The following is a 288358-nucleotide window of genomic DNA, read 5'->3' as shown; positions in this document are numbered from 1 at the left end:
GCAGACCTGGTACAATCCAAAATTCAGACTGATAGCAGAAAGCCTATGTCAAAGATGCTTAATATGTCAGCAATACAATCCTGGAAGAAAGACAGTGGTAAGTCTAGGAACCATAGGCCGAGAAGGTGGACCTTTTACAAGAATGCAGGTTGATTTCATTGAAATGCCACTATGTAACAGACTACGGTATGTTCTGGTTGTGGTTTTCCTATTCTCCAGGTGGGTGGAAGCATTCCCAACAAGAAGTAATGATGGGATGACAGTGGCAAAGCTACTTCTAAGAGAATTCATCCCTAGGTTTGGGTTCCCAGTGACTCTTGAATCAGACAGAGGAGGACATTTTCATAATGAGATTGTAAAATTGATTAGTGAAGCATTAAATGTACAACATAAACTACATTGTGCCTACAGACCAGAGGCTTCTGGTGTAGTTGAACAGATGAATGGTACAATCAAAAACAGAATTGGGAAAATGTGTTTAGCCACTGGTATGAAATGGCCTGATGTCTTGCCTCTTGATTTAATGACCATTAGAGCAACACCAGACAGAACCACAGGGTTGAGTCCTCATGAAATAGTCATGGGACGAGCGATGAGGTATGTTTACATTCCAGTCAACAAGCTCATGACTATAACTGATGACATGTTGTTGGAGTACTGTAAAGGCCTGGCTGACGCAGTTCATTCTGTGTTTCATCAGGTTGGAGCGGATGCCACCACCCTTGAAAGGAAGCCAGCCCATGATCTGAGCCCAGGAGACTGGGTAAGGATAAAAGTCCACAGAAGAAGGAATTGTTTGGTTCCAAGGTGGGGAAAACCAAGACAAGTCATTCTGACCACAACGACAGCTGTGAAGTGTGCTGGAGTGAAAAATTGGATCCATGCCAGCCATACTTTGAGGATACCAAATCCAGTTCATGGTAAAGGAAAAGAGTACAATGACGAATCAGAGTCAAGTACTGAATCAGATACCGAAGAGCCAAAAGCACAAGAAAATCCTGAAAGGGGGGATAAAGAACCTGATCAAATATTGGTCCCCAGAAGTATCTCTCTGAGAAGACGATTGCAGATTTCTGATATAAGTTCAGATTCTGAAGACGAACAAAGAGGACAAGGTCCCAGAAAGGAAATCAAATAGAAAAAAGAAGACAATGAAAAAGCAGTAAGAGAAATTCGAGAAAAAGAGGTTTCAGATGAAAGACCAAGAGAAATTCCACCTGAAATAATAGATCAAAGTGAAATAGGGACAGGTACAGAGAGAGAGGGACAGATTGCGGAAGACCCCCGAGGAGGTGTAGAGAACTGCAACATCCAGCTAGGTGAAGGGACAAGTAGCCAGCAGGAAGACTGCGTGTCGGAGACCCGAGGAGGGACAGAAGTAGGGAAAACAGTGGTGGAAAAAGAAATTGTTGAAAAGGAAAAGCAAGTTGAGACAGAATCTGAAGAGAGTGAAAATGAGATACCAGAGGGACGAGTTCTAAGAAAAAGAGCTTGGAGAGAGGAAAAGAATAACAAAGAAAGCAAACAGAAAAGAGTCAAAAAGGACGAAGTGTGGCCAAATAAAATTAAAAGATTGAGATATCGGCTGACACGAGTGAAATTACCAAGTGCAGATCAGGTGAATGAAGTGACAAGTCAGGAAAAAACAAAAGAAGAAGAAACAACTCAAGATAAGGAAGAAGGAAAAAGAACAAGGAAACCTTACCAGAAGTATAAGTCACCGGAATCGACGTACGTGGCAGTGCCTGAAACGGAAGAAGAGGTAGATAGTCAAGGAAATCCAGAGGAGACTGTACTGAAAGTGGTTGAAGAAGAGGAAGAAGCAGGAATCTTGAGAGTTATCTTGTCCGACATCGGAGAAGAGGAAACGGAAGATCAGGAAATTCTGTATTTGGATGAACAGAAAGAAGTGAAAAATGATGAAATGCCAAACTGAGAAAAACTAGAAAACTACTGATGAAGAAGTAACAATTGAATTAAACGATAGATATTGGTAGAACCAAGTAGGGCCTTAGAGGCCTAAGATTAGAGAAATAATTGCGGAATAAAAGAGGCTAAGTCAAAAGACACAGTCCAGACTAACAAGATGGCTAACAAAGACAGTAGCAAAAGTAGATGTACATTCATGAAAAGATGGTGTAAAATGTGTTGTTGTTGTGCAGGATTATTAATGCTTCTATGGAGTACACTAGAAGGACACACTGAAAACATTACTAACATAAAGAAGATTCCAACTAGAATAGATAATAATTATTTACATAAGGATAGGTCTATTAATGATTTTTCAAATAATGTGTCCTCGCTAAATATCTTTAGGAAGTAAGTTGGGCAGCTTTTAAATTAGCATTTCCACTACTACGGTATATGCGGTGATAACTTTGCAGGACAAGGGAATTTAGGTGTTTTTTCTCCCTGGCTGCTATTGGTTTCTGGGGACCGTGAATTTTTGACCTCTTTGACTTACACTCAATATTTTAGTTTATTTTGTTAATTTCTTGTGGTACTTTATTATTCAAACTTATTACTTCAACTTATTGTATTTGTTAGTTATTTTAGCTTGTTATGGTGTTGGAGTAACATTACAGAATGTTATATTTGCATACCATGGCTGCAGGAAGCATGCTTCCCCTCCTCAATTCATCTCTGAAGCTGGCAATCCCATATTGCCGGGGATTTACTAAACAATCTGAAATTGAGGGCCGTGATATATATAAAAGCCTAGATGAAGTTTATTTATTTATTTTGTTTATTTATTGATAAAGTTTTCTATAGTGCAAACATGATCCCGAAGGATATCAGAGCGTTTTCCAAAATAATTGGAAGGAAGGACAGAAATCCAATATCGACATCACGTAAGAGTACACATCAGGAATAATCACATAATACCCAGACAATCAAATCAGGGAGAGTAATACAATAAACAGGAATTTAGCGGGCTAGGAGGGGGGGCGCACAATGCGGTAAAGGAGAGCAACAACAAATGATGGTCCAATGGTTGTAGGATCAATAAATTTGAGCAGGAGAAACCTAGACCCAATTAAGGTAAGAATTTGTTCATTAGGATTCTTTTGGCTTCCTATTTGAAAGCAGTCGTTAAAGAAATTCTGCATACATCTGGTGGAAGAGAGTACCATATCTTTGGGGCAGCTCCGGAGAAAGCTCGGTGACAAGTTCTCTTTTTGCAAAGGATGAGTGGTTTCAGGAGCAAAGTGTCTGCACTTCTTGAGGCTCTCCCACCACAAGATAATTCAAGCTTTTGGGCTAGGTACCAGGGAGTTTTGAGATGCAGGGCTTTGTGCGCCAGAACGGCAATCTTTAACTGAATTCGAGCTTCGTAGGGCAACCATTTGAGAGATTTTAGTACTGGGGATATGTGCTCATTTTGTTTGGTACCTGTGACCAGTCTGGCCGCAGCTTTCCGTGATGCCCTTAGTGGAGCCAGGGTGTATTTAGGAAGACCACAGAGCATAGCACTGCCATAGTCTAGTTCAGGCAAACACGCGGAATTACTTGTTCCGCCCGTTCGCGATGCTTTTTTCCTGTTCTCAAACGCTGTTTGCGTGCTCGGGGAGGGGGGGAATATCTCGCAAACACGCATTTTGAAAGCACGAACAAGCAAAAAATTTTGCAATGGCGCGGATCGTGGAATTTTTGGCAATTCCGCGTTCTCCGCTTAACGCAAAATTACCCAAATTCTGCAAATTCCGCGAGTGGAACGGAATTTACCGCCCAGGTCTAGTTCTCAGTTAACCAATTTTGAGTAGACGTTAGGGTACTGTTGAGCGAGATGATGTTATCCAGGGATGAGATTTTCAGATAAAGTTGTGTGTCGTCCGCATACATATGGGAGAGAATGTTCGTGGAATTTAGTGAGTTAGCTAGTGGTTCCAAGAAAAGGTTGAAGAGGATAGGAGATAGGGCGGACCCTTGGGGAACACCCATGAGTACTGGAGAGGGCTGGGACAGGAAGTGGTTTGCCTTGACTCTTTGTGATCTGTGTTGGAGGAAGGACGAGAACCATTGCAACACCCGATCCGAGAAACCCATCCTGTTCTCCAGAATGGATAGGAGGTTGTCATGATTAACCGTGTCGAATGTGGAGGAAAGATAAAGGAGGATTAGAAGGCAGGAATTATTTTGGTCAAGAATTTTTAAAATGTCATCCATAATGCGCGTGAGAGCAGATTCGGTACTGTGCCCCCTTCCAAAAGCCGGATTGATGCTTGTTGAGCAGTTGGAAATTCTCTATGTGGGCACAAAATTGGGATTGTGCGCATTTTTCTAATAGTTTGGCTGGGGTGGGGATGTTGGAGGTAGGGTGGAAATTATTGAGGTCAGATGAGTCTGTGTTATTTTTTTTTAGTATAGGTGACACCTGAGCCGCGTTTAGGCAGTCTGGGATCGTGCCTTGTGATAGAGAAGCGTTTACAATCCTTGTCCAGGTGGGGATGAGTACATTCTTGAAATCTTTGAAGATGGCCGGGGGCAACAGGTTACTGAAGTGGTTAGATGGGTTGATGTTCTGAAGAATCTTGTCAATGTCTTTTTCACTGAATGGGGTAAAGGAGCCCCATGATGCGGTGTTCTTAGTGTTCAGGCTGATAGGTTTGCTCTTATCTAAGTCAAGGGGAGGTGCGGACCCAGAGGATGGCAGTAGAGCCTTCTTAGAAGCGAGTTTAATGGTGATGAGTCTTGATTTCTCAGTGAAGAAAGAAGCAAGTGGGTGGACTGCCTCTGTCGTCAGAGTGGTTTGGACCTACCACTGATCGCTGTTTGACCAATTCGAAAAGTTTCTTGGGGCAGTTTGCAGCTTGATCAAGTTGTTGTCTGAAGTAGTCTGCCTTAGTGCTCTTGATTTATTTGTTGTATAAGCTCCAAACATCTCTAAGGAGCTTTAATTGTTTCAGGAAGGGTTTGGATCTCCAGGAACGTTCGGCTGCCCTAAGGTTACGACGTTCAGTATTTAAATTGTCATTGTACCATGGTTTGGATATTTTTGTTGAAGCATTTCTTTGTTGGAGTGGTGCAATGTCATCCATGATGTTGGAGATGGTCAAGTTGTAGGCGTCAGTGAGTAACTGAACCTCAACCAGGTCAGCTTGGGAGGAGAGGGCAGATTTACAGTGGATTGAATTTTTTAATCTGAGGTCCCTTTTCCAGATCTTTGATTTCGTTGGCTGAGCCTTCCTCAACGTCACCACCCTGTGGGGAATGCTGAAGGGGATTGTAGAGACATTTTTGAGATGTTGTTGCTGATGTTAGAGAAGCATTTTGGACCTCTCATAAACGTAGTTATAGAAATACATACATTTTTCTCCAGAGCCTAAGGCAAAACAGAGAAGGTGGGTAATTATATAGCTTCTCTCAAAAGCCTGGTGCACACTCGTGAATTTAGGATTTAACAGAATCTTTGATTAGGGATCAACTGGTGGATTGCACAAACACTTCAAGAGTCAATCAATCAATCAATCATGGGGTTTATACAGTGCGCTACTCACCCATGAGGGTCTCAAGGCACTTGGTGGGGGAAAGAAGACGGCTCCGGATCAGTCGAAGAGCCAGGTCTTGAGGCCCTCCCTGAACATGTGCAGGGTAGGGGAGCGTCTGATGTTCACCGGGAGCTCGTTACAGGTCTTTGCTGAGATGTATGAGAAGGCTCTTCCTCCGGTCTTGTTTCTGGGGATGCGGGGGACCTCTGCCAGTGCGAGGACGGCAGAACAGAGGTTTCTCTTGGGTGCGTGGAAGGAGAGTCTCTTGTTGAGGTATTTGGGTCCGATGCTGTTTAGGGCTTTGTAGGCGTGGGTGAGGAGTTTGCAGGAGAAGCTTCTCTCAAAGAAGCCCACCCTGAAGGATGCAGTGGAAATTATTGAGGCATGGAGCATTCTACGGGATGGGTCAAGGAAATTCAAGACAAACTTCCTGAGAGTTCCTTTATGCATGAACTTTAAGGATGAGGATGAACATCATGTGTCAGTACATAAGGTAGGAGCTGCAAGCTCCAAGTCTAGTTCTAGAAATGCTAAGACCAAGTGGTTTGGGACCAGAGATTCCGAGGAGGCATCCAAGATGAGCTGTTACAAAAGTGGAAACATCAATCATCTTTCCTCAAGTTTGAATTGCTTTGCCAGAAATCTCACGTCCTACACGTTGTGGGAAAAAAGGGACACATGGTGAAAGTTTGCAAGAACATGAATTTAAAGGCTGTGTATGATCAACCTGATGTGTATTAATATGCCATTCTTTGAGTGTCACAGAATCAATGTGGGGGTCAAGCAAGTGAGGAAATGGACGCTGGGCATGCGCAAATGCCCAAATGTCATATATCTTTGGATGATGATGAGATCACTGTCCTAGCGGATTCTGGTTTCCCATTCACCCTCATAGGGGACAAGAATCTGGAACTTATTTTTGGTAAGGACAACATTGAACTACGTACACAAGATATCGCACCTGGGGGTTACAGTGGATGAAGATTGATCTCTTGGGGTACATCATTAGGAGTATAAACTTTAAAGGGTATGAAACGGTTGGTAAGACCTACATGGCCAAACGGGGAGACAATCTTTTAGGATGGCGACATTAGAAAACTTGGGGATCATTCTTAACACTTATGGCACTGATCAAGTTATGTGTTTGCCCATGAGGAGCGAGAATGAGGATGTGGTGAGAGATTTTCCTGATGTGTTTAGGAAAGGTTTAGACTTGTTATGGGGTTTGAGCACAGGAACATCCTTAAGAGTAATGCCAAAACCGTTGTTCATAAAGTGCGAAAGACCACTAACCTTATGGTGCTCCTTTGAAAGAGAAATTTGATAAGCTCATGAGCATAGATGTTGTGGCAGAGATTGAGTCATAGGAATGGTTGGCCAATGTGGTCCTGGCACCCAAGGACAATGGGTCCAAAATTAGGATGTGTGTGAACCTCAGGGACCTGAACCAATGTATTTGGATGGACCAGCAGCCTCTTCTAAACATCATAGAAACCATGTCTATGTTAAACGGAGCCCAGATGTTTGGTGTGATGGACCTTTCTGTGGCCTAACATCAAGTGGTGCTGCACAAAGATTGCCTATTGGCCTAGCTTCAGCCGCTGCCTACTTCTAAAGGCTAATGAAGAGGGTCCTGGAAAGCATCAGTAATGTATTGATCTTCCACAACAACATCTTGGTTTATGGTAAGGACAGTGAGGCCCATGACAACTGTTTGAGAGGCTAAGGACCTGTGGACTTACTTTGGAGCGTGAGAAATGTGAATTTAGAGTTGCCACTGTAGCCTACCCAGGGCACACGATCTCTGGAAAGGGTATCAAGCCTACTGTGAGTTTTACTGAGTCCATCACTGAAGCTCCGGCTCCTATAGACATGGATGGTGTCCGGTCTGTCCTTGGATTGGATTAATATTATTCAAACTTCATTCAAGGCATTCAAGGGTTTACAAGAATAGTAATGCCTTTGAGATTGTTGCTGAAAAAGGGGGTCACGTTTGAGTGGTCAAGCGAATGTGAGGACATTTTTGCAAGTATTAAGGAAGTGGTTTGAAGCATGCCCACTTTGGGGCATTTTGATGTACCTAAAAGAGCTATTCTAACCACCGATGCTAGCCTTAAGGGTCTAGGGGTTGTCTCCACCCAAATAGTGGACGGTGAGGAAAGGGTGATAGCTTTTGCCTCACGCTCGTTCAAAGGTGCCAAAGAAATATATTCTGTCATTGAGCATCAGACACTTGCATGCGTTTGGGCTGTTCACCACATCAAGTTCTTCCTTTGGGGTTTGCCATTTACCTGGAGGTTTGATCCCAAGCCCTTAGTGCAGATCTTTATGTGTAGAGGTTCTGAAAAAGCCACTCCCAGGATCAGGAGATGGCTAGAGGGTGTAGCGGATTTTAACTTCAAGGTGGAATACTTTTCAGGGGTTTCCAATGCTGCTGCAGATTCTCTATACAGATTGCCTTTGTAAAACAACATTATCTCTGATCCAGAGACTCCGGTGTTGCGGGTGAAAGAATCTGCACTGGGTGAGTTTGAATGGGGTGAAGCTTGTGAAGAAGTTGTGGTTTGGATAGAGGTGGAAAGGAATGTAGTGGAGGGTTGACCTGAACTTAATTTCATTGCAGATGCGGTTTAGACGTTTTGGGGAGTGAAGGAGGATCCTAGCATCATGGATGGCAAGTCGTTCAGAGTAATCTGCTCAGTTCCACCAGTGGTTTTGAAGGAGAAAATAATGAATTTGGCCCATGAAGGCCATCTGGGTCTAAATCTCAACAAAGCAAGGGTGAGAGACAGCTACTGGTGCCCAGGACTTGATTGACAGACAGAGAGCCTTGTGAGGGATTGTGGGTTATCCTCAAGCAGTGACAAGTCTAAAGATGTAAGGACAACACCTTTGTTTCCTGTAAAATGCGGGAGGAGCCATTGTACAAGCTAGGTTTGGGCATTGTTGGCACTTTCAATCTGTTAACCCCCATTGTAAGATATGTACTTGTGTTAGTTGATTATACCTCTAAATAGGTGTCTGCATGTTGTACAGATTCTATAACCACAAAAAAGTATAATGGCGTTCCTCAAAGATGGGTTTAGTTGTGGGGGGATTTCGAGAGTTATTGTTACAGACAACGGTGTCCAGTTCTCTTCTAATGAGAGGAAATAGTTCCTTGGAAAGTTGTCAGTCGAGCATCAACGTACCGCACTATATTCCCCCCCAAGCCGATGGCCTGATAGAGAAAATGAATAGTCTGGTTAGGGATTGTGCTCAAGCTGCAGTAACAGGCAGGGGGTCCAGACAGAGAGCTATCAAGAGAGAAGTTATGGGCACACTGTACTGCTCCTAACATGATAATGCTCCTAAAATGATAATTAAGATTTCGCCATTTCAAAGATTAAAAGGCCATATTGCTGTTTCAAACCTCAATCCCAGGTGGTTGGAGAGGAAAAAGAATGGGGGAAGTCCCAATAGAGACAAGGTGGTGCACCACCACCGGAGTTATAAAGAACGTTTTGATACCAGATTTGGTGCTACTCGCAGGAATTGGAAGCTGGGGGAGTATGCGTTTCTGAAGAGACCAAGGTGGTGTGTCACGGATGGATCCAAGTTTCAAGGTCTTTCCACATTGTTGCAGTCATGAGGAATGTAGTGAAACTTAAGAATGGTGAAATGTGGAGCATATATCAAAGACAAATCGGTGATATTTGTAATGTATTTCAGCATTTTAGTTGCTCAAAGCAATATATGGGGTGTGCCACATTATAGACAACATTCTCTCTGATCCTGAGACTCCGGTGTTGTGGGTGAAAGATTCTGCACTGGGTGAGTTTGAATGGGGTGAAGCTTGTGAAGAAGTTGTGGTTTGGACAGAGGTGAGTTATGAAGAACGTTTTGATACCAGATTTGGTGCTACTCGCAGGAATTGGAAGCTGGGGGAGTATGCGTTTGTGAAGAGACCAAGGTGGTGTGCCACGGATGGATCCAAGTTTCAAGGTCTTTCCACATTGTTGCAGTCATGAGGAAGGTAGTGACACTTAAGAATGGTGAAATGTGGAGCATATATCAAAGACAATTCGGAGATATTTGTGATGTATTTCAGCATTTTAGTTTCTCAAAGCAATATATGGGGTGTGCCACATTATAGACAACATTCTCTCTGATCCTGAGACTCCGGTGTTGTGGGTGAAAGATTCTGCACTGGGTGAGTTTGAATGGGGTGAAGCTTGTGAAGAAGTTGTGGTTTGGACAGAGGTGAAAAGGAATGTAGTGGAGGGTTGACCTGAACTTAAATTCTTTGCAGTTGAGGTCAAGACATATTTGGGAGTGAAGGAGGAGCCTAGCATCATGGATGGCAAGTCGTTTAGAGGAATCCGCTTATTTCCACCAGTGGTTTTGAAGGACAAAATAATGAATTTGACTCATGAAGGCCAAGTAGGTTTGAATCTCAACAAAGCAAGGGCGAGGGACAGCTAATGGTGGCTGGGACTTGATAGACAGACAGAGTCTAGTGAAATATTGTGGGTTATGCCCAAGCAGTGACAAGTCTAAAGTGGTAAGGACAACACTTTTGTTTCCTGTAAAATGCGGGAGGAGCCATTGTATAAGCTAGGTTTGGGCATTGTTGGCACTTTCAATCTGTTAATCCCCAGTGAAAGATATGGACTTGTGTTAGTTGATTATACCTCTAAATAAGTGTCTGCATGTTCTACTTATCCTATAACCACCACAAGTAAAATGGCGTTCCTCAAGTATGTTTTTAGTTGTGAGGGGATACTAAGAGTTATTGTTACGGGCAATGGTGTCTAGTTTGCTTCTGTCGGTAGAGCATCAACGAACAGCACTATATTCCCCCACTCGGCCGATGGCCTGATAGAGAAAATTAATAATCTGGTTAGGGATTGTGCTCAAGCTGCAGTAACAGGCAGGGGGTCCATTGGAGAGCTATTAAGAGACCATTCATGGGCACACTGTACTGCTCCTAACATGAAAATTACGATTTCGCCCTTTCAAAGATTGAAAGGCCATATAGCTGGTTCAAAGCTCAAATCCAGGTGGTTGGCGTGGAAAAGTAATTGGGGAAACCCCAACAGAGACAAGGTGGTGCACCACCAGCGGAGTTTTAAAGAACATTTTGATCCCAGATTTGTTGCTACTTGCAGGAATTGGAAGCTGGGAGAGGGTGCGTTTGTGAAGAGACCGAGGTGGTGTGCTATGGGTGGATCCAAGTTTCAAGGTCTTTCCGCATTGTTGCGGTCATGAGGAATGTAGTGAAACTTGAGAATTGTGAAATGTGGAGCAAATATCAAAGACAAATGGTAGAATTCACTCCTATTTGTAATGTATTTCAACATTTTAGATGCTCAAAGCAATATATGGGGTGTGCCACCCTAGAATGTGTTCTGTCTGGGTGCATTAATGTCTCATGAAAGCTGTTGGAGCCTAGACAGATCCCACAGCCGAGGATGCACAGCTTAAAATAACATAGACCATCCAATGAGGGCAAGCAGTATCTTCTTGTTTTATCCAATTTTATTCCAGAAGTAATCCAAACTTATTCCCAAACTTTTTGTGTGTTTAGTCTGTTTACATAGTTCCACAAGTGCATATATCGGCTTTGCTCCTAGACACGAAAGATTCACAATCCATATAGTTCAATGTGAAGATGGTAATCCAAATAATTCAACGTAAATGCGGTAATGCCAATGCATTTCGGGTGGATTTGTCCTTCCTCAAGGGTAACTACAGTGAAAAAAATATACATGAAAACCATGTATCATCCAGCCTCATAAATAAAACAAATGAACATCAGCACTAACATCATTAAAACAAAAAGTCATATGCTGCTTTACGTGACCCTACTTTTGTGCTCAATCGTAGTGTCCCTGACTAAACAAACATGCTCATTCCAATACCGCCACTGCACAAACCATGTGCTATGCCCCAACTCTTTAAATCCAGTGCTTAATGTATATGCTACATGCTCCATGCTTTATCTCTCTCCCACAATGCCTTCCCAAAAACCACGAAGTTCAACAGCTAGTGAACAGTGAATGCAAACATGCATCCAAGAGAACAAGTGGAAACAACAATGCACCAGTGACTTACCTCCATCACCCAAAAATCTTGCACCTGCCAAACAACACATGCATGATCAAATACATCTTGCATGTTCTAAAAAAAACACTGTGATGTGTCGGACTTAGGTAAATCTTCATGTGATAAATCCACGTCACGTGACATCAAACATCCACGAAAACATAAACAAAATACAAGAGCTTTGGTGCTTAATCCCTTTTTTGCTAATCCTTTTTCCCCTGTGCCAAGCCTTTTTTTGGGCTATTTGGGGTAGTTTGCGCTTAGACCCCTGCAACCTTTTTTCCACATAACATATCCACGTCAACTTTGCATCCTTTTCTTCCAGTATCCTGGGGATTCTGAAGGTACCCAGGGTTTGTTCATATCCCAGGAGGGAACAAAGAAATTAGCCAAAATACAGCAAAAACTTTGGGTGGGGGGGAATGGGGAAATAGTGGTGCCGAAGAAAGCGTCATTTTTCTCCCCTGCAAATGATATCATCAAAGGGTTTGAAACCGGCAGACTTTTGTCAGAAAACCAAAATTCTCTATACAGTTTTGGCATTTTACTGGGGCATAGCCTATTTTCCTATTTCTTGTGCTTTAAACCTCTTCCCAGTTAGTGGGAGAAATGAGTATGAAAGCAATAATGGAATCCATAAAGCTGTACATTACTGAAAAGTGGACAACATTTTGAATTTAGCAAGGGGTCATTTGTGTAGATCCTTCAAGGTTTTCTTATAGAAACTAAGGGGCAGATTTATGACGACTGGCGAATCCCTGCAAATCAGCAGGGATGCGCCAGGTAAGATGCGTCACGCAAGTTTACCCTTGCGCCACCACAGATGCGCCACATTTACTATATGGCGCATCGTGGCGCAAGGATAAACAGATGCGTGACGCATCTCCCGTCGGAAGGGTGGCTCATTGCTGGAGTCGTGTCGCAAACGCGACACAACTCCAGCAATGCTCATGGCCTGCCCATACATAACGTGGTGCGTCACGTCTTACGCCTGCTTCAAACAGGCGCAAGGTTTTGACGCAGCGGCGTTGGAAAAGTGACTGAGTGGTATCTTGTGGATTTCCCTCAGGCACTTTTCCGAGGATTTACTGCACCGGAACGCCCCCCGCGCCAGAAAGCCCACATGAAACCTGATGCAGGTTTCATGTGGCGCAGGGCTTTACAACGTGACGCATCTCCCTAGATGCGTCACGTTGCAAATAGGGCACAATGTGGCGCATGGTTTACGCCGCTGCATCACAGAAGTGACGCAACGGTGGCACAAAAGTGGCGCAAGGGGCTCGTAAATCTGCCCCTTTGAGTTGAAGTAACAAAATATTGAAATTGAGTTGCAAAAAACAAACATGTGTGCCAAAGTTTTCAACCTGTAACTTCTTTTAAGTACAGCATATTTTTTAATACAATATACCATTACGTTGATTGGATCATTATAGGTGTTGTGACATATAGGACTTGTAGGTTCGCCAAGAACCTGAGGTACGCAGAGCCAATAACTGATGTGTACCTTGCAATGGGTTTTCATTGCGTAACGGGTATATAGCAATTTATTTGGTAAAATATAAAGAGTGACAAATAGGTATCAAGGACACCTATGTATTTCTGAAAGGGCAACAAAATATAGTCTAGAAGCAGTAGTTGTGTGCACATCTCCGATATTGTGGGTGTCCATACTAGCCTGTGAATTAGAGGACATTTTTCAAAATAGCTTCTTTTTTACACATTGTCTTACATTTGGAAAACAGAAATGCATAGAAAGTCAATTAGTAATAACACTTGTTTTACAATTCTGTGTTTCCCTAAGTCTCCCGTAAAAATGGTACCTCATGTGTGTGTGGGTAGGCCTAGTGCCTGCGACAGGAAAGGGCCCTAAACGGCCCTAAACGCAACATGGACACCACATTTTTCCAGTGAAAACAGACTCATTTTGCACATTGTGCCTAGCTGTGGATTTTGGAACCTAGCTCAGCTGGCACCTAGGGAAACCTAGCAAACCAGTGCATTTTGGAAACCAGACCTAATGGGAAATCCACAATGGGGTGACTTGTGTGGCTCTTACCAGGTTCTGTTACCCAGAATTCCTTACAAACCTCAAACTATGTAAATAACTAGTTTCCTCAAATTTCTGTAATGGAAAGTAATGGAACCTGAAGCGAGCCACAAACTTCTACCCACCCTGCATTTATCTAAGTCTCGCAATAAAATTGGCACACCACTTGTGTGGGTAGGGCTAGTATCCGCAACAGGTAACGGCCCAAAACGCAACGTGGACACATCACGTGTTTCCACAGAAAACTAAGTCTTTTTTAGAAATGTGCATAGCTGTGGATTTTGCACCCTAGCTCAGCCATCATCGGGGGAAACCTAGCAAATCGGTAAATGTTTCAAAACTAGACACCCAGGGAAATTCAGGATGGGGTGACTTGTGTGGCTCTCACCAGGTTCTGTTACCCAGAATCCCTTGCAAACCTCAAACTGTGTAAAAAACACATTTTCCTCACATTTCTGTGATGGAAAGTTCTGGAATCTGCTGGGAGCCCCAAACTTCCACCCACCCAGCATTTTCCCCAGTCTCCTGATAAAATGGTACCTCACTTTTGTGGTTTGGCCAAGTACCCGCGGCAGGGAAGGGACCAAAACGCGTTGTAGAGAAATCAAAATGATCTATCACAAAACAACCTGGTATCCCATTTTGAAAATTTATTACAAAACAACCTACTTTTGCAAGAGGGTTACAATACGTTTTGGCCCCTTCCCTGCTGCGGGTACTTCTCCACCCAAACAAGTGAGGCCCCATTTTTATTGGGAGACCTGAGGGAACATTGGGTGGAGGCTAAATTTGAGGTTTACAGAGGATTCTGGGCAGGAAAAGTTTGGGGAATCCATGCAAGCCATACCACTCTTGCCCCCCCCCCCGGCTTTCTAGTTTTCAGAAATGTTTGGGTTAGGTAGGTTTCCATAGATGTCCGCCGAGCCCGGGACCAAAAACGCAGGTGTCCTTCTTGCAAAACCAAGTTGATTTGTGATAGATAATTTTGATGTCTCCACAAAACATTTTTCACCCTTCCCTGCCACGGGTACTTGGCCCACCCACACATGTGAGGTATCATTTTTATCAGGAGACTTAGGGAAATGCTGGGTAGCAGGATATTTGTGGTTTCTTTCTGAATTTGCAAAATGATGGCACAATATTAAAAGGAAAAGGTGACATTAGTCACATTTTTTGGTTTGCAGGACATTGGGTGTAAGATAACTTTTTGGTATCCACAAAAGAGACGTCACCTGCACTCCCCTGGGTGCTTAGTTTACAAAAATATCTAAAGTTGGTATATTTTCACTAGAGCGGATGTACACCTTGGCAGAGAAAGACAGCACAACCATCTATTCATCAAGCACACACACATACAGAATGGATTTGACATGAGGTTTCACAAAAATGAAATGTACTGTTAATAATTGAAAGGACAGAAACTGAGCCAGTGACTCTCAGCTCGTGAGCTGTAAAGCCACGTCAAGGCCCCAACCGCTTTTTAGGCCATTCACACACTTTTCGCACCGCCAGTCGCGGAGCCAACACATTAAAACATTCATAAAAAGAGACAAACTACTCCCTGCCAGAGAAAGATAGAAAAGACAAATATTAATGCACAACAATCGATTCCTCAAGTAAGCACACATACTGGTTGGATTTGGCACACAGTTGCTTCCATTCACTAAAAACTATTTCCCTGGAGCTAGTGGGTTTTCTCCCCCCCCCAGGGGGCAGATGTGCCTTCAAATAGGGATGATCGGCCACTGGGTAGGGGCAGAAAACAGTATAATAAAAAAATTGGGTGAGATCCTTATCCAAGGGATCGCTCCCAGCCACAAACGTGCACAAACATTAGAAATCCCTGGTGCTACTCATGTCTTCTGCCCCCCCCGCCATAGGGGCAAATGGGCCTCAAATAGGCCCGATCTGTCACGAGGGGTGGCAGAAAACAGCAGATACAAAATGCTCCCCCTTTGGAAGTGACCCTTGCCCACGGAGTTGCTTCCATTTACTAAAAAAGAAAATCCCTGATGCTAGTAGGTTTTTTACCCCCTCCGAGGGCAGATGGATCTCAAATAGGGGCAATCCGCCCCTGGAGCAAAAAATGGCCACAAGTATAAAAATAATAGTGTGGGCGAACTATGCCCAAGAGATCGCCCCATGCACAAACATCTAGAATTCCTGGTGCTAGTGGGGTTTTCTTACCCCCGCCAAGGGGCAGAAAATGACCAACAGCAAATACCCCCAATAGGAAGTGACCCTTGTCCAAGGGGTCGCTTCCATTCTGTAAAAAAGAGTCCCTAGTGCTAGTAGTAGCATTTCTGCTGGACGATCGTGACCCAATGTGCGATCGTGCAGCAGGAATGCCCCGCAAAGAGACATCAGGGAAGAGGAAAAACTCTTCCCTCTCCCCTGATGCCTCTGAGCACTAAGAAGCTCCACCCCCCAGGAGCAGGAAACACCTAGGGGGGCTGACAACAATCTCTCCCAAGCCCTTGTTCTTCTAGACCTTTCGGCCGCCTTTGACACGGTCGATCACAATCTCTTGATCAACCGTGTCAGAGACGCAGGCATTCAGGGCACAGCCCTAAAATGGATTTCCTCTTTTTTGGGGGACCGCTCGCAGGCCGTTCGCCATGCCGCCTTCTCCGCCAAAAAGACCTCTCTAACCTGCGGTGTGCCACAGGGCTCGTCTCTTTCTCCCCTACTTTTTAACCTATACATGGTCCCTTTAATCTACTCACTTCGTAACTTTGAAGTAGTCTGCTTCAACTATGCGGACGATCTTCAACTTGTCTTCAATATTAACTCTACTACCGTGTCTATCTCCAGCTTTCAGGCTACTCTATGCCTTATCAGGGATTGGATGAACATCAGCCAACTCAAGCTCAACCCTGATAAGACCGAGCTGGTGTTGACGGGCTCTTCAAATCCCTGGAACAACAATTTTTGGCCCCCCTCGTTAGGAAACCCTCCTATACCCTCCAAATCAGTTAAAAGCCTTGGAGTAATAATCAGCAGTGACCTGTCCATGAGGCCCCAGATCGGTGCAGTTACATCCTCATGCTTTTTCCATCTACGCAGAATCCGGAAGATCGCTAGATTTTTCACCACCGGGGCCCTCACTGTGGTTCTCATGGCCTTGGTCATTGCACGGATTGACTATGCCAACTCTCTTTATGTTGGCATCCCTGTCTATCAACTCCATCGCCTTCAGCTGGTTCAGAATCAGGCCGCACGCCTCATAACCCACCAATCACGCACTCAACATGTCCGCCCATTGCTGAAACTCCTTCACTGGCTCCCAGTAGCCAAACGCTGTCTGTTTAAATTGGGCTGTACTATTTTTAAAGCCCTAACCAGTAGGGGGCCTGCTTTCATTTCCTCCTTAATCTCCCGTTATTCTCCCACTCGTGCACTCCGTTAGTCACATGCCAATTTTCTCACCCCTTCTCGCTTTAATCGGAAAAAACACGGTGGACTCAGTTTCTCCTTTCTGGCACCGCAGATGTGGAATTCCCTTCCTCTGGAACTCAGACTCGAAATATCTTTGCCTCACTTTAGATCTCTTCTCAAAACTTTCTTGTTCATTCAAGCTTACCAGTAACCTCCTGATTTAGTACCTCACTGACATAGCGCCATGAAACCTTTGGGTGTACGTGCGCTTTAGAAATAAATTTAACATAACAACATAACATAACATAACCTATCTCCTTTTCTGATGCCTGGAATCAAATGGCTTCCAGAGCATCTAGGGGCTCCTGATGATGTTGGCATGAGCCATGCGTGCGGAAGTCATGGGATTGGCAGGGGAGCGGGATCGGGAGAGGCCGCGGAAACTCTTCTGCTGCCATCTCCGTTTGAAGGGGTTAGATGGGCTGCCCATGGGGAGAGAGCCAGCGCTTCCCCCATGGGAGGGTGCAATGACGGGACGGTTCCATCATGAGCACACGCCCACTGGTGATCATGACGGAACTGTTCTGTCATGAGCACTGAAGGGGTTAAAAGGAAACCCGAGTGAAAAACAAAATATTGATTCCAACATGCCCAAAAGTAACATCCTGCTCAACAACATGAAATGTTTGTGTAATAAAACGAAAACTGCAAATATATTACAACCAATAAAATTATAGTTCCATAATAATTAGGACCAAGATGTTTGCTAGAAAATGCAGTCACAGCAGAAACAGCTGCTCGTATTCTCAGTTCATTGAACTAGGATCTGAAAGTGAACCTCCGGTGTCCTGGGTGTCCTATATTCAAAAGACAGCTGACTTTGCCACACAACACTTTTCAAAACTTTAATCTTGTATGCGAGTGCAAACTGCACAGTGGACGGAAAATTATATATATCAAAGGCAAATGGTAGAATACACTCCTAATTGAAATGTATTTCAACATTTTAGTTGCTCAAAACAAAATGTGGGGCATGCCACCCTGGAAGGCACTCTGTTTGGCCGCGTTAATGTCTCATGAAAGCAAATGGAGCCTCGTCAGGTCCCACAGCCCAGGATGCACAGCTTAAAAAACATGGACCATCCAATGAAGTCATCCAGTATCTTCTTGTTTTATTTAAGATGGTAATCTATGTAATTCAACGTAAAGGTGGTAATCCCAATACATTTCGGTGGATTCCGCCTCCCTCAGGGGTAACTACAGTAAAAAACATACACATGAGAACCACGTATCATCCAGCCTCATAGATAAAACAAAAAAAGTCAGAACAATCATCAGTGCACAATAGCGACCTAAATAATAATTAAGTAAGTGAAATAATTTTAAATAAATGTGTATGTTTTTCTGTGTAGTTCCCCTTGAGGAAGGGCGAATCCGCCCAAAATGCATTGGGATTACCACCTTTACGTTGGATTATATGGATTACCATCTTCACATGGAACTATATGGATTGTGAATTTTTATTGTCTAGGAGCAAAGCCGATATTGGCACTCATGGAACTATTTAATAAGACTGAACACACAAAAAGCTTGGGAAAAAGTTTGGATTACTACTGGAATAAAATTGAATAAAACTGGATTAAACGAGAAGATACTGGTTGACTTCATTGGATGGTCTATGTTCTTTTAAATTGTGCATCCTGGGCTGTAGGACCTGACAAGGCTCCAACTGCTTTCATGAAATGTGGAGCATGTCGCGTCTTTCAAGAAGAATTTCATGGTCAGGGGGGACTGCTGGTGGTGTTTTGCATGATGTGGATGGTACTAGTGTTGCAGGGATTTATCTCAGGAACAGAACTATGCTTGGGACCATAGAACATCAGTAGTTAGGGACTGAATCACCATACCACCTCAGTAACAAGAGTCCGAGTCTGACTAGCTGTAGCGGCTCTCTTGCCCTCCTACTCATAACCAGAGGAACAAGTGAATTGATACTCAGAACACAACGCTCCCAACAGTCCCAGGGATTGTGGTGATAGGACAATTCCTTTCACTCACACACTCATACTTGTCGACAATAACTTATGAAAGAGACACGAAGGAAGTTTGAAATGTTTATTTAAACGAATGTGCTCTGAAATGCAGCAAACGTGCCACAAATGGAAAACAACTTCCTAGCAAAAATTCCATCAGCATTGTTATTAAACCGTATATTATGAAAAGCCTTGTTAAATTATGAGCCAGTATAGCCGACTTCCCCTCCCCTTCTACAGAAGCAAGATTGTTTATACAGCAAAGATCTCTGGGTTTAGCAGTGGATCCCGTACCTTAACATACACTGATGAACGGTATTCATCTCATATACAACCATGATTTTCTCTCTGGAAAATCTCTCTCTCTCTCTGTGTTACAGTGATGTGCATACCTATATGAAAGGTTTTACATGCTCATAAACAACAACTGTATTTCTGTGTTGTGCTTGGTGCAAGTAAAATAATAAGGGACATCGGTGTTTGACCTTGTCTGCTGTTCAGACTAAATCCCAGAAAAGAACAGAACTAGAAAACAACTGCAGGATCTGTGTGAAAATATAAAGTGGCACAGAAGCAAGAGTAATGATGTAGTAACATGTAGAAAGCTAATGCTGCCTGAGTGGTGCACAATTAGGCTAACATAGGAAAAACTACATTAGGCCCTATATAGAATCCATGACACTTTTGCATGTGATGTAAATCCTGGACAGGGCAGGGGAAGTGCAACTTCTGAAGAAGGGTTTGCCTACTGGTTTGACTCACCCCGTGATACTCATAACAAGAGGAAACCCTCATACCTCAATGACTAGGGGGCATGTTTACAAGCCCCTATTGCAACGGGAACATTACTTTTTGTGACTTTTTAGGGCGATAGGGGCTTCGCCTTATTTACAAGGCGCGTTAAGCCATTTAATGTGACTTAACTCTGCGTTGTAAATAAAGCCCCCTTTCATGCTAGACTTAGCGTGAAAGGGGTGGGCAATGGGTGTTGCCGTGGGCATTCCAACGTCGTAACACCCTTTGATTTTGACACCGTCCTCTATTTACAGGGGTGGCGCAAAGGCAGCACCAAAATTAAGATTAGGGAAAACCTGGTCATAACATGGTGGAAAGAGGAGAAATGCTTTATTTCTCCTTGTTTTTGCTGTTTCGATGTGTGCTGCATTGTGCAGCATGCATAGGAACATCAAATTGCCATCAAATTATTGGTTATGTGCAGGAAGAAGTCCCTGCCTGAACATAACCAATAATTTAAAAAATGACTATTTGCAAGTCCTTTGTGTGCTGCACAATGCAGCACACATTGGAGTTGCAAATCACCATTCTGGATTGTTTATATGCAGGAAGGGACACCTTCCTGCACATAAACAAACATTCCCTCAATGCAGGCACCCTTGCACTATGGAGCAAGGGTGCCTGCGTTAATGCTAGATGTGATAAGTGTCCTCTTTCTCATGGTTGCCCCCATTTTTTGCTGAATAGCTGATGTGCTTTGACTGTGTGTGCCCTGGGCTCCTGCTAATCAGGTACCCAGAGCCTATGTTCTTTCCCTTAAACTGCATTGAAGCCTAAACCCAATGGGCATCTCTGGCCACAGGTCAGCCCCTGGTAAATGATACCCAGGGCACTGTGATCAGAGAAGGCCTCTAAGGGCTGCAGCACTTATTGTGCCACACTTAGAGGTCCTGTACCTTGACACTCAAACACGGCCTTTGCAGGCTGCGTGTTTTGGTGCAGAACAAAGGGAAGAGTTGACAAGCCTACAACCCACTGCCCTGGCATTGATCAGTCACCCATCTAGCTGGGTGCACTATACTAGTGGCGAGGGTAAAGGTGCATGAGCCCTGTACCCCTACAGTGTCTAAGTCCATCTTAGACATTGTGAGTGGAGTGCTGCCATTGAGAGTATATGTTGCTGGGGGTTTGTCAATACGAACTCCACTGCACAATAATGGCTACACTGAAACCTGAGGAGTTTGGGTATCAAACTTCTCAGCACATTAAACCCACACGGATGCCAGTGTGGGATTTAATGAAAAATGCACACAGAGGGCATCCTAGAGATGCCCCCTAAAAACTAACCTACCACTAGTGTCCAGGCTGAGTGGCTGCCATCACCTTTGTGAGCTTCCCCAGGCCACTTGCTGCTTTCAGCAACTGATCCCCACTATGGGGGGGGGGGGGAGAACCGGCGGGTAAAACAAGTGAGTAAGAGAGGCTGTACCCACCTCTGCCAACTCCACCCCTCAGGTGGGGGAGGTGAGCTGAAGCACAACTCTCAGTCCTGCCATCTTGCAGATGGGGGGACTCAGCCAACTAGGGTAAGGCTTATGCCCCCCTCCCACTGGAGGGTGGTATAATAGGGGGTGTACCCACCCCAGGGTAGGGACCCATTGGTACCACCCTTTTACCTACCTGTAACGCCCCAAAAGCTAGTATTTAGGGGCACCCCTAAACCTTGCTTCCTCAGACCAGAAGAAACTACAAGAAAAGAAGAAGGACCGAACAGCTGTGCCGAAGCTAGCAAGAGGAAGACGCCCACTGACTTGGCCCCAGCCCTAACGGCCTGTCTCCACCTCAAACCTGCTCCTGCGAAATCCCAGTGTGTCCTGCAGCCAGCAACCTCAGAAAACCCCAGAGGACCTGACTGCCTTCAATCACAAAGACTGTGTCTCCCGTGAACACCGGATTTGTTCATCCCCAACCTCTGGCTCCGGCCGGTCGCCATGAATCCCCCCCACTCTGCACCCGCCGTGCACGGCCCGAGCTTGAGTGGGCAAACACCACAAGGAGGTCCCCCCAGCAATCCTGACCCGAGATCCGGAGTCCGCAGATTTGCCTCAAACCTCGAGCCGACACCTGCAGCCTAAATCCGGAAGGTCCCTCCAACCGCCACCTGGAGCTGGTAAGAAGATCCGACCCTAAAAGACACCCCTGCACCCAAAGCCCCACGTCCTTGGGGGTCCAAACGACGGTGCCTAACCAACCCCCAAGATCCCAACTTACCTCTCGAAGTGGTGGTCGCACCCAGAAGACCTTCGTCCCCAAGCCTGCAGCGCCTTTGCAAACCAGAGGTTCCACATTGCAAACAGCAGGGCGCCCAACGTTGAAACAGCAGCCTGCACCCAGCTGCCCTAGTGCTGCTTAGGGTGCACAGTTGGAGCTACTTTGTTTCCCCATTTGCCCTGAGCTAAAGTCTAGGAGCTTTGCTCCCACAACCAAGTGGCCTCAGCACTCTCAGCCACAAACCGGAGGCCCCCATCCCCCGTTGGATAACCTTGTGCCTCAGCACTCTGAACCCGGCCGCCCTAGTGCCGCTGAGGGTTTAACGTGAGTGAATCCCTGACCATGGGGGACCCCTGAGTCTAACCCCTGAACCTCAACTCCCACTACCGAATACTTACCCTAAAACCGATAACACTATTTTCCTCCGTAGGATAACATTGACTGTTTTTCTTGGAAAAGTTTCAAAGTGTGGAGTTTGAAAACCTAAAGAAATTCTTTAAAAAAGTACTAACAAACAAAAACTATTTTACTTACCTGTTTACAGGAAATGTCCCAGTGTAGTATTCAGGTATACTACACTGTGTAAGAAAAGTAATCTCAAAAGTAATGTGCCTGTAATTTTACTCAAAATCCTATAGAAAGTATATGTACTGTAATTACAAAGCATTGCATTTCTCAGAAACAATACTGTAAATCAAAACAAAGTGCATTTACAATTGCAATCCAAACTGCGTTACAATCTGTATATTTACTGCAAAGCTTTGTTCGCCATAAGTTGGCAGGGTATGCTCAGACTTGAGTCCCTTGCTCACTTTGCCACTGGATTCAAGCAAGCCTGGCTGAAGACGGCTGAAATGCCAGAAACCGGTCCTAGGAAGCTTGTTTCCGGTCCAGGGAAGACATGGCTTGGCAGTTCGGGCTGGACTGTTCCCATGAGGCACAGGGTCAGACTGATTTGCATATGGCCATGTCTGAACTGGGGTGGCAGAGTGGGCTAAAGAACGGTGATGGATTAAACCCAGATCAGTTGACTGGGGGTGAGTGCTTCCAATGCTCAACACTCCGTCCATCATTTCCTTTGGTTTTTGCTTTGTTCGCCATAAGTTGGCAGGGTATGCTCAGACGTGAGTCCCTTGCTCACTTTTACACTGGATTCAAGCAAGCCTGGCTGAAGACGGCTGAAATGCCAGAAACCGGTCCTAGGAAGCTTGTTTCCGGTCCAGGGTAGACATGGCTTAGCAGTTCGGGCTGGAATGCTCCCATGAGGCACAGGGTCAGACTGATTTGCATATGGCCATGTCTGAACTGGGGTGGCAGAGTGGGCTAAAGAACGGTGATGGATTAAACCCAGATCAGTTGACTGGGGGTGAGTGCTTGCAATGCTCAACACTCCGTCCATCATTTCCTTTGGTTTTTGCTATTTACTGCAAAGTACTTATCTCATACCTGTGCCAGGCTTGCTTGGTTCTAGGAAATAAAATAACTAATAGAATACTTTTATACAAAAACAATTGGTCTGAAGTTCAGTCTTTGAGTGTGTGAATTAGTTTGTTGGCTGAGTGTGTACAACAAATGCTTAACACTGTCCTCTGATAAAGCCTTGCTGCTTGACCACACTTCCACAAATAGAGAGAGGGGTGCTATTTAACTTTACCGCTGCCTACATTTGGGGTTCCACTGGACTCTGTGCACACTAAACCTCACTTTGGTATAGTATATACAGAGCCAGCTTCCTACACTAGGCAGCTGAATATAGCGCCGGCACAGGGAGGAATGCAGGGATGTGCTGTATTATTGTAAATACGGCGTATCCCTGTGTTTCTAAAGTGACAAAGCGCGGCATTAGCAATTTTGGAGCTAATCTGCGCTTTAATTGTTTTTCGAAAATATGACCCAATGTCTGATGTTATTCCCTGTGTCATCATATTATTGCAAAACTTGTGTCCGCTTGGTTATTATCCAAATTTAGTGTTCCCATCATCATTTTCTGTTTTATTATACTATGATGACATTATGGTATCTGTTTTCTGTTGAGTTATTATAGTATCTTTAGCATGTGTTTGTTTTGTTTGCTTATTGTTTTTTGCTTGTTTCTGTTGGTTGGTATTGCTGAGAGGTGGGAGTGTTATGGCCTGTTCTCATCTTTTTTGTACTATCTCCTTAAGGTGATGTAATGCCTTGGAGCTTTGTGCACATCATAATCTGTGGAATGTGATGGTCACTTGGCAACAAGGAGATTCACGCGTGATAGGAGCTGTGCTGGCTGTACTGTCCTTGGTGTGGATATATCAAGGAGAACTGAAGTTAACCTGTGTATGTGTTCCCTCAACACATTCATTGCTGAATAGAAATAGCAAGTGGGTGAGTTCCTCTATACCTTTCCTTCAGTGTCACTGATTTCTAGCTCTAGCGATGCTGGCTGTTAATATGCCATTGTTTTATGATTATTTAGTGATATGATTACTTACCATGTAGAAAGGACCCACATGTCCAGCTATAATTTTTTATATGGCCAGTCACCAGCCGCCTGTTGGCACTGAAACTCCACTCAATGTCCTTTGTAAACCATGGACAGAGAAGTGGGAATCCTACTCTGAGTACACTACAGATAGAATTGGATATGCACACAGCTGCCCAAAAATGCAGTCGGTCCAGGTTTGTAGAGTGTGACGGTATATTCAGCTCTCCCTCTCTGTACTGTATGGTTGGTAGAGTGGCCACAGCCTCTCTAAAGCTGAGAACTCAACACCAATCTAAAGTGTACCTCTCTGCATGGAGTCTGATACCTCCCAGTGTTAGAGACTAGCACTGCCTCCTCCCAAACACACCTTGAAAGGGCTGGGCTATTTCACAAGAGCTTTCAGAGGATTAGACTTTTGAGAACGTGCAAGTCAGAAGTGGGCTGTAAAAGGCATTATTGGACCCACTGTTTTCAAATGTTTCTCATGTGGGGAGCCCCACTTGTGGAAAGAAGGCTAACTCGCTTCATTAGCTTGCTGCAGTCTTGCGTTAGGTATCATTCATGCAGGCATAAGGTGGCATAAGTGGTGTAAGTGGGTGGGGTCAAAGTTGGACTTGGACATGCCAGTGGGTGGTGATCTCCTAAAAAAACATTTGTGTAACTGTCCATATTTTTTTTTTTTTTTTTTTACAAATGAAACAGTGCTTAGCTGTTCCTAGTTCCTACTAAAACTAACATGATAAAATATAGGCTAATTATATTAAAAAATGGAAGGGCGATATATATAGAGAGAGTATGGTGAGTTGATGTAGAGCCCTTTCCAGTGATCTAGCATTGTTATTTAAAGTTGAACAAGCGATATAATTAATCAGAGTTGAACAAAAAAAACGTTTTTCATCTATGTCTTAATATTCACTAAATTAGCATTATTAATTCTCTGATGAGCCAAATCAATATTAAAGTGGTAGACGTAGTCTTTATACTCTTTATTTTACACTTTTGTGCTTTTGTTGTTTGAGGTTAGGACTATCATTTTATAGCAGACTTGGCCTATAGCATGATTAGCATTTCTAAATCTCACTAGGGTGAGCACGAGACCGGCTTTCAGCTAAATCACAGAATCCTCTCTGACCTCTGCTTCACAGTCACCTGAGCGACCTCTCATGCCTAGAGATACCTCTTGCGAACTCCCCCTGTTTATTATGTGTTCCAATATCCACTGTAGATTTGGAAACCCTCTTTATTGGCAGATGCTGATCCATATTGTCCATTTGCATGAAAATAAGAAAAACTCTTGTATGAGGTGTTAGCCTTGTTCCATCAACACTTGTCAAATATATATATATATATATATATCCTCTCTGGGGAGAGGATGTGGCCTAGACGCTGGGGAATTGGGTGCGAGTCTCGGCAGGGACGTCCAACATCCTGTGATTCTGGGCACATCACTGAATCTCCCCGAGCCTAACAAAAAATGGATGTGTCCATCTCTAACACAACTGGTGCTCATGTAAAGCGCTCTGATACCTTAGATTCAAGTCTGCGCTATATAAACCTCTGGAAATATATATATATATATATATATATATATATATATATATATATATATATATATATATATATATATATATATATATATATATATATATATATATGTATATGGTTATATATGAACAACCTAATCCTGGGAGGCAGCGGCTTTGCCTGTGTGAGGCAGTGGCGGTGCGTCCATTAGGGCACTTGGGCGTTGCCTCCCCTCTGAGCGTTGCCGCCAGTCACTCTCTCTGACCCTGACTGCAATCATCATTCTATCCCAGCAGGCCGCCGCAGCCCGTCCGAGGCAGTCGACTCAGAAGGGGGCGGGGCAGCACTACAGAGTTCAGCTACTGCAAATTAATGATTGACATCCACCTTTATCAGGTGGTCGGCGGAGCGCACAACACCAAGAGTGCGCATGCTCTATTTAGGGTTTAAAAAATTTGCGACCAGCCCGAACATGGGCACTAGGCGATGCGCATTAGAAGAGCGAGGCTTGTTCCATGCCGCTCTTCTAATGAGCAGCCTAGTGCGCATTTCTGGGCTGGTCGCAAAAATTTTTAAGCCCTAAACAGAAATGCGCACTACTGCTCAAGCCAATCCTGGCGCTGCTGCTGGAGCAGCGTCTGGATTGTCTGAGACCGACGCAGGCCAGGCGGTACTTGCCAAGGCACCATCACGGGAGTCGGACCATGGCCCAAGACTCAGAGGACTCAGGACTCGCAGAGGGGGCCCGGACCCGGTAAGTTTAGTTTGCTTTAAATAATGCTGCATGCTGCTTTATTTTAATCTCCCCTGGGCCCCCGCGCCGCGCGCGACCCCCAACACCCCCCCTCCACGAGTATTGGAGCGCGAGCCGCGACTGCTGGTCATTAAAACCCAACGCTCAGGAATAGGTCAGCTCTGTTCCAGTATTTTTAGACTGAACATTATTGAAACTAGGGGAATCCCCAATTGGAAAATCATTTTTTGGGGTAATGATAACATTTTATTTTTTATATCGCGATATGCAGAAAACAACTGGAGGATGGGCATGTCCTTTACACTCGGCCACCCGGAGTTCTTGTGACTCCCGGAAGTTAGAGTGGTTCTACCTGCCACATTGTTATTATTCAATACTGCTGCTAACTGTTTTATTGGTTTTTAAACTGTTTTAACGCAGCGGCCGTGGGTCTTGGCGCTCACAGCCACAAAGGCCCCTCAGCTCCTCAGAATGCAGGTGCAGCGCACATTCGCATTACTTAAAGCGTCATCTCGGGATTTCATTTCCTTCCTAATGAGATGCAGCAATCACAGGAAGTGCAGCTCACCTCTCCTCTCCCAGAAGCTCACCTCGCCTCCACACAGTGGCTATTCTAAAGGTACGGGGGGTTTCAATTTCCAGAAGTTATTTTTATTTTTCCTCAGCGTTATTGCTTATCGTGTTTTATGTTCACCCCGGTCATGTCACCCAGATTCGGAGACTGTGGTGGAAATTCTGCACACTCCCAAACTCTAAATGGCGAGATAGCACAGCAGGTTGAAGTCACAGCTTCATATAGATCTACGCAGCCTGCATGTTTGGAATCCCAGCGCTTTCTTGGGCGACGGTGAGTAAGTGGTGTGTAGAATGGACTCACTAACTTGAAACGTCACAACCAGTTGCCCATATCTAAGAGGTACAAAGCGCGCGCTGCGGACATCTGTGTAAAACTTGCAAGTCACAGGTTCCTATCTCAGGCTTTCATCCTTCCTAGGTCGAACCTATTGGTCCCATTGAGTTGCTTATTACAATACATGATATTTTTTTAGCGATGTCACAGTACAGTAGCGTGGCAACAAGCGCCTAACTCCCCCCTGCCATAAAATAATCCTTTCTACAAAGCCAGTGTTGGATCAGTCAGTTAATGCACTTAAAATATGCGTGCAATATACAAGTCACAGGTCTTTGCTAATTCGCTCAAGCTTTCAGCCTTCGGATGTCATTAAATGCTAGGTAATTAAATGCTAACTATCGCACTGGGTAAGGATGGCACTTGTTATTAACAGCGCCTGGAAACGTGAAAGGCGTGCTGCAACGGTATATCAAATTTGGCATACTTTTGAGAAAGTTGCATTTATTAATAATACGATTAAGTGTAAAATATAGCAGATTTATCACGAGGAACTATGACGTCCAATCTGGTTCATGTGCTAATGTTTATAAAAACAAATCCGCCCTACTGCTCGGCGCTGTAATCGGCACTGCATAGTACTGCTTAATATTGGCGCTTTTGAGGTTATTTGCCTCAGATTCTGTCCATGTGCCTTGGATTCCAGCAGAGAGGGAACCCCACTGTTGGAAAATAGTTTAAATTAATTTAAATTAATAATACCACAGCCTTTAAGTAAAATTGTCAGCAGCGATGCTCGCTTGTCTTGTAATGTAATAACTTTATTAATGCAGGGCGCTCTGTCACAGGCTTGTGGCTTTCGCGGCGCTGTACGGAACAGGTGCTATATTAATTAGCAAATTGTTGGGAAGCCTTTTATCGACGCTGGAAGGATGAAATGCTGGGGCTGAAGTTGCGATTTTCAGGATGCTCACAGATTTCTGCAGCAGAGTTACTTACACTATTCAGTTTTAAGACATCTCTCCAAATATTTAACTTTCAGAAAGGGGGGATGGAGGGTTACACGCCCCTCTTCTAAAAGAAAAGTTCCCGTTGTGCCTGACAGTGAGATCACTGACTCTCAGTCTAATTAAACACAGTTGTCAAACACAGGACTACATGAGTTGAGGTAATCCAAAACATGCGGTGGATTCGGGATGCCTCTGTCCACTGATATGTAACCAATTGCTGTGGTGCCCCAGTGACCTGCACACTACCACTTTGGTGTCTCATTAACCTGGACTGTAACCAATCACCAGGCCCCAGTAGACTCTAACCCATTGCATTGGTGCCAGAGTAATCTGTAATCAGTCAATTGGGTGGTTCATGATACTGCAATCGGCCACCTTTGCTGTCCCAGTAATCTGTAACCTGTTACTCTGGTACGATAATCTGTAATCTAACCCTCTAGTTGCCAGTTAATCAGCAGTGGGCCACATTGGATCCCACTGCAATCTACAATCCATGACTTTCTACAATGTTGACTTTAGTGTCACAATAACCATCTATTAACTTGGTGCCACAATAACCTGTCATCTATTACTTTGATGGTTCACTAATGTATGATGCTGGTACCCCAGGAATCTGTAATCTTTCAATTTTAGCGGTTGTTATTGTTGTTATTTTCATACTGCGGTGCTTTAGAAAAGTGTAATCCATTACTTTCAGCTAGATAGGTGCTGTGTATTCTGTAATGCATTTGTGTGCATCCTTTAAGATACAGTCTGCCTTTTCTTCCGGTGCGGTTCTGGCAAATAAGGCGCGTTGGGAATGTGCATTGTATTTAAAAGTTTCAACGCAGCGTATGTTTTGTGTCCTTGCCCTGGTCGCTGTCAGCCATGCCCTGTTGTGCGTTTAGATGGCATTGTCTCTTTGGTTGATCTATTGTTAAGTTATCACTCAGTCTACAGTAGTCGTTGTCAAACTGCAGGGTTGTTCCTTTATGGAAAATTTGTTTTCTCTAAGTGCTCCCATTGTTTCCATATCTCGATACTAGACCACAGAGAACTAGCCCAGGGTCACAAACTTGTCACGGGTGGGTTGCTGGGATTACGATTTATTTATTTTATATATTTATTGCAGAGTCTTATATAGCGCGAACTTGACCCGAATCCAATCGGGTATCAGAGCGCTTTACATAGCACCAGTTACGTTACATGAGGACACACATTCATTTTTTTTTTGTTATGCACGGGGAGATTAAGTGATTTGCCCAGAATCACAGGATGTTCAGCGTCATTACCGAGACTCGAACCCAGTTCCCCACGTCCGAGGTCGAGCGCCCTAGCGGTTAGCCCTAGCCGTTAACCCAACTTAGATTTTTTGATTCTGAAGCCCACAATTTGTCCATTATTTTGTGTCTCCTTTATTATTGGGTTAACTTTGATGAATTACAGAGTGAACCGGTTGGTCCATATATTGGTAACCCCTTTCCCCCCAGAACTTGTTATTGCTGTTGATTTGAATGCGTCTGTAATATATATGTGTTTCCACGTCACAGTGACGTTCTATTCAATATTTTTGAAAATGTTTTCTTCATTTGGCACTGAATTGTAAAATGATGTTGCCGAGGTGTAATTCCAGTGTGCTCTATTATGTGGGAAAGATCCTGTTTAAATGAAAATAAAATCCTGTTGTGCTTTTTTAAATGATTTGAGTGAGTTATATAGCCCTGCAAGGAGAATTGTGTGGAGTTTGGGCATGGTTGAAAGGGTTGGCAGTGCGTGCACCCACCCTTTTTGTGCTGTAAATCACTGGGGCATTTTTCAATGTGTGCATGATTATATTCGGGCACAAAACTAACCTTACACCCGATAGTATATTGGTTTCTTTTTGAGCGCCAAGGATATCAGCAGAACAAGCGACAGACAGTTTTGCCAGTCACTGTCTTTGTTAGAACAGATTCACAATTGCTTTATTAACCTAACTGCTTTCTCAAATTTGCTTGAAAATGCAACATTTGCCCACTCATTTTTCAAAATATTCTTGGGGGAAAAACCCCCTCCATCACCATATTTTTAGATAAAGATTGCCATATATGAAAAAGGAATATTATGATGACATTTTTTTCAATTTCTATTTGATGAATACTAGATTTTTCACACAGTGTTCACGTTTTAGAGATGTAGTGTATCTTCAGCAGAAGGCAATTAACATGCCGAAGAGGGCTGATCCCAATAGGGGTCTCAGCATCCTAATTAATTGCTTTAATCAGAATGTAACGCAATGATCTTTAACCGTGAGTGAAGAAGTTACAGATTTAACAAGGAGCTTAATAAATCGCTGATTTTTGCTTTTGGTAACTTCCGAACGCTTGATAGAGCCTAATGCAAGGTCCAATCAGAGAGGTCCGGTGAAGCATGCCAAGCAGTCACTGAGCTCATATTGAGCCTACAATGACACACTTTCACTATCAAAATTACAAATGGGCAGCCGCGGCCCATGGAGGGAGTTCCGTGGGGCGGTAAGGCGGGGTGGAGGAGGGGCAGGGTGGGGGGTTCTAAAAACCGGAATATGGATAATTGCAGGTAAGTAAACAATTAAATAAATAAAACGAATTTCGTAGCGCGCGCTGCATCGCATTTTGCGATGCAGCGCGCGCTACGAAATTCGTTTTGCTCTCATCAGGGTCTGTTACCCAGAATCCCTTGCAAACCTCAAACTGTGTAAAAAAACACATTTTCCTCACATTTCTGTGATGCAAAGTTCTGGAATCTGCTGGGAGCCACAAACTTCCACCCGCCCAGCATTTTCCCCAGTCTCCTGATAAAATGGTACCTCACTTTTGTGGTTTGGCCAAGTACCCGCGGCAGGGAAGGGACCAAAACGCGTTGTGAAGAAATCAAAATGATCTATCACAAAACAACCTGGTACCCCTGAGGGTACTTGCCCACCCAAACAAGTGAGGCCCCATTTTTATTGGGAGACCTGAGGGAACATTGGGTGGAGGCTAAATTTGAGGTTTACAGAGGATTCTGGGCAGAAAAAGTTTGGGGAATCCATGCAAGACATACCACTCTTGCCCTCCCCCCACCCCCCCCCGGCTTTCTAGTTTTCAGAAATGTCTGGGTTAGGTAGGTTTCCATAGATGTCCGATGAGCCCGGGACCAAAAACCCAGGTGCACTTCTTGCAAAACCAAGTTGTTTTGTGATAGATAATTTTGATGTCTCCACAATACATTTTTCACCCTTCCCTGCCACAGGTACTAGGCCCACCCACACATGTGAGGTATCATTTTTATTGGGAGACTTAGGAAAATGCTGGGTAGTTGGATATTTGTGGTTTCTTTCTGAATTTGCAAAATGATGGCACAATATTACAAGGAAAAGGTGACATTAGTCACATTTTTTGGTTTGCAGGTCATTGGGTGTAAGATAACTTTTCGGTATCCACAAAAGAGACGTCACGTGCACTCCCCTGGGTGCTTAGTTTACAAAAATATCTAGAGTTGGTATATTTTCACTAGAGCGGATGTACACCTTGGCAGAGAAAGACAGCACAACCATCTATTCCTCAAGCACACACACAGACAGGTTGGATTTGACATGAGGTTTCACAAAAATGAAATGTACTGTTAATAACTGAAAGGACAGAAACTGAACCAGTGACTCTCAGCTCGTGAGCTGTAAAGCCACGTCAAGGCCCCAACCGCTTTATAGGCCATTCACACACTTTTCGCATGTGATACACACAAGACGATTCACACCGCCAGTCGCAGAGCCAACACATTAAAACATTCACAAAAAGAGACAAACTACTCCCGGCCAGAGAAAGATAGAAAAGACACATATTACTGCACAACAATCTATTCCTCAAGTACGCACACATACTGGTTGGATTTGGCACACAGTTGCTTCCATTCACTAAAAACTATTTCCCTGGAGCCAGTGGGTTTTCTACTCCCCAGGGGGCAGATGGGCCTTCAAATAGGGCCGATCTGCCATTGGGTAGGGGCAGAAAACAGCCACGAGTATCAAAAAAACAATTGGGTGCGATCCTTATCCAAGGGATCGCTCCCAGCCACAAACGTGCACAAACATTGAAAATCACTGGTGCTACTCATGTCTTCTGCCCCCCTTCCCCGCCCCAGGGGCAAATGGGCCTCAAATATGCCCGATCTGTCCCCAGGGGTGGCAGAAAACAGCATATTCAAAATGCTCCTCCTTTGGAAGTGACCCTTGCCCAAGGAGTTGCTTCCATTTATTAAAAAAGAAAATCCCTGATGCTAGTAGGTTTTTTACCCCCTCCGAGGGCAGATGGATCTCAAATAGGGCCAATCTGCCCCCGGGGGCAAAAAACGGCCACAAGTATAAAAAACAATTTGGCCAAATTTGCCCAAGAGATCGCCCCATGCAGAAACATGTAGAATTCCTGGTGCTAGTGGGGTTTTCTTACCCCCGCCGAGGGACAGAAAATGACCAACAGCAAATGCCCCCAATAGGTAGTGACCCTTGTCCAAGGGGTCGCTTCCTTTCTGTAAAAAAGAGTCCCTAGTGCTAGTAGTAGCATTTCTGCTGGACGATCGTGACCCAATGCGCGATCGAGCATCAGGAATGCCCCGCAAAGAGACATCAGGGAAGCGGAAAAACTCTTTCCTCTTCCCTGATGCCTCTGAGCACTAAGAAGCTCCCCCTCAAACCCCCCCACCCAGGAGCAGGAAACACCTAACTCCTTTTCTGATGCCTGGAATCAAATGGCTTCCAGAGCATCTAGGGGCTCCTGATGATGTTGGCATGAGCCAAGCGTGCTGAAGTCATGGGATTGGCAGGGGGGCGGGATGGGAGTGGCCGCGGAAACTCTTCTGCTGCCATCTCCGTTTGAAGGGGTTAGATGGGCTGCCCATGGGGAGAGAGCCAGCGCTTCCCCCATGGGAGGGTGCAATGACAGGACGGTTCCATCATGAGCACACGCCCACTGGTGATCATGACGGAACTGTTCTGTCTTGAGCACGGAAGGGGTTAAAAGGAAAACATAGTGACAAACTAAATATTGATTCCAACATGCCCAAAAGTAACATCCTGCTCAGCAACATGAAATGTTTGTGTAATAAAACGAAAACTGCAAACATATTACAACCAATAAAATTATAGTTCCATTATAATTAGGACCAAGATGTTTGCTAGAAAATGCAGTCACAGCAGAAACAGCTGCTCGTATTCTCAGTTCATTGAACTAGGATCTGAAAGTGAACCTCCGGTGTCCTGGGTGTCCTATATTCTACAGACAGCTGACTTTGCCACACAACACTTTTCAAAACTTTAATCTTGAAGGCGAGTGCAAACTGCACAGTGGACGGAAAATTATATATATCAAAGGCAAATGGTAGAATACACTCCTAATTGAAATGTATTTCAACATTTTAGTTGCTCAAAGCAAAATGTGGGGCATGCCACCCTGGAAGGCATTCTGTTTGGGCGCGTTAATGTATCATGAAAGCAAATGGAGCCTCGTCAGGTCCCACAGCCCAGGATGCACAGCTTAAAAAAACATGGACCATCCAATGAAGTCATCCAGTATCTTCTTGTTTTATTTAAGATGGTAATCTATGTAATTCAACGTAAAGGTGGTAATCCCAATGCATTTCGGTGGATTCCGCCTTCCTCAAGGATAACTACAGTAAAAAACATACACATGAGATCCACGCATCATCCAGCCTCATAGATAAAACGAAAAAAGTCAGAACTATCATCAGTGCACAATAGCGACCTAAATAATAATTAAGTAAGTGAAATAATTTTAAATAAATGTAAATAAATGTATGTTTTTCTCTGTAGTTCCCCTTGAGGAAGGGCGAATCCGCCCAAAATGCATTGGGATTACCACCTTTACGTTGGATTATATGGATTACCATCTTCACATGGAACTATATGGATTATGAATCTTTCTTGTCTAGGAGCAAAGCCGATATTGGCACTCATGGAACTATTTAATAAGACTGAACACACAAAAAGCTTGGAGAAAAGTTTGGATTACTACTGGAATAAAATTGAATAAAACTGTATTAAACGAGAGGATACTGGTTGACTTCATTGGATGGTCTATGTTCTTTTAAATTGTGCATCCTGGGCCGTAGGACCTGACAAGGCTCCAACTGCTTTCATGAAATGTGGAGCATGTCGCGTCTTGCAAGAAGAATTTCATGGTCAGAGGGGACTGCTGGTGGTGTTTTGCATTATGTGAATGGTACTAGTTTTGCAGGGATTCATCTCAGGAACAGAACTATGCTTGGGACCATAGAACATCAGTAGTTAGGGACTGAATCACCATACCACCTCAGTAACAAGAGCCCGAGTCTGACTAGCTGTAGCGGCTCTCTTGCCCTCCTACTCATAACCAGAGTAACAAGTGAATTGACACTCAGAACATAACGCTCCCGACAGTCCCAGGGATCGTGGTGATAGGACAATTCCTTTCACTCACACACTCGTACTTGTCGACAATAACTTATGAAAGAGACACAAAGGAAGTTTGAAATGTTTATTTAAACTAATGTGCTCTGAAATGCAGCATGCGTGCCACAATCGGAAAACAACCTCCTAGCAAAAATTCCATCAGGATTGTTAATCAACCGTATATTATGAAAAGCCTTGTTAAATTATGAGCCAGTATAGCCGACTCCCCCTCCCCTTCTACAGAAGCAAAATTGTTTATACAGCAAAGATCTCTGGGTTTAGCAGTGGACCCCGTACCTTAACATACACTGATGAACGGTATTCATCTCATATACAACCATGATTTTCTCTCTGGGAAATCTCTCTCTCTCTCTGTGTTACAGTGATGTGCATACCTATATGAAAGGTTTTACATGTTCATAAACAGCAACTGTGTTTCTGTGTTGTGCTTGGTGCAAGCAAAATAACAAGGGATATCAGTGTTTGACCTTGTCTGCTGTTCAGACTAAATCCCAGGAAAGAACAGAACTAGAAAACAACTGCAGGATCTGTGTAAAAATATAAAGAGGCACAGAAGCAAGCGTAATTATGTAGTAACATGTACAAAGCTAATGCTGCCTGAGTGGTGCACAATTAGGCTAACATAGGAAAAACTACAATAGGCCTTATATAGAACCCATGACACTTCTACATGTGATGTAAATCCTGGACAGGGCAGGGGAAGTGCAACTTCTGAAGAAGGGTTTGCCTTTTAAGGCGGCGTTAAGCCATTTAATGTGACTTAACGCTGCGTTGTAAATAAAGCCCCCTTTCATGCTAGACTTAGCGTGAAAGGGGTGGGCAATGGGTGTTGCCTTGGGCGTTAAAGCGTCGTAACACCCTTTGATTTTGACACTGACCTCTATTTACAGGGGTGGCGCAAAGGCAGCACCAAAATTAAGATTAGGGAAAACCTGGTCATAACATGGTGGAAAGAGAAGAAATGCTTTATTTCTCCTTGTTTTTGCTGTTTCGATGTGTGCTGCATTGTGCAGCATGCATAGGAACATCAAATTGCCATAAATTATTGGTTATATGCAGGAAGAAGTCCCTTCCTGCACATAACCAATAATTTAAAAAAATGACTATTTGCAAGGCCTATGTGTGCTGCACAATGCAGCACACATTGGAGTTGCAAATCACCATTCTGGATTGTTTATATGCAGGAAGGGACACCTTCCTGCACATAAACAAACATTCCCTCAATGCAGGCACCCTTGCACTATGGAGCAAGGGTGCCTGTGTTAATGCTAGATGTGATAAGTGTCCTCTTTCTCATGGTTGCCCCCATTTTTTGCTGAATAGCTGATGTGCTTTGACTGGTTGTGGCCTGGGCTTCTGCTAACCAGGTACCCAGAGCCTATGTTCTTTCCCTAAAACCGCATTGAAGCCTAAACCCAATTGGCATCTGTGGCCACAGGTCAGCCCCTGGTAAATGATACCCAGGGCACTGTGACCAGAGAAGGCCTCTAAGGGCTGCAGCACTTATTGTGCCACACTTAGAGGTCCTGTACCTTGACACTCAAACACGGCCTTTGCAGGCTGCATGTTTTGGTGCAGAACAAAGTGAAGAGTTGACATGCCTACAACCCACTGCCCTGGCATTGATCAGTCACCCGTCTAGCTGGGTGCACTATACTAGTGGCGAGGGTACAGGTGCATGAGCCCTGTACCCCTACAGTGTCTAAGTCCATCTTAGACATTGTGAGTGGAGTGCTGCCATTAAGAGTATATGTTGCTGGGAGTTTGTCAATACGAACTCCACAGCACCATAATGGCTACACTGAAACATGAGGAGTTTGGTATCAAACTTCTCAGCACATTAAACCCACACTGATGCCAGTGTGGGATTTAATGAAAAATGCACACAGAGGGCATCTTAGAGATGCCCCCTAAAAACTAACCTACCACTAGTGTCCAGGCTGAGTGGCTGCTTTCAGCTGCCATCACCTTTGTGAGCTTCCCCAGGCCACTTGCTGCTTTCAGCAACTGATCCCCACTATGGGGGGGGAAACCCGGCGGGAAAAACAAGTGAGTAAGAGAGGTGTACCCACCTCTGCCAACTCCATCCCTCAGGTGGGGGAGGTGAGCTGAAGCACAACTCTCAGTCCCCGTCATCTTGCAGATGGGGGGACTCAGCCAACTAGCGTGAGGCTTATGACCCCCTCCCACTGGAGGGTGGTATAATAGGGGGTGTACCCACCCCAGGGTAGGGACCCATTGGTACCAACCTTTTACCTACCTGTAACGCCCCAAAAGCTAGTATTTAGGGGCACCCCTAAACCTTGCTTCCTCAGACCAGAAGAAACTACAAGAAAAGAAGAAGGACCGAGCAGCTGTGCCGAAGCTAGCAAGAGGATGACGCCCACTGACTTGACCCCAGCCCTAACGGCCTGTATCCACCTCAAACCTGCTCCTGCGAAATCCCAGTGTGTCCTGCTGCCAGCAACCTCAAAAACCCCAGAGGACCTGCCTGCCTTCAATCACAAAGACTGTGTCTCCCGTGAACACCGGATTTGTTCATCCCCAACCTCTGGCTCCGGCGAACACTATGAATCCCCCCCACTCTGCACTCGACGTGCACGGCCCGAGCTTGAGTGGGCAAACACCACAAGGAGGTCCCCCCAGCAATCCTGACCCGAGATCCGGAGTCCGCAGATCTGTCTCAAACCTCGAGCCGACACCTACAGCCTAAATCCGGAAGGTCCCCCCCAACCGCCACCAGGAGCTGGTAAGAAGATCCGACCCTAAAAGACACCCCTGCACCCAAAGCCCCACGTCCTTGGGGGTCCAAACAATGGTGCCTAACCAACCCCCAAGATCCCAACTTACCTCTCAAAGTGGTGGTCGCACCCAGAAGACCTTCGTCCCCAAGCCTGCAGCGCCTATGCAAACCAGAGGTTCCACATTGCAAATAGCAGGGGGCCCAACGTTGAAACAGCAGCCTGCACCCTTGTGCCCTAGTGCTGATGAGGGTACACAGTTGGTGCTACTTTGTTTCCCCATTTGCCCTGAGCTAAAGCCTAGGAGCTTTGCTCCCACAACCAAGTGGCTTCAGCACTCTCAGCCACAAACCGGAGGCCCCCTATCCCCCATTGGATAACCTTGGGCCTCAGCACTCTGCACCCGGCCGCCCTAGTGCCGCTGAAGGTGTAAAGTGAGTGAATCCCTGACCATGGGGGACCCCTGAGTCTAATCCCAGAACCTCAACTCCCACTACCGAATACTTACCCTAAAACCGATAACACTATTTTCCTCCGTAGGATAACATTGACTGTTTTTCTTTGAAAAGTTTCAGTGTGGAGTTTGAAAACCTAAAGAAATTATTTTAAAAAGTACTAACAAACAAAAACTATTTTACTTACCTGTTTACAGGAAATGTCCCAGTGTAGTATTCAGGTATACTACACTGTGTAAGAAAAGTAATCTCAAAAGTAATGTACCTGTAATTTTACTCAAAATCCTATATTGAAGGTATATGTACTGTATTTACAAAGCATTGCATTTCTCAGAAACAATACTGTAAATCAAAACAAAGTGCATTTACAATTGCAATCCAAACTACGTTACAATCTGTATATTTACTGCAAAGTACTTCTCACATACCTGTGCCAGGCTTGCTTGGTTCTAGGAAATAAAATAACTAATAGAATACTTTTATACAAAAACAATAGGTCTGAAGTTCAGTCTTTGAGTGTGTGAATTAGTTTGTTGACTGAGTGTGTACAACAAATGCTTAACACTGTCCCTTGATAAAGCCTTGCTGCTTGACCACACTTCCACAAATAGAGAGAGGGGTGCTATTTAACTTTACCGCTGCCTACCTTTGGGGTTCCACTGGACTCTGTGCACACTAAACCTCACTTTGGTATAGTATATACAGAGCCAGCTTCCTACACTAGGCAGCTGAATATAGCACCAGCACAGGGAGAAATGCAGGGATGTGCTGTATTATTGTAAATACGGCGTATCCCTGTGTTTCTAAAGTGACGAAGCGTGGCATTAGCAATTTTGGAGCTAATCTGCGCTTTAATTGTTTTTCGAAAATATGCCCCAATGTCTGATGTTATTCCTGTGTTATCATATTATTGCAAAACTTGTGTCCGCTTGGTTATTATCCAAATTTAGTGTTCCCATCATCATTTTCTATTTTATTATACCATGATGACATTATGGTATCTGTTTTCTGTTGAGTTATTATAGTATCTTTAGCATGTGTTTGTTTTATTTGCTTATTGTTTTTTGCTTGTTTTTGTTGGTTGGTATTGCTGAGAGGTGGGAGTGTTATGGCCTGTTCTCATCTTTTTTGTACTATCTCCTTAAGGTGATGTAATGCCTTGGAGCTTTGTGCACATCATAATCTGTGGAATGTGATGGTCACTTGGCAACAAGGAGATTCACGCGTGATAGGAGCTGTGCTGGCTGTACTGTCCTTGGTGTGGATATATCAAGGAGAACTGAAGTTAACCTGTGTATGTGTTCCTTCAACACATTCATTGCTGAATAGAAATAGCAAGTGGGTGAGTTCCTCTATACCTTTCCTTCAGTGTCACTTATTTCTAGCTCTAGCGATGCTGGCTGTTAATATGCCATTGTTTTATGATTATTTAGTGATATGATTACTTACCATGTAGAAAGGACCCACATGTCCAGCTATAATTTTTTATATGGCCAGTCACCAGCCGCCTGTTGGCACTGAAACTCGACTCAATGTCCTTTGTAAACCATGGACAGAGAAGTGGGAATCCTACTCTGAGTACACTACAGATAGAATTGGATATGCACTCAGCTGCCCAGAAATGCAGTCAGTCCAGGTGTGTGGAGTGTGACAGTATATTCAGCTCTCCCTCTCTGTACTGTATGGTTGGTAGAGTGCCACAGCCTTTCTAAAGCTGAGAACTCAACACCAATCTAAAGTGTACCTCTCTGCATGGAGTCTGATACCTCCCAGTGTTAGAGACTAGCACTGCCTCCTCCCAAACACACCTTGAAAGGGCTGGGCTATTTCACAAGAGCTTTCAGAGGATTAGACTTTTGAGAACGTGCAAGTCAGAAGTGGGCTGTAAAAGGCATTATTGGACCCAATGTTTTCAAATGTTTCTCATGTGGGGAACCCCACTTGTGGAAAGAAGGCTAACTCGCTTCATTAGCTTGCTGCAGTCTTGCGTTAGGAATCATTCATGCAGGAATAAGGTGGCATAAGTGGTGTAAGTGGGTGGGGTCAAAGTTGGACTTGGACATGCCAGTGGGTGGTGATCTCCTAAGAAAACATTTGTGTAACTGTCCATATTCATTTTAATTTTTTACAAATGAAACAGTGCTTAGCTGTTCCTAGTTCCTACTAAAACTAACATGATAAAATATAGGCTAATTATATTAAAAAATGGAAGGGCGATATATATAGAGAGAGTATGGTGAGTTGATGTAGAGCCCTTTCCAGTGATCTAGCATTGTTATTTAAAGTTGAACAAGCGATATAATTAATCAGAGTTGAACAAAAAAAACGTTTTTCATCTATGTCTTAATATTCACTAAATTAGCATTATTAATTCTCTGATGAGCCAAATCAATATTAAAGTGGTAGACGTAGTCTTTATACTCTTTATTTTACACTTTTGTGCTTTTGTTGTTTGAGGTTAGGACTATCATTTTATAGCAGACTTGGCCTATAGCATGATTAGCATTTCTAAATCTCACTGGGGTGAGCGCGAGACCGGCTTTTAGCCATATCACAGAATCCTCTCTGACCTCTGCTTCACAGTCACCTGAGCGACCTCTCATGTCTAGAGAGATACCTCTTGCGAACTCCCCCTGTTTATTATGTGTTCCAATATCCACTGTAGATTTGGAAACCCTCTCTATTGGCAGATGCTGATCCATATTGTCCATTTGCATGAAAATAAGAAAAACTCTTGTATGAGGTGTTAGCCTTGTTCCATCAGCACTTGTCAAATATGTATATATATATATCCTCTCTGGGGAGAGGATGTAGCCTAGACGCTGGGGAATTGGGTGCGAGTCTCGGCAGGGACGTCCAACATCCTGTGATTCTGGGCACATCACTGAATCTCCCCGAGCCTAACAAAAAATGGATGTGTCCATCTATAACACAACTGGTGCTCATGTAAAGCGCTCTGATACCTTAGATTCAAGTCTGCGCTGTATAAAACTCTGGAAATATATATATATGTATATATGTATATATATATGTATATGGTTATATATGAACAACTTAATCCTGGGAGGCAGCAGCTTTGCCTGTGTGAGGCAGTGGCGGTGCGTCCATTAGGGCACTTGGGCGTTGCCTCCCCACTGAGCGTTGCCGTCAGTCACTCTCTCTGACCCTGACTGCAATCATCATTCTATCCCAGCAGGCCGCCGCAGCCTGTCCGAGGCAGTCGACTCAGAAGGGGGCGGGGCAGCACTAAAGAGTTCAGCTGCTGCAAATGAATGATTGACATCCACCTTTATCAGGTGGTCGGCGGAGCGCACAACACCAAGAGTGCGCATGCTCTATTTAGGGCTTAAAAAATTTGCGATGAGCCCGAACATGGGCACTAGGCGATGCGCATTAGAAGAGCGAGGGTTGTTCCATGCCGCTCTTCTAATGAGCAGCCTAGTGCGCATGTCTGGGCTGGTCGCAAAAAATGTTAAGCCCTAAACAGAACATGCGCACTACTGCTCAAGCCAATCCTGGCGCTGCTGCTGGAACAGCGTCTGGATTGTATGAGACCGATGCAGGCCAGGCGGTACTTGCCAAGGCACCATCGCGGGAGTCGGACCATGGCCCAAGACTCAAAGGACTCAGGACTCGCAGAGGGGGCGCTGACCCGGTAAGTTTAGTTTGCTTTAAATAATGCTGCATGCTGCTTTATTTTAATCTCCCCTGGGCCCCACGCGCCGCGCGCGACCCCCAACACCCCCCCTCCACGAGTATTGCCCCCCCTCCACGAGTATTGGAGCGCGAGCCGCGACTGCTGGTCATTAAAACCCAACGCTCAGGAATAGGTCAGCTCTGTTCCAGTATTTTCAGACTGAACATTATTGAAACTAGGGGAATCCCCAATTGGAAAATCTTTTTTTGGGGTAATGATAACATTTTATTTTTTATATCGCGATATGCAGAAAACAACTGGAGGATGGGCATGTCCTTTACACTCGGCCACCCGGAGTTCTTGTGACTCCCGGAAGTTAGAGTGGTTCTACCTGCCACATTGTTATTATTCAATACTGCTGCTAACTGTTTTATTGGTTTTTAAACTGTTTTAACGCAGCGGCCGTGGGTCTTGGCGCTCACAGCCACAAAGGTCCCTCAGCTCCTCAGAATGCAGGTGCAGCGCACATTCGCATTACTTAAAGCGTCATCTCGGGATTTCATTTCCTTCCTAATGAGATGCAGCAATCACAGGAAGTGCAGCTCACCTCTCCTCTCCCAGAAGCTCACCTCGCCTCCACACAGTGGCTATTCTAAAGGTACGGGGGGGTTTAAATTTCCAGAAATTATTTTTATTTTTCCTCAGCATTATTGCTTATCGTGTTGTATGTTCACCCCGGTCATGTCACCCAGATTCGGAGACTGTGGTGGAAATTCTGCACACTCCCAAACTCTAAATGGCGAGACTGGTTCCCTCGACCCTTCCCAGTCAGGCTTCCGGGCCAACCACAGCACCGAGACCGCCCTCATCGCTGCCACAGACGACATCCGAACCCTGTTGGACAACGGAGAAACAGCGGCCCTCATCCTCCTGGACCTCTCCGCGGCATTCGACACTGTCTGCCACCGCACCCTAGTGCAGCGCCTCAGCAACGTCGGGATCAAGGAGAAGGCACTGGAATGGATCATCTCCTTCCTCACCGGAAGGACACAGAGAGTCCGCCTGCCCCCGTTCAGATCAGAAGCCACGGAAGTCACCTGCGGCGTCCCTCAGGGCTCCTCGCTCAGCCCCACCCTCTTCAATGTCTACATGAGCCCCCTTGCGGCCATCGCACGCCAACACAACCTGAACATCATCTCCTACGCCGATGACACCCAGCTGATCCTCTCCCTGACCAACGACCCCGCCACCGCCAGAGCCAACCTACACGAAGGGATGAAAAACGTGGCCGAGTGGATGACGACCAGCCGCCTGAAACTGAACACAGACAAGACGGAAGTCCTCATCCTGGGCTCCTCACCCTCCGCCTGGGACGACTCCTGGTGGCCCCCTGCCCTGGGCAACGCACCCAAACCGACAGACCACGCACGCAACCTGGGCTTCATCCTGGACTCCTCCCTCTCCATGACCAGACAAGTCAACGCCGTCTCCTCGTCCTGTTTCAACATCCTGCGCATGCTACGTAAGATCTTCCGGTGGATCCCCACCGAGACCAGGAAAACAGTCACCCAGGCCCTCGTCACCAGTCGACTGGACTACGGCAACGCCCTCTACGCCGGTACCACCGCCAAGCTCCAGAAGAGACTCCAGCGGATCCAGAACGCCTCGGCGAGACTCATCCTCGACGTCCCCAGACGAACTCACATCTCCAGACACCTGAGAGACCTGCACTGGCTCCCGATCAACAAAAGAATCACCTTCCGGCTCCTCACCCACGCACACAAAGCCCTACACAACCAAGGCCCGACCTACCTCAACAGCCGCCTCAACTTCTACGCTCCCAAACGCCACCTCCGCTCGACCAGTCTCGCCCTCGCAGCCGTCCCCCGCATCCACAGAGCGACAACAGGAGGTAGATCCTTCTCCCACCTGGCCGCCAAGACTTGGAACGCCCTCCCCACCGAACTACGCCTGACCCAAGACCACCTCTCCTTCAGGAAGAAGCTCAAGACCTGGCTGTTCGAGCAGTAGCGGACCCCCCCCCCCCCAGCGCCTTGAGACCCTCCGGGTGAGTAGTGCGCTTTATAAATGCCTTGATTGATTGATTGATTGATAGCACAGCAGGTTGAAGTCACAGCTTCATATAGATCTACGCAGCCTGCATGTTTGGAATCCGAGCGCTTTCTTGGGCGACGGTGAGTAAGTGGTGTGTAGAATGGACTCACTAACTTGAAACGTCACAACCAGTTGCCCATATCTAAGAGGTACAAAGCGCACACTGCGGACATCTGTGTAAAACTTGCAAGTCACAGGTTCCTATCTCAGGCTTTCATCCTTCCTAGGTCGAACATATTAGTCCCATTGAGTTGCTTATTACAAAACATGATATTTTTTTAGCGATGTCACAGTACAGTAGCGTGGCAACAAGCGCCTAACTCCCCCCTGCCATAAAATAATCCTTTCTACAAAGCCAGTGTTAGCTCAGTGAGTTAATGCACTTAAAATATGCGTGCAATTTATTAGTCACAGGTCTTTGCTAATTCGCTCAAGCTTTCACCCTTCGGATGTCATTAAATGCTAGGTAATTAAATGCTAACTATCGCACTGGGTAAGGATGGCACTTGTTATTAACAGCGCTTGGAAACGTGAAAGGCGTGCTGCAACGGTATATCAAATTTGGCATACTTTTGAGAAAGTTGCATTTATTAATAATACGATTAAGTGTAAAATATAGCAGATTTATCACGATGAACTATGACGTCCAATCTGGTTCATGTGTTAATGTTTATAAAAACAAATCCGTCCTACTGCTCGGCGCTGTAATCGGCACTTCATAGCACTGCTTAATATTGGCGCTTTTGAGGTTATTTGCCTCAGATTCTGTCCATGTGCCTTGGATTCCAGCAGAGAGGGAACCCCACTGTTGGAAAATAGTTTAAATTAATTTAAATTAATAATACCACAGCCTTTAAGTAAAATTGTCAGCAGCGATGCTCGCTTGTCTTGTAATGAAATAACTTTATTAATGCAGGGCGCTCTGTCACAGGCTTGTGGCTCTCGCGGCGCTGTACGGAACAGGTGCTATATTAATTAGCAAATTGTTGGGAAGCCTTTTATCGACGCTGGAAGGATGAAATGCTGGGGCTGAAGTTGCGATTTTCAGGATGCTCACAGATTTCTGCGGCAGAGTTACTTACACTATTCAGTTTTAAGACATCTCTCCAAATATTTAACTTTCAGAAAGGGGGGATGGAGGGTTACACGCCCCTCTCTTCTAAAAGAAAAGTTCCCGTTGTGCCTGACAGTGAGATCACTGACTCTCAGTCTAATTAGACACAGTTGTCAAACACAGGACTACATGAGTTGAGGTAATCCAAAGCATGCGGTGGATTCGGGATGCCTCTGTCCACTGATATGTAACCAATTGCTGTGGTGCCCCAGTGACCTGCACACTACCACTTTGGTGTCTCATTAACCTGGACTGTAACCAATCACCAGGCCCCAGTAGACTCTAACCCATTGCATTGGTGCCAGAGTAATCTGTAATCAGTCACTTGAGTGGTTCATGATACTGCAATCGGCCACCTTTGCTGTCCCAGTAATCTGTAACCTGTTACTCTGGTACGATAATCTGTAATCTAACCCTCTAGTTGCCAGTTAATCAGCAGTGGGCCACATTGGATCCCACTGCAATCTACAATCCATGACTTTCTACAATGTTGACTTTAGTGTCACAATAACCATCTATTAACTTGGTGCCACAATAACCTGTCATCTATTACTTTGATGGTCCACTAATGTATGATGCTGGTACCCCAGGAATCTGTAATCTTTCAATTTTAGCGGTTGTTATAGTTGTTATTTTCATACTGCGGTGCTTTAGAAAAGTGTAATCCATTACTTTCAGCTAGATAGGTGCTGTGTATTCTGTAATGCATTTGTTTGCATCCTTTAAGATACAGTCTGCCTTTTCTTCCGGTGCGGTTCTGGCAAATAAGGCGCGTTGGGAATGTGCATTGTATTTAAAAGTTTCAACGCAGCGTATGTTTTGTGTCCTTGCCCTGGTCGCTGTCAGCCATGCCCTGTTGTGCGTTTAGATGGCATTGTCTCTTTGGTTGATCTATTGTTAAGTTATCACTCAGTCTACAGTAGTCGTTGTCAAACTGCAGGGTTGTTCCTTTATGGAAAATTTGTTTTCTCTAAGTGCTCCCATTGTTTCCATATCTCGATACTAGACCACAGAGAACTAGCCCAGGGTCACAAACTTGTCACGGGTGGGTTGCTGGGATTACGATTTATTTATTTTATATATTTATTGCAGAGTCTTATATAGCGCGAACTTGACCCGAATCCAATCGGGTATCAGAGCGCTTTACATAGCACCAGTTACGTTACATGAGGACACACATTCATTTTTTTTTTGTTATGCACGGGGAGATTAAGTGATTTGCCCAGAATCACAGGATGTTCAGCGTCATTACCGAGACTCGAACCCAGTTCCCCACGTCCGAGGTCGAGCGCCCTAGCGGTTAGTCCTAGCCGTTAACCCAACTTAGATTTTTTGATTCTGAAGGCCACAATTTGTCCATTATTTTGCGTCTCCTTTATTATTGGGTTAACTTTGATTAATTACAGAGTGAACCGGTTGGCCCATATATTGGTAACGCCTTTCCCCCCAGAACTTGTTATTGCTGTTGATTTGAATGCGTCTGTAATATATATGTGTTTCCACGTCACAGTGACGTTCTATTCAATATTTTTGAAAATGTTTTCTTCATTTGGCACTGAATTGTAAAATGATGTTGCAGAGGTGTAATTCCAGTGTGCTCTATTATGTGGGAAAGATCCTGTTTAAATGAAAATAAAATCCTGTTGTGCTTTTTTAAATGATTTGAGTGAGTTATATAGCCCTGCAAGGAGAATTGTGTGGAGTTTGGGCATGGTTGAAAGGGTTGGCAGTGCGTGCACCCACCCTTTTTGTGCTGTAAATCACTGGGGCATTTTTCAATGTGTTCTGATGGGTTGTCAAGGCAAGATTAGTGTATTCTGATTCTTGGAGGAAAAAATTCCAATTCAAAGCAAGTTGATTTAAACGTGAGCTAGTCCTTTATTTGCACTCATACATAGGGGTGGGTATGAGAAAAAACCAAGGGGTGGCACAGCCAACACGTGTTTCGCCCCCTACATGGCCTATAGGCCTGGGGCTTCTTCAGGGCGGGTATTACTGAAAATGGACGTTTCCACGATGTGCTAGAAAGATATAGTCGGATTCTAAGGGGAGGGGATCAAAAAGGAGAAAAGAAATCCTTAGTTCAAAGAAGGAGGTAAAGCCGACGGGAGTAACTGCTTCGTTGCAATGCTTACCTCAAATCTTGGCTAATGCCCGGTACGAGTGTTCTGTTTCATTCAGTTCTGTTTGTGCGCTTAGCGGAGGCAGCGTAAATAGCGGGGCTCATGGAAGGACATCCGGGTCGGGACCCGGAAGTGGCCTGGTTCGTGCGGGAGCGCCATTTTGGATAGGGAAGGGGACGGGGGAGGTAGATTGGCCGTTTAGATGTCATGTTAGTAGTCAAGGACAAATTGTTATTGTTATTTTGTTATTGTTATTTTGGATTTATATCGCGCCCAATCACCTGCAGGTCTCTAGGCGCTCGAAATCTCTAGTTACAACAATAAGCTTGGCAGACATTGCAAGAAAACACTCCCTGGTCTAGCTGACACTCAGAATCCTTCTAAACATCAGTGTTTTTAGCATCTTCCTAAACCGCAGGAGGTTCCCTTCCCTGCGCAGCATCTCAGGCAGCGTGTTCCATAGCTGAGGGACTAACACAGAGAAGGCTCTGCCTCCCTTGGTTACTAATTTGTAACGGGGGCAGACCAGTAGCTGAGAATCTGAAGATCTAAGTGTTCTCACTGGGCTGTACACAACCAAACGATCTGCAATATAGGCGGGAGCCTGGCCATAAATTGCCTTATGGGCCGTACATAGGCTCTTAAATTCCACACGCTCTTTAATGGGGAGCCAGTGCAGGCTATGAAGCAGAGGGGAGGCCTTAGTTCTCCGTGGGAGTCTAAAAATCAGTCGTGCGGCGTCATTCAACACGACCTGTAGTCTATTTGTCAGGGTTTTGGGGAGTCCCAGATAGAGGGCATTCCCATAATCTAGCCTTGAGATAACAGTTGCTGCTACGATTGTTACGAAAGTTTCTAGTAAGAAAAATTATAAGGATTTAGTTGAGTTGAAAGGGGCCAATGGATCATTGGCCATTCAAGAAGGTGCGTAGAAATATAAAGCGAAATTCTAGGGGATACCAAGGGTCGGACTGTGGAATGGTTCTGGATATATAGTGTAGATTTTGTACAAAATACTATTCAGACACATTTCCAGGGGAATGAGAGGAAATTCTAGGTTTTAAGATAGGGATGTTAATCATAATGGTTTCACACCCTAGGGAGAAAAAACAATCAGAAAAGGTGGACATTCAGTTAATACAATTAGTCATCTCCCAGCCATACATGCATTTCTGCATCTTTGTTGAGTCCTAGTTCAGTTGTTTTGAAGTTCATGATCAGCTCGCTTTCGCGTCTGCGAAGTCTCAGTTCTCGGTTTCCTCCTCTTTTGGTCTGGTGTACAATTTCCAGTCCATAGAAGATGAAATCCTTTTTGTGTTGATGTTTGTCTGCAAAATGTTCCGTCAGGGGGTGACCGGATGTGTGTTTGTGGATATTACGGTAATGTTCTTGTATCCGGATACGTAGGGGTCGGATTGTACTCCCGATGTATGGTAGGTTGCATGGACAAAGGATCACATAAATGCAAAATTTGCTATTGCAATCAATCCATTCTTTTATTGTGAATTCTTTTCCTTGTGTCATTGGTATCTTTTTGGTTTTGTCGCGGCTCAGTTTACAGACACTACAGTTCTTGCAGGTATGGTATCCTGGCGGTCTGTCTAGAAAGGTGGTAACTTGTTTGCGTTTATCCTCAAATTCTGATTTGCACAGTATGTCTTTTAGGTTCGGGGCACGTCTGAAGGTTATCTCCGGATAGGTTTTGATTTCATCAGCTAGATTTGGAGTGTGTTGTAGCAGGTGCCAGTGTCTTTTCAGGCTTTGCCTGATTTGGTGATGACCAATGCTGTAGTCTGTAATAAATCTTATTGCAGAGTCATTCTTATTTTTTCTTTTACCATCAGTTGTAAACATCTGTTTGCGATCTAACTTTGATACTGTTGTCATGGTGTTTTTAAGTGTGGACTTCTCATATCCTCTTTCGGATAGTCTTGATATGATCTCATTCCCTTTGGTTTCGAAGACTTCATCCTCGCTACAGTTTCTGCGGGTCCTCAGAAGTTCTCCTTTAGGGATATTTTTGATGTTGTGACGTGGGTGGAAGCTGTCAGCTCGCAGGATGGAATTAGCTGCAGTGTCCTTTCTGTAAAGTTTGCTTTGTAACGTATTGTCTTTGACATAAAGAGTAACGTCCAGGAAATTGACCTCCTTTTTGGAGAAAGTGTGAGTCGTTTTGATTCCCCAGGGGTTTTGGTCGAGTTTTTCCAGAAATCTTTTTAGAAGTGTTTCATCTCCTTGCCAGATGCATAAAATGTCATCGATGTATCGTCGCCAGAGTATTATGTGTGAGGTAAAATCGGCGAAGTTATGGTCCCACAGCCAGAATTTTTCCACGTGGCTCATGAAGATACATGCGTACGGCGGCGCGAATTTGGCTCCCATAGCTGTCCCGCGTCTCTGTCTGTATATCTTCCCATTGAAGCTGAAGACATTGTTTTCCAAGCAGAAGTTCAGCATTTCAAGAGTCATTTTGTTGCATTCCAGTAAGTTGGCTGATTGTGTCCATAATGAGAGTTGTGCTGCAGTTAGTCCATCGCGGTGTTCGATGGATGTGTACAGGCTGACAATGTCAATAGAGACTAGTATGAAATCTGGTTCCCACGTTATATCTTGGAGTTTGTTCAGAATGTCTTTTGTGTCTTGGATGAAAGACGGTATTTCTTTCATTAGTCCCTGTAGTTTTCTGTCCACGTACTCTCCTATTCGTGAGCAGGGCGAATTAATTCCTGCTATGATGGGTCTTCCTGGTGGAGGGTAGGTGCCTTTATGTATTTTGGGAAGGAGGTAGAGGGTTGGCATGGTGGGGTACGGTATGTACAGGAATGATTTTTCTGATTGGGATATAAGTCCCAAGGTATACCATTTGTCAAGTCTGGTTTTAATGGATTTGAGGATGTCTGCGGTTGGATCATTCGTGAGAAGTTCGTAACAGGTGTTATCCCCAAGTTGTCGATTTGCTTCTAGTATGTAGTCATCAATGTGTATTGTGACCGGGTTTCCTCCTTTGTCAGCCTCTTTCACAATCAGGTCTTTCCTGTCTTTTAGTTGTTTTATCGCTCTCCTCTCTTCTGGAGTGATGTTATGTGGGAGGTATTTTAATTTTCGTTGGTGTTTAGTGTATTCTTTTTCCAGATCACGTGTAACTGCTAAGTGAAAGGCATCTATGTTGTTCCCTGCCGGTAGTTGTGGTAGGAAGGTAGATTTCTTGGTTAATTTGCTGTCTATGGAAATGTTGGTTTCAATTCCTAGTTCCAGCGCAGTTGTGGTCAGTGTATCTGAGTCATTTTCTTCCTCGCTCAGGTGAGTTAGTAAATCCACATTTTCTAGTTCTTGGATTGATAGTTCCGAAGTGGTAGCTATGAGTGGCGCTTCCTGTCTTATGTCCCTGTCTGCAAAGAAAACCTTGAGTTTTAGTTTGCGAATGAATTTGAAGAGATCTATTTGTGTTTTGGTCAAATACCATTGGGCAGTTGGGCAGAATGAGAGTCCTTTGTTGAGTATGCTGGTTTCGTTTTCGGACAGTTGGATGTGGGATAGATTTTTTATTAGGTTGCTGGACATTATGTTCTTCTTTCCATCTCCTTTTTTCTGGATCTCGTAGTTACGCCGATTGTTGGTGTCTGTTGGCGTCCAAATTTTCAATGTGTGCATGATTATATTCGGGCACAAAACTAACCTTACACCCAATAGTATATTGGTTTCTTTTTGAGCGCCAAGGATATCAGCAGAACAAGCGACAGACAGTTTTGCCAGTCACTGTCTTTGTTAGAACAGATTCACAATTGCTTTATTAACCTAACTGCTTTCTCAAATTTGCTTGAAAATGCACCATTTGCCCACTCATTTTTCAAAATATTCTTGGGGGGAAAACCCCCTCCATCACCATATTTTTAGTTAAAGATTGCCATATATGAAAAAGGAATATTATGATGAAATTTTTTTCAATTTCTATTTGATGAATACTAGATGTTTCACACAGTGTTCACGTTTTGGAGATGTAGTGTCTCTTCAGCAGAAGGCAATTAACATGCCGAAGAGGGCTGATCCCAATAGGGGTCTCAGCATCCTAATTAATTGCTTTAATCAGAATGTAACGCAATGATCTTTAACCGTCAGTGAAGAAGTTACAGATTTAACAAGGAGCTTAATAAATCGCTGATTTTTGCTTTTGGTAACTTCCGAACGCTTGATAGAGCCTAATGCAAGGTCCAATCAGAGAGGTCCGGTGAAGCATGCCAAGCAGTCACTGAGCTCATATTGAGCCTACAATGACACACTTTCTCTACCAAAATTACAAATGGCACGGTCCGGTGGAGAAGGAGTGTGTGCAACAGGGTTGATGGCATGGGGGCAAATACAGCTGGCACCAGTAACATGTCTCAAGGGCACACTCACCTTAGAGACATGTTTGCACCTCAAAACCTGCCTGTCTTCCGACCATTTCATGGCGATGTCTCCTCCATGAAAAGCAGATCGTGATCAGCCCTGCGGTGGAAATGCCTGGACCGGCACTATGAGCCACCACTGGCACTGTGGTAGCAGACATTTTGGCGGTGGAAGCGGTCCATTCGCCCTGCTCATGATCCAGCGGTCAGACTGCCAGGGTAGTGGGTGGTCGGACTGCCAAACTGCAACGGCAGTTCAAAGACCGCTAGAGTTATAAATGGGCCTTATGTCTCTCACATTTTCAATGCACATGCTAAGAACAGGATACCTGTATTTCCGGTTTAATTTTAGAAGCATATGGCCAAACATAGGTATTAAAATAAGGACGAGAACTTTTTATGTTCAACATTCTGTGCTTTACAGAGAATAAATAAATGTGAAAAGTGTATATTAAAATATATTCTGAATAAGAGAGAAAATAGGATAAGGCCAGTTGGCTCACAGAATCACTGGCATTTTGCAAACCTCACTGTGAAGGTCAAGAAAATATGGTACAGCCATGTCATAGTGAGTAACCACCTGTTTCTCAATGTGTCTAAGTTGAGATGTGTGGCCATTTCTGTTCTGAGAGATACACATTGGGAGACTTCTCTGCTTCTTATTTTCTTTTTGACAAAAATATTGGTATTCAGAGTCTACCTTTTCATGTAGATTTTCTTCTGTGTAGCTTGATCCACATTTCTTTTTTGTAGAAGTTGGTCTGAAGAATCCATCTTCTTATACGACACAAAACCTCTTGTCCGAGATGATATTCATGTCTTTCAAGACCTTATCCATCTTGAGAGCCTCATTGGTTCTTGAGAGTAGACAGCTAAAGGGTTAAGGTCTGCTTTGTGAAATTTTTGATAATTGCTTTGAATTTGGACTGCTTGCTAGGGAGTCCGAAAGTGGAGCATTGTCAACTTTTCACACAAGTTTGTGAGATGTTCTTCAGATCATTGTTATAATATAATACAATCTACTTGTGAAATGTGGGCTAATTACTTTGAATATTGGCTACTTGCTTTGTGGTATAACAACTGAATGTTCTCACCTTGTCACAAATAATTTGGCAAAGTTGCTGTTTCAGTTTTTTTTGTTTCACCAGTTCTTACATAAACCACTGCAGTTAACTGTGGTTGGGTTAGAGAGGAGGAATAAGGGACTGAATTGATGTTTGCTGGAATAGGCCTATACATCCTGCTGTCCAAGGGCTCACTGAAGTCTGAATAGGATTTTTTTTTTCTTTCCTTGTAGTGTTTGGTAAAGAAACTGCAGCATGAGTGAGGGCTACATGACGGAAAGAGTGAGACAAACACAGTCCCCCAGGTGTTGCAGTCGGCTAAAGTGGGAACCAGACCATTAGGCAAACACATGGTTAAAATTCTATGTTTTTCCTGTGGACCTATATATGGAAATACAGCATTAAGTTGACCAATTTTCTAGGCAATCCAAAATGGAATGTCCTCCTGATTAGGTGGGTGTTTGCCCATAACTGAATTCACAATCACTGGACTAATAACTAGTCCCAGAGCTTGGTGTGCCTGAGCAGTAGCATCAGCCCTATCACACCCGCTAAAAAGGCAGGTAAACAAATTGTATTAGGCGTTGATATAAAAGAACAATCTGGTTACATAACGCATGCAACTCAGCCAAATTTCGGATCCGCCACATTTGAGTGACGTGTAAATCCAGCAAGAGTAGGCCAGGTGGCCCTGTCAATACTTAAGGGGCCCATAGAAACAATGCTGTGAACATGGTGAAGGGCGCCATTAAACCAAGTCTGGTGTTCCCAGACCGTAGGAGGAATTTCAAGAAGTGCATAAGGATGATAAATGTTTGCTGCAACAGTATAAATATGAAAGATATTATAATTAGCGTCGACAGCCGGAAAAGTGACCCAGGAGTAGAAAACTTCAAAGAGGTACGCTGCATCCGCTACAATCACAAAAACCACAGGAGCTCCAGCGTTAGGGACTCCATGTGCCAGTAAGTGTTGAGTAACTGCCGGGCGGCAATAAGCGTCAATGGTTACAGCCATAATCTACAAGCTAAGGATTCAAAAAGGCAGCACAAACGTGGGTAAGAATGTTTTAATATTCAAGCTGAAAAACCAAGTAAGTGGTCCCTAAAAACTGTGGAGAATAAGTTCCAAACAACACGGACGTCTCTGCAAGATGGTGTAAGGGTATCCTGTAAAGGCATAAGCGCTACTCAGGGTTCTCGTAAGTAAGTACCAGACCAAACGTTGGCAGCTTCATGTTGCAGGCATTCTGCTTAGGAACAGAACTATGCTTGGGACAATAGAACATCAGTAGTTAGGGACTGAGTCACCATGCTACCTCAGTATCATGAGTCCAAATCCGACCAGCTATAGTGCCTAACTTGCCTTCCTACTCATAACCAGAGGAACAAGTGAATTGACACCCCAAAAAACAACACTCCTGATCCTCGCAGGGATCACTGTGACAGGACACTCCCTTTCACTCAGACACTCATACTCATTCACAGTAAGATATGAGAGACAAAGGAAGTCTCAAATGTTTATTTAAACTATTACGCTCTGAAATGCAGTATATGTGCCACACTTAGAAAACAACTTCCTAGCAAAAATACCATCAGCAATGTCAATAAACCGTATAATATAAAAAGCCCTGTCATATTATACGACAATATAGCCTAACTCTCTTCCCTTCTACAGAATCAAAACTGTTTATACAGCAAAGATCTCTGGGCTTAGCAGCGGACCCCGTACCTTAGCATACACAGAGGAACATTCTACAACTCAGATACAGCTGTGATCTCTCTGGAAATCTCTCTCGCTCTCTCTGTTACAGTGATGTGCATACCTATATGACAAGGTTCACATGTTCAAAAACAACAGCTGTATTTCTGTGTTGTTTCTAGGTGGAAGTGACTGACCAGAACAAAATAACAAGGGACATTGTTATTTGACCTTGTCTGCTGTTCAGACTAAATCCCAGGAAAGAACAGAACTAGAAAACAACTGCAGGTTCTGTGTGAAAATATAATGTGGCACAAAAGCAAACATGATTATGTAGTAACATGTATAAAGCTAATGGGGGCTGAGTCATGCACAATTAGGCTAATATAGGGGAGATTACAGTCGGACCTATATAGAACACATGACACTAGTACATGGGATGTAACTCCTGACTAGGGTGGTGGAAGTGATATTTCTGAATAAGGGTTTGCCTACGGATTTGACTCACCCCATGACACTTGTAACAGGAGGAGACCCACATACCTCAAGGACTAGGGGGCATATTTACAACCCCTATTGCCTTAGGAACCTCACTTTTGGTGACGTTCCTTTGACGATAGGGGCTTCACCTTATTTACAAGATGGTGTTAGGCCACTTAACGTAGCTTAACACTACCTTGTAAATAAGGCCGCTTTTAATGCTAGCCTTAGCGGGAAAGGGGTAGGCAATCAGTGTTACGGTGGGCATTCCACCGTAGCACCCTTGGATTTTGATGCTGCCCCCTATTTACAACGGTGGTGTAAAAAGGAGGCAGCACCAAAATCAAGACCATGGAAAACCTGGTCTTAACATGGCGAAACGAGGAGAAATGCTTTACTTCTCCTCGTATTTCTCCTCATTTTTGCTGTGTCGATGTGTGCTGCATTATGCATCACACATAAAAACAGGAAATTGCTATGAATGATTGGTTATTTGTAGGAAGAAGTCACTTTCTGCACATAAACAATAATTTAAAAAATTACGATTTGCAACATCTATATGTGCTGCACAGTGCAGCACATATAGAATATGCAAATCACCATTCTGGATTGTTTATGCCCAGGAAGGAACACCTTCCTGCACATAAACAATCATTCCCTCAACGCAGGCACCCTAGCACTATGGTGCAAGGTTGCCTGCATTGTCTCTAGACAGCTGCCTTTAGCACCAGGGCAGGGAGAAACACGGGTGTGCTGTATTATTTTAAATACGGTGCATCCCTGAATTTCTAAAGTGAGAGAGCACTGCATTAGCAATTTTGGAGCTAACCTGCACTGTGCCACTTTCTCAAAAATATGTCCGTGTCTGATTTTATTCCCTGTCTTACCATATTATTGCAAAACTTGTGTCCTCTTGGGTATCATCCAAACTTACTGTTCCAATCATCATTTCTTGTACTATTATGCTACAATGACATTATGGTATATCTTTTTGGTTGCGCTATTATAGTATCTTTAGCATGTGTTTGTTTTGTTATCTTATTGTTTTAGGTTTGGTTTTTGTTGGATGGTATTGGTGGGAGGGGCATATAATATGGCCTGTTCTCACCGTTTTTGTACTCTCTCCCTAAGGTGATGTAATGCCTTAGAGCTTGGTTTACATCATGAACTTCGGAATGTGATGTGAACTTAGCAACAAGGAGATTCACGAGTGTGCTGGCTGTACTGTCCTTGGTGTGGATATATCAAGGGGAACTGAAGTTAACCTGTGTATGAATGTTCTCTCAACACATTCAATGCTGAATACATGTAGCCAGAGGGTGAGTTCCTCTATACCTTTCCTTCAGTGTCACTTATTTCTAGCTCTAGGGACGCTGGCTGTTAATATGCCATTGATTTATGGTTATTAAGTGATATGATTACTTAAAATGTAGGAAGGACCCAAATGTCCAGCCTTGTCTTTTTACATGGCAGCCACCAATCGCCTGTTGGCACTGAAACTCCACTCAATGACCTGTGCAAACCATAGACCGAGAAGTGGGAATCCTACTCTCAATACACTACCGATTGAATGAATAGGATATGCACACAGCTGGCCACAAATGCAGTAGGCCCAGGGTTGTGGAGTGTGCGGCATGTTTGGCTATCACTCTCTGTACTGTAAGGTCGGTAGAGTGGCCAGAGAATCTCTAAAGCTGAGCACTCAACGCCAATCTAAGGTGTACCTCTCTGCAAGGAGTCTGATACCTCCCTGTGTTAGAAACTAGCATTTTCTTCTACCAAACACACCTCGAAAGTGCAGGACTATTTCAGAAGAGCTTTTAGAGCTTTAGATGTTTGGAACGTGTAAGCCTAAAGAAAAGTGGTCTGTAAAGATATTGTTGGACTGAATGTTTTCAAATCTTTCTCATGTGATGAGCTCCACTTGTGGAAAGAAGGCTAACTGGTTTCACTTGCTCACTGTAGTCTTGCATTTGGTATTATTCATGCAGGCGTAGGGTGGCATGAGAGGTGTACGCAGGTGGTGTCAAAGTTGGACTGGTTGTATATTTGCTGGAATAGGCCTATCCATTCTGCTGCTCGGGGGCTCGCTGAACACTGAATAGGAAAATGTTTTTCTTTCCCTGTGGTGTATGGTTAAACTGCAGCATGCACTTACCAGCTGATAATAACGCCAACAGAAGACGTGAGCAACAATAGACGTGTTTCTTCTGAGGCTACTGCATCAGGTCAACAGAGCCTTCTTGTCCCATCATTAGATGTGGGTCAAAGAGGGCTGTAGTAGCTGACAGCAGGGTATGTGTCTGGCTAGTCTATTGTGTGTAGTATAAATGCTACAGTACCTGCTGCTGTCTGCAAATCCCAATATTGTTTCATTGTACTACGTCTAGCATACTACTAGGACCCCAAGGGTGCTGTCGCCTTCTCCAGTCCTCCTTCCCTCACCAATTGAGGTGGGAGATGGTGACTGGGTCATTTGACAGCATAATCTAAAGAACGTCTTAGGAGCACTGTTTCATGCAGGTAGGTTGAGGGAGTAGCCACTCTCTCTAATATAATCATATTCCAAAGTCTTCCATCAGAGTTGCATGGTCTGTTTAGAAGTTTGCGTGAAGAAGAATGAGTGTCAGCTTGGCTCGGAAAATGGACAGAGTCGATGCAGGGTATCAAAATAGAATAAGGCAATGTATTGGCGAGCCCAAGAAATCTGTAGAGGGGTAGAGTGAACAGAATAGGGGCAAGAAACAGTGAGCTAAAGATGTGGAAGTGTGATAATATGTATTCTGAAAGAATCTTTATGGCATCATGTGATCTGATTTTCAACTAGATAAAAGAATGACATTAGAATATTATTTTATTTTAGGATTGCTAGTTTTTGATTTATAAAATTCTTTAAAATGTATGCTTTTATTTGTTTTATGTGCACCTTGTTGCAAGGCATGTGTGCATTATAAATAAATAATACATTGGGAAGAAAAGAGAAAGGCATAGCAGTGGCAGTGTTTCTTCCAAATGGGGATAGCTGGAGTATAATTAATGATTGCCTTAATCAGGAACTAAAGGAATGGTGACTAACAGAAAACAAAGAAATTACATATTTATTGAGGAGCTTTATAAGGTACTGTGTGTTGCCCTTCAGAGCGTTTGGCAGATGAAACTACAATTGCTGATTAGAGTAGGTTGGCATCTAGCAAGACAGCATCAGTGACCTTTCTCACTGTTCACTATATTGAGTGTGCAAGATCACCCTTTCTCACTGAAACCTGTCCAAGGGTATCACAGCATTTGTGCTACTTTATTAGGTAGTGCCTGATGATGTTACCGAGAGATACAATTTGAAAGGGTAAACATGAAGGCAAACATACTCGAGGGCATCTAACACATTTTCTTATAAGTTAGCCACTATTATTGTCTGAGGCAATAATTGATGACTCTCATCTTGCCCCATTATTGAAACAATCTTTTAAGCCTTTCTAGCATTTACAGTGCACATGTCCAAAACAGGAGGGTGATATTCCTTGTACAATTTTAGAAGCATGTGGCCAAACAGAATAAATTAAAATGATGAAAATAAGCCTTTTGCTATTAAAACAAATTCACAAAGTACATTAAAGAAAAAATAATGATTAGAATATTTAGTAAAGGAGATAGATAAAATTGTGAAAGACCAGTCGGTGCACAGGGCCATTGGCATTCTATAAACTTCACTGTTAATGGCAAGGAGACATTGTAGCTTAAAACTTTACTTATAGAGTTTTATAACAATGAAACAATACAGAAGAACCACAAAGGAAATGTACAAGGGACTGAAGAGATACAAAATAATTATCAGCATGAACAATACAGAAAGCAATTCATGCCAGTGCACATTATATATGAAATAAATGACACCTATTAAAGTCAATGTAAAAGAATGAATAAGTGGAGAGAGAACATGAGATGGAGTATGAAGAAGAACAGGCAGCTACACTGCATCACCAACTTACGGTTTAAGTCATTTTATTGATTTTAAATGGATATACAAATGTACATTAACCACCACCTACATCCAATGGCGGGTGGGGAGCATATCCAAGAAGAATTGATAGAGAAAAAAAGGTGAGAAATATTAGAAGAGAAAGAGGGATAGTTAGGATGTCTGGATGTGGTCTGGGAGACTCCTGTATTATGTGTTTGTGTTATCTGGGGTTGGTCTTCAGGTGGTATGTTCGCATTAGAAAGCCGGAGGACTCAGAGGTATCATGGGCAGGTAAGTTCCAGGAACCCTGTGGAAAGAAAGGCGGCAGTGAAGCCCCACACTTTCTCAAATCTGGGTAAAGAGCGGGAGAGGCTCGCTGTAATCTTCTCCATGTCTACCAGTTCCCAAATCGTGTGTAATCAGTCCATCTTGGTTCGGATTTCTGCTGTACCCCAGCGCGCCAGTAGTGTCTGCTTGGCTGCGCCTAGTGCTAGAGGGATTGTTTTCCCACGGTCGGACTTAAGAGAGTAGGTAAGAGGGTTAGGGAGGCCTAGTAGAATGAAGCTAGTGCATCTTGGAATTTCGCTTTGATGAATAGTGCCAATATTATTTAGGATTGTATCCCAATATGCCTGTATTTTCGGGCATTGCCAAAGGATGTGTGTGAGTGTACCCCGTTGCCCACAATTGCGCCAGCACTGGGTGTTTCCCGGGCTTCCAGCGCGCAGTTCTAGCTGGTGTATAGTACCAGTAGTGCGCAATTTTTAAAAATATTTCCTTTCCCGCCGCGCTACTAGAGGAGGCCCGTGCTCTGTGCATGATGTCCTGCCATTCTTTGGGGGAAAACTCGTATTCAATCTCCGATTCCCATCTGCGCTGTGCTGGGGATTTGTCGCTCCCCTTGGATTTATTCAGAAAGGCATACATGTCCGAGAGCAGGTGTTTGTCCGAGGTACAGGTCATGAACCAAAATTCAAATTTAGGGAGGGGACGACCTGCGTGGGGTTGCATATCTGGTTGGGTAACCCAATGCCGTAGTGCAAGGTATTGCCAATATGTCTCTTTAGGGATTGCGAATCCTGAAACTAGTTGGGGGAAGTCCATAATCCCTTTTTCATCAAAGAGGTCCACTATTTGCTTACAGTTGGCTTCTTGCCAACTTACATCACCAACTTAAAGGGCAACCCGATAGTGGCCATGTTGAAGTAAACACCAAAGTCATCACAATGAATACGTGTATGTTCCCAGTTACGCGTTAAACTCAGTGGGGTATGCATCAACCATGCTCGGGTCCCTCTATAGCAGTAGGGAAAAGTAGCAAATAGTCTTGCAGAGGTTGCGATATGTTCTTGGGTCTGGATGCTGGTGGTTGTAATGTAGCATATATATACTCGTGGTATCGCAGTATACCAAATCACGAATCCACACCTTTGTCGCAGGGACACCTAACGTTCAGCCAATAATAGAGCAATGGTGGAATAACGTCAGACTCCTGCAGGCAATAGCTTAACATAGCCTAATAATGCCATTAGTGGGGTCGAAGTCCGTGCAAAATCTATCATCCGCGATAAAATTCATCCCAATAAGAAAGTATCGGGGCACAGTTCCACACCAGATGTTCCGCCGCGCATCTGGGACAACAGTGCGATTCAGATTGGTCAATTGTAGCGATGAGATGTTGGGTAGTGTATGCCCGGTGTAGGTATTTAAAGTGCATTAGCTTGTGTTGATGGTTATTGGAGACAAACTGTGTCTGTCAACAACAATAGTACCATTTGGCGTCCAGAGTGGTGTCCCCAAGTCTTTCCCCCATGCAACCCAAGCCCCCCCACCTGGCAGGTCACAGTAGGAGAGATGAATGGTATAATCAAGAAACCAAATGGGCATTATCAGGGGATATAATTACCATAGTAAGTGGTGAGAAGTCCAAAGGCTCTGCAGGGAAGGATGAGAGTGTAGCATGCACGGTGTTGTATAGTCAATGCAGAATGAATCTGTCCATATAAGACACGTCATGCCCCTCTATCAACAAAGAGATTGCCCAGTGTGTGAAGCCGACACATGTTCAATGTTCGCTTAGTGAATGCCTCCGCTGTCATCGGAAGCAAAGGATTATCTGGGAAAGGAATATGTGGAGAATATAAGAAGTCAAAGCCCAGGTAACGTTTGAGTCTGGTCCAGGCCCAGTGCATAGTTGGGACCATCTGTATTTCTGATGGAGTCCTGGGGAGACTAAGCGGCATAATGGTTGAAAGGGGATATGGGCGGGCCTGAGCCCATTCCGGCTTCAGGAATTGCAAGCGAGCATCTGAGTGGTACCAATAAGACGCAAAATGGGCCTGTGCTATCAGATAGTAGGGATAGAAATCAGGGACCCCAAACCCCCTGCACGTAGGGCAAGGTTAATGTTTACCAGCTAATTCTTGGTTGTTTACCGGCCCAGTCTAGCCGTATGAGCATGCTACACAAAGTGTCAAAGAAATCGCCCATCAGGACTCTGGGGGTATTAAGAAATAGATAGAAAAATCGAGGTAACACCACCATCTTGATGATGGCTATTCTGCCAGCAATGGATAAAGGGAGTTTAATCCACTGATCTATTAGGGATGAAAGCCTATTGATAGCAGGGCCATAATTGAGGTGGAGGACATCTGCGCTGTTCTGATGCAGATAGATGCCCAAGTATTTGGGGGAATCTGTGCACCACTGTAAACGAAACTCAATGGGACAGGGGACGGTGGCCTCAGTCAATGGAAAAAAAGCAGATTTACTCCAATAGTAAGTCCCAAAAATACCCCAAGTCGGATGACCTCTCGGAGAAGGGGAGAAAGATTGAATTCGGGGTCTCCGACGAAGAGCATTACATCATCTGCATATAGGGAAGCCAAAAGGGGGCCATGATGGAAGTGCAATCCGCACGTCAAATGGCACTCCTGGAAATTATGCACCAAGTGATCAATGGTGATGATAAATAATAGGGGCGAGAGGGGGTACCCATGCCTACTGCCTCATGAGAGTGTGAACTGGTCAGTTAATCCACCATTCACCTTGAGTCGGGCCAGTGGGGCAGTAGAGAGTAGAAGGACAAGGCCCCGAAAGCCCTTTGGCACACCCAGTTTCCGAAGCGTAGCACGCAAAAAGGACCATTCCGGCTAATCAAACGGCTTCTCGGCATCGAGTAAAACCGCTGCAACAGGGAGATCAGGAGCTATTTGGTTAAGGACAGCAAATACAGTTTGGAGATTAACCAATGTAGAGTGTGACTTGGAACGAATCCAGTTTGCAATGGGGAGATTATACTTTCTATAAGAAGGGAGAGGCGAGTAGCAAGGACCATAGCTAAAATATTGTTGTCGTGATTTAGAAGGGGCAAGGGTATGTATGAGGTACAACTCTGTAGAGATTTGCCTGGTTTAAGTAAAAGAGTTATCACCAACTCACACATTGTGGGGAGGAATTGCTTGTGTTAAAGATTCTGCATAGACTTCTAGCAGGTGAGGAATCAATAAAGACTTATAGGCCTTGTAAAAATCACCAGTGAAGCCATCCGAAACCCGGGGCGCGAGTGCCGCTCACGTCATTAATGGCATGCAAAATCTCGTCGCAGGAGATGAGCGAGGTGAGGAACTGTTGAGGTCACTCATTCAGCCATACCATAGCTACCTCTGCTAAATAATCAGCTAGCACCTCATCAGTTGTAACGCTGCAGTACGTATACAGGTGAGTGTAATAGGAGAGGAAGGCATCAGAGATGTCTTCGCTATGTGTAACTTAGGAACCATTATACAGCTGCAAGTGCGTGATGCAGAAAGCCTGATAGGGGGGCAGAACAGTCTAGCCAGCATGAAGCCGGGTCTCTCGCCCTCACCGTAAATTTGCACTTGCGCATATTTGTCCAGATAGTTCACCTTGCGTGCTGCCAGATCGCGTAATTCGTGGAGCAGTGGCTTGCATCGGTGCAACACCAGGGGTGGGGAGGTCGGTCAGCAATCAAGGTCTGTGCATCGAGTTCTCCCAGTGCACGTTCAATTGCCACTAGTTCCCCACGTATGGATCGGAGTACCACTGAGGGCTTGGCAATGCAAACTCCCCTGATATAATCTTTAAAAGCCTCCCAGAGTACAGAATGTTGTGATACGCTTCCAGTATTGAGTGCAAAGTATTCCACAACTGCATCACAAACCTCCACTCGAAAAGCGTTGTATAGAAACCTGTTTGTTAGGAATCGCCTGGTTGCACGGGTGGTGCAATGTTGTGGAAGTAAAGGGTCAAATGCACCGGAGAGTGGTCTGATAAGGTCCGGGGCAGATGCTAAGCATCGGTAATCGTAAGCAACAAGTCGGGGTAAGATACCAATGATCAATACGTGACCATGTAGCATGGGGGGGCAGAGTAAAAAGTATAGACCATATTGAGTGGATATCTGGAGCACTAGACATCGGCGAGGTGAAGGGATTGCAAAAGAGATGAAAGACCCTGCGTAGATCGGGGCTTGGTCACATGTCTGGTAACAGTCGCGTCCAGGGAAGTACAGAGAGTTAAATTAAAGTCGCCCCCCATTATTATGCTGTCTGCATGCAAACGGGTGATATGTGTGGAAATGTTCAAAAAGAAATCAGGTGTATCCACATTAGGGGTTTAAATATTGACCAGTAAAAGGGATGTGGTGGCTAGTGAGCCGGAAACTAACAAATAGCGGCCCTTTGGATCCGCAATGACCTCACGCACACTGAAAGGGATCGCCCTATGAATTAAGATACAAACACACCTGGAGTATGTGCTATAGTTAGCAAAAAAGCGATTACCCCCTAGTTTGATGTATAGCGATTGGGGGAATTCAGAGCACAATGGGTTTCTTGTAGGAAGGCTAACTGGGTACCCTGTCTGGTTAGGTAGGACAACACCTGCCATCCACTCCGAGGATTAGTCAGTCCTGGAGTAGGTAGAGTCATCTAGACAAAAGTAGAGAGAATAGAAATGCAGGCGTGTGAGCAGTAAAACAGTGCAGGGCATGTAACATAATCAGTCCCATGTGGTAAAGAAATAGTAAGAGTAACTTAGCAGATCTTTTCAAAACCCATACCCCTCACCCACATCGGATAGCGAACAAACAGCATAATGATAAACCCCATGATAACCCAAAGAACAAGAGGGAAAACAGTCAAGTGGAGTTCTCCTGGGGGGAGGCAACACTCAGAGGAGAGCGCCAAATGTCCATGATCTTGATGGGGGAATGAACAGCCTTATCTAGAACATGAGTAATAGAGACAGGTGGCGTGCCGATGCAGCACAGTATTTAGTTACACAACTGATTCTAGTAATAATCAATCTGACACAGCAGTGTGGCAGCAAACATGAGCAGGCAAAGGGGAGGTTCACAGGTGAGCCGGATCATGGGAGGCAGGAGAAGAAGATCCCTCACCGCTTGGTGATCTGGACCTAAAATTATACTGTTTACAGACATTTGTAGCTTCAGCAGGACAGTCAAAAAAGTGATATTTGCCATTAATTTGGATTCATAGTCATGCAGGGTACAACATGGCATAGGACATGTTAGCTTTCTGGAGTGTGTAGCTTAACATCAGAGAATTTATGGCGCACCTCTTGCACAATTGGGGTGAAGTCTGGGAAAAAACATATAGTCATACCCTGGTGTTGTATTTGCTCCCTGTCATGGGCAAGAACTGTGTCTCAGTCATAATAGTTAAGAAGTTTCACGATGATCAAGCGTGGCAGAGTGCCAGATGCTGGTCGCAGGCCAAGTGTTCTGTGGGCCCTCTCAATTGCAAATGTGGACAAAAATGCCTCTCTTCGAAAGAGTTCCTCGAGTAGATGTTACACATAGGTATTCATGCGGCCAGTATTGGTAGATTCTGCTATTTCGGCAATGCTGATATTATTCCAACGCAAACATGCCTTCAAGTCATCAGCTTTAGCAGCCACCATCTTGAGGAGTCTCTTAATCTTCTGGATACACTTGTTGGTCGTGGGACTGGCATCCTCGAGGTCGGAGACTTGCTACTCTGTGGCACTGAGCTGCATCTCACGCTGGTCAAGGCATTTGTGCATGCTCTCCAGCCAGGCTGAGAGCGAGTCGAAACAATAGTCAATTGATTTGAAGTAGGCCTTCAGTTCAGCCATTATGGCCACTGTGCCTTCCAATTCCAGTGCGTCCGCCATAGAGAATCTCAGAGCATCCCCCTGGGGACCCTTAACCTCCCCACACCGGAGGTCTTGGCAGCATCAAAAGACAGCAGGTGCTGCTTGGGATTGCTGCATCCCATTGGAAGCAGAAGCGTCCGGGTCCTCTTACTAACGTTACAGGGGGAGAGGAACAGAGAGCACCAGGCAGGCAAAGCGAGGACAAACACCAGCAGGTCATCGCCAAATGAGGTAAGTAGATTGTAGGTAGGCCACTATGTACGAGAGCGGTCTCGTGAAACTCTAGGCGCATTCCTATAGTGGGAAAAAATGTTCAGTAGAATCTATATATGGAAAATGACAAAGGGCCTGTTAAATAGAATCGTGCACCGGAGCAGAGAGGCATGCTAGGGTCTGGTAAGATAATGAATATTGTCATGATGCTTCTCATCCTTCCAGCAGCAGTCTGGATTGCATGCATGGTGCTAAATAGGCAGATGCAGAGGGCAATCAATGTGATGGCAGGAGTGGCATTAATGTGGCAGGACTCACGTGGCCCCATCTGCTGAAGAGCCGGTAACCCAGAGGAGCCCGCAGGGACATAGATGACAGGAGAGGCACCACCGGGCAGCAGGGTAGACAGAGCAAGTAGCTCACCGCTGTAATTTAGTGCCTCATGTCACCCAGAAGCAGGGTGCCCGCCGTCATTAGTCGTGAGCACCCAGAGTCGCGCTCCGCAGGAGGAGAACATAAAGATGGCCCGACCTTGATTAGGGGGCAGCCGACAAGCCCAATCATGGCCCTGCCCTCAGGCTCGCCCCGACCCCTGTTGTCACGGGGATTCCAAGGGCCACATCAGCCCATGACTACTGCATGCCTAAGCACCCCGCTGCTGCCTAGCAGCAGGGAACAGACTGGATCGCCGGCCGCAGGAGGTCAAGGTGTGCTGATTCCTTCATTGGCACTCCAAACAAGATTCAGGAGGGGGAGGTAGGCTGCAAAATGGTGCGGGTTCTCCGGAGCTTCAAGGTCGAGTGGCCATTTTGGTCCAAGGCCTTGGCCCCCAGGCAAGGAGACAATGTAATTGTCCTCATTAACCATGTCATAGGAATTTACCACCTGTCCCACTAGTGTGCATACACTCTACTGTGCGACAAATGAAGAAAGGGGACCTCTTATCTGACCTGTCTTATTCATATGGAATTAATCTCTTGTATACTACACAAACCCCCAAAAGTGCAAAGTTACTCAAAAAACATTTTCATTTCTTTATATAAGATATTTATTATTTACTTTTTTAAAAAAAAATGGAGACAAAGATATACATGACAAAATATTCATGATTATCAGGTAGACATCTGATTCATATGTTAAGCATACACTTTGTTTCCTCATAAGTTAAATTAAGTACTTATAAACATGAGTCAAAAATTGTATAGAGACAGACTTTTGTTTAGAGACCCCAAAAAAAAGAAAATCAGAAAAACCGTCACATCCACATTCTCACCTCTCATTCACTCCTACATACTAACAGACATTCTCCATAGGTCAATTTTCATTAAAAACCAACGGCGGGACCAAGGGAGTCTGGGGGCGCTGCGAGATACTCAGCAGGCTCGAGTACAAGTTCGGAGGTCTTACGATCTTCAGGGAGCCGCGAGTCACTCAGCAGGGCTCAAGCACAAGTTCGGAGGTCTTACGATCTTCAGGGAGCCGCGAGTCACTCAGCAGGGCTCAAGCACAGGTTCGGAGGTCTTACGATCTTCAGGGAGCCGCGAGTCACTCAGCAGGGCTCAAGCACAGGTTCGGAGGTCTTACGAGCTTCAGGGAGCCGCGAGTCACTCAGCAGGGCTCAAGCACAGGTTCGGAGGTCTTACGATCTTCAGGGAGCCGCGAGTCACTCAGCAGGGCTCAGGTGTTTCCAAGGCGAATCTGCCGGACAGTCCCAGGGCACCCCTTGTTATAGGGCGACTCCTCTTTGATGTCCGGAGTCTGTGCAGGCAGGGGTCTTGTCACCTGGAGGTCGCTTGTTGGGGGTTTCCTGCCATTGTCCTTTGATCCTTTCAGGGCCGGGTCGGGAGGAGCCCCAGACACCCAGCAGGCGTGGAGCCAGCCCTCGGGGAGGCCGGCGGGTCGATCGAAACCCACCTTCCCAGGGAAGCGCAGAGGTGTGATGGAAACTGCTCCTCCCTTTCTCATCCCAAGGGGAGCGCGATGTCCTCCAGCCGGAGTGGCGCCTATAGGCTAGGGTCGCGCTGGGGCCGGGCGGCCATCTTGGTGCATGAAGTGGGCACGCGGGCCCGGGATGGCCGAAGGAGGAAGGCCACGGACGGGGGAAGTCCGGGTCGGGTGTGTGTGTTCTGGTGGGAAGGATCGGCTAGGCCGTGGGCTCGGGGCTGGTGTGTGGTGCAGGGGTCAGGTCTGACTACGTTACGAGGGCCGGGTCTAACACGCGTCCCCCCCAGCTGAAAGCCGGAGAGAACTACCCATCTTCTTGGGGGTTCTCTTCGCTGAGGCGGAAGAATCGGGAGAGGCCATCGGCGTTGGCGTGGTCCGTACCAGGGCGATGTTCCACGGTGAAATCCATCCCCTGGAGGGAGATTGACCACCGCAGAAGCTTGGGGTTTTCTCCTCGCATCTGCATGAGCCATCGCAAGGGGCGATGGTCGGTCTGGACCCTGAAATGGGTGCCGAACAGGTAAGGGCGTAGTTTCTTGAGGGCCCAGACTACTGCGAACGCCTCGCGCTCGATGGTACTCCATCTCTGTTCCCGGGGCAACAGCCATCGGCTGAGGAAGGCTACGGGCTGGTCCAGACCCTGGTCATTTACTTGGGAGAGGACGGCCCCGATGTCATGCTCGGAGGCATCAGTTTGTACCACAAACTCTTTGGAGTAGTCGGGGGCCTGGAGGACGGGGGCCGTACACATGGCCATTTTCAGGGCATTGAACGCCTCTTGGCAGGCAGGGGACCACTGTACCTTTTTGGGCTGTTTCTTGGACGTGAGCCCCGTGAGGGGACCGACCAGGCTGCCGTAATTCCGGATGAATCTCCGATAGTAGCCCGTGAGGCCCAGAAAGGCTCGGACCTCTGTTTGGGTAGTGGGAGGTTCCCAGGCTAGGATGGCGTCGATTTTGGGCTGTAGAGGGGCGACCTGCCCGCTTCCGACCTGGTGCCCCAGGTAGGTTACCGAACCTTGCCCAATCTGGCATTTGCTGGCTTTCACGGTGAGGCCCGCCTGGCGTAGGGCGGTTAGCACCCTCCGGAGGTGTTGGAGGTGCTCGCTCCATTCGGAACTAAAAACTGCGATATCGTCGAGATATGCAGCGCTGAATTTTTCCAGCCCGGCCAGGACTCTATTTACCAGTCGCTGGAAGGTGGCCGGGGCATTTTTCATCCCGAAGGGCATTACGCGAAAGCGATAGTGCCCATCCGGGGTGGAGAAGGCGGACCGCTCCTTGGCTCCCTCTGTGAGCGCAATTTGCCAGTAGCCGCAGGTGAGATCGAAGGTGCTGAGGAACCGTGCAGCTCCGAGCCGGTCAATGAGCTCGTCGGCTCGGGGAATGGGGTGGGCATCGGCTCGGGTGACCTCATTGAGCCCCCGGTAGTCCACGCAAAAGCGGAGTTCCGGGGCGACCCCGGGGGCGGCTGCTTTTGGGACCAGGACCACGGGGCTGGCCCAGGGGCTGTCTGAGGGTTCGATCACGCCTAGGGTCAACATCTTCGAGACTTCGGCTTGGATACAGGACCGGACCCGATCGGGGACTCAGTAGGCTCGGTGTCTCACTGGTGGGCTGTCCCCGGTATCCACGTCATGGACACACCAGTCGGGGACCTTGGGGACCAGGGAGAAAAGGTCCGGAAACTGCCCGAGGAGCTGGCGGCAATCCTCACGTTGCTGGGGAGTGAGAGACGGGGAGAGGTTCACTCCTTCTACGGAGCCGTCCTTCTCCTTGGTGCACAGAAGATCAGGGAGAGGATCCAACTCTTCTTCGGACCCGTCGTCAGTGGCCAGTAGGAGGCTCAGCTCTGTCCGCACAAAGTGGGGCTTGAGGCGGTTCACGTGGAGGACCCGGAGGTGGTCCCGGGGTGACTGGACGTCTACCAAGTACGTGACCGGGCTCTTTCGCTCAACTACTTTGAAGGGCCCGGTCCATTTATCCTGGAGAGCGCAGGGTTTCACGGGGGCCATGACCCACACCAGCTGGCCCGGCTGGAACTCGACTAGCGCGGCATTCTGGTCGTACCAGCGCTTCATCTCCTCCTGACTCGCCTCCAGATTGGCCTCTGCCATTTCCCAGAACCTCCTAGTCTGATTGCGGAGGGTCGGGACGTAACGGAACACGTCTCGGGGGGTGCCTCGGGGCGCCGCCTCCCACTCTTCTTTGACCAGGCTGAGGGGCCCCCTGACGGGGTGCCCGTAGAGTAGCTCGAAGGGGCTGAAACCCAAGGATTTCTGGGGAACTTCTCGGTATGCGAATAGGAGGCAGGGGAGCAGGAGGTCCCACTTACGCCGGAGGGGCTCTTCCAGGCCCGCGATCATCCCCTTCAGAGTCCGGTTAAACCGCTCTACCAGGCCGTTTCCTTGGGGGTGGTACGGGGTGGTGAACTTGTAGGACACCCCGCACTGTTGCCATAAGGACCTCATGTATCGGGAGATAAAGTTGGTACCGCGATCGCTCACGACCTCGCGGGGAAAACCCATGCGGGAGAAGATCCCCATCAGCGCCCGGCCCACCACGGGGGCCGCGACGGTGCGCAGGGGGGTGGCCTCAGGGTAACGAGTGGCATGGTCCACCAGGACGAGGATGAACCGGTGCCCCTGGGAAGTTGGGGGGTCCAGAGGTCCTACAATGTCGATCCCGACCCGCTCAAAAGGGGTACTGACGACAGGGAAGGGCTGGAGGGGAGCCTTGCGCTTCCCTCCACTCTTCCCACTGGCCTGGCACGTGGGACAGGACTTGCAGTGGGCTTCTACATCCGCTTTCATTCGGGGCCAGTAGAAGTGAGTCACGAGGCGACTGTATGTTTTGTCCTGACCCAAGTGGCCGGCGAGGGGGACGTCGTGGGCCAAGCCCAGGAGGAGGTCTCGGAAGCGTAGTGGTACCACCAGCACTCGGCCGGACCCTAGCTCCACCGACTTCTGTTCGCTGTACAGAAGGTAATTCTCCCAATAGACCCGGTGCATCCCCGTCTGGTCGCCCGCGGCCTGGGCCTCTGCCTGTTGCCGGGGCCCGACCAGGGAGGGACAGGTAGCCTGCTCTCGGCAGAACTCCTCTCGGGAGGGGCCCCCTTCGTGGCGCGACTGTGCTAATTCGGGCAGATCGCCTAACTCGGTGTCTGGGGTGGAGTCGGAAGGCGGCGGTTCGTCACTGGCGAGCGACTCTTCCGGCGGGGGAATGTGGGGGCCCTCGGCCGGGACCATCCCATCTTCAGGGGTCGGGCGTCGTCGACGTCCCTCAGGGGGGTCAGTCGAGCCGCCATGGATCGAGTGGTGGCGCACACCCACTCAGGGAGGCCCATCATCCCTAGGTGGGTCTTGCGCTCAACTTGCCCCCAGGGGGAACTTTCCAGGTCGTTCCCCAGGAGACAGTCGACGGGCTGGGATGTTCTTACTGCGACCTTCAGTTTACCGACCACCCCTCCCCACTCGAAAGGTACCAGGGCTACTTTACATAGGCTTTCTGTGTTGTCCGCTGTAATGACCGGGCAAAATACGTTGGGGAGGACCTGGTCCTCGTGGACTAAATGGCTGAGGACACCGGTGATGCTGGCCCCGGTGTCACGGAGGGCTTCTACTTGGCGGCCATTGATCGTGACGAGGAGACCCGGGTGTTGGTCCAGCGATCCGCCTCGACAGCCAGCTTTCTCGGGTCCGTGAGCTTGCTGTCGAGCAGGTGCTGGCGTAGTTCCACAAAGCAGTTGGCAGCCAGGTGTTCCCATAACATAAGGTCAGTTAGTTCTTCCAGGGTGGTTACCTTGCTGCCCTTGATCCACCCATCGAAGGCACGGCTGAAGAAATTCACATATTCCACCCAGGTGGTACCCGGGATCTTCCGGCAGTCCCAGAACCGCTGGCGGTACATCTCCGGGGTGAGGCCGTACCTTGTGAGGAGGGCCGCTTTCATGTGTTCATATGAGGTCTGCATGGAGGTGGGTAGGTCGAGCAGGGTGTCTCTTCCTTCGCTCAGGAACCGTCCCCATAACCCAGCCCCCCAATCTTTCTGCGGGACCCGATGGGAGGTCATGGCGACCTCGTAGGCCCGAAACCACTGCTGAATGTCATCATTCTTGTAATATTCCTTGACCACATCCTTGGGGATGTGGACCTTCTGTTCCGTTGGGGCGGCCGCCTCTCGGTTCCCCGGGGGCCGCGCTTCTTCGCTTCTTGCTTTCAGTTCTATTTCCTTCAAACTGCGTTCATGTTCTAGTTGAAGTCTCCTTCCCTCGTGTTCTCGTTGGAGTTTCTTCTCTTCCAGTTCGCCTTGCACTCGCAACTGTTCCACTGCTAGCTTTTTCTCGGCTAATTTCAACTCGCCCTCAATTTTGAATTTGGCTAATTCGAGCTCGTGATGGCGACTTTTTTCTCTGTCTGCGAGTTCCTCCGGGGATAGGCCCCCGTCTGGTACGAAGCCTCGCACCTGGTTGCTGCTGCGTTCTCCTTGGGAGGGTCCTGCTTCGTCGTGGGGCTCCACCGCTCCTTCTGGGCGGGGGGCTCCCGAATCCACCCAAGCTTTCAGTGCCTTTTGCATATCTTCTTTGGTGTTGAGACCAGTGGTAGCGATTCTGAGTTCCTTACAGAATTGCTTTAGTTCCCTGTGAGTGTACTCTTCCAGCTGTTCCACCTGGAACACGGTACTGGCGTCGTCTTCTACGAGAACCACGGCGTTTCCTTCTGCCATCTTTGTCGGTAGTGCGTCAGCCGTTCACGGTACGATCTCTAGATTATGGGCCCGTATCCCACCGCTGCCACCAATGTTAGAAGGCGACCTCAGAGGGGCCCGGAGGGGGCCCTGACTGTCCTGAGACCAACCCTCGAGGTATCGTAGCCGGGCACTGGCGGGAGACTCCTCAGGGGAGGAACCTCGTATCTAGGATCGCACACTCGGCACCACACGACAAAGAGACACCACACCGAGAGTTCTTATGAGCAAATCTTTATCAGGTCGGAGTGGTAAGATCTTTATGATCAGCAAGGCAATATATATACAAGTAGAGCGCGGGCTCACAAAGTCTTGGAGGGGGGTTAGGAGGTAGCGGGACAGTCTTTGGGGGAATGGATCAAATGCAGGAGCGTATCCGGCGCACAGCTCACAATCCTCGAGCTGGGGGATGCGCTTGTCGTCGTGGGGTCCGGCGGGACCAAGGGAGTCTGGGGGCGCTGCGAGATACTCAGCAGGCTCGAGTACAAGTTCGGAGGTCTTACGATCTTCAGGGAGCCGCGAGTCACTCAGCAGGGCTCAAGCACAAGTTCGGAGGTCTTACGATCTTCAGGGAGCCGCGAGTCACTCAGCAGGGCTCAAGCACAGGTTCGGAGGTCTTACAATCTTCAGGGAGCCGCGAGTCACTCAGCAGGGCTCAAGCACAGGTTCGGAGGTCTTACGATCTTCAGGGAGCCGCGAGTCACTCAGCAGGGCTCAAGCACAGGTTCGGAGGTCTTACGATCTTCAGGGAGCCGCGAGTCACTCAGCAGGGCTCAGGTGTTTCCAAGGCGAATCTGCCGGACAGTCCCAGGACACCCCTTGTTATAGGGCGACTCCTCTTTGATGTCCGGAGTCTGTGCAGGCAGGGGTCTTGTCACCTGGGGGTCGCTTGTTGGGGGTTTCCTGCCATTGTCCTTTGATCCTTTCAGGGCCGGGTCGGGAGGAGCCCCAGACACCCAGCAGGCGTGGAGCCAGCCCTCGGGGAGGCCGGCGGGTCGATCGAAACCCACCTTCCCAGGGAAGCGCAGAGGTGTGATGGAAACTGCTCCTCCCTTTCTCATCCCAAGGGGAGCGCGATGTCCTCCAGCCGGAGTGGCGCCTATAGGCTAGGGTCGCGCTGGGGCCGGGCGGCCATCTTGGTGCATGAAGTGGGCACGCGGGCCCGGGATGGCCGAAGGAGGAAGGCCACGGACGGGGGAAGTCCGGGTCGGGTGTGTGTGTTCTGGTGGGAAGGATCGGCTAGGCCGTGGGCTCTGGGCTGGTGTGAGGTGCAGGGGTCAGGTCTGACTACGTTATGAGGGCCGGGTCTAACACCTATTTTTTGGGGTGGCAGTCTGTGTCTTTCAAAGACCTTATCCTTAAGAGGTTCATCCTATGCTAAGAAGTAGCAGACTCACCCGGAAAAAGGTCCACTTTATAGAATTTTAGATAAATCAGAATCTAAAGAAATAAGCTATAATCTTGAGCACACAAGTTTCTGATTTGCTGAATTTTTTTAAAAGCGCTCTGTGTTGCCTTTTGGTTACTTCAGAGTACTTGACTGAGGAAATCAATTTACTGATTAAAGGAGGTTGTAGACTTATCAGACAGGCTCAGTGATGCATTCCCTTCTGGTGTTAAGTTTTTCTAGCACAGTGGTAATGGGAGCTGGAGCACGACTGCCCCTGTAACCCCAGAGACTGGCCTGACATTCTTCACCGAGCTTGCACGTCCGTCTATGGCGCCTCTGGAAAGGAGCCCTTCCTTAAAATTGCCCACTATTGGTATTACACCCTAGCCAGTTTTAGCCTTATAATTACTCTTGATAATACCCGTCTTCCCCCTAAGAGTACTGAGTCACTCGTAACCACGCTGTAGCTTGTAAATACAAACATTTTCTTAGAGGTCAAAAATTTCAGCATAGGTTGTGACCGAGGGTTATTTTGATGCCAGCTGGGGGCATGACAGTGGTGGAAAGAAAATGCGCATAGAGGGAACTTTAAGTCAAGTACTTAATTTTTGGCATTCCATTTAATATTGCCCTTTGCAATATAAGACTGCCTGTCTCTTTAAGCAAATGACTACACATGTAATTTATTGAGTGTAACTGCAGTGTTATTCTGTATCTGCATTGCATTCTCTTTCCACTCTGAGACTAGCCATGTCTTAGTTACCATTACATTCAGAGAGGTATGTGTAAAAGAGGAGTACCTTGGTACTATATGTGGTTCACTGGGTAGAGTAGGCATTGCATTAGGAGTCATGAAATCTATTACTGAATTTACAACTTGTCAAAATGTGCTGGTAGTAAAATGTGGGGTTGTCACCAATAGCAAACACAAGAAGATGATGGACGGAGCACTGAAACAGTTCCCATGAGGCACAGGGTCAAGACTCATCTCCTTGTGTTTGCTTTGCTAAAGAATGATGATGGATTTAACCCAGATCTGTGACTGGGGGTGAGTGTTTGAAAGGTTTCAGCACTCAGTCCATCATCTCCTTGTGTTTGCTTTGTTCGCCCTAAGTTGGCAGGGTATGCCCAGACGTGGGTCTCATGCTCACTTTGCCACTGGATTCAAGCTAGCCTGGCTGAAGAGAGCTGTTGGCCCGAAACCAGTCCCAGGATGCTTGTTTTCGGTCCAGGGAAGACATAGCTTGGCAGTTCGGGCTGGACTATTCCCATGATGCACAGGGGCAAGACTGATTTGCATATAGCTGTGTCTGAACTGGGGTGGAAAAGTGAGCTAAAGAATGATGATGGGTTCAACTCAGATCTGTGACTGGGAGTGAGTGTTTGAAAAGTTTCAGCACTCTGTCCATCATCTCCTTGTGTTTGCTTTGTTTGCCCTAAGTTGTCAGGTTATGCCCAGACGTCGGTCCCTTGCTCACTTCGCCACTGGATTCAAGCTAGCCTGGCTGTAGAGGGCTGTTAACCTGAAACCGGTCCTAGGATACTTGTTTCCTGTCTAGGGAAGACATGGCTTGGCAGTTCAGGCTGGACTGTTCCCATGAGGCACAGGGTCAAGACTGATTTGCATATAGCTGTGTCTGAACTGGAGTGTCAAAGTGAGCTAAAGAATGATGATGGATTGAACCCAGATCTGTGACTGGGGGTGATTGTTTGAAAGGTTTCAGCCATCCATCATCTCCTTGTGTTTGCTTTGTTCGCCCTAAGTTGGCAGGGTATGCCCAGACGTGGGTCCCTTGCTCACTTGGTCACTGGATTCAAGCTAGCCTGGCTGAAGAGGGCTGTTAGCCCGAAACTGGTCCCAGGATGCTTGTTTCCAGTCCAGGGAAGACATGGCTTGGCAGTTCGGGCTCGACTGTTCTTATGAGGCACAGGGGCAAGACTGATTTGCATATAGCTGTGTCTGAACTGGGGTGGCAAAGTGAGCTAAAGAATGATGATGGATTCGACTCAGATCTGTGACTGGGGGTGAGTGTTTAAAAAGTTTCAGCACTCCGTCCATCATTTCCTTGTGTTTGATTTGTTTGCCCTAAGTTGGCAGGGTATGCCCAGACGTGGGTCCCGTGCTCACTTTGGCACTGGATTCAAGCTGGCCTGGCTGAAGAGGGCTGTTGGTCCGAAACCGGTCCCAGGATACTTGTTTCCGGTCCAGGGAAGACATGGCTTGGCAGTTCTGGCTGGACTGTTCCCATGAGGCACAGGGTCATGACTGGTTTGCATGTAGCTGTGTCTGAACTGGGGTGGCAAAGTCAGCTAAAGAATGATGATGGATTCAACCTAGATCTGCGACTGGGGGTGAGTGTTTGAAAAGCTTCAGCACTCCGCCCGTTATCTGTGACTGGGGGTGAGTGTTTGAAAAGCTTCAGCACTCCGCCCGTTATCTCCTTGTGTCTGCGTTGTCCCCAATAGAGCAACATATTCTTAGGGCAGGCAGCTGACAGGCAATGCCAACCTCAGTTTTAGTGACGTGATCAAGTTGGAAATTGTGGAATCAAAAAGATATAGGCCCTCATTATTTAAGGGCTAAATTGCAATCCCTGTGCAAATTGAAATACCTGTACAAACACATGTTTGCACAGGGATCAGAATTATGAGTTTTATGATAATTATCACACCCTTACAGTTTTCATAGGATGAATTCTCAGAGGTCAAACCTGACAAACTTTATTAAAGAAAAAAACTGGGGGAAAAAAGGAGAATTTGGCGTGATAAACACAGATTCCACATGTTCTCACCAATTTTCCATATAAAAAACCTGAAATGGCTCCCTACATGCAAAATGTGGTTGATCCCTACCAGGCAGATTTAATTCCAGAGAGGGGCTGCAGCGATAATACCAAACGTCTCCTACATCTTATCGATAAAATCCACTTCTCCGACATCCCAGCGCTCTTCCTCTTACTCTCAGTCAATGCTGAAAAGCATTTAACCAGGTACACTGCCCATATCTCTAATTGGTGCTGGCCAAAGCCGGACCTGGAGCCAGGTTCCAGTACTGGATATGGGGCAGTTATACCAACCTCACGGCCATGGTTAGAGTTAATTAGTCCTGGGCGGTGAACTATGCTCCGTTCGTGGAGTTTGCGGAGTTTTCCGCACTACGCACCCTGCGAAGCTCGCTGGGTGCAGAAAACTACGCTTCGCAGCGAAGTTCTTTCTCCGCTTGCGATTGCGAACGGTAAGAATTTCTACCCGAGCGGCAGGAATACCAGCACAAACTGCAGTTCGCACTGCACTCCACCACTTGCGGAACATTGTTTGTTTTGTAACTTCGCGGAGTTTTGCATAGCAAAACTCCGCAAACAACGCCTAGGCATGGAGTTAATGGGCTGACGTTTTGACCCTTCATCATAGCATGCGGCACTAGGCAGGGGTGCCCCTAATCACCACTCCTCTTTGCTCTCCATATGGAGCCCTTTGCAGATTGGATTTGTAGAAACCCACAAATAATGGGCATCATCAAGGGGCACAGGGACCATAAACTCGCTCTATATGCTGACGATGTTATGATAGCCATTAAACAACCCTTCATCTTTCTCCTCCCACTCATGCAGGAACTAGGAGCCTTTGTGAGGGCCTCTGGTTTTAAAGTTATGATCCAGTATTAACAGGCTCTCAACCTTAACATTTCACAAGGCGACAAACTCCAACTAGAATGTCTCTTCCCATTTACCTGGCCAATCCAAGGGATCACCTATTTGGGCCTGCACATATACTCCACATTAGAGCGAATAGCGGAGCGTCATTATGCTGCACTGCTCTCTACCATCTGATTCGATCTAAGTCCTGCATGGGAGGCATCCTCTTTTGGTTGGGTAGGTTAGTGGCGGTTAAAATGACCTTCCTACCCTATGTACTCTATATCATGCAAACACTACCCCTGCAGCCCCCTGCTATGTCATTAGTAAGCTATAGCACCTAATCAACTGTACATATGGGATAGTAAAGAGGCACGTATTGCAAAGAAACAAGCGCACCTTACTGTGGCCGAGGGTAGCTTAGGCATTCCCCACTTGGTACTGTCCTACCATGCAGCACAACTTATATATCTGGCAGAAGGGAATAGGCTTCAAACTGAGAAGCACTGGTGCACAGTAGCAGGGATCCACATTTGTAAAGTTTCGTGGTTCCCCAAGTCACACCGGCAACCAGGGGTTTATATCCCCCGTAGTTAGACCGATGGTAGGATTCTATGACAGGGTACAGTTGACACAGAAGATTTACACTTGCATATCACCACAGACACCTATAATAGGAAACCCTAACTTCCTTCTAGCCCTACAGGGGACTGGGTTCCTACCATGGAAAGAGGCCATTTGTAAAAGGGTGGGGGACCTGTTCGACCACAATGGCCTTATGGACTTTTTGCAGGTCTAGTCTAACTACTGCATCCACTCAAGAACATATTGGCAATATTCTGCCATTCAAAAATGGGTTACCCAACCAGATATACGCCCACACGCCAGCCAGCCCCTCATGCCTTATGAGAAATTACTAACCACTGACACACAGACAAAGGCCTCCTCTGAAATGTAAACCTTCCTAAATGCTCTGTTGACCAACACTAGATCTCCAGCACAGCGGCAGATGGAGCTGGAGCGCCACTGACCTTTTAACCCCAGAGAGGGGACTGACAATCTGCACCGAGTGTGCATGTCCAGCTATAGTACCTCCAGAAAGGAGACCTTATTTAAAAGTGTGCACTATTGGTATTACACCCAGGCCAGAAAAGCTAAATGGCAGCAAGGTGGAGATGATGGGTGCTGGAGACAGTGCGAACACTTATATACACTGACACATGTTCTCTGGCACTGCCTTAAACTACAACAATACTGGGCAGACGTCCTGGTAGACATTAATGAGATGTGTGAGCCCGTCCTGCCCAGATTCCCCAGTTGCATTCTGTTGGGCCTCCCCAATACACTGACATATCACCCTTGCCCTTTGCGCAGCCAAACAACTCATACTGCTCAAGTGGCACATGGGTAAGATACCCTTGCGGTTGGATTGGCAGCATAAACTCTGGGAACTCCTTGGCCTGGAGAAAATGAGGGCGATAGTAGATCACAAGGTGCCTCAATTTAATAAAACTTTGGGGCCCTGTATATGATTTTTAGGTCAAGATTTCAGGGAACTCTCCTGTCTGGCGTACTTGCGGATACTTTGCATCACACACACCAACCATGCCGTTGACTGAGGTGTGGAAGCTGCGATTTAGATTATATTGCCTACCCTTCGTCCTGAACTGCATTCTCCGGCGGCACAGGTTGTCGAGCATTTCCCTTCCCCTCTTTTCCTAATCATTCTTTTTCACCTTTACCCCCTCTGCCAGTCTATCCTCTCCGTCTCCCATCTTCCCCAGTATAACCTCCATCTCCATATGTTATACCTCACCGGTCAATAGATGTAGGTGTGGGTACTGTTTTATTTAGTTTATTCTCTTAAATTCAGTAATACAGATTGGAACCTAAATAACTGAAATAAGAGGAATTTACCATAGTTGGTAACAACCTCAACTTAGGGTGATGGGTTTTGCCACTGGTGGTAAATACCACTCCCTATCCCAGCAATCTCGTAATGTGGCTCATAGTGTACGTTTCCTGGGAGGCTTAAAGTGTGGGGGTCGAATTTGCAGCCGTGGGGGTCTGTTTTCGGTACTGGGGCCGGTTTTGCAGGAGTGCTGATATTTCGGCCCTCAGTAACAAAAGCAGCAGGGGGGCTGCTCCGTCAAAATTGCCAGGGCTGCCTTGTGTTCCCAGTCCAGCCCTGCTCATAGGACCAGATTATGTGCTCTTGAGCTATCATATTTTTATCATGCCCGTGCACCTGTTTGCAAAGATTCGAAGTACTTAAAATAAGGTTACATGCTGATAGCAAGTATTGATAAGACACCTCGACTGGAACCCAGCCCAATATATAATGCGTTTACCCTTCCTCCACCACAGAAGGAGAATTCTTTCAGACCCTAGTCTCATAATCCACTAACGTGTTATAGTGGGAAAGTTATGAACCTTAATACTGTCCTGGGGTACAGACTGCTCTACTACTTGACTAAATGTATTTGCAACACCTATGCCCCCTTAGTTATCATTAGATGAGTACTTTAAAACAGGCTTAATACAACCAATGACCACTAGGGACCTGGAGAGGCTCAAGGAGCACTTTTCATGGATGATGATTTAATCCTTGTTTTGTAGTTAGATAAGGGATATTTGACAGGTAATGAGCATCTGAACGCCCTGGACGACAACGTCCCAGTAAAGTTTACCCTACACTCTTACATTAATACTTGAATGAAGATATATAGAAAATGCTAAACTTCCAACAGTTTGCTTACTGATGGAAAAAGATCTCTGGAATCAGTTGTATTTTCATTTTTTCATGGACATTAAAAACAGTCAAATACGTTATACTACACTTAACACGGGTTCACTTGCTCTTTTTATAACTAGTCCTGGCAATTAAAACAATTTAGCAAACTTAAAGGCTCTAGGGCAGTCCCGTGTTGATTTCAGTCTGCTCCTTTGCTGGTTCAGGGCAGCTTTTCGTTCAAGTTTTCACATTTCACTGCTTTTCTAAAGGTAAACATGTACCTAAAGCTGTTGTGTAAGGACCTTCTGTGCTCCAGCTTCTTAATGTCTATTAAACCCAGCTCTACGCAGTTGTTTACTGTGAACAGTACACTGCATAGAGATTCATTGCTAGTCTCAGCTTGTCTGATATTCTCTAAAGTTTCGGCAATCAGCCTAGAAAACAGCAACAGAACTACATGTATAGAATTCGAGGGTCACAGGTGACATATGGGTCGTACAGTGAGACATTCTGCTCTAGATATGATTCTAGGCTACTAAGAGTTATCTTATTGATAATACCCAGTGTCACTCATACAGATTTCCTAATAAAAAACCAGATTCACTAGGAATGTGTACATCACAATAACAAAACCTCATAGAGCTAAACATGTGACACCACCCAGATGTATTTGTTTTCTTGGCTGTTCTGTAAGATACAGAGATCCTTTGAAAGTGCTTATCTTAATTCTGCTCTGCCAATAACACTCAGAGCTTCATTGTTTACAGAACTCGTACTTAAGTCACCCATTGCTCTGATCTTTATAAAACCAAGTTATTCAAAGCTCCTTTATTCACAATAATGCAATAATAAACTGTAATTTCCGCCGCCTAGCCTGCATGCCCGACATCAGTTTATAAGCAATGTAATTTTACACACAAACTAAAATTATTCAAAGTCCAATCAAATGAGGTAGCTAAATATACCACAATATCCGAATATATGTTTTGTGAAGAAGGTAACACACACTTCTTGAAGAAACTGGATTTATTCTGTGGTAAGGAACAGACCCCGGTCACAACTGCTCACAGGTCCAACTGCAACTCATCTCTCTCTACATTCTAGTTTACAATCAGATAGATGGTTGCCAAGAAACCGCAGTGTTCCATATTATCATGAGAAGGCAATGGTAACTCACATCTATATGAACTATACAGAATACAACACATCCCCCCCTTAAAACAAAAAATGAAAATAAATTTTAAAAAAAACTATGTACATATATAATCTTTATATCTTGTAGGCATTGTACATTGTCGTCTCGAATTTGTCCTAACCTTAACAGCAGGTAATCTAACTGAATCAGAATTAACTCTGTTTGCAATAATATTTTGTCGGCTATTAGGAGACATGACAATTTCAGTGTCAGAACATGGTGATACTTTCCTGGTATTCCACCAATTCCCATCATCCAGCTTTACACTGTTGCCTTTGACCACAATAATTTTTTGGGGAGGAGACCATTTAGAATGACCTTTTCTAGCTTTGTCTCCAACAAATACTCTTACAAATATACCTTGCATGAAACAGCGTTTTGGTTTAACAATGTTTTTGTTAAAGCGATCACAATAAGCTTTTTGATATTTTTCGACTGTATCCCGCACCTCCTCTAAGTTTGCATTGTATATTCCAGCTCTATTCATCCATGGTGGCACAGCCAAAGAACAAGGAATCCTTCCCTTAAGTAAAGAAAAAGGTGTTTCCTTTGTAACTGAATGAGGAGTTGTGCGGTATGACCACAACATGTCCTTTACATTCTGCCTCCACATCTCCTTGTTTCTGCATGCCAATTGGATACATTCAACCAATACTCTATTGAAGCGTTCTACAAGCCCATTTCCCCTTGGATGATAAACTGGCGTAGTAGTGTGTTTAATTCCCCACTTCCTAAGAAACGTCTCAAATTCATCAGATGTGAATTGAGGTCTATTATCCGTAACAACTTCAGTGGGGCAACCTTCCCTTCTGAAAATGTCCTCACAAAATGAAATAATACTTGTGGATTTAACCTCCTTAACAAAAGCAACTTCTGGCCATTTGGAAAAATAATCCACCATAACTATGGCAAATCTCTCCGATGCATTCAAAATATCAAAAGGTCCACAAATATCTATGGCTAATTTATTCTAAGGCCCTTTAGGCATGGGTGAGGAATTTATGGAGGTTTCTTGAGAAGAATGAGTCTTGTCGCTAAACGCACAAGCCAAGCAATCTCGAACAAAACGCTCAATCTGAACATCCATACCAGGCCACCAAAAATGTACCCTGATCCTACTTTTCATAGCTGACATTCCACCATGCCCTTCATGCATGATATTAAGTAATCTATTTCTTAATTTCTCCGGTACCACCAATCTGCTACCTCTTCTAAGTAGATCATCTATCACATTTAACTCAGACCAAATCAATTTGAAGCAATTTAAATCTTTGTGTGATTTCCATCCTTGTTCACAACTTAAAACTTTCATAACTTTGTTTAATACAACATCTTCTTCAATGGCTTCCTTCCACTCCAATTCGCTGATAGCAGTACAAACATCATTTATTTCAGCAACCATCCATTCATCGTCTTCCTCCTCGTGCGTACTTTCTATTGGTAACCTAGATATGCAATCCGCATTTACATTCCTTACACCTGGGATATATTTTACGTCAAAAACATATTCTTGCAGACGGTATATCCATTTTGCAATTCTAGGAGTAGCCTTGTTTGCACCTCTTGTAGAAAACAAATCTATCAAGGGTTTATGATCGGTATGTAACTGGAACTTGGTTCCCCAAACAAATGTTCTGAAATACTGTATGCCCCACAAACATGCTAAAGCCTCTTTTTCTATGGTGGAATAAGAGTGTTCTAAACCTTTTAATGTGCGAGAAGCAAAAGCCACTTCCCTTTCTTGTCCCTTGTGTACCTGGACCAATACTGCACCTAAACCATTATTACTGGCGTCAGTAGTAATGATGGTTTGGTCGTTAGGATCAAAAGGCTTTAATGATACAGCATTTACGATGCATTTCTTGATAGAATCAAAGTTTTGTTGGCACAAATCTGACCACTCGAATTTGATACCTTTCTTCATTAAGTTCCTAAGCTCATGTACTTTGTCTGAAAAATGGTGAACAAATTTAGAATAGTACTCTGCTAGCCCTAGGAATGACCTGAGTTGATCCCTATCTCTTGGGGCAGGAGCCTTTTCAATAGCTTCAACTAAACTACGTTTTGGTTTCACTCCCTCGCAGGACAAAGTGTGACCTAGATACTCCACCTCATTGGCCCTGAATTTTCATTTTTCGAAAGCATTCGTGAGACCAGCTTCGGATAATCTGTTGAGAACCTCCTCCAAGATTAAATCATGATTGTTTTCATCACTCCCCCACACCAACACATCATCTTGAAAGACAACCACATTTTTCAAACCTGTCAAAATAGATTGCATCACTCTTTGGAAGACAGCAGAAGCAAATGCCAAACCAAAAGGCATGCGTTTAAATTGAAAAGCTCCTTCTGGAGTGATGAAGGAGGTGATGTGCTTCGAGTCTTCGTGTAATAGTATTTGATGGTATGCATTTGACAGATTTAAAGTGGTGAAGTGTGTCCCCCCTTTGATAGTAGCTAACATTTCATTTATCCAAGGAAGAGGGTACCGGTCTATCCAGATATTATCATTTGCATCCCTCAAGTCAATGCACATCCTGATATTCCCATTTGGTTTCCGGGCCAAAACTACTGGACTTAACCATTCAGACGCTTCAATTCGCTCAATTATACCTTCATTACACAACCTGATCATTTCATTTTTAAGTTTTTCTCTTAAAACTAAAGGTACATTTCTTACTTTGTGTACTCTAGGAATAGCATCTACTTTTAAGATAATTTTGTGTTTGAATTTTTTTAAACATCCTAATTTTTCGCTGAACAGTTTTGGAAATTTGTTGATCCATTTGGAAATTTTGCCCGGTGAGGTTAATAAAACTTGTTGAGGATGATTAGCATTTAACACAATATTAAGTGCTCTCTGCTCTTTCCATCCCAAAAGAGATCTTCCTTTTTTTACTACATATAATTTAGCAGTTGTTTTCCTGTCTAAGAAACACATCTCAGTTTCTATACAACCTAACACAGGAAGCTTTTCACCACAATACCCTTCTGGGACAACATCCGTGCAATGCAATTCCTCTAAATCACCACCTAAACCTTCCCAAGTAGATTTGTCAATAATGGTAAATGGGGAACAAGAGTCTGCCCACACATGTACATCTTGGTTCTTGATCTTGATAATACATTTGGGGGGGGGCGGTAACTATCTTGTTTGTTTGCTTCACATTTGAGGACTTGACTTGATTCAATGACCATAACCTCTATATCATCATTCTCACCATCATCATCGTAGACCATCTCCTCCTTGTGAGGCAGATTATCCTGAACCACTAAATTAACTGACTTAAATATCATAGAAGGTCTCGCGCTCCTACACCATCTTGCAAAATGTCCTAACCTTTTGCATTTGTGACACCTCGTTTTGATTGCAGGACAATAAGTGGCATCAGCTGTGTGTTTCTGACTGCCACACCTATAACAAAATTTAGATTTAGATCTAGTATTTTCTTGTTTGTTAAATTATATGGGTCTGTCTTCTGTTCTTTTAGTATTTTTTTTTATATTGTGTATAGTGTCATCCTCTTGGTGTATTCTTGGGGAAGGTGTATTTAGCTCTTTTACATATCTGAACGTGTTCTCCATTCTTTTGGCTACAGATAATGTTTTGTCTAAAGAAGGATCTTTTAGACCCAGAAGTATTTCCTGTATTTTTAAATTAGACATTCTATTAATTAATTGATCCCTAATTAGATCATCCCTCATGTCATTAAACTTACAAGTGACAGCTAACATTCTCAAATTTGCTACGTATTGTTCAATGGTTTCTCCTGGTGCCTGTACATGTGAAAAGAATTTGTGTCTTTCCACAAAAACACTGACTTTTTTTCCGAAATTCTCTTCTAACGCTTTTAATGCAACTTCGTATATGTGTATATTACTGTCTCCAGAAGATTCATTATCAGTGTTGGCCTCAATTATAATGGTTTCCATTGAAGGTAATGTTTTTAAAACATTTCCTCCCTCCAAACCCCAAAATTGCTTTAAAATTGCTAATTTCCTCTTAGAAACGTAGTCATCACCACCAATGGCTTATAAATACGTTTCAAAAGTTTCTTTCCAATGTTCCCATAACATGCACGGTTCACCAGGACTTGGTAGGAAGAAAGGTGGTGCAGGAATCACCTGTGAAGACATCGCTCAATGAGAATAAAATGAACTAGTAGTGAATTATTTTTTCCAATCTGCTTAGTACAGTTGTGCTTTAAAATCAATAAGAAAAAAAACGAAATGTTCCGATGTTGATTGAACTAAAAAAAAAAATGTTTTAAATGTATGACACTCAATTGGTGGTGTGCGTGTTACCATTAAGCATAAACATTTAAATTATAGTCTTAAATGAGCTAAGAATGTAAAAATTCCTTCTTTTTCTTTTTAGAAATGGTGGCACCTCCGTGTGTTATGTAAACGTGAAGATTAGACCTTTCTTATTGTTTGTGATCTTCGAAGGGAAATAATATTAGTCCTTTGTTTGTGTTTGTACCACACCCAGAATCCTTTGCGTGTGAAGAATGCTCCGGCGAGCAGAATGGAGTCGGTAGTCTCAGCGAACGCTTGTGCAGAGAACGCAGCGTGAGGAATGCCAGATGTACGAAGAATGCAGGTACGTGCACGTTTTCAATTTAAATGAACACAAAATGCTGCCCAGAGGGATCTCTGCATCCAAACTGTGACACAAATCCTCCAATGTTAGACCGACTCCGGTTGAGGAAATGCACATCGGCAATATTGTGTAACAGTCGCCGGCAACACTGTGCTTAGTTGGACCTAACACTCATGGTCAAAATGTACAAAAAAAAGAAATAAATCAAAACGAGCACCCTCAATCCAAGGCTCAAACTTGAAACTGAGTTTTACAGCTTACGGGTAGCAACTCTCTCAACCATAACATGAGAAAATTAAAACAGAGGTTTGCCGTTTTACACGCAGGGTTGATCCATCACAGATATATAGTGCCGTTTTACACGCAGGGTTGATCCATTACAGATAGAGGTCGCATGGCGATGAAACTGAAGTTCGATGCTAGACTTCCATAAATTTACGAATATCAATGAGCAATCTATGTCACTTAAGGAAAAATGATCCAGGGGTCACTCACGGTCCCAATTAGTTCCACCACGACCATCCAAATTTTACCTTTTGTAGGGTTGCTTCCACGCTCGTCGCCAGTTTTGAGAAGAAGGTAACACACACTTCTTGAAGAAACTGGATTTATTCTGTGGTAAGGAACAGACCCCTGGGACACAACTGCTAACAGGTCCAACTGCAACTCATCTCTCTCTACATTCTAGTTTACTATCAGATAGATGGTTGCCAAGGAACCGCAGTGTTCCATGTTATCATGAGAAGGCAATGGTAACTCAAATCTTTATGAACTATGCAGAATACAACAATATGCCCCTCGTAAACAGCCTCCTTCATGTCCTGCTTTCAAACCACCTACATCTTTCACCTCTTCTGTCACAATCATGAACAATGCAGCATTCAGGTTATATGCCACCCAGCGCCCACATTCACTAGATCACCCCCGGCTTCAAAATTCAGTTCTTGAAAACAGGAAGTTGAAGATGGTGCCGTGAGAGGACACTAAAACAGTCCCTCCGCCCCTGCTTCGATTAAGGCTTTCTCCCGGGTGCCCAATCCCGTCAAAGGGGTGGGCAAGCATGATTTCTCTGTGGAGGTGCTGGGGATGTCTTCTGGAGTCCCGCAGGAGGACGGGTCCTCGGCGGGGAGCCCGTGGTGAGTGTCGCCACCAGAGAACAGACGGACAAGGCCACAGCCTCACAGCGACGACCTGAAAACCCAGAAATGGCGGCAGGCCTTGAGTACCCAGGCCATGCCGAAGAGTATGGTGGAATCCGGCAAAGAGCGCTCACAGCGGATGAGGTTGCAAAGATCCGTGAACCTGAGAGAGGTGGCGTGGGGACTCGCTGACACCGGAGACCTTGAGATCCAGCTGCAATCCGGAGATATGATTCTGAGAGGCCCCATTGATCTCCTCCTTCCCGGGCGTCGGCTGGCTGTGGTGTCCCGACGACGTACTGCCCCAGAGACTCAGAGAGCGAATCCTTGAGACCTGATCGAGGAGAGCCCCCCTTGCTGGAGGTCCGTGGTGTGATTGGACACCGGAGGCCCGAGAGGTGGGGCAGAGTCTCTTTGATAACGTGCTGGCCAGGCTGGAGGGGAAGGCAGGCCGTGCCACCCGAGGGAGGCGCTGAGGCAAAGAGAAGATTCGAGCACAGTGCACGCACATTATTCAAAGGCAGCAGCAACCTACGAGATATAGAGATGGACTATTAGACCCGGCTGACATAGGAGTCCCTGCGGCCCAGACCCGATCCGCAGGACATGGCCCCGAGAAGCATGGAGGCCAGAGCCTGAGGGGGGAAGATGGAGGTGCGGGCCCAAAAGAGAGGGGAGACCGTGACTGGCAGCTAAAGATGCCAAACACGGTGGTCACAGGGGAGATACTCAAGAGCGGTCAGTGAATCTCTGGATCCCCTAGACCCTAAGAACACACTGAGCAGATATCCAGATGGCGAGGTGAGTGGACATTAGGAACAGGCTCGTGGACGCTCTGGAAGCCCTGTTGGTCTTGAAGCCACCCGGCAGCCAGCAGGTGAGAGTCCTACTGAGCCCAAGCGGGGAACCCTCCATCCCCCCCTCTCCCGCTGGTAGCAACGAAGTCTTCAAAGTTGGGGATGCCACTAACTGCCCTGCAGAGGCTTACATAATGTTGCATTATCCCCTGGTGGAGAGGACTGTCGGCTGCCCTGGACAAGTACCCCGGGAGTCGCAGTGGGAACGTAGAGGGGAATGCCTGAAAGTGTCCACGTCGCAACATAGGAACGTCTTGCCCTCTGGATCCGGGCCATACCCCAGGTACCGGTGGTCTTTTACGACTTTGGTAAACTCTGCATTCCGTCCCCTAATGGACCATTGGGGAGCGAGGAGGGGAGACGCTGAGACCTCATATTTGCGTACCCTCTTGGAGAGCGTGTTCCTGAATAGAGCCTATACAGATTAACAAAGAGTCCCTGCTGCCTCACACAATGGACCTGATTTCTCAGCGATTGTGACTTTCTGGACTCGGACACGCCAGTGTCTATTCTCAGCAGGCCCACAGCTATCACAGTATAGTATAGCCTCACAGAGACTTCGGGTGGAGTTTGCCTAAGATCCCGATGGTCTCCGTAACGAACATGACCTTGGCACGCACCAAGAAGGAGCGTTATGTTAAAGATATGCTCATTAAACAATCCACCTCACTTGCTACAGACCATGTAGGAGACTCAGAAGGTCATCCCTCACGGCCTGAATATGAAAGCAGTGAAGCTCCTGTGACTAGGTCTTACATGACACACTTTTCTCATCCCTTAGAGAAGACCTACAGTCAATCAGGAAAGACCTGTCCCAGGACCTGCAGGGAGTCCGGAAGGAAGTGACAGAATTGAGGGATTGGGTGGTTGCTTTAGAGAATCATTAGATCACTAGGGACGAAAAGATTGAGCAACTCAGGCAAGACCTTATTCGCCTCACAGACCAACAAATAGACATTCAATCCCATGCTGATAACCTCAAAAACAGGTCTAGATGTAACAACATCAGGATTCGGAATGCGCTGCCGGCTGCTGAAGCAGGGAATATGGAAGAATATGTAAAAGAGATCTTTTGGGAGACACCCAGGCCTCAGAGATCCCACTGGACTGGCCTATCCAGAGCTTCACATATGCTTCCCCTAGACATCCTGGCATGTGTCCATAGTTTTCCTTTGAAGGAACACATCCTCCGCAAAGCGAGAGACTTGGCCCCAGTGCACTTTCGGGTTCAACCCCTCTAGCTTTTTTAGGATCTTTCAGCCATTACGCTCCAGAAAAGGAAGGAATTCTGCCCGGTGGTGGCCTTTCTACGAGATCACAACATCCCATACTCTTGGGGTCACCCTTTCTGACTAATATTCAGCTGGGAAGGGAAGACACATCAGCTGGGCTCTCTCCGGGCAGCCTGTGACTTGCTTCATATTGATGCTGTGGATGGGGCTGCCGGGAACAGCATGAAGCCGGACTCTGGGCCTGATAGAAACAAAAGGTGGAGGAGGAGGGCTAGAGGCAAGAACCTAGCTAAACCGGACCCAGCTACAATAGCTCAAGAGAGTTAAGCTGTCTTAGAGAGCCTTTCCAGAGGCCCACCACAAGATCAGAAGTGCAACGAGTCTGAGGATACACAATAACCCGGGAACCTGCATTATGATAGCGATCGAGGCCAGCGTTGGAGGGAATCCCTGATGGAAGCCGCTGGCCACCTTGGACCCCACTTTTGTTTCTACTCTGGAGATGGTGAGCCCTGAATGCCTGTTCCCGCCCAGTCCAGAGACTTTGCAGATTTCTTTTTGTATTGTTGTTGTTATTTGGTACCATTGCATGCTTTCACTTGGGGCTTTAGGCCCAGCAGGTTTGGTAATGAACATGTCTATTCTATTGTGAGGGAAGGCCCTGCCTAGTAAGTAACATCCCTTCTAGGTCAGATCAACTACTGGGAATCGCACTACATTAGCTAGTTACTCACACCAAGGTGGCCCTTGAAACACTGAAAATACTTTCTTTAAACGTGAAGGGTCTGAACAACCCAGTTAAAAGGAAAGCTATCCTTTCATAATTAGAGCACATAGGTGCCGATATCTGTCTTCCACAGATGACGCACCTCTTAGCAAAAGACATCCACAGGCTCAAGTCCAAAGCATTTCCCCACCAGCTCTTCTCTTAATCTGGGTGTAAAGCGGCAGGAGCTTGTGGGAACGGTGGGGCCAAAGCTGGTAGAGATCAAGGGACGGCTTCTGGTATATCAAGTGCAACTGGGGGCATGGGCCCTCTCCCATGGCTCACTGTATGCGCCCAATGAAGAGCAGGAACACTTTATCAGAGCTGCCGTGGAGGAATCCCTTGCTCCCCACGATCAGCTGGTTTTAATGGGGGGGGACTTTAACATTGTCCTCAATAATGAGATGGATCGCACGGGCTCCGGGGGGGAGGCTCCGGAGCATTTACGGAGGAAGGGCTGGACTGGCTGATGGAGATGGGGTTGACAGATCTCTGGCGTTCCCTACACCTCCAAACAGGGGACAACTCAGTTTTCTCACATGCCCATAGGATATATGACCGCCTAGACTACTTTCTGGGAACTCGAGAGGTCTCACTCAGATCACTCTGCCTTAATCTTGGAACTCAAACATCCATCCTGGGGGGATTCTAAGTATAGATGGTGGCTCAGAGAGACTATCCTACAAAGACCAGCAGTGGTCACACAAATTTAGTGGGCGATCCATGATTACTTACAGTTTAACGACACCCCAGACGCTTCTACCTTTACTATATGGGATGCTTTAAAACAGTTATACGGGGGGTAATCTTAGCAAGAGCGGCAGAAGAACACCGACAACGTAAGGCTAAGCGAAGAGAACTGCCAGAGCAGGTCAGAGAGGTAGAGCAACTGCATCAACGACTCAGGGCTCTGAGAATATGGCGTCAGCTGGACACTGCGCAGAAGCAGTTGGCCAGCTTGGATTTAGACAGGGCAGAATACTCACTCCTCAGACTAAAATATTCCTTTTATGTTAACAGTAATAAGTGTGGTAGGTTGCTCGTGGCTAGACTTGGCTCCCAGAGGCAGCAAGCCAGAGTAGACACTCTTCCTAATGGTGTTAATGAAGAGATAAATAACGATGGCCAAATAGCAGCAAGTTTCAGAGATTTTCATGCATCGCTTTATACCGGGCAAGTTGCCGCCCCTGATGCCCCCTCGCACTTTTTACGGCAGGTGGCAACAACCCATCTGACTGAATCCCAAGCAGCCTCTTTAGAAGCACCCATCCGTATTGAAGAGATCATCTCCGCTATCTCCAGGCAGAAGGCCCTAAAATCCCCAGTGCCCGATGGTTTCTCAGCAGGATTCTATAAAGATGTTTGCTCTGACCTACCTACAGTCCTCACCCGACTTTTTAATGACATTGCATCCTCGGGCCTCCTCCCTCCCACAATGCAAGAAGTGGAAATTGTTGTAATTCCTAAACCTGGGAAAGACAAGCGCCACTGTGCTAATTACCGTCCTATATTGCTCCTGAACAAAGCACGGATGCAAAGCACTTCAAGAGCATTCTGGTGGCCCACCTGAATCCCTTTATGCTGGGACTAATTGGCCCCGATCAAGCTGATTTTATACCGCAGAAGCAGTGCTCAGACAACACCAAGTGTCTGCTACACATCATGGATAATGCGCACCATGAGGGGAGTGCCAGCGTGTTGCTGTCGGTCGATGCCGAGAAGGCGTTCAATTGGTTTTATTGGCCTTTTCTAGGTGCTACACTGGAACACTTTGAGATAGGAGAACTATTTTGGGCCTGCGTCCTTAGCAGTTATAGATCCCCGATCGCCAGAGTGAGAGTGAATGGGCATGGCTTAGATACATTCCCTATACAACACGGTACCAGGCAGGGCCCTTTCTCCCCTTCTTTTTGCTTTGTATATGGAGCAAATTGCTCAGCGGGTGAGAGACCATCCAGATATCACCGGGATTTCTTTAGGGGCAGATGAACTTTGAATTATCTTATACGCAGATTACGTGTTGGTCATGCTGGAAGATCCCCAGAAGAGCCTCCCCGACTTTCTGAAGGAAATGGAGGCCTTTGGCGAGGCCTCCGGATTTAGAATGAATGTTCAGAAGTCCCAGGCTCTTAACATCAAGGTCCCTTGAGCAGCGGTGGAGAGCCTGCAGCGTACATGCCCAGTGGCATGGTCGACAGGGTCCCTTTCATATCTGGGGATCCAGCTGTGCTCTACATTGGAGCACACAAATGATTCTCACTACCGGAAACTTACAAAGAAGGTGCTTATGGATCTGGAGCAATGGCAGCTCTATTCACACTCACTGATGGGCCGCATCGCTGCCTTAAAAATGACGGTCCTGCTCAGAATCCTTTTCTACTTCCAGACTCTGCCTTTGACTCCCCCGGCGGGAATAATATCAATGCTGCAGACTACTTTTCACTGGTTTGTATGGGCTGGGAAGAGGGTGAGGATGACTAAAGAGCCAGCTGGCTCCCAATGGCAGAGGGAGGGCTCGGGATACCCTGCCTCCTTAGATATTCACAGGCAGCTCAGCTACGCTACCTGGTAGAATGGTCTAGAAAAACACTGGTTGTTTATGGATAGAGTGATAGGGGAAAGTACTATTCCTGCAACGCTGTCATTGGGCTCCTAGCTTATATATTTCCCCTGTCGCGCATTCTCTCATGAGTGTTTGGGATGGAAGCACACGTTGGGGGCAATTAAACATTTTCCCTTCTCCGTTGACATCGGTGGTTGATAATCCGGCCTTTTTACCTGGGACCAGACCCGCCTTTCGAATCTGGAGGGAAGCTGCATGTAAAGCGGCCGGTCACTTTTTTGATACGAATGGCCCAATACCCTTTGATACCCTTAAGAAAGATTACTCCCATCCCGAAAGTGAACAATTTAGATTTTATCAGATAAGGCATTGGCTGTGACTCAACTACGAGGAGCGGAGTCGAACGGACCCTGACCCCCTTCTAAAAATGAAATGCGAAGTGGGTCGCACACCGCTCGTCATACTAGCAAATAGCCCCATAGGATTCTGGAGAATGTAGTGACAGCGGCGGGTACACCTATGCCACGAGTAAAAAGTTTAAAATGCCATCCCTGGACACGTGTTTCGAGGTAATTGCCTCTCGTCAGCAGGGAGCAGGTACGTATGCGGGGTGCTGTAGACTGCCAAAAATTATCAGGTAAAGTACCTCTCACGGCGCTAAGAGAGGTACTAGACCTGATTATGTTTTTAGCAGCTTACACAGCAACCCCACTCTCATTTTCCTACTCCCTGCTGACGAGAGGCAACTACCTCGAAACACGTGTCCAGGGATGGCACACGCCACGCATACTTGCACGCACCTCTTGAGCATAGGTGTATCCGCCGACGCTGACCTTCAGGGACCATTTTCATTGGGGGAACACGACTGGTAGGTGTAGCAGTTATATATCCACTCAATCTTCAATACAGATTGGTATATATATAATACATAATTAAATTTCAAACTAAACCACATTCACTGGATGATGTCATCAGTGATGTCATCAGTGATGTCATTTGGGATGTCATCAGTGATGTCACTGACCATGTCATGAATGATGTAATATGTGACATCATCAGCAGTGCATTGCGGGCGCGGGAGTTATAGTTAGTAGAACTAACTATAACGGAGGAATTTCTATGGTTTTGTACAAGTGAAATGTCCAGCTAACTATAACACCCCTGAAACCTATTCTTTGTTCTGTGAATTTCAATGCTTTTTTAAATGCTAATTTCTAACTATAACGTCTCTGAAACCTATGGTTTTTTCAGTGAATTTGAAAGGTTTTTTAAATGCTAATTTTTAAGTGCAATAGTAGTTATATCTATTTTTTTTGTACTGATTTTCTACAGTTTTTTAACTGTTTATTTATAAATATTTTATTCATTAAATAACATTATATTTTTCTGAAAAGTCGCGCACCCAAAGCGTACACATCACTGTGGGTGCGCGGATTCTAGCCGCCATTTTAGAAAGGTCGTGAAGGATCCGCGTACGGCGTGCGACGGCTGGGTGTTTTTCAGTTACATCATATACATTTAATATTACGTGATGTGCGCGATTGGTATGCGACCAGTCCGCGACTCCTGCTCCCGTGCATTCGCGACACATGCAGGCGTATGCGACGCTTGTGCGGTGGCGGGTCCTGCGTGACGTCATATACGTGCTGGGGTGCGCTGGATGCGCGACTCCCGCAAAAATAATTTATGTTCTAAAATGATATGTATGTGTGTTTAATAATCATATTAGGGCAAGAGACTATCTAAGATATTCATAAAAATAATATATTTGTACTTATAATAAACTTATATTACTTTTAAATATATTTTCGCGAAGTCGCGTCGGGTGCCTGCTTCGTGAGTGCTGAGTGCTCGGATCCCATGTGACGTAAAAAAAAAGATTTCATTGGCTCATCACATTTCCCACTGTAACTATTGAAGGACCCCACCCATTTTAATCATTCTTGTTGGAGCATCTTTAGAGAGACATATCTCTTCCTACAAGAACCCTTTTTGCTTGGTTTTTTTGGTGTCTTTCAAAAAATATCAAGCAAAATGGCATCTGGACAGCAGCAGCAGCAGGAGGAAGTATCTTCTGAGGAAGAATTCTTGCAGGAGGCCCCACGTCCACAGAGGCCTGAATCTGTCGTGTGGAAATTCTTCACTTTTCCACCTGGAAAGAAGAAAGTAAATGCGAGAAAGGTGACATGCAAAATTTGTGACCAGGTCCTGTCAAGAGGCATTGAAAAAAAATACTCTTGTGGCACTGCTTCTATGTACAAGCATCTCCGGACCACACATCCTCTCAATCTTGCTCGGAAGGAAATGAGGTGAGCTGCTTTGAACCCCTCACCTGCTGTGGCAAGTATATCTGGAGCATCCTCCGTAATATCTGCAATGGACATTAGGCCAGAATTCGCCTTTCTCGAGCAACACTGCGTGAAGTGTAAGAAGCTTATATGCTTCGGTGAGCAGTCGGTGGATGCAGTTTGTGCTGAGCAACGCAACCATCATTGTTAACATTGTGTTTTTTTATTTTTGGAATGATAAGTAATTCCAAATGTTTCCTGTTTTATTCGTTCTTTTTTTTGTTCATTTTTTGAAAAAAACAAAAAAAATACAAAATTGTTCAAAACAATAAAAAAAAATACAAAAGAAAAAAGAAGAAGAAAACAGTTCTTATCAGAACTACTTTATCTGGTTAAAGAAAGAACTATAATTGAAAGGTAATGTGTGAAAGTTTGGTTGAATAAATGTATACATCATGATTGACTGAAAGAATGCATTAGTAGTGTATGGGGAATTTAGAGGTGAAGATTTATGAGGAAGTACTGCAGCGTGACACTGCAAGCTCTTTAGCTGCACTGCACTGTGGCACTTCCGAAGCACAGGGATGTGACATATGTACATGAATATGTTGCAACTCTCTGCTTCCCTCTGCACTGCTGCACAAACTGCAGCCATGCAGTGACACAGGCACCCTTGCACCATGGTGCAAGGATGTCTGTGTCATGTGGAGATTGTTTTTGTGCAGGAAACAATCAGTAAAGTCATTTTCCTCTTTCAATGTATGCTGTGAAACACAGCATACATTGAACGAGGAAAAAATTAGGACAAATGAAAACAATTCTCCTCGTTGCGCCTTGCTACACCAACTCTAGGATGGCGCAGCATTCACACACATGTCCAGATTTACGATTTCTCATAAATCTGGAGATGTGTCTTGTTCTATGGGTGTTGTGTGGGAACACCCACAGCAACACCTATGGGACGCCCCTTCAACGCAAAGTTCTGTGTATGAAGGCGCCGTATTTACAAGGAGAGCAAAAACCACGCAGGGTGGCTTTTCCTCTCCTTGTAAATTTGAAGGAGTGCCTGGCGCCACCACTACGTTACAAAAAGTGACGTACTTGGGCCGCAGGGTGCTTGTAAATATGCCCCATAAGTGCTTAGGTATTGGCAGACTGATACAATAAGTACATAGTGCTGGGTGGGTGATTAAAGAATTGCATGAGACTGACAGGAGGTATCCTACGCTGCATGGGTACTACTTCAGTATTTAATGGAGTGGACCAATAGTATGTATCCGCTTAGAGATTTGTAGGGATTATGCACAGAATATTTTTTTGTACTTGTGTTGGTGCCTAGGTCATTTTATAAGAATACCACTAGTAACTGGAATGATGACAGTGCTGCAAACAGAGTGAACACTTAATTTATAAGTGCTTACGTATTGGTGGAGTGATAGGATGAGTAGATAGTGGTAGATAAGTGATTAAAGAAGTGCATGGGACAGACTGGACGATCCCTACACTGCATGAGTACTAACTGGGTATTTAGAAGAGTGTATCAATAGTATGTAGCTAGTTAGAGGTCTGCTTGGATAGTGCACAGAATATTATAGATATACTTGTGTTAGTAGCTAGGCCATTCCATAAGTTCATGACTACTAACTAGATTACAGTATTACAAACAGAGTGTATAGTGAATTTATAAGTGCTTAGGTATTGGTGGAGTAATATGATTAGTAGATAGTGCTGGATGGGTGATTGGAGAAATGCATGGGACAGACAGGAGGATTCCTACACTGCATAGGTACTAACTGGGTATTTAGAAGAGCGTATCAATAGTTTGTAGCTGGTTAGAGGTGTGCATGCATAGTGTACAAAATATTGTACCTGCACTTGTGTTTTTGTCTACGCCATTCCTTAAGTATACGACTAATAACTGGAGTAATTTCAGTTTTGCAAAGAAAGTGCGTACTGAATTTATAAGTGCTTAGGTATTGGTGGAGTGATAGGATACGTATATAGTACTGGATGGGTGAATGGAGAAATGCATGGGACAGACAGATGGATTCCTAGACTGCGTAGATGCTAACTGGGTATTTATAAGAGCGTATCAATAGTATGTAGCTGGTTAGAGGTCTGCATGCATAGAGTACAAAATATTGTATCTGCACTTGTGTTAGTGGCTAGGCCATTCCTTAAGTATATGACTAATAACTGGAGTAATTTCAGTGCTGCAAAGAGAGTGCATGCTAAATGTATTATTGCTTAGGTATTGGCAGGGTGATAGGATACGTAGATAGTGCTGGATGGTTGAATGGAGAAGTGCATAGGACAGACAGAAGGATTCATAGACTGCATAGGTACTAACTGAGTATTTAAAAGACTGTATCAAAGGTATGTAGCTGATTAGAGGTCTGCATGCATAGTGCACAAAATATTGTAGCTGTACTAGTATTGGTGTGTCTATGGTTTCGAGAATGGTAGTCTGTATTTTAGGGTGTGAGGAGGTGCATCAGATGATCACGTAGATGATGTCATGAGTGATGTCATTTGAGATGTCGTCAGTGATGTCATCAGTGATGTCACTGACCATGTCATGAGTGATGTAATATGTGACGTCATCAGCAGTGCATTACTTTAATCCAAAAAGCTGGCGGCCATATTGGCCTGGTCACGATGTGAAAATTCTGGAATTGATACAATAAAGAAAAGGAAACAAGTGTTAATATGCACATAATGTCATTTCAGCATATCTTGCCCCGTGACTGCCATACCTGTATGTTTGCCAACATGACTTATTCATAATAAACATACTTAGAATTGCAAACATCAGCATAAACAATGGACTACACATTACTTTAAAGTGAAAGGCTATCAGCCATATTAATCTGGGCACGTTGCGTATTATAATGGTTCTTACACGAAAGAAAAGGAAAAAAAAGGGAAAGGGTGTTAATATAAACACACTATCCCTAAATAAAGTTCTAGCGATTATTGTTCCATTCCATTCACAGCTCATTAGAGATGTCATGAGTGATGTAACTGACCATGTCATGAATGATGTAATGTCTGAGGTCATTAGCAGTACATTGCGGGGCGTAAGTTATAGTTAGCTCAGGTAACTATAACTGCTGAATTTCACTGGTTGTGTATGAGTGAAATCTGAGTCTAACTATACCGTCCCTATAATCTTTGTTTTTTTCAGCAAATTTCTAGTTTTTTTTAACGTTAAGTAAGATGCATATCACAATGGATGGTGGGGGGTTGGAAGCAGGGCCTGCCATTGTGCTGCCCCCACCCAAGCTTGCTGCTCCTGCCTTCCCTCCTCCTAGCCATCCATTGTCCAAGTCCATGTCCCTGCTCCCTTATTACAGCCCTATGTGGCCGTTTTTCTGCCACTGGCCTTCCCGCCTTCTCTGAACAGTTAACTTCAACTTGCTGCCCCATCCACCTCCTCCCTATCCTCTGTTATCTGAATCCATGGACTAGCCTCCTCCCTCCTGCCATGCATGGTCTGATGTGCTGCCACTGCCCTCCATTTAGCATGATGTACCAGTCCACTCCTCCTGCCCTCCATTGCCCAATTCTATGCCCCATCATTGACCTCCTGCTTAGCCTCTGTGCTTAGCTTGCTGCCCCTATTCTCCTTCCCCCTGCCCTCCGACGTATTTGTGCATGCCCCTGCTCCATCCTTTTTGCCCACCATGTTCCATGGACCTGCCACTCCTATCTACTCTGAGTGTTCTGTTGAGCTTCCACTCCCCTCCCACCTGCCTAGCATTGTCAGATGACTGTAACCTTTCCCTGCCACCTCCACCCTGCCTGTCCACATTCCATGCCCCTATCCCCTTCCTCCTGTCCTCCATGGTCCATTTTATTGCCACACCCTTCTGCCCTCCCTGGTCTGTTGTGCTGCAACTGCTTCTCCTGCCTGCCCCGCGTGGTCTGTTGTGAGGCCCCTTCCCCTGAACTCTCTTGTCTGTGGCCAGTTTCTGACCCTTCCTTCTATCCTCCATGGTCCTTTGTGCATGCCCCTGCACCCTCCTTCTTGCCCATCATAGCCATTTTGCTACCACTAACCCTCCCGCTTGCCATGCATGGTCTTCTGTGCTGCCACAGCACCTCCCACCTTCCCTGTGTGGTCAGCTAGCTGCCCCTGACCCCCTCCCACCTTCCCTCCATGGTCTGTGTGTATGCCATCATAGTCTCACTGTTGCTCTCCATGGTGTGTCTTGCTTCTAGTGCCCATCCTGCATGACCTCCATGGTCATCTTGCTCCTCCTGCCCTGCCCCCTTGCCCGCATCCCTCTGTTTCCATGTGCAGACCCCTATTCCCTCCCTCTTGGCTTGTCTGTTCCATTGTAATGCCCCTGATCCGTCCCTCCTGCCCTTTATGGTCTGTTATGCTGCAGCTTTCTCTCCTGTCAGTCCATTATGGTCAGCTAGCTACCATTGCCTCTTTCCCCTCTGTTCTCTGTTGTCCATGTGCATGGTCCTGTCTCCTCCCTATTGCTTTCTATGGATTGTTGTGCTGCACTCCCGTCCCGCATGCCCTGTGTGGTGTATTGTGCTGCTGCAAAACCTGATGCCTGCCCTGTAGGGTCAGTTTGGTGCACCTCTACATGTCCCTCCTGTCCTCTGTTATCCGAGTCCATGTCCCTACCCCAATTCCTCCTGCGTTCCATGATCCAATGTACCATACTTGCGAACATTGTGAACTTGGTAAGAGGGAGATTTTGAAAAAAAACTAGGCTATTGATTTTCCCCTTTGAGTTACATTGAAAAACAGGAGATTGTAGACAGAAGACAGATCAAATAAAGCCCGTTTGAGCTTAAAAACATTGGACGTTTCCTGGCTGAATCGGGTCTGTTGGCATGTATGGTTGTACTACCACTGCCTCTTCCTTCTACCCACATTGGTCTATTATATTGCCACAGCCTCTCTTGCCAGTCCTGTATTGTTGGTTTGTTGCCCCTGCCCCCCTTTCCACTGCCCTCCATAGGCTGTTGTGCTGCCACTGCCCTTCCTGCCTGCCCAGTGTGGTCAAATTGTTGCCTCTGCACCCTCCTAGCTGCCTTCAATTTTCAGAGTCTGTGCCCCTGGCCTCTGCCTCTCAACAGTATCCTAATGAACAACTAGATTGCTAACATTCTATATTTATGACAAAAGTGTGGAACGCCTGACGTCATCTTGATGTTATCAAAACTGTAATACCTAGAGCATTTCCTTTAGAAATTACATATATGAGAGGGTCTTATTTGCATCAAAATGATGGTTAGTGCTCTAAAAAAATAAAATGAGGATATATTTTCAAATAGCGACAAAGCACTTTTAAATTATTTGTTATCTTTATGTTTTTTTATCCAGTTGACCACTTGATTAAATGTTGCACTTATGGGAGAGGATGTGGTGTTACTTCCAGAGCTGCAGACTTTGCAACTGGGTAACCAGTTTGGAGTTTCTGCTTCAGCTCGACATTCTGCGATTCTGGTCAAATCATTTAATCTCCCCATGTCTACAACCAAAATGAATTTGTTTTTGTGTGATGTAACCAATGCTCATGTAAAGCACTCCAATACCTGATAAGTCTGCACTATATAAAACAGCAAAAACACAAAAAATAAACAGTGTTTTGCACACTTCTGTCATTGGGCTACATGTGGGCTACATATGTGTGATATTTGTGCTACATTTGGGCTCTTTTGTCTCTGGTGGCCATCTTGGGAGACTTATTTGTTATGAAGTTTCCTAATTTCCTCATTTACTGCAGTCTCCTCAGAAGGAAATACTTTCAGTTTTTTACTTTGATTCCATCAAGAAGGTATTCAGATATGTCACACATTTGCCATAAATTCTGAATGTTAGCACTCTAGTTGCTCATTAGATCACTGTAGTAAAGCTACTGCTCACCAGGGAAGTCTGCTGCTGGTATTGAAAGTGCATGTTTCAGTCTGCATGTCAGAATATTTTAATGAAATAGAAGAGGATTTGAGAAGTCACTCAAAATGTGCCCTAATTTTTCTTTCTGCAGCACTAATCATACTGTCTATGGCAAAATGAACCCCCTCATTTTGTTCCTTTTTAAATTAAATGTTTTTAGAGTTACCACTTTATTCCAATCAAGATGGCTGCAGGTGTGCAATACGTTTGTCATAAGTAAGACTGTTAGCGCTCTAGTTGTTCTTTAGAACACTCTGGGAAGCTGCAGTAGAACACAAAGGAATCAACTGACAGTCTCTGCCCTTGTTGGATGTACATGTTTTACTGAGAATGTCAAACTTCATTCTCACATGACTGAGAAAGATAATGTGAATTTACAGAAAATATGCTCTTAGTTTAGCTTATAGATCACCTTCCAAACCTCTGTGGGAAAAGCATGCGAAAATAGTTTTCTCTCAAACATGATTCATGATATCCCAGCAGAAGGCTTTTTCACATGGTAAAATAACATTAGAACATACCACAATTAATAAAATGAGTATGGTACTGATCCAGCACAAAACCCCTGGCAACGGGGAAACAACCCGTACCGGTATCCTCCCTGCATCACAGACCTAACATCACACTAGCTCATTCACACATGCAGTCATTGTTGGGGCCCATAACACCAACACTCATATGTTACTTCCACACTGGTCTGCACACACAGGAGGGATGAATAATTCAAGCGCCGGACATGTGAGGGGAACACCTTATAACCTATAGGGAAGGAAAAGTCATTTACAAAATATACATTTACGCCCTTTCACCTACAGGTCCTTAATCCTAAAACATCAAGGCACTCCTCCCACTTCGGTCAATGGACCAAATTAGTTGGATTGGTTGATGGTGATTTAGAACCAGCTAAAACACATTTTAAGACTTCGGAATCTGTTTCTTAAATGAAACTCACAACTCATAATTTCTCGTTAATCAATAATTGTTTATCAAAATCTCATAATGATTTAAATTTGCATTTGTCTCGTTAAGTTTAGAAAGTTTTATATCAAAATGTATGTAAATCGCAGAACATCATATTTACCTAATCTGGCTATTTGGAGTCCTCTAATTCACTGGCTCTGCATAATTTTGTTGTAAATCGTCCGAAAGCACGCCAAAGCTCAAAGTTCTTTGCTCAGCACGTTACAGTCCCAAAGATCAGCAAAGGACCAGAGACGTGCAAGCATCTATCATTGCCCGTAGATTTAGGAAAAATTCGCAGTCATCAGATGATCAGGCAGCATCCGGAGAACGCACCAAACGTAGCAAGGCAACGCAAAGCGACGTGACCTAAAAGTTAGAGCGAAGCGACCAGAGCGATAGATTTTCCTCTCTATTCTACTACTTCTTTTATAATACAATGAAGTAAAGAAGGTACAATTTAATATTTTAGGACAGTCATGATTGGCTAGTTGAGATTATCCGATGTAAGTTTTAGGTTCCCAGTTCAGTTCGAGGGGTGAGGTCATGAGTTAGTCCAAAAGTCGGCTTGTTCCGGTTTATTGTAGGGTTGATTGTTCTCTTGTCTTGACAGATTTCCTGTTCTACATCCTTGACCAGGGACATGCGGTACAGAGGTCGCTACGAGGTTTAGGAGATTTCTTGTGCATGCGCAGCTCCCTCCGCGCCTCATGGAACAGTGGCCACTACGTCGTGTGGAGTTAGCGGCCATCTTTGGTTTACGCCCAAATGCCAACTTAAGCGAAACAAACACAAAAGAGTAATTAATACATAGAAATAATGAATCTAATGTTAACCCCTTACTAATCCCTCTATGTGCTTGTATTTACCTAGCATATAGCAACATTTAAATCCATTATATTCACCTTTTCGGTCCTTCTCTTGGGCAACATTACAAAAGCAACATATATCATGCAGTATTCTATTACCACATATACGATTGTTAATATGGGTACAAATTTTAGTCATAAAAGATTATTTAGCCATGCAAATTGCAAATCCCACGTGTAATTCGAATATTAATAATGTTGGTTAATATACATTGTTGGACTTGGCCCTTCTGGCAGGTTCACCCCTGAACTTTTTGCTTTTACTGGTGACCTGGTGGTAGGGATTTTTGGTTTCTGCGCACTTTCCCTGTGTCCCAGAGTAAAGTGCGTGTGCACTCTGAGTGCATGTGGTGAGATAGGCCTGATGCGTGGGGTGTGCAGGGTCGAGTCTGGTATGTGCAGACTCGTGTGATGAAATAATGCGCGATGATGTGTGCGGCGTGCATGTACCTAGTATGGAAGTGCCACTTCTAGAAGTGGGCACTTCTGTTTGCAGTGTGAAATGTGTGCCTTGTCTGGCGATTGGCTGGCTGAGGTCATGTGACGGGCTAGGGAATCCCCAGAGTCAGGAGGAGTCACCCAGTGGTGAATAGGGAGATCAGCAGCTAGATGGGTGGGAGGAGTACACCTGGGTCCTGAATAGGGCTGGGTTTTCCCCACACAATGCTGGCTCCGCCCCCTGTGGTGCGACTGATGACCCTGGCCTGCTCTCTGAATAGGGAGAGGGGCTGAGCAAAACAAAGTGCTCAGGAACCAGTTGTAACTGGTTCGCCCCTTCCCTGCACCTTGAGACAAAGGTGTTCTGTGTATAAGAAAGGGCTGTGACCCCATGAAAAATGTTCTCTGCCAGGATCCTATCTGAGGGGGGCTGCTGCTGCTGGAGGCCAGGAGGAACCGCCACTTAGGACTGCCTTCCTGCCTGGAGGGCCCAGTGAGCTGGCCCCTGGCCCAGCCTTGCCCCCCTGCCTACCTTCCTGAACTTTGCTGGACTCTCCTTCTCCCCAAAGCGCCTGGAAGCGCTTTTATTTTACTGGTAGCGCTAGGAGCACTTTAATTGGAGACCACAGCATTGAGAAGCGCTTTCCCTGAAGAGCACCTTCATGGTGGCCCGTAGCGCGGCACTACGATAATTGAGGGAACCCCGACGTAGGGATTTCCCCACTTTTGCTGGATTTCAAGCGGGTGCCCACCCCGCATTGTGGCGCTCGTTGGCAAGTGCCTACCCCGCTTATTTAATTATTCCTACGGCGGGTGCCCACCCCGCCGTATATTGCATATACCGAGGGAGCCCACCCCTCTTATCGCCGGAAAAATCACCGCTGCGGCCCGGTTCGTAACCGGAAGTCAGGCGGCCCTTGTTGGGACGTAGGTGGGTCATCGAGCCGGAAGCGACGGGAGCCTACCCCGCGCTTCGGCAGAGGAAGAAGGAAGCGAGGCAGAGAGACGCTGCTGCCCCGCCGGAGTGCTGCCGAGAGTGAGAGAGCCCCCGAGGAGCAGGAGCCCTCCTGTGTCAGGTGAGGCGCTCTGTTGAACCCGTAGGCTCCACATCCAAGCCCCGTGGAGCACCGAGACGACCGGAGGAGGTCTGAAGGAGTCCTCCAGAGTCCCGGTGAGTGAGGGGGCGGAGTGTTCTAGTTACGAGCCGGCGAAGGCTCTGACTAGCGGGGGCATTGTGTGCGTGTTCAGAGCGCACTGCGCGCTCCGACGAGCGGCGGGTTTTTCCTCCTGTTAAGAGCGGCCCCGGAAAGCAGCGGGCCGCTCCAACCTTGCCCCCACATTTGTTCCAGAGCCCACGAGGCTCCCACGCCGGGCATTGTTGGTTTCCGAGCGCTTGGGCGCTCCAACGTTGGGGGCACATCGTTCTTGAGCCACGAAGGCTCTAGGGGGCATTTCGTGTGGTTAGAGCCCAGGAGAGGCTCCACATGAGTGCGGCATATTTGTGTTAAAGGGCATAGTGGTGCCCACGCTCCCTTTCCCAGCTGCCCAGAACTTAGTGGGCAGCTGCAACGTGTAGGTTGTGCCTTGTGCGCCATGGTTTGCGCAGCCTGCGCAGGCGCGCCCTGACTCTGCTGGACCCAGGGCGTCCTAGCTCTGACAAGGCCAGTTGGCCTAGGGACTGCCACAGGTGGTGGCTAATGTGAGTTTTGCGCTATTGTTCCTAAACCTGCACCTCTGAATGTGTTTACACCTCTGAATGTGTTGTGATGCATCATGTGTAATGTGCTTATACCCCTACAGGTATTGTGATACTTAGGTGGTTGTTTTCTCCTAGTACAGGTGGTGCTAGTGAGGTCCTGGTTCCCTGCGTAATATTCTCCTGAGGTGGTTAGGGTTGCGTAGGTGGTACTTACCTGTTACCAGTAGTTACTGGTTGTGTGCTACATGTGTTATTTTGCGCTACAGTAATTTCATATCCTATGTTCTAAGTGCTAAGTTCTAAAAGTGCTAATTCCTGACAGTGGTCCATGTGGCCCTGTCCCCTGTACATATAATCCCTTGTAAATTCTGCCCGTGCCTGTTGGCACATTGTAAAGTGTGTGTTTTTATCTAATGTGTTTTGGTATAATACAAAGGCTATTTTTATATAATACCTTGTGTGGAGTTTCCTTTGTGGTGGGCCTTGGGTGTTGTTGCTGGGTGCGCGCGCAAACACTTTACACATTGCCTCCGGGATAAGCCTGACTGCTCGTGCCAAGCTACCAAGGGGGTGAGCAGGGGTTATCTTTGGCGTGTAACTCCCCAGCCCTGACTAGAGTGGTGGTTTCTGCCGGGCTTTGGCGCAAGCCCTAGCTAACCAGAAATCCCATTTCTAACATTGGTGATCAGCGGTGGGATTTGGACTTGTGTTTGCGTTGTACCGCAGCAGCAACTGGCTGCACCACAAAACTCTGCATTTAGATAATCACATTTTGGGGATTATTGTTGTAAGTTTGCTAAATGTCATTTCTTTGGAAATGTGTTTCTTGTGTACTGTGAGTTAGGTGTCCCTAGCTCGGGAGGGTAGATCATCCCCCTAAGTGCAGTGTGTTTTCTGGATTCACCGGAGGGTGGGATCCAGTGGTGGCAGCATAATAGTGTCCAGTACATTTGTTCCCTGTCCTGCGCCCAGAGTTGGTACCTGTGTCACTTGTGGTCAGGTTGAGGAATCAGGGGTGGTAGAAACTGCCTTACCAGTCCGAGGGGAGGGTTGTGCGTGGATGAATGGTGTGTGGCACTAGACAAGTGAGTGTGAGTTCTCTGGGATAGAGAGCTTGCTGAATCCTTTGCGAATTGTGTACTCCTGTGTTAAGCTCAGACCCCTAGGTTCCCTGTGTAATCTTTCACCAGAACGTCCACCAGAATGGAGCCTGCTTTTGATCTCAGTGATCTAGTTTGGTACAGTATGCAAGAGTTGGAACGGTTCTGTAGAGAGAGAGACATAGGGGTGAGAGAGTCAGACACCCTGTACAAACTTAGGGACCACCTAATCCAGTGGGTTAAAGATCCAAGGGATCTTGAGCGCAGTGAGGAAGAAAGGGCCCGGGCCTCACACCTGGAGGGTGGTGGGTCTGTAGGGAGCCCTGAAGATTCAGAAGAGGATGAAGAAGATGACAGTACCTGGACGCCAGTAGAGAGTGAAGACCCCATAGGTAGGGAGTCCCTTGCTGGGTCCAGCGTAGGAAGCAGCGCCTCATCCCTTTCCCTGTCCCCAGAGGAGTGGGAAGATAGGAGGGAAGAAAGGGACCACCAGCTGGCCATGGAGAAGCTCAGGATAGAGCATGCCAAGCTGGAGACTGAGAGGGTCTTGACGCAGGAGAGGATAGAGGAGGCTGAGAGGGCCTCCACCAGAAGCAAAGTAGCTCTGAAGGGTAGGCTATCCCCTGTGCGTAGTTTTAATTTTCTGGGCTCCCCAGGGAGGGTTGAGTCCAGTGGTGGCAGCTATGTAGATTTCAGTGTAGGAAATCCAAGTCCCAGTTCCCCCAGTCTGGCACCTGTTTCCCAGGAGGAGGAGTTAAGGTTGAAATTCAGGGGCAGTAGGAAGCTGTCTTACCAGACTTGGAAGGAGTTTGCGGATGAATGTGATGATGCACTGGACGGTTGGGTGGATCTTAGCCCGGAACGCAGTTATTCCGCCATGTATGATCTGGTTATCAAAGAGCAGATGCTCAGTAGTTGTTCTCCAGGGTTGCGCCAACACCTGTTGAGGTATGGCTCTTTTTGTCCTTGGGAACTTGCAGAGGAAGCAGAGCGCTGGGAAAGTGCTAGAGGTTCTCTAGAGTCGCTAGGGAGTGACTCCAAAAGTAGTGGGTCAGGTATCTTCCAGCCCAGCGTGGTGGAAGAGGCTCAGTGTTGCCCAGCTAGGTCCCAGGATAGCGAGGAGGGTGTAGGGGCTTACTGCATGGCTCAGTGGAGCGGGAGTAAGAGGGTGACCGAGGGTCCCCAGACGCACGAAGCCCTGCCTCAGGACTTGGATGGTTTCTTGAGGGAACACCAGGTTGGGGACCTAGGCTGTCCTGTTAGTCCACTTGAGGAAGATCTCTTAGTGAGTAGAGGACCTGGAGCGCCTGTAAACAGGGCTCCTGTGGTTCTAGAATCTGGCAGTACCGCTCCGGTAGGGAGGGTACAGGAGTCCAGCGTGAAGAGTGATTGGGGGATGAGTTCCCCAGTGGAAGAGCCGGTGGGTCAGGGACTACCCAGTTGGGCTAGGATCCCGTGTAGTGACCATGGTGACACCACTTCTGTTCTGGGGGATCTCTGCGCACTGTCAGGTGGACAGGGGACGGGAGATCCGCGCCAGACAGACAGTCACTCGACATATGTGTCGTTTGTTAGCCTCAGGGGGATGGAGTGGAAATCCCCAGAAGTCCTGGAGTGCCAGGCAATTATTCCACCAAAGGTTCTAGGCCAGAGGTTGGAAGGCCAGGTTCGGGATCAGCCTGACCTGAAGGGTGGGACGTCTGCAACCAGCGTCCCGACCGCTTCTTCTTCCAGAGGTACCGCCCCAGTTGGTAGGGAGCAGGGTTCTGGAAGGGGGTGCAGAGGGTGGGAGAGCCCACCTCTGACCCCGGTGCAACCTGAGGGGTTAAACCCTGGGTTGGAATGGCGTTCTAGGTGTACCCCTCGCCAGAGGAGGAGGAACCCTAGGAGAAGAGGTAGGGGGAGGAGAGCCTTCCCTGAGACTCCTGGTCCGCCTGAGGGTGCAGACCCTAGGCTGGAGAACCAGTGGCAGTCTAGTCCTGTCTTGCAGACAGGAAGAGTGGAGAATGGCCGCTATGTGCCAGGGGTTACTACCACCTACTCTGTGGTTAGGCAAGGACCGGTGGCACCTGGGTGGCCTAGGGCCTGGTCTTGGCTGCGGACAGCTTGGGAGTACCAGTGGGGTAGCCCAGTTTGTCCAGACAGTGGTTTTAGAAGGAATCCCATGGGTTCACCGTGGCGTAGAACCGGAGGGTGTCCCTGCAGTTGCAGGCCCGCGTCCGTGTTCTATCGCCCCAAGCAGGGAAGTCCATCACGGTGGTGATTGGTCTGCCCTGCGTTTTGGCTGGAAGGGGGTTGTGTTGGACTTGGCCCTTCTGGCAGGTTCACCCCTGAACTTTTTGCTTTTACTGGTGACCTGGTGGTAGTGATTTTTGGTTTCTGCGCACTTACCCTGTGTCCCAGAGTAAAGTGCGTGCGCACTCTGAGTGCATGTGGTGAGATAGGCCTGCCCTCCCATAGGAATGCATGGGGAATGTATGTGCCCCTGGTAATTCCTGATGCGTGGGGTGTGCAGGGTCGAGTCTGGTATGTGCGGACTCGTGTGATAAAATAATGTGCGATGATGTGTGTGGCGTGCATGTACCTAGTATGGAAGTGCCACTTCTAGAAGTGGGCACTTCTGTTTGCAGTGTGAAATGTTTGCCTTGTCTGGCGATTGGCTGGCTGAGGTCATGTGACGGGCTAGGGAATCCCCAGAGTCAGGAGGAGTCACCCAGTGGTGAATAGGGAGATCAGCAGCTAGATGGGTGGGAGGAGTACACCTGGGTCCTGAATAGGGCTGGGTTTTCCCCACACAATGCTGGCTCCGCCCCCTGTGGTGCGACTGATGACCCTGGCCTGCTCTCTGAATAGGGTGAGGGGCTGAGCAAAACAAAGTGCTCAGGAACCAGTTGTAACTGGTTCGCCCCTTCCCTGCACCTTGAGACAAAGGTGTTCTGTGTATAAGAAGGGGCTGTGACCCCATGAAAAATGTTCTCTGCCAGGATCCTATCTGAGGGGGGCTGCTGCTGCTGGAGGCCAGGAGGAACCGCCACTTAGGACTGCCTTCCTGCCTGGAGGGCCCAGTGAGCTGGCCCCTGGCCCAGCCTTGCCCCCCTGCCTACCTTCCTGAACTTTGCTGGACTCTCCTTCTCCCCAAAGCGCCTGGAAGCGCTTTTATTTTACTGGTAGCGCTAGGAGCGCTTTAATTGGAGACCACAGCATTGAGAAGCGCTTTCCCTGAAGAGCGCCTTCATGGTGGCCCGTAGCGCGGCGCTACGATAATTGAGGGAACCCCGACATAGGGATTCCCCCACTTTTGCCGGATTTCAAGCGGGTGCCCAACCCACATTGTGGCGCTCGTTGGCGGGTGCCTACCCCGCTTATTTAATTATTCCTACGGCGGGTGCCCACCCCGCCGTTTATTGCATATACCGAGGGAGCCCACCCCTCTTATCGCCGGAAAAATCACCGCTGCGGCCCGGTTCGTAACCGGAAGTCAGGCGGCCCTTGTTGGGACGTGGGCGGGTCATCGAGCCGGAAGCGACGGGAGCCTACCCCGCGCTTCAGCAGAGGAAGAAGGAAGCGAGGCAGCGAGACGCTGCTGCCCCGCCGGAGTGCTGCCGAGAGTGAGAGAGCCCCCGAGGAGCGGGAGCCCTCCTGTGTCAGGTGAGGCGCTCTATTGAACCCGTAGGCTCCGCATCCAAGCCCCGTGGAGCACCGAGATGACCGGAGGAGGTCTGAAGGAGTCCTCCAGAGTCCCGGTGAGTGAGGGGGCGGAGTGTTCTAGTTACGAGCCGGCGAAGGCTCCGACGAGCGGGGGCATTGTGTGCGTGTTCAGAGCGCACTGGGTGCTCCGACGAGCGGGGGCTTTTTCCTCCTGTTAAGAGCGGCCCCGGAAAGCAGCGGGCCGCTCCAACCTTGCCCCCACATTTGTTCCAGAGCCCACGAGGCTCCCACGCCGGGCATTGTTGGTTTCCGAGCGCTTGGGCGCTCCAACGTTGGGGGCACATCGTTCTTGAGCCACGAAGGCTCTAGGGGGCATTTCGTGTGGTTAGAGCCCAGGAGAGGCTCCACATGAGTGCGGCATATTTGTGTTAAAGGGCACAGTGGTGCCCACGCTCCCTTTCCCAGCTGCCCAGCACTTAGTGGGCAGCTGCAACGTGTAGGTTGTGCCTTGTGCACCCTGGTTAAAACAGCCTGCGCAGGCGCGCCGTGACTCTGCTGGACACAGGGCGTCCTAGCCCTGACAAGGCCAGTTGGCCTAGGGACTGCCACAGGTGGTGGCTAATGTGAGTTTTGCGCTATTGTTCCTAAACCTGCACCTCTGAATGTGTTGTGGTGCATCATGTGTAATGTGCTTATACCCCTACAGGTATTGTGATACTTAGGTGGTTGTTTTCTCCTAGTACAGGTGGTGCTAGTGAGGTCCTGGTTCCCTGCGTAATATTCTCCTAAGGTGGTTAGGGTTGCGTAGGTGGTACTTACCTGTTACCAGTAGTTACTGGTTGTGTGCTACATGTGTTATTTTGCGCTACAGTAATTTCATATCCTATGTTCTAAGTGCTAAGTTCTAAAAGTGCTAATTCCTGACAGTGGTCCATGTGGCCCTGTCCCCTGTACATATAATCCCTTGTAAATTCTGCCCGTGCCTGTTGGCACATTGTAAAGTGTGTGTTTTTATCTAATGTGTTTTGGTATAATACAAAGGCTATTTTTATATAATACCTTGTGTGGAGTTTCCTTTGTGGTGTGCCTTGGGTGTTGTTGCTGGGTGCGCGCGCAAACGCTTTACACATTGCCTCCGGGATAAGCCTGACTGCTCGTGCCAAGCTACCAAGGGGGTGAGCAGGGGTTATCTTTGGCGTGTAACTCCCCAGCCCTGACTAGAGTGGTGGTTTCTGCCTGGCTTTGGCGCAAGCCCTAGCCAACCAGAAATCCCATTTCTAACATACATGCAAACTCGTTTAATAATATTATAGTTAATAGATTATATAATTAGTATTTTCATGTAGAATAGAGGAGGTATACAACATTTTGCACTACCCGCTCCATCAGTACCATCAACAAATGATTTATAATGTAACTAAAGTCTTAAAACCTTCTATTAACTGCAATGCTTTTTAATGAGGTGCTATGATGTATATTGGTCCCAAGATGGCTGCCAACACTTCTTGGATGAAGTGCTGACAGCCAATCAGATCTCACGATGAGATGTGTGGTTAGGCTCCGCCCAGATATATATGTGATTTTACTTTTGATTCCCCAGGAACTACTGAATGGATTTACACCATTTAACCAAAAGGTACAACTCTGAACCAAGGGCTACCTTTTTGCCAAATTTGGTGTAATTACGTTCAGCAGTTCGGGCTGTAGCTGCGACTAAAGGTTCCTATGGAAAATTGCATGGGGAAAACATGTTTTGGGACCCCCTTTTTTCTCGTCCCCCGCTTGACGAATCACCCTGAGACTTTCAGGATAGGAGTGGACTGGAGATGGGCAAAAGTTTTGAAAATTTCGCGAAGATTCGTCAACCGGCGCCAAAGTTAATGGGAATAGAATGTTGCGGATTTCCTATGGATTTCCTATAACTACCTACTGGCAACCGCCAGTAGGTAATATATACAGCTAAAACACTTACCTGTGCCAGACTTGCTTGGTTCTAAGAAACAAAATAACTAAAAGAATATTTTTATACAAACAAAATTGGTCTGAGTTCAGTCTTTGAGTGTGATTTTGTTGATTGAGTGTGTACAACAAATGCTTAACACTCCCTCTCTGATAAAGCCTTACTGCTCACCCCCACTACCAGAAATAGAGAGTAAGGTGCTATCTACTTTTACCTCTGCCTACCTTGGGGGTTCCACTTGACTCTGTACACACTATACCTCATTTTGGTATGGCATATGCAGACCCAGCTTCCTACAAAATGCGCAAATGTATTTCTAAAGGTATTGTCAACTATTGTATTTATTTCATGCTGTATTTTATGTTTTCAGTTTCCTGTTTTTGAATGCCCCATCTGCCATCTCCAGAAATCTACGAACTAATTAATTTAAGCCAATTTCAAAATGTTAAGGGTGAGTATCAATTTGTTGTTCAGAGTACAAAGGTGCTTTATTGTTGAAAGAGAAGGGTCAGTGTTCCCTCTGGTTCTCTGGTGAATTATCCGCATGTTTGCCCTGGTTTGGTGGCAATCCTACTTGGTACTTGATTGATGGAGGAATGGCTGTTAGTCTATTCTTGTTAGGTTTGTGGCTGACATGGCCTCTTTTTCTGTTTTGCATTTGTTATCATTTGGCGGATTTATGGGGCTCCAAAATACAAAGCTAGATATTTGATGCAAAATGTGTTTCACCTACTCAATGGCACGATGCATATTTATCTCACATTCTCATTGGCAGCAATGGGGACACTGTCTAGCTCTTCATGCCTTGGTATTTCATAGCCGAGATATTGAGGCAGAGGTAGAAGCATTTTCTGGATATGCCAAGCAGATGACTTTGGTTTTGCTACTGGGGGCATTTGCACAATAATGCATAACACTCTGACAAGAAACTAGTCTTAGCTCACCAAACACATACTTAGTACCATGAAACAATCACCAACTGAATTCAGGACTTTCTTGTGTGTTTTGTTAAAGACAAATTACAGTGCAGTGCAGTGCAGCACACATTTTGTTTCACTTGGTGGCTGTTTTCTTTTTGGCTCCTCCATGAATGTCTCTCAGGATCTGGTATCTTCTCTATGACAGGGAAGAGTTTGTCTGCATGAGCAGGGTTGATGTGCAGTTACTAATGATTTGTGGTCTGGCAGGGCCTTTGCTTCTCTGAAATTTGAGGGTTTGCTTTCTGATTGGCCTTGTTGCTTGTTAATAGCAGTTTGCATTTTGGGGTCTAACTTGGCCTTCGTGCCTTCTTTACATGGCACACTGTTCAGGGTTGGGCAGGCTAGGTGAGGCCAGCCTTACATCGCAGTATAGTTCCTATGAGAGCCTTGAGTTTAATCTGAAGACTTACTGAGAGCAAGTACTGGTTGCAGAGAATAGGTGGTACCTCCTGAAAGCAAACAATGAGGTGCAGAAATATAAGCTTCTGGTAGTTTAGATCAATGAAAGACACTGCAATGTCATACTATTTGCAGATTCTGACCTGTACGAGTGCTAATTAATAACAATGTATGAACATTAATTCTATGTATGAAAAGGTAACCACTTTTCTCTATAATGTTTCAGAGAAGGTGCTGTTTTTCCCAATGTGGTTCCCGCATGGTCCAGGATGGAAGTAAGATCAATCTTTTTTTCTTCATTGGAATTAGTTCAAATTTCATTGAGTTTTGATAAGCTATGAATAGATATTCAAGCCTGTAATCCATTGGTGATGACTAATAAAAACAATGAGATCAGGGAGTAAACGTTTAATCAAACATTACAATTACAATGCCTAGTGCAAAAGAAACTTTCACTGGCACTAAATGCCAGTGGTTAGCATAACTAAGACACCTTCTTAGGTAGATAAACCCCCCCCCTCTCCCTCAAAAACTGATGTAGAAACATCCAACATAAGGCATCTAGTTAAAAGAAACTGAAGATCAATAAACACAATTACAGTTTGCAACATGGAACCTCTGCACACTCTTTGAAGAGAAGGAAATTAATTGGCACCCAACATTATGGAACATCTTTTCTCTGGCCCAAGGTATAGGAAACTTACCATAACCGGTAACCTATGTCAAGTGATTCAAACCACTCTCAAAAGGAATCTTCTGTAATCTTCACCTGTCCAAAATGGTTCTTCTCCCTGTCAGGTGACAGTCAAAGGTAATCTCTTGAGAAGTTTTCCTAGGATTCCATGCAGGTAGGTTTGAAACTCCCTGACCAGGTATGATTTTTTACGCAGGAAACTAGTGACAAAAGTCCACTGAGAGGTATTTTCGGATTTGGATGTTGCTCACCGCACAGTGCTAGAATCTGTTGGGTGATGACTGTTTCAATGACCCGGCCATGACACTGGTTTGTGAAGCTGATCAATAGTCATGGGATGAATCCCAGTGGAGGGAGTGCATACAATCTCATCCTATGTATATATGTACAGTCTTTCATGATTGGGTCTCCTCATTCCTCTGATTGTATGTGTGATTATTCATTGCTTACATAAGTGGTGACGAACCTCTCAATGTGGGTCTATATAAAGCCCTTAAGGCTCTAGGATGATCAACAACGTTTACTGGTAGTTGGAGCTGCTGTCTCCTTTTTTCATCTCTCCCCTCTGTACTGTTCTCTGCTTCTACCCACTCGCAAAGGAGAAACCATTGTAGAGCCAATGTATGTGCCTCAGTTCAAATCACAAATTTTAAGACAGCCTTAAAGTTCCTTTGTTTTAACCTTCTGTAGCCCAAACTGGTTCCAGTGGGTTAGCCTATGTCCATCATCAAAGTTGCATACTTGGTGAGACCAAAAGCAAGATAACTTGAATGCCACCCTTTAAGCAGTAGGGAACATACTCTAGTCAATAATTTGTTACTGCTGCAACACGAAGACGAGAAGGAGAAAGACTCCCTGGAATGTAGAAAATATGACTTGCTTCAGCCCAGAGTTCAAATCGAGCTGCACAGAATACCACAGTAAGAATCCTTGTTCAATAGTCACTACTGAGGCTTGAGGTCTCCAACCACTGCCTAGCTTTAGCAAGATTGTGACGAGTAGCATTGAGAAAGATAGAGAGTAGAGATGCATTAAGGTGAACCACTAGTTGTCAGTGTGGATACTACTTCCATTGTCTGTGTGTACCCCTTCAAGGCACCAATTCTGTGCATGAGGGCTGTGACAATCTGATGGTGGTGCTGACGGCCTGTGCTGTGCATTGGTGCCGATGAGCATCCAACCTGACCTTATGCCTGCTTCACCAAGCCGGGGTTCTCCAGCTGCAAGTCTGATGAGTTTGAAGACTCTGCCTGGTGCCATCCCTCATGTAAAACCAGAAGTGCAAGAAACTGTGTCTCATGGGCCATGATATCCATCTGAAATTTCCTATCTGTCTTTGTAGCCAGAGACCTTCAGAAGGCACTGCCATTGCTGAAGCAGCATAACCCTCGTCTGCCACCTGCAAACTGATCTGTGTACCTTCTCTGCCTTTAGGAGCTTTGGCTTCAAAAGTAGAATCCTCAAAAGATGGGACCTAGCAATTCAATGAGCTTGCAGTAGAATATGGGTTCTCTGGCACCGGAGGCAATGGTACTACTTGTCAAACATTTTCACAGGCCCAAAAGATCTGTACCAACATGGAGATGAACCTTAGATAAGCATTCTACAGTGTGTTCAAACCCTGTAGCCTACAGTGTCTTTAAATAAGGCGGATAAAGGGAATATTCGGGGAACATATTTATCAAGATACCAGATAACCACAACCCCTTCAACATGATGCATTTTGTAAGATTTCCCTCTTGGCCAGCCTGTCTGTGTTAAAGTATCAAAATGTCAGAACTTATCAGGAATATATGCTCTACTCAGTTACCAGCTACATGGCTGGAGCTGTTGAAAGTCTCAATCTTCTATGATATTGGAAATTATTTCTTTACCTTAAGCACTTTCTACTAGGTTGTTGGACTATACTGTAAAATGTCTTGTACATTGCAGATCAATGTATCACTTATCCTTCAAGCTATAAACTCCATCGATCTGCCCTTCCCTTCTCAGCAGTTGGAAGCCCTGAAAGCCGCAGTATTGATCTAGTAAACATCAATGCAGTTAATGTAGAGTCTCTAAGGCATGTTTACTCAGGCATGAAAGGCAAACAATTGTCTGATGCACGGAGAAAACTAGTTGGACATCAGAGCCACGTACTTTTAATTTTCCTCTAATTAGGTCATAATTTTGTAGTTTGGTTGTGAAAAACAAAGGATACCAAGCGGCACAAAAGAACATGGTGCTTGCTCAACATTCAGTTGTACCTACAGGGCATGAGGGCACTGGCAGATGCACTATAGAAAGAAATCCTTACTAGGTACATGGGGCTTTCTAAATATGCAAGATTATGGTCCATGGCAAAGTCTTCCTGACAAAACCATACTCTTGCTATTTCTCAGATTGAAAATTGATTATTTCTTTGTATCTTGCTGGTTCTAAGTTAAGGATCTAGAGTCTTAAAGTAAAATACTTTTCTGGAGAGATAAATTGATCTAAAAATTCTGGTAGATAAAAACATCTTTTATTTGGGGAATTCACCATGTTTCTTTTTTTCTGTATTTTACCACAGTTCCAAAGATGAAGTATTTGAAAGAGATGGACAGACCCACAATCCTACGAATACTGGATGTCTGTGCTACGTGCTACCCAGATAAAACAGCCATCTCCTGTTGTCGCTATTTGGAGTGTTTTAAGAAAGTAAGTCTGCTCATGCGAGTACAGCTTTGCCTACCACCTCCACTGGCAGAGGGTGAGGGAATGCAATGGTAAGAACTGAGGAAGTGGGCTTCTTACACTTATTATGAGCAGTCAAGTTTAAAACCATATTTCTTTCTTATCTCAGCTTGTATGGGAGCAAAGACTGGCAGTGTTGGAAATACTTCTCCTCATCCTGCAGCGCGAGACACTTGACTTCAAGAATATTGTGTGCATCTCTCAAACCTCCTTAAAGTTCCTGCAGCAGCCGGTATGTTGCCTGAAGCAAGTTGTGACAAGTGTGGACTGATATGAGGGAAAAGCATAATGCCTGTTACAAGCTAGATTCAACTCAACTATGTTGTGTTTGTAGAGCTGTCCAAGTCTAATAGTTTATTTATTAAAGAGTTTTATATGGTGCTGGCTAGACCTGTGGGTATCAGAGCACTTTACATCATTGTCAAAGCATTATGAGTCAGTAGCAATACATTATACTTAGAGTGACGAGAGTCAAGTCAGTGTATAGCCCTTGGGCAAAAACAAGATAGAAGGAAGTGGTAGTTCCAGAGTGAGTTAGAGGTTACATCCTGGATTGTTGAGGTGCTGAACGAGCAAGAATTCTTTCAGTTGTCTTTTGAAATTCATAAAGGAAGAGTTAGTTCTGATATTTACTGGGAGAGAGTTCTAGATTTTGGGGGCATTGCCCGAGAAGGAGCGAGAGAGGGCTTTTTGCTTGTGGAGAAGTTTATTGGAGCTTCTTCGATTTCTTGTTTAGCCTGCTTTTGTGAGTTTGGAAGTGAGGTATGCTGGTTTACCAATGTGTACAACTTTATGGGTGAGGCAGGCAGTCTTAAAGCAACAGTATGCTTCGCTAGGTAGCCACTTTAGACTATTGATTCCATGGGAGATGTGTGATTTGGTGGGAGGAAGGACTTAATTTTGTTAAGGAGTTCTAGGTTGTAGAAGCATCCTTTGCTGTAGGCTTTATGTCATTGCTAATGTTCAGATTTGAGTCCAGGGTGATCCCCGGAGATTTAGTGGAGTCTGCCAGAGTCAGTTTGAATTTCAGGGCATCTAGGTTATTTAGCTATTCTTAGGTCTGGGGGAGCTGGCTGTGATTGGACAAAAGGAGGATTTCTGTCTTTTCTTGGTTATGGTTAAGGTGGTTGTGTGTCAGCCATTTTTGCACTTGTGTGAGGGTGGAGTTCAGCTTGCGTATGTCATCCAAAGAGGATATTTCCAGATATAATTGGGTGTCATCTGCATATAGATGGTAGGCAATGTTTGCTTGTTTAAGTAATACGGTGAGGGGTTCCATGTAGATACTGAAGGTGAGACTACAGAGCCTTGTGGGACGCCTTGGGTGATGGCATAAGCAGTGGAAGTTGAGTTGTTGTTAGAACTGGGGTCTCTAGTTTGCAGAGGTAGGTACCTTTGACCAAATAGGGACCCTTGCTTCTAGTCAGGGTAAGGGGGTGCACTCCTAAAATAACCCCTGCTCACCCCCTTGGTAGCTTGCACGAGCAGGCAGACTTATCTCAGAGGCAGTGTGAAAGCATTTATGAACACATACAGTAATCCTGTGACAACACTACAGATGGACAGCACACAGGTTTTATATAAAGAAATAAGTATTCTTTATATAGGCTTAACACAAGACCACATAAAATGGTAGAAATAGCTTAGTTCTCTTAAGATGGTATATGCGACACTTATGTTCAATATACCTTTGCATGCGTAACGCTATACAATGAAAGTATTGCAGGGAGGGTGCTGTGTCAGTTCCTTACACGCAAGAACGGTGGTGCGTCGGTTACCTACTGCTGAGTAGGGGACGATGATGCGTCGGTTCTTCTCGGCGTGGGGAGGTGATGTGTCGGTTTCTTACTGCGATTCCGTGGCGATGCGACCAGCAGCGCCGTGATGCGATGAAGATCCAGTGCAATGAAACACAATGGCGTCTTCTTCTTGATGCGACAATGATGCGTGCACGCCCGACGGCCGCGCGGCGAGTAAACTAATCTTCTGAGCCGCGACAGGCCCTGCAACACGCTTCTCCGGTGATGCGAGGGCATCTGCTGCAACGGCGACACTCTTCTCCGGCGATGCGAGGCGCTTTCGGTGATGCGATGGCGGCAGCGGCGGCACGCTTTCTCGGCAATGCGACAACAACTGCTTTGACGGCGACATGCTTCTTCGTCTTGAGTCACACTTCCAGCTCCCAGCAACACGCAGTCTTTCAGAAGGCCCAGCTCAACAGCAGGCACTTCAATTCCCAGTAAGGGAATGCAGGGGAGCTGGTTGGTGAAGTCTGTTGTCCCTGAGACTTCAGCAGGAGGCAAACTCAATCTTCCAGCCCTTGGAGAGCCTTTACAAGTTGATGAAAGTAGCACAAATTTCCTTTATCTTTTCTTTGGCAGTCAGGCAACCACTGCAGGCCAATCCCCCAAACAGCACTCAGCTTAGGGATATTCTCTTCCTCACTTTCTCTGGTTCCTCTCCTCAGCAAAGGTTCTTCTTGTTTTCCAAAAGTGATCTAAAGTTCTGGGGTCTGGGTCCCCCCTTTATACTCATATTCTCTTTGTTCTCTGAAGGCAGAGATGCCTTTGCCTAGTCCAAACCAGTTCTGGTCAGTCCCGGAGCACTTTGTTTACATGACTCCTTCTTTCCTTTGAGAGTGTGGGCCAGGGACATCAGACGTACCACAGGAGGGAAGGCACAGCCCTATTCAGACCTAGGTGCAGCTCCTCCCACCACTCTCCATGTAGATCTCTCTATTCAGCCTTGTGCTGACTCACCCTGTCTCCTGGAATCCCCCAGCCCATGTCACTCAAACTCCAGACATAGAATACACAACCTAGCAGAGGCAGGCTTGGATAGTTAGGCAAGAAAATACCTACTTTCTAAAAGTGGTATTTTCAAACACAGAATGTTAAAACCAATTTCACTAAAAGATGTATTTCATCATTCTGAGTTCAGGCATACTAAACTCGAATTTCTACCATGCTCCCTGGGTCAGTTAGGATTATAAGATGTTATCATAAAACTGCCCGTTCTGACCTATGGGGAACAGGCAGCCTTGCAATAGTTAAAAACGAAAATGGCTGATATGAAGAAAAGGGAAGGTTTAGGGACTGGCAAATGGGTGCACTTGGCCTGTCAACATAGCAGTACCACACTGCCCACAGGCTCTGCAATGGCAGGCCTGAGACACACTTTACAGGCTCCTTCAGTGGGTGGCACAACCAGTGCTGCAAGCCCAACAGCAGCATTTGATTTACAAGCCCTGGGCACCCATGGTGCACTGTACGAGGGTCTGACAAGTAAATCAAATAACCCAATCATGGAGTCACTAATCCATACATCAATTTATCATCGGGAGCACATGCACTGTGGCACTGAATAGCAGTGGCACAGTGCCCAAAGCATCTAAAACCAACAAAAACATGTGAGGCAACAGCAAAATATGGAAGGGAGACCCACGCCAATGGTGCCAGGTCTAAGAGTTGTTTATTTTTTTTATTTGAGATTGGTTATGTAGAGACGATGAGAACCACTTCAGAACCATGCCATCTGCTCTGATTCATTGTTGTAGTGAGTTCAAAAGCAGTTTGTGGTCGACCTTGTGGAAGGCCACTGATAGGTCACGAAGGATGCACAGGCAGCATTTATCTTCATCCAAAGAATTATATATATCATCTGTTATATTCATCATAGCTGTTTCTATGCTCCCTCTGTTCCCGAACTCGGGTTGGTGGAATCAAATAGGTTGTTGCTGTCAATGTATTGGTTGAATTGAGAGAGAACCCACTTCTCAATAGTTTTTGCCAGGAAGGGGAGGCTGGAAACGGGCTTGAAATTGTTGAGGACCTCTGGGTCTGCCCCTGTTTTTTTTAGCAGGGGAGTGACTTGGCCCTCCTCGAGGCAGTGAAGCAAAGTCCCATTAATAAGACAGCTGTTTATTATCTTGGTCCAGAGAGGGGTTGTAATGTGGTTGAGACTTTTAGCCAGAGAGGCTGGAAAAGGGTCTGTCTAGTATGAGGAGGGTTTGGATTTTGCGATCACCTTGTAGATGTCTTCTTCCGTGACTGGGTGGAAAGTCTTCCAACTCCTGGCTGCTGTGTAGGACCTTGTGTGTTGGTAAAGTCCAGTGGTGAAAGGCAGAGAAGCCACTGCCGGCGAGATCGGTAAGTAGGTAGAGGAGTTGTTAACCTCTGTGATGTGGTGGGGGATTGCCAGTGGACATATGCGTTTGGCAGCCTAGAGAGAGTTTGATCTTCATGATTTTTTCGTTGAAGAATTTGGCAAAGTTGTTGCATCTTTCTTTGGAGACAAGAGGGGCTTCTTTGGTAGGTTTGATGTTTGATGATGTTGAAATGCTCTTTGTGGAGGTTTTTTTGCTTTATCAAGCATACTATGGAAGAAGGTGGCTTACTCTGTTAGAATGGGATTTTTGCATTTCCTGAAATATAATCTTTCTGCAGCTCTTCGTTGTCCGAGTTGAGGTCAATGATTGAACCAGGATCTTGGTGATGTCTCTCTGATCCTTTTTAGTTTCATGAGCCTACTTGGTCTAGGACGGCTTTCATTGTAGAATTGTAGCGGGTTGTAAGCTCGTCAATGGTAAGGGGTGCGGGAGGGACATCGTTCTTTCTTCCAGATCGGAAAGGGGTATCTAATTGATGTTTCTGGACCATTGGAGAGAGTTCCGAGATTGGTTTTGAGGTACTTCTGTTTGGTTCAGTTGAAACAGGATGATGTGGTGATCTGACCTGTCGACTGGCAGGATGTTGTCTATGGTTATTGAATTGTTTTGTGCTATGATGGCGTCTAAGGTTGAGCCTCTGTTGTGGGTTTGGCCTTTGCAATATTGGGTATGATCTTTGCTGAGTAAGAGTTAGCTTAAAGATTGGAGTAGTGTGTCCTTCTCGTCATTCCAATGTAGGTCGAGGTCTCCTAGTATTATGTTGTTGGTGTTGGAGAGACAGCAATGCATTATCAGATACGACAGTTGTTCGCTGAAGGGGGAAGTGTGTTTCCTGTTGGGTGGTAGAGGAAGTGACATTTTGGTACTTTATTGCCTTTTGGCAATATGCTAGTGCTGAGATATTCATATGATGGGAAGGAGAAGGAATCTGTTTCTGTCATAGTGATGTTGCACCCACAACCTTGATGCCCTATTTCTTACAGAGACTTGACTACATGCTGGGTCCTTGCCGAATATAATTATGGCACTACCTGACAATTTTTCCATAGTAAGGTTAGAGAGACAAGACCATATAGGTGGAGGCATTGCTATTATTTTTAAGAAGGAGTACCACTGTAAAATTGAAGATTGTTTTATGTCTGATTTTGAAGCATTGATCTTTACAATTGCTTTTACTCCTAAATGTTTGTTCTCCAGAGCTTTGATTTACCTCCCCCCGGGGTACGCTGGCTCTCAACCTGATCTACTGGCTATCCACATTTTGCTAACTGCAAATTTTGCGATACTTGGGGACCTAAATCTTAATTTAGATGGCTCAAAGAGCACTCAAAGTGCCTCTTTGATTGAAGATCTAAAATGCACTTTATTTGGCACTTACTAACTCACTGCCCACTCATGTGGCTGGGCATCTTTTAGATCCTATTTTTCCAAATATGAAAGACTTAAAGACAGTGCCTCCCCATCCACTTTGCTGGTCTGATCACTTGGCTGTGCCTTTGACGGTCAAGCCCCTTTCTTTCCTTTCCCCAGTGTGGCTAAAGTTGCAATCAGAATCCAGAAATTGGCCTAAACTCAATATTGCTGCACTGAATAAGCAACTGCTTTATACTAAACCTACTCTACAACAACAGATTGATTTAGATTAAGATCCAATTCGTCACTGGCTCACTGAGTCCATTGATTTTAATCTGCCAACTACTAGTAATACGTGTACGCAGAATTCACCCACCAGCCCCTTGGTTTAATGATGCACCTAAAGCAGAAAGGAAACGCTGCAAAGCGTTAGAAAGACGAGGATGAAATAGTTTGCAGAAGATGGCAAGATTATGTATGGGGATTCTCTAAAAGGCTATCATGCCTGCTTTAACTATTACACTGAAAAAAATCATGAACATGCAAAATTGCCAGAAGACACTCTTCAAAGTGGTTTCCGTACATTTCTATGGGGAAGTCGCAGTTGCAATTTTACAGTTTAAGGAGCCTTATAGGAGGACTTCGAGGAAACCCTTTGGAACTTAAGAGGTTGGAGAGCCACCTGACCCATGGATACCGTAGTACCGGAGTTACCAATTCCAGAGGAGCAGGGTGCATAGGTCTGGAGAGTGTCGGAAACCACCGTCGTTCTCAATGGAGGGCTGCGAAGAAGTGCTGTTGCTGTGAAGGTGAAAAGGGTCCGATGGGATCCCAGCTGGGATTCTGAAAAAAAGGAACCTGAAAGCAGAGGGGACAGAGTCAGGGTCACTTCAGAGTGACCAGGGGTTGGGAGACGAATGCCCACCAATGTCGGGTACTTCAGGTGCGAAGAAGGGATTCTTGACTCTGCAGCCACGAGGACCAGGAGATGTCGACGATGACCAGGAGCCGGATGCGAGCTTTCCCATGAAGGATGCCGAGTGCTGAGGGGACGTTGTCCGGCTGGAGCACCAACAAAACTTGGCAGAAGCAACCCACGAAAGAAGGTCAAACAGGTTACGGTGTGGACCAGCAAGGTCCAGGGCACTCACCAAGCAATGGGGAATCAGGGCACATCTGGAGCAACCAGGAAAGCCCAACAGAATTCAAGATGACCCTCAGGAGGACCCACAGGCCGAATGACCAGGAGTCGCAAGAGGACCTTGAGCAAGAGCCCATGGAGCACTTGGTGCGAGGAGGCTGGAGTTCTTTGGTGGAAATACTGCTCAGGATCAGGACTACAGGGAGTCCAATGCACAAACTCGGGAATTGCCAACAAGCATATGCACTTGCAAATAGACACGGTGCACAGGGAGGGGTTCAGGGTATGTGGTCCCCACGAAGGATACTGGCCTCAAACTGGCTGAGAGGGCAGATCAACCTCAGGGACCTTCGAAACCGACCTCCTGTGTTGCTGGAGTCTTCAGAGTCCACAGAAGAGTACAGGAGCAGCAGACCGGTCAGTTGCGTTAAGGTGCCTGTGAATGCAGTAGAGTGATTCATTCACCCCAAGGGAGATTCTGCAGTTGTCCTTAGTGCACCACAGGAGCAAGGGCACAGACAAAGCTTTGGACAGAGAGGGAGATGAAGTTGGGCCCAGTCGAAGTCCAGCGTGTCCAAACAGTTGATGGTCAGTGGTTTCTTCTTGTAGAATCTTGTCCACATAAAATCTAAAGAGCTACAGCCAGGTAAGCCCTTTTGTACCCACTGGAGAGGGTTGGACAGATTTGGGGGACCCTCCTAGGGGAGGGTCAGGACAGAGGGGTGTTTACACCCATGTCTTTTGTCCAGTTTTGTGCCACAGCAGGAGCCAACGGCTCCCAGAACTGGGTTAAGCTGGACTATGCACAGGGACACCAAATGTGCCCCAGGTGCAGACTTTCAGGCACTCTCAGAATGCATGAAACCACACTAACCCCAGGGAAATACTGGAGGAGGGAACTAGAGGCACGGGGCGCTAGGAGCAGGCCAGCCTCCAACATAAAGTGTTCAACACAAATGGGGCCGCTCCCAGTATATTGACCAAAGGTGCTCAAAGGTTAAGTTGTGAGTGCGGACATCTCACAAAAAGCGAAGGACTGGCCTCACACACCACCAGGTGTCATGCTTCATCATCGGCAGTCCTCGCCCTCTAGAAATTCGGTTTGGTAGAGGGCGGGCATTCACCTGACGACAGGGATGCACTTCTAAACTAAGTGGGGGCCCGTGAAAAGTGAGTGAAGTTTAAAAACCATTACAGTTGCCAAATTTAATTTTAATAGAGTAGGCAGCTGTATGGTACTAAAAAGGTGAACGGTTGAAGTGGGGAATTTATTATCCCCTCACCGTAGTGAATAGGGTCAACATGTTTCTGCCGAATGGCCCAGAAGGGTCCGTGGCATTCATCAGGACATATAGCAAGGGGGCTCCGTTCTTACCAACTTCGTGGTGAGAAGGCACCACTTGGTGGGGTGACCTGTGTCACACTCCACCAGAGAGGGGAGGGCTCTCAGTAAGCCTGTAAAACATAAATATACACAAGAGTACCATCAGAAGTAGGCACGGTCACTGAATAGAATCATTCAGGACCACATACACATATATTAACGTGAGTGGCTATATGTGTGTAACATGTGACACTCATCTGTGCATACACTGAAATAAAGAAACATCATATGTGAGACATAATCTCTCACATCTTACCCTAGAAACAAAACCTATGTGCCCCATGGGAGGAGGATGGGGGGAAGACCCTTGTTGTCAGACTCTGGAAAATTAAAAACAGTAGTAGCCATGGTAAAAAATATACACATTGTATGCAATTTCTTAGAGCATGGAGCCAATAAATGATCCTTTTCAAACTCACACGCATTCACTAAGAACTGCATGCATTCCCTTAATGCCTCAAGGTGCGTCTCCTTTGGTAGCACCTAATCGTATCCTTCTGTCCTCCCCAATGGTGACTGAGCGAGGGGTGAACGTGGTTTAAATAGTGCTCTTAATTGGGCGTGAGACAAGAATTGCACCGTAATTAGTGAAAGTGCCTGCCAGTTTGTGTGTCCCAAATTGCACCGAAGGACGTATGCAGAATCTGTGCCTGGCCTGCTCAGAGCGTGGTAACGAGTGTCGCCTAGCCTGCGATGAAAATCCGGTGTCTGCGTGGTAAGCGTGTAAGAGAAGTCAGGCTTCAAGATAGCCTGGCTGATGATGGGTTCAACCCAGATCTGTGACCGGGGGTGAGTGCCTGAAAAGTTTCAGTGCTCTGTCCTTCATCTCCTTGTGTTTGCTCTGTTCACCCTAAGTTGGCAGGGTATGCCCAGACGTGGGTCCCTTGCTCACTTTGCCACTGGATTCAAGCTAGCCTGGCTGATGAGGGCTGTTAGTCCGAAACCAGTCCCAGGATGCTTGTTTCTGGCCCAGGGAAGACATGGCTTGGCAGTTCGGGCTGGACTGTTCCCATGAGGCACAGGGTCAAGACTGATTTGCATATAGCTGTGTCTGAACTGGGGTGGCAAAGTGAGCTAAAGAACGATGATGGATTCAACCCAGATCTGTGACTGGGGGTAAGTGCCTGAAAAGTTTCAGCGCTCCGTCCTTCATCTCCTTGTGTTTGCGCCATTTTAGAGATAGCATTTACCGCAAGGTTATAATGCACCTGTACCTCTATGTCCGGCTGAGTCGAAGACAACCCGGGAGAATGGTCAAGGAAGGCTGCAGAGGGGCTCTGCTCATGCAGGGGCACCCTCTCAAGTAAAACCCAGCACCCTGTCTTCAGGATTGTTAAGGTGTGCTATTCGGGTGGCTTATAAGTTTTAAGTGTACTGACCTATAGATATAGTGAACCTATATCTAAAATAAGTGGTGCAAGCACCAGCTTACACAGTTTGCAGTAGCAGACCTGTGGTTCCATTTTGCATGGCCTTTCATGGGTGGTATAATACATGCTTCAGCCCATGGGAGGCCTCTGGGGTACCTATGCCCTGGGTACATGGATACCATATATAAGGGACTCATAAGGGTACCCCAGTATCCAACATGGAGTGTACCAAAGTGCATGCATAACAATTTAAAGGAGAAAGCAGATAAAATGAGGTCCTGATTAGCAGGATCCCAGTCAGAGTAGTCAAAACAGTGCATCATCAAGCAAAAAGTGGGGGTAACCATAAGAAGCAGATTCTACTGTCCTACCTTACCAGCCAACTCGCTCCCTAAGATCTTCAAATCAAACACTGTTCTCTGTACCGAGGTTTCATCTAATCCACATGAAAGTCCGTTCCTTTGAAAATCTATGCCCTAAACTGTGGAACTATCTCCCCTCAGCTTTAAGGAATTGTAATTCACTCCTGAGCTTTCGTAAGGGTCTGAAAACCTGGTTATTTTAGCTTATCACATCAGACCTGTGCGCTATGTTGCGCCGGTTAACACTCTGGGGTAGCTGCATGCATTAGAAATTGCATAATAATAATAAGGTCGAGAATAGGATAGGAAGATTGAATGTGATGTCAATGTCGTAGTTCAGGATTGTTTCTGCCAGCTCTGTTGCATGCTGGGTCGCCGATCTGAAGTTTATGAGCATGCAGGTTGTATTACTGCTGCTTCTGGTCTTCTGGCAGAGGGGTGCATTGGGTATTTTGATATACTGTGCTGGTGGCCTGGCAAACCAAGGAGATCACCTGTATCTTGAAGGTGGGTGTGTCCATGGATTTTGTAGGGTTGCATGTTTTATCTAGATCTCTCATCTCCCTTAAGAACATCATGGGACACGATCTTTCAGCCTGTGAAATTGGTTATTGAGGTAAGTTTTGTGCCAGCGGTTCATCTGGATCTGAGATAAACGTAGGGGTAGGCTGGTGAAGTTGTAGGAGGGTTGATTTAATTGTCAATCGTATGCAGGGGAGGGTTTAAGAATCTTAAGGATGTTGTTGATACCCTTCGATACCTTATCGAGTGGATTTTCCAAGTGAGTTGAACGATCGGTTATGCTGATCGTGGCTATTTAGTTCAATGGAGATAGTAATTCAAGTTGACTTTCCATGCCGAATGAGCCATTTCGTTATGTCTTTCGAGGGCGTACGTTTCAGTGGCGGGAGTGTGGAGGTGTTGAGGGGCGAGTTGTCATCTCTGTTGGGTTCTGGGCTCTAATTACTTAGAAGCACAAGGGGCAAGAAATAAGTGCTATTCTCAGATGTTTCAAAATATGTTTTGACCCCTACACTAATAGTACATGTTTATCTGCATATAAGTAGGCAGGATCAGTTCTCCACCCTTTCAATTATTTTTGTGGAGTTAGAGAAATAGATGCTTCTAAGTAACGCATTAGGAAACATTGTGAAAGTCTCTACCAGATTATCTAAATTCAGGACATTTCTGACTTTACACATTCTTTTCAGAGATACAGGGGCTATTAGATCACCACAGGAGTACCATGAGCTAGACATGATTAGGAATACCTAGATGAGGGATGTGCGGCAGTTCTCGTTAGTTTCAATTAAGGTTTAAAGTTACTGCTGTATATTCATACTAGCATTCATGTTTCAGTGGTCGGAGCATTTATTAATGCATTGATAGAGTATAAATATATCTTATGTAGGCTAGCTACATAAAAGATTGCATGTCACAATATTAACTACAAAAATATTTGCTACAAGAATATCATAGCAAAAATATAAAAAAAATTATTGTGGAAGTGTAAATTAGTAAGTATGGATTTAACTCAACATACATGTACAGTAAAGATACAAATGTCATAGGCACGTGTATGTGGAGTTTAACAAAGCTGAAATACCTATATTTATACCTTTATATACTTGTCAATGTTTTGTCTGTCAATACGTGTAACAAGTTAGCAATGCATAAAAATGGTCAGGTAGACGTATTGCAGGCTCACCTTCATCTAGACCTGTGTCAGCACCTTTTAAGGTTCTCCTAGTTTAGGAAACTATAGATAATAAGCTTCACTGTCTAGGATAAGTGAACTGACTACTCTTACAAAGAGACAAACAAAAAAACCCAATAACAACTGCTCAAGTCATATCTGACATCCTTCAGGTGACAAGATACCTTCCCCCAAAAGTATCCCTCCTCCACATCGCAGACGCTACAGTGGGCTCATTGATCACTTGTTTGACAAACATCCCCTTTTCGAGGTGTAGTGAGGAGAGATGAGGAGGGAGGAGGAGTGTAGTGAGGGGTAGCAATCCTGACCATCTACATTTTGTTTACAGGATTCTTTCCCTCATAAAGAAGAAGCCCACTGAATTATTAAAAAAAAGCATATGACCAGATTATATAGTATTCCTAGATCTTATGATGTTTCTTCTTCAGAATTCAGGCACATAGGGCCTTATTTACAAGCCCCTTGCGCCACCTGTACGTCACTTTTCCTATGTTAAAAATGACGCAAAAGTGGCGCAAGGGGCATGTAAATAAGCCCTATAGCATTTACTAAGGGATGTGTGAACAATTGAGTTGAGTGCTCATCCCTGGAATGTGTTGCTCCATGCAGCATACACATACATGCTATGTACTTTGTTGTGCATAGACCATGTATCTTCTGACACACACTGCACTCATTGTACCATTGCAGTGCAGTTACTCCATGCAGCACACACATACATGCATTGTGCCTTGGGCTATACAGGCCTTCTATCTTCTGACACTGTATTCAAGGTTTATTGGTGATGTATCTTGAGCTCACAGTCTCCCAATTGCAGTCATACACATCATATTAAGGGAGTTTTGGCACCACAGTTAGTATTTGACAACAGCTATGTCCCCAGCCTCTGGTTTAGATTTTGCATTCTACAGAATTGAAGATTATGGTCTGCCGGTTTGATACTAGGGATTGTTATTAAAAGTAGTTAGTTTTCATTGTAACTGATCTCTCATCATCTTGATCAGCTGTCTGAGTTCACAGACGTGGAGAAAGTCGGCTGCAGATTGATGGTGGATCTTGCTCGCTGGCTTCCCAATGTGGTGCTTAGGAACATCCTGGGTCTTTTTGAGATGAAGGCCATTCCACATCCATATGTTGCGTTGTGCCTACGACAAGTCATTCAAGGTCATGGTAAGTTGCCTGGCATTTGAGAGATCCTTACATCAGGGAAGACCATGCTAAGTGAAGTGGGACATGGATTAAGTTCTGTTGGACACTGTTGGTACAATGATCACACAAACCAAACTAGACGGTATTCAAAGCACAATGGGGTAGTGATAGCTACAGACATGGGTCTCTAGTTAGGAGAGTACAGTCCTGTAAAATCTCAACCTCATTAGTTCTGGCAGTTCAACTTAGAACCATAGGGTTTAACAGCAGATAAAGACTGCTGAACCATCAGCCTGCTTACTGCCTGCTTCTCAGAATGTATAATCCAATCTGGTCCTCAGCTTCAGACTTCCCGTTTAGGACTTCTCTTTGCCGGTCTCACTGGAACATTTTAAATTAAGTTACTGATCCATACAATTTCTGTCAGAAATTTACTCCCCGTATTTGGTACTCTCTCTGTGATTTCATTGATACTCATTAGCCCTCCTCCTCCCCCTTCAGTTTTACTTTGTGACCTCTAATTTTGGGGAAATTGATGCTCCCAGGTTTAGGGCCTAAGGAGTTCATAAGCAACCCTTCTAACAAGTGTGGCCTCTTGTACATGAAACACAACTAACCAGATACTATTGTGAGATCACAGAATGAAAAGAACCTCCTTTCAGACTTTGACCCTAAGGGAATTTGCTGTCCATTTCCCAGAATCTGAAACAGTACTCTTCTAAAACTTTGTGTGCCATCTGTGTCAGATCGAAGGAAGCCCAAAGGCTGCGCTCTCTCTCTATTGTGCCACCCATCTCATTTCAACGTACATCCCAAGGCTCTGCCTTTATATTGACCCACCCATGTCAGTTCAAAGTGCACCCCAGTCCTAAGGTCTAACTGTTGTATGTTTGAGTTTGAAGGGCACTACAGGACTCCTATCTCCGCTGTGGTACCTGTTTACACCCAGGCACCACAGGTTTTTGACTCCATTATTCAACCTGTCTGAGCTGTGTTTTTTGTTGTCACCTCACAGTGTCCATAATGAAGTACTCTGAGGGTTTCATCCTTGAAAGATTTTTACCCATCATGAGGAAAGCAAGAACTTTTGTTCACTGCTGGTATTTCAGCCGTGGTAAGTATAAATTAGTATTAGGAAGCTTCTCTGAAACTGGATGGAGTGAGCACCCACTGCAAGAATCCTTTCCATTTTTTAGAAACCACCAGAGATAATTTTATATAATTGTGTGTATCATTTTAATCAAAGGGCGCTGTGTTTGGCTGAGAATTTTGCCAAAATCTTCTGGGTGTTAAATTCATCTCTGAGAAATTATTTTGCTTTTCTTCATAAAATGAACAGATTCTGTACATTGTATGTAAAATGTATATGCTCTGTGCTATTTTGAGCAACAGCTGTGATATTAGAATGTGACAAAAGTCATTAAAAACTGCTCACCCTCCCCTTTTTAATTTTTTATGAAACACAAGCATGCATTCTGGGGAATGGGGAAAGTTGGCAGGGTTAAGGGTGTGTGTTATCAATACAATAAAGGCCTGGCTATCAGAGAGTCAATAATTTTTCTCTCTTAGGAACTTCTTCTGCCATGGGGATACCTATCTCCACTCGATCTCTGGCATCCTGTCCAGTTTACTACAGTCCCAGAACTCTCAAATCAGATTTCTTAAAAGGAGAACTGCTATCAGTCAATCCGCAACAATGTACACCCTCCCCCGCAACATGTGAGTGAAAGACACTTACTAAAAAAGGGAGTGAGAGAGTGAGAGGGCACCTCACGTATGCAACACCAGGGAGGCTACCAGCAGGTTCTCGCCAGTATGCCCACGTCTATCATCATCGGTTTCCCACTCACAGAAACAAAGAATATATAGTGTCCAATAACGAGACAGAAAGGCAGAAAGAAAGAATTAACTGTCCCAAACAAAACCCCGTGATTTGCAGAGAACCGCATGTTCTATGTGATTAAAATTGAGTTAAGCCTCACTGTTAGGTTGCCCTCTTTATTCGCAATTGTGAGCTTACTCAAATTAAACGCACTGCATGTTGCTAACCTTTTCTAAGAGGGCCAACATGTTTCATTGCCATTTACTTATGTTGTGGCAAATTCGCCAGGGCGTGGGGTTCAGTCACTCGCCTCACTGGACAATTACGTTGCGGATAGGCTGATAAAACAGAAAAAACAGCAGTTCTGTCTTAACAAAATCTGACCAACCAGACACTGTAATAGTCAAACATGATGTGTATTGTTCAATCATGCGTTGGGGTAATATATATTTACCAGGTGCAGGCTGAGGGCGCTCATACCAGCCTCCACCAAACCATGCGGGGTTGTGTTCGTCACTATTACCCCTAATTAATGTGGGGTAATAGTGTGTGTCTAATGTTACTGTTGCATCAGTGTGTGAGTTTTGGAATGAAGCTTCCTGGTGCATGAGTAGAGAATGAAGAAAATGACACAAATTTTAGAAAGTGCATGTCCTTGTGGCTTTCTTCACTTCAAGTAGTACAGACCTCATATCCCTACTTGCTCTGTATTGTATTGTAGTGGTATTTATATAGGCCTCGATTAATGATAAAGTAGCTATTCCCACTGTATAATTTATACAAGGCTAAATGCTACCATTCCTCTGATTACCATAGTTCATGAAAGGCGGCACAAGAGGTTCATGCCATCTGAAGCTGAAACCAAGACAGGGGCATGCACTCGCTAGTAGTATATTAAAGGGCAACTGGCCTAGCCTTCCGTAGTGGAGTAGGGTTCCCATTAGGTATAGAGAGAGCATAAGTGGGAACTGGACAGAACTGATTTGTATTTTCTCTGCAGCCTTTGAATCCTTAACTTTGGCATTCGCCCAGAGCACAGAAGCAAAGCTTGTTCCGCAATATTTGAATGGCTATGTTATCTGCAAGCTCTATCTTGACATACCATGCATGAACACCAAGGAAAAGTGCAAGGTAAGTTTTCAAGTCAGAAAGGGTTCCTGAGGGTAACAAAGCATGCTACTATTATGTACCGAGACTCCATTAACACATACAATATAAACATTTGCAAAAGTGTCAAATATAATATCCCTTTTATCACCATGAATCATTTGAGGAAGGGGCCATGATTCACAGAAGATTGAGCCTTGTGAGGGTCATGATGCCCCTCTCTTGCATGAACAGTGGTAATAAAAAGCATGCAGCTATCAGTGAGTGTGCATCTATGGTGCTTCACTGAGAAAAATAAAACAGGACTTGGCTGCTACTGCCGGAAGACGGCTCAGACTGATACCATGTGGTTAGTCACTGTCTTTAGTAGCAAAGTCAACAAAAGACTTTGGACTTAAATTCAATCCCAATTAATTACCAATGGCTCAGATTAAAGCTAGCACTCCATTCATCACTTTTTTGTTTTTACAAGTGAAACGGCCTAAGTGCTGATCATGATGGCTGCATCAAGATGGGGATAGTCAATTGTGCCATAGGCCTCATGCAGAACGGCACTAATGAGGCTCAGTCAGCCAGAAATTGGTCTGCATGTGCATATACTCCCATTCAGTCCAAACATACTAGTTTGAGATGGAATGCTCCTATTGCAGAAGGACCAAGGCTGATTTGCATACTGTTGATCCTTATCTGTAGCGGCAAACTGAGCAAAAGAGTAATGCATTGGTATTCAACACTAAGTACAAATGGTTTAGGTTAATCTATTCTACCCATCACGTCTGAATTTTCTCTTAGGCGTATGCCATGCTGTCTTTGATGTGTAGAATTTGTCAACAATAATATGCAACCATTATCAGAAAGTAAGACTTTGAATCTGGACATGGGATGAAATCAAATTACGTGGATCTTGTGAATATGGGCCAAGTTGGTTTCCTCTGTAAAGGGATTATAACATGGGATAAATAAAACAAGAAACTGTGACTTCTCCAATTAGGAAAGAAATGTTAACTTCTGACCGTGGTAAGAACTTCCTGAATGCAGGCATATTAGTACAGGTTTTCACATGACATGACTTTTTTTTATGTCTATGCATAAACATGCATCTCCACCACAAGTACAACTTTGCCATACAATAAAAATTAGTGTCTCCTTGCTTCACACATACTGAGGTCAGAAGCATGTACCCTCTTCTGTGTTATTTCCTGTAGATCCGTGAACAGGTGTTACTGACACTTGGCCCAATGGCGACTCTGCTTCCCCCAGACCAGCTGGCCCTGGAACTACCAAGGGTGTTTCGAGAGGTATTATACCTTCAGGCAAGCCTGCCGAAAGAGAACACCTTTGGCCTGATAAAGGTATGCCTGGGGCAAATGTACCCCGTAGTAATGTCTACTGTATGTCTGTATGAATTATGTCCATGATGTATCGAAGAGAATCACAATCATAAGGGGGTGTCTAGTAAGAGAATGTTGTGTTTGGGGGTATTCTCTGCATGTCTTTCAGATCTCTGCTGGATTTTTCTGTAGCTTTTGACACATCTGACCAAGGGCACAGATCTGAGTGGTCATTTTCTGGGTATTCTCTTTTTTTCACCTGGGATATCATAGTTGGGCCCTCATTACAAGTGGCCCAATAATTCTGATGGCACTAGTCTCATTGGAATTATGGGTGTGGAGGACTGAGGACTATGGCAGCTCTATTGTGTTTCATCAAAAACACGGGGAAAAACACGTACAGTAAATGAAATGTGACTCCCATATATTATTGCCCCCAAAATTAGATTCCTTGTTATTTGCCCTTCTCTGAATCACAGTGAAATACCAGATTTTGATAGGCCACTTATAAATGAAGGTCACAGTAGTGCAGATGGAATCTAAGGAATTACAGAAATTATTTAAACTGGTGCATTATTTTTAAAACCCTTGAATTTTCAAAACATTTCTCAGAAACTGCCTTCCCATGTGGCCGTTGCCGCACTACACAGAGGAAAGTAATGCTTTCAGAGAATCATTGTGTCAAAAAGGCAAAACCTTAAATCAAGACCATTCTGTTTTTTCCTACTTCCCTTTGTAATCCTTCCTGCATCACTAGGAGTTAAAAACAAACTGGTTCACAACTTTTTATGTATAACCTATTTTTCCTTTTTTTTATAATCCCCATAAAGAGACAGAAACAAGAACCAACTAGTTTTATTGGTACAATTGTACTTGATACCTCCCATAAGAATTCTAATCATGGGCCCCTACTAAGGATCCAGATCACTTCTCCCATTTAACCTCCAACGTTGGACCAACACCTACCTTATTTTTCATGAGATGGTTTATATACTTTGAAAAAGGTTTTCACATTTTATAAAAATCTGTACTTGTAGTTTTCTTAATAGCTATAGTTCACATGTGCCTTGTAAATGTGCCATAGTAAACATCTAGAAGCTTGGAATCTTACCATATACACTTTGTAACACCCGTGATCACCACTGCCCCGGAGCAGCCTTATCATCAACTTCTATTTTGAGATTCTTATCAACTCTACCCTCTGGGAATTCTAATCACCTCTCCCCTTTGGGTATTTGCATCAAATCTCTTGGGATCCTGAACTCCACTTGCCACAGAAGATAATACTCTTCTACCTCTTGAGGATTCTTACCTTGTGAAGCTTCTGATCACTTCTTCCTTCGTGATGGTACTGATTACCTCTCCCCTAAGAGTTCTGATCACCGCTGCTCCACAGATGTTCCCAATGAGCCTTTTCTGGAGATCTTGTAAACTTCCATAAAGTTTCTAATCAGTACACTCACCTAGGACTCTAAGCTACTGTCCTCCTACAAGAAGGCAAATAAATTCCCATGAAGACGGTCAATCATTGACTCCCTTGTGAGTGAGGATCACCTGTCCACCACAAGGATCTACATTACTTCAATCCCCTTGACGGCCTTGAACTCTTTCCTGAAGATGGAGCTTGATCCTTTCCTCTACTTTCTAAAGTGGTGCTTATTCGTCACTAGGGAAGGCCATGACCAAGTGGTGTCAGCAGACGGCTGTGATTGAGTTGCTTAGTTAGTCAATATCTGTAATTTATGAGCTGTAATCATTTAATATAGTTGGAAATTAATGTGGTAAATGAAATTGAAAGCTATATGGATGAGTGATTTGAGGGATCTCTTTCTAAAGGCTTCCCCCTTACTAATTCCATGTTCTTTTCCATTCAGCCCCTCGAACACTTCCTTAGAGCTGGTGTCACAAAAGCTTGCAAGGAGGCTTCTTTACCGGAAGGGTTTGCAGCACTGCACAATATGGTAAGGGATTTTTTGAGGAGACTCTTCTACCATGAAATCACAGTATCTTCTGAACAATACAGATGACCAGTTGGTGTGAAGGACACAAACATTGATTAGATTGTAGAGATGTGGACTCCAGTCCTGCCTATTTACTGACACCTCTCATGAGAGAGCAGTGAAAAAGTCCCCTGTTATCTCCATCACAGAGTGTTGACAATACCACTGTCTTTAAAGCACATCACTTCACAGGTAATCCCCTGTCTCCAAAGGTGATGAGAATATTACCTATAATTTCCCTAACCTGTGAGTGATATCATTACCCACTTTTATCATAGCAAGAATCTCAGAATGTCAGCCACTAGGTCTATAGAAGGAGAATGAGCACATTATTCACTTGTCCACAGTCAAGGAAAGACAAAGATATTCTGTATCTCAATTCACTTGGTAAAGAAGGTCAACACCTGGCTTCACTGCTGAAGAGTCGAAACTAACACTCTCTAGATCTATAACAGTTATGTTTAAGTGAGTACAACAGGGTGTGAACTAAGGCAAATGTAGTAATGGATAAAACTCTAAAATTACTCAAGATTTTGAAAAGAGCACATCTGTTGTGGTCAAATTGTAAATGCTCTACGAAGTAGCAGCACCGAGTACCCAATTTATACTCATAGTATACTTTTCACAGTCTTTGTAATGATTACTGTCACTGTGTTGTTAGTAACCAAATGTTGACTTTCAATAAAGATCCATTCCTTTCTAACTGGGGCGAGACCAATATTATCATAAAGAAGTGGATGTGAGTACTGATAATTCAGGAAAAACTGGTCAGAGTTTGCGGTCTGCGATTCGCTCTCATAAGAAGCGATGGGTTAATGTTGTGCTAATGGCCAGGATCTGAATACTATCCACTTACCAGATTTGTATGGCCAGTACCATACTGTTCACAATCAGTATCTGATCCCAATCACTGTAAGATGATGACCAGAGGGGAACTTAAAAAAGCCATTAACACACGAATATTAAAATTCTCTGGGGGATATTCTCAAGAACGTGTGATAATCATCGCAAAAGTTACTTAACGCAACACACAACATCGCAGTCTATCGCAGGAAAATTACGCCGTGTTAAGCAAGTATTCACAATACGGCGGTACCATGCAATAGTCTCAAGATAACACGTCCTATGACCGCGTAAAAATCAGCGCCACATCGCAAAAAATGCAAAACACAGATGAAAAAAAAGCTGCAATGAGGCCAATCGTGATACAAAAATCTGTGAAAACCAGCCACAGGCCTGCAATTCACATGCATCAGCCAGGAACAATCACCATAAAAGTAGAAAAAGAAACAGACAAACAAATGCCAAACAATACCGAAGCACAAGGGACGCTGCCGGAGCAAGTACCGAGGAGAACCAGAACCCCACAAGCCCCCCAGAGGACCAGCCTGGGACTTCGGGGTCAGTGAAGGCCAAGGAGAAGAAGAGTAGGAAGAAGCAGTTCAGTCGTCAGGAAAACAGGATCCTGATAAACGGAGGTGGTAGAACACCATCAACAACTGTTCGTCACCTCCACTGTCTCATTGGCAACAAAAAATGGACTATGGCAGTCCATCGTGGACAAGGTGAATGCAGTCGGAGTGCTGAAGAGGGCAATGGAAGAGGTCAAGAGGCGCTGGAATGATGTCAAGGGCAAAACCAACCTGAAACTCGCAAACAACCAGAAGGCAGCAATGCAGACTGGAGGTGGGAGTCCTGCACCACAGGAGGAGCTGGACGAGATGGAGGAAATGGTGTCCACAGTCATCAGTCCGGAGACGGTGGCAGGAGTTGGGGGACCAGACACTGCTCAACATGACCAGACACAACAGCACCAGGGTGAGTAACAACCAGGGACTAGGGGGACGGGGGAGATAGGCACAATGGCACACATGCACAATGAAGTAGAGCACATCGGCAGACATACCATGCCCCAGACCACCAACTCCCACCAATAGACCAATGTACCCAAGTATGCTACATGTCAGCACTGTACAAGCACAGAAGTCAAAGGCACACCGCATGAAAGGGATAAGGGGCAGCAAAATCAGAGCTGCAGGGGCGACTACCCCAAAATGCAGCACACACACATAACATGTAGAGCAGACCAACACTGACAACAATGTGGTACAAACCGCAAAACACCTACAACAGACCACAGGACACAACTGGTGCCGCTTGGGTGCAGACACTGGCCAATCACATTTGGCATTGCAGGGAAATGTGAGACGATAATGAACAAGTACAAACACACACGTCTGTTGCCGAAATGTCCACTGTCCCCCATCAAATAGGCAGCTCCTCCCAAACATTCACAATGTACCCAATCATGCTGTCTGTATGAAAACATGTATAATGCGACAACATACATGTGGACACATTGTTAAACTGCATCTCCCCTTCACATTGCAGAGGGAGAATCAACACCTCCTGCAGAGCAGCCCGACCCTCTCTTCTCTGATGACGAAGAGGACCACCACAGCTTCGACTCCGACGCCCTCCAACAGCTCGTGGACAGCCTCCGCAGCCCACTTCCAGGAGCTGGGCAGCCCAGCAGCTATGAGGAGACCCCAACCCCTGCACAGACCACACAGCAGGCAGCACCCACCACCACGGCTGCTTCCCAGGACCCCCATGAAGAACACATGGCCTTCCAACGCCATGTGTTGGGGTGCTAGGAGATTCTGGCTGAACAGGTGTGGGTGGGCTTCGACCGCATGGCAGACAAACTAGATGCTATACGTGGGTGTCTAAGTCCCATCAGGGACCACTCACGGTCCCTAATGGACACCCACAGTCCACTCCATGCTCTCCAACGGACCATGGCTGACACCGCTGGAGCCCCGACTCAGAGAATAGAACAACTGTCCAGTCAGAGTGGCTCTAGCGATGTCACACGGGAGTTGGGAAACATGCGGAGGTTAAGGGAGACCATGGAGCGGGCGAATGCGGAATGAGCGGCTGCCACGGCTGCCCACCAGTGAGTGGTAGCTGGGTTTCTCAATGACCACAGGACCATCCCCATGGCATTGCTGCCACAAGGCCTGGCGCTGATGCATGCTGCTGCTACCACTCCATCCACATCTCCGCCCCCTGAAGTGTCAGTGCCACACAGTGCGAAAAGGCCTTCGAACTCCGGTCACTGATGTGTCACTGCCACACAGTGCTGGAGACAGAACACCCCCACCCACACGTGGGGCACATGAGACAGCAGAGGACGAAGATGCGGATGATTCTGCCCTCGTGGTAAGAAGGACACAGTAGCATGCATCTCCACCATGGGGCCGGCTTCAGCTTGGTTCTGCCCTCTGCATCATCACCTTCCACTGTCCCCCGATGCACTCTGCAACACTCACCTTGGACCTCAACATGGACTGCCATATGCTGTTTGATTGCCAATGACACAGCAATCTGACTGCGGACTGAACTCTTCCTCTTCCTTTGGACTTGTCATTCCCTGAAGGACTCTGGCTGGCCCTCCACTGGCCAACATCATCATGTGGGGTTTGCATGGCCCTGTACTGCTCCAGATGCAACACTCCACTGAATGTGCATTAAACATTCATGATCACACAGATGTGTCATGTCTATGGTCTTTCAAGTGTGGAATTATGGATGAATGTTGGCTTACTGGACTCCTCTTTCGTCCATGTGGCTCATGTCGTAGAACAGGGGTCACAGGGTGACACATTGCCGAATTTGGTCTGGGTTGCGCTGACACAACAACAGGGACACACGCATGAGTTACTTCCTTGTCCAGGCCAGTACGGAACCACGCCCAGGGCAACGGGGTAATTTAAAAACCCTTACGTTGGACTGGCATACGCCAGGCCAGCCCACTCCGCTTACGCTCAGAGGGGGGGACGGCAACGCTACATGTCCCAGGTTTTCCTTGTAGTGATCTACTGATCACAGGTCTAGTTCTCAGCATGCCACAGCCACACCCATCCAGCAAACGCATCACAGGACATGTGACCCTGCCAATAAAAAGGGCCGGGCGCACGTGCTCAACACCATTTCCACTCTCTATCTGGGTGAATCTGTGTGATGTTAATGTAGGCATGAGGCCTTGGGCCCTGCAACATCACATTCCCCAGGACCGGAGGTGACATGATGGCATCCGCAACTCGATACCCAATCATACAGGGTCCATGACTGGGGCCACAGACTTGGTGGCACCGGATACATAGCGGCCGGCACAGGCACACAGCCATGGGACGGTGACTTTGGGTGCACTGAGGTAGGGGCACCTTAAGTGCTGAGCGGGTGTGCAGCCTGCGATGATGCCCCATCCCGGCGGTCCGGACTGCTCAGGATTTGTGTGCCCTGCTGGACCGCAGTGTTGGCCAGAGCCAGCGGGCAGCGCGGGCCTACCGCCATGTGGCGTCACATCCCGGATCACAGAGTTAGTGGCACCTCAAAGGCTGAGCGGGTGTGCAGCCTGCGATGATGACGGGTGCACTGGTATGTCCTCTTCCATGGCAAAATCAAGACCCAGAATCAAATGTGAGACCTGGTGGCCTACGGAGCGGAGCTGCATGATGTGGAGGGTGCCATGTTCGAGGGCCTCGAGCTTGGGGCTTGCACCCGTACGTGGTGGGCCCTCATTGCGACACTCCGGTGGCAGAAGGTGAGCAGTGAGGCCTGGGTGCGCAGGGGCGGGCATGCACTGCTGGGCGGCGGGAAGGACTCGGGTGCAGCTGCCTGGGTGTGCAGTGGCGGGCATGCACCGCTGAGCTGCTGGAGGGGCTGGGGTGCAGCTGCCTGGGTCCGCAGGGGCGGGCAGGCGATGATGTTGTGTGCAATTGAATGTACTCTGCCATTCACGTATCTGGACTCTGTTTCAGATGACGGATCTGTTGCAGATGTGGGACCTGGTGAACTGCACTACATACCGGCACGTGGTTGGAGACTCACCGGCATCAGCAGGTGAGCAGTGAGGCCTGGGTGCGAAGTGTCGGCAATCTCTCTCCCTGTCCCTCTCCTCTTTTATCTATCTCTCTCTCTCACTCTCTGTACGTTTATCTCTCTCTTTCTCTCTCTCTGTATCTCTCTCTCCTTCGCCTTCTCACTGTCCTTTGATGTGCGCAAGACACACCTTCTCATCATGATTTTTGTCTTTCAGGCTGTAACCTACAGATTGTCTCGAGGGGAGCCGCCATGTGTCTTCATTTCTGTTCTGTGTTTATTTGAATATATTTTCATTTGTTAATTCAAAGGTGAATGTGTGATGCTCATTTTTGTGACGACACATGCATGTCACCAAATGTGATTGTGCGACATCAGGTGGATTATTTGGTACATGATTCTGTGTAGTTGATGTGGCATGTCTTTGACCGGGGGGGAGGGGGGGTCCTGGGGGTGGTGGCGGTGGGTGTTGTGGTCCTCTTGGGTGTCCGGGCTGCATGATCAGTGGCTCCATGGCATTTGTTGCCCTTCAAGTGTATATCTGGGCTACGCTTCCTCTTCTGGTGCAGACTGTGGTCCGACTTTACACCAGGCAGGTGTTAATTTCTTGCTGCTAACGCGCCAAATCGCATGTTTTGTGATCTTATCGCCGATCTGGCTGGTCGTTGAGAATATTGTGGAGTGGTGTTGTCACGGCTTTTTGTACGGGAACGCCTACTCTGCATCTCATTAGCGATAGTTGCCGGGGCCATCTGTGGCGATGTTTTTTGTGGCTGCTATCGCAAGTATACTGGTGATATGGGCTGTTAGCACCGGCTTGTGAATGGGGTCATAAATGTATTGCGAATGTGGCTGCGGTAAAGTGATGATAACTCGGCGATAACTCCTTGAGAATATGCCCCTCAGTGTTCATATCGAGAGGTTTGCCTAAAACCGGTTTGCCTACAAGTTTAGGGTAGAAGTTGCAAACCCAAATGTGCTAATGAGACTGGCTCAACAGCTTGGTGTGCAGGAAGGAAAGATCTTGATAATGATCTCATATAGCATGACTAGACATCTCACTTGCTGAGGAAGTTAACATGAGGTCCAACAAGGGCAAAAAGCTCAATTTTGTTAGCAAAGGTGTTAGACGTCTGCATAGATTAGCATTATCAGGGGATCAGGGGATATGTTCTCGTGTGGAGAAGTGTGGCTCAATGGTTAGAGCAGCAGACCCTGATGCAGAGATCTGGCCTGGGACCAGGGTTCAATTCCCGCCTCGGCGGGTCTTGGGTTCAATTTCCTCGGACCTGATCATTCTCGCCTCGGTGCCTATTCTAATCATGGGTGCAACTCTGGGCAATAGCTTGCTTAATCTCCACAACGGCCCCAACAGCGCTGGGATGCCTGGCTTCACCTTGGGGGTGCCCAGGAGTGGACATTTCACAGGGAAAAAGCCAGGAACGGTCCCACAGCGGTATGAGTACAGCACCACGACGCCCCGTTGCTGGGGCAGCAGTGCGCTATACAAGTACAACATTTCAAATTTCATTTATGTGGCTTAGGAATACTTCTAATTGTGCTCAAGTCACTCAGGGTAGAGACTGACCCGTGTTCTATGCTAAGTCAGATGAACAATAGTGTGTACTGTGAAATGACAGATGGAGGGTAAGTTACAGAGGTGAAACAAGCACATGTTTACACAGAAAGGTGAGTGCACACCTGGCAGAGTTAGCACTCAGTCCACCCGTATATAGAGGTTGATCATGGGCAGTCGCTGTTAAGGGGTACAAATATTTTTTTCATATTCTGGTGCAGCTTGTCTGAACTCCTGGACTGTCAGGTGTTTCCATGAATAGAAGGTCAGCAGCAGCAGGGCGGAGCAGGAGAGCTCATCAATTGACCTCAGCTCTACAGGACAAAGGTACTGACACCAGACGTGGCTGGCACAGGTAATCGCGGTGGGGCAGGGTGGGGTGGATGAGGGGGGAAGTGGACAGACAACGGGATAGTGAAAGTAAAATTAAAAAATAAATAATACCACCTCGATGAGGTGATGCAGCGAGTGCAAGGTAAGTGGTTTTATTTATTTTTTATTTTACTTTCTCTATCCCGTCGTCTGTCCACTTCCCCCCTCACCAACCCCACCGCCCCTCCGCCCCACCATGGTTACCTGTGCTGGCTGCGCCTGACTAACACAGCCTTGTTGAGGTGCGACTCTTGAGATGGAGGGAGCCTGCATATTATATGCCCATTCCATGGCAATTGCACAGCAGCACAATCATAAAGAGAGCATTTTAACATGAAAAGTATTTACTCAGCAATTGATTGAGACCAGCTTTTAAAAACAGTGGCACACGCACATGACACTCATCAAAGTAATTTCACCTAAATGCTCAGGGGTAGTGGAACTGACATCACAAAACCTTTGATCGCCCAACGTCATGATAGGGTTGCTCATTTGTTTAAGCCTTAGCCCCTCAACAGCCTTCTATTTTCCACTATGGCCTCATTATGAGCTGGCTGCAAATTGGTTTGAGGATACCGGGTGCCGGGATCTGTAATTCTTGACTGTTATCCCGCTCCAAATTCTGGCTATCCCAAGTTTTCCCTAGAATGCGAATAGCACCTTGGACCCAGAGTTACCAACATATTTTGGTAAATAGGCATTTAGGCTCCTAAAAGAAAGCTGGGGTTGTGAAGAAAGTCTTAACTACATACAGCTCTGTTATCTACAGTATCAGAGATCATCTTGTTCTGCACATTACAGTATGTGAGACCATAAATGATAATCGCACCCTCACTAAATTTTGTCTTCTTTTCTCTGGCAGATCTCTGCCCAGGAACCTCTGTCTCACAAAGGGCAAGCAGCAAAACAGACGGCAAATGAGCTCCTCCTTCTGCTTGGTGAGTACAGGATTGGTAAATCCTCAAACCCCATTTATTTTTTAGTCTACAAATGTAACTGTAATTCAAAAAGTGAACTTGTTTATTGGTCATTGTCTTGTACTATTCACCCTTGCTTTTGGCCATGCCCTCCTTACATATCTCTATATTGCCTCCTTTGACAATGCTGCTTCTGCTTGTGCCTTGCTAGTGCCACCTATGCCCATACCACTGCTATTGCCTTTCTATCCATGCCTTGCTGATAAGTCACATGAATGCATCTCCACTGTCCATGGATCCTCTAAGCATTACCTTTTCTCTTGTCTCTAAGCTCATTCTGTTACTTATAACTTTCCTCAGAACCTTATAAATGCTTCCTCTGTCCATACATCTTCTTTTTTTCTCATCCCTTCTTTCCTTGTGTCTGCACACTGCCCATGCAGCTACGCAATCTCTCCAACAATGGCTGTTTATAGACGCCTCCTTTGTTCATGTATCCTCTGCTCATACATATGCCCATACATTCTCTGTTATTCTCTCCACTGCCTTACTCTTTACTATATCTGATCAGTTGTATTTTATAACAAGTATGATTTCCATCAAAACTAGTTATTGATGCTAAACAGGAAAGCTATTGCCAAAATTCAGTGCAATGCAAACAAGTAAATCCTTGTTGTATAGTACTTTGTCAAATGTTATGATGGTGAACACATTCTTAAACGCTGATGACAGGGGCTTTGGACTGCTATGGTTTAACTGCCTGAATTTAGAGAGCTGAATCTGATCTAAGTTGGCAGTCTGGTACATATCTAGGAAGCCTAACTTAACAATTTTTATTCTCTACCTCTAGCCTTGTCGCTCCAGTCTTTGGGTTCCTATTTACATGCACCTCAGTTTAAGCCTAGATTCTACCCTGCCAAAGAGCATCTTGGTTACAGGTCTCAAATACTCTTATGTTAATATTATTTAATTTCACGCACAAGTCACCACAAGGCTACATCATCATTGAATTCTTTTTTCCAGATTGAGTGTCCAATGTTTTTGAAACTTTTGGAACCACAGAATAGGCATAGACTACCAGGAAGGAAATTATCAACATTTGAATACCAGAAAACTGACTACCACAATGTTTTTCAGTTCAAACAGTTGCTAAAATATTTCTGTAGGTCTAGCTCCAATTGTCCTAGCGAGGGGTTGTCTCTAAAATGTAACTTAGGTACTGGACTTTGAGCACTGTTAGAAAACTTTCTATGTGTGGATATGCCCTCTAGGTTTGTTTGGCCAGCAAATATGCTCTTTATAATATTCTGACTGTGAATTGTGCCGTGATCTCTTTAAGAAGACTAGGGTGCAATAGGGAGAAGACACTTCTCTGCATGCATGCCGTATCTCTGAGCCACTCTCGTCTTGTTGCACTGCTATGGCACAGTTCAAGGTCCTACTAGCTACTGTGTCTCATAGTAAATACATAAGACATTTATAAAGTATGAATATTAAAGTTATTGTGAACAGGTGAGAAACATTTCCATTTATAGTTCATAGATTGTTTTGCATTAAACCCTATAATTGGTGATGATCTGAAAACAAAGACAATAATTCAATAAAACAGTCTGATAGACCAAGGGCCTACCATCTGGTCAGAAAAGTAATTGCTAATTTTAAATATGTTTTGCTTATCTCTAGAGACAACTCAAAGTAAACTACTGGAAGCAGGAGATCAAGCGCCTGGTATTGAGGTAAGTAGTATAAGGCTGTGTCTCACCAGGGAGCCTTTGCCACGGGTTAACATTTTGGGGAAGGGGCCGCAGTTTAAAACATGCTTATCAGGATCTAAAATGCCTAATTAATTTTATTAAGAGTGCTAATTTCCCGGTTAGTACAAGGATTATGTAGAGAGGCAAACTGAATAGTTTGCCAAAGTTTCTATAGTGTATTAATGTTATGTAGAAAGCTCTAGAGTGTGATTGTGAAATGCTTTTATGAGTACTCTCTTGACCATGCAGGTATTACAAGGCAGGTGTCTTGGTGTTTGGGATTCCGAATGATGCATGAATGAGAGCAGAACAGAGTAACAATGCTATGCCTTTCAAAACAAACTACCATTGCCACTTTGTGAACCAAAACCAATGAAGGATATATGGGTGGAGGTGGGAGAAAGGTTGAGGGGGACTTAGCCTTCTGGTACCCTGCAGGGACAAGAAAGAAGCGGGATTACATCTTTACATGCATGCTGTTGACATTCATATTCTTCACAGTCTAGGGGATCTCAGTGTGTCTGCAGCCAATTTCAACATTGCCTTGTGTGGCATGGGATTGAATAGGGCACAGGAGACACATCGTTGGACTTCTTTTGGTTTAGTTCATATTGATGAGAGGTGAAAGTGATTTAGGATGGCTGCTCATCTGATTCATGGGCTGAGCTCTCCAAACAACAGCACTTGGGGGCATATCAACAACAGCCAGCGATAATTATCACTAAGCGTGCTTAGCGCGCGGATAATTATCGCCGGCTATCGCTGGATTATATCACCGAGATAGCGTGCTATCAGCAACGCTTATCTCCGATGCGATATATAATCCAGCGATAGTTGCAAAAAGTGCGATTATCGCTGGAAATCCAGCGATAATCACACAGTGACAGGCGATACCTTGTTGATAGGGCTGGGTGGTCTCAGCCCTATAATCCACCACCCATAGGCTAAAATGGTTTAGTCAGGTTACAAGCAGGCGTAATGAAACCTGCGTTAGGTGCGGTTAGCGCTACATTTCTCGTTGCTGTGAAGGTTAGCGTGCAGCTTGCTGATAGGAGAAATGTCTGTTAGCGACATTTCCCCCGTTATTTTGGTGAGGAACGCCCACTTTGCATATCATTAGAGATGCAAAGCTGGGCGTTAGGGAAACGGGCGCAGAGGCATAGAAACACACACTAGCGTGTTCTTGCTGATAGTGCGATAAAATTATCGGCGCTTTTCGCCCGAAAACGGACGCTAAAGCGGCGGTAATTTTATCACTTCCCCTTGATGATATGCCCCATGGTTATTCATATTTCTTAACCGTTGGCGCTATTGCTTTTACTGCTTTGAGAGTCCTGTTTGGTTCAATGGAATTCAGAGGGATAACACAGGGCCCTTCAATCCCCCACAGTGTGAGGAATGTGGAGCAGCCTTTTCTCCAAGGGTGGCATGGAGAAAACCCTGGTGGGATTTTTCAAATATATTGTTCCCATTCATTCACATCTCCTGCAGACCCACATTCAATTGAATATTTCATTGGAAACATTCCTTAATTGAGGTCATTATGTTGACTGACGATGTTTTTTTTCGGTCTATCTACCTAAGACACCATGTCAACACACCATATGACAAATGGAGAGGGATTCTGGGACAACCCTTTGCCTGTGTGTTAGAGATTCCTTCAAGTATTGGCCTGATGAAATGTTTGTCATGTTTTGATATCAGTCAAATGCATTTTGTGGTTGTGTATATTTCCTGCTTTTAGAAATTGTTTTCCTCTTTTACTGCTGCCCTCATTATGGAGTGCATAAAGCAGCACTAGCTCTTGTGAGTGGTTGATTGAGGGGTACAGTTTCATTTGCTTTGCAAAGTCGTGTTTTTTTAAATTGCAAACACTTGCAGTGTTCAGAGCTGTGACTTTTCTGTTTAAAGTTCTGACTTTATTATATGGGTTTTGAGAGCCCTCTTTCCAGGAGGGGCTGCCTGAGGGAACCTGAGGCTATTCCATATACGACTGCGAGGGTTCAGTGCAGAACCAAGCGCCTTTTGAATGCGTTTCCACAGTTTAAACGTGCCCATTGCCTATGAATTCTACCAAGTCTCTATAATTTTCAGACAGCACAGCTCAGAAACTGAAAGGCGTAACCTCAGCTCACTGGCAATTTATAAATTATGCTCTGAGAAATGCTGAGTTATTGATATACATTGTAAACAGTGCAAAACGCATATAAACAGATGCACGGTTCTGAGTTGTATTTTTAAAACAACTATTTTCACGTACAAACATTAAAATAGCAAAATTCACAGCAAGATAGTCCCCAACCCCACTTTAATAGGCCCGCTTTTTGCAACCTGCCTAGCTCACAGGTGACGAAAGAATAAAAAAGAATGAAAAGATACTCAGTTGCTAATAGTCTCGGTGTATTAATTTTTCCAACATCAGACGAGTACACAGGTGTTGCTTTGTGTTACTGACGTACCTACAATAAACGTGTAGCTTTAAAATGGAGCCGTATTGACTCAAAAAGATGACAAAGGAGTACAGTACACCATAGCGTTTGCATCACGGTCATTGACACCGACGGAGGAAAAATTCTCTGTCATTGAACGCGAAGCATTGGCATGTGTGTGGGCCTTGGAGCACTTTCGAAATTATGTGTGGGGAAACAAAGTCACACTATGCACGGACCATAAGCCGCTCACCAAGGTGTTCACCACAAAGGGTCTATATTCGGCTTCACCTAGGCTAGCGCGTTTATCTGTACGCCTATTTGACTTCAATTATAATATTGAATACGTACCTGGGGTGAAGAACGTTGTGGCTGACTACTTAAGCAGATTACCGATAAAAGAAGAAAACCAGGAAAATGAAACTGACGAGGGAGAATACTGTATTGCCAGCCTAGATGACAATCTACAGGGTATCTCAAAGAAAGAATGGCTCACTGAGCAAGAAAAGGACAAGGACATCTGCCTCGTGATCAGAATGTTAGAAGGAGAATGGACACACAAAAATAAACTCACTGAAACAATGAGACATTACTATGAAGTGAAGGAGGAACTGTCACACGAGAATAGCTTACTGTTAAGAGGTTGAAGGGTGGTACCCCCAGTCACGTTAAGAAAAAGAATCCTTGATATTTGTCACGAGGGACATTTAGGCATAGTTAAATGTAAAAGGAGAGTCAAGGAAAGCTACTGGTGGCCTGGGGTAAGCAGGGACGTTGAAAGAGCAGTCAGAAACTGCAACATGTGTCAGCAATCCGACAAGACCCAAGTCACTCTTAGACCACCATTACACCCCATTAGTTGCCCGACTATGCCATGGGAAAGAGTGGGGATAGATATCATGGGCCCCATAGAGGGAAAAGAGGAGCAATGGTATATAATAGTACTTATTGACCATTTTACCAAATGGCCTGAACTCACGTTCACGGTCAAACCTGATTCCAGGGCGGTGGTAGAGTTTCTAGATTCTGTATTCACGCGAGAAGGGCTCCCAAAACAGATAACCAGTGACAATGGGCCGCAGTTCCTGTCAGACCTATTTAAGGCCTACACATCTAGAAACCAAATTACACACAAAACCACATCGGTGTACCAACCGGCCGGAAACGGCGCTGTGGAACGCTTCAATAGGGTACTAAAAGGCATTATCCAGTTGTCCAATGACAACAGACTGTGCTGGAAAAATGAGATCCTAAAAACAGTATCGGCCTACAGAATCACGCCGTGTGACTCAACTGGTCACAGCCCATTCGTACTCATGCGGGGCAGAACGCCTCTCTCTAAGGATAATGTGGGTTGGGCTTTAGCCTCAAAGAGTGTACACTGGTCCAGTGACCAAGTAAGAAGGAAGGTTGAGCATGGTCAGAACAAAACCAAAAATATGTACGACCACAAACATGGTTGCAAAGTTGTGCAACTCTCTATAGGGGAAACCGTCAAGGTAAAGAGAAGTGGCCACGTAGCGAAGGGTCAGAACAGGTTCACGCTACCCCTTACTGTTAAAGAGGTGTATTGCAACTCCGCTCTTTTAAGTGATGGTAAGGTGCATCACTTCTCAGCCCTATCCGTGTGCAAGCCTACCACGGTAGTCACCAACGAAGTGCACAGTAAGTTGAATGATAATAAGCACCACATTTCTCTGTCTGACTCATCCGACAGTGAAGCCACACAGTACCCACTCACTACACATACTGAAGCTTCCAACCCAGTGACACTCACCCCTAGCACGGATTCTGGTAGGGTTGTCAGAGTTTTGCCACCTACTCCTAGGTACGACGAGTCACTACCATCTAGTACCAGCAGGTGTGGCAGAAGGATAGTACCTCCTGCGAAACTTAGCGATTACATTTGTGATTAGGCATTTTATTAAGCCTTGTTAGTCATTGTCTCCCTGTTCATAAGGGGGAAGATGTGTTGTGTACTTGTATTGACATCCTGGGGACACCGTAGTGTCATATGCCTTTGCGTGTCCCTGCGAGGACACCGTATCGTTGCACTTCACCAGCTGTGACATCACCAGCTGTCAATTGGTGACAGTTGACAGCTGGCGATCCTGAGCAGCGGCTGCATTCTTGCGCTCCACGTTCGGAGCTGTGTTGGCGAAGAATAAAGGACTTACAACTTACTGTACTGCTCCACTTTGTTCTTTACATGAGTGTGCAACAAAAAACTCCAAAAGAAGCCAAAATATGAATTGCTCAAAGGTGTATTGAGAGCGATGTTGCTGGGGAAATGTTATTTTGCATGGAGTGCAAAAACAGCAAGTGCAGGTATTAGCGGCTCTATCGGTAACCTGAGATGCCCCTTGAATTCACAGGGGCATATTTATAAAGATTTCCGAGGGTGCGGTGCTACGCTAAATTTGGCAACGCTGCGCTCTGTCAATTTTTAAACGCTGGGATGCGCCGTATTCACAAGACTAGGGCACACCCCTGTGTTTCCGCTAGCGCTGGTGCAAAAGAAGCTGCCTAGCACCATGCGGCAAGGGTGCCTGAGCTGCAGGGGGAATAGTTTATGTACAGGAACATAAACTATCCTGCACATAAACAATCAATAATGGTAATTTACTCTTTCTATGTGTCCTGAAGAATGCAGGACATATAGAAAGAGCAACAAACAAGGAGAAATGAATGAAAAGGATTTTTTCTCCTCGTATCGTCATTCTAAGATCAGGTATTCTTTGGTGTTTATTTTTGGCTCTGCCTCAACCTTTTAAATCAGGGGCAGTGTCAAAAAAAGCAATGGGTATTGCAGTGGAATGCGCAGCGCCCACTGCAAAATCCATTGCATGCCCCTTTGCAGTAGAGAACTGTGGCAGAAAAGGGCATAGTTACAGGGTGGCATTAAGCCACATTAAGTGGCTTAGCGCCACCTTGTAAATATGGGAAAATGGCGCTTGGCCACCGAGCATTCGAAAAAGTGATGCTCTGGTGGCGATAAGGTCTAGTACATTTGCCCCTGAGTGCCTTATTGAAAAATAGGTTTATATTCTCGCACAACATGTGGGAAAGCCCTCTTTGGTATTCTGTGTGCCTGGTGGTCACTCATCTCTCCTGACACACTATTCTTGATAAAATATTTCTCCTGGCATTGTGAGTAGATGTGCATTATTTCTGTGGAACAATGTCATACATTGGCACAATATACTCTAGTACACTGAGACATCAGCAATTAGTTTTGTGGTATTTAACCATTTTAGAGTGCAGCTACAGTTTATAGCAGACAACAATAATTAATATGGCCTCCTAAAAAACCTTTGTTGTGAATCACGAAAAAATCCAGAGGGTATTCATGTACTGCTGATCATTACATGTGCAACTTTTCGGCACAAGGCTCTGAGGAATACTGTGGGAGTCTAGGATTTGCAGAGTTCTGTCTCCACTGCAGAGTAGAGTCAGCTCTTGCTTGGTAAGAGCTTGGGCTACACACTATGGTCTTGATAGATGAACTTAGGGACTCTTAATGTATTTTAAGATGAGACAAATCCTAAAACTACTGTGCTCCTAATACAAAATGTCAAAGTTGTTAACTATGTTTGAAATATATTACAGTACATACATTTAATTCCCATTTTCTTTATGCCACTGTACAGGTAAACGACCACCAGTCTAACTCAATAGGTCTGTTTATAACTAAAAATGGCGATCAGACCTCTCGGCTTTGCCAATGTATGTTAAACTTGTATATTTTGTTCATAAAGCTAAAGCTGTGTGTGGGTTGTCCCCGCAGTTTCTCAAGGGAAATGCTGCCTGACTATATGGCTTTTCAGCCTTGGTTCCTAGTCCTCTTCTGCATTCAAGAGGCAATGTTGGGTGTCCCTGCGTTCTGATTTCATCTCCTATCACTTGGAAAAGATTTCTAGAACAACTTTCTCCCATCAAAAGTTTCTGCAGCACCTTAAGACTTGGTAGTTCTAAAATGTTTCCTTTGATTCCCAGCAGGTAGGATGCTGTTACGTGACAACCCCGAAAAAACATATCATGTTATTTAACATGTTAACGGACTTGTGTAGTGCTTATTGCCATTAGTAACGTATATAACATAACGAAAAGTAACGTAACATTGGATTGACATTTAGGAGACATACGCTCAGGGGAGCTTACAACTTAGGGGTCTGTAAATTACTAAAAACCACATGTTCTACCTGGCCATGGGTACTGATAGGTACCACTGCTGCTTGCTTCATGGGGTCATATATTGCCTATGTGATATAGCCGTTATACTTCTTAGTGGGCCACTGCCTCCAATAATGCTGTTTCTCTAATTTGCTACGCAAACAAATGATGGACGGAACACTGAATAAATCATACATTCACACTCAGTCAAGAGATCTGGGTTAACTCCATCGTTCTTTTGCTCACCATGCCACCCCAGTTTAGACCCAGCCATATGCAAATCAGTCTTGACCCTGTGCCTCTTGGGAACAGTCCAGACCGAACTGCCAAGCCAGGTCCTCCCTGGACCGGAAACAAGCATCCTGGGACTGGTTTCTGGGTATTACCCTTCATCAGCCAGGCTAGCTTGAATCCAGTGGCACAGTGAGCAAGGGACCCACGTATTGGCGTACCCAACCCACTTCGGGTGAAAAGTGCTTTTTACATTTGTCACCCCGAGTGGGCAGGGTATACCCAGATGTGGGTCTCGTGCTCTCCATGCCACTGGAATCAAGCTATCCTGGCTGAAGAGGGGTGAAAACATGAAAACGGTCCTAGGATGCTTGTTTCCAGTCCAGGGAGGACCTGGCCTGGCAGTTCGGGCTGGACTGTTCCCATTGGGCGCAGGGTCAAGACTGATTTGCATATGGCTGCATCCAAATTGGAATGGCACGGTGAGCAAAAGAATGATTTATTTAGGCCCAGATCTCTGTCACGGGGTGAATGTATGACATTGTTCTGCATTCTGTCCATCAATTGTTCTTTTTGCATTTGTCAGCCCGAGTAGGACGGGTATACCCAGACGTGGGTCCGTGCTCTCCATGCCACTGGAATCAAGCTATCATGGCTGAAGAGGGGTGAAATTCCGAAACCGGTCCTAGGATGCTTGTTTCCAGTCCAGGGAGGCCCTGGTCTGGCAGTTCAGGCTGGACTGTTCCCATTGGGCGCAGGGTCAAGACTGATTTGCATATGGCTGGGTCTAATTTGGAATGGCATGGAGAGCAAACAAATGATGGATTTAGGCCCAGATCTCTCTACTGCGGTGAGTGTATGACAATGTTCTGTATTCTGTCCATCAATTGTTCTTATTGCATTTCTCGAATGCGGCTATTCATACTGGTCCGCCTCCTTATAGCTGCATTGTCACATGCCGCTTACCTCACAAGGCCATTGTTTCTCTATGCTGCGTAAGTGTTGCCACTGCCACATTTTCTGCTTACATATTGTGGTTTGATTTATGATGGACAACACAAAGCTCTGTTTACTGACCTTCTTCAGATACCTTATTGTATTTCGAAAAATTGTATCTGCATTTGTTTTAGTGTATATAAATCTGTAAAATCCATTTTTACTTTCACATGTTTATCCCCCTTGATTTGCTTCCAGCACTTTAAAATGGCTGCTTGGAGTGATTAGGGCAGGGTTAAAACTGCAGCTTTTTCAAGTACATATTATTACCAATTCTTCAAAATATACATAGAGCAGGTGTTGGCTTCACCCAATAGAGTACTTCTCTGCAATACAGCGTTGTGATTGGTCTGAGCGCCGTGGTTTGGTGCTTAGATGGGGAATAGGGGCCTGGGCGTGTTCTCCACCCAGGCTGTAATGCAGCCTGGACGGAAAACATGGAAAGTGCGCATGACAGTTTGGCTGGGCCCCAGAGGGCCTGCCATAGCATCATTTGCATAGTGTGCACATCACTCCTCCCCTGCCCTGCACTGACAGCAGAGCAGCCCTGCCCGCCCACTCGCAAAGCAGCTGGAACAAATAAAATAATAATAACATTCAGTTATCATTTTATTTTTCCTTTAGTAACACTGCTTAAAAGCAGTGGGGTGATGCTCCTGCACCTTAGCGGCAGAGACCCCACTGACCTCAGGATACATTGAATTCTCTATCACATAAATCCATTGTATATAAAAACAGGCTTTTAAAAAATATTTTAGTCAGGATTCAAAAAATTAGCCAAACCTATTGGCTTTATCATTGTTCGTTTAGCTTTTTTAACAAAACTATATTCAGCTGGGCTGGAATAATAAACATTGAAATTTAATGTATCATCTCTAATGACTATCATGAATATCCACAGTCTTTGATCAACTTACTGCTCAGGCAGAGTATCCATGGGACTCTCAAACAAGCATAAGAGATATATTTTCTGTCTTCAGGAAGGAGGTGTGGGTATATGGTGGCCCCTGGATAGGATCTTAGGGTCTTGACTGATTGACTGATGCCCTCTTGTGGTATCCTCACAGAAGCCGCTGAGATCTGCACAGGATGAAATCCAAAATAGATGTCTTGTACCTTATGGTGGTCAACCTGAAAGGGTAAGTGGAAGGGGAGGTGAGTGGATTGGGGATGCGAGTAATGAGCAAACTGTCACTATTGTCCTCTGCTAGTAGACCCACTGTAAGCTCAATGTCATCCTTAGTCCCTGGCTCATGCTTGATAACAAAAGACCCTAGTCTCCAAAGTTATCATTTGCATGTGTCCCCAACATGGCTTCAATGCCTTTTTATTATCAAATCAAATTCAAATTTAAAAAACTTTACTTTTCTCAGTTCATCCTCCTATATACTGCCACATTCCCTGCAGATGCCACATTGATACCTCCTAACCATATAGGTGTGCTTCATACTTAGGGCATGCCTCCCACTGCTTCTTGTTGGACAACTATTGCCTTTTCCTGTTTTTCCCGTTCTATCTGGATGAAAGGTACAGTTAACCCTCTCCACATCCTCTCTCTTCTACCTAGCCCTATTCCTCACACCTTCACCGAAATGGGGGTAGAATAGAACAGATTCATCAAATGGCAACAATTGGTGATGGTGACTCTGAGGTCCATATTACCATCAAGAGAAGACATTTGTACCGTAGATCTACAAAAAGTATATTTGGACACCCAGGCTCCTGAGCACTCCAGAGGATATCTCAGATCTAGAGTGGTCATAGAGCATTAATTGAAAGTTCTCTCTTTTGGCCTGTGATTCACGCTTACAGTCCCCTTGACAGTGCATGTGTTTGGTCAAGGATACCTCATCTACGATGTAAAAATGTCTGTCTATTTTGAAATACCAAGGAAAACCTTTTAGTGCATCCTAATGTGCCTGGGTTGTCATCGACGTCTGATCTCTAATAACAACACCACCAATTTCAAGCTCTGTTAAGGATGTTCTTTTTGAGAACATTACAATTGCATGTGAATCAACAGTTTCATAGGTAATGAAGCATAGTGCCATAGATATAATAACCCTCCTAGAACCCTATTACAGAGAGGGTACACTTTTCCTTTCAATAGGTGTGCCGTGCGCAAATAGGAATAGTGTGCCCTTTTATGAAGAAATTGCTATCCTCAGGGCAGCTGCGAACTTGTGGTGCTGTGGGTACAGCATATTCAAGTGAAATACAGAGTGGCTTTTTGAAAGTCGCTCCGTGTTTCACTGTGCAGGTGGCAACCCACCTGCACTTTTAAGAGGGATTATATATCCCCTTGTAGGGATCCCCTTGCAGGCGGGTGCAGTGAGTGACTGCACTCACTTGCAAGGGCTTGTCTGGGAGGGGTCCAGAGGAGAGTGCACCACCTTTTAGTGGCACACTTTCAGTGTGCCTCCTGACAGCTTCTTTGCCTTTGCGCCTATGTCCATAATACGGCGTGTGTTCAGAGGTAAAGCGAGGAGGAGCTGGAGCCACTGGAGACATGTCTTAGAAAGCCCACGTTGCCTTTCACTCTCTAGCTCCTGAGGGTATATTTCAGCATTTATAGAGGGGTCATAAGCAGAGAAAGGGAAAAGAAAAGGAGATAGAGGTGATGGAAAGAGCACAGATGGAAAGAAGTTGGAGAGAAATTTGGGTGAGTGAGTACAGAGAAGAGAAAAACATTAGATGGAAGGAAAGGGGACGCGCCACCAGCCCTTGCCACGCTTGCTCTTCATCCAAGCCCGCCGTGAGGGGAACGGCCAGCATCAGGTCCTTACCTGCAACGTCTTGTCAGCTCCTGACTCCGCCGTGAGGGGAACGGCACTGGAAAACTACCATCCCCAGCATCCCCAGCGCCCGACGCCTGCCGCCGCTGTCATCAGGCGGCGCCGGGGCGCTATTTGAGGCGGGGAGCTGCCTCGCTGCGCGGGACGCGCCACCAGCCCTTGCCACGCTTGCTCTTCATCCAAGCCCGCCGTGAGGGGAACGGCCAGCATCAGGTCCTTACCTGCAACGTCTTGTCAGCTCCTGACTCCGCCGTGAGGGGAACGGCACTGGAAAACTACCATCCCCAGCATCCCCAGCGCCCGACGCCTGCCGCCGCTGTCATCAGGCGGCGCCGGGGCGCTATTTGAGGCGGGGAGCTGCCTCGCTGCGCGGGACGCGCCACCAGCCCTTGCCACGCTTGCTCTTCATCCAAGCCCGCCGTGAGGGGAACGGCCAGCATCAGGTCCTTACCTGCAACGTCTTGTCAGCTCCTGACTCCGCCGTGAGGGGAACGGCACTGGAAAACTACCATCCCCAGCATCCCCAGCGCCCGACGCCTGCCGCCGCTGTCATCAGGCGGCGCCGGGGCGCTATTTGAGGCGGGGAGCTGCCTCGCTGCGCGGGACGCGCCACCAGCCCTTGCCACGCTTGCTCTTCATCCAAGCCCGCCGTGAGGGGAACGGCCAGCATCAGGTCCTTACCTGCAACGTCTTGTCAGCTCCTGACTCCGCCGTGAGGGGAACGGCACTGGAAAACTACCATCCCCAGCATCCCCAGCGCCCGACGCCTGCCGCCGCTGTCATCAGGCGGCGCCGGGGCGCTATTTGTGGCGGGGAGCTGCCTCGCTGCGCGGGACGCGCGCGGGCCGCGCCCGGGCGAAGCCCGGGACAAGGGCGGGACCGTCTGTGGCCGTCCGGGGCCGGAAGAGGCCGGGCTGGGCCACACTCTGTTTCGATTGCCATCCCAAGTAAGCCGCTGTTGGTTACAAAACTAGGACGATTGACGACAGTTGATTTTATACATTGTTGACCACTGCGCTGTAGCTCCCGTGAAAATGGCAGGGAAGGGGAAACGTGCCGCAGCTCAAACCACAATTGCAGGGACCATGGACCAGTTTATCACCCGTGCAGTCTCGGTCCTGGAGCATGAGATTGCCATTACCGAAAGACGTCTATCAACAGAGCCTTTACTCACAAGGCGCTCGTCACTGGGCCCCTTAGCTCACGCAAGCTCACCAAGCAATAACAGAGAGCAGCCCCGAGAGGAGGTATTACGACCCATACCAGATACAACTGACATAGTGGTTGCATCACCAATAGAGGAAGCAGAATCAATACAAGCACCTAAAACCCCTCGTCCACACACTAGAGCAGGGGCTAGATCTTCTACACCCACTAGGTTAGTTGCACAGAAAAGGAAAAGGGGGAGGGCGAATGAGCGCTCTAGACCAGCTAAAGTTCCCAAAGCACTTAAAAATATTGTGCCCCTTGACTTACCTAACACTAGCCTAGGCACTTCAGAGGAGGACGCTGGTAGAACTGAGTTACCTCCTTTTGATCCAAGCAACCTCGCCCTTCAACTAGAAAGCATTGTTCGTTCTCTAATATCCCCTTTAATGGAAAGGATCGAAATGGTTGTATCCAAAGTAGATAAACTGGAACAAACTATTCTGGATAACTTTTGCTCGGTGAAGAATGTTGTCAAACTATGCGCTAAAGACATATCCAAAAATAATAACTATGTCGGCTCTGCTGGTTCTGCCCTACCCATATCAGCCATATCGCCCGTCTCTGCCTCTATTCCAACTGCTGTAGATACTTTAACCATAAACAGCAACCAGTCATCTCGACAGAAGGGAAAGTCACAATACTGCAAATCCCCGAGGCGCGAGGGTAGGTCAAGTAAAGATGCACAGGACACTAACACAAATACCATGCATTTGGGTGGTCCGAGCACTACTACTCCTAGTTTGAACGCTGTGCCACAAGGAAACGAATCTAGGCCACCCCCGATCCAACTCCATCTCCCATGTGAATCCTTCCCTTATGTTGTTGTTTTAACCGGCGTTCCTGAACTTCCCACTAACAAACGTGAATCATATGAGCAACTAAAAAACAAAGTTAGTCATTGGCTCAACATTCACAGACCCATTCCAAATGAATTGAATGGTCAAATTATTTTTGTTAGAAGGGTCCAATGGGTAGGACCTTTACTCAAAAACACTCAGGGCGATTGTGTTGTTGTTAACTTTAAAGATGCGCGTCTTTCCAAGTTCATTGCGGAAACAAATTCCTATGGCCCTAGATCTGGAATTGCGGTGCATGATTTAAACTATTTTTATACTACAGCTATATGCCATTGACATATCCATTCCATTGACACCCCTTTAACTCCTGTGGCATTAGGGGCTACTGCCAACTCAACAACGGATGGACTGGTAAATATGCCAGAGATTTCACCATTGTCATCACATATGCGCGAAGCGAGGGCAAATGTATCTGGTCATTCTGCCGAGTCCCGTGTTATATGCGCGGGTAAAAACTGGGGCACTCTTTTGTCTTGGAACCTGGCTAGTATCACAACTAAAATGGATACTCCTGAATGGGTGACTTTCATTAATGATTTTGATGTTTGCCTGTTTCAGGAAACCTGGTCCCTTGAGGCCCAGTATATGCCGGGTTATTTGAATTTTTATGTCCCAGCAACCAAAGGCACAAAAGGCCGCCCTTCTGGGGGTTTGACTATATGGGCTCGTCAGAACTTATTTTCACAGGCCACAGGGATTGATACTGGGTCCCAGGATATCCAGCTGGTTAGGCTCACGTTTGGCTCCAAGAAGTCTGTGGATATATATAATGTCTACCTATGGGGCACGAAGGGGAAGAAGTCAAGTGTGCTTGAATCCCTTACTGCACTTATAGAATCTAAATCGAGTAGCAGGGACTTGATTGTAGCTGGGGATTTCAATGTCACTTTCGAACCCCTCCTAGATAGTGATTCTGAATGGGGGCTCGACCCCGAAGAGGACCAACGATGGGGCATCCCAGCCCTTACATTACCCCCAATCAAACGGTGGTCTGTAGTGGCTACCCAGGTCAATGCACTCTGCCTAGAATTCGGGCTCCGGGCTTTGAATGGTAGAGTCAACGGGGACAAGCTTGGAGCACCGACCTTCGATAACGGCCGCTCAAGCAGCCGGATTGATTATGTCCTTTGTTGTACGAGATTGTGGTCCCCCCCTATTGACATGGAGGTGGTGCAAAGAATGGAGAGCGACCACAATCCCATTTGCGTCTCTCATAGTTGGTGGGGTGAATCATGCTTAATGTTAAAAGAAGCAATTCGGGTCCCCCCGATAAGCGTGCCTACCAATGATCTACGCAGGTTAAAATGGGCATCAGTAAGGTCCAAAGATTCAGTATTGGCCCAGATTAATATCAAATTCTCTGCAATCATGGCGAATCTTGAGGATATCTCGCTAAGCCGTGACCAAGTAATTAGGCTGCATGAGTCTTTTTTTGAGGGTTTACGTCCCTTTTTTTTTAAGCAAATAAGGCACGGTACTAAGCATCAGCCCAAGCAACCAAAGTGGTACGATAAACACTGCAAAAATGCAAGATCCACCCTGGCTAAAGCCTTATCTAGTGGTAGCACCCCATTTATCCAATTAGCAAGATCTACTTATAGGAAAAGCATCACACAAGCTAAAATAAAGTGGGAAGAAATGTTTTGGCAGGACCTTAAGGAAGCCAGTGATTCCCGTGATGCTAGACTATTTTGGAACGTTCTGAAGTGGGGCAGAGGAGGCCTATCAGAAAATCCTTCAAACCATGTCTCAGAAGGGGATTGGCTGGCCTACTTTAAGCCTCAATACGCGCGTGATCCCCTTTACATAAGCCAGGGCACTATCCCTTATGTTTTTTATTCGTTAGGGCCTTTCACCCCGGAAGACTGTTTAGTTGCACTGTCCTGTGTAGCTGCAGGACGGGCTCCTGGGTTGGACGGTATTCCTTCTGATCTCTTTCTAGCGAATAAAGATTCATGGAGCAAGTATATCGCTCATATAGCGAACGCTGTGGCTGAGGGTGCGCCAGTACCTAAATCTTGGGGAGGCGCAGTCATAATCCCAATTTATAAAAAGGGTGACAAAAGCCTCCCGGGGAACTACAGGCCCATCAGCCTAATTGACACAATTCAAAAAGTCATTGGGAGGATGGTCCTGAATGAGGTACATAATTGGATTGGTGCGAACGAGATTCTCTCTAGTCTCCAGGCGGGTTTTCGCAAATCCATTAGCACCATTGATCAGGTGTTCCGCTTTAAGCAACTATTATGGAAAGTTGTTGAACTGGGCAAAGGCAGTCTCTATGTCACTTTTGTGGACTTAAGAGCTGCCTTTGACCTAGTCCCTCGTGAACAGCTCTGGAGGGTCCTAGAAAAGCTAGGACTTTCCTTGGAACTCCTGACCTTAATTCGAAGACTGCATGAGTCTAACTTTGCAAAAATCCAATGGGGTGGCCTGGGGGAATCAACCATCGAGTTCCCAGTAGAGCGGGGAGTCCGTCAAGGATGCGCAATGGCCCCAACACTATTCTCTTTGTACATTAATGGAATAGTGGACTACATGCTTCAGACCAATACTGATGCCCCAAAATTGGCGGGTGTCACAACACCAATATTGATGTTTGCCGATGACACTCTTATAGTGTCAAAAACCCCGAGCGGCATGCAGAAGGCATTGGCAATTTTTGAAAATTTTTGTAAAGACCATGGACTGGAGGTCAACGTGGCAAAGACAAAGCTTATGACCTTCAACCCACACACTAACTATAGGGCTGGTAAGCTTAGGATGAATGGCCAAACCCTCGAGGAGGTTGCTAACTTTACATACTTAGGCATTCATATGTCCCACAACAACCGGTGGAACAGGCATTTGGAAATGTCAACATTGAAACTCACACAAATATCGGGAACGCTGGCTAAAGAGTTCAAAAAATCTTTTACTAAACCTCTTAAACCGGTGTTACAAGTCTACGAGGCAAAGGCCTTAAACTCGGTTCTGTACGGAGCTGAGTTGTGGGGCTTTGATATATTAACACCCCTCATGGTAGTTGAAAACAAATTTTTCCGCTCAATTACAGGCTTGCCACAAAGTACGCCAATGGTCCCACTGCGCTACGACCTAGGTAGGAAGTCCATCAAAGATTTGGCAAATCTCCGGCCAGTTCTATACTGGAGGAGATTGTGGACCACTCCGGAGCTACGACCTTACGCAGTGGGTATCATGGACGTAATCCAGGTTGACACGTTTCATAAAATTAAGTGGTTAAGGAACCTCCGAGATTCACTAATTGCCTTGGGACTGGAAAACCTATGGAATGATCCAGTGGCCGCTGTCTTCCCTATAAAAAAGCTTATGAAAAAACTTTATTGGGACAAGATAAATCACAGGGTGTGGGCAGCCTCGTCTTCCTCTTCCATGACTCATCGTTTCCTAGAGGCAAAGGCTACACCCCTATTGGAACCCTATTGGGACTTGATAACATCTCCAAAGGATAGGAAACTCTATTTCCAACTCAGAGCAGGCTCCCTTCCATTAAGGGCTTTAACTTCTGGGTGGTTTGGTGGAAGTACATGTATTTGCCCTGCCTGTGGAGACAAACGAGAAACCACTGGCCATTTCCTTTTTGTGTGCCCAGTATATGTCGCCCCTCGACGTCACTGGCTTTCCCCTTTATGCAAACTGATGGGCACTAGGAGCTCTGCCGTAGCTATTCGAATTTTATGCACGAGCACCTTACCAGTCCATTTAATAGGTCTGGCTAAATATTTGGGGTGGGCATGGTCACTTAGATTAAAAACTGTTCATTCCACAGAGATTGTACAAGGGCCGGCTTGAAGTTTCCAAAATGCACTGCTGTCACTTCTGCCTCAAATAACCTCTTTTAACTATGTGCATTTCATGTCATTTGTCTGCTGATTGTTTAATATTTTCTTATCTAAAAGGTTTTATCTATTTATTGGAATGTATTTATTGAACCGATTACTGTGATTTTATATTGTGATTTGTTGTGTCTTGTATGAATTATTTTAATTCGAATAAAGACTTATGATGATGATGATGATGGAAAGAGAGCAGAGGAACCGGGTTATCCTGAAAATTTGTGCCCGTGTAACTTTTAATTCCCAATCCAATCCTGCGACCGGTGCCAATCAGCTGTGATATGTTAAGGATTGTGAGATCAAGGGTCCAAAATGTTCCATGGAGTAAGTATATTGCTCCTAGAGTGGCTGTACATTTTCCATCCAAGCACCTTCAGGAGATGTCCACTGATCCACATGCATTTTTTGCTCCCATATTCAATAAATGCTGACGAAACACAAGGGGAAAAGATGTTTCTAACTCTATTGTCTGTCATCACCGGGGCACGGTTCATTAAACTATAGTCCTCTTGCATGAAGAAGGTGAAAAGTATAAGACAAGTAAAACAAAAGCAATATTAGGCATTATTGAAATGGAGAATTGCTTTTATTGCATGCAAATAAGATAGTGCTCTAAACAGACTAGAAACCTATGGGATAAAAACATGGACAGTGTTCTTTGGTTAGTCATCCATCATATGTCTTCTTTGAGCAGACCCCCCAAGAAATGCGGCATGAATTATTACATTTTGCGACACAAATATGGAAATTTTGTGGCACAAATTTGGGAATTTGTCAGAATTTTTGCAGCACCTTATTTTGCTATTCTGCATAAAATAATACCCCCTTGGCTCACTGTTTGCAACATTGGCCGTGGGCCCTAGATTACAATCGGTAAGTACTGAATTCTGCTCCACTGTAGCTGTACTACTAAGGAAAACAATCTCTTCTATTTTGGATTTTTTAACTTATATATTATTTTAGGAGATTTGCAGCACGCTGCCATATTAGTATAGCTTCAAAGCACTAAACATGTTTACATACCACTAACATTTCATGCTTTAATGAGATTGGTGCAAAAGGCAATTCCCTATTTTGCAACATTAATATATCAGGAAAACATAGTATAAAGCAGATGGTATTAGGAACTCTCTTGGGTAATAAATATATACAAGAGGTGTTGTGGTAATTTAACTTGTTTCTCTTTTTAAGCAAATAAGCTAATATTTCTTTAAATGGGTGTAATAAAGTGATGAAATGTATGCACCGCTGTTGCTCCATAGCGATTCCCCAATTAACCAGCTCAATCAGTCTTGAATACTAGATTGCGCGAGCAGGTGACATCCAATGGAATCCTATAGATGTTTAGCATGGGGATAGAACATGTTGCTCTCCCCATTCCAATGTCTAAGCTTAGAAGAAAGATTCAACTAACTGGACCCTGCTATAACCTGTCAGTGACATAACGCAAAATGACGGGCCCCTGCAGAATTTGATAAAGGGCCCCTGAGTCTCCCTTATCCCGCAGATTTTAATTGCCCTTTGGCTGAATGGAGGAAGGCAGAAGGACTAGGGCCTCCTGCACAGCATGGGCTGTAGGGGCCTGTGTTATGGCCTTGGCTGTGGGTGAGATTGAATGAACATATGAGTACACTTGTGACGTCCCCACTACAAACAATGGATCTCTTGGAGAAATTACTCTACGCAGGTTAATGCAAACAAAACAACACTAATGCTGATTGGAACTCAGTTCAGGAAGTGGTGGCCAACCAAATCAGACTCACTCGCCGTGGCCACTAAATGAGGACTGTAAGTTGTCCAGAGCCTTGAGCCATTAATCTTTGCTTCATTACTTCTAGCATCTTAATTCTCTTCCTGTGACTCATGCTCATTTCACTTTCCCTTCGTTTTAATTTTGTACCTCCAATTCCATTTTATTTTTAAAAAAGTACACTCTAGTGTTCACCTTTGACCTTTATAATGGAGATAATTTGAAATTAATTTCCATTCATGGCCACAAGATGTCCTAGTTTCCAAAAGGTTGGCGAATTGAGAGGCAAAAATATCTGTAAGTTATGTGTTCACGACCCCTTCAATTACTTTTTCACAACCTTATTGCAGCCTCTTCACTAGTGCCTAATTTGTCAAATATTAAGTGCCAGGGCTCTGACCAGGAGGCCACTGCAGCTTGCACAACCCATCACCCTTGTCATCGCTGCTAAAACAACTACTAACCATCTCTCTCGCATGTAAGTTTGACAGCTCAGATTATTCCAGGTCGCTAAAGGAATGGTTGAGGAAGGGGGTATTAGCAATTTTAATGTATATTGTAGTCCTAAACTAAAGTTGTTCTGCTCATCTCTAAATTAGATGAGCAGAGCCACCATGTGATGGACTGCTCTAAGTATGCTGTTCACAATTAGTTGCTGGTGCCGAGCGCCGGAAACCAATTAAGTGCTGGTGCGGAGCAACGGAAAGCACTGGCTCAAATTAAGCACTGCTCTTCACAAAAAAAAACATCAGATCACATTCTCAAATTTAATGGGCACTTTTGTAAAAAGTGCGGCCTTTTTACAAAACTGAAGATTTTGCGATTTTATTGCAAATTGAAAACTTCTGGATGGTCTGTTTGAGTATTTCAAAAATTTATAAACTGCAAATTTTGTTTTAGCAAGGGTAGTAAAAGCCACTGACCCATCCTTTACACAGAGATATATTTACAATGCATATTTCACAAGATAGTCTTCCTATTAAAAGTCACTTCAGGAAGAACATTTGAAGAGATTGATTAGTGACAATATCAGAAACTCAAATATCGTGTGGACAGACTATTGTGCCAACAATATCGAGGACAAGACTATCTAGTAGGTAAGTGCAACTAGGTAACTATAAATGTACTATTCTCAACTCCAAATCTACATACCTTGAAGACATATGTATGTATATATATATATATATATATATATATATATATATATATATATATATTACCTACTGGCGGTCGCCAGTAGGTAGTTACAGTTAGGACCTATTATCCATAGGAAATCTGCAACATTCTATTTGGAATAACTTTGGCGCCGGTTGACGAATCTTCGCGAAATTTTCAAAACTTGTGCGAAAATTGAATTCATGAGAAGGTATCTATAGTAAAACTTTACTTACCCTTAGAAACTGAGCTACATGATATTCTTGATATTTTTGATAATATGGTATTCTGTCCCACGATATTTGTGTTTCCAATATTTTGTCCAAATACCGAAGAGATGCAGGCACTTGTAGGTGTATACAAAATAGTGAGATATGAACACAACTCCTTGTATGGGTACCTTAGTGATATATACATCTTAAAGGAGTGTAGGTATTAGAATAATAATAAGTAATCTAAATTAAGATTTATAATCTTAATTATCAATATTTTAGTTACATGTTTTTCTTCAATATTATGGTAACTCAATATTAAAAATGTGATATTCTGACAAAGTTAGGGGTGTTTATTTGTCGGCATAGAGCAAGTGTGGTCTCACTGCTAAAGGATGGGCTTGGCCTTGATCTTGTCTGAAATCCTTTTTATATTATTTTTAGCTTCCTGTATTGCCTTCTAAAACCAGTATTAGACAGAGACGCTTCTCGCTGTTCTACAAACCCACACATCATGTTGCTGGGAGAAGATTGGTAAGAGTAAAGGTATTTTGATGGATAGAAAGGAGATGTGTATTTGAGTGTTTCAGTAGCCATCCTTGCATGTTATTTGCATTTCTCCTGCATTGAATCTTTCCTAAATACAATCTCATCTCAAACCCTTTCTTGCAATCTATAACTTAGCAATCTAGTCTCTACACAATCCCTTTTCTATCATTCCTTGTCAGCGAATAATACCTCACCATGCCACTGAGATTTCCTAGCAGGATTTACCCTATTACTCTTTCGCATATTGGGTAGGTCAGAAATCACTTTGTTTTTGCTTCCTCAATCTGCTTTCCCATTTCATTCCTGACATCCACTACCTACCATTGTAGAGTGAATAAGTTCAATAAATGTGACCAGTTCTGATGGTGATCTTACAATGCCTTTGATCAGTTTGGTGCCTGAGGCTTGAGATCACACTCAGTACACCTCAATTGGCCCAGAACAGGCGACAATTTCATAGGTACTGGGGAAAGCAAAAAGGGATCTCAAGGACAATCAAGTCAAAAGTGTCAATATTTAGATTTGTAGTCAGCCTTGCAATAAACCCCTCAAGGACGTTGTAGGAGAGCTTATATTTTTTGGCTAACTAAATTTACAGGATGAATATTTTATAATGTATCAATCGAGCATTTATATAGCGCACTACTCACCCAGAGGGTCTCAAGGCGCTGGGGGAGAGGGGTCCGCTACTGCTCGAACAGCCAGGTCTTGAGCTGCTTCCTGAAGGCGAGGTGGTCCTGGGTCAGGCGGAGGTGGGTCGGGAGGGAGTTCCTTGTCTTGGCGGCGAGGTAGGAGAAGGACCGTCCCCCAGTGGTGGCTCTTCGGATGCGGGGGACGGCGGCAAGGGCATGGCTGGTCGATCGAAGCTGGTGTTTGGGAGCGTAGAAGTTGAGGCGGCTGTTGAGGTATCCTGGGCCTTGGTTGTGTAGGGCTTTGTGTGCGTGGGTGAGGAGTCGGAAGGTGATTCTCTTGTTGACCGGGAGCCAGTGCAGGTCTCTCAGGTGTCCAGAGATGTGGCCGCGACGGGGGATGTCCAGGATGAGTCGTGCTGAGGCGTTCTGGATCTGCTGGAGTCTCTTTTGGAGTTTGGCGGTGGTTCCGGCGTAGAGGGGGTTGCCGTAGTCTAGACGGCTGGTGACGAGGGCCTGGGTGACCGTCTTCCTGGTCTCGGTGGGGATCCACCGGAAGATCTCACGAAGCATGCGCAGGATGTTGAAGCACGACGAGGAGACGGTGTTGACTTGTCTGGTCATGGAGAGGGAGGAGTCCAGGATGAAGCCCAGGTTGCGTGCGTGGTCTGTTGGTTTGGGTGCGCTTTTTTTATGTATAAAAAGGCTATTGAGAAAAGTGTTTTCTCATGCCCAAAGGGTAGAGAGGATTATAGGTCAGAGTAACACCTCCCAGTATAAACAGTTACACAAATAATTTTACTCCAACTAACCATTCAATGGTCATTATTGTTACATGTAGATGGAATGATATGATGAACAGGGGAACTTATAACTTCACCACTAGGTGAGCAAGGAAGCAATTCCTTTTAGTTTAGGTACCCTCACACACCCTAGTGGTGTCATGCTTCATCATCGGGTCACCCCGACGCCTAAAAGTCGGGGTGGGCTCGACCACAGTATTGGGAGCTCTTTGAAGAAATTACAGACCAGGGAGGCTATAAGATAAAAAACCTCAGGCAGATCCCCAGTTTCCCTTTATTTTTGGGTCTGTCTGGGTTGATTAAAAATAATAAGAGTAGGGGTATATATAGGAGTATTATGGTCCTATGACCCTAGTGCCAACATGTTTCAGTCCACTGTGGCCATAAAGGTCCAGGACTTTCTTCAGGGCAAACGAGGCCACCTTGGGATTCAGAAGGGGGAATTCCCTATTCTGTTTTATTATGGACAAGGGTATAGTAGCTACTCCTTGTATGAAAGACTGATCTATTAATCTGTCTTGCGTTGTACATCCATCTGAAAAAGAAAACACAAAGAAACACATATCCAACTTATACAGATCGGTTTTCATCATGGTGTTTCCAAAATGACGTGTCTCAAATTCGTGTTTGGAATGCAGAGCCACACCTATATGTGCCAGGTGGTCAGAGAGGCATAATAGTGTGCAGCTATATCCACATATGTGTCACTCAAAAATTGTATCTGTGCACAGTTAATCGGCGTGTCAGATATATTGTGCGGTGGCGAATTTGCTCGCATTCTACCTGAAACCAGTCGCCAAAAAGTGGATCCTATCAATGAAAAGAAACTCTCGTAGAATCATCCCACACACATCTCATTCTCACCGTATCTGTGATTCAACACAGAATTTAAAAGCATGCGTGACTATTAAAACCTATGGGTAACTGTGAAAGTATCTCTCACACCTGCATACTTGCTTACCCGGACTTTGGATGGTAGTCGTTTCTCAGGGGATGGAAGGGCTAATGGAGTAGCTCTGTAGTCAAACCCTAACATGCGCCCCAGAGGATGAATATGAAGAGAAGGGAATTGAGAATTATCATATTAGGGCATCCGAGACAAAATGTATCTACAGATGATTCCTTATCCAATGGGGGACCTAATTCTAAGCTAATAGTCCTAGAGTATCAAACTTACTTCGTCAAGAGTCCTGCTCCGCTTCCCCACCTACTTGGACCCGATCCCCGGCGTTTCGCGCCATGTTACGGGGCTCGGGAAGTTTATACTTCCGTATTGGTTTAAGCGGAGAGCTGGATTGGTCAATGCGGGCATGTGATCAATGACGTCACCCGAAACAACGGGATAGGTCAAATACGCTCTGTGACCCGGGGCGTCAGTAAATAGACGCGCGAGTGCGTAAATACGGAAAACGTAAATATAATCAACAAATGCGAATTTTAATCTGTTTGTTCATATTAGCGCCCTTATTTTAAAAGACCAGATATATAGAATGTAGTATTCATCTCTGGGGCTCATACCCTTACGTTGCGTGTAGTTACTGACAGACACGTGATCACAACGTGTGTGTACTTCGTCCAATCAGGATCGAGGGCGATTTTAGTAACCAGTCCAAATGACTGATGGGAGATGTAGTATATATATATACTGATAGTAATGTAACTAATGACTGGTAGGATACATAGCCAACGCTAGTCATTATTACTGATCCCATCAAATGTTGAAAGAGTGTTTTAGGGTATTGAAAGTAGTATTTTACACTAGGAGACAGAGATGTCACAAGGGACACTACGCAGCTGTAGTATTTACCTATGGATATCTCACAATTAGAAGATAGTGAACCCTTGAAGGAGTGTGGTATATGTATTACATGAATCTTAAGGTTTGTGTATGATGATAGTGGAACCCAATCTCCAAAGAGGGATAGTGACGTGTGGAAGACTCTCACATGTTTATAGATCACTATTCAAGGTACATACAGTGGTCATGAAGAGGGATATACTACATCTACTTGTTCACTTGTTCAGTTGGTTCCAGGGTATGTAATCATTGAGCCCCTTCTCATGGGTCTTTAGGCGATAGACCCATCGTTGTTCACGCTCTAAGAGTTTTTGCTGCAAGTTCCCCATAGTTGTGACCTTTTCTAGTACTGTCCACTTCAGCTCTGTGTCCTTATGTTTTTTCTCCTGATAATGGGCAGTTAGCCTAGTCGCTGTGACTGATCTACGTATGGTGCTTCTATGTTCGCTGATGCGAACTTTGATCTTACGACTAGTCATACCTATATATAACAGTTCACACGGGCATTTTATCATATAGATCACGGATTCAGAGTTACAATTTGTATGTGACCTCTGTTCCCATGGAGAGTTTAAGCCCAGATCCAATGTTGGGCTTGGGTAAGGGTCTGGTTAATATTAGTGTCGGACAAAAGTGATGGACCCGCTAAGATTGCGGAGGCCTCTTCATCAGAATATCCAATAATGACAGAATACCTCCGCGGCAATGTGGCACCCACAGGCTTACAGATGTTATCCTTACCACAGACGAACAAACAATTCTGGATAAGGGTTTGGGATTCGTCCATACAACCTACCTGGACAAATTCCGCCTTCGATGTGAATTAGGCGAATTCTTCAGAAAAATACGACTGAAAACTTTTTTTCAGGACAAAGAGAGACCCATTGAAGATAATACCTACACGGGTTTGAGACCAAAATCTTCTTTCCTCCCCCCTACCAATATGATGCCTCCAGAAGTATTATCTTTCGAAGAAGCAGTCAGCAAGGAAGTTGAACTACTCCAACCCAAGAGAAACGGGTTCAACAATTTGAGCAAGAAAGAACGTGCGGCTCTGACCACCTTACAATCCAGAACGGATATAGTCATAAAACCAGCAGATAAAGGTGGAGCTACCGTGATACAAAGTACCAACGCTTACAGAACGGCGTGTCTGAATCTACTGGGAGACACCAAATATTACAGAAAGATCAATAGGGATCCTACACAACGGATAAAAACTACTATCATGACATTAACAGCAGATGCCTTGACCAAAGAATGGATTACGAAGAAGGAATATGAATTTCTGAATCAGGAGAACCCTAGAACTCCTCTGTTCTACACCATCCCCAAAATACACAAAGGGAAGACCCCTCCTCCTGGGAGACCCATTGTCTCAGGGATTGGTTCTATTTTGGAACCATTGTCAAAATATACAGATTGGTTCTTACGCCCCCTGGTGAAGAAGATCAAATCGTATGTCCAAGACACCAAACATCTCTTCAATCTTCTGACACAAGTAGAATACAATCCAGTAGATAATTTTTTGGTATGTTTGGACGTAGAAGCTCTATACACAAACATACCTCAGGCGGAAAGTATTAGAGTAATCCAAGAGATCCTCAGACAAGAGGAGTGGCTGTGGGCAGCACCTATTGAGTGGGTGATCACCCTTATACATCTGGCATTGACAGAAAACTTTTTTACCTTTGAAGATCAATTATATCTACAAATACACGGGACATCAATGGGGAGTACATTCGCCCCAAGTCTGGCTTGCCTGTACGTCAGTTATTTTGAAGACCTACATATATGGACTCATAATCCTTTCAGTAGAAATATCTGCAAATGGTACAGGTATATCGATGATGTCCTGATGATCTGGAGAGGTGATCTAAGTAGTCTTGAAAATTTTAAAACATGGATCAACTCACTGAACCCGCACCTTCATTTCACTATGAATGTGAATAAAGAAAGCATTTCATTTCTGGATGTTACTTTCACAGCTAAAGATGGCACTCTTGAAAGCTCGCTGTACACTAAACCTACGGACAGGAACAGTTTATTAAGATTCGACAGTGCCCACCCGCGATCCTTAAGAGAGAATTTGCCAGTAGGCCAATTCTTGAGGATTCGCAGAAACTGTTCCAACATTCAGACATACAAAAAAGAGGCAGCTATTCTTAGTAACAAACTCCAACAGAAGATGTACCCTAACAAGATTATACAAAGAGCAAATAAAAGAGCGCGTAATACACCAAGGGAAGCTCTGTTAGAAACATACACAAAAGAGCAACCAGATCAACTTATATGTGTGACAACATATAACTCCTCATCTAATGACCTGAAAAAAATAATTAACAAAAAATGGTCAATATTGACATCTAATAGACTATCATTTGAGAAACCTATGTTCTCATTCAGAAAAAATTCTAATTTGAGGAATGCCCTGGTACATACCAACTCCTTTACACCTAAACCAACTAATCAGCAGACATTATGGGGTTTCTCGCCTGTTGTAGGACACTACCCGTGTGGGTCATGTGTTGCCTGCCCATTTACAGAACACACCAAAACATTGGATCTGGGCTTAAACTCTCCATGGGAACAGAGGTCACATACAAATTGTAACTCTGAATCCGTGATCTATATGATAAAATGCCCGTGTGAACTGTTATATATAGGTATGACTAGTCGTAAGATCAAAGTTCGCATCAGCGAACATAGAAGCCCCATACGTAGATCAGTCACAGCGACTAGGCTAACTGCCCATTATCAGGAGAAAAAACATAAGGACACAGAGCTGAAGTGGACAGTACTAGAAAAGGTCACAACTATGGGGAACTTGCAGCAAAAACTCTTAGAGCGTGAACAACGATGGGTCTATCGCCTAAAGACCCATGAAAAGGGGCTCAATGATTACATACCCTGGAACCAACTGAACAAGTAGATGTAGTATATCCCTCTTCATGACCACTGTATGTACCTTGAATAGTGATCTATAAACATGTGAGAGTCTTCCACACGTCACTATCCCTCTTTGGAGATTGGGTTCCACTATCATCATACACAAACCTTAAGATTCATGTAATACATATACCACACTTCTTCAAGGGTTCACTATCTTCTAATTGTGAGATATCCATAGGTAAATACTACAGCTGCGTAGTGTCCCTTGTGACATCTCTGTCTCCTAGTGTAAAATACTACTTTCAATACCCTAAAACACTCTTTCAACATTTGATGGGATCAGTAATAATGACTAGCGTTGGCTATGTATCCTACCAGTCATTAGTTACATTACTATCAGTATATATATATACTACATCTCCCATCAGTCATTTGGACTGGTTACTAAAATCGCCCTCGATCCTGATTGGACGAAGTACACACACGTTGTGATCACGTGTCTGTCAGTAACTACACGCAACGTAAGGGTATGAGCCCCAGAGATGAATACTACATTCTATATATCTGGTCTTTTAAAATAAGGGCGCTAATATGAACAAACAGATTAAAATTCACATTTGTTGATTATATTTACGTTTTCCGTATTTACGCACTCGCGCGTCTATTTACTGACGCCCCGGGTCACAGAGCGTATTTGACCTATCCCGTTGTTTCGGGTGACGTCATTGATCACATGCCCGCATTGACCAATCCAGCTCTCCGCTTAAACCAATACGGAAGTATAAACTTCCCGAGCCCCGTAACATGGCGCGAAACGCCGGGGATCGGGTCCAAGTAGGTGGGGAAGCGGAGCAGGACTCTTGACGAAGTAAGTTTGATACTCTAGGACTATTAGCTTAGAATTAGGTCCCCCATTGGATAAGGAATCATCTGTAGATACATTTTGTCTCGGATGCCCTAATATGATAATTCTCAATTCCCTTCTCTTCATATTCATCCTCTGGGGCGCATGTTAGGGTTTGACTACAGAGCTACTCCATTAGCCCTTCCATCCCCTGAGAAACGACTACCATCCAAAGTCCGGGTAAGCAAGTATGCAGGTGTGAGAGATACTGTCACAGTTACCCATAGGTTTTAACCCCTTCCCTGCTCATGACGGAACCGTTCCGTCATGAGCCACGGTTGGCGTGTGCTCATGACGGAACGGTTCCGTCATGACAATCCTGTCGGCGGCCGCTCCGCCTGCGCGGCGCTGTTTCCCCGCCTGTGCGGGGCGACAACGCAAATGGGCGGAGTCATGACGGAACCGTTCCGTCATGAGCACAGCTCAACTGTGGCTCATGACGGAGCGGCTCCGTCATGAGCACAGGCCCACCGCGCTGCCCCCCTGCCCCCCCCAGCGCTGCAGCGGAATGTCCGCAGCAGCGAAGGGGTTAATAGTCACGCATGCTTTTAAATTCTGTGTTGAATCACAGATACGGTGAGAATGAGATGTGTGTGGGATGATTCTACGAGAGTTTCTTTTCATTGATAGGATCCACTTTTTGGCGACTGGTTTCAGGTAGAATGCGAGCAAATTCGCCACCGCACAATATATCTGACACGCCGATTAACTGTGCACAGATACAATTTTTGAGTGACACATATGTGGATATAGCTGCACACTATTATGCCTCTCTGGCCACCTGGCACATATAGGTGTGGCTCTGCATTCCAAACACGAATTTGAGACACGTCATTTTGGAAACACCATGATGAAAACCGATCTGTATAAGTTGGATATGTGTTTCTTTGTGTTTTCTTTTTCAGATGGATGTACAACGCAAGACAGATTAATAGATCAGTCTTTCATACAAGGAGTAGCTACTCTACCCTTGTCCATAATAAAACAGAATAGGGAATTCCCCCTTCTGAATCCCAAGGTGGCCTCGTTTGCCCTGAAGAAAGTCCTGGACCTTTATGGCCACAGTGGACTGAAACATGTTGGCACTAGGGTCATAGGACCATAATACTCCTATATATACCCCTACTCTTATTATTTTTAATCAACCCAGACAGACCCAAAAATAAAGGGAAACTGGGGATCTGCCTGAGGTTTTTTATCTTATAGCCTCCCTGGTCTGTAATTTCTTCAAAGAGCTCCCAATACTGTGGTCGAGCCCACCCCGACTTTTAGGCGTCGGGGTGACCCGATGATGAAGCATGACACCACTAGGGTGTGTGAGGGTACCTAAACTAAAAGGAATTGCTTCCTTGCTCACCTAGTGGTGAAGTTATAAGTTCCCCTGTTCATCATATCATTCCATCTACATGTAACAATAATGACCACTGAATGGTTAGTTGGTTTGTGTAGCTGCCTAGGGTGGGGGGCCACCAGGAGTCGTCCCAGGCGGAGGGTGAGGATCCCAGGATGAGGACTTCCGTCTTGTCCGAGTTCAGTTTCAGGCGGCTGTTCTTCATCCATTCGGCTACCTCTTTCATCCCTTCGTGAAGGTTGGCTCTGGCGGTGGTGGGGTCGTTGGTGAGGGAGAGAATCAGCTGGGTGTCGTCGGCGTAGGAGATGATGTTGAGGTTGTGCTGGCGTGCGATGTCTGTGAGAGGGCTCATGTAGACGTTGAAGAGGGTTGGACTGAGCGAAGAGCCTTGAGGAACGCCGCAGATGACTTCGGTGGCTTCAGATCTGAACGGGGGGAGGCGGACTCTCTGTGTCCTTCCTGCGAGGAAGGAGGTGATCCAATCCAATGCTTTTTCCTGGATTCCGACGTTGCTGAGATGCTGCACTAGTGTACGGTGGCAGACAGCGTCGAAGGCCGCGGAGAGGTCTAGGAGGATGAGGGCGGCTGTTTCTCCGTTGTCAAGCAGTGCTCGGATGTCATCGGTGGCTGCGATCAGGGCGGTCTCGGTGCTGTGGTTGGCCCGGAAGCCAGACTGCGAGAGGTCGAGGGAACCGTTCGTCTCGAGGAAGGCGGCCAGCTGCTTGTTGACGGTCTTCTCGATGACTTTTGCAGGAAACAGGAGCAGCGAGATGGGGCGGTAGTTCTTGAGGTCGGTGGGGTCGGCTGATGGCTTCTTTAGTAGAGCTGTGAGTTCGGCATGCTTCCAGCTCTCCGGGAAGGTGGCGGTGTCGAAGGAGGAGTTGATGATGTCCCGCAGGTGGGGTGCGATGACAGCGTCGGCCTTGTTGAAGACATGGTGAGGGCAGGGGTCGATAGGAGATCCGGAGTGGATGGAGTTCATCGTGCGGGCGGTGTCTTCGGTGCTGATCGGGGTCCAGGCGCGGAGGGTGGTGGTGGGGGGCAGTGGTTCGGTCGTGGCGTGCATCGGTTGTGTGCTGAAGCTGTTGTGTATGTCAGTGATCTTGTTATGGAAGTAGGAGGCGAGGGAGTTGCAGAGGTCTTGCGAAGGGGTGATGTCGTTGTTTCCGGCGTTGGGGTTGGAGAGCTCTTTGACAATGGTGAAGAGTTCCTTGCTGTTGTGTGCGTTGTTGTCCAGTCGTTCCTTGAATGCGGTTTCCTTGGTGGCGTGGATGAGTTGGTGGTGTTTTCGGGTGGCGAGCTTGAGGGTGGTCATGTTGTCTGGTGTCGGGTCTCTGCGCCATGTTCTCTCGAGGGCTCGGCAGTTCTTCTTGGAGCTCTTGAGTTCGTCGGTGAACTATGGGGCTTTCTTGCTCGCGGGTCTGCTAGGCGGGGTCTTCAGAGGGGCAAGGTCGTCTGCGCAGTTGCTGATCCACTTCGCGAGGTTGGTGGCCGCCTGGCTTGGGTTCGTTGCATTGGTGGGAGGGTTCATGCTCAGGGAGATTGCGAGCTGGTCGGCTGTGATCTTGTTCCAGCTTCTGCGTGCAACCTGTTGCTGGTGGTGGTGGATCGTGGTCCTTCTGAAGCTTAAGTGGACGCAGCTGTGGTCCGTCCAGTGGAGTCCGGTGGCGTGGCTGAAGGCGATGTCCTTGCTGGATGAGAAGACGGGGTCGAGTGTGTGTCCGGCGTAGTGGGTGGGGGTGGTGACCAGCTGCTTGAGTGCCAGGTTTGTGAGGTTGTCCAGCAGGGTGGTGGTGTTGCGGTCGTTGTTGTTCTCCAGGTGGAAGTTGAGGTCCCCGAGGAGGATGTAGTCAGCGGAGGGGAGGGCGTGCGGGCTGATGGCTATGGCGATGCCGGGTGCTGAAGATGCGTTCATCCAGGTTTCCGTGAGGAAGGCGACATCTGGTGAGGTTGTGTCGAGCAGGTTCCAGAGCTCGATGGCGTGTCTATGGATGGAGCGGGTGTTGAGCAGGATGCATTTCAGGTGGCTGCTGCTGTTGCTCGTCTTGGTCGGTGCTGGAGTGGTGCAGGTCTGGAAGCAGGTGAATTTGCAGGAGTGGCAGCAGAAGGGTCTGTGGGTGCGTCTCGGGGTGGCTCGGTGGCATCCCGGGATTCGGCCGGCGTTGAGTGCATTGAGGGTGGCGGTGTCGTACGTCCAGCAGGTGGGCTGGGGTCTGCGGGGGCCAGGGGTCCTGGCGCGGGGCGCGGTCCAGGCGCGGACGGGCGCAGACGGGCTTACCTTTGGCGCACCTTTGGCGCTCAGTCGGTGCTCCCGCTGCGCGCGTCCGCTGCGCGGTCGCTCTGGGGGCGTCATAAGAAGGGAGCCGGGAGGGAGGGTCTGCTGGGTGGCGGGAGCGTGGGAACCAATCGGCTGGCGGGGGGGCGGGGCCGCAGGGAAGCAGCGGCTGGAAATCGAGTGCGGGCGTCGGGCGGCTCTACGGCGGCTGGGGCACTTGCAGGAAGCGAGCGGCGCTGGTGAGGATAGCAGGTGGGTCAGCTGGAAGGCAGGAGACACCAGGAGCGTGGGGGCAACCAGGCCAAGGCAGGCGCTGTGGTCGCTACTCAAGTGGAGGCAGGGTCCCCTTAAGAAGGGAGCCGGGAGGGAGGGTCTGCTGGGTGGCGGGAATGTATATGCACATGGTCCTCATACTTCCATGAGACTGTATTGGGTAGATAATATTTCCAGTTAAAAGACCTTATGTTTGTCTTTGATCTGAACTTCATCTCAACTTCCATCTCGATGACCACAATGACATAAACACCTACCAACCTCCTCGACAGCATGAACAACATCGGACTCACCCAACTCGTTCACGACACCACACACACTGCAGGCCTCACACTAGACCCAATCGACACCTCCGGCGACTGCATCAAGTACATCCACCCTACAGAACTGGGGTGAACACTCTATCATTCACTTCAAAATCATCAGCTCATTGACTGCTGCCCCCAGTCTGCCTAATGCCCCCAACCGCAGCTGAATCAAAGTCTCAAAGGACACATGGATTAAAACTCTCAAATCCACCCATCTCATGTCCTCCAACAACCTAGATCAGAAACTTCAACAATTGGATCACCAACTGCACTAACAGCATCGCTCCCATTGGCAACAAGCCACAGACGGTCCACTAAGCAGGCTAGCTGGTACACTGGAGACCTCAGAACAACTAAACAGCACTGTAAACAACTGGAAAGGAGATGGTGCACCATCAAGGAAACAACTGACAAGACCGCCTTCAAAACAACCCTCAACCTCTACTACAGACAGTTGAGAGAATTTAACAAAAATGCCTTAGCCTGACGCATCGAATCAAGCTCCAATAACAGCAAAGAACTCAAAGAATTTGCCAACCCCTCAGCTGCAAAAAACAGCATTACCCCCTCAAGGACCTTGCAAAATTTACAGAAACTTCAAACCCCAGCCCAAGGCCACCGACTTCTTCAAGCAACACAAAGACCCAACTACCACCACAGACATCCGACTAGCTGAATGGAGACAGCTCGCCTCAAAGGACCCCACCTCCATCATGAACTTGGTCCACTCGGGGACCCCAAATGACTCATGCCCTCACCACACCTTCAACTAGGTGAAGCCAGAATGATGATTCGCCAATTAACATGAAAAAATAATCTTGATTTAATTAAAGACAATGGAGGCTTACGTTATGCATCAACCTTTCATTGCTGCCCCAACATGCAGCCACTTAAAGAGCAATAATAATAGAATGTTGAGACAATATATATATATCCAGGGCACACAGTCATCATCCTCTTTAAGCTGTGACAAAACAGGATAACATCTTCATTTTCTGTCAAGCTTTATAATAAGCTGTCTGCATATTGAAATAATTCAAAATTAATGTATAAGCACTTGATGCTATAACACTATCCTTTATAAGCCTGTTAACAAACTTAAAAACGACTGTCATCTTATTCTTTCTTTTTTAAAACATTTTGTTTCTTTTCTTCTCATAGGGTGAGGAGGGAGGGATAATGTTAGCCTCCGAAAGGTTACCATTTTGCAAGTTTAAAGCCATTCAGTGGCGCACACCTCACATGCTCTACAGGTCTTAAATAAAATTTTGCAAAAGTACTGCTGCTTTGAAAATATATGTTAGTAAGCTACCTGGTCAGAAAACCTTACTAGCCATTGCACCTCTCGAGGAATAGGCACCAAATCTGGAAAGGTCTACTCCTTCTTCACTTATTACTACTCTCACCCAACTAGCTAAAGTAGCTGTGGGGACTGCCTTATAGGGTTTGACGTAAGACAGTAACAACTGTTTCTCACCATCTCCCCTAAACTCCAGCACCTTTTTCTCAAATGAGCTCATACATTTCACCACACATATCTTTTTACACTCATGTAGATATGGATAAAAACAGTTTCAGACATTGTTTTAGTCCTTTTCCAAATATCAGAATGAACCCCTTCAGGAAAATAGAATCTATTTGAAGTCTCTAATGATTTACGTCAGAAACCCTTTTAGAATAAATTAGACAAAGTAAAGTTGCTAACTTCAGAAAGATCTGTCTAACAAAGAGGAAATTATTACCTGCCGAAGAAGTAAATAAACTGAAAACTAGACTAATGTCCTATAATGATTCAGAACGAGCATTAGGGGGTCTTCTTAATCTTACGCCCTTTGTAACTCTCCTGATCAGTGGGTCACTCCCTATTGCACGATTATTAACAAATACAAGTCCGGCAGAGACAGCTGATCTATAAAAGTTAATAGTCCATATGTGAAAGGACAGAATTTTAGAAACCCTCTAGATAGTTTGCCACCTCGGCTACAGAAGCTTCCACTGGATCAAAACCTCTTTCCATGCACCATCTACACCACTTTTTCCAAACCAACTTGTATCTCTTCCTGGTGCCCGGGGCCCAGGACTCATCCAATAAATCTTTAGCCTTTCCTGAAAGTCCTGAATATCCACTCGTACCCCTGAAACCTTCAGACAAGAGTTTTCAATTTCCCTTCTAAACCCAAAGGGCGCTCCTATCCCTCTGAATTCACAGAGGACCTAGAGAAACTGGAATCAAACAGGGTATTGCTACCATGAGTTCCATCTCTCCTAGGAACCAAACACGAGACCTCCTAAAGGGTATCACTAGAATGATACTGCAACTTTACGATCTGACCTTCATCAACACTGCCTGAATCATCAAAAGGTGGGATAAGAATAGCCTCCCTCTTTTCCCCAATCATGTAGAAACGCGTTTACCGCCTCAGCCCGGGCGTCTGGCCCCCAAGAGGAAAACCTGAGTACCTGATATGTTAACCTGCTTGGAAACAAGTCCACCTATACAGGACCTCATAGACTCTGAATCAGACTAAAAACATCTCGATTCAATTTCCAGTCGCTGAATTCCCTGAGGTATCTGGAGTTATAATCCACCCTTACATTTTGCAAGCCAGGAATGTATTCTGCTCTCAAAAGTATCTTGTGATCCCAACAGAAATATAAAATGCATTTTGCCAGATCTGCCAGGACTTATGACCTCGATCCGCCCAAGCTGTTCATATAGGAAACAGCTTTAAAACTGTCTAAATGAATCAGGGTCACTGTGATTGCCAAAAGATCCTTGATGCTCATAAAGGTGTTCAGCCTACCAACACCTCTAAACATTGTATGTGAAGTGACTGTTTCTCCCTGGACGACTTTTCACCTGTCTCTAAACTGCTCAAACATGCTCCCCAACCCAAATTGCTGGCATCTAGTTCCAGAATCAATTTGGCGACATTCCCAAAGATGGCTTTGCCATTCCAGGCTTCTAGATTTCTCAACCACCATTCCAGACCCTCCCGACCATCCAGTGACAGGGAAAGAGAGAGTCCCCATACCTTAAACCTTTCCTCAGAGCCAAAGCTTTCAGCCTCTGAATGCCCCAGTAATGTAAAGTATTTGGGGAAATGGCCTGAATTGAAGATCACTGAACTCTTGCAAAGTCCCTTAAGGTGATCTCATCCCTTGACAAGACAGCCCTTATCTCTTTCCTTATCTTGGATACCTTTTTTCTGTGGAAGAATCAATTTGTATAAGTATCCACCTGCAACCCCAGAAACTCTAAAATCTGTGTGGGGACCATAACAGACTTTTCTATGTTCACTATAAAACCCAAATTCTCCAGGAAGTCTGCTGCCCAAGCCAAATGTTTCCGAATCTCTAACTTGTCCAGGGACATTAGCAAAATGTCATCTAAATAAATTATTAATTGGATCCTCCTTTTTCTGATGAAATCTACCACTGGGCGTTTCACCTTGGTGAAACACCTCAGAGTTGAGGACGGCCCTATTTGTATCCAGAGGAACGGGTATAGGTCATCCCTTAATCTGAATCAAAAATATCTCCTACTGTCCTTTGCCATAGGTATCATGAAGTATGCGTCCCCTAAGTATAATTTCACAAACCAATCTTTTTACTGCAAGATGTCCCTCAATAGATGGATCCTCTCCATCTTGAAATGCTTGTAGACTAGGAACTTGTTTGGGTCCCTTACATTTATTACAGGACGCAAACCCTTGTCCTTGTTTTTCACAAAAACAACCGTACTCATGTAACCTTCCAGCTCCTCAAATTCTACAACTTAAATCAAAGCCCCTTTTTCTAACATCTCGACCACCTCTGCGTCTATCAATTCATCATTTCTGCATCTGAGGCCAAATCCCGTAGCTATGTGCATTGTACAGGGGTTCCCCAGGAATCTAGCCTGAAACCTTCCACGGTCTCTAAACCTAAACTGTCTCCTGCTATTTTCTTTCATTTGTGTGTGAAGAATCTCAATCTTCCCCTAACTTTAACATGGGAAGAACCAATTAAGAGCACCTTGAGATCCCGTCCCTTAAGGTCTTGCTCTTCTGCCACAGGATCTTGATTTCCTCTCTCTCTGAGAGAAGAAGCTTCAGTTGGGGTGGTTACCCCTATCTTAATTTTCATAGCTTCTGAGATCTTGGGGGTGATATTGGGACCTGAATGATTCACAGCTGACAGCTAGTCCCCTCCTGTCAGGCCTTTCAAAAACAGTCCTTGAGTCGAATACATGTCTCATATTGGTCTGAGCCATCCTAAAGGCGGTAAAGGATGAAACATGCTTTTCTAGAGATTCGACAACCTCTCCCCACAGAGAAGTCTGTTTGGGTCCCCTATGACATTTCTGGTGGACAAATCATCTAATTTGGGGATCATCCTCATTAGGACTACTTTTCTTCTCTCAGTAATCAGGACCGCATTTCCATTCCTGAACATACAAATGGCAAGCTGTGCCCAGCCTCTCAAAAAGTCCAATTAACCCTTGTATTCTTGCTTCCGGCCGCCTCCTCCATATCAAGTGAGCGAGTCAAAGGTCCCAGCATATCAAGGACACTGCTTCAGGCACTTCTCAATTCCTTTCCAGTAGTCCTTACCAAATTTGAACACGAAGGTTATAAGTTCAGGATCTAAGTTAGGTGTAGGACAGTTCTTATCTCTAGTGAATGTCCTGGGGAACTCAGCCCTCAATAAATTACGGGTATCTTTATCCAAAGATTTCCTGACCCTTGGCTTCAAAAATTTGATTACATGTTTAATCGTCCACTATTGATAAATCTGCTTTTGTTTTATCGTATTAGTATTAAACATATCCCCACAAAGGGGTCCTTCACCTCCGCAGAGGTAGATGCCTGATACAACTCATTATCCAGGCTCTGAAAGAGTTCTGAGCGATCCTGAAGGTAAAAGACCTATTCGTCCCACACTAAGTCATCACTCTCCATAGTTTCCTCCTCAACCGAGGAAGTCTGTCCATCCTGCGACTTCTTTGTGCCATCAAAGTCACTCATGTTCATCAGGCTGCTATGGGCAACCTTTCCCAGGGCCCTATCAAGGTGAACTCTTCTCTTTGTGCTGCTGCGAGCTCCTTCATCTATTGTAGTGCACAGGTTACCAGCGCCATAGGCTTTAGTTGTGCCTGATGAAGATGCCTCCACTTTTGGGAAACCTTACCCCTCTTACAGGTATTAGAGGTAGAAGGGGAATCCTCCTCACACATGAAAAAGCACTTTTCCTCTGAAAGGGTGTCCCTATTCTACCTTACAAGTGCTGTGCCAACTGCTTCTCTCACCAAAGACCTAAGTTCCTCCTCCAGAAATGTCTTAATCAAATCCCCCACTAGATCAAAACCAGGGCAAACCTGGGAGTTGAAGGCCTCCTTTATAATCCCTTATGGTAAAACCAGGCTGACAGCAATATAAAACCTGTGGGGAATATAAAAGGGATGTACCCATTAGGGTCAATATGAATATAAGTTGTTAGCCAAAATCTCTACTTCATTCAGCTTTCCAGAGAAATGTACCTTAATCAGGCCAATAGGGGAAGCTCAGGCACTGCTGTGGCTGCGGTTGACAAAATGAGCTCTCTAGAGGCTCTGAATCAATATAATTATACTGCAGGAAAAAGGACAAAACACACTGCTGATTGCTTGTTACAATGTATACTCTTAAAATACGAGTGGTTGCCCGGCGACACGCCGTGCTTGCGTGTGCTGACAAGCAACTTCAAAGTCAAACAAAAGAGGACTTTTAGATGAGCTTCAACATGGTTGCCTGGCACTGTGCTCTTGCTGATGGGACGCTGCAAGGCAACCTGCCCCAAATCTCCAATTGAGGATGTCTAGTCCTCTTTCCTATTCAAATACTTGTGAAATGGCAGACCCGCAGTTTCTGCAATCGCACCCTTCCCAAAGCAGGGGAATGCGAAGGTGTGAGATCGCTGTGGGCCGGTGATTGCGCTGAGGAGTAGAAGCAAATGGGTGTTACCACTTGAAAGCCTGCACTGAAATAGAAGCAGTCTGACTATCGGTGAAGAAGCCACTCGGGACCTAGAAGCTGGATGTTGCAGGCTGGGCACTCGTGTTACACTAATATACCAATCCAAAGGACCAGTGATCTTTCCAGCAGGTATTAACACAAGTCAAGCAGGTAATGACACAATATTAAACAAAGGTTAAACTCAATTCCCTAAAAACTTACCAGGACCAACTATAAATTGGAATCGCAATTCCATGCTATGACTAAAGACTAGATATGATCTTTACCAACAATCAATAAGTAGCAACAGACAAAGAAATAGCAGAAGTACTTATCTGTAATGGAGCAGCGGAAAAAAGTGGATGAGGACTGTGTCTCCTGGACATACATATTGTCTGACCATTCTATTGCTTTATGATGTATTATTGATCTTTAAAAGGGCTGAATGTTGGGGCAGCAATAAAAGGTTATTGCATAATGGTATCCGTCGGTCTTGTAATGACATCAGCCACCTACACGCTCCCTTATTTAACACCTCCATTGCCACAACCACCTTCCCTAAAGACTAAAAACATGCAAAAATCAACCCCCTACTAAAGAAACTATGGACAGACCCTAGTCCATTCCACAACTGACAACCGATCTCTCTGCACACATTCCCAGCCTAAGTATTAGAAAAAGCCATCAACCATCAACTCTCCTCACATCTGGAACGGAACCTAATACTCAACTCCACCCAATCTGGATTCAGCAGCAACCACAACACCAAGAGAGCACAAATGGCGGCTACTGACGACATCCGAGCCCTACTTGATTGAGTAGAGACTGCGGCTCTGATCCTCCTAGACCTCTCGGCAGCCTATGAGACGTCTCCAACCACACACTCATCACAAGGCTGCACACCAGAGGCATCTAAGGAGCTGCTCTCAGATGGATCGCCTTGCCTCACCGGAAGAATGCAAAAAGTCATTCTACCCTTCTCCTTCGAACCCAAGGAAATCATCAGTGGAGTACCTGTAAGATCCTTGTTCATCTCCACCCTCTTTAACACTTATATGACACCTCTGTCCAGTATCACCCAAACCCATGGACTGGCATCATACCCAACACCGATGACACACAACTCATCCCCTCCCTGGCAGAAGACACCACCAAGACCAACTTCCACAACTGCGATACAGATGTTGCCAGCTGGATGAAAGACAACGGCCTGAAGCTCAACACAGACAAGACAGAGGTACTCTTAACTCATACCCCCACCAAGCTACAAACCCACTACAGACAAATACAGAACACAGCAGCCAGACTCGACCTGGATCTACCTAGATGAACAGACATCACCCCTTACCTAAGGGAACTCGACTGGCTCTCTCTACAGAAAAGGTGCTTGGAATCAAGCTCCTGGCCCAAGGCCCTACACAACTGCGGACCTGCCTACTTGTACCACCACCTGAACTTCCATCAGCCCACCAGACATCTCAGCTCCGCTTCCGTCTCTAACCTTCATCCCCGCAACTGATATTGCAGATGCAGAGGTTGCTCCTTCTCTTACCTAGCAATAATGACATGGAATGAGCTACCTCTTTATCTCTGGACATTGCCATCTCTTCCAGAGTTCTGAAAGTCCCTGAAGACTTGGCTATTTGTCTACTCAACTGGACCCTGCCATTGCCTGTATACCCTCACAGGTGACAAGAAGTGCTCTACAAATCTACTGATTGATGCTGAGAGGCGGTATGGAGTGAATGCCTGTTGTTCTTAGCAACACATTTGAAGGGAATCTATGTCTAGCTAATATGAGGAACACCAAAGTAAAGATTTTTGTACACCCTCTATGAATGTTTGTTGTTTTTGTTATACAGTATAGTCAGTGAAAGAGTGTGCTTAGAAATAAACATCACCAAAAATATATTTTCTATGGATGGTATCAAATTCTCAAGATTTTCATATTCAGCTGTTGTTCCAGTGGATGGACACTTTTTTGATTAATATAATTATTTTAATTTTCTCTGGAATATTGAAAGTGGATCAGCTAGTCCAAGGCAGTAGAATGGTCACAATAAGTATTCTTATTTACCTGTGTTCCATGTTCAGTGAAGGTGAAGGTATGGAAGCCAGCAGTTGCAATAGGCTAATTGGCCTTCCTGTAGTGGTGAGATAGGAGGTCTAGTGCTAATAGAGGAATTCCCCACATGCTCAGTGGTAAAAGCTCTTATTTGCCTGTTCTCCTTGTCATATCCCCTCACATACACAATAGTCAATTAATGTGCTATGCTCTCAGCACATTTCATTAACTCATGTCAACACTCTTTGCAGTGGGCAACAATGGATAATACCTTACAATCAGCTCTAGATGAGAACTCTCGGAACACTCTTAATCATTAGTGAAAACACGCATATGGGCAGTGAGTTCAGAGTGCAATTACAAAAAAGTATACAGATGCAGGAGTGTAGTGCCAATAAATAGCACACACTGAATAGCCAGGCTGATGTTTAGGAAAACGTGCCTCATTCTGCACATGTCAAGATAATCTTCACCTTTCTCTGCAAAAGTATGTGACTTTCATTAATCTTACAAGTTTACGTTTGTTGTTTTAAATTAGTGCATTTCACTAGGATCCACCTCTTTCCATTGGCTATTAACCTGTCCACTCCCTTACATCCTATCAAGGTGAACATGCATCCTCGCTGTTATTTCACTTTACACATATTTGCGTGTATTATTTGTCTGACAGAAAAATACTTCATGCAGTTTATTTATACTCATGGAATGCAAACTAGCCAAATACACTTATCTGACACTGGAGATCTTTAAAGCCTTTGAACTTATATAGGATACCATGGCAGAAGATATGACTTTACAGCTAAATAATACTGTCATCTCCTGCTTCACATGATTTACTAGAAACTAGGTTACTGGCAACAAACTCTGAGTGATCATGGTCCTACTTAAAGTTGGGTGACACTGAAAAGTTTGTTGAGAGTCTTTCATTGTGGTCATGGAAGGAGAGTTTGGTGTAGATAGTGAAAGTGGGCCTGAAAGTATGTTTTGTCTAATGCACTTTTTACCTTTACAGCAGCCACAGTGGTTCCCCACAGACACAATAATGAGAGAGAGCCGAAGCCTCGTACCTTATTCTGGCGAAAGGGTGAGACAGGACATCAAAGGCCACCATGTGTTTGAGCATTTCCTTCACCATGTGTTTGAGCATTTCCTTCACCATGTGTTTGAGCATTTCCTTCACCATGTGTTTGAGCATTTCTTTCACCATGTGTTTGAGCATTTCCTTCACCATTTGCTTGAGCATTTCCTTCACCATGTGTTTGAGTATTTCCTTTCTCACAGTACTTTTGATCTTTTGGTTTCTATCAATGTGTTGTCGACAAAACCAGTCATTTCTTGCCACCTGTCCCTCTCTAGAACTAGCTACACAAGCTGCTCTGTCATACATTGTCTTATCTTACTGCCTCATCCTTCAATGGATTTTACCCAACAGTGATTACAGCCTTATGTTATTTGAGTTTTGACAATAAAGTTTCCAAAGGTTTGTTAACTTCAAATGAATGCCGTTTCATCAAGGTTAATAAAGGCTACTAATTGATTTTTTAATAGATCAAGACAGCGTAGTTTATGAAATACTAACATATACACATAGCCAAAATGTATGAGGAAGATTTTATGTGAATCACTTCTGCTTCTTTCTTTTTTGATTCCAATATTACCAGCTGAACTAGCCATACACACTCTCAATGTAAAAGACACCGCGATCTTCTGAATAAATTATACATTCCAAACAAACCTTTGAAACTGTTTATCTCATCACCTCCAGAAAGAAAGCTTTCTCTTGATGAAGTATATCCACACTGATGGCTTGTACAAACTTCAACTGTGCAAAAGTAAATTAATGGCATCCATCTTAATGTCATTTACAAGTAGAATTATGGCGTCCTTTACATATATTTTACAAACAAGTCTAGAAGAATTATGATGCCTTTTATGATACAAGATTTGGAATACGGTTTCAAACATATATGCAGTTAATTCAATGCCCTCTGCCAGAGCCACCAAACTATACCATCACTCTTACCAAGATCTACTGACTTCCATTTATCCTTTGGACTCCTTAATGTTAAGAACAGGACATGGTATTGAAAGACGAGAAATGTGTCATGGACTAGATTGGTAGGAACCTTGAAAATCAAGATTGCTTTGAAGTACCAGTGAAGAAGCTCATACCAGTGTTGAAGCTTAGCACCCAAAGCTGCCAAAATAAATGGGACCACTCTGCAAGAGTAACTTTTAATGCATGATAAATATTCCTTAGTACATAAGAAGCCTCCTCCAGCTCTGCTGACCTAGGTCCAGTCACTCGAGGAGCTTGTGGAAGCCTGCAAACTTCATAAGATGTTGCAGAACTACCAAGGTCTTTCCAAGAGAACTAGAGACATCTTAGGAAAAAACACACATGCGCACACCATGCAATGTGTATTTTGTCTGTCGTCTTTCGAAAACTTTTAGATTATCATATTCAGAAGAGTTTAGTGCCTGCTGCAAGTTCACACATTCTGGATACACATTCAGGTGCAAGAGAACTCCTGACATGAGATTCAATAAGCTTTATTCGATCACTACCTCTGGTATTCCCCAGAAGAGACCTTGACTCATCAAAACTCGTAAAACTAAAAAGGTTTACATGGACTTCAATATGTTTTTTGAACAGAGGCATACACAACCCAAAAAAGGGAGAGAGCAGTCAGGCGGCAAAAGCGGCAACGGATGTTCAACCCACAGGGGGCTGCGTGGCGGAGGGGGGGAGCGACCTGCCTGGTGACAGGGTCAAAGGAAAACAAGTAGAAAATATATAACTTATTCTCCAGTTGTGGGCATCTTTCTCCAACAATGGAGCATCGCCCTACTGACATAGAAAGTACAATGGTCCTTTGAAGGTTCATAAACTGTTCAGCACCACATTTGAATTGCTCATCTATTCTGTAGATTAGGGTCTTGTAAATGGTTGACAAAAATTGGTCCACTAAACTATAAAGAAAATAAGCAAACCCCTTCATTCCCTCCAGCATTCCTTGCATCTCTCTGAATAGCATATACCAAAATGCTAAAATCTACCGCCATGGATTGGTTGATCTCAAGGGTCAAAAGAAAGATTCGACCAGGAGTAATACCAGATCACTTTCTCCATAGACTTATTGGTCTGTTTGAACTGCCTTTATTGGCTTCTCCATCTAATGCATACCGAATGCTCCATTCCATTGATATTCCACAGAAGAATATGAAGATGCTGGTCAGGACCACACCCTTGGCAAAACCTGGACATTCTTGATCGAACAACCAGCACACCCTGAAAGAGAACAACAGCACAGAATCATTCTTAGTCCCTACTTTACCATCCACAACCATAAGGCCTCATTTGTTTCCAGCAACCTGAACAAACATTGCAATGAAAAAGTCAGAATAAAGACAAAAGTGACCCACAGCTTTCCCCCAACCCTATCCCTTCCATGCAAGGCCCAGAATAAGGGCTTACCACCCCCTTGCCAAAAGAATACCACCAGCACTGCAGTAGACATGAGTACATAAACTCCCCTCCCCCTTGGAGCACCCCAGACCGACGATGGATGTGGAAAAAAGATCAAAAGGGGCAGGGCAGGCCAGAGACCACCCGAGACACCCGCCCAAAGGACCCAAAATATTTCCCCCCACAGCCATAATCAATAAATAAAGAACCCTCATGAAACCTTCATGAAATCAAATCTAAGTGTGAACTGACCCTGCGGACCTAAAGCTTCCATTAGCAAATAGAAATAAAAAAAGAAAAGAGGGAAGGCATACCCAAGAGACTGAATAAACCACTCTATAACAACCTATAAGGAAAAAGAATCAAGAAGAAAAAGACAAAACAGAATCAGCCAGATCCATTAGTCTCCTTATTTCCCCCCACTAACTTGGTCAAGAGCTCCTCCAACTCAGGCTGTTCAAAACATGAATACATTTGCTCCTCATATTGGATGCACAAGATTGCAAGCTCCAGTAATGAAACCAAAGCTCTAAGCTTTTGTAGTGCCGGGATATGCTCTCTCAGCTGCTAACGCCGAACTACAGTCTAATGAGAGAAATCTGATCAAACAAAACAGTCCACTACAGCTGCTTTCAAGGTAATCTTGGATGAGCAACCCTGTTTATCTCCTAACTCTTCTCTTTGTGCTGCTGCGAGCTCGTTCATCTATTGTAGTGCACAGGCTACCAGCGCCATAGGCATTGGTTGTGCCTGATCAAGATGCCTCCACTTTTGGGAAACCTTACCCCTCTTACAAGTATTAGAGGTAGAAGGGGAATCCTTCTCACACAGGAAAAAGCACTTTTCCACTGAAAGGGTGTCCCTCTTCCTCTTTACAAGTGCAGCGCCATATACTTCTCTCACCAAAGACCTAAGTTCCTCCTCCAGAAATTTCTTATCAAATCCCCCACTAGATCAAAAGCAGGGTAAACCTGGGTGTTGGAGGCCTCCTTTCTAATCCCTTATGTTAAAACCAGGCTGACAACAATATAAAACTTGTGGGCAATATTAAAGGGATGTACCCTTTAGGGTCAATATGATTATATGTTGTTAGACAAAATCTCTACTTCATTCAGCTTTCCAGAAAAATGTACCTTAATCAGGCCAATAGGGGGAGCTCGGGCACTGCTGTGGCTTCGGTTGACAAAATGAGCTCTCTAGAGGGGCTCTAAATCAATATAATTATACTACAGGAAAAAGGACAAAAAAGCACTGCTGATTCCTGGTACAAAGTATACTCTTAAAATACGAGTGGTTGTCTGGCGACACGCCGTGCTTGCGCGTGCTGCCAAGCAACTTCAACGTCAAACAAAGGAGGACTTTTAGATGAGCTTCAACATGGTTGCCTGGCAATATGTTCTTGCTGATGGGTCGCTGTAAGGTAACCTGCCCCGAATCTCCAATTGAGGATGTCTAGGCCTCTTTCCTATTCAAATACTTGTGCAATGGCATACCCGCAGCTACTGCAATCGCACCTTTCCCAAAGCAGGGGAAAGCAAAGGTGTGAGATCGCTGTCGACCTGTGATCGCACTGAGGAGCAAGTGGGTGTTACCACTTGAAAGCCTGCACTGAAATAGAAGCCGTCTGAATATCGGTGTAGAAGCCGATCGGGTACCAAGAAGCTGGATGTTGCAGGCTGGGCACTCGTGTTACACTAATATACCCATCCAAAGGACCAGTGGTCTTTCCAGCAGGTATTGACACAAGTCAAGCAGGTAATGACACAATAATAAACAAAGGTTAAACTCAATTCCCTAAAAACTTACCAGGACCAACTATAAATTGGAACGGCAATCCCGTGCTATGACTAAAGACTAGATATGATCTTTAACAACAATAAATAAGTAGCAACAGACAAAGAAATAGCAGAAGTACTTATCTGTAATGGAGCAGCGAATAAAAGAGGATGATGACTGTGTCTCCTGGACATACATATTGTCTGACCATTCTATTGCTTTATGATGTATTATTGTTCTTTAAAGGGCCGAATGTTGGGGAAGCAATAGAAACGTTATTGCTTAATGGTATCTGTCGGTCTTGTAATGACATCAGCCACCTACACGCTCCCTTATTTAACACCTCAATTGCCACAGCCACCTTCCGCAAAGACTAAAACATACTAAAGAAACAATTGTCAGATCCTAGTGAATTCCACAACTGACAAACGATGTCCCTGCACACATTCCTAGCCTAAGTATTAGTAAAAGCCATCAACCAAAACTCTCCTCACATCTAGAATGGAACCTAATACTCGACTCCATGCAATCTGGATTCAGCAGCAACCACAACACCAAGACAGCCCTCATGGCGGCTACTGACTACATCCGAGCCCTACTTGACTGAGGAGAGACTGCGGCTCTGATCCTCCTGGACCTCTCGGCAGCCTACAATACGAATCCCACCACACACTCATCACAAGGCTGCACACCAGAGGTATCCAAGGAGTTGCTCTCAGATGGATCGCCTCGCCTCATCAGAAAAAAGAAAAAAGTCATTATACCCTTCTCCTTAGAAGCCAAGAAATCATCTGTGGAGTACCCGTTGGATTCTTGCTCATCCCCACCCTCTTTGACACTTATATGACACCTCTGTCTAGCATCACCCAAACCCATGGACTGGCAGCATAACCTGCACCGATGACATACAACTCATCCTCTCCCTGGCAGAAGACACCCCCAAAACCAACTTCCACAACTGCGTTACAGATGTTGCCAGCTGGATGAAAGACAACGGCCTGAAGCTCAACACGGCGCGACAGAGGTACTCTTAACTCAGACCCCCACCAAGCTACAACCCACTACAGACAATTACAGAACACAGCAGCCAGACTCGCCCTGGATCTCCCTAGATGAACAGACATCACCCCTTAGAACTCGACTGGCTCTCTCTACAGAAAAGATGCTGGGTATCAAGCTCCTGGCCCAACCATACAAGGCCCAACACAACTGCAGACCTGCCTCCTTGAACCACCGCCTGAACTTCCATCAGCCCACCAGACATCTCAGCTCCGCTTCCGTCTCTAACCTTCACCCCCGCAACTGACATAGCAGATGCAGACGTTGCTCCTTCTCTTACCTAGCAATGATGTCATGGAATGAGCTACCTCTTTATCTCTGGACATTCCCATCTCTTCCAGAGTTCTGAAAGTCCCTCAAGACTTGGCTATTCGTCTACTCACTGGACCCTGCCATTGCCTGTATACCCTCAAAGGTAACAAGAAGTGCTCTACAAATCTACTGATTAATTGATGCTGAGAGGTAGTATGGCATGAATGCCTGTTGTTCGTGGCACAACATTTCAAGGGAATCTATGTCTAGCTAATATGAGGAACATCAAAGTAAAGATTTTTGTACACCCTGTATGAATGTTTGTTGTTTTTGTTATTTAGTATTGTCAGTGAAAGAGTGTTGTTAGAAATAAACATCACCAAAAATATATTTTATGTGGATGGTATCAAATTCTCAAGATTTTCATATTCAGCTGTTGTTCCAGTGGATGGACACTTTTTTGATTAATATAATTATTTTAATTTTCTCTGGAATACTGAAAGTGGATCAGCTAGTACAAGGCAGTAGAATGGTCACAATAAGTATTCTTATTTACCTGTGCTCCATGTTCAGTGAAGGTATGGAAGCCAGCAGTTGCAATAGGCTATTTGGCCTTCCTATGGTGGTGAGACAGGAGGTTTAGTGCTAATAGATGAATTCCCCACATGGTCAGTGGTAAAAGCTCTAATTTGCCTGTTCTCCTTGTCATATCCCCTCACATACACAATAGTCAATTAATGTGCTATGCTCACAGCACATTTCATTAACTCATGTCAACACACTTTGCAGTGAGCAACAGAGGATAATACCTTACAATCAGCTCTAGATGAGAACTCTCGGGACACTCTTAATCATTAGTGAAAACACGCATATGGGCAGTGAGATCAGAGTGCAATTACAAAAAAGTATAAAGATGCAGGAGTGTAGTGCCAATACATAGCACACACTGCATAACCAGGCTGATGTTTAGGAAAACAAGCCTCATTTTGCACATGTCAAGATAATCTTCACCTTTCTCTGCAAAATATGTGACTTTCATTAATCTTACAAGTTTATGTTTGTTGTTTTGAATTAGTGCATTTCACTAGGATCCACCTCTTTCCATTGGCTATTAACCTGTGCACCTCTTAAATCCTAACAACTATGAACATGCATCCTCGCTGTTATTTCACTTTACACATATTTGCGTGTAATATTTGTCTGACAGAAAAATACTTCATGTAGTTTATTTATACTCATGGAATGCAAACTAGCCAAATACACTTATCTGACACTGGAGATCTTTAAAGCCTTTGAACTTATATAGGATACCATGGCTGAAGATATGAATTTACAGCTAAATAATACTGTCATCTCCTACTTCACATGATTTACTAGAAACGAGGTTGCTGGCAACAAACTCTGAGTGATCAAGGTCCTACTTAAAGCTGGGTGCCACTGAAAAGTTTGTTGAGAGTCTTTCATTGTGGTCATGGAAGGAGAGTTTGGTGTGGATAGTGAAAGTGGGCCTGAAAGGATGTTTTGTATAATGCACTTTTTACCTTTACAGCAGCCACAGTGGTTCCCCACAGACACAAGAATGAGAGAGAGCCGAAGCCTCGTACCTTATTCTGGCGAAAGGGTGAGACAGGACATCAAAGGCCACCATGTGTTTGGGCATTTCCTTCACCATGTGTTTGAGCATTTCCTTCACCATGTGTTTGAGCATTTCCTTCACCATGTGTTTCAGCATTTCCTTCACCATGTGCTTGAGCATTTCCTTTCTCTCAGTACTTTTGATCTTTTGGTTTCTATCAATGTGTTGTCGACAAAACCAGTCATTTCTTGCCACCTGTCCCTCTCTAGAACTAGCTACACAAGCTGCTCATACATTGTCTTATCTTACTGCCTCATCCTTCATTGGATTTTACCCAACAGTGATTACATCTTTGAGTTTTGACAATAAAGTTTCCCAACGTTTGCTAATTTCAAATGAATGCTGTTTCATCAAGACTAATAAAGGCTAATCATTGATTCTTTAAATAGATGACTATTTACAATGTATATTTTCCAAGACAGCGTAGTTTATGTCACAGCACCATATACACATAGTCAAAATGTATGAGGAAGATTTTGTGTGAATCACTGCTGTTGCACGATCTTCTGAATAACTTAAAAATTCTAAGCAAACCTTTGAAACAGTTTATCTCATCACCACCAGAAAGCAAGCTTTCTCTTATTGAAGTAGACCCAGACTGATGGCTTGTACAAACTGTGCAAAAGTAAATATGGACTTTCCCTGGCTTTGTAAATGCATATTTAATGATGGCACACTCTTAATGTCATTCACAAGTGGAAATATTGAGTCTTTTCACATATATATAGGAAAATTATGATGCCTTTCATGATACAATATTTGCAATACAACGTTTTCAGGAATCCATGCAGTTACTTCGATGGCCTCTGTCAGAGCCATCAAACTCTTTGGACTCCTTAATGTTAACACCAGGACATGGTATTGAAAGACGTGAAAAATGTGCCGTGGACTAGATTGGTAGGAAGTTCGAGAATCAAGATTGCATTGAAGTACCAGAGAAGAAGCTCATACCAGTGTTGAAGCTTAGCACCCAAAGCTGCCAAAATAAATGGGACTACTCTGCCAGAGTAACTTTTAATGCATGATAAATATTCCTTGGTACATAACAAGCCTCCTCCAGCTATGCTGACCTAGGCCCTGTAACTCCATGAGCTTGTGGAATGCTGCAAACTTCATAAGATGTTGCTGGACTACCAAAGTCTTACGGGAATACTGGAGACATGTTAGGAAACAGCACACATGGGCACAGCATGCAATGTGTATCTAGTCTGTCGTCTTTTGAAAACTTTTAGATTACTTTTAGAAGACTCTAGTGACTGTTGCAACTTTACACATTCTAGCTAAACATTCCAGTGCAAGAGAACACCTGACATTAGATTCTGTCTGCCTCTTTAGATCACACCTCTAGGATTCCCCAGACGCGATATTGACTCATCAAAACCTGCAAAACTAAAACGGTTTACATAGACTTCATTATTTCCCAGGGAAGTTTTCCAAAGATGTATTTTGAACAGAGGGATACACAACCCAAAAGAAAGGGCCATACTGAGTGAATATTTGTCTAGCAGCTGTACCCCATGTACCCAGGCATTTATACATTTATCTATATATACATATCAATACATACATATATATATGTGTGCATGTGTATAACTCGATGATATACACATAATACATATATATATATTCAAGGACTGCAGATGTGCAGAATAAAAACTCTATACGTATTTATATATACTTACATTCTCAATATTTGGTTAATGTTTGTTTTATAACATCGTAGTACAATATTAATAATTGTATATCCTCATACACAAAGCTGTTTGCAGAGCGGGAATGTGAGCCTCATTAGTGGAGGATGGAGTAGCCTTAATCTTTGCTGAAGTCATTTTTTGATTCTTTGCAGCTTCCTGTATGCCTTTCTAGAGACTACATGAGACAGGAGAGTTTTACATTGATTTTGAACATCCCACATCATACTGCTGGAAGAGCATGGGTAAGTGAAAAAGTATTTGGGTCTTTCAGTACCCTACATGTATGTTTTCTAATATTGGATCCACTATAAATGTTATTTCCAACACCCTGTTCCCAATCCATAACTAACCTGACCAGCCTCTAAACAAACCTTTTCCTAGCATTTCTCCCCAACCAATAAGACCTCTATACCTTAGACCATCTTCTTAGTATCTCCACTTGTTGCATTGCCATTAAGCCCACTTCACTAGTCCACTAAGCTTCTTTTCTGGCAATTTCTTCCCCCTTTCCTCTTCTTTCCCTTATGTCTGGATTAGACGTCAATCTTCTTTCAGCATCCCCATTTCATTATCTGCCACTTCCTCCCTTACCTACCCAACCTACAAATAAAGTGTAAATAAGTTCAATAGCTATAGATCTTCATACACATTGGATATATTTTGGCTCTCTAGTTTCAACCACATCCACATTCCTACATTTATATGCACATGCCTCCCATACAATTCATGAGATTGCATCAGGTTGATAAACTTGGCATTTAAAGGAGCATGTGATCACCTTCTAAAACGCGGGAGCTGATAAACACTTTGATGAAGCATTTTTATTTTGGGCATGGTGTTGTGTGGATAATGGAAGTGGCCCTTGGAGTACGTTTTGCCTCATGCCATTTTTTACCTCTTCAGCAGCCACCCTGGCCCACCACAGAGGAGATGATGAGGCAGGACAACAGATTGCTACTTTGCTCTGGTGAAAGGGTAAGTAAAACAGGATTTTAAAGTCCACCACGTTTTTGAGTATTTTCTTTGTCTCAGTACATTTGATGTAGTTGGCTTCTGCAATGGTGGATGGTCTACAAAGCAAATCTCATCCCTTGCCCTATCCCCCCGTCGAAAGCAAAACTGTGCAATCTCTTCTTTACAGCATCCAAATCTTAATGGTCTTGGGGTTTTGTAATTACTTTTTTGGAAGGTTTATCAATGGCAAATGAATGCTGTTTTTGCAAGGATAAATAAAGGCCACCAATCAATTCTTTACATAAATGAATATATACAATGCGCAATTTGCAAGACCGTCCACCTCTCATTCTTTCTTTCACTTCTCCAGACTATCCTATACTCCCTTCAAATCCATTTTTTGCACCCACGCAGAGTAAACATATTTGTCAAATCATAACCACTTTTCAAGGTGAGCTTGCAACTTTTCTGCCATTCATACACAGATTATATTTACTTTTACTTCCTAAATCTGCAGAATGTGTATACCCACATCCCCATTTACAAGTCCCTAAGACCTCATCTGACACTTGTACTGTGCGCAATCCATCACAAAATAAAAGTAGCGCCTTTTTGCCCTGCTGATGCCTCATAACATTTTGCTGTTTTCTGTAAATAGTGACAGCACTTTTGACAAAACAGGCACACCATAGCTGTCAGTCCAGTGGGCAGTGGCAATCCTATTTCAGATACAAACTCATTGTTTGATGTTTGCAGAGGACTTACCCTCTCACCCTTTTTGGTATATGACATCACCAGAACCCTTCTATAGCATATTGGACCATATTACATGTTACCTTTTAAGTATTGTTTATTTTACATATTTACATTGGGGTAATTAACTTGAAAGACTTGGATTTCAAACAGAAACATGTTTATTTGCAATATTAAGTACAATATTGGATTATACTGTTTAGTTGCCTGCAGTGAAATAAAAAGTAATGCTTGATCATGCTGAACCACAAATTGTAGAAAACAACACTGTTAGTAAACACATTCTTCTTGTTTGAGTAAGCTGTTCTCTCAAAGGGTCAGCTAACAATTACATTTATTGGATTTAGAATATTTACTTTTTTCGACTCTCCTCTTAACTTTTTTCCCCTGTACAGAACTGTTCACAGATTGCCGTGGTGGACCGTACCTTGCCAATTTTGTTGCAGGGTTTAAGGTCTTGGTGAAATCTGAAAATGCCTTTTCAATGGAGCATTTGTCTAAACCATAACTACATAATGGTGACTGCATTGTGTGCTATAGATATGTGTGAGTGTATATATTTATATACAGGTAAACACAATTCCCTATTCTAACATCTTGTTATCATCTTTTTACTCATCCAAGATCATCCAAGATTGGGGTCTGTAGACTGATCCGAAAGGAGAGGGGTTGTAATAATGTTTAGTGTGGTCAGCTTCTGAAGTCTTTTTTGCCTAATGACTATTTTTGGTATGTTTCACAGCTACCCAATTGGCCTGCCACAGGTGTAATGGTGCATGGGATCATGCAAATGGTTACACTTATACATCATACTGCTGGGAGAGAAATGGTAGGTGAGAGGGGATGCTAGTATTTGAATTGGAACCATGTCTTGAATGATTCCCTTGTCCTCCCATGCTAGCTATGAAGAAATGGCCTCTAGTGTAGTTATTTAGCATGACACCCAACATTCATCTCTTCCTTGTCTTTCTAATAATGCCTTATTATGGGACACATTTTTCAAACAACATTTTTTCCAGTGACCTTGCAGTACTTTCTACCTGAAAAATAATATTTGGCTTGATTGCTTGATTATTCAACAACATAGTTATTGTCATATCACCTTCAGCAGTGCCTCAAACGATAGAAATTTACTTTGGATACAATAAGCTTCTAAAAAACTCAGTTTTCCCTTGAACTCCATGTTGGCTGTTTAAACGTTCCTGTCCCTAGTGACACCACATATAAGGGGACAAATGGGATGCCATGTTTGTCCTGGTAATATCTTACTCTCTAGGATACTCTGAAAACATGGCAATACCTAGAAGGTACTAGTCTTACCTTTAGCATCTACGTTATAGATATCTTAACAAACATAAAATAGAAATATTTAAGAATATCCTAACGAACGTGTTTAGCCAATCCCTCTCAGCCACATTCTGGTTTCATTTTCTATGGCAGACTCATCAGACCATGGCACTTTTTAATATGCCAAAAATACCCAGCATTCTCCACGGACTATCTTAATGCCAGAGATCACGGATGACCAAAACATGCCAGGATTTATTGTCCCAAGGTCGTCATGTTACTAGGGGAAGGCATTATACCATGTCTGACCACAAGTTGACAAGAAATATTACCATTATGGGGGAGACAGTATTTTACCGTGGGTGGGCAATGGGAATCCTCTAAACGAAGTAACAAATTGCCAAGAATCATCAACACCAGTGCCTCCAACAGATTGTTTTTTTCCCCCATGCTATAAATTCTAGCTGTAGAAACACTTTTTTAACCATTTGCTATTCAGGCAGCATGTTTCTTTTATCTACTGAAAAAGAACCCAAAAAAAGGCAAATGTAAATAAGCAGAATGATTTTGCAAATAAAAACACATATTTAATACACAAGAATGCACACTCATACACATGCACACATTAAAGTACAATGAAAACCACAAGGAAAACAAGTAGAAAATATATAACTCATTCTCCTGTTGTGGGCATCTTTCTCCAACAATGGAGCATCGCCCTACTGACATAGAAAGTACAATGGTCCTTTGAAGGTTCATAAACTGTTCAGCACCACATTTGAATTCCTCATCTATTCTGTAGATTAGGGTCTTGTAAATGGTTGCCAAAAATTGGTCCACTAAACTATAAAGAAAATAAGCAAACCCCTTCATTCCCTCCAGCATTCCTTGCATCTCTCTGAATGGCATATACCAAAATGCTAAAATCTACCGCCATGGATTGGTTGATCTCAAGGGTCAAAAGAAAGATTCGACCAGGAGTAATACCAGATCACTTTCTCCATAGACTTATTGGTCTATTTGAACTGCCTTTAATGGCTTCTCCATCTAATGCATACTGAATGCTCCATTCCATTGATATTCAACAAAAGAATATGAAGATGCTGGCCAGGACCACACCCCTGGCAAAACCAGGACATTCTTGATCGAACAACCAGCACACCCTGAAAGAGAACAACAGCACAGAATAATTCTTAGCCCCAACTTTACCATCCACAACCATAAGGCCTCATTTGTTTCCAGCAACCTGAAAAAGAATTGCAACAAAAAAGTCATTATAAAGACAAAAGTGACCCACAGCTTTCCCCCAACCCTATCCCTTCGATGCAAGGCCCAGAAAAAGGGCTGACGACCCCCTTGCCAAAAGAATACCACTAGCACTGCAGTAGACATGAGAACATAAACTCCCCTCCCCCTGGAGCACCCCAGACCGAGGATGGATGTGGGAAAAAGAACAAAAGGGGCAGGGCAGGCCAGAGACCACCTGAGACACCCTCCCAAAGGGCCCAAAATGTTTTCCCCCCACAGCCATAATCAATAAATAAAGAACCCTCATGAGCCCTTCATGAAATCAAATCTAGGTGTCATCTGACCCTGCAGACCTAAAGCTTCCATTAGCAAAGAGAAATTAAAAAAACCTCCATACTTATTTATATATACTTACATTCTCAATATTCGGTTAATGTTTATTTTATAACATGGTAGTACAATATTAATAATTTTATATCTTCACATACAAAGATGTGGGCAGAGCGGGAATGTGAGCCTCATTAGTGGAGGATGGAGTTGGCCTTAATCTTTGCTGAAGTCATTTTTTCGATTCTTTGCAGCTTCCTGTATGCCTTTCTAGAGACTACATGAGACAGATGTGTGTTACCTTGATTTTGAACATCCCACATCATATTGCTGGAAGAGCATGGGTAAGTGAAAAGTCCCCTTAGCTTCTTTTCTGACAATTTCTTACCCCTTTCCTCTTCTTTGCCTTATGTCTGGATTAGACGTCAATCTTCTTTCAGCATCCCCATTTCATTCTCTGGCACTTCCTCCCTTACCTACCCAACCTACAAATAAAGTTTAAATAAGTTCAATAGTTATAGATCTTCATACACATTGGATATATTTTGGCTCTCCAGTTTCAACCACATCCATATTCCTACATTTATATGCACATGCCTCCCATACAATTCATGAGATTGCATTAGGTTGATAAACTTGGCATTTAAAGGAGCATGTGATCACCTTCTAAAACGCGGGAGCTGCTAAACCCTTTGATAAAGGTTTTTTATTTTGGGCATGGTGTTGTGTGGATAATGGAAATGGGTCTTGGAGTACGTTTTGTCTCATGCTATTTTTACCACTTCAGCAGCCACCCTGGCCCACCACAGAGGAGATGATGAGGCAGGACAACAGATTGCTACTTTGCTCTGGCGAAAGGGTAAGTAAGAAAGGATTTTAAAGTCCACCACGTTTTTGAATATTTTCTTTGTCTCAGTACATTTTATCCACTTGGCTTCTGCAATGGTGGATGGTCTACAAAGCCACTCTCATCCCTTGCCCTATCCCCGTCGAAAGCAAAACTGTACAATCTCTTCTTTACAGCATCCAAATCTTAATGGTCTAGGGGTTTTGTAATTACTTTTCTGGAAGGTTTATCAATGGCAAATGAATGCTGTTTTTGCAAGGATTAATAAAGGCCACCAATCAATTCTTTACATAAATGAATATATACAATGCGCAATTTGCAAGACCGTCCGCCTCTCATCCTTTCTTTCACTCCTCCAGACTATCCTATACTCCCTTCAAATCCCTTTGTTGCACCTACGCAGAGTAAACATATTTGTCAAATCATAACCACTTTTCAAAGTGAGCTTGCAACTATTCTGCCATTGATACACAGATTATATTTACTTTTACTTCCTAAATCTGCAGAATGTGTATACCCACATCCCCATTTACAAGTGCCTAAGACCTCATCTGACACTTGTACTGTGCGCAATCCATTACAAAATAAAAGTAGTCCCTTTTTGCCCTGCAGATACCTCATAACTATTTGCTGTTTTCTGTAAAAAGTGACAGCACTTTTGACAAAACAGGCACACCATAGCTGTCAGTCCAGTGGGCAGTGGCAATCCTATTTCAGATACAAACTCATTGTTTAATGTTTGCAGAGGACTTGCCCTCTCACCCTTTTTGGTATATGACATCACCCCTCTATAGCATATTGGACCATATTACATGTTACCTTTTATGTATTGTTTATTTTACATATTTACGTTGGGGTAAATAACTTGAAAGACATGGATTTCAAACAAACAAATGTTTATTTGCAATATTAAGTACAATATTGGATTATACTGTTTAGTTGCCTGCAGTGAAATAAAAAATAATGCTTGATCATGCTGAACCACAAATTGTAGAAAAAAACACTGTTAGTAAACACATTCTTCTTGTATGAGTAAGCTGTTCTCTCAAAGGGTCAGCTAACAATTACATTTATTGGATTTAGAATAATTACTTTTTTCGACTCTCCTCTTAACTTTTTCCCCCTGTACAGTACTGTACACAGTTTGGCGTGGTGGACTGTACCTTGCAAATTTTGTTGCAGGGTTTAAGGTCTTGGTGAAATCCGAAAAAGCCTTTTCAATGGAGAATTTGTCTAAACCATAACTACATAATGGTGACTGCATTGTGTGCTAAAGATTTGTGTGAGTGTATATATTTATATACAGGTAAACACAATTCCCTATTCTAACATCTTGTTATCATCTTTTTACTCATCCAAGATCATCCAAGATCGGGGCTGTAGACTGATCCGAAAGGAGAGGGGTTGTAATAATGTTTAGTGCGGTCAGCTTCTGAAGTCTTTTTGCCTAATGACTATTTTTGGTATGTTTCACAGCTACCCAATTGGCCTGCCACAGGTGTAATGGTGCATGGGATCATGCAAATGGTTACACTTATACATCATACTGCTGGGAGAGAAATGGTAGGTGAGAGGGGATGCTAGTATTTGAATTGGAACCATGTCTTGAATGTTTCCCTTGTCCTCCCATGCTAGCTATGAAGAAATGGCCTCTAGTGTAGTTATTTAGCATGACACCCAAGATTCACCTCTTCCTTGTCTTTCTAATAATGCCTTATTATGGGACACATTTTTCAAACAACATTTTTTCCAGTGACCTTGCAGTACTTTCTACTTTGAAACATAATATTTGGCTTGATTGCTTGATTATTCAACAACATAGTTATTGTCATATCACCTGCAGCAGTGCCCCAAACGATAGAAATTTACTTTGGATACAATAAGCTTCTAAAAATTCAGTTTTCCCTTGAACTCCATGTTGGCTGTTTCAAACTTTCCTGTCCCTAGTGACACCACATATAAGGGGACAAATGGGATGCCATGTTTGTTCTGGTAATATCTTACTCTCTAGGATACTCTGAAAACATGGCAATACCTAGAAAGTACTAGTTCTACCTTTAGCATCTACGTTATAGATATCTTAACAAACATAAAATAGAAATATTTAAGAATATCCTAAAGAACATGTTTAGCAAATCCCTCTCAGCCACATTCTGGTTTCATTTTCTATGGCAGACCAATCAGACCATGGCACTTTTTAATATGCCAAAAATACCCAGCATTCTCCAAGGACTATCGTAATGCCAGAGATCACGGATGACCAAAACATGCCAGGATTTATTGTCCCAAGGCCGTCATGTTACTAGGGGAAGGCATTATACCATGTCTGACCACAAGTTGACAAGAAATATTACCATTATGGGAGAGACAGTATTTTACCGTGGGTGGGCAATGGGAATCCTCTAATTGAAGTAACAAATTGCCAAGAATCATCAACACTAGTGCCTCCAACCGATTGGCTTTTTTTTCCCCCATGCTATAAATTCTAGCTGTAGAAACACTTTTTTAACCATTTGCTATTCAGGCAGCATGTTTCTTTTATCTACTGAAAAAGAACCCAAAAGAGGGAAATGTAAATAAGCAGAATTATTTAGCAAATAAAAACACATATTTAATACACAAGAATGCACACTCATACACATGCACACATTAAAGTACAATGAAAACTACAATCAATCAATCAATCACTGCATTTTTAAAGCGCGCTACATACCCGAGAGGGTCTCAAGGCGCTGGGGAGGGGGGCGTGCTACTGGTCGAAGAGCCAGGTCTTGAGGAGTCTTCTGAAGGCCAGCAGGTCCTGGGTCTGTCGTAGGATGGTGGGGAGAGTGTTCCAGGTCGTGGCGGCGAGGTAGGAGAAGGATCTGCCGCCGGCGGTGGTTTTTCGGATGCGAGGGACCGTGGCGAGGGTGAGGTTGGCTGAGCGGAGGCTCGGGTGGGGGTGTGGAAGCTGAGTCGGTTGTTGAGGTAGGTGGGTCCGGTGTTGTACAATGCTTTGTGTGCATGGATCAGGAGCTTGAAGGTGATCTTTTTGTTGACGGGGAGCCAGTGCAGGCCTCTCAGGTGGAGTGTGATGTGGCTGCAGCGGGGGACGTCAAGGATGAGTCGGGCCGAGGCGTTCTGGATGCGTTGGAGTCATCTCAGGAGCTTGTTTGTAGTTCCTGAGTAGAGGGCGTTCCCGTAGTCGAGTCTGTTGGTGATGAGGGCCTGGGTAACGGTTTTTCTCATGTCGAGGGGGATCCATTTGAAGATCCTGCGGAGCATACGGAGGGTGTTGAAGCAGGACGCGGAGACGGCGTTGACTCGCCTGGTCATGGAGAGAGTGGAGTCGAGGTTGACCCCCAGGTTGCGTGCGTGGTCCGTGGGTTCCAGGGCTGTGCCTAGTGACGTGGGCCACCAAGAGTCATCCCAGGCTGATGGGGTGGGTCCGAGAATGAGGACCTCCGTCTTGTCTGAGTTCAGCTTCAGTCTGTTGTCCTTCATCCAGTCGGCTACGGCCTTCATTCCTCTGTGGAGGTGTCGCCGACGTAGGACATGATGTTGAGGTTGTGTTGTCGTGCGACGTGGGCGTGGGGGGCCATGTAGATATTGAACAGCGTCGGGCTGAGGGAGGATCCCTGTGGGACGCCGCAGATGATCTCGTTGGTTTTGGAGCGGAAGGGTGGGAGGCGGACGCTCTGGGTTCTGCCGGAGAGGAAGGACCTTCTCTTGGATACCGGCGTCATGGAGGCGTGCTGATAGGGTGCGGTGGCAGACCGTGTCAAAGGCTGCTGATAGGTCCAGGAGCATGAGGGCAGCTGTTTCTCCTTTGTCCATCAGGGTCCGGATGTCGTCAGTGGCGGCGATGAGGGCGGTCTCGGTGCTGTGGTTGCTGCGAAAACCGGATTGGGAAGGGTCCAGGATGTTGTTAACTTCGAGGTAGCGGGTCAGCTGTTTGTTGACAATCTTCTTGGTCACTTTTGCCGGGAAAGGGAGCAGGGAGATGGGCCGGAAGTTCTTGAGGTTCTTGGGGTCCGCCGTGGGCTTCTTCAGAAGGGCGTTGATCTCGGCGTGCTTCCAGCTTTCTGGGAAGGTTGCTGTCTCGAAGGAACAGTTGATTGTTTTCCGGAGGTGGGGCGCGATGGTTGCGCTGGCTTTGTTGAAGACGTGGTGAGGGCAGGGGTCCGATGGGGATCCGGAGTGGATGGTGTTCATGGTTTTGATGGTGTCTTCGTCGCTGACGCTGGACCAGACGGTCAGGCGACTGGTGCGAGTGGTAGTCGCAGGCCTGGTGGACTCGGAGGTGGGTGCGGGGGGGTCAGAGTTGAAGCTGTCGTGGATGTCGGTGATCTTGCGGTGGAAGAAGGTGGCCAGGGAGTCGCACAGGTCTTGAGATGGCGGGATGTCGTTGGTGTTGGAGCTGGGGTTGGAGAGTTCTTTCACGATGCTGAAGAGCTCTTTGGTGTTGTGTGCGTTGTTGTCTAGGCGGTCCTTGAAGGCGGTCTTCTTGGCGGTCCTGATGAGTTGGTGGTGTCTGCGGGTGGCGCTCTTCAGGGCTGTGTGATTGTCTGGTGTTCGGTCATGGAGCCATTTCTTCGCCAGCTTCCGACAGGTGTGCTTGGAGATCCGGAGGTCCTCAGTGAACCAGGCGGCTTTCTTGTTGGTGTGGTTGGTTATAGAGGTCTTGAGAGGGGCAAGGGTGTTGGCGCAGTCGTTGATCCACTGTGTGAGGTTGGTCGCGGCGGTGTCTGGGTCGGTGGGGTCGGTGGGTGGTCTCAGGGCGAGGGCGGTAGTCAGTTGGTCCTCGGTGTCCTTGCCCCAGCAGCGGCGTGGTAGCAGTTGGGTGTGGTGGTGTGTGGTGGGTTTTCTGAAGGTGAAGTGGACACATCTGTGGTCGGTCCAGTGTGGTTCGGTGGTGTGGTTGAAGGAGACGTGGGGGCTTGCGGAGAAGATGGGGTCGAGCGTGTGTCCAGCGGCGTGAGTAGGTGTCGTTACGAGCTGTTTGCGTCCGAGGTTGGCGAGGTTGTCAATCAGGGCGGTGGAGTTGGCGTCGTTGTTGTTCTCGAGGTGGAAGTTCAGGTCCCCGAGGAGGATGTAGTTCGTGGAAGCGAGGGCGTGGGTGCTGATGAGGTCGGCGATGGTGTCACTGAACTGTGGGCGGGGTCCAGGAGGTCTGTAGATGAGAGTTCCTCTGAGGGTGGTGCTGGGGTCGGTGTGGATCTGGAAGTGAATTTGCTCGGCGGTGGTGAGGGTGTCATCGGTGTTCGTTGAGATTTTGATGGAGTCTTTGTGGATGATGGCGATTCCTCCTCCCAATCTGTTGGTGCGGTCTCTGCGGGAGATCTTGTAGCCCTGTGGGATGGCTATGGCGATGTCTGGTGCTGAAGTGGCGTTCAGCCAGGTCTCCGTCAGGAAGGCGACGTCGGGGGCGGTGGAGTCTAGGAGGTCCCAGAGTTCGATGGCGTGCTTGCGAGCAGAGCGGGTGTTGAGGAGGATGCAGCGGAGGTGGTTGGGTTCTCTGGCTGGTGGTGTGGAGGGTTGGATGCTGGTGAATCTGCAGTTCCGGCAGGTGAAAGGCCCCTGGGTGCGTTTCGGGGTGACCCAGTAGCAGGGGTGGTCTCGTCTGGTGTTGAGTGCATGGAGGATGCTTGCGTCTTAGTGCAGACTGGCGTTGCGCGGGGTCCAGGGGTTCTGGCGCTGGGTGCGCTCCAGGCGCGGACAGGCGCAGACGGGCGGCTCGTCCGCTGCGCGCCCGCTTTGCGGCCTCCATATGAGGGCAGAGGGAGGGAGGAGCAGCTGGGAGGTAGGAGCGGGGCGGCCAATGGGAGTGAAGGGGGCGGGGCCGCAGGGGCTCAGCAGCGGGGGAAAACCCAGGGAAAAAACGGCGGGAAAAGACGGCGGGAGAGGTACAACAGAGCACAGGGGTACAGAAAGCAAAACACAGGGGCACAGAATGAAAAAACAAAGTGGCACAGAAAGCCAAGCGCAGGGGTACAGAATAAAAAAGGGAGCGAGCAGTCAGGCGACAAAAGCGGCAACGGAGGTTCAACCCACAGGGGGCTGCGTGGCAGATGGGGGGAGCGACCTGCCTGGTGACAGGGTCAAAGGTCGCTCTCTACCACCGCTTCGCGGCCTCCATATGAGGGCAGAGGGAGGGAGGAGCAGCTGGGAGGTGGGAGCGGGCGGCCAATGGGAGTGAAGGGGGCGGGGCCGCAAGGGCTCAGCGGCGGGGGAAAACCTGGGGAAAAAAACGTCGGGAAAAGACGGCGGGAGAGGGACAACAGAGCACAGGGGTACAGAAAGCAAAACACAGGGGCACAGAATGAAAAAACAAAGTGGCACAGAAAGCCAAGCGCAGGGGAACAGAATAAAAAAGGGAGCGAGCAGTCAGGCGGCAAAAGCGGCAACGGAGGTTCAACCCACAGGGGGCTGCGTGGCGGATGGGGGGAGCGACCTGCCTGGTGACAGGGTCAAAGGTCGCTCTCTACCACTGCTTCGCGGCCTCCATATGAGGGCAGAGGGAGGGAGGAGCAGCTGGGAGGTGGGAGCGGGGCGGCCAATGGGAGTGAAGGGGGCAGGGCCTCAGGGGCTCAGCGGCAGGGGAAAACCCCGGGAAAAAATGGCGGGAAAAGATGGCGGGAGAGGGACAACAGAGCACAGGGGTACAGAAAGCAAAACACAGGGGCACAGAATGAAAAAACAAAGTGGCACAGAAATCCAAGCGCCGGGGTACAGAATAAAAAAGGGAGCGAGCAGTCAGGTGGCAAAAGCGGCAATGGAGGTTCAACCCACAGGGGGCTGCGTGGTGGATGGGGGAGCGACCTGCCTGGTGACAGGGTCAAAGGTCGCTCTCTACCACCACTTCGCGGCCTCCATATGAGGGCGGAGGGAGGAGCAGCTGGGAGGTGGGAGCGGGGCGGCCAATGGGAGTGAAGGGGGCAGGGCCGCAGGGGCTCAGCGGCGGGGGAAAATGCGGGGAAAAAACGGCAGGATAAGACGGCGGGAGAGGGACAACAGAGCACAGGGGTACAGAAAGCAGAGCACAGGGGTACAGAATGAAAAAACAAAGTGGCACTGAAAGCCAAGCGCAGGGGTACAGAATAAAAAAGGGAGAGAGCAGTCAGGCAGCAAAAGCGGCAACGGAGGTTCAACCCACAGGGGGCTGCGTGGCGGAGGGGGGGAGCGACCTGCCTGGTGACAGGGTCAAAGGAAAAGAAGTAGAAAATATATAACTTATTCTACAGTTGTGGGCATCTTTCTCCAACAATGGAGCATCGCCCTACTGACATAGAAAGTACAATGGTCCTTTGAAGGTTCTTGAACTGTTCAGCAACACATTTGAATTGCTCATCTATTCTGTAGATTAGGGTTTTGTAAATGGTTGACAAAAATTGGTCCACTAAACTATAAAGAAAATAAGCAAAACCCTTCATTCCCTCCAGCATTCCTTGTATCTCTCTGAATGGCATATACCAAAATACTTAAATCTGCCGCCATGGATTGGTTGATCTCATGGGTCAAAAGAAAGATTCGACCAGAAGTAATACCAGAGCACTTTCTCCATAGACTTATTGGTCTATTTGAACTGCCTTTAATGGCTTCTCCAACTAATGCATACTGAATGCTCCATTTCATTGATATTCCACGAAAGAATATGAAGATGCTGGTCAGGACCACACCCTTGGCAAAACCTGGACATTCTTGATCGAACAACCAGCACACCCTTAAAGAGAACAACAGCACAGAATCATTCTTAGTCCCAACTTTACCATCCACAACCATAAGGCCTAATTTTTTTTCCAGCAAGCTGACCAAAAATTGCAACGAAAAAGTCAGTATAAAGACAAAAGTGACCCACAGCTTTCCCCCAGGCCTATCCCTTCCATGCAAGGCCCAGAAAAAGGGCAGACGGCCCCCTTGCCAAAAGAATACCACTAGCACTGCAGTAGACATGAGTACATAAACTCCGCTCCCCCTGGAGCACCCCAGACCGAGGATGGATGTGGAAAAAAGAACAAAAGGGGCAGGGCAGGCCAGAGAACACCCGAGACACCCGCCCAAAGGACCCAAAATGGTTTCCCCCCACAGCCATAATCAATAAATAAAGAACCCTCCTGAAACTTTCATGAAATCAAATCTAGGTGTCAGCTGACCCTGCAGACCTAAAGCTTCCATTAGCAAAGAGAAATAAAAAAAAGAAAAGAGGGAAGGCATACCCAAGAGACTGAATAAACTACTCTATAACAACCTATAGGGAAAAGAATCAAGAAGAAAAAGACAAAACAGAATCAGCCAGATCCATTAGTCTCCTTATTTCCCCCCACTAACTTGGTCAAGAGCTCCTCAACCTAAGGCTGTTCAAAACATGAATACATTTGCTCCTGATATTGGATGCACAGGATTGCAGGCTCCAGTAATGAAAACGAAGCTCTAAGCTTTTGCAGTGCCGGGTAATGCTCTCTCAGCTGCCAACGCCGAACTACAGTCTAATGAGAGAAATCTGATCGAACAAAAAACTCCACTCCAGATGCTTTCACTGGTGATCTTGGATGAGCAGCCCTGTTTATCTCCTAGCGGAGGAGGAAGTTACCCACATATATCAGGATGGCCCGTGAATAATGAGGATGTGAGAATGGATATCGATGAGTTCTCTCAATCATGCTGTCTATATCTCAGCCCCCCAGTGTAAAAAGGCTTACCTGAACAACCAAACTAGACTCTCGGATTGTTCTTCTGACCCCTCAGGGATCCCTAATATCCTGAGGTTATTCCGGTGAGACCTATCCTCCAAATCTTAGACTCTTGATGAGAGCATGGTCATCTGAAATTCCTGTCCTGAGATCTGGGTCTTGACTGCTCCCACAACAGTTGGAAGGCTTTCCTGAACATTATCGACTTGCACAAGTTGTGAGTTCAGGGTGTCCATATTTGCAGAGTTTCTTTGAATCCTAGGGTTATATCGGATCACAATTCTTTATCGAAGAAATGGGCTGAGTGTTATCTTTCCAGGTCCATGATAGAGCTAATGCATCTGCTATCTCTGGGATTAAGAACCCTCAAGGGGCTATTGTGACCAATCCTGCCCTTATACAAGAGGAGTTCCACAGCTTTTATCAGACGCTGTGTGAATAGGAATTGGTCCCTTTCACAGACCAGATCGTTCAGTTTCTTCGGGTCCACCATCACTAGAAGCTATCTACTACACAACAGTATAAGCTAGAAGGTCAAATATCAGTCTCTGAAGTGTAAGACGCTATTGACTAGCTGGCACGAGGCAAGGCCTATGGTACCGATCAACTTCCATTGGATTTCTATGTTAGTTTGTCACATCCTGTAGTGCCGGTTCTCCATGATCTATTCAACTCTTTTGAATTACTTGGGCAGGTTCCTCTGTCATGGACTGAGACCAACATTGTTATCTTTCCTAAGAAAGGGAAAGATCCCTTTCTCAGTGTTTCATATCAGCCTATTAAGATTTTTTGTATTTTTCGAGGGTGGAAGACGTTAATTGTTCTGCTAACGCCTTTTTAGAATACTTGAAGCAGGGCCCACCTAAGAAGAGTATTAGTCAGGTGTATCAAATGATCCTGACAGCACAGATCAAACAGTGGCCTGATATTTTTCAGACATTGACTGATAAGTGAAGCCGACATCTTGGGGTTCAAGTTATTCCTGATGAAATAAGACAAAAATATATTTTATTAAATACAGTCCTGAATGTCTCCCGGGTTAAAACTCATCACTTTAAATTTATCAATGACTCCTCATCCTTTATTTATTATGAATTTGAGGCAGGACTCTAAGGGTTTTCGATGTTCTGGCGATTGGACAGAGTCAGTTCACATCTTCGTCATTTGTCCCATTATTTTTCAGAAGTGGCGGACCATATTTGTTAAGCTGAATATGCTTTGCATAACTATAATGAGGTGCCACCCTAAATTCATTGTATTTGGTCATTCACCTTGTTTATCAGTCCACCTAAGTGGTATTTTCTTCCGAACTATCTCTCTAGCTCGATTGATTCTGGTTTGATATTGGTTGCTGGCCCAGGCTCCCAACGCTATGCTCTGGTGGCATGAATTTATCAATATAGGCCTATTGGATAGCCTGATTATCGATAATGATGACCAGCAGTCTTGGCTTAGGAAGATATGGGCACCGTTTAGGGGATGTTTGGTGCATTTGCAGGCAGTTCATTACCACCCATCTCCAAAATTTATACTTTCCTTGGGATTTTTTTCCTTGATCTTATTCCTCGTTTTTTATGCATCTAGCTCCGTTGTCTCTATGATTGTTCGATTGTTATGTCTTACAATTGTCGTACCACCAACTGAGGGATTTGTTTTGTAATATGTTATTTTGGGTCTTACTTTTGACCACAATAAAAATATATTTAAAAAAAAAAAGACCAAAGAGTGTGCTTGGGTTTAGGTGCTGGTAAATGAGTGACAACACATTAATTACTGCTTTGAAAATAATGGCAGAAGCATCTTTGCTTTAAGGAATGTAGCCTGATAAATCATTGCAAGAGCACAGTGAAATCACACCTGGCTCAGGCTCCTGCTGGCTGAGTCACAGGTTTGGAGAGAGTGCAGTGGACAGCGCCACAGGGTCAATGTAAAGGTAAGGAGACGGTGAGACACGTAGCGCAGGAGGGCCGGGGGGGGGGGGTAGTTGCTCATGCCTATCACATGTAGATGATGCATCCCCAGTGGCGGTTCTACCGCTATGTTGGAAGAGCGTTGCCCCACCACCTCAAGCAGTGCAGAAGAGGAACAATCATCACATGATGATAACACAATCAATCAACCACTCAGGGGAATTGTAAGCACGCTACTCACCCGTGAAGGTCTCAAGGCACTCAGTTGGGGTGTCGCTGATCTGTTAGCTGAAGAGCCAGGTCTTGAGGGTCTTCATGAAGGTGTACAGGGAGGGGGCACCTCTGATGTCTGCCAGTAGCTCGTTCCCGGTATTGGATGCAATGTGGGAGAAGGATCTCCCGCCTGCTCTGGCTCTGTGGATACGCGGGGTTGGAAGATAGATGTCTCATTTGTGTACGTGGAATTTGATTCTGTTGTTGAGGTATTTGTTTACGTTGATGTGTAGTCATTTGTAGGCGTGAGTGATGATTTTGAAGGTCACTCTTTACACCAGTGGAGACAGTGGAGTCTATGTAGGCGTTGGCTGATGTGTTAGTGCCGAGAATGCCGAGGACGAGTCATGGTGGCGGTGCACTGTAATGTCAGTACTCTGCAGAGTAGGGACTTGTAAATGGTGGCATAGAGTGCATGGGTGACTGTCTTCCATGACTCTGGGGGCATCCATTTGAAGGGCTGGCTGAGGATGCGGAGGGTGTTGAACAGCTGGAGGTGACTGCCTAGACCTGTCTGCTCATGGTGAGGTATGGGTCGAGTAGGAGGCCGAGGTTTCTGGCGTGGTCCGAGTGGGTTGGTGGGCTTATGAGGGCGAAGGCCATGAGGTGTAGTCCCATGCTGAAGGGGTGGTTCCAAGGACAAGGACTTCTGTCTTCACAGCATTGAGCTTCAGGCAGCTGTTGGTCATCCAGACTGTGACGTCCTGCATTCCTTCCTGGAAGTTGAGTCTGGCGGCAGTGGGGTCTATGGTGAGGGAGAGGATGAGCTGGGTGTCATCAGCATAGGAAACGATGTTGGGGCCGTGTTGTCGGACGCTGGCGGCGAGGGGGGCAATGTATATGTCAAATAGGGTCGGGCTCAGAGATGACCCCTGTGGGAGTCCGCATGTGATTTACGTGGGATAGAAGAGGAAGGGTGGCAGTTGGACCCTTTGGCTTCTTCCTGAGAGGAATGATCAGAACAAGTCTAGGGCTCTATCTTGTATGCTGGCGTCGTGAATTCTTGCAACAGGTGTGCGGTGGGAGACGGTATAAAAGGCCGCTGAAAGCTCACGTGGGATGAGGTCTGTGGAGTGGCCTTGGTCCAGGAGGGTGCGGATGTCGTCTGTGGCAGTGAGTAGGACGGCTTCGTTGCTGTGGTTGGTTCGCAGTCTGGATTGTGACGGGTCGAGGATGGCGTTGCCATCAATAAATCAGGTTAGTTCCCTGCTGACAGTTCACTTTGCAACTTTGTGCGCGAATGGGAGGTGCGAGATGGGCCGGTATTTCTTGAGGTCGGTGGGGTCAGCTGTGTTGGAGTCCGGGGTGGTGATTACCCTCTGGCGGCAGTGGAGGCAGGATAACTGGCCGTGGGTTGTGTTAGACGAGGCTTGTTGTCAGTCTCTGACTTTTCCATGGTTGAGTGCATGGAGGGTGGCTGTGCTGTAGCAGTGGGTGGCCCGTGATCCAGGGTCCCTGGTGCTGATTGTGGTTATGTTGTGGACGGGCACAGACGGGCTTGTATTAGGCGTGCCATCTGTGCGTCAGCGGTGCGTGTCCGCTCCGCAATCGTGCAGCGTACGCCATGTATGAGGGGAGGGTGGAGGATCGATCAGCTGGGAGGCGGGAATGGGCGAGGACAGGGGTGCAGGGCCAGAGGGGCAGCAGCGGCAGGAAGTGGGAAGTGCGGGCTCAGAGAAGCCAAAAAATCATTTATAAAGGGGGAACACAAGGGCTAACTAACTGATGTAATCATGCTATGTATCCTCGGGGGTAGGGTGGGTAGGACTGCTCCAAACACGGAGCAGGGCATGGGCGGATTGTCATGCCCACTCAAGTGCGCAACAACTGTTTGTTCGGCCCACTCAGGCTGCCCAATGCAGTCATGCATTACAGCCTGCATGGAGAACATGTCCACCCCTCCTGTCCCGGGCTGCATGACTTGTCCCGTTGCCAATTACTAATTCCACCACTGCATTGCAGCGTTGTGATTAGGCCTGGGCTAAATTTCCGTTCCGCTCGCGGAAATTGCGATAATTTGACATTTTCGCGTTCTGCGGAGAGCGCGAACATGTCAAAATTTCCGCATTCCGCAGTTTAGCGATAATTTGTTTCTTGCTCGCGCTGTAAAATAATACATTCTCGCGCGTGCGCGATTGCCTTACCTGAATCCCCGCGTTCGCCGACAAGTTTTCCCGATCCGGTCGCGTTCTCCACGAGATGTTGGATTGTTGGTAGCCATTTGAGCTGTCTCGCGACAGTTCGCGCACGCAGTAATGTCATTCGTCGCGCTATCACGTCTTTCTTCTCGCGATCATGCACCGCGAGAAGAGTGAAAACAAGATGGCCGCGCCCGCGAGCAACCGCATGGGTAAGTTGGCGAGCCGCGACCACGCAGAAAATACCGCGAACAGGCAGGAAAAAAACTTCCGCATCTTCGCGATATTTCCGCTTGTTTGCGGAGATTCTTAACATTTTCGCGATAATTTGTGAAAGTCACTTTCGCAAATTCCGCCCACCCCTACTTGTGATTGACTCCGGGGAGGGAGCCTGGCTGACTACTTCCTATTCCTGGAAGCAGACGCAGGAGAGCAGGAGCTAAGAAGACACGGGACCTGGCTTGGAGGTATGACTTCCCTCAATACATTTTCTCAACACCCGCTCACACACACATCCCCGTGTCCACGTACCATCCAGTGTTCTTTCTGGCATTTACACCCCACAGCTGTCCAGACACCCCTGCACTTCTCACTGTTGTCTGCTGTGCGCCCATGCACTGCGGGCGTACCACTCGTGTGCCAAAGGCACATACGTAGTTGCAATGCATGCCATGACCTCACATTCCATTCCAATGCATACTAATACTAGGCACATTGCAACAGTAGGGTAGGTGTTGCATGGCGGAGAAATCAAGATCACTATTCCCACTTCAGTGAGTGCAACCCAACACTAACCTTTGCACACAAAAAACCTAACATGAACCCTTGAATCCCTTTTTAGAACCCCCAGAACACACCGGAAAATCGCATTTGAGACAAATGCACACCCCATTTTTCATATTTCATCCCACAACACATATTTCATATTTTACCCCCAAATGCACCCCAAATTTCATATTTTACCACCAAATACACCCCAAATTTCATATTTTACCCCGAAAGCACACCCCATTCTTCAAATCTGACCCCCAGAAAAACAACAATTTTTATTTCTAACATCTAAAACACGTTCACACATGGAAAAGTTAAAATTACCCCATAACTGACCACACAATGCGCTGTAATCGAATGCAATGTTAAGGCACCCGCGTTGTCGGAGTTGCATTGTTAACGATGTACTGCCTGCATTGTAATGGTCGTCTCCGTACCTAAGGCAACCCATGAGCTACGCCGTTTGAGTCCATCAGCCCCTGGGCCGCGCTCAGCACAAAGGAGCATTCCTCTTGGCCACTCCACCGCTACAATGCCTGCACCCTCCTTGCCATCAGCCCTGGACTCCAGCTCACCTGCCAGGACCTACCTCTGCTCCATACCGGACTTCGCCTTCGCCATCGCCATCACAGACGGCTGCAGTATCACCCACCAGGAGCATCCCATAGGTCAAGGAGGAGGCATTGCTGTCACCTACAGGGGCACTCTCCGACTGATCACGCACTCTAATGTGCCAAGGGTGACTATGGACCAAGGCAACTCCAAAATCCTGACAAAGCCCAAGAACATTCTCTGCGGCACCCTCATGTGCAGGCCCCCCAGGCCCTTGGCCCCCCATTCTCCAATCCTATTTAGGACCTCATTGCACCCCAGGGTCTCTCATCCACAAACGACATCCAACTTGGTGCACTCAATTTCCACCTGGGCAACCCCAGTGACCAGAGCACCACCCCCTCCTGTGGAAGGTCACCGACATCAGACGCAAGCAGCAAGTCACCTCAACAGGCCACAAAGCAGGACACACGGTCGGGCACGTCACCTCCGCCAGTCGGTACTTGAACTATAGCCACAACAGGAGACTCTCCTGCACTGCCATCATTGGATGAATGACGTCTCCACCTTGCCCACCGGACGCCAGTGCCAACATCGCACCCCATCGCAGTTGGATCCAGGCCACCGCAGAACGTCTCGTCAACTCCCTCCGCACCAACACTCCACCAATGCTTTCAGACGATGACACCACAGTGCGCAACCACCACCGATGGATCTCCAACATCGCAGACATTCGGGCACCCCTCATGAACGGCACTGCGTTAGTACCTTCCGCATGCCTGATGGCAGGCATGAGGGTGATGCTGTGCCACAGGGATGGGCTGGCCCCATGCATTGCTGGAGTTGCGTCATGGTTGTGCCACAACTACAGCAATACATGACTTTAGCGCAGACAGATACGTCAGGACTCCTGACGTTTCTGTCGTTACTTGCGTCATGGAGCGCTGTCCAGTGAGTACAGCGCATCCATGCTGTTGCAAGGAGGGCGTGATAAGAATTGTTGCATCCCTGTCTTGTCACAGCGCACAAACACTTTTCATGACTGGGGCACAGGAATGTGCACTATCTTAGTGATGGTGCGCATTCCTGCACTATGGGGCAGATTTACAATAACTGGCGCATCCCTGCAGATCAGCAGGGATGCGCCAGTTATTTTGCGTGACGTTAGGAACCCCTTGCGCCACCATGGGTGCACTGCATTTAGAATGCAGGGCACCGTGGCGCAAGGAGAGACAGATGTGTGACGCACCTTTCAGCGTATAGGTGACGCAGTGCTGGAGTCGTGTCACAAGCGCAAATCTACTCCAGGACTGTTCAGGGGCATCCTATACTTGAAATGCTACTTCCCTCCTTACGCCTGCTACAAGCAGGCATAAGGTTTTGGCGCAGCAGGAACATAAAAGTGACTCTGTGAAATCTTGTAGATTTCACGGCGTCACTTTTATGGGGCTTCCCTGTGATGGAACGCCCACCCTGCATACATTATACCTGACGCAGGTATAATGTAGCGCAGAGCTTTACAACGTGACGCATCTCACTAGATGCGTCACGTTGTACATCTGTCGCATAGTGGCACTTTGTTTGCGACGCCGCTGCATCACATAAGTTGCGCAACGGTGTCGTAAAGATGTCGCAAGGGAATTGTAAATCGGACCCTATAATTTTGTCGCAGGGCAGCGCTGCAACATTGCTTGCAGTGCAGCACCAAAAACATGCATAAGTGTGGGCCCATGTCTTATCCACATTTTTAAGACCTGCTTTTTTCTGGTCTTAAATTCCTGCAGCTAACAGGCCTTAGCAACACTTTTTTTTATCACTTTGCGGGTCTGGGCCACCCTTGCTAATAGGGCGAAGTGCGGTTAGCGGGTATTTTTGTGAAGTTTAGAGACAGAACGCCTACCTTGCATGTGATTAGCGATAAATATCACTGGCATGCAATCGATAATAAAAACAGCTGCTATCGCCAGTAAGCTGTCGCTAACGGCTGTTAGCGACAGCTTGCTAATAGGGCAATAAAAATATCGCCGCTTTAGCGGCAAAAAAGTGCCGCTGAAGAGGCGATGGGCCCTTGATAATATGCCCCCAAATGTGGCCCAAGTACAGACTTTCAGGCACTCTCAGAGTGCACCCACCCAGCCCCGATTCACTAAATCCTGTCTGGGAGGTGGTCACACCTCCCCGTGGCAGGATGCCTATTGTGCTGCCTTCCTCTGCTCAAGCTTGGCTCAGCAACAGGCGGGCAGAAGAGTGTCTCTGGTCGGCAGGATCCATTTTGTGCTGTCTGGGTCGAGAAGGCTGGCACCTGTAAGAACAGTGACCCCACAAAGCTCACTTCTGAAGGGTGGAATCATACCTCCCACACCAGTTACTGGTGTGGAGGTATGAATCCAACGTGTTTGATACCAAACACAATATGATTCTATGCAGCCGTTTTCGAGATAGCATATACCACAAGGTTATAATGCACCTCTACCTATATGTCCGGCTGAGACACAGACAACAGGGGAGAATGGTCTCCGAAGGCTGCAGAGGGGCTCTGCTCATGCAGGGGCACCCTCTCAGATAAAACCCAGCACCCTGCCTTCAGGATTGTTAAGGCCTGCTATAGGGGTAATTTATAAGTTTTAAGCATACCGACCAATAGATATAGTGAACCTATATCTAAAGTAAGTGGTGCAAGCACCATCTTACTCAGGCTGCAATAGCAGACCTAGAGTTCCATTTTGCATAGCCTCTCATGGGTGGCATAATACATGCTTCAGCCCATGGGAGGTCTCTGGGGTACCTATGCCCTCGGTACATGGATACCATATACTAGGGACTTATAAGGGTACCCCAGTATCCAATCTGGAGTGTACCAAAGTACATATATGTCAATTTTAAGGGAGAAAGCAGATATACTGGTGTCCTGATTAGCAGGATCCCAGTCAGACTAGTCAAAAACAGTGAGACATCAAGCAAAAAATGGGGGTAACCATAAGAAGCAGATACCACTTTCCTACACAACCCCTCCCCCCAAACGAAAGAACGTGAGACTAACCTAGACCAGATGAGTCTTCATTTTCTAACTGGAAATATCTGGAGAATCCATCTGCATTGACATGGTTACTCCCAGGTCTAAGTTCCACTGTATAGTACATCCCCTGTACGGAAATGGACCACCTCAAAAGTTTGGGGTTTTGATCCTTCATTTGTTTAAGACATTAGAGGGGCTTATGGTCTGACTGAACAATTAAGTGAGTGCCAAACAAGTATGGCCTCAGCTTTTTAAGAGCCCAAACCACAGCAAAGGCTTCCCTCTCAGTAGCTGACCAACGATTCTCCCTGGGGGTCAGCCTTCTGCTTATAAAAACTACTGGCTGATCCTGACCCTCTTCATTCAGTTGTGATAACACAGACCCTACCCCCAACTCAGATGCATCATTTTTAACAATGATTTGTTTGGAATAGTCAGGACTTTGCATTATGGGAGCAGTGCACATGGCCTGCTTCAGGTCATCAAATGCCTTTTGACAGCTAACTGTCCACTGAACTTTCTTAGTCATTCTTTTAGAGATCAGATCACTCAAAGGGGTCACTATGGATCCATATCCTTTGACAAACCTCCTGTAGTACCCAGTCAGGCCCAAGAAAGCTCTGACCTGAGTCTGGGTAGTTGGAGCAACCCATTCCGTGATGGTCTGGATTTTGCTCTGTAATGGTTGAACCTGACCTCCACCCACAAGGTGGCCCAGGTACACAACCTTACTCTGCCCTATCTGGCACTTAGTGGCCTTGATAGTGAGGCCTGCCTTTTGCAGGGCCTCCAGAACATTTCTCAGGTGGACCAGGTGATCCTCCCAGGTGGAACTAAATACAGCAATATCATCAAGATAAGCTGCACTATAGGCTTCCAGGCCTGTGAGAACTTTATTCACCAACCTCTAAAATGTGGCAGGTGCATTCTTCAAACCAAAAGGCATTACAATGAACTGATAGTGTCCACTAGGGGTAGAGAATGCTGTTTTGGGTTTGGCATCCTCAGCTAGTCTGATTTGCCAATATCCAGCAGTGAGGTCAAATGTACTCAGAAATGTGGCTGAGGCCAAAGTATCTATAAGCTCATCTGCCCTGGGAATAGGATGAACATCAGTCCTAGTGGCTGCATTGAGCCCCCTGTAGTCTCTGCAAAACCTCATCTCTCTCTTACCACCCTAGGTGTGAGGTTTGGGTACTAGGACTACTGGACTAGCCCAAGGGCTATCTGAGTGTTCAATTACTCCCAATTCCGGCATCTTTTGGACCTCAGTCCAGATGCAGTCCCTGACATTGTCAGATTGCCTGTAAATCTTATTTTTAATAGGCATACTTTCACTTGTATCAACTTCATGGGTACACCAAAAGGTATGACTAGGAGTCAGGGAAAACATATGTCTGTACTGATTGAGGACCTTCCTGCGACCAGTCTGTTGCTGTTCATTGAGGCTGCCTGCCAAGGCTACACCATCAACTGAACCACCATCAGGGTTCTGTGAGAGGAGGTCAGGGAATGGGTCGCTCTCTTCCTCCTGTCCTTCATCAGTAGACATGAGCAAGCCCATGTCTGCCCTGTCAACATATGGCTTGAGCCTGCTCACATGGAGCGCCCTGTGGGGGCTCCAGGGAGTTCCAAGGTCAACCAGGTAGGTAACCTCTCCCTTCTGTTCAAGAATGGTATGGGGTCCACTCTACTTATCCTTGAGAGCTGCTAGGGCCACAGGCTCCAACACCCATATCTTCTGTCCTGGGTGGTACATAGTCAGAACAGCCTTTTGCTCATGCCGAGCTTTCTGTAATTCTTGGCTAGCCTCAAGGTTTTTGGATGCCTTCTTCTTGTATTAAGCCATGCTGGAGCGGAGACCAAGTACATAGTCCACTATGTCTTGCTTAGGTGGTTTGAGAGGTAACTCCCATCCCTCCTTCACTAGACACAAGGGACCCCTAACTGGATGTCCAAACAGAAGTTCAAAAGGGCTGTAGCCAACCCCTTCTGAGGAACCTCTCTGTAGGCAAAGAGAAGGCAGGACACCAGGACATTCCATTTTTGCCGAAGCTTTTCTGGGAGGCCCATGACCATGCCCTTCAGGGTTTTGTTGAATCTCTCAACTAACCCATTGCCTTGTGGGTGATAGGGTGTGGTGAATTTGTAATTCATTTCACACTCCTTCCACATAGCTGTTATGTAACTTGACATGAAGTGTGCACCACTGTCAGTTAAGACCTCCTTAAGGAAACCCACTCTGGAAAAAAGTCCAGGGGGGCATTGGCCACCACAGGAGCTGTGGTGGTTCTAAGGGGTATGGCCTCTGGGTACCTAGTGGCATGGTCCACCACCACTAGAACATATCTGTGCCCAGATGCAGTTGGATGTTCCTAGGGACCAATTATGTCAATCCCAACCCTCTCAAAGGCAGCCCCACGGCAGGTACTGGTAACAGGGGGGTCTTTGTAGTATCACCTGCCTTACCACTGGCTTGGCAGGTGGTACATGAGCGACAAAACTCCTTTGTGTCCTCTGACATGTGAGGCCAGTGAAAGTGAGGGACAAGCCTGTCCCAGGTCTTACTTTGGCCTAAGTGTTCTGCTAATGGGATGTCATGTGCAGTGTTAGTAGGCAGCCCCTAAGCTTCAGAGATATAACCAACCTCTTGGTTTGCACCAGGCTTGGGGGCTCTGCCCTCTGAGTAAAGGAGTCCTTCATCCCAGTAGATCCTGTGGGACCCACTGGCTCTCTCAGCAGCAGCTTGCTGTCTGGGGGGTTCAAGGGAGGGGCAGCTGTGCAGCTCCTGACTCAGCTCTGCCCTGGAAGGGCCCCCTGTCCTGAAGAACTCAATCTGATCAGGTTCAAGTTCCTCTGAGACAGTTCTTTCACAGGGACTTGGATTATCTTCCTCAGGAGACTGATTGTCACTCTGAGTCTGGGAAGGAAGACACTGCCATACCCCTACTGTTCCTTCTCTTGGAGGGCCCCTGGTCCATTTTTCCAGGATTCAGGGCCTGTTTAGTGAAAGACATTTTTGCCTGTGACCAGGTCACAGCAAACACATCTGCAGCGATGCCCAAAATTGCTGCATGTGTCCTGAGTTCCACCTTAGCCCAAGCTGAAGTTTCTAAATCATTGCCCAACAAGCATACCACAGGGAGGACTGAGCTAACCACAATCTTTTTAGGGCCAGTTACCCCTCCCCAGCTGAATTTAACAACTGCCAAGGAATGGTCTGTCTTGACATTGCTAGCATTGGTCACTTGGTACATCTCACCAAGTATGATCTGGTCAGGGCTCACAAGATCCTTAGTCACCATTGTGACACTGGCTCCTGTGTCCCGTTCATGCCATGGCCTCCTTACCATTGATTAAGGGCTGTTGTCTGTATTTGCCCAGATTACTGGGACTGACAAATAGGGAGGCAATATCTATGCCTCCATCCCAGACTAAAACAGCCTGAGCTGGAGTTCTGACTAGGCCAGACCCCATCTCAGAACCCAGGGTTAACCCTACTATACCCTTGTTCCCTGTACCACTACTTGGAGCTGAACTAGGGGGACAGTTGCCTTAGGGGCAGTGGTGGTAGTAGGAGGATCCTTGGCTTTGGCACAATTGGCATCCCTAGTCCAATGTGTCTTTTCCTTAAACAAAAAGCACCAAGGCTTCTTTCTGCCTTTTCCCTTGTTGTATTGTGACATACCCTCAGATGTAGGTTTTTGGGGCCCTGAAGAAGACTTCTGGTCTTTACCCTTCTTCCCACCCTTATCTGTAGGTTTAGCATCTTGCTTCTTTTGGTCACCACCTTGGTTCTGATTTTTCTGCTTCACCCTGGTTTTGACCCATCTATCTGCCAATTCTTGGGGAGAAGTCAGATCAGAGTCAACCAGGTATTGATGCAACAACTGCTTTGACAACTATTAAAGATCTGCTCCCTCATAATCAAATTGTACATTCCCTTGAAATCATTCACTTTGCTTCCAAGTAACCTGCCTTCCAGAGCCTTAGTAGAAAAATCTACAAAGTCTACCCAGTCCTGAGTCTGTGCCTTCTGGGTGTCTCTGAACTTAATCCTGTATTGTTCAGTGGTTAAGCCAAACCCATCAATGAGAGCACTCTTCAAAACTGAATAATTGTCAGCATCCTCTTCTCTAACAGTGATAAGCTCATCTCTACCTTTGTCAGCAAAGGACAGCCACAATATAGCTGCCCACTGCTCCTGAGGGACCTTCTGTACTTTACAGGCCCTGTCCAAAGCAGTTCTCCATTTGTGGATGTCATCCCCACTATGGTAGGGAGGGACTATCTTGCTCAGGTTCCTATGGTCATAAGTGTACTCCTTAACCCTAGGGACACTGTTGCTGCCACCATGGGACTCTAGTCCCAATCTCTTTCTAGCCGTCTTTAGTTCTAAGGATTTCTTATCTAGTGTTGATTGCTCTTGCCTGAGTCTAAGCTTGACTTTCTCAAGCTCTAGGAATTGTCACTCTCTATCATAAGAGCTATCTCTCGTATTGGATATGGAGGTCCCTACGGAAGTTCCTGAATGGTGAGATTCTATAGAGGGAGATCTAGATCTCCTGGGTAAACTCTGTACTCTTCTTGGAGGAGTGAAGAAAGGGCCACTGGGGCCTTCTCCCCCACCTCCTGGAAGATCTAGTTTGTCCAGGGGGGATTCATTATGATCCTCCTGGTCAGGATTTGGTTCCAGGTCAAAGAAGGTTTCACTTCCTGGTCTGTCCTTATTCCCTGTCCCACCCACTCTATCTACCTCATCAGACCCTGGGGTCTTCCTAAGGTCATCTAAGAATAACACCTCAATGAGGCGTTGGGTTTTTGCATCTCTCCCTGTCTTCAGCTTCCTAGAAGCACACATGGCTTTCAAATCCTGAACTGAGAGACCATTGTATCTAGAAGGCAGAGAGCCACTGGCTTCTCCTTTAGAAGACATACTAAGTGTGGTGTGGTGTATCCACCTACCTAACCTAGTGGGAACTAAACTCTCTTAGGTTGGAGAAAGGGTGTGCTAGACCCTTAACTTACCCAACCCCAAGTTCAGTAGAACTTACTTATTCTAATCTTGAAGTATTTTATGTGCCTAATACTTTAGTGGTTTTCAGTTAATCACTCAATGAGATTTATCTGGTAAAACAATAGAAAGCTTGAATCCCAACCGCTGTACACCACTGTGAGAAGTTGGCTTGGTATATGCTGGTCACTAATTAAAGTGGGCACCTTGCAACAGTCCATAAAACCCTTATGATGTATGAGGTCAAAGATAACTTTTAGAAAGCTATCCTAGTGGTAGCTGCAGCCTTCAGGCTTAATCTTGAAGGAATGTAAAGCAGCTTGTTTTACCAGAATATCAAATCCTGAATGACTAAATGAAGGAGAACCACACAGTAGTTATATAAAAATATGTATTTATTAATATAACACTCTCTACTATCCTCTACATGAGGCTAGAACACAAAGGACACAATATGTAATCAATAGAACAATTGTAAGTAGAACAATACACAGTGGGCTCCAGGGGGACACCAAACCATATATTAAAATAGTGGTATAACAATCACAACTGAGATCAAGGCAAGGTCTAGAGCATGTAGAATCGCTTGGACCCCAAGGAACCACCCAAGGTGAGTAGACAGGGACCCCACAGAGGCCAGGTGCAGTGTGGGAACATGACTGCGGGCTCCGTACAATTCTATGGGGAAGTCGCGGTGACACTTTTAAAGTTTAAGGACTTTGCTAGGAGGACTTCAAGCGAACCCTTCGGAGCTTAAGAGTTTGAAGAGCCACCCCACCCACAGAAACTGCAGTACCCGAGTTACCTATCCCCGGGGAGCCGGGTGCATAGGTCTGAAGTGGCGTCGGAAACTGCCATCGTTCTCAATGGAGAGCTGCAAGAAAGTACTGCCTCCGTGAAGGTGAAAAGGGTCCGGTGGAATCCAAGCCTGGCCTGGATTCTAGAAGGAAGGAGCCTGAAAGCAGAGGGGACAGAGTCTAGGTCACTTCAGTGTGACCAGGGGCTCGGAAGTCGAATGACCACCGATGTCGGGTGCTTCAGGTGCGAAGAAGGGATGCTTGACTCTGCAGCCACTAGGACCAGGAGACGTCGAGGATGACCAGGAGCCGGAGTTGAGCTGTCCCACGAAGGATGTTGAGTGCTGAGGGGTTGGTGTCTGGAAGGAGCACTAACAAGCCTTGGCAAAAGAAACCCACGCAGGAAGGTCAAACAGGTTATGGTGTGGACCAGCAAGGTCCAGGGAACTCACCAAGCAATGGCGAGTCAGGGCACGTCTGGAGCAACCAGGAAAGCCCAAGAACAATCAAGATGACCCTCAGGAGGACCCACAGGCTGAATGACCAGGAGTCGTGAGGGGACCTCAAGCCAGATTGCGAAGTACTCGGTGTGAGGAGGCCGGAGTTCTTTGGTGCAAATACTGCTCAGGGTCAGGACTACATGGAGGCCAATGCACAAGATCGGGAATCGCCAACAAGCAAATGCACTTGCAAATGGACACCGTGCACAGGGGTTCGGGTTATACAGTCCCCACGAGGGATACTGGCCTCAAACTCAGTGAGAGGGCAGATTGACCTCAGGGACCTTCATAAACCCAACTCCTGTGTTGCTGAAATCTTCAGAGTCCGCTGGAGCTCAGGAGCAGCAGACCGGTCAGTTGTGGTTAGGGTCCTGCGAAGCAGGGGAGTTACTCCTTCACTCTAAGGGAGATTCTTCTGTTGTCTTAAGTGCACCACAGGTCCTGCACGGAGCCTGTATGGAGCAAAGGCACAAACTAAGCTTCGGACGGAAAGGGGGACAAAGTTGAGTCCAGTCTAGGTCCAGCAAAGTCCAAGGTGTCCGGACGGTGGAAGGTCAGTGGTTTCTTCTCGTAGACTCTTGTCCACGTAAAATCTAAAGTCTTACAGTCAGGTAAGAGAGGGTCGGACAGATTCAGGGGAACCTCCTAGGAGAGGGGCAGGACAGAGGGGTGGCTACACCCATGTCCTTTGTCCAGTTTTGTGCCAGAGCAGGAGCCAATGGCTCCCAGAACTGGTTGAAGCTGGACTATGCACAGGGACACCAAATGAGGCCAAAGTGCAGACTTTCCTAGGCACTCTCAGAGTGCACCCACCCAGCCCCAATACACTAAATCCTGTCTGGGAGGTGGTCACACCTCCCCATAACAGGATGCCTACTGTGCTGCCTCCCTCTGCTCCAGCTTGGCTCAGCAACAGGAGGGTTGAAGTGTGTCTCTGGTCGGCAGTATCCGTTTTCTGCTGTCCGGGTCGAGAAGGGTGGCACCGGTAAGACCAGTGACCCCACAAAGCTCACTTCTGAAGGGTGGAGTCATACCTCCCACACCAGTTACCAGTGTGGAGGTATGATTCCAAGGTGTTTGATACCAAACACAATATGTTTCTAAGCAGCCGTTTTCGAGATAGCATTTACCATGAGATTATAATGCACCTCTACCCATATGACCGGGTGAGTCACAGACAACCCGGGAGAATGGTCACCATAAGCTGCAGAGGGGCTCTGCTCATTCAGGGGCACTCTCTCACATAACACCTAGCACCTGTCTTCAGGACTGTGAAGGCCTGCTATAGCGGTGAATTATAAGTTTTAAGTGTAGTGACCAATATATATAGTGAACTTATATCTGAAGTAAGTGGTGCAAGCACCATCTTACCCATGCTGCAGTAGCAGACCTAGACTTCCATTTTGCATGGCCTCTCATGGGTGGCATACTACATGCTTCAGCCCATGGGAGACCTCTGGGGTACCTATGCCCTGGGTACATGGGTACCATATACTAGGGACTTATAAGGGTACCACAGTATCCAATCTGGAGTGTACTAAAGTACATGTATGTCAATTTTAAGAGAAAAAGCAGATAGACTGAGGTCCTGATTAGCAGGATTCTAGTCAGACTAGTCAAAAACAGTGAGACATCAAGCAAAAAGTGGGGTTAACCATAAGAAGCAGATACCACTTTCCTACAAATTCCTTTAAAAATGGTCTAGTTATTTTTTTGCATTATTCACTATTTGTTTAATTCTTTTTAAATTCTGTTGGAGATAGCAAGTTGGAGCTCACTGAGTGAATTAAAGAAACGAAGATAAAACAAATCACGGGTGCCCAATGATGTTATCAAATGTCAACAGTTTGGATGCTTGCATTACCTGTTTCATAAGACCTAGTTATTCCGTGCAAATTAAAAGTCCTCTCCTCAGGTGTCAGCCCATTTTCAGATAAATTGAGGAGTGACAGCACATTTGAATAACCAAGAATGTCTGCCCTTATTAAGATGGCTGGCTGTTTTATTTAAGTAACCAGCAGAAATTATCAGTCAGACTGATTTTCTTTACACTGTATCGAGGTGCCAAGAACTGTGTATTCTCTGTTGTTTGAACAAGTAGATATCTTTCTGCAGAACGGTCAATCGAGGATAATGACAGGTACTACAAACAGTAAGACAGTTTGTCACCCTACAGGAGGTGTTCAGGTACTGTATTACATTAATATTATACCATTGAGTCTGAACAAAATCTCTGAAGGAAGTTTGAACCTTCAATTGACAAAAGGACCTGCTAAGCAGGGCGAAAAATTAACACTCACACAACATTCCAAAGATGCGTTAAAGTGTAGTGTACTAGCAATAGATTTGTGCTGGTGGTGATCACCAGCATATCTGGGACCCAAGACTCTGTTTTTTCATGATCAGACTTTAGCTCAGAGTGAGAGAGGGAGAAATCAGGAAGAGAACAATAAGAAACTGAAACAAGGGGAGAAATATTAGATGGAAAAAGACCTGCAGAGTGATGTAAAGAGGCATGAAGTGAAATGAAGATGAGGCAGCTATAGATAGAGCAACTAAAAATAGAGGTGTATATATAGTCAAGTTAAGTAAATATGCAGGTAATAATAGTAATTTTAGCCTGACCAGGTGGAAGCGCTTGATGGGAAGATCACGGAGGGTGAGATGGCTGCAGCTATCTCCCAACTGAGCAATGGCAAAATCCACAGCCTTAACGGCTTCCCTGCAGAATTTTTTAACAATGTAATGTCTAAAGTGGCAAAGACAATCTACTCTATGGTTAGCACAGCCAAGGAGACGGGCACCTTGCCGCGTGACCTTATAGAAGCAACAACTGTTCTGATCCATAGGGATAGGAAACCCATGGATGATTGTGCCTCTTATAGGCTGATCTCATTGATTAACATAGAAACAAAAATCCTGACCAAGATTCTAGCAAACTACCTCATGCAGGTGGTTGACTCACTTGTTAATTTATGCCAGACAGGGCCATGAGTCATAATCTGCAGAAATCGATGGACTGCTTGGCACATAGTAGAGTCAGGGGTCCTTCTGACGTTGGAAGCCGAGAAGTCCTTTGACTCCGTAACATGACCATACTTTGCAATTAGGGATTTGAACCCTATATCTTATACTGGGTTGGCCTACTATATAAAGACCCGGTGGCAAGAGTCCGAGACAACGGGAACCTCTCAGAAAGTTTTGGACTATCCAGGTGCACCCAACAGGGCTGTCTGGTCTCACCTCTACATTTTGCGGTCGCTCTTGAACCTCTGGCATCGTGGATCCAAATAGATGCACAAATATGGGACCTCCGAAGGGACCCGGGCTGTGAGGATGACATTTCACTATATGCTGATGATATCCTCCTCTAACTTGCGGACCCCGTGCTCTGTGCTGAGAATTCTGCGCATCCTGGAGATTTGGGACGTATGCGGTGTTCTGCATTAATTGGCAAACGTCAGTGGCCTTCTCTATGGAAGTGGGAGACTCGTACTGGGCTCTGGATTGCCCATTGCGATGGACGTCCCAGGGGTTATGATACTTGGGTATTTTTGTGACACCAAACCAGAACTTATACCTGCAGCGAAACCTGGTGAAAATCCTAGAGGCCTATCAGAGGGATGTGGAGAGATGGAGGAATTTTACTCCTGGGTCGAGTGGCCCTTTATAAGATGATCTATTTACCAACATTTTGTACAGTCTGCTGAATACCCCTTCCCAGTACCGGATGCCTTCTTCTACAGGGTGGACAATGCCACAAGGGTGCTGCTGTGGGATGGTGGGATACCAAGAATTGCCTTCTTGCTACTGACAAGACGCCAGATGGAGGAGGGCATTGCCCTCCCACACCTCTGGCTCTATTACTGGGCCTCACTGCTGCTGACTATTATTGATTGGGCCTTTTTATTCCAACAAGACCCCTCCTTGAGGCAGGACCATATCGCCATGACCCCAGAGGGATACCTCTGTCAACTCTACGGAGCGGGAGGGCTACTCCATCCCCTTTAGCACAGAGACAGTGGTCAACATTGGAAGGGGGGCGATGCATACACTGGGGTGGCGGGGCAGATTGACATTAGCGACCACGCGAGATAGAGGGACATCAAAAATGGGACCGGTTGGGTCCAAACTTGGTGGCATATGGAGGGAAGATGCAGTGACTCCGTTTACTGATTTGCACGCTGAATATGAGCTGTCATGGAGTCAATTTCTGAAGTTACAACAGACGCGATTCATACGAGGTAAATGGGAGGTGGAAAAGGAGTCTTCCATGGAATACAGGGTGCTGTGTGCCCCCAGACAGAGCATGCAGTGTTCCAGCTCTACTCCACACTCTTGAGTAACAGCCTTCCATCGCTTGAATCTTTGAGAGAAAGATGAGAGTGGGATCTGGGTAGACTGGAGGATGATGAATGGGGGCAGGCATGTGGGTATCCCAGAGAGGTCGAGATGCATGTGGAACTCTGCCTGATCCAATTGAAAATCCTGCATAGGGCATACTACACTTGGACCCGTCTGTTCCGTAGGGGTCGGGCAACAGATGAACAATGCCTGAGGGTTTACCGCAAGAAGAGCACCCTGATGCACACACTGAGGCAATGTCCAAAACTGGGGCCTGGTGGAAATGGGTGGGTATTGAATATTGGATGTTTTGGGCTAAGAAGTGAGGCTGACACCTCAAGTGGGCTCATTAGGCATTTGGGGTGAAAAAACCCTGGACCGCTGTGCCCTATGTTTTTTGCAGCTTGGTCCTGATGGTGGCTCGTAGAGATATCCTGAAGTGTTGGGGGTCACCCTCTCTGCCTATTGTAGGAAGCTGGCTCTGTATATACTATACCAAAGTAAGGTATAATGTGCACAGAGTCCAGTGGATCCCCAAAGGCTTACAGAAGTAAAAATAGATAATGCCTTACTCTCTATTTGTGGTAGTGTGGGTGAGCAGTAAGGCTTTATCAGAGGGCAGTATTAAGCATTTACTCTAAACACTCAGCCAAGAAATTATGTCACACACTCAAAGACTAAACTCAGACCAATTGGTTGTATAAAAAATATTTAATTAGTTGGATTTCATTTTTAGAACCAAGCAGGACTTGGTACAGGTAAGTAAAATTGTACCTTTCAAAACAGGTTGATATGAATATGAAAGCTCGATGAAATTGAATTTGTTACAGGCTTGTAAGACATTTAAAGACAATAGATATTTGTAATCACTTTATGATTAATATTTAGATTACTCTTGAGAGTACATTATAGATTACTTTTTGTACTCAATGTAGTATGCCTAGATATCACACTGGGAACGTTTTAATGAAGAACAAGGGGACCCAAACGAGTAAGCAAGGACCTTGGGTAACAATTTTTAAGGAGGACAGTGGTCCTTGGTAAAAAGGTTCAAAAGGGAAATGAATATAGAGCAGAGTCAACTCTATATAGTTCCTATCCAGCCGGATAGTACAATTTAATCAAAGATAATAGTACGTTTCAAGAGCGCAGAAAAATATACAGTGGGATACAATCCTGTATCCGGTGACATAAAGCAAGTAGTGACAAAGTGTACAAATACAGTAAAACGAAAGACAATTTTCAGGCAAAACAACGAAATTGCTTGTAACGTAATCAGAGTAATAAAACAAGCGTGATAATTGACACAACCGTTACACATGAATTAAAAATACATTGTGTGCACGGTGTTTGAGCAGGGTGCTGATTTTGGTTTTCAATGCGAGATCTCTGGTTGGTGCCGGGATTCAGATGGAGCAGGTCGAGGTCGAGGCAGGCCGAAAGGGCTGGGGTCAAGGCAGTTGGTGTTCCCCTCTTCTTCCTTCAGCATGGTTCTTCAGTCATTCTTCTCCTTCACATGAGGGGTGGAGTTGGCAAAGGTGCGCGCACCTCTCCTTCTATCTTGGTTTTCCTGCCAATTCTCACTCCCAAGGTTGGGGTTGGAATCGGTGGGGGCCAGTTGTTGTGAGCAGCAAAGGGCAGGCTCATCTAACAAGGTGGCAAGCCTCTGAAGCTTCCCCTTCGTGGACCCTGGCCAGCCTGGGGGAGGAAGCTTGGCACCTCTTCCCAGGATGTGCTTTGTTTCAGGACCCCAAGGGTGAGAGGCTCTCGACTCAGGGGTCCAGAAACATGTCTGGGGGTGGCAGCTGGTGAGCAGTCACTTAGCCAGGTCGCTAGAGTTAGGCCATTTTTCAGGGGGTGGCATCTCTAAGACGCTCTCTGAGTGCATTTTATATTAAATCCAACACTAGCATCAGTTTGAGTTTTATGGGCTGAAATGGTTGATAGCAAACTTCTCTGTCTTCAGCAAAGCCATCATGGGGTGCCAAACTCCCAGACCATAGTCTAAAATGGCATAACTGCACATACAATACCTGTGAATGGCTTACGTTCTGTAGGGGCCCAGGGCTCATGCCAATGTGCCTTCACCTGTGGCATAGTGCACCTTGCCTTGGGGCTGTAAAATCTACTAGAGAGATGACTAACCCATGCCACAGGCAGTGTTTTGGTGGGCATGGCACACAGGGATGTGTGCCATGATGACTTGTAGTTTTAGGGTCTCCCCCTGGCACACAGACTGCAATGGAAGTGTATATGGGTCAGGGGAGGAGTCTCTGAGGGTGGCAAAATATATGGTTCAGCCTCAGACTTTCTCTGGGTACAAGGCCCTTGATGCCTCTGGAACCTTTTACTTGGGACTTAAATGTAGGCCAGAGGTGTGCCAATGAGGGAGCAAAGGTGCAGTTTTGGGGAAAGAGCACAGGCCCTGGGTACCTGATTAGTAGGAGCCCAAGGTACACTTAGTCAAGAAGCATAAAACATCAGGCACAAAGTGGGGTTAACCATGCAAAAAGAGGCACTTTCCTACATAACCCCCCCACCCCCAATTAAAGAGGATGAGACTAACCTTTCCCTAGAGACTCTTAGTTGTCTAAGTGTAAGAACCAGCAATGTTCATCTGCATTGGCATGGGCAGTCCCAGGTCTGTGTTCCACTGTAAAGTCAGTTCCCTGTAGGAAGACGGACCACCACAAACATTTGGGATTCTCACCTGTCATTTGCATTACCCATTTGAGAGGTCTGTGGTCAGTTTGAACTGTGAAGTGAATACCAAACCGGTATGGACTCAACTTCTTCATGGACCAAACCAGAGGAAAGGCCTCCCTCTCAATGGCACTCCAATGCTGCTCCCTTGGGAGTAACCACCTGCTTATAAAAGACACAGGCTGGTCTTGGCCATCATTATTGTGATAGGACCACTCTTATCCCTAGCTGAGAGGCATCAGTCTGCACAATTAACTGCTTGGTTTATTCCGGAGCTTTGAGAATGGGAATTGAGCACATTGCCTCTTTCAGGGTGTCAAAAGCCTTTTGACAGCTAACTGTCGAGTTTACTTTCTTGGGTATTTTCTTGGAGGTGAGTTCTGTGAGGTGTGTCACAATGGATCCATACCTCCTTCACAAAGCTCCTATAATACACAGTCAAGCCAAGGAATGCCCTGACTTGGATCAAGGAAGGTTGTTAGACCCTCCCAGTCCAGATTAGCCTGGATCTTGGGTTGTTATTGTTGCACTTGGCCTCCACCAACGCTGCCAGGCAACCTGCCCCAAATCTCCAATTGAGGATGTATAGTCCTCTTTCATATTCAAATACTTGCACATCGCAGACCCAAAGCTTCCACAATCACACCATTCCCAAAGCAGGGAAAAGTGAAGGTGTGAGATTGCTGTGGGCCAGGGATCGCATTGAGGAGCAAGTGGGTGTTACCACTTAAAGCTGCCACTGAAATAGAAGCAGTCTGACCATCGGCGAAGAAGCCGATCAGGAACCAAGAGGCCGTATGTTGAGGCTGGGCCCTCGTGTTACACGAATATACTCAGCCAAATGAGCAGCGGTCTTTCAAGCAGGTATTGACACAAGTCAAGCAGGTATTTATACAATATTAAACAAAGGTTAAAATCAATTCCCTAAAAATGTACCAGGCCCAATTATGAATTGGAAGGGCAGTTCCACACTATGAACTAAAGATTAGATATGATCTTTAACAACAATAAATAAGTGGCAACAGACAAAGAAATAGGAGAAGTACTTCTCTGTAATGAATCAGTGAATTAAAGAGAATGATGACTGTGTCCCCTGGACATACATAGTGGCTAGAGATTCTTTTCTTTATGATGTACTATTGTTCTTTAAAAAGCTGAATGTTGGGGCAGCAATAAAATGTTATTGCATCATGGTAGCCTCCCGTCTTGTAAAGAAATCAGCCACCTACTCACTACCTTGTTCAACACCTCAATTGCCACAGCCACCTTCCCCAAAGACTGGAAACACGCAAAAGCCAACCCCTTACTAAAGAAACCATTAGCAGATCCAAGTGGATTCCACAGCTGACAACAGATCTCCCTGCTGCCATTCCTGGCCAAAGTATTTGAAAAATTCATCAAACAACAACTCTCCTCACATCTGGAATGGGACCTCCTACTCGACTCCTTCAAATCTGGATTCCGCAGCAACCACAACACCAAGTCAGTCCTCATTACGGCTACCAACGACATCCAAGCCATACACGACTGAGGAGAGACTGTGGCTCTGGTCCTCCTAGACCTCTTGGCAGCCTGCGATACGGCTCCCAATACACACTCATCGCAAGGCTGCACAACAGAGGCATCCAAGGAGCTGCTCTCAGATGTATCGCCTCTCCTCACCAGAAGAATGCAAAAAGTAATTCTGCCCTTCACCTTCGAACCAAAGTAAATAATCTGTGGAGTATCCATAGGATCCTTGCTCATTTCCACCCTCTTTAACACTTACATAACACCTCTGTCCATCATCATCAAAACTCATGGACTGGCATCAAATCCTACGCTGATGACACACAGCTCATCCTCTCCCTCTCTGAAGATACCACCAACACCAAGACCAGCTTCCACAACTGCATTACAGACATTACCAACTGGATGAAGGACAACTACCTGAAGCTCAACGCAGACAGGACAGAGGTTACATATCTTCGGAAACAAAAGCTCCCCCATGGACTCATCTTGGTGGCCCTCTTAACTCAGACTCCCACTGACCATGCTACTGAGCGACCCCACACCATCCAGAACACAGTAGCCAGACTCCTGGCCTGGATCTCCCTGGACGAACCCACATCACCCCCTACCTCAGGGAAATCAACTGGCTCCCTGTACAGAAAAGATGCTGGGTATCAAGCTCCTGGCCCACGAATACAAGGCCCTACTCAACTGCGGACTCACCTACTTCAATCATCGCCTGAACTTTCAACATCCCGCCACACTTCTGTCTCTAACCTTGAGCCCCGGATCTGACGTAGCAGATGCAGAGGCCGCTCCTTCTGCTACCTAGCAACGAAGACATGGAATGAGCTACCCCTTTATCTCTGGACCTCCCTATTTTCTTCCAGAGTTCTGGCTATTTAGCTAATCAACTGGACCCTGCCATCGTCTGTATACCCTCACACGTGACAAGAAGTGCTCTAAAAATCTATTGATTGATTGATGCTGAGAGGACGTATGGAGTGAATGCCTGTTGTTCGTGACAACACATTTGAAGGGACTTTATGTCTAGCTAATTTGAGGAACATCAAAGTGAAGATTTTTCTGCACCCTGTATGAATGTTTGTTCTTGCTTTTATTCCTTAGTATAGAAAGTTACATTACCCAAAAATATATTTTCTATGCATGGTATCAAATTCTCAAGATTTTCATATTCAGTTATTGTTCCAGTGGATGGACACTTTTTAAAATAATATAATTATTATAATTCTCTCTGGAATACTGAACCTGGCTCAGCTAGTCCAAGGCAGTAGAAGGTCACACTAAGTATTCTTATTTGCCTGTGTTTCATGTTCAATGAAGGTGTGGAAGCCAGCAGTTGCAATTGGCTTTTGGCCTACCTATAGTGGTGAGATAGGGGGTTTAATGCTAATAGATAAATTCCCCACATGCTCAGTGGTAAAAGCTCTTATTTGCCTGTTCTCCTTGTCATATCCACTTACATACACAGTATTCAATTAATTGGCTATGCTCTCAGAACATAGTATTAACTAATGTCAACACACTTTGCAGTGGGCAACAGTGGAAAATACCTTACAATCAGCTCTAGATGAGAACTCTCGGGACACTCTTAATCATTAGTGAAAACACGCATATGGGCAGGCAGTGAGTTCAGAGTGCAATTACAAAAAAGTATAAAGATGCAGGAGTGTAGTGCCAATAAATAGCACACACTGAATAGCCAGGCTGATATTTAGGAAAACATGCCTCATTCTGCACATGTCAAGATAATCTTCACCTTCCTCTGCAAAATTATGTGACTTTCATTAATCTTACAAGTTTACGTTTGTTGTTTTGAATTAGTGCATTTCACTAGGATCCACCTCTTTCCATTGACTATTCACCTATCCAGTCCCTTACATCCTAACAAGGTGAACATGCATCCTCGCTGTTATTTCACTTTAAACATATTTGCGTGTATTATTTGTCTGCCAGAAAAATACTTCATGTAGTCTATTTATACTCATGGAATGTCAATAGGTAAACTAGCCAAATACGCTGCTCTGACACTGGAGATCTTTAAAGCCTTTGAACCTATATAGGATACCATGGTTGAAGATATGACTTTACAGATAAATAATATTGTAATCTCCTACTTCACATGATTTACTAGACACTAGGTTGCTGGCAACAAACTCTGTGTGATCATGGCCCTACTTAAAGTTGGATGCCACTGAAATGTTTGATGAGAATCTTTCATTGTGGTCCTGGAGGGAGAGTTTGGTGTGGAAAGTGAAAGTGGGCCTGAAAGTATGTTTTGTCTAATGCACTTTTTACCTCTACAGCAGCCACAGTGGTTCCCCACAGACACAATAATGAGAGAGAGCCGAAGCCTCCTACCATATTCTGGCGAAAGGGTGAGACAGGACATCAAAGGCCACCATGTGTTTGAGCATTTCCTTCACCATGTGTTTGAGTATTTCCTTTCTCTCAGTACTTTTGATCTTTTGGTTTCTAGCAATGTGTTGTCGACAAAACCAGACATTTCTTGCCACCTCGCCCTCTCTATAACTAGCTACACAAGCTGCTCTGTCATACATTGTCTTATCTTACTGCCTCATCCTTCAATAGATTTTACCCAACAGTGATTACAGCTTTATGTTCTTTGAGTTTTGACAATAACGTTTCTGAAAGTATCTTAACTTGATATGAATGCTATTTCATCAAGGGTAATAAAGGCTACTAATTAACTCATTAAATAGATTACTTTTTACAATGTATATTTCACAAGACAGCTTAGTTTATGCAATACTACTATATACACATACCCAAAATGTATGAGGAAGATTTTGTGTGCATCACTGCTGTTGCACAAACTTCTGAATAACTTATAAATTCTAAGCAAAACTGTTTATCTCAACACTACTAGAAAGAAAGCTTTTTCTTAATGAAGTAGACCCAGACTGATGGCTTGTACAAACTGTGCAAAAGTAAATATGGACTTTCCCTGGCTTTGTAAATGGAAATATGGTGTCCTTTACATATATTTTGCAAACAAGTCTAGGAGAATTATGATGCCTTTTATGATACAAGATTTGGAATACTAAGTTTTTCAGGACTCCATGCAGTTACTTCGATACCCTCTGCCAGAGCCATCAAACTCTACCATCACTCTTACCAAGATCTACTGACTTCATTTTATTCTTTGGATTCCTTAATATTAAAACCTGGACATGGTATTGAAAGACCAGAAAAATGTGTCATGGACTAAATTGGCAGGAACCTTGAGATGCCAGATTGCTTTGAAGTACCAGAGAAGAAGCTCATGCCAGTGGTGAAGCTTAGCATCCAAAGCTGCCAAAATAACTGGGACTACTCTGCCAGAGTAACTTTTAATGCATGATAAATATTCCTTGGTACATAGGAAGCCTCCTCCAGCTGTGCTGACCTAGGCCCAGTCACTCGATGAGCTTGTGGAATCCTGCAAGCTTCATAAGATGTCGCTGAACTACTAAGGTCTTACAGGAATACTAGAGACATCTTAGGAAAAACACACATGGGCACAGCATGCAATGTGAATCTAGTCTGTCGTCTTTTGAAAACTCTTAGCTTATCATACTCAGAAGACTCTAGTGACTGTTGTAACTTCACACATTCTGGATAAACATTCCAGTGCATGAGAACACCTGACATTAGATTCTGTTAGGTTCCTTAGATCACACCTCTGAGATTCCCCAGACACGATGTTGACTCATCAAAACCTGCAAAACTAAAAAGGTTTACCTGGACTTCATAGAGGGATACACAACCCAAAAGAAAGAAAGAAAGGGCCATACTGAGTGAATATTTGTCTACCCGCTGTACCCGCATGTATCCAGACATATATAAATATATCTATATATATATCTATATTCACTGAAAAAACCATAGGTTTCAGGGGCGTTATAGTTAGCTGGACTTTTCACTCGTACAAAACCATTGAAATTCCCCCGTTATAGGTAGTTCAGCTAACTATAACTCGCGCGCCCACAATGCACTGCTGATGACGTCACATATTACATCACTCATGACATGGTCAGTGACATCACTCATGACATCACTGATGACATCTCAAATGACATCACTGATGACATCACTGATGACATCATCCAGTGAATGTGTGTTTTTCTGAAAATTACATATGTTTTATATATGTATATCTCAAGGTCGATGGAAGAATAAATGTGTATATAAGTGTCTAAATGGACGATTTGTTTTTGAAAAATTGATTGTATAACTGACTGATTAAGTGTATCTTAGTGAATACATTGCTTAGTGAGTAATGTTTAAATATGTAAATATCTGTATCAGTCTCTCACTTTGTGTATAAGTGGCTGCATGGGTTGGTGAGTAGCTACATGAGTGTCTATATAGGTTATTAGTTGGTTTTTTGAGTATCAGTATGAGTGTCTGAGTGTCTGTATGGTTCGGTGGAGGTATTACGTAGTGCATAGGTGCATGAATGAGTGACTCACTGTTTGTGTTGAAGACAGCATGTGTGCAGGACTGTATGGGCAGATGAGTGTGTGCATGGGTGTGTTAGTGAGTGAATGACTGTCTCAATAGTGTCTTTATGAGTAACTACATATGTTTTAAACTAGTATATGTGACTATTGGTGTATATAAGTGAGTATATGTGAGAGTGAGAGATTGAAAGAGTTCCTGTATGAATAAGTATGTGTTTCTATAAGTTATTGTTTAAAAGACTAAGGGGCAGATTTACAAGCCCCTTGCTCCACTTTTGCGTCACTTTTAACATGGGAAAAGTGACGCAAAAGTGGCGCAAGGGGCTTGTAAATCTGCCCCTAAGTATGTGTAAGTTTCTGTAGAAGTAAGTGTGGTGGTGTGTGTATAACTGTATATGCAAGTAAATGGATGTTTGATTCTTAATTAGCATGAGTGACTATGTGTGTGAGTAACTCTATGGATGAGTGGCATTGTGTAACAGGATGTATAGGTGTATGAGTACATATGATGAGTGAGTACATGTATGAGTGACTGTATAGGACTGTTGGTGAATGAGTGGATGTGTATGTGGATCTTAGAAGTACTGAATAGGTTGTTGTAACTGATATTGGTATGTCCATTGTTTTGAAAATTTAAGTTTCAATTTTTGAATGTGTGTATCAAAGGTTATATTAGGGGGAGAGGAGGTCTGCCACTCTATCAGCAAGGATGATGTCATCAGTGATGTCATTTGAGATGTCATCAGTTATGTCATGAGTGATGTCACTGACCATGTCATGAGTGATGTAATATGTGACGTCATCAGCAGTGCATTGTGGGCGCGCGAGTTATAGTTAGCTGAACTAACTATAACGGGGGAATTTCAATGGTTTTGTACGAGTGAAAAGTCCAGCTAACTATAACGCCCCTGAAACCTATGGTTTTTTCACTGAATTTCTAAGGTTTTTTAAATGCTAATTCCTAACTATAACGTGCCTGAAACCTATGGTTTTTTCAGTGAATTTCAAAGGTTTTTTAAATGCTAATTTCTAACTATGCCTACAGAGATAGGACATGTGAAGAAAGAAGACAAAACGCACAGAAAGAAAAAAAAGAAATGCAGAAAGAAGCAACAGAAGTCCTCAAAGACGAAGAAAAGTGCAGGAAGAAGGATAACGTGCAGAAAGTACAAACAGAAGAGCAGAAAGAAGCCTTGTTGCAAAATCATCCTGTACCCTCAACTTTTTCAGACGGATACTGGTGGTAACTGAGTCTGACTAACCAGTCCCAGAGCCAGTGCTATGTTAAAAGACACTCAGAATACAGTGAAAACACCTACATACACTAGGGAACACTATGCGTTGGGGTCCCCCTGTGATCAGCATGACCTCCTCTGTAAGCCCCTAGTATATAATAGGGCAGGGGATTAAAACTACCTCTTAAAACATGCCACAGGGCGTGTTTGCACACGTCACCTCAGGCCCCATCCCCTCACTTTCCCACTGTGTAAACACGCCCTGTGGCCGTTTTAAGTTGGAAGATTAAGTCCCCTTGAATCCTGAGGGTCCCTAGGGTCCAACTAGACCACTAGGTACCTCCAGTAAGCGCCACAGAGCTGCGTTGCAGAGAGATGTAAAAAGGGGCACGGCCTAGACCACCTCTCTGCAACGCAGCACAGTGGCGCTTACTGGAAGCACCTGGTGGGCTAGTTGGCCCCCAAGGTCCCTCAGGATTGAAGGGGAATTATTTCCTCAACTTAAAACGCACCACAGGGCTTGTTTGCACATGTGAACTCAGGCCCCGTCCCCTCCCATTCACCACTGTGTAAACACGCCCTGTGGCCATTTTTTGTTGGGAGATTATGTTCATTTTAATCCTGAGGGTCCCTAGGGTATAACTAGCCCACTAGGTACCTCCAGTAAGCGCCACAGAGCTGCGTTGCAGAGAGGTGTAAAAACTGGCATGGCCTGGACCACCTCTCTGCAACGCAGCTCAGTGGTGCTTACTGGAAGCACCTGGTGGACTAGTTAATCCCCAGGGGCCCTCAGGACTGAAGGGGAATTATTTCCCCAACTTAAAACGCGCCATTGGGCGTGTTTGCACACGTCACCTCAGGCCCCGTCCCCTCCCTTCCCCACTGTGTAAACACGCCCTGTGGCCGTTTTTTAACTTGGGAGATTAAGTCCCCTTGAATCCTGAGGATCCCTAGGGGCAAAAAAGCCCACTAGGTACGTCCAGTAAGCGCCATTTCAGAGAGGTGTAAAAAGGGGCACAGCCTGCACCACCTCTCTGCAACGCAGAGCAGTGGCGCTTACTGGAAGCACCAGGTGGGCTAGTTGGCCCCCAGGGTCCCTCAGGATTGAAAGGGAATTATTTCCCCAACTTAAAATGCACCACAGGGCGTGTTTGCACACGTCACCTCAGGCCCCGTCCCCTCCTTTCACCACTGTGTAAACGCGCCCTGTGGCCGTTCTAAGTTGAAAGATTAAGTCCCCTTGAATCCTAAGGGTCCCTAGGGTCAAACTAGCCCACTAGGTACCTCCAGTAAGCGCCACAGAGCTGCGTTGCATAGAGGTGAAAAAAGGGGCGCGGCCTCAGAACACCTGTCTGCAACGCAGCTCCCTGGCGCATACTGGAGATACCTGTTAGGCTAGTTGGCCCTCAGGGACCCTCAGTATTGAAGGGGAATTAATTCCCCAACTTACAACTGGCCAGGGGGCGCGTTTGCAGAGTGCTGCTAGGAGGGGGCGTGGCCTCCGGCGCGATGCCGGTCTTTTATTTTTTTTATTTTTTTAAGAAGGAGGGCTGTGTGGCCCCCCTTCTTTTTCTAATTTACTGGCCCTGGAGACCCCATCCCCCAGGGCCTGCACCCTAACTTTTTTTGTTGAAAAAAATAAATTTGGCCCTCCCAAGGCCCCGGGGACTCCAACCCCTGGTCATGGCCTTTTTTTAAAAAAAATTCTTTAGGAGGGGGCTGTGTGCCCCCCTCCTCGGGCCACTTATGGCCCCGGGGACCCCATCCCCCGGGGCCGGCCTTTGTTTTTTATTATTTTTTAAAAATATATATTTATAGAAACACCTAGGACATGCTGGACAAACCGTATGTACCTATCACCATGACGATTTCCGTGATATTCATTAAAAGGCGACTATGCATAGAATAAATCCACATGGAATGTATTTACACCGCTAGTGAAGCTCTGACGTGTCTGACGCCCTACCGTGCCTAATCCCGGTGCCCCCGCCGGTGGGTACTCTCCAAGTAGACACCCTTGGCATTTATTTATACAAACATGGGTAGCTATTGACGGGCACATTTAATATACACGCACACCAAGCCATTCAAAGGGGATTCGACAAAAATTCGACCAAACTATGCAAGAAACCCCCCTCACGGTTAATAAAACACACATCCACCGCCGGATGTGTAATACTTTTTATTTTACTCTCTAGAAAGGAGACAAACCTCACTTGAGAGTCACAGCATGCTCCTGGCTGAGCCCAATGCTGTGTTACACCCACCAGTGCCCGCCGAGTGCCTCACACCTCTGTGTTGTATTTCACCAGCTAGTGCGTATGCTATGACACTCTCTAGCCCATGTGCACTGTAACACCACTCCGTGAATATGTCATGCCACACTTGCCTTCACACGGGTTATATTGCCCCATCTAACGTGCCTTCCTCGATGCCTATGTTATAACGCACAGTGCTATGCCATACATATTACAATCTGGGATCCATATCTTTGTCACAGTGCATATGCAACGTTACACTCCCCAGCACATATTTTATATTACAACTTTAGAGACTAGTTTGGTTACACAACACTGCCCTGTGCATATTACACTCCAAGGCGCATATCCCATAGCACACGCTAGTGCCTGTGCTATCTCACGCTCTCCAATTAATCTGTCATTGCGCACAATGTATTGCATATTATATTTCACGCCCCGGTTCATCTTACATCACACTTTCTGGTGCATAGTTTATACCATATACTATATCTAGTTTTCATTTTCAATCGTGCTCCCAGGACTATGTTCTATATAACACTGCGTCCACCTACCCTTTTCACGGGTATTTCATTTTGCGATGGGGTGGAGGGTTAGGGGGTGTTTCTGCCAAGTGAGCCCGGAGTCACAGTCACCGCAGATGTGCAGAATTATAACTCTATACTTATTTATATATACTTACATCCTCAATATTTTGATTAATGTTTGTTTTATAATATGGTAGTACAATATTAATAATTTGATATCCTCACATACAAAGTTGTGGGCAGAGCCTCATTGGTAGGGGCTGGAGTTGGCCTTAATCTTTGCTGAAGTCATTTTTGGATTCTTTGCAGCTTCCTGTATGCTTTTCTAGAGACCACATGAGACAGAGGAGGTTTTCATTGATTTTGAGCATCCCAAATCGTATTGCTGGAAGAGTATGGGTACGTGAAAAAGTATTTTAATGGAGGAATAGGAGCCAGGTATTTGGTTTTTCAGTTGCCCTCCATGCATGTTCTCTAACATTGGATCCACTATAAATTGTATTTCCCACACACTGTTCTCAATCCATAACTAACCTGACCAGCCTCTAAACAAACCTTTTCATAGCATTTATCACCAACCGATTATACCTCAAAACCTTAGACCATCTTCTTAGAATCCCCACTTGTTGCATTGCCATTAAGCCCACTTCACTAGTCCACTAAGCTTCTTTTCTGGCAAATTCTTCCCCCTTTCCTCTCTCTTCCCCTTAAGTCTGGATTAGACGTCACTCTTCTTTCAGCACCCCCATTTCATTCTCTGGCACTTCCCCCTTACCTACCCAACCTACAAATAAAGTGTAAATAAGTTCAATTGCTATAGATCTTCATACACCTTAGATATTTTTTGGCTCCCTAGATTTAACCACATCTGTATTTCTACATTTATATGCACATGCCTCCCATAAAATTCATGAGATTGCATCAGGTAGATAAACTTGGCATTTAAAGGTGCATGTGATCACCTTCTTAAACACAGGCACTGCTAAACACTTTGATGAGGGTTTTTTATTTTGGGCATGATGTTGTGTGGATGATGGAAGTGGGCCTTGGAGTACGTTTAGCCTCATGCCATTTTGTACCTCTTCAGCAGCCACGCTGGCCCACCACAGAGCCAATGATGAGGCAGAATAACAGATTCATACTTTGCTCTGGCGAAAGGGTAAGTGAGACAGGATTTAAAGTCCACCACATTTTTTAGTATTTTCTTTGTCTCAGTACATTTTATCCACTTGGCTTCTGCAATGGTGGATGGTCTACAAAGCCAATCTCACCCCTTGCCCTATCCCCCCGTCTAAAGCAAAACTGTGCAATCTCTTCTTTACAGCATCCAAAACGGTATATGGATTTTGAAATTACCTTTTCTGAAGGTTTCTCAATGGTAAATGAAGGCCGTTTTTGCAAGGATTAATAAAGGCCACCAATCAATTCTTTACATAAATGAATATTTACAATTCACAATTTGTAAGATAGTCTGCATCGCATCCTTTCTTTCAATCTTCCAGACTATCCCATACTCCCTTCACATCCCTTTTCTGCACCTACGCACATTAAACATATTTATCAAATCATAACCACTTTTCAAGGTGAGCTTGCAAGTATCTGCCATTGATACACAGATTATATTTATTTTTACTTGCAAGATCTGCAGAATGTGTATACCCGCATCCGCGTTTGCAAGTGCCTAAGACCTCATCTGACACTTGTACTGTTCTCAATCCATTACAAAATAAAAGTAGACCCTTTTTGCTCTGCAGTTGGCTCATAATATTTTGCAGTTTTCTGTAAATAGTGACGGCACTTTTGAAATAACAGGGCCACCATAGCTGTCACGCCAATGGGCAGTGGCAATCCTATTTCAGATACAAACTCATTGTTTGATGTATGCAGAGCACTTCCCCTCCCACCTTTCTTAGTATATAACATCACCAGAACACCTCTATATATAAGGACCATATTACATGTTACCTTTTATGTATTTTTTTATTACATATTTACTTTGGGGTAATTAACTTGAAAAAGATGGATTTCAAACAGAAAAATGTTTATTGACAATAGTAATTAAAATATTGAATTATACTGTTTAGTTGCCTGCAGTGAAATAAAAAGAAATGCTTGATTATGCTGAATAACGAATTTTAGAAAAAAAACACTGTCTGTTAGTAGCACATTCTTCTTCAACGCGTAAGGGATTGTCCGGGCTGTTCTCTCAAAGGGTCAGCTAACAATGACATTTATATGATTTAAAATATCTCTGTTTTTCAACTCTCCTCTGAACCTTTTTCCCCTGTATATAGGTAATCACAATTCCCTTTTCTACCGTCCTTTCATTATCTTTCTACTTATCCAAGATTGGGGATCTGTAGATTGATCTGAGAGGAGAGGGGTTGTAATAATGTTTAGTGCGGTCAGCTTCTGAAGTATTTTTTGCCTAATACCTTTTTTTGGTATCTTTCACAGCAACTTATTTGGCCTGCTACAGGTGTAATGGTACATGAGATTATCCAAATTTTTACACTTATACATCATGCTGCTGGGAGAGAAATGGTAGGTGAGAGGGGATGCTAGTATTTGAATTGGAACCATGTCTTGAATGTTTCCCTTTTCCTCCCATGTTAGCGATGAAGACATGGCCTCTAGGGTAGTTATTCAGCATGACACCTAACATTCACCTCTTCATGTCTTTCTAAAAATGTCTTGACCAAAAGTCACTCATTGCTATTCATACTCACTTATATTGGTACACATTTTTCAAACAACATTTTTTCCAGTGACCTTGCAGTCCTTTCTACCTGAAACATAATATTTGGCTTGATTGCTTGATTGTTCAATAACATAGTTATTTTCATATCACCTGCAGCAGTGCCCCAAACGATAGAAATGTGCGTTTAATACGATAAGCTTCTAAGATTTCTGTTTTCCCTTGATCTCCATGTTGGCTGTTTTAAACATTTCAGACCCTAATGACACCACATATAAGGGGACAAATGGAATGCCATGTTTGTACTGGTAATATCTCTACCCTCTAGGATACTCACACAACATGGCAATTCCTGGAAAGTCCTAGTCCTACCTTTAGCATCTACATACTAGACATCTTAACAAACATAAAATGGAAATATTTAGGAATATCCTCAAGAACATGTTTAGCCAATCACTCTCAGCCACATTCTGGTTTCATTTTCTATGGCAGACCTATAAGACCATGGCACTTCTCAATATGTCTAGAATACCCAGCATACTCCAATGACTATCGTAATGCCAGAGATCACGGGTGACCAAAACATGCCAGGATTTATTGACCCAGGGCCTGTTACTAGAGGAAGGCATTAAACCATGTCTGACCACAAGTTGGCAAGAAATATACCAATATGGGAAAGGCAGTATTTTCCCATGGGTGGGCAACGTAAATCCTCTAATGGAAGTAACAGGTTTCCAAGAATCATCAACATCAGTGCCTCCAACAGATTGATTTTTTCCCCATGCTATAAATGCTAGCTGTAGAAACACTTGCTTAACCATTTGCTGTTCAGGCAGCATGTTTCTCTCATCTACCTAAAAAGAACCCCAAAAAAAGGCAAATGTAAATAAGCAGAATTAATTTGCAAAAAATAAAAACATATTCATACACAAGCATGTACACTCACACACATGCACACATTAAAGTACAAAGAAATCCACAAGGAAAATAAGTAGAAAACATGTTTTTTAAACTAAAAAGCCATAGTTACTGTCCACTTGTGGGCGTCTTTCTCCAACAATGTAGCATCGCCCTACTTACATAGAAAGTACAATGGTCCTCTGAAGGTTCATGAACTGTTCAGCACCACATTTGAATTGGTCATCTATTCTGTAGATTAGTGTCTTGTAAACGGCTGACAAAAATTGGTCCACTAAACTATAAAGAAATAAGCAAAACCCTTTATTCCCTCCGGCCTTCCTTGCATCTCTCTGAATTATGCATGTCATGTACCGAAATACTTGAATCTACCTCTGTGGATTGGTTGATCTTATGGGACAAAATAAAAATTCGACCTGGAGTTAGTCAATAGACTTATTGGTCTATTTGAACTGACTTTATGGGCTTCCCCATCTAATGCATACTGAATGCTCCATTAAGAATCCTTAAGGATAACAGTAATTGTACTGGGGGTTCTGATACCTGCCAGTGTGTACAGAGAAGAGGGTACCTTAGAATGTTGCAGAACTGAAGATGTGACTGTAAAGTGATAACCTTGTGCCTTCTGCATGTTTTGAATCTTGTAGCTTCAGTAACATCTCCCTTGAAGGTACTGCTATGAAGGGCAAAGGTCAACATTGATGTGTTATATCTAGATGGTATGGGATTCTATTCAAAGTGAGTGAATCTATAACGATTACTGATACCAATAGCATTCCCGGTAAATGCTATTCTATCTGCTGTTTCACATGATATCATAAAGAGTACTTTGATGATCATGTAGCCATTCCTTACTTAAGCTGAGTGTTTTGGGAAGTGAGGTCTAGTGATAGGAGAGGGATCATTTGTGGAGGGCAGAGATGGTGGTTACTGAAGGTGGGCCTTGTACTGGGTTGTGCCTAGCTCTCTTTTTTCTGTATTTACAGCTATCAGCCTGGCCATTCCAAGACAGAATTACACAGAGGAGCAGCTCTGTGATGTTCAGTGTCTTGCGGTGCAATGCTGAGGGAGACTGGGTAAGTAAGAGGCGGTGTCAGTTGGATGGTTTAATCATGCATTTTAGTATTTCCTTTATGCTACATGGAAGTATTCCTGTTACATGTTATTTGTGTGAGACACATTTAAAGCTGAAATCTGAAGGAAAATTGTCCAATTTAGATTATGCAATTCAGGATGCTGCGCGATGAAATATCTTCAAGCTAAACATTCACGAAGTAAAGTGCTGCCACAACAATTTAGAGAAATGCAGAAATAATGAGATGCTTTGATGGCAAAAAGTCCTTTAGCAGAATAGCCATTCACATCTTTGCTATGATTATGCAGAAGAGTGGCAAGATGCTTGCTCTTCATAAGTTAAAAAACAAGCATGAATTAACCATTTTAACTCAAAATAAATATATAAGATTCTCTTGTGAAAAAACATATCCTCTAAGCCGGGCAAAGAGGCCTAGCATGACCAGTTTACAGAGCTTTTTTTTTGGGCAGCACATCTGTATTCTGTTTGATTACTGGTGATACCACATCAGTTGTAAGTAAAAAACTCTGATTAACTATGAAACGCAACTGATACATCATAAACAAAAGCAATATATTTCAATTTTATTCTCTAAAATACTTCAACATGATTAGATTTAAATTTAGTCAGATGATCTGTCATAACTGACAGGCTATAAGGAGTAATTTCAACTTCCCTTGTTTCTCTAAAAATACAATATGAGCCAATCATAATCTTCCAACACATGAACCATAAATGTTCATTTTAGCATTTCATTTCATGTAAGTCAGGATGTGTTTTTAAAGAATTTCAAAATGGATTACAATGCTATTTTCATTCCTCAACCACTAGATACTGAAAAATGTTCAAATAGATGAGGAATCCATTATCATCCTTCTGTGACCACTCTGTAACAACCTATAAGGAAAAAGAATCAAGTAGGAAAAGACAAAACAGAATCAGCCAGATCCATTAGTCTCTTTATTTCCCCCTACTCACTTAGTCAAGAGCTCCTCAACCTCAGGCTGTCCAAAACATGAATACATTTGCTCCTCATATTGGATGCACAGGATTGCGGGCTACAGTAATGAAACCGAAGCTTTAAGCTTTTGTAGTGCCGGGATATGCTCTCTCAGCTTCCAATGCTGAACTACAGCCTAATGAGAGAAATCAGATCGAACAAAAAAGTCCACTCTAGCTGCTTTCACTGGTGGTCTTGGAGGAGCAGCCCTGTTTATCTCCTAACGGAGGAGGAAGTTACCCAAATATATCAGGATGGCCCGTGAATAACGAGGATGTGAGAATGGATAGCGATGGGCTTTCTGAATCATACTGTCCATGTCCCAGGCCCCCAGTGTAGGAAAGGCTTCCCTATACAACCAAACTATATAGCCTCTAGGATTGTTCCTCTGACCCCTCGTGGATCCCCAATATCGCCAGGTTATTCCACCAAAAGCTATTCTCCAAATCTTAGACCCTTGATGAGAGCATGGTCATCTGAACTTCCTGTCATGAGATCTGGGTCTTAACTGCTCCCACAACAGTTGGAAGGCTTTCTTGAACCACCTCGACTTGCACAAGTTGTGATTTCAGGGTGTTCATATTTGTAGAGAGCTTCCTTGAATCCTAGGGTTATATCAGATCACAAATCTTTATCAAAGAAATGGGCTGAGTGTTATCTTTCCGGGTCTGTGATAGAGCTAATGCATCTGCTATTTCTGGGATTAAGAACTCTCACGGGGTTACTGTGACCAATCCTGCCCTTACACAAGAGGAGTTCCACAGCTTTTATCAGAAGTTGTATGAATATGAATTGGTCCCTTCCACGGAGCAGATCGTTCATTTTGTTCGGGTCCACCATCACCGGAAACTGTCTACTACAGAATAGCATAAGCTAGAAGGTCAAATATCAACCTCCAAAGTGTAAGATGCTATTGGCTAGCTGGCACGAGCAAGGTCTGTGGCACCGATCAACTTCCATTGGATTTCTATGTTAGTTTGTCACATCTGTAGTGCTGGTTCTCCATGATCTATTCAACTCTTTTGAATTACTTGGGCAGTTTCCTGTGTCATGGACTGAGACCAACATTGTCATCTTTCCTAAGAAAGGGAAAGATTCTTTTCTCAGTGGTTCATATCAGGCTATTTCTTTGATAAATGCTGATTCCAAGATTTATAATTAGATTTTTGCAAACAGGAGTGCTTCGGTTATTTCTGATCTTGATGACAAGAATCAACATGGTTTTGTTCCAGGGCGGTATAACACTGCCCATGTCTATATTGATATCACTGCTCTTGAGGCAGTCTGTGCTCATGGAAATCCGGTCGGAGCAATAATGCTAGATGCTGAAAAGGCCTTCGACTGGGACTCATGGCCTTATCTTAGGGCGACACCCTAAGATGCATCCTCCTCAAAGTACGCTCCGTACACAAATACGCCATGGAAATCTGGAACCTACTCAACTCTCTCTCACCCGACGTCACCTTCTTCACGGAGACCAGGACCAACGCCTCCTCCACCCCCGACATCACCACCATCCCTACGAATTCAAGATCCAGGAAGGACCGCCCCAGCCACCCAGGAGGGGGCCTCGCCATCGCCCACAAGAGCACCCTCCACCTCACCTCCTCCAGCGAAGCCTTCCCCTCTGCCAAACAACTGCACTTTCAGATCCGGACCAGCCCCAACGCCTTACTCTGATGAACCCTCATCTACAGACCCCACGGCCCCCGGAAACCCTTCGCCACCACCATCACCGACTTCATCACACCCCACGCCATCGCATCAATGAACTACATACTCATTGGAGACCTGAACTTCCACCTCGACAACCCCAGCAACCGCAACTCCACCACCCTCCATGACAACCTCGCCAACATCGGACTTAGACAACTCGTCACCACACCAACCCACAGAGCAGGATACACTCTCGACCCCATCTTTGCGGCAGGAAACAGCGATCACTTCAGCCACACAACGCAACCACCATGGATCAACCACCACTGCGTACACTTCGACAAACCCAAGCCACCCAAACCAGCCCCATGCCCATCTTGAAGGAATTGAAGCAAGGTTACAGACGAACAACCTAACTACACCTTTTCCCGAGACAACTGCACCTGGGCATCCGACGCAAGCATCGCAGCCAGAGAACTCCACACCTGGATCTCCAACTGCGCAGAGGGGCTCGCCCGCTATGCAACCCCGACAAACAGCCCCCCAGTAAAGCAGACTGGTTAACCACCGACCTCCAAGAAGCCAGGCGCACCTGCAGACGCCTGGAGAAGAACTGGAGAAACACCAAGACAAGCGAAAATGACTCCACCTACAAGGACGCCACAACAGACTACCACAACCAAATCAGAACCACCAAAGGAAACTTAATCCGCAACAAAATACTCGCCAACTCCACCAAACTCCAAGGAACTCTTCAGTGTAATTCAGGAATTCACCAACCCACGCATCCAAGCCACAGACATCACCCATCCCAAGACCTCTACGAGAAGCTTGGAACCTACTTCCACCTCAAGATCAAAACCCTCTACGACAACTTCGTCGACCATCCAACAGACGACACAGCCGACCTCCCACCCCAAAGACACCAACCTGCCCACCATCTCCAACTGGACACCGATCACGACTGAAGACCCTGCCTCGACCATGAAAGGCATCCACTCGGGGGCCCCCACCGACCCCTGCCTTCCTCACATCTACCACAGAGCCGCGGCCCCATCGCACCCGAACTGCAATGCACCATCAACACCACCTTCAAAACAGGCACCTTCCCAGAAGACTGGAAGCGCACAGAAGTTAGGCCCCTGCTCAAGAATCCCACAGCTGACCCCACCGACCTCAAGAACTACCGGACCATCTCGCTCCTCCCCTTCGCAGCCAAAGCTGCAGAGAAAACATTCAACAGGGAACTGGCACGATTCATCGAAGAAAACGCCATCGTCAACTCGTCCCAATCCGGATTCCGAAGCAACACAGCACAGAGACTGCCCTACTCATCAACACAGACGACATCCACACCCTCCTGGACCAAAGCCACTCCGCAGCCCTCATCCTACTTGACCTGTCAGCAGCCTTCCACACCGTCTGTCATCACACACTAGTCGCCAGACTGCATGACGCCAGCATACAAGGAACAGCCCTGGCCTGGACCCGATCGTTCCTCACCGGAAGAAGCCAAAGAATTAGACTACCACCCTTCCTCTCCGATCCCATGAAAACCACATGCAGAGTCCCACAGGGATCATCACTGAGCCCAACCCTCTTTGACATCTACATGGCCCCCCTCGCAGCCATCGTCTGACAACACGGCCTCAACATCTTATCCTGCGCCGATGACACCCAGCTCATCCTCTACCTCACCAGAGACCCCACCACCGCCAAACTCAACTTCCAGAAAGGAATGCAAGACGTCACAGTCTGGATGACCAACAGCTGCCTGAAGCTCAATGCTGGGAAGACAGAAGTCCTCATCCATGGAACCACCCCTTCAGCATGGGACAACTCTCATCACCAGCAGAATGGACTATGGAAACGCACTCTACGCCGGCATCAATAAGTCCCTACTCCACAAACACCAGACAATACAGAACACCGCCGCCAGACTCGTCCTCGGCATCCCCCGGCACGAACACATCAGCCAACACCTACGAAGTTTCCACTGGCTTTCTGTGGAGAAAGGAATAATCTTCAAAATCCTCACTCATACCTACAAATGCCTATACAACCACAAACTCAAATACCTCAATGACAGAATCAACTTCCATGGACCCAAAGAAACCTCCGATCTTCCAACCTTGCACTGGTCGAAACCCCGCCCATCCACAGAGCCAGAGCAGACGGAAGATCCTTCTCTCACCTTGCAGCCAAGACCTGGAACGAGCTACCGGCACACATCAGACACACCCCTCCCTGAACACCTTCAGGAAGACTCTCAAGACCTGGCTCTTCGGCTAACAGATCTGCGGACCACCCCCCTCCTCCCCCAAGTGCCTTGAGACCCTCATGGGTGAGAAGCGGGCTTACAATGACCCTGATTGATTGATTGATTAGGGCCATTATGGCAGTGTAAGGGTTTTGGCCGTGCTTTATTGCTTTGATTCAACAGCTTTACCAGAATCCTAAGGCTAGGGTTTTATGCCGACCTCATTCAGATAAATTGTGGCACCTAAAAAGGGATGTCCACTTTAACCTTTGCTCTTTGCACTCTATATAGAACCTTAAATTCAAGCCTTTAAGAGCTTGAGGGATATTGCTTTGCTCCGGATCCATCAACTTGAGCTCAAAGTGCTTAGCTATGCAGACAACATTACCATCATGACCTCTGACTCAGAGGATTCTCTGCCAGCTAATGAGTGTGGGGTTATCTCTGGCAACAAACTACACCTTGATAATTCCCTGGTCCTCACCAGCTGTCCCTTTTTGGGATGATAGGTGATAGGTGATTGGTCAAGTCGAGGACCTACCTGTGGTCAAGTCGAGGACCCACCTGTGGATCGAAGTCTCTGATGGAGGATGTAAGGGAATCTAATTATGGCGAACTATCCGGCAAAACACAGGAGATATTGAGTAAGTGGCATCATTTTCACATTGGTCTAATCTCTCAATGCAACTTAATCAAGATGATTGTTCTCCCTTGATACCTATACCTCTTTCGGGCATACCTTTGTATTTAGCCAAAGGCTTTTTTACAACGACAGAGGCTAACTGGCAGATGAACTCTTTTTTAAAAAAAAGAAATTGTTCTAGTTATTTATTGTGTTTATTCGTATCCTGTTATTTGTTTAATTCTTTTTAAACTCTTTTGGAGATTGCAAGTTGGAACTTATTGAGTGAATAAAAGAAAGGAAGATAAAACAAGTCATGGGTGCTCAATGATGTTATCAAATGTCAACAGTTTGGATGCTTGCATTGCCTGTTTTATAAGACCTAGTTATTCTGTGTAAATCAAAAGTCCTCTCCTCAGGCCTTCAGCCCACATTCAGAGAAATTGAGAAGTGACAGCACATTTGAATGACCAAGAATGTCTGCCCATATGAAGATGGCTGACTGTTTTATTTACGTGACCATCAGAAATTATCAGTCAGACTGATTTTCTATGCACTGTATCGAGGGCCCAAGAACTGTGTATTCTCTGTTGTTTGGACAAGTAGATATCTTTATGCAGAGGGCCCAATCAGGGTTAATGACAGATTCTACAAACAGTAAGACAGCTTGTCACCCTATAGGAGGCATTCAGGTATTGTATTACATTAATATTATACCATTGAGTCTGAAGAAAATCTCTGCAGGAAGTTGAACCTTCAATTGACATAAGGACCTGGTGAGTAGGGCGAGAAATTAACACTCACACAACATTCCAAAGAGGCATTAAAGTGTAGTGTACTAGCAATAGAGTTGTGCTGGTGGTGATCACCAGTATTTCTGGGAGCCAGGACTCTGTTTGTTCATGTTCAGACTATAGCTCAGAGTGAGAGAGGGATACAGGAGGAAGAGAACGATAAGAAACTGAAACAAGGACAGAAATAATAGATGGAAAAAGACCTGCAGAGTGATGTACAGAGGCATGAAGTGGAATGAAGATGAGGCAGCAATAGATAGAGCAACTAAAAATAGAGTTGTATATATAGTCAATTTAAGTAAATATGCAGTTAAGAATAGTAATTTTAGCCTGGCCAGGTTGAAGCGCTGGATGGGAAGATCACAGAGGGTGAGATGGCTGCACCTATCTCCCAATTGGGCAATACCAAAACCCACAGCCCTAACGGCTTCCCGGCAGAATTTTTAAACAATGTAACGTTTAAAGTGGCAAAGCCAATCCTCTCTATGCTTACGACAGCCAAGGAGAAGGGCACCTTGCTGCATCACCTTATAGAAGCCATAACTGTTCTGATGCATCGGGATAGGAAACCCGTAGAGGATTGTGCCTCTTATAGGCTGATCTCATTGATTGAAACAGAAACGAAAATCCTGGCCAAGATTCTAGCAAACCACCTCATGAAGGTGGTTGACTCACTTGGTAATGTATGCCATACCGGGCCATGAGTCATAATCTGCAGAGATTGATGGGCTGCTTGGCACACAGTAGAGTCAGGGGTCCTTCTGGCCTTGGAAGCTGACAAGTCCTTTGATTCCCTAACATGGCCATATATGATGGCCATACTCCATAATTATGGATTTGAACATTATATCTTATCCTGGGTTGGCCTACTATATAAAGACCCAGTGGCAAGAATCCGAGACAACGGGGACATCTCAGAAAGTTTTGGACTATCCAGGTGCACCCATCAGGACAGTCTGCTCTCACCCTTATATTTTACAGTTGCTCTTGAACCTCTGGGATCATGGATCTGAATAGATGCACAAATATGGGACCTCCAAAGGGACCCGGGCTGTGAGGATGATGCCTCACTATATACTGATGATATCCTCCCCTACCTTGCGGACCTTCACGCTCTGTGCTGAGAATACTGCGCATCCTGGAGATTTGGGACCTATGTGGTGTTCTGAATTAAGAGGCAAAAGTCAGTGGCCTTCTCTATGGAAGTGGGAGACCCGAAATGGGCTCTGGATTGCCAATTCCTATGCACGTCGCAGGGGTTAAGATACTTGGGTATTTTTGTGACACAAAACCAGGACTTGTATCTGCAAGGAAACCTGTGAAAATCCTAAAGGCCTATCAGAGGGGTGTGGAGAGATGGAGGAATCTCACTCCTGGGGGCAGTGGCCCTTTATAAGATGATCTATTTACCAACATTTTCTACAGGGTGCTGAAAACCCCCTTCCCAGTCCCGGAAGCCTTCTTCCACAGGGTAGACAATGTCACAAGGGTACAGCTGTGGGACGGTGGGATACCAAGAATTGCCCTCTTGCTACTGACAAGATACCAGATGGAGGAGGGTATTGCCCTCCCAAACATCTGGCTCTATTACTGGGGCTCACAGCTGCTGACTGTTAAGGATTGGGCGGCCTTTTTAACCCAAGAAGATTCCTCCTTGAGGGCAGACCATACTGCGATGGCCCAAGAGGGATACCTCCGTCGACTCTACGGAGAAGGGGGGCTACTCCATCCACTTTACCACGGAGACAGTGGCCAACATATGGAAGAGGGCGATGCATACAATGGGGTGGTGGGGCAGATTGACTTTAGCGACAACTCTTTGGGCCTCAGACCTTCTCCGTGGTTTCTTCGAGATAGAGGGACATCAAAAATGGGACCTGTTGTGGATCTCCAAACTGGGTGGCATATGGAGGGAAGATGCAATTATCCTGTTTACTGATTTGCATGCTGAATATGAGCTGCCAGGGAGTCAATTTCTGAAGTACCAACAGATGCAATTCATACTAGGTAAATGGGAGGCCAAACAGGAAGAGGTGGAAAAGGAGTCTCCCATTGAATACAGGGTGCTGGGTGCCCCCGACAGAGCCTTCGGTGTCCCAGCTCTACTCCACACTCTAACAGCCTTCCATCGGTTGAATCTGTAAGAGAAAGATGGCAGGGGGATTTGGGTAGACTGGAGGATGATGACTGGGGGCAGGCGTGTGGATATCCCAGAGAAGTCGCGAAGCAGGCTGAAATCTGCTTGATCCAGTTAGAAATCCTGTGTAGAGCATACTACACTTGGACACGCCTGTTCCGTATGGGTCGGGAAACAGATGAACAATGCCTGAGGGCATTTCCCACACCCGGAGGCGCGAGCGGGAGGAGGTGACCCGGGTGGAAGCTAACATAGCCGAGTTGGAGGGTAATCTAGAAAGTGGGGTGACGGATGCCGTATTGCATGTCCTCCAACTCAAGCAAGCGGCCTATAGGGCCCTCGTCACGGAGGCAGCCAGGGGCCTCAGTAGAGAGCAACAGGGGAGATTGTATGATGTGGGTGATAAGGCTGGTAAATTGATTGCGTGGCTGGACAAAAAGGAGAGAGCGAGTCGTGTAGTCCCGCTGATTGAGAAAACAGACGGTGTGTGTGTTACTGAGCCGGAAGAAATTGTCTCCTGCTTCGCGGACTATTTCCGTGGGGTGTATTCCCCGGTGTCTTCCTGCTCTGAAGAGGATTCCCGTACCCTGCTCAGGGATATCGCGCTGCCTTCCCTTTCGGAGGAGGACAGAGTGTCGTTGGACGCCGCTCCAACCTCCGACGAAATCGCCCTCGCCATACGTTCGGTCGCTTCCGGCAAGGCCATGGGTCCTAATGGTCTCCCCATCGTGTTGTACAAATTGAGACCGGATACGCTGGCACCACATCTCCGATCGATGTTCCTGGAGGCCCATTCGGTGGGCTCCCTCCCGCTGGACCAGCGTCTGGCTACAATCGTGGTTATCCACAAGGAGGGGAGACCTCGGGACCGGGTTACATCCTATCGGCCCATTTCGCTACTGAACGCGGAGCCTAAAATTCTCGCCAAGGTCCTGGCCAATCGGCTGGTCGGCGTGGTGGGCGAACTGGTTCACCAGGATCAGTCCGGCTTTATTCCCCATCGTAACACAGCTCTTAACTTGCGGCGTTTGCATGGGGTGCTTGCACGTGTTCAGTACATACGGGAGCCGGCCATTTTGGCATCCCTGGACACCACCATGGCGTTTGATACGCTTGAATGGCCATACATCTGGGCGATGCTTGCGAAGTTTGGCTTTGGCGCAGGGTTCATCAGTTGGGTCAAATTGCTGTATTTGGGCCCATTGGCGCAGGTGGTGGTGAACGGTAGAGTATCGGCTCTGTTCGAGCTGGGCCGGGGCACGCGGCAGGGCTGCCCCTTATCGCCGCTCCTTTTTGCGCTTGCCTTGGAGCCCCTGGCAGAGTGGCTGCGGTGGGAGCCTTCCATCCGTGGTCTCCGTTGGACCCCCGAGCATGAGGACCGCGTATCCCTATACGCTGATGACATCCTCTTGTACCTAGCTTCCCCACGTAACTCACTTATAGTACTGGTTGATGTTTTGCATTCATTTGGTCGTAACTCCGGCCTTGTCATCAACTGGGCTAAATCGTGCGTGTATGTTCTCTCTGGGGAGGCGCCCATTCTCCCGCGGGGCTGTCCGATCCAGATCGCCCCGCAGGGATTCCGGTACCTGGGTGTCTTCATTACTCTGAACCCGGAGGCCCGGTATGATCGGAACTTGCTTCCCCCCCTCCAGCGCCTGAAGGAAGATGTCACGCGCTGGCGGCGCTTGCCGCTCTCGCCGCTCGGCCGGGCGGCATTGTTTAAGATGATGTCTCTGCCGCGCTTCCTCTACGCTTTGCAGAATACTATGGACCCCGTCCCAGCGCGCTACTTCCGTGAGGTGGAGAGTTTGCAGCGCCACCTGTTCGGGGACGGGAGGCCGCGTATCGCCCTGGCGAAGCTGACGCTCCCATGGTATGACGGCGGGATTGCCCTCCCGGATATCAAACGATACTATTGGGCCTCCCAGCTGGCTGCGATTAATCACAGCCTGTATGGGCCCGCTTTAAACCCGGCATTCGAAATGGATAAGATGCTACTCCCGGGTGGGGACTATAATCGAGCGCTCTACTCCAGCACGCCCGACGCTCGGCTGACCGGCCCCACGCGTGTCATGGTGCGAGTGTGGCATGCGGCTAATGTGGCGATGGGGTGGAAGGATCGTCTGACCCGGGCGTCACCACTATACGCGTCCGAGCAGTTGGGCTCCCTGTGGACCTCGAAGGGCTTCGAGAAGTGGGACATGATAGGCATTAGCAAGGTGGGGGATCTCTGGACGAGGGGAGGATTTAAAACGTTCGAGATGCTGCAGACGGAATTCCACTTACATGGCAGGGAGTACTTTCGGTATTTGCAGATCCGTCATGCACTGGGCTCCGTCTTCCCGGACGTTGCATCCATCCCGGAGTGTTCCCCCCTTGAGGATAGAGTGCTGGATGGACACGTTCCGGACAGCACGATCTCACTGATCTACAAAAAACTGATCAATGGCCGCACAGGATTGCTGACTGCCCTTCGTGAGGCTTGGGTTGCCGATGGACTGGAGCTGGACGACGAGGACTGGACCCTTGCGGTGGCCTCCCCGAAAGAGGTGGCCATACCGGCCCGCCTTCGCTTCGTCCAGCTCAAGATACTCCACAGAGTCTACATGACGGGGCCGAGGCTTCTGCGTATGGGCTATGCTGTGGACGGGTTGTGTAAGCGTGGGTGTGGCGCTTTGGGGACCTTTCTGCATATATTGTGGGAATGCCCGGAGGTGGAGCAATTCTGGCGTGGTGTGCATGAGGTCCTGCGTGTGGTTACGCATGTGGTGCTGCTACCCGAAGCGAGGAGATGCCTGTTGAATGTGTGGGAACCTACCGACTACTCGGCGCCACAGACGTGGTGGGTGACTCTGGGATATATGGTGGCCAAGCGTGATATTGCTCAACTGTGGGGATCTCAGAGGTCCCCGACTGTCTCGGCCTGGAAGGAACATATGGATTGGTGCATGTTTCGGGAAAAGGTGGTGTATGTTGCGAGAGGTAAGCCTGGGACATGGGTGAAAGTCTGGGGCCCCTGGAACGCCTACCGCGGGGGAATTTGTACTCCACCGTTATTGCCCGATCCGTCACCCGCCCCATCCCCGTAGCCGACCCATCTTCCCTGTTCCGGGCATTGAGTTTTACCCAGCCCTAATCCTGATCTCTTCCCCTTCTTGATACTCCTATGGATTGGTAGGGTCCCCCTCTCAGGGGAGCACATGCTGCTATTTCTGATTGTAGATTGCCTTGTGGTTTTTGTTTTTTCTGGTTGTTATTTCAGTTTAAAATGAAACCGTACAGTGGGGTCCGGATGGTGTGGCTATCAACGCTGCTAACTCCTGTGCATCTTCCTTGCCGCAACGCGCGCTCTACAATGTGTATCGTATACTCCTTTTGTTTACTAGCGGCCGGCCGGAAGGTTGTAGGCCCATCTTTGTATATTTTTTGAGTTTTGTAATAAACGGTTTCAAAAAAAAAAAAAAAACAATGCCTGAGGGTTTGCCGCACGAAGGTCACCCTGATGCACACACTGAGGCAATGTCCAAAATCTGGGGCCTGGTGGAAATGGGTGAATGATAGAATATTGGATGTTTTGATACCAAACTTCTCAGTCTTCAGCAAAGCCATCATGGAGCTGTGGAGTTTGGGGTGCCAAACTCCCAGCCCATGGTCTAAAATGGCATAACTTCACTTACAATACCTGTTAAAGGCACATGTACTGTAGAGGCCCAGGGCTCATGCCAATGTGCCTTCACCTGTGGTATAGTGTACCTTGCCTTAGGGCTGTAAAACCTGCTAGAGGGGTGACTAACCTATGCCACAGGCAGTGTTTTGGTGGGCATGGCACACAGTGATGTGTGCCATGACGACTTGTAGTTTTAAGGTCTTCCCCTCGCACACAGACTGCACTGGAAGTGCGTATGGGTCCGGGGAGGAGACTCTGTGGGTGGCAAAATATATGCTTCAGGCCTCAGAGACTTTCTCTGCCTACAAGGTTCCATGGGACTTATTTGTAGGCCAGAGGAGTGCCAATGAGTGAGCAAAGGTACAGTTTTGGGGAAGAAAACAGGCCCTGGGTACCTGATTAGCAGGAGCCCAGGGCGCATTTAGTCAAGAAGCATCAAACATCAGGCAAAAATGGGGGGTTAACCATGCAAGAAGAGGCACTTTCCTACACAACCACCCCCCCCAATTAAAGAGGATGAGACTAACTTTTTCCTAGAGAGTCTTAGGGGCATATTATCAAGGGCTGGCGATATAATTATCACCACTTTAGCGTCCGTTTTCGAGCACAAAGCGGCGATAATTATATCGCAATATAATCAAGGACACACTAGTGCCTGTTTTCCTTACTTAGCGCCTGTTTCCAGCACGCCTACCATTGCATCGCTAATGAGATGCAAGGTAGGCGTGGCTGTCGAAACAACATGGGTAAATATCGCAAAGGCAGCTTCACGATATTACCGAGTTGCACCGATAATTTTAATCGCACTCACTCTGCCTCAAAGCAGGAATTTAACGTCTGTTAAATTCCTGACTAAGACACACCTAACATGGGGGTGGATTGCGCAGCTAAGGCCACAGGGCCTTATTATCAAGCCTATCGCTGCTTTCCATGGAAAATCACTGGAAAACCAGCGATGTTCCATGGAAAACCCCACTATCGCTGGATTTCTTATCGCCTTTGAGATAAGCGTTGATAATACAACACTATCTCAGCGATTAAATCCAGCGATAGCCGGCGATAAAAATAACAGCGCTAAGCGCACTTTGCGATATTTATCGCAACTCCTTGGTAATATGCCCCTTAGTTGTCTAAATGTAAGAACCTAGAATGTCCATCTGCATTGGCATGGGCAGTCCCAGGTCTGTGTTCCACTGTAAAGTCAGTTCCCTGTAGGAAGACGGACGACCGCAAAAGTTTGGGATTCTCACCTTTCATTTGCATTATACATTTGAGAGGTCTGTGGTCAGTTTGTGTTTATTGTCCTATACTCTAACAAAAAGCTTCTAGATTTATATATTCTTGTAATAATTGTGGATAAATTGTTACTATGTCTTTTTATTTGTTTTTATTATAGTAGTATTTATAATTGTTAAATTGGGTATTGATTTTTTAAGGAAAACTACTATAACATATAATCTGTATGATTTCATGTTGTTGAATAATTCTGTCTTTTATGATTACCACAATCGAAATAGAGACAATACTGAACTGAACAGTTTGAACTGTGAAGTGAATACCAAACCGGTATGGACTCTTCAGGGACCATACCAGAGGAAAGGCCTTCCTCTCAATGGCACTCCAACGCTGCTCCCTGGGGAGTAACCTACTACTTATAAAAGACACATGCTGGTCTTGGCCATCATCATTGGGATATGACCACTCCTATCCCCAGCTGAGAGGCATCAGTCTGCACAATTAACTGTTTGGTGTAATCTGGAGATTTGAGAATAAGAGCTGAGCACTATGCCTCTTTCAGGGTGTCAAAAGCCTTTTGACAGCTAACTGTCGAGTTTACTTAATTGGACATTTTCTTGCAGGTGAGTTCTGTGAGGGGTGTCACAATTGATCCATACCCATCTTCACAAACCTCCTATAATACACAGTCAAGCCAAGGAATGCCCTTACTTGGGTCAAAGTTGTTGGACCCTCCTAGTCCAGATTAGCCTGGATCTTGGGTTGTAAGGGTTGCACTTGGCCTCCACCAACGCTGCCAGGCAACCTTCCCCAAAGCTCCAATTGAGGATGTCTGGTCCTCTTTCATATTCAAATAATTGCCCCACCGCAGTCCCGAAGCTTCCGCAATTGCACCCTTCCCAAAGCAGGGAGAAGCGAAGATGTGAGATCGCTGTGGGCCGGTGATTGCACTGAGGAGCAAGTTGGTGTTACCGCTTGAAAGCTGGGCACTCAAATATTAGCAATCTGACTATCGGCGAAGAAGCCGATCAGGATCCAAGAGGCCGGATGTTGCAGCCTGGGCCCTCGTGTTACACAAATATACTTAGCCAAATGACCAACGGTCTTTCAAGCAGTTATTGATACAAGTCAAGCAGGTATTGACACAATATTAATAAAGGTTAAACTCAATTCCCTAAAAACTTACCAGGCCGACCTATGAATTGGAAGGGAAGTCCCACGCTATGACTAAAGACTAGATGTGATCTTTAACAACAATCAATAAGTAGCTACAGACAAAGAAATAGCAGAAGTACTTATCTGCAATAAAGCAGTGAATAAAAGAGAATGATGACTGTATCCCCTGGACATACATATGGTCTGGAGATTCTATTGGTTTATGATGTATTATTGTTCTTTAAAGGGCTGAATTTTAGGGCAGCAATAAAATGTTATTTTAATGAAATCAGCCACCTACTCACTACCTTGTTCAACACTTCAATTACCAAAGCCACCTTCAGCAAAGACTGGAAGCATGCAAATGCCAACCCCCTACTAAAGAGACCATTAGCAGATCCAAGTGAATTCCACAGCTGTCAACCAATCTCCTGGTTTCCATTCCTGGCCAAAGTATTAGAAAAAGTCATCAAACAACAACTCTCCTCACATCTGGAATGGAACCTCCTACTCTACTCCTCCAAATCTGGATTCCGCAGCAATCACAACACTAAGCCAGTCCTCATTGCAGCTACCGACGACATCCAAGCCCTACTCGACTGAGGAGAGATTGCGGCTCTGGTCTTCCTAGACCTCTTGGCAGCCTACGATACGGACCCCACTGCACACTCATCACAAGGCTGCACAATTGAGGTATCCAAGGAGCTGCTCTCAGATGTATCGCCTCTCCCCACCAAAAGAATGCAAAACTTAATTCTACCCTTCACCTTCGAACCAAAGGACATCATCTTTGGAGTACCCATAGGATCCTCGCTCAACCCCACCCCTTTAACACTTACATGACCATTCCGTCCAACATCATCAAAACTCATGGACTGGCATCCTATCCTACGCAGATGACACACAACTCATCCTGTCCCTCTCCGAAGACACCGCCAACACCAAGACCAACTTCCAAAACGGCAATACAGACATTGCTAACTGGATGAAGGACAACTGCCTGAAGCTCAACACAGACAAGACAGAGGTACAGATCTTTGAAAACAAAAGCTTCCCCTTGGATACATCCTGGTGGCCCTCTTAACTCAGACACCCACTGAGCACGCTACCATCCGACTACAAACCATACGGAACACAGCATCCAGACTCATGTCCTGGATCTCTTTAGATGAACACACATTACCCCCTACCTAGGGGAAATCAACTGGCTCCCTGTACAGAAAAGATTCTGTGTATCAAGCTCCTGGCCCACGCATTCAAGGCCCAACACAACTGCGAACCCACCTATTTGAACCATCGCCTGAACTTCCATCAGCCCACCAGATATCTCCACTACACTTCCGTCTCTAACCTTCACCCTCGCATCTGACGTAGCAGATGCAAAGGTCACTCCTTCTCCTACCTAGCAAAGAAGACATGGAATGAGCTGCCCCTTTATTCCCGGACCTCCCTATCTCTTCCAGAGTTCTGTCTATTCGGCTAATCAACTGGACCCTGCCATCACCTGTATACCCTCACACGGGACAAGAAGTGCTCTACAAATCTATTGATTGATTGAAGCTGAGTGGAGCGAATGCCTGTTGTTCATGACAACACATTTGAAGGGAATTTATGTCTTTGTAATTTGTGGAACATCAAAGTAAAGATTTTTATGCACCCTGTATGAATGTTTGTTGTTTTTATTCCTTAGTATAGAAAATGAAAGAGCTTTCTTGGAAATAAACATTTCCAAAAATATATTTTCTATGCATGGTATGAAATTCTCAAGATTTCCATATTCAGTTATTGTTACAGTGGATGGACACTTTTTTGATTAATATAATTATTAGAATTCTCTCTGGAATACTGAAACTGGCTCAGCTAGACGAAGGCAGTAGAATGGTCACACTAAGCATTCCGATTTGCCCGTGTTCCATGTTCAGTGAAGTTCTGGAAGCCAGCAGTTGCAATTGGCTTTTTGGCATTCCTATAGGGGTGCTAATAGATGTATTCTCCACATGCTCAGTAGTAAAAGCTCTTAATTGCCTGTTCTCCTTCTCTTATCCCCTCACATACATAGTAGTCAATTATTGGGTTATGCTCTCAGCAGATGGTATTAACTAATGTTAACACACTTTGCAGTGGGCAATAGTGAATAATACCTTACAATCAGCTCTAGATGAGAACTCGTAGGACACTCTTAATCATTAGTGAACACATGCATCTGGGCAGTGAGATCGGAGTGCAATTACAAAAAAGTATAAAGATGCATGAAGGTAGTACCAATCAATAGCACACACTGCATAGCCAGGCTAATGTTTAGGAAAACGTGTCTCACTTTACACGTCAAAATAATCTTCACCTTTCTCTGCAAAATATTGTGACTTTCATTAATCTTACAGATTTACGTTTGTTGTTTTGAATTAGTATATTTCACTTAGATCCACCTCTTTCCACTGGATATGAACCTGTCCACTCCCTTACATCCTAACAAGGTGAACATGCATCCTCGCTCTTCTTTCACTTTAAACATATTTGCGTGTATTATTTGTCTGACAGAAAAATACTTAATGCAGTCAGTCATGGAATGTCTATAGGCAAACTAGCCAAATACACTTCTCTGACACTGGAGATCTTTAAAGCCTTTAAAACCCGAAGGTTACCATGGCTGAAGATATGACTTTACAGCTAAATAATATTGTCATCTCCTACTTCACATGATTTACTAGAAACTATGTTGCTGCCAACAAACTCGGCGTGATCATGGTCCTACTTACAGTTGGGTGCCACTGAAAAGTTTGATGAGAGTCTTTCATTGTGGTCCTGGAGGGAGAGTTTGGTGTGGAAAGTGAAAGTGGGCCTGAAAGTATGTTTTGTCTAATTCACTTTTTACCTCTACAGCAGCCACAGCGGTTCCCCACAGACACAATAATGAGAGAGAGACGAAGCCTCCTACCTTATTCTGGCGAAAGGGTGAGAAAGGACATCAAAGGCCACCATGTGTTTGAGTATTTCCTTTCTCTCAGTACTTTTGAACTTTTACTTTCTATCAATGTGTTATCGACAAAACCAGTCATTTCTTGCCACCTCTGCCTCTCTAGAACTAGCTACACAAGCTGCTCTGTCATACATTGTCTTATCTTACTGCCTCATCCTTCAATGGATTTTACCCAACAGTGATTACAGCTTGATGTTATTTTAGTTTTGACAATAAAGTTTCCAAAGGTTTGTTAACTTCAAATGAATGCCGTTTCATCAAGGTTAATAAAGGCTACTAATTGATTTTTTAAATAGATCAAGACAGCGTAGTTTATGAAATACTAACATATACACATAGCCAAAATGTATGAGGAAGATTTTATGTGAATCACTTCTGCTACTTTCTTTTTTTATTCCAATTTTACCAGCTGAACTAGCCATACACACTCTCAATGGAAAAGACACCGCGATCTTCTGAATAAATTATAAATTCCAAACAAACCTTTGAAACTGTTTCTCTCGTCACCTCCAGAAAGAAAGCTTTCTCGTGATGAAGTATATCCACACTGATGGCTTGTACAAACTTCAACTGTGCAAAAGTAAATTAATGGCAGCATCCATCTTAATGTCATTTACAAGTAGAATTATGGCGTCCTTTACATATATTTTACAAACAAGTCTGGAAGAATTATGATGCCTTTTATGATACAAGATTTGGAATACGTTTTCAGACATATATGCAGTTAATTCAATGCCCTCTGCCAGAGCCACCAAACTATACCATCAGTCTTACAAAGATCTACTGACTTCCTTTTATCCTTTGGACTCCTTAATGTTAAGACCAGGACATGGTATTGAAAGACGAGAAACGGGTCATGGACTAGATTGGTAGGAACCTCGAGAATCAAGATTGCTTTGAAGTACCAGTGAAGAAGCTCATACCAGTGTTGAAGCTTAGCACCCAAAGCTGCCAAAATAAATAGGACTACTCTGCAAGAGTAACTTTTAATGCATGATAAATATTCCTTAGTACATAAGAAGCCTCCTCCAGCTCTGCTGACCTAGGTCCAGTCACTCGAGGAGCTTGTGGAATCCTGCAAACTTCATAAGATGTTGCTGAACTACCAAGGTCTTTCCAAGAGAACTAGGGACATCTTAGGAAAAAACACACATGCGCACACCATGCAATGTGTATTTTGTCTGTCATCTTTTGAAAACTTTTAGATTATCATAATTAGAAGAGTTTAGTGACTGCTGCAAGTTCACACATTCTGGAAACACATTCAGGTGCAAGAGAACTCCTGACATGAGATTCAATACGCTTTATTAGATCACTACCTCTGGCATTCCCCAGAAGAGACATCAACTCATCAAAACTCGTAAAACTTAAAAGGTTTACATGGACTTCAATATGTTTTTTGAACCGAGGGATACACAACCCAAAAAAACGACCATATTGAATTAATATTTGGCTAGCCGCTGCATCCGCATGTACCCAGGCATATATATATATTTCTATATTTATCTATATATATGTATATAAACATATATATATGTGTATGAGGGAGATACTTTCCCAAATTCTAATGGCAAGAAGGGTAGGCTGGTGGGGGACTCAAAGACATCTATCCAGGGGGACTATGGGGAGGTTCATTTTAACTCGCACCACCTGGATCAGCAATTGCTCAACCTGTTACCGACAGTGCCATCACTGAATACACAAATGTTTGTGTTACTGCTTGGCTTTTTCTGTAAACCGGCTTGAACCAGTCCCTGGGGGCAAGACCCTGTGGCCCTCCCAGTCTCCCCAACCTTGAGCCCCAATACCTTCCATCAGGACAACCCTTCATCCCCTTCCCCACTCTCAATCGATTCAGTGTTTTAACAGACCTAGAAGGTTGCGATTGACAGAGGAAGAACAGGAGAACTCTAACTCCTGTTCCAAGTCGCAATATATCAGGGTTCGTAAATCCCTCGCAACTTATGGCAGCATGCAATCATATCGAGCATGCCAAATTAATCATCTGGAATATCGCTGGCTTGAGTTCCAAACTGTCCGAACCTGATTGGTTAACAATTGTTACCACCTATGACCTGATATGTTTCAAAGAAACATGGGAAACCGGTCCTATTAATCTAGGTGGCTGTCGCTCTTTCCATACTTCTGCCCTTCCATCGAACTCAGGTCGTGCCGGAGTGGGGATTCTGACCCTGTGGAAAAGTACCTTAAAGCTGGAAGTCTTGTCATTTCAAACCGATTCTCCTTATTATCACCTTTTAAACCTAAAGGGCCCCAATGGTAATACAGTTCTTTTAAAAAAAAAATCTTATAAAATTTTTACTGGTGACATGAAGAAGGCTGTTGACCTACTGGAAGGGGAAATCAATGTACTTTTTAATACCCTTAAACCGTATCCGAATATTCTATTGGTGGGTGATTTTAACGCACACAGTTGCTCCTTTTTAAATAAAGCAGTATGTGGCATAACCAATAGCATAGACGAGCCTATACCCCATTTTACACACAACCCTTATGGAGATGCTCTGAATAGATTTCTTGTTATCAACGATTTAGAAATCCGGAACCTGATCAATTTTAGCTCAGGCATGCTACACAATACATTTGGCTTATCTACTCAGGGTTCAACCATAGATCATTTCGGTTCCTTTAAAAAAATGTATTTGTAATGTTCAAATTGCAGGCCATATGTATCAAGCCTTTTTCCCGTTTGCAAACAGGCAGATTCTCAAAATTGGCCCGTTTGCGAATTGGAAAAAGCCTTTTGGGATGTATCAACTCAAAAGGCCATCGCAAAATAGAGTATTGAAAAATTAGCGATTCTCTATTTTGCGAATGCAATTAAGGAAGTGCAAATTGCGATACCTTACATGCAATTCTGGAAGCACCAGAAATTTGCTATTTGGCCTTAAGGAATTGCAAATTACCACCATCTTCAAGTTGGTCGTAATTTGCGATTTTCTTTAAAAAAGCACTTTTTTGATTTTTTAAAAGTGCCATATGTCGCACATAGATGCCCTTAGGGCATGTATGTGCTCAAAATGTGCACACATGAATATGAGAATGCAATTTCAAGGGTGCCAAGTTGTCAAAAGGACACCCTGTTGCACCCCTGAAATGTGCATGTGTGCACATGTGGCACACATACATGCCCTAAGGGCATGTATGTGCGCCGCATAGCACTTTAAAAATATGCAAAATAGTGCATTTTTAAGTGAAATCGTAATTTACTACCAACTTGAAGTTGGTGGTAATTTCCGATTACTTAAAGCTAACTCGCACTTTCTTTTGTGCTTCTTACATTGCATTTAAGGAATCTCAATTTGCGATTCCTTAAATGCAATCGCAAAATAGGGAATCGCAAAATTTGTGATTCCTTATTTTGCGAGGGGGTGTTTGTGTGATACATTGCACACTGCTAATTTGCAATAACAAATTGGCTTCATACATATGGCCCTAAGTCTCTTAATTATAGTGATCATGCTGCCATTATTGGTAACCTGGAATGGGAAGGAGTCCATTTGAAGCAGACGATGTATGTCAAACCCATGATAGCAATAAATAATGTGATTATCCTTAAATGGGCTACAATAGGCGAAGTAAAAATTGTTTCCGTCATGGTCAGAAACAGGATAACGGACATCATGATCTGCCTAGAAGTAGAATCTGATCCCACTCAGGTAACCACGGCCTTTGAACAGATATTACTCGAGATTAAAAACTTTATAACTAGAAAAACTCCTACTGCCAACACGTCAGGCTCAAGATGGTTTGGCCAAGCCTGCGCTAAGTCCCTATCAAATTTACATCAGACCCTTAGATCCACCCCTAGAGATGTGAAACTGGTTAAGCTTTTCGTCTATAAAGAGGCAAGGAGGATTAGAAATAAAATTCTTAAGGAAGAAGCAATTGTATCAATCCGCCACCTCAAATAACGCTAGGGACTTTTCTTGAGTTATTAACGCTCCCTTTCTCAAACCATCCACTGTTTCGAATCTTGCATTGCATTTTTCTCCTCAATATTTGACCCAAAAGCTGAGGGAGCGATTATACAGAGGGCAGCCATTACCTCCCATACCAAACCTTTCCTCATTTTTAACCATCAGATCAGAAGGTCCTCATGCAGTGCTCCAGTAACAGAGCCTCCGGCCCGGATGGTACTCCAATAATTTTCTTCTTTGATGAGCCGGATTTATGGGGACCCGTGCAGACAAATGTTTTTAACGCATTCGCCATTGTGGGCCCACCGGACTCATGGTCGAAATCTATTTTAATTCCAATCTATAAGAAAGGAGATAAATCCGAGGCCAAAAACAACAAACCGATCTCCCTCCTGGACAACACTGCTAAACTCATGGGTCAGGTCCCAATGAACAGATTAGAGGAATGGGCTACCCTCAATAATGTCCTGATGCCGGTGCAATACGGTTTTAAAAAGGGGAAAGATACCCAGGATCAATGCTTTAAATTAAGTCTGTTAATTGGCAAGTATATTCAAGCCAAGCAATGCAAGTTATACTTGGCATTTATGGACTTATCCACAGATTTTGACTGTGTTGCCGATCACCACTTATGGAGGATTATGAAAGAAATGGGCATTGATGAGGCAATTATCCTTTTTATCAGGCAGCTCTATTTTTTGGCCTTGACCAGCATCCGCTACTGGTCGCAGAGAGAGTGTATAAGGTCGTTGCCAATGAACAGGGTACTCCTACAGGGTTGTGTACTTGCCCCATTTCTTTTTTCCATCCATACCAATCGGGTGGCACCTCTGTCGGATTCAACCCCAGATGTTCCTAAAATCAATAAAGTGCGCTCTCCAATTCTCCTTTATGCAGATAATGCAGTGTTAATTGCCCGTATGGGCCAAGCCTTACTGGAATTATTAGACGTTTACGTGAATTACGTGAATATGGGCAGTGAGATCGGAGTGCAATTACAAAAAAGTATAAAGATGCATGAAGGTAGTACCAATAACTAGCACACACTGCATAGCCAGGCTAATGTTTAGGAAAACGTGTCTCACTTTACACGTCAAAATAATCTTCACCTTTCTCTGCAAAATGATGTGACTTTCATTAATCTTACAAATTTACGTTTGTTGTTTTGAATTAGTATATTTCACTAGGATCCACTTCTTTCCACTGGATATGAACCTGTCCACTCCCTTACATCCTAACAAGGTGAACATGCATCCTCGCTCTTCTTTCACTTTAAACATATTTGCGTGTATTATTTGTCTGACAGAAAAATACTTAATGCAGCCAGTCTATTTATACTCTTGGAATGTCTATAGGCAAACTAGCCAAATACACTGCTCTGACACTGGAGATCTTTAAAGCCTTTAAAACCCGAAGGGTACCATGGCTGAAGATATGACTTTACAGCTAAATAATATTGTCATCTCCTACTTCACATGATTTACTAGAAATTAAGTTGCTGCCAACAAACTCGGCATGATCATGGTCCTACTTACAGTTGGGTGCCACTGAAAAGTTTGATGAGAGTCTTTCATTATGGTCCTGGAGGGAGAGTTTGGTGTGGAAAGTGAAAGTGGGCATGAAAGTATGTTTTGTCTAATGCACTTTTTACCTCTACAGCAGCCACAGCGGTTCCCCACAGACACAATAATGAGAGAGAGACGAAGCCTCCTACCTTATTCTGGCGAAAGGGTGAGAAAGGACATCAAAGGCCACCATGTGTTTGAGTATTTCCTTTCTCTCAGTACTTTTCATCTTTTACTTTCTATCAATGTGTTATCGACAAAACCAGTCATTTTTTGCCACCTCTCCCTCTCTAGAACTAGCTACACAAGCTGCTCTGTCATACATTGTCTTATCTTACTGCCTCATCCTTCAATGGATTTTACCCAACAGTGATTACAGCTTTATGTTATTTGAGTTTTGACAATAAAGTTTCCAAAGGTTTGTTAACTTCAAATGAATGCTGTTTCATCAAGGTTAATAAAGGCTACTAATTGATTTTTTAAATAGATCAAGACAGCGTAGTTTATGAAATACTAACATATACACATAGCCAAAATGTATGAGGAAGATTTTATGTGAATCACTTCTCCTTCTTTCTTTTTTTATTCCAATTTTACCAGCTGAACTAGCCATACACACTCTCAATGTAAAAGACACCGAGATCTTCTAAATAAATTATACATTCCAAACAAACCTTTGAAACTGTTTATCTCATCACCACCAGAAAAAAAGCTTTCTCTTGATGAAGTATATCCACACTGATGGCTTGTACAAACTTTCAACTGTGAAAAAGTAAACTAATGGCAGCATCCATATTAATGTCATTTACAAGTAGAATTATGGTGTCCTTTATATATATTTTACAAACAAGTCTAGAAGAATTATGATGCCTTTTATGATACAAGATCGTTTCAGACATATATGCAGTTAATTCAATGCCCTCTGCCAGAGCCACCAAACTATGCCATCACTCTTACCAAGATCTACTGACTTCCTTTTATCCTTTGGACTCCATAATGTTAAGACCAGGACATGGTATTGAAAGATGAGAAATGTGTCATGGACTAGATTGGTAGGAACCTCGAGAATCAAGATTGCTTTGAAGTGCCAGTGAAGCAGCTCATACCAGTGTTGAAGCTTAGCACCCAAAGCTGCCAAAATAAATGGGACTACTCTGCAAGAGTAACTTTTAATGCATGATAAATATTCCTTAGTACATAAGAAGCCTCCTCCAGCTCTGCTGACCTAGGTCTAGTCACTCGAGGAGCTTGTGGAAGCCTGCAAACTTCATAAGATGTTGCTGAACTACCAAGGTCTTTCAAAGAGAACTAGAGACATCTTAGGAAAAAACACACATGCGCACACCATGCAATGTGTATTTTGTCTGTCATCTTTTGAAAACTTTTAGATTATCATATTCAGAAGAGTTTAGTGACTGCTGCAAGTTCACACATTCTGGATACACATTCAGGTGCAAGAGAACTCCTGACATGAGATTCAATAAGCTTTATTAGATCACTACCTCTGGCATTCCCCAGAAGAGACGTCACGCCTTACTGGAATTATTAGAGGTTTACGTCAATTATATGCGAAATCTGGATCTAAAAACTTATGAGGCAAAGTCCTTTATCTTAATTACCAGCCGTAAAGATAGGGAAGTTCCAAATTTTTACATAGCCGGTCTAGAAGTAGTCCAAATTGATACTTCTCTTATATAGGGGTAACATTCGACAGACAACTAAATTGGTCCAATATGTTTACCCCAAGGGGCTTATTGCTAGAAAAACGTATTATCGCCCTACACTCTTTTACAGAAAAACTGGGACCGAAACCCCTTGATATGGTTAGAAAAGTTTACACTGTTAAATCTGTCTCAGTATCAACTTATGGGGCAGGTATCTAGGGTACTCTAACCCCTCAGCTCTCCAGACTATGGAGGACATTTTCTGGAAAAAACTAGTAGGCCCCCCTGTAAGCTGCTCCAATTTCATCTGTCACGCAGAACTGGATGTTCCATACATTAATGATACAACTTAGCCTGGCTCCAATCATTCTATGGCATTCTATCTGGAGAATAGAATCTATCAACCTCACTCAGAAACTAATAGAAGACTGTCTCTCTCTAGAGTATGTCCAGAGGATCCCATGGATCACATATCATTAAAACAGTCTTTCCTCCCTTGGCCTACAGCACTTATTTGTCTCACCAATCAATTGTTCTACCATCTCTAAAAAGGAGATCAAGACCCGATTTTTAAACAATGGGCAACTGAGAGATTTAAAACGAACTTTTCAAAAGCATCAGTGAATATCCTATCTGGATAACCGATTGACCAGGAAGGGACAGCCTCGTACTTACTTACTGTGACAAACCCTCACCATAGGTTTATTTTACTAACGTTTCGTCTGAATTTTATCCCTTTTATGTTGACCCATGCATCAGGAATTTTCTCAATACATGATCCTCCTCCTTGCCCATGTGACGGAGATTCCTCCCAATCAAATTTGCTTATCTTTTTCTTTTGCAAATTTTACGTGTAACACCGTAAGAGATTCATATTGCCACTCATACATAAATATAATTTTACACAATGCCGCTCAGGAATGTATTTTCTACATTCACTGCCTGATCACCTTGTTTGTTACTCCGTGGCATCTTTTTTTACTTCTTTCCTGGAAGACCAGGCGATTGCACAATACTCATGTATGAATTGTATGTTTCATTCTGTTTTTAACAGATGTTTTTATTTGTCTTTTTCAACATTTTGCACAATGATGGATGTTTTAATGGATGTTTTTAACTGCTATTATGTTTTTCTAACCTAATGATGATTGTTTCTTCTATTCTGTACATCTCTACTTTTATAATCTTATTACATAAGAATCAAATAAAGTGATTTCACTGACTGACTGATGTGTATGTGTGTGTGTTTATAAGTTGATGATATACACATAATAAATATATATATTCAAGCACCGTTGGTGTGCATTGAGAATACTATACACTTACATTCTCAATATTTTGGTTAATGTTTTTGTTATTAGATGGTAGGACAATATTAATAATTTGATATCCTCACATACAAAGTTGTGGGCAGAGCAGGAATGTGAGCCTCATTAGTGGAGGCTAGAGTTGGCCTATATCTCTGCTGAAGTAATTTCTGGATTCTTTACAGCTTCCTGAATGCTTTTCTATACACCGCATGATACAGAGGAGTTCTTCATTGATTTGGAGCATCCCACATCATATTGCTGGAAGAGTATTGGTAAGTGAAAAAGTATTTTAATCAAGGAATAGGAGCCAGGTATTGTGGGTCTTTCAGTTGCTCTTCATGCATGTTCTCTAACATTGTAACCTCTATAACTTTTATTTCCCACACCCTGTTCCCAATCCATAACTAACCTGACCAGCCTCTAAACAAACCTTTTCCTAGCATTTCTCACCAACCAATAATACCTCTAAACCATAGACTATCTTCTTAGTATCTCCACTTGTTGCACTGTCTTTATGCCTACTTCACTAGTCCACTAAGCTTCTTTTCTGGAAAATTCTTTCCCCTTTCCTCTTCTTTCCCTTAAGTCTGGATTAGACGTCACTCTTCTTTTAGCTTCCCCATTTCATTCTCTGGCACTTCCTCCCTCACCGACCCAACCTACAAATAAAGTGTAAATAGTTCAATAGGTATAGATCTTCATACACATTGGATATTTTTTGGCTCGCTAGTTTTAACCACATCTGTATTTCTATATTTACATGCACATGTTTGTCATACAATTCATGAGATTGCATCAGATAGATAAACTTGCCATTTAAAGGCGCATGTGATCACCTTCTAAAACACAGGAGCTGCTAAACACTTTGATGAGGGTGTTTTATTATGGGCATGGTGTTGTGTGGATAATGGAAGTGGCCCTTGGAGTACGTTTTGCCTCGTGCCATTTTTTACCACTTCAGCAGCCACGCTGGCCCACTACAGAGGCAATGATGAGGCAGAACAACAGCTTGCTAATTTACTCTGGCGAAAGGGTAAGTGAAACAGGTTTTCAAAGCCCACCATATTTTTGAGTATTTTCTTTGTCCCAGTTCATTTTATCTACTTGGATTCTAGCAATGGTGGATGGCCTACAAAGCCAATTTCATCCATTGTACTCTGCCCCCGTCTAAAGCAAAACTGTATAATCTCTGCTTTACAGCATCCAAATCTTAATGGTAACTGGGTTTTGAAATCACTGTTTCAGAAGGTGTATCAATGGCAAATGAACGCTGTTTTTGCAAGGATTAATAAAGTCCACCAATCAATTATTCACAGAAATGAATATTTACAATGCACAATTTGCAAAGCAGTCTGTCTCCCATCCTTTCTTTCACTCCTCCAGACTATCCCATATTCCCTTCACACCCCTTTTCTGTACCTACGCAGAGCAAACATATTTATCAAATCAAAACCATTTTTCAAGGTGAGCTTGCAACTATTCTGCCATTTATACAGAGATTATATTTATTTTTACTTGCTAGATCTGCAGAATGGGTACATCCACATCACCAATTACAAGTGACTAAAACCTCATTTGACAGTTGTACTGTTCACAATCCATTACATAATAAAAGTACCCCATTTTTGCCCTGCAGTCGCCTCATAACATTTTGCAGTTTTTTGTAAATAGTGACAGCATTTTTGAAATAACAGGGACAACACGTTTGTCAGTCCAATGGGGAGTGGTAATCCTATTTCAGACAAAAACTCATTGTTTGATGTTTGTAAAGCACTTGCCCTCCCACCCTTCTTGGTATATGACGTCATCAGAACCCCTCTATAGCATATTGGACCATTTTACATGTTACCTTTTATGTATTTTTTATTTTATATATTTACTTTGGGGGTAATAAACTTTTATAAAAAGATGGATTTTAAACAAATAAATGTTTATTGACATTAGTAAGTACAATATTGGCTTATACTGTTTAGTTGCCTGCAGTGAAATAAAAAGTAATGCTTGATTATGCTAAATATGGAATTTTAGTAAAAAACACTGTTTGGCATGGTGGACCGTATCTTGCCAGATTTGTTGCAGGGTCCAAGTTCTTGGTGATATCTGAAAAAGACTTTTCAATGGAGCATTTGGCGACACCATAACTACATAATGGTGACTGCATTGTGTGCTATGTATATGTGTATGTATATTCACTGAAAAAAAACATAGGGTTCAGAGACGTTATAGTTAGAAATTATCATTTAAAAAAGCTTTGAAATTCACTGAAAAAAACCATAGGTTTCAGAGACGTTATAGTTAGAAATAACCATTTAAAAAACCTTACAAATTCACAGAAAAAAACATAGGTTTCAGGGGTATTATAGTTAGCTGGCCATTTCACTCGTACAAAACCATAGAAATTCCTCCGTTATCATTAGTTCTGCAAACTATAACTCGCGTGCCCGCAATGCACTGCTGATGATGTCACATATTGCATCTTTCATGACATGGTCAGTGACATCACTGATGACATCACTGATGACATCTCAAATGACATCACTGATGACATCATCCACGTGACAATCTTATATACCTCATCATACACTAGTATAACCTTTCATCACTCACTGTAAAATACATTGTACCATATTTGAAACCATTGACACACCAATGCCAGTTACTACATACCGACTCACTGATTCCTAAGTCTACACACACAACTACCCATTCAACAACAGAATCATTTATACATGCAATCACTAATTAATAAAACACTATCAAATATACTTATACACATATATAGACATTGACACATCAACAGTCATCTTTCATGCCATAGAACAAGGTCAGCAGAGCTGCTCTAGAGGCAGAGAACCAGGTCAGCAGAACTGCTTTAGAGGGAGAGAACCAGGTCAGCAGAGCTGCTTTAGAGCCAGAGAAACCAGGTCAGCAGAGCTGCTTTAAGTGGAGAGAACCAGGTCAGCAGAGCTGCTCTAGAGGCAAAGGACCAGGACTACTCTCTACTACTCACTCTACTACCCTCTACTACTCTCTACCACTCACTCTCTACTACTCTACTACTCACTCTCTACTACTCTCTACTACTCTCTCTACTACTCACTCTCTACTACTCTACTACTCTCTACTACTCACTCTCTACTACTCTCTACTACTCACTCTCTACTACTCACTCGCGACTACTGTCTACTACTCTCTCTCTACTTCTCTCTACTATTCACTCTACTACTCACTCTCTACTACTCTCTGCTACTCACTCTACTACTCTCTACCACTCACTCTCTACTACTCTACTACTCACTCTCTACTACTCTCTACTACTCTCTCTCTAGTACACATTCTCTACTATTCACTCTACTACTCTCTACTACTCACTCTCTACTACTCTCTCTCTACTACTCACTCTCTACTATTCACTCTACTACTCACTCTCTACTACTCACTCTCTACTACTCTCTACTACTCACTCTCTACTACTCTCTCTCTACTGCTCACTCTACTACTCGCTCTCTACTACTCACTCTCCACTACTCACTCTCTACTACTCGCTCTCTACTACTCTCTACTACTCACCCTCTACTACTTACTCTCTACTACTCTACTACTCTCTACTATTCTCTCTACTACTCACTCTCTACTACTCTACGACTCTCTACTACTCTCTCTACTACTCACTCTCTACTATTCTCTACTACTCACTCCACTAATCTGTACTACTCACTCTCTACTACTCTCTCTCTACTACTCAATCTCTACTACTCACTCTCTACTACCCACTCTCTACTACTCTCTACTACTCACTCTCTACTACTCTACTCTCCACTACTCACTCTCTACTACTCGCTCCCAACTACTCTCTACTACTCACTCTCTACTACACACTCTCTACTACACACTCTCTACTACTTGCTCTCTACTACTCGCTCTCTACTACTCTCTACTACTCACTCTCTACTACTCCACTACTCTCTCTTACTCTCTCCACTTCTCACTCTCTACTACTCTCTCTACTACTCACTCACTACTACTCTCTACTACTCACTCTCTACTACACACTCTCTACTACTTGCTCTCTACTACTCTCTAGTACTCACTCTACTACTCACTCTCTACTACTCTCTACTACACTCTACTACTCACTCTCCTACTCACTCTCTACTACTCTCTACTACTCACTCTCTACTACTCCACTACTCTCTACTACTCCCTCTCTACTATTCACTCTCTAATACTCTACTGCTCTCTACTACTCACTCTCTAGTACTCACTCTACTACTCTCTACTACTCACTCTCTACTACTCTCTACTACTCACTCTCTACTACTCTCTCTCTACTACTCTCTACTACTCACTCTATTCTACTCACTCTATTCTACTCACTCTACTACTCACTCTCTACTACTCTCTCTCTACTACTCTCTACTACTCACTCTACTACTCACTCTCTACTACTCTCTTTTACTCTCTCTGCTACTCACTCTCTACTACTCTCTACTACTCACCCTCTACTACTCACTCTCTACTACTCTCTACTACTCACTTTCTACTACTCTCTACCACTCTCTACTACTCACTCTACTACTCACTCTCTACTACTCTCTCTCTACTACTCACTCTCTAATAGTCACTCTCTACTACTCACTCTCTACTACTCTCTACTACTCACTCTCTGCTACTCTCTCGTCTACTCTCTACTACTCTCTACTACTCACTCTCTACTCTCTATTACTCACTCTCTACTCTCTACCTCTCTACCTCTCTCTCTACTACTCTCTACCTCTACCTCTCTACCTCTACACCTCTACACCTCGACCTCTACACCACTACCTCTACACCTCTCTCTACCTCTCTCTACACGCACACATATGCACATATATAAATGCATATATATTCATATGCATTTATATATATGTATGTCTATATATATATATATAAGCATATATATGAGCAAGGGCCGAGAGGCTCGAAACGCGTCATGAACTGTGCACATATCGTTGATTAAATAAAGAAGGTTATTTCAGCATTGGCGATTGAAGTTGTCCGTTCCTGTTGTTGTGCGCCACTGCACATTTGGAGAGTTCTTTCGAATATATATATATATATATATATATATATATATATACACATATACATATATAAACATATATACAATCTGCATATCTATATAAATACAAATATAAATGCATGCATACATATACATATACCTATATGCATACATATGCATGTTATGTACATGAAAGTTTGAAAAACACTAATACAAGCAAAGCTAAAAAGCAACCTAATTACAAACAGAATTGCTTTAACTTAAACGAGGGCGAGACTTATTGCATTTTCAATTCTTTTTTACTTTGGTTCCATCAAGAAGGCATTCAGATGTGTAACACATTTGCCATAAATTCTGAATGCTAGCACTCTGGTTGCTTATTAGATCACTGTAGTAAAAGTACTGCTCACCAGGGAAGTCTGCTGCTGGTATTGAATGTGCATGTTTCAGTCTGCATGTCAGAATTTTTTAATGAAATAGAAGAGGATTTGAGAAGTCACTCAAAATGTGCCCTAAATTTTCTTTTTTCAGCACTAATCATAATTTATATGTCAAAATGAACCCCCTCATTGTGTTCCTTTTAAATTAAACTACTCACTCTCTACTACTCACTCACTCCTACTATCTACTACTCACTCTCTACTACTCACTCTCTACTACTCTCTCCTACTACTCTCTACTACTCACTCTATACTACTCTTTACTACTCTCTACTACTACTCTACTACTCACTCTCTACTACTCACTCTCTACTACTCTCTACTACTCACTCTCCACTACTCACTCTCCACTACTCACTCTCCACTACTCTCTACTACTCACTCTCTACTACTCACTCTCTACTACTCTCTACTACTCTCTCTACTACTCACTCTCTACTATCTACTACTCTCTCTACTACTCACTCTACTACTCTCTACTACTCACGCTCTACTACTCTCTCTACTACTCACTCTCTACTACTCACTCTCGACTACTCTCTACTACTCTCTCTATTACTCACTCTACTACTCTCTACTACTCACTCTCTACTACTCTCTCTCTACTACTCACTCTCTACTACTTACTCTCTACTACTCTCTACTACTCAGTCTCTACTACTCACTCTCTACTACTCTCTACTACTCACTCTCCACTACTCACAATCTATTACTCGCTCTCTACTACTCTCTACTACTCACTCTACTACTCACTCTCTACTACTCTACTACTCTCTACTACTCTCTCTACGACTCTCTCTCTACTACTGACTCTCTACTACTATCTACTACTCACTCTCTACTACACACTCTCTACTACTTGCGCTCTACTACTCGCTCTCTACTACTCTCTACTACTCACTCTACTACTCACTCTCTACTACTCCCTACTACTCACCCTACTACTCACTCTCTACTACTCACTCTCTACTACTCTACTACTCCCTGCTACTCTCTCTCTACTACTCACTCTCTACTACTCACTCTCTACTAGTCACTTTCTACTACTCTCTACTACTCTCTTTCTACTACTCACGCTCTACTTCTCTCTACTACTCACTCTACTACTCACTCTCTACTACTAACGCTCTACTACTCTCTACTACTCACTCTCTACTACTCTCTCTACTACTCTCTGCTACTCACTCTACTACTCACTCTCTACTACTCTCTGCTACTCTCTCTACTACTCACTCTCTACTACTGTCTACTACTCACTCTCTACTACTCACTCTCTACTACTCACTCTCTACTACTCGTTACTACTCACTCTCTACGACTCTCTACTACTCACTCTACTACTCACTCTCTACTACTCTCTACTACTCACTCTCTACTACCCACTCTCTACTACTCTCTACTACTCACTCTCTTCTACTCTCTACTACTCACTCTCTACTACTCACTCTCTGCTACTCTCTCTACTACTCTCTACTGCTCACTCTCTACTTTCTATTACTCATCCTCTACTCTCTACCTCTCTACCACTCTCTACCTCTCTCTCTACCACTCTCTCTACCACTCTCTACCTCTGTACCTCTACCTCTCTACCTCTACACCTCTACCTCTACACCTCTCTCTATCTCTCGCTACACGCACACATATGCACATATATATGTGCATATATATATGCATATGCATTTATATATATGTAAAGGTACTGCTCACCAGGCAAGTCTGCTGCTGGTATTCAAAGTGCATGTTTCAGTCTGCATGTCAGAATTTTTTAATGAAATAGAAGAGGATTTGAGAAGTCAAAATGTGCCCTAATTTTTCTTTCTGCAGCACTAATCATAAATTCTATGGCAAAATGAACCCCCTCATTTTGTTCCTTTGCAAATTAAATGTTTTAAGTGTTACCACGGTATTCCAATCAAGATGGCTTCAGGTGTGCCATACTTTTGTCATAAGTAAGACTGTTAGCGCTCTAGTTGTTCTATAGAACACTCTCGGACATTCTGTCATTGGGCTATACTTGGGCTACATCTGGGTGATATTTGTGATACATTTGGGCTCTTTTGTCTCTGGTGGCCATCTTGGGAGACTTATTTTTTGTGAAGTTTCCTAATTTCCTCATTTACTACAGTCTCCTCAGTAGGAATACTTTCAGTTTTTTAATTTGATTCCATCAAGAAGGCATTCAGATGTGTCACACATTTGCCCTAAATTCAGAATGTTAGCACTCTAGTTGCTCATTAGATCACTGTAGTAAAGGTACTGCTCACAAGGAAAGTCTGCTGCTGGTATTGAAAGTGCATGTTTCAGTCTGCATGTCAGAATTTTTTAATGAGATAGAAGAGGATTTGAGAAGTCACTCAAAATGTGCCCTAATTTTTCTTTCCGCAGCACTAATCATACTTTCTATGGCAAAATGAACCCCCTCATTTTGTTCCTTTTTAAATTAAATGTTTTAAGAGTTACCACTTTATTCCAAACAAGATGGCTTCAGGTGTGCCATACATTTATCATAAGTAGGACTGTTAGCGTTCTAGTTGTTCTTTGGAACACTGTGGGAAGCTGCAGTAGAACACAAAGGAATCAACTGACAGTCTCTGCCCTTGTTGGATGTACATGTTTTACTGAGAATGTCAGACTTCATTCTCAAATGACTGAGAAAGATAATGTGAATTTATAGAAAATATGCTCTCAGTTTAGCTTATAGATCACCTTCCAAACCTCTGTGGGAAAAGCATGAGAAAATAGTTTTCTCTCAAACATGATTCGTGGTAACCCAGCAGAAGGCTTTTTCACATGGTAAAATCACCTTAGAACATACCACAATTCCTAAAATGAGTATGGTACCATTAACAAATGATTCATAATGTAACTAAAGTCTTAAAACCTCTATTAACTGCAATGCTTTTTAATGAGGTGCTATCATTTATATTGGTCCCAAGATGGCTGCCAACACTTCTTGGATGAAGTGCTGACAGCCAATCAGATCTCACGATGAGATGTGTGGTTAGGCTCCGCCCAGATATTTATATGTGATTTTACTTTTGATTCTCTCAGGAACTACTGAACGGATTTACACCATTTAAGCAAAAGGCATGAGTATGAACTGAGGACTACCTTTCTGCCAAATTTGGTGTAATTCCGTTCAGCAGTTCGGGCTGTAGCTGCGGCTAAAAGGTCCTATGGGAAATTGCACGGGGAGAACATGTTTTGGGATCCCCCTTTTTTCTCGGCCCCTGCTACACGAATCATCCCGAGACTTTCAGGATAGGAGCAGACCGGAGCTGGCCAAAAGTTTTGAAAATTTTGCGAAGATTCGTCAATCGGCGCCAAAGTTATTGGGAATAGAATGTTGCGGATTTCCTATGGAAAATAGGTCCTAACTATAACTACCTACTGGCGACCGCCAGTAGGTAATATATATATATTTATATATACATATATATAAACAGAGAGAAAGAGATAGAGGTAAATTTAGATATATCTCGAGCTAGAGATAGGTTGTAGTCTTTTCCTGACATTTGTGCAAATTCAAAGTACAAGAAATTATAAAAGCTGCCTTTTCTAGACAAATCACAAAACAGGCTTAAAAAAATACCTTTTCTAACATCCTGTGATTATCTTTCTAATTATCCAAGATTGTGGTCTATAGACTGATCTGAGAGGAGAGGGGTTGTAATAATGTTTAGTGCGGTTTGCTTCTGAAGTCTTTTTTGCTTAATGCCTTTTTTTTGGTATCTTTCTCAGCTACCCATTTGGCCTGCCACAGGTGTAATGGTACATGGGAACACCCATATGGTTACACTCATATATCATGCTGCTGGGAGAGAAATGGTAGATGGGAGAGGATGCTAGTAATTGAGTTGGAACCATGTCTTGAATGTTTCCTTGTCCTCCCAAGCTAACGATGAAGAAATGGCCTCTAGTGTAGTTGTTCAGCATGACACCTAACATTCACCTCTTCCTTCTCTTTCTAATAATGTCTTGACCAAAAGTCACTCATTGCTATTCATGCTCACTTATCTTAAGACACACTTTTTAAACAAACATTTTTCCATTGACCGTGCTGTACTTTCTACTTGAAACATAATATTTGTCTTGATTGCTTAACAACATATTTATTTTCCTATCACCTGCAGCAGTGCCCCAAACAATAGAAATTTGCGTTGGATATGATTAGCTTCTAAGATTTCTGTTTTGCCTTGACCTCCATGTTGGCTGTTTTAAACATTACTGTCCTTAGTGACACCACATATAAGGGAACAAATGGGATGCCATGTTTGTCCTGGTAATATCTGTACCTTCAAGGATTCTCTGACCACATATCAATTCCTGGAAAGTCCTAGTCCTACCTTTAGCATCTACGTAATAGACATCTTAACAAACATAAAATAGAAATATTTAAGAATATCCTAAAGAACATATTTAGCCAATCCCTCTGAGACACATTCCATTTTCATTTTCTATGGCAAACCCATCAGACCATGGCACTTCTCAATAAGTCAATAATACCCAGCATTCTCTAATGACTATCATTATGCCAGAGATTTGCGCCATCACGGATGCCCAAAATGAACCAGGATTTATTGTCCCAGGGCCGTCATGTTACTAGGGGTAGGCATTATAACATGTCTGACCACAATTTACACAGAAATATTACCATTATGGGAGGGTCAGTATCAGTGGGGGCTGGTGACATTTTAAAGTGGCAGGGCGTAAATGTTGCGGGATGAGTGTATTGTGGCGAGCGAGCGTATCCGACTGGGATAAGGGGGGTTCGGGCGTTCCCCCCCGTGAAAATTATGAAAAAAGAGAGGGCAAATGGTGCATTTTCAAGAAAATTTGAGAAAGCAAGAAAGTTCATAAAGCAATTGTGAAAGTATAGCTATGACATCAATAATGAGATTTCATATGATAATGTAGGTGGCTGCTTATCCAGTATAACCAAAGAACTTCATAACAGACTTCGAGATAACAATGCAGAGTACCTCACAGATTTCTTTATTTATTGATATATCTTTAGAACATTAAATAAACTGAGGAAATACAAGCTATTGTAATTTGTTGGACAGGACACAGTGAGACACTAAGGAATGAACATTAAAAGCTAGCTTTGTGATATTTGAGCAGAGCTACAGGCGGTGAGTGGCCTGTGTCAGTCTCCTGATGTGGCAGAGTAGTGTCACAAAAAGGGGCGCAAGAAAATACCCCCAACAGAGTGTGCAAAGGATGACCCCAACAGAGTGATTGTGAGATGGAGGTCTCACTCCCTGCTACCAGTATAAAACCGAATGCCACTGCCCACTGATCTCAAAACGTTCTTGCTTCCATCCTGTGCCTGCTTAGTAGGGAAGCATGTCATTGAAGTCCTCTGAACTCGTTCCAGAACCCTGTTGCCCGTTTTGTCATCTTCGTTAAGCACAATTTATAAATATGCTTCTTTTTCTTCGGAAACTATGGAAGGCCAAAAACGAATGTTTCAGCCACCAGAACATGCCCTATCTGTTAGATACTTCTGGAAATGGGGCCTCGGAACCGGAAGGGTGGACTGGGGTGATTTCCTTCCTATCTGTACTCTAATTAGGTTTAAGGGAGTAATTAAGAAACAGATTTTACTCTGGAACAGGCGGGACCGGTCCATAAACTCGTCAGATATTGTAAGAGCAGGTAGTATTTGGTTAAAAAAAAAAAGTCTGGGGAAATAGCAAGGGGCCCGATCACAAAACGCTGTCAGCCTTTTTTGGGGTTAGAAAGTTTATATTTTTTTTCATGACACAGAGCTGTGAATATATGAGAAGAGCAGAAATTGCTCTCGAGGGCAGGGTTTGGATCCTGACAAACTCACTGCACATTTGCGACATGCAGCCATCGAGACAAGTGAGTCGCTGGTGGACTAGGTTCGCATTCAAATGATTGCATGTAAGAATGGATACAGCTGTTTATGTCCTGATAAATCAATGGCATGAATTGTATTACTTGCGTTTGGAAGCAGGCTGCTTTCAGCAAATTAGTGTGTTTATTACTTCCAAATGTAAGCAGTAAAATTCAAGACATTTGGCATGTGATGTAAGCCATTTGTCAGGCCATAAATAAAGACATCCAACAGGGTTGAGACCAGAGCTCCTCTGGAGTCAGAGGACCTGTAAACTATAAAATAACACTCCACTTCTCCTGTTCCACTTTCCTCTCTGCCCCAGCCCAGTACTAAGCTTGTGTGAATCCTTTCCTTTCATTATTCTTTCAGGTGATTATCTATAATTAATACTCCATTACAAGAGACATTAAGCTGACGAATATCTGTCCCTTAACCTGATGTTTTTAAGGGAAGATGTTTGTGTTTTTCTTTTGTAAAATAGCAAACCACAAATCCATCGTCACACACACTTGCGTGCAAGAGTGAGAACAGCTGTAGCTCTGGGCTGCATTGTGATGATTGTTTTAACCTGAACATTACATAAAAATGTACCGCTTGGCTGCACAATGGATACACAAAGCATTTGGCTTTCATGAAGCTCTGTGATGGAACGCCATCGTCATACTGCACAACCCTTGGAACAGTCAGCCACGTTTATTTTGAATAACATTTGTAATTAGTTAAGTTTGCAAAAACACAGTATGCAGCTGGAAAAAAAACCCTCATTTACTTGGAAAAGATCCATTGATATCGATTGCAGAGACTGGGAATGAGGAAGAAGTCCGCATCTAAAATTTACAAAACTTTCTTTATCACCCACATTTGCGGGGTGCGAAAAGGTACTGTATGAAGGCCATGGCATACGTGCAACCGCACCCAAGAGGGCAGGATTTCCAGGCGCTAGAAAGCAATCCAAAGTAAACCTTATTTTTTTTTTTTATCCTGACCCCGATCTGAAGCACCAGAAAGCAACTGCTTCCCCATACTCACCCCGGTCAGAGAGGCATGAGATCATTCATTCCACAATGCCCCAATTAACTCACAAACACCTAACACAATATTACGAAGAAGGGTGTCACTCGGCCAATTTCCAACAGGCGTGATATGAAATGCCAGTTAAATGAAAGGCAAGCACCTACAACATTGAGGTACAGCTCACAGCTGCTGCTGGTATTGCTGGCCATCACTTGACATGCACAATATCAGCATGATCACCATAATAGCGCCAAGAGCCCTCACGGTGTGATAACGGCTCCTACATCTCTGTCCCCAGAGGTGCCTAGCCGCCCTCGAGAACACCCACCGCTTGCCTCCTCGAACGAGCAGGTCAGCCAACAGAGTGCTTAAAAACACTCGCAGACACAGTCTTACAGATTATCAGCTCAGTATGCTTCTTCTCTGACAGTACACCAAGGTTTCCAGTAAAGTAGTTAAATCAGTGACATTCCCAGTTATGGGCCAACTAGCCCACCCTCTAGAACCATGCCTGCAGCGGAACCCCAACCGGGTGAACTCTGAAGTAGGCCATGACCCGCATATGACGACAGGGCCCTAAACTGGCCTATACTGAAAGTAAAAAATGCCCGCCTGGGCCTTACCTGGGCTTGTGACCTAACCCAAGTTAGTTCAGACGTCAGCAGCCAGTCCGGCCTCGTACTCTCTGGCAGCAACAAAAACCAGTGCTGTAAGCGGCAAGCAAGCAACGATTGCACTGTGCAGTAATCAGTGCTGGCACTGTCTGCAGTACTAATGATTTAGAAATACTATGACGCAGTGCAAAATGCATTCTGACTGCCACAGTCACTCTAGAGTCCAGACTCATGCGCGGGACGCCTTCTGCGCAGGCTCGATTCCTGAATCCCACCGGCCACACCCTTTCCCAACTCGTCACAGGGAGGGGTCCCACCCAAGCCCTGTAACGAGGTGGGAAAGGGTGTGGTGACAAGCTCCACTCTCGCTGATTGACTTGGAGGGTTAGCGATCCTGGGCTTGTTTTCAAAACACCCAGGGCTAACTTAACCTCCACGCCATCAGGGGGTGGAGACTGCGCCCTTCAGCTAGGTCTTTTCCGAGCTGATGACATCACAGCCTTCAGGGCTGTGCGGTTCTCAGCTGGCAAACACGTAGGTTAGGCTTGAGCAAACAACAGGGCAGGGGAGAGAGTGAGACAAGTCAGTGAGTCACGTGATGTCAATTAACAGCAGCGATATCAGTGAGGGGGGCACAGAGTGCCCCGCAGTCACGTGTTTAAGATCTACTGACAGAGTGTTGTTAATGGCATTTTGGTAGCTCGTAAATGAGTATTTTTTATAAATTACTTTGAGCTGAGCATATCCAGCAATGTAACGGAGGCGGAGCCCCGACGCCCTCATAGAGAAACCGCCACTGGTCAGTATTTTACTATGGGTGGGCAATGTGAATTCTCTAATGGAAGTAACAGGTTGCCAAGAATCATATATTTATTAGGTGTTTTATATAGCGCAAACATGACCCTGAGTAGTGTGTCAGAGCGCTTTACATTTTCATTTCCAAAACAGTTATGTTTCCGAGCCATCAGTTGTTGTACATTGATTTAGAGCAAAAACATTAAGCTTAATATACAAAAATACAAACAACAAAAAGGTTAATGTTCAAAGAAAGGTAGCGTGTAGCTGATCAGGAAGGATTCATGATGCTTGCGAGTCTGTTGAGATTATGGGAGGCATTTACTCATATGAAAGGATTTTGCTTCGTTTTTTAATGCAGAGATGGATGGGATTTTTCTAATGTTGGGAGGGAGAGCGTTCCAGATTCCAGGAGCTGCGCCAGAGAACGCTCGGTCATAAGTTATTTTCTTACGAAAACGGTCCGGTTTCAGTAGTAGATTTCCATGGCTCCTAGAGATACGGCATCCTCCAGATAGAGTGATTTTCTGGGCTAGGTACGCAGGTGTTTCTACATGTACCGCTTTGTGAGTGACGCATACCAACTTAAATTGTACTCTTGCTTCGTAGGGCAGCCAGTTGAGAGCTTTCAAGTGAGGGGTGATGTGGTCAAATTATTTGGATCCCGTTATAAGTCTTGTGGCCGCATTAAGACAAGCTTGCAGTGGAGCTGTTGAGATCTTGGGAAGACCGGCCAGTGTTGTGCAACCATATTCTATATAAGCGAAAATTGATTAAAGAGGTGCTACACTACCTTCATCCACATTTAGTTGGCCTACAGAAAACCCAGCTCTTGAATAAACAGGCCTCTCTTCTGGATCATTTCTGGTATCAAGTACTATCCTCAGTTTGTTTCACTTCTTTCAGAGTGGGATTGCCCTACTGGCTCGGGATCATAGCTAGATGCTCATCACCACTGTATAGATGTGGGTGGACGATAGTTTATAGCAACAGTCAAGAGGGCCAATTACGCATTATGCCATGTGTACTCTATGGGGCCAACACTGATGATCCTGTGGTCTCTAATAGTCTGATTTCTGAGATACATCAATGGTCGGAACCATTGATTATTTGTGGGAACTTCAACATCGTCCCTAACCCATGGATAGACTCCTCTTTTAGTAGTCGAGGGCTAAACTCTTCATTGAGAATTACCTATAGCTCAAAGGAAATGGCTAGGGCTACTTTGCTGCAAGTAATAGAATCTTATGCTCTGGTTGATGTCTGGCGATATTCTCAGATGACAGAACATAGGTTTACATATTTTCCAGCCTCACTTAAAGCTTTTTCTCGGATAGATATGTTCCTTGCTAGTCAAGCTCTTATGTGCCATCTTGGAGTCTGATTATGTGTTTGGCAGTGTGGCGCCGGTTCCCGCAGCCGCACCGCCAAACCTGTGGTCAGGCCCCCTGCCAGATTATGAATATTTTTTGTGTTTGGCAGGTTTTTATTTGATGTTCTCACGGCATTGCCTCAGAAAATGGGCACCACATTGGGAACGGCAGAAACAGTTCCTGCACGATATGGCATGTAATGACCATGCCATGCAGGAACGTGTGTATGCACACAGGGGGACACATGTAGTGCCCCCTGCATGCACCCTTATGGCTCTGCGTCACAAAGAGGCCCTATATAGGACCCCCTTTGTTTACTCTTCACTACGGTTTACATGGAGGAGGAACTACCATGAAAAATGTGTCAGAGAGGAAACTTCAAATATGCTTGGCGGGCCCGAAGCGGTTCCCCCAAGCATATTGCGGCCTCTGGATCACTGCAACACCGCCAAGGAACTCTTAATAAGCCCCTTGGTATCTCCTTTAACTCTAGGGTTATATCGGATCACAATTCTTTGTCTCTTCACTCTTTTTGTCCATCCTCACAAATTCGGACACAAAAAAATGTAAGTATGTCCAGCATAGGAAATTGGACATTGAAGATATTAGTTGGTGAGCTTTGCTGTCATTCCTAAATGTGCTCCTTAGTGTAGACAAGTTAATGCCAATATTTTTATGGTCAGTATTGGAAATTTCAAAGTCAGTGACACCCAATTAGCCATTAGTATTGCCATAATTTGTTACAGAAGGATGATAATGAATTCCTCATCTATTTGAACATTTTTCAGTATCTAGTGGTTGAGGAATGAAAATAGTATTGTAATCCATTTTGAAATTCTTTAAAAACACAACCTGACTTACATAAAATGAAATGCTAAAATGGACATTTATGGTTCATGTGTTGGAAGATTATGATTGGCTCATATTGTATTTTTAGATAAACAAGGAAAGTTGGAATTACTCCTTATAACCTGCCAGTAATGACAGATCATCTTAATATTTTTAAATCTAATCATGTAGAGAATAAAATTGAAATATATTGATTTTATTTACGATGCATGAGTTGCGTTTCATAGTTAATCAGAGTTTTTTTTACTTACAACTGATGTGGTATCACCAGTAATCAGACAGAATACAGATGTGCTGCTCAAAAAAGAATCAAGTAGAAAAAGACAAAACAGAATCAGCTGGATCCATTAGTCTCCTTATTTCCCCCTACTCACTTAGTCAAGAGCTCCTCAACCTCAGGCTGTTCAAAACATGAATACATTTGCTCCTCATATTAGATGCACAGGATTGAGGGCTCCAGTAATGAAACCGAAGCTTTAAGCTTTTGTAGTGCCGGGATATGCTCTCTCATCTGCCAATGCCGAACTACAGTCTAATGAGAGAAATCAGATTGAACAGAAAAGTCCACTCCAGCCGCTTTATCTGGTGGTCTTGGACGAGCAGCCCTGTTTATCTCCTAACGGAGGAGAAAGTTACCCAAATATATCAGGATGGACCGTGAATAATGAGGATGTGAGAATGGATAGTGATGGGCTCTCTGAATCATACTGTCCATGTCCCAGGCCCCCAGTGTAGGAAAGGCTTCCTTAAACAACCAAACTATATAGCCTCTAGGATTGTTCCTCTGACCCCTCGTGGATCCCCAATATCGCCAGGTTATTCCACCAAAAGCTATTCTCCAAATCTTAGACCCTTGATGAGAGCATGGTCATCTGAACTTCCTGTCATGAGATCTGGGTCTTGACTGCTCCCACGACAGTTGCAAGGCTTTCTTGAACCTTCTCAACTTGCACAAGTTGTGATTTCAGGGTGTCCATATTTGTAGAGAGCTTCCTTGAATCCTGGGGTTATATCAGATCACAATTCTTTATCGAAGAAATGGGCTGAGTGTTATCTTTCCGGGTCCGTGATAGAGCTAATGCATCTGCTATTTCTGGGATTAAGAACTCTCAAGGGGCTACTGTGACCAATCCTGCCCTTATGCAAGAGGAGTTCCACAGCTTTTATCAGAAGTTGTTTGAATATGAATTGGTCCCTTCCACGGAGCAGATCACTCATTTTGTTTGGGTCCACCATCACCGGAAACTGTCTACTACACAATAGCATAAGCTAGAAGGTCAAATATCAACCTCCAAAGTGTAAGACGCTATTGGCTAGCTGGCATGAGCAAGGTCTGTGGCACCGATCAACTTCCATTGGATTTCTATGTTAGTTTGTCACATCCTGTAGTGCTGGTTCTCCATGATCTGTTCAACTCTTTTGAATTACTTGGGCAGGTTTCTGTGTCATGGACTGCGACCAACATTGTCATCTTTCCTAAAAAAGGGAAAGATCTTTCTCTCAGTGGTTCATATCAGCCTATTTCGTTGATAAATGCTGATTCCAAGATTTATAATTAGATTTTCGCAAACAGTCGTCCTTCAGTTAATTCTGATCTTGTTGACGAGAATCAACATGATTTTGTTCCAGGGCAGTATAACCCTGCCCATGTCTATATTGATATCACTGCTCTTGAGGCAGTCTGTGCTCATGGAAATCTGGTCGAGCAATAATGCTAGATGCTAAAAAAGGCCTTCGACTGGGACTCATGGCCTTATCTTAGGGCGACACCCTAAGATGCATCCTCCTCAAACTGCACTCTGTACCCAAATACGCCATGTAAATTTGGAACCTACTCGACTCTCTCTCATCCGACATCACCTTCTTCACGGAGACCTGGACCAACATCTCCTCCACCCCGACATCACCACCATCCCTACGGATTCAAGATCCAGAGGAAGGACCGCCCCAACCACCCGGGAGGGGGCCTCACCATCGCCCACAAGAGCACCCTCCACCTCACCACCTCCAGCGAAGCCTTCCCCTCTGCCGAACAACTGCACTTTCAGATCCGGACCTGCCCCAACGCCTTACTCTGATGAACCCTTGTCTACAGAC

General features: G+C 45.2%; 2 protein-coding genes across 4 annotated transcripts; one reads left to right on the top strand and one right to left on the bottom strand.

Annotated features, from left to right (window-relative positions):
• Positions 1–101207: 101207 nt before the first annotated feature.
• Positions 101208–283619, bottom strand: LOC146820861 (uncharacterized). 3 transcript variants are annotated; one of them, XM_085609305.1, is made up of 6 exons: positions 283254–283619; positions 198445–198541; positions 186789–186893; positions 152862–153075; positions 112308–112346; positions 101264–101978 (listed from the first exon to the last, which is right to left on the bottom strand). In XM_085609305.1, exons 3-6 carry the CDS (start codon positions 186867–186869, stop codon positions 101962–101964), a joined length of 351 nt encoding a protein of 116 aa, XP_085465431.1. In that variant the 5' UTR covers positions 186870–186893; positions 198445–198541; positions 283254–283619; the 3' UTR covers positions 101264–101961. The 3 variants fall into 3 exon arrangements, 1 of the variants encoding a protein (XP_085465431.1); XR_014962633.1 differs by lacking the exon at positions 112308–112346 and having other exon boundaries at positions 101208–101978; XR_014962634.1 differs by lacking the exons at positions 112308–112346; positions 198445–198541 and having other exon boundaries at positions 101208–101978.
• Positions 112556–147191, top strand: LOC146820862 (uncharacterized). Its single transcript, XM_085609084.1, has 10 exons — positions 112556–112571; positions 115542–115669; positions 115815–115937; positions 128205–128370; positions 129365–129463; positions 131172–131302; positions 132484–132630; positions 134484–134570; positions 144045–144097; positions 146840–147191. Exons 1-10 carry the CDS (start codon positions 112556–112558, stop codon positions 147189–147191), a joined length of 1302 nt encoding a protein of 433 aa, XP_085465210.1.
• Positions 283620–288358: the final 4739 nt, after the last annotated feature.

The sequence above is a fragment of the Triturus cristatus genome, chromosome 6 (assembly GCF_964204655.1).
Source record: "Triturus cristatus chromosome 6, aTriCri1.1, whole genome shotgun sequence".
Classification (NCBI taxonomy): Eukaryota; Metazoa; Chordata; class Amphibia; order Caudata; family Salamandridae; genus Triturus; species Triturus cristatus.
This window is presented reverse-complemented; position numbering and strand designations above follow the sequence as displayed.

Coding starts and splice junctions, on each gene's coding strand:
- LOC146820861 (XM_085609305.1), bottom strand. CDS start 186,869: ATGTCCAGGTTTTGCCAAGGGTGTGGTCCTGACCAGCATCTTCATATT. Junction 153,076..186,788: donor TCAATGGAATGGAGCATTCG/GTATGCATTAGA, acceptor TTACCCTTTCAG/GTTGACCACCATAAGGTACA. Junction 112,347..152,861: donor ATGGATACTCTGCCTGAGCA/GTAAGTTGATCA, acceptor GTTTGCTTTCAG/GAGGTACCACCTATTCTCTG.
- LOC146820862 (XM_085609084.1), top strand. Junction 115,938..128,204: donor TAAAGTTCCTGCAGCAGCCG/GTATGTTGCCTG, acceptor CATCTTGATCAG/CTGTCTGAGTTCACAGACGT. Junction 131,303..132,483: donor ACACCAAGGAAAAGTGCAAG/GTAAGTTTTCAA, acceptor TATTTCCTGTAG/ATCCGTGAACAGGTGTTACT.